The sequence below is a fragment of the Leucopleurus acutus genome, assembly GCF_964270905.1.
Source record: "Leucopleurus acutus genome assembly, chromosome: 12".
Taxonomy (NCBI): domain Eukaryota; kingdom Metazoa; phylum Chordata; class Mammalia; order Artiodactyla; family Delphinidae; genus Leucopleurus; species Leucopleurus acutus.
The window spans coordinates 17528114-17811003 of NC_139154.1; the positions used below are offsets into that span (position 1 = coordinate 17528114).

Genomic DNA, 282890 nt, shown 5'->3' on the forward strand with positions numbered 1-282890 from the left:
TCAAAGCCATCACATCCTTTCCATCCCTCCCTTTGTCTTTCCCCTGAACCACAGCAAGTGTCCCAACTGTTGTTCTGTCCACCATTATCCACATGGCCATCCAAGTGATCTAAACCCATGCACTTTCCTGAGTGTCAGGGTTAAATAAGTCCATACGGGTAAAGCTCCTACTTCTTAGAGTAGTGTCTGCCATGTAGTAAGCACTGCAGTATCAGCAGCATCGCCATCATTATTAACAGAGCCCGGTATGGTTCACCATCACCTGTGGGGAAGAGATTCAGGCCCCTCAGCCTAGCACACAAAGCCATCTGCCATCTGGCCCACAGCCCCCTTCCTTGTCTATATGCTCCAGTTTCCCCTGTTCCCTCTCCTTTGCCCCAGCCCACTTTCTCCTGGAGGCCTTCCCTGACTCCCTCAGCCAGCGGGCAGTGCCCCACTCTGAGCTCTCAGTGTTCCCAAGCACATTTCTTACACAGTACTTGCCAGCTCTGTGTCTCTGTCTTCCCAATAGACTTGACCAAAGTTAAATCCTTCTTTCCTGAGCATTAACATATTTAATAGGAGATATATGACTATGAGCCTGTTTTATGGGGGATCAACTTTTTAAAATTAAAGCTGTCACAGCTATTGATCTTTTACACACTCCACACAAAGCAGATGACTGGTGATAAGACATTAGGAATTGAATACATCTATCTGTGTCATACCTTGGCTTTAAAACCGTGCATGCCTCCCAATGACCACAGGATAAAATCCAAACTCCTTAGTGTAACATTCAAGGCCCTGCTCAGCCTGAGTCAAATCAGGCTGTACACATGTCTATTACAATGTGTGTCATTCTGAATTATGGTGCTCAATTAGCAGATTATATGTTTGTTTCCCCAGCAAGTCTGAGAGCTCCTGGACCACAGGGAGCAGATCTTACTCATTTCCTATCCCAGGCCCCACCCACTTCCCCACTCCCTAACCCATCACCCAGCACATAGTAGGGATTCTCATTGTTTTGAATAAAATTATTTTCATTGTATTTCTCTATCAGCTGGAATTTTTTTACTGTGGTAAAATATACATAACGTAAAGTTTACCATTTTAAGTGTACAGTTCAGAGGCATTAAGTACATTCATATTGTTGTGCAGTCTGTGAGCTTGATTTTTGGTAGATTATGTCAGGAGATGTCTCATTATGAAACTCATTACAATGAATAAAAAGGGAATAAAAGAGAAGGGTGTAAAAGACAAAATGCACAGGACAATACATCAGACTGTTGCAAAAGGGACAATGCTCACTAATGAGGAATGCATCAAAGAAAAGGAGGGAACTGTGGTTTTATAGAGGCAGGTAAACAAGGGAGTCATCATGAGGAAGGCTGGAGAGGGTCTTATCTGAGTCAGTGAGGAAGGGTGGAAGGGGGTCTTATCTTGGAATATTCTAGAACAGGATAGTCCTTTGAAGTTGGCTATTTTCAGAACTCAAAATGGGGTGAGGGGGCACACAAAGCAGGGGAGGCATTTCTTGACTGTAGCTGCTTTCCAGAAGTACAAGGTTCAGATAAAGTTCAACACGTCAAGGTGTTGAGGGGAGGTGGAAGAAAGAGAAAAAGGAGCCCTGCCCCCCTCCGGCACTGCCCTACACACAGAGGCACCTTCTGAAAGCTGGGTCAGGTCTTGACCGACCACCCTTTCAGCTGCCTGATATCCCTCTTTTTCTCCACAGAATCACAATCTAGGGTTGCATAGCTCCAAGGTGGGGGCCATTCATGTGCAAAGTGAGCTGTGAATTCTAGAGTTCTGGTTGATTCCTACTTTCCTGTCTTCAAAGTCAAACGGGAGCACCTTAAAGCCTGATGCTCCCCACCCCATGAAGGAGGTTCCAAGGTAGAATCTTGGCCCCGTCCTTTCCCTCCCTTCCACCCTGCAATTCCCTTTTTTTTTTTTAATTGAAGTATAGTTGACTTACAATATTGTGTTAGTACCACCCTTCAGTTCTAAACCTTGATATTCCATTTAAATCTACCCTCATCCAAACCTAGGACACAAAGCAGGGCCTAACGTCAGCCCTCCCCAAACCAGGTAGACCATTCCTCCCTCCTCAGAGATCCAGGCTGAGCCTTGGGGTTGGGCCCATCTTCAGCCCTAAAGTTGCAGCTGACCTGGCCCCACCCCCCTCCATTTCCAGTTCTCCCAGCAGACCCTGGAGCATAGAAGGGGACAGTAGCTCCAACACTAACTGGCCAACTATTTTCCAGTGGCAACTTACAAATTCTGACCTCCCAACAAGCCACAGTATTAGTTAAGAAATCCATATTTGGGTTTATCACTTAGTTACTTGCTTAGTTAGTGTGACTTACCTTCCCCAATCTGTTAATCAATCAGTGAATTAATAAAAACCAATATCCTAAGGACCAGATCTTAGATCTGTGATGGCTCGATGAAGTGGGAGAACTCTTACGAATTAGGGACTGCCTCTAGGCATCCAGATGCCTGCTTGTCACAGAGTTGGGATATAAGCGGCACCGAGAGTTACAGAATGGGGGTGGGGGGAGGAGAACTCTGGCATGTTTGAGTTGGGATGAAAACATCTGCCCTTTTGAAACCCAGCTCTACTGTATGACCTTGGGCAAATTACATAATCTCTCTGAACCTCAAATTCTCTACCTGTAAATTCGGTGTGATGAAACCTACCACACTTGACTGTTGACAGCATTAAACTAAAGAATGGATAAAGGATGCACATGCACCTTGCTGACTCTAAAGAGTTCTATAAGTGTACAGATTAGTATTGTTTGTAAAGCTTTGCTATGGCTTGCTCACTTGTGTTCTGGACTGTGTTCTGGGAAAGTGGGTTTGGTCCCTTTGAAAGAAAGTGCCTCTGTTAGAAGTAGGTTTATCAATGAAGTAGAAACCACTGGCTTATTTGAGGATATTGTTCAGGGATCTGGGGTGCAGAGTGGAAGTGTGTAATGTGCAAATCTTATCACCGGGGTTTCTAATGAGAAATACAACAAGCTATAGCTTTGAAGGTCAAACAGCTAAGTAAAGTCTTTGTTGGGTATAATTGTCCTCACTCTCCTTCTTCCTGTGGTAGATGAACAGATGGAGGAGCCCTGAGCTCTCCAGGAGTTGGATGTGTAGGGAAGTGCATGGATACAGCTGAGCTACAGCTATGACAGAAGCCATGGGAGGGGGTGGATGAGGAGGGAAATTCTCATTCTGTGCAGAGAATTCAGAGCCCATCTGTGCCAGGAATGGCAGGCTCTTCAGGATGAGTGGATGCCATGGAGTCAAGGGAAGCCATCCTGTGGCTTCGGAAATTAACCTGGCCCAGAGTCTTAAGCCAGCCTGATGATGGCTATTTCCAAAGTCAGATGGAGGGTTGTTGGCGCTGGGAGAGAGCCAAGAAGTCAAGGTTAGACTACACACTAAAAGACAAAAACTGAAGACTAATGTGTAAGAAGCCCAATTATAAAGACATGGCTTTATTTCTTTAAATCATACTCCATTTGGAATTTCTTTAAACAACTAGACTGACGCACGGCTGTTTTATAATAAAGATTTCTATTTTCTGTCATGAAAACTCTTATGATGTCCCTTGGTTTCAACATTTGTCAATGAAAATGACAGCTTGGAAAGCATTGGTAGTACACAGGTTTGGGTTTCAATACATGGCTCTGTTGACCTTGCCTAGTTGTATGACCCTGGGCAAGTTATGTAACCTCTTTGGGACCTGGTTTTTCTACCTGTAAAAGGAGAATAATAATAACACCTACCTCACAAAATTGCTATAAATATTTAAATGAGGAAAGGTGTGGAAAGCACAGTGTTTGGCACATAGCACTGAATAAGTGGGAGGTAATTTTTATTAATTGCTACCTGTCCCTTCACATCTGAATTACAATGGCAGCTTCTTTGCTGGACTCACTCCCACCCCATTTCCTCAACACACTGACCAAATTTTAGTTTCCATTACATCACTTCCCCAATAAGAATCTTTGTTCCTCCCTGACAGGATTAAGACAAAACTCTTTAGTGTATAGGCCAATGTCAGGAGTTTAGCTCTTACTTTAAAAGAAACTGAGCTTCTAGAAGGTTTGGATCAGAAGAGGTTTATAATTTATGTTTTTAAAAGATCACTCTGGGGAATTCCCTGGTGGCCTAGTGGTTAGGATTCCAGGCTTTCACTGCTGTGGCAGGGGTTCAATCCCTGGTCAGGGGAACGGAGATCCCACAAGCCATGTGGTGCGGCCAGAAAAAAAAAGAAAAAGAAAAATCACTCTGGCTGTTGCCTTGAGAACAGAATGTGGGAGGGAAAGGGTAGGAATAAGGAGGCCAGCTAGGAGGCTATACTGGTGCTAAAGGAAGGTGCCTGGAGTCTGGGTGGTGGCAGCCGAAGTGGGGAGAGGTACCTAGATTCTAGATGTATTTTCAAGGTAGAGCCAACAGGATTTGCTGATGGATCAGACAGAGACATAAGAGAAAAAGATGAGCAGGATGCCTCTGGAGTTTTGGCCACAGCAACTGGAAAGATGGAATTGCCATATACTGATAAAAGGGAAATTATGGGAGATATATGTTTTGGAGGAGAAATCAATATTTTAATTTTGGTGATGATGGCTTTATGTGTCTATTGAACTTCTAAGCAGAGAACAGGCTCTCCAACCCTAACCATTAACCCAGTAAGACCGTATTCCCAATTTTTAAGAGAAGCTGTTGGGGGTCAGCGTTGGGGGACGTTTGTTGGTTGATCAGTATTCAGTAGAGGATTTTCCCTCACCTCCTGTGACAGCCAGCCTCCAAATGGCCCCCAGTAGTCCGTGACACCTGCTATTCATGCCTTGGATAACCCCCTCCCATAGTGTGTCAGTTTTGGTACATATAGCCAATAGAATTGGAAAGAACAGGTGGTATGTCACTTCTAAGGCTAGATCATAAAAGACATCATGGTTTCTACATCGTCTTGCTCTCTCTTGAATTACTTACTCTGGGGAAAGCCAGCTGCCATGTTGTGAGCAGCGCTGTGGACAAGGGCACATGGAAAAGAACTGAAGCCTCCTGCCAACAGCCATGTGAGCAAGTCTGGAAGTGGATCTTCCATCCCCAGTCAAGCCTTCGGATGAATTAGGCCCCAGCTAATGTCTTGATTTCAACTCATGAGACTCTGAGCCAGAACCACCCAGCTAAACTGCTTCCTAGGGGCTTCCCTCGTGGCACAGTGGGTGAGAATCCGCCTGCCAATGCAGGGGACATGGGTTTGATCCCTGGTCTGGGAAGATCCCACATGCCACGGAGCAACTAAGACTGTGCGTCACAACTACTGAGCCTGTGCTCTCGAGCCTGCGAGCCACAACTACTAAGCCCGCGTGCTGCAGCTACTGTAGCTCACGTGCCTAGAGCCTGTGCCCCGCAACAATAGAAGCCACAGAAATGAGAAGCCAGCCCATCGCAACGAAGAACAGCCCCCGCTTGCTGCAACTAGAGAAACCCCGCGTGCAGAAACAAAGACCCAACACAGCTAAAAATAAATAAATAAAATAAATAAATTTATTAAAAAAATAAAATAAAATAAAGTGCTTCCTAATTCCTGACCCCAAAAATCTATGGCATAATAAATGTTTACTATTTTAAGCAACTAACTTCTGGGGATAATTTGTTATGCAGCAATAGGTAACTAACATACTTCTCAAAGTCAGGTGAAGGGGGTGCTCTAAGAAAACTTGGGGGCTCCTGCAAGAAAAGGGACTGGCATCTTATACCACCATAAGCACCAGACTTGCAGTTCTGCCCTGTGACTCCTAGAGCAAAGGGAGGAGAGAACTGAAGACCTGAGGCGGAGAGAGAGGTCATCAGTGGAGTGGTCTCTACAGCATCCATTGGGTGGACTCAAGAGGGGCTGTCTGCCAGGCAAAGGTTATCCCAACAGCAAGAGGCTGGGGGCAAGGAGTCCCAACAGAAGCTGAGCTAAACCTCCCCCTATAAGAAGCCAATAACTGGACACAAGCCGCACTCAGTCAAGCAGCAACAGCCACAAAGGGGGGGGGGTCTAATCTGTGGGAGGTTAAGTAAAGCGAAATTGCCCTTCCCCTTGTCCCCTTGCCCCACCAGGCCCCAATGCTGGAGAAGTTTGACCCTGAAAAGGAAGAATGAAGTAACCCCCTCCACCTGACACCAGATACACACATGCACACTCACCCCAAATGGGCTGCAGTGATTGGAGGAGTGAAAGGCTGACCAAGGCCCTTCCCCACTCCAAGTCCTTGGAGCAGACCCTGGACCCCGCGCCTGGAGAAGGATGACAACGAGGGGGCACAGGTGATGTAAGTCAGAAATGAGATGTCGGTTGCTAATGGACCTGACTGGGTTCCTGATACTAAAAGTCACACTAAAGATGGTGGACCCACCAGAGACCTCAAGGAGGGCTGGAAGGGGGAATTTTGACAGAGATTGGTTAAAAGCCTTGATTAGAGAAGAAATAAAACCATGTCATCTTAAGTCCCCACTGAATTGAAATTCCTCAGTCAACCGATTACAGTTCTGCTCCTGGAACCCTAGTCCTCAGATGGGTATAGCACATGCAGGAGGGCTAAGAAGGTTTGGCGTCCAGACAGGTTGGAACAGTAACGAAATCCATTTTTGTGTGATCCTGAGCAGGTTTCTTTCTTTATTTTTTAGGGGGTGCTGTGCTGTGCAGCATGCGGGAATCTTAGTTCCCTGACCAGGGATCAAACCCGTGCGCCCTGCAGTGGAAGTGCGGAGTCCTAACCACTGGACTGCCAGGGAAGTCCCTGAGCAGGTTTCTTCAGCTTTCCAAATCTCCCCTTTCTCATCTGTGAAAGGAGATGACTAATGGTACCCCTTTTTTCAAGGCTGTGGTGAAGCTGAACAGAAGTACTGCCCTCAGCAGGGGGAGGGGACCTAGTAACAGACAGCCTGAGGCTTCTATTACCTCCATTTAGGGACCCTCCCCTTATATAAAAACCCAGGCTCCTAATTGGCCCTTCTTGGTGTCCTACCCACCCTAGGTCAATTGCTGTGGCCTGGGGTACTTTTGTCCAGGCCTGGTCAGTTGCCCATCCCCACCAGAACCCATGAAAATGGAGGTGGGACAGGTTCCCAGAGGAAAGGGGGGTGCCGTTTGCAGAAGGAGGGGAAGGAAGCGGAACAGACCAGAACAACAGATGCCCACTACCTCTGACCTGCCTTTACCTTCCTCCCTTGGTTGTCCAGGAAGAATCCTAGATCAAAGAATTTAAATTAGGATAGAACCTAATTATCTGATCCAGTTCCCTCAGGTTAAAGATAAAGGACCTGAGGTTAGCAAGATGAGCTGGTTGCTGAAGGCTCTACAGGTATTTGGTGACTTGGCAGTTGTTTGGGCACTTGGGAATGAAGATCTGTAAGGCGGTCTCCCTTCCTGGGTCGGGCTAGGAGCCAATAAGGTTTGGGAATCAGGAACTTGGCTCACTGATCTGCCTGGGCTGATTTATTGCCACATGTGGATTATGGAACGCACTGTTGGCATGGAGGACATTTACAAGGAGAGCATTCTAACCCCCACCATCCTCATAGGCTTCCCCCAAACGGTATTCCAGTGGATGCCCGTGAGCAACGCATGAGACCAGTATTTTTCAAGTTGTGACCCTGTCAAGAAATCAATTTAGTTGGGTCAAGATCAGATTTTTTTTCCCTAAGAAATAGAACAGAGCAGAAATGATATCAAGGGGTAAATATTGTCTTGTGAAACAGCTTTCTAAGTTACAATTTTATATATAAAGCTACTGGCTAAATGCTTCCTCCTCATTTCCCATCCCTGGTCCCCAATAGTATTGTTTTTGCCCTCTTTTTTTTTTTTTTTTTTTTTTTTTTTGCGGTACGCGGGCCTCTCACTGTTGTGGCCTCTCCTGTTGCGGAGCACAGGGTCTGGACGCGCAGGCTCAGCGGCCATGGCTCACGGGCCCAGCCACTCCGCAGCATGTGGGATCTTCCTGGACCGGGGCACACATCGGCAGGCGGACTCTCAACCACTGCGCCACCAGGGAAGCCCCTGCCCTCTTTTTAAAGGGAAATCCAATTCATTCCACAAATGCATATGGAATGCTGAGTATTCCGGATACAGAGATGACTATGACACAGTTTTTGCCCCGAAGCGTTCTCAGCCCAGTGGGAAACGGCCTCCAGTCCAGATTAGGGAAGAGAAGCAAATGAAGAGGGCAGACAGTGGCTGGATACTTTCCAGAAAAACAACCCCTGGCCAGTGGAATGGGGGTAGGGGAGCTTTCGTGTTCTACTTTATATACCCTGTGTTATTTGAATTTATTGCAATGAACATGTATAATACCTATTTTATAAGCCCAGCAAAAATACACGAATGGATAAATGAATGAAAGGTACAGTAATGTGAAAGTCCTGGCCTGGAGGAAGGGAAAGAAACCAGTGTTTACAGAGCAGTGCTTTCAAACCAGGGCTCATTTGGTTCTTTCAATACAGAGAGAAGGGTCTCTTGATCTTCATCTTTAAAATGGAGAAACCGAGGCCCTAAGAGGCCAAGCACTTTGCCCCAATTCACCAGATGGTAAGGGTCAGAGCCCATGACATTTCTGCCGACTAAGAAAAAGGGTCAGAAACTAGGGACAATGACTCCGAAAACTTGGTTCATAAGCCTCTATAAATACTCAGCGTTCGTTAGCTTGCTCTTCTTAGTTTTTTTCTAGCGATGAGCAGTTAATCTGTTAAAATAGAAAAGGGTCAGACTTCCCTGGTGGCGCAGTGGTTAAGAATCCGCCTGCCAATGCAGGGGACATGGGTTCGAGCCCTGGTCAGGCAAGATCCCACATGCCGTGGAGCAGCAAAGCCCCTGCGCCGCAACTACTGAGCCTGCGCTCTAGAGCCCGTGAGCCCCACCTACTGAGCCTGCGTGCCACAACTACTGAAGCCCACGCGCCTAGAGTCCATGCTCTGCAGCAAGAGAAGCCACCGCAATGAGAAGCCCGTGCACCGCAAGAAAGAGTGCCCCCGCTCGCCACAACTAGAGAAAGCCCACGTACAGCAACGAAGACCCAATGCAGCCAAAAGTAAATAAATAAATAAACAAATAAATAAGTAAATTAATAAATTTATTTTAAAAAATAGAAAAGGGTCTTTCCCTTTTGGGAGGCAGAAGGAAAAGCTTGCTGAGGTAGCCAGTCCTGGGGACGGAGGGTGTTCCAGTGCACCCGACAGGGAGGGAAGCAGGAGGGAAGGAGAGCGGGCAGAGTCCTAGGTCCGGCAGGCCCCTCTCACACCCAGTGCTGCCCAGGGCTCCCCACAGGGGCCCTGGAAGAGCAGGGGCTTCCCTAGGCCTGGGCTCGCAGGGTGTCAGGTCTCTCTGATCCCGAATGAGAGGCTTCTCTCCCTCCCAGCAGCCTGAGAGCTTGTCTGTAACCCCCAGCCCCCCTGCCCCCCACCAGCTCGACCTCCCCTAACCCCAGCCTCCTTTCTTCCCTCCGCACAGAGGCCTAAGGGGGCCACACGTGGTCTTGTTCAGTCCTCGGTGATCTCCCCCTCAGCCTCTGGTTTTCCCCATCATCCTCTATTGATTTCTTCCTCCGCAGGAAAGGGAAGGGGAAGGACAAGAAGACTGGCTGAAGTTGGTTGGAGAGACACAGCAGAGCTAAGGACATCTGCGTGTCCTCTAAAAATCCTGGCTGCATCGTTCCCATCATTGTCACGGTATTGAGCTCTTACCATGGGCCAGACATCCTCTCACTCCGCACTCAAGAATGTCCCAGAGTCCCAGGTCACACAGGCAATCTGTAGCCAAGCCACCACCCCCATCGTGCCTCCAAAGCTGTGCCTGAACCCGCATGGTGGGGCATCCTGCCTCCCGTGAGTCTGTCCCAAAGGAGAACAACCTGTCCTATGGCCGTGGGAGCCTTGAAGCCTAGCCAGTGAATGCAAATGCTTCCTTCCCCTTGCTGCTTTGGCATCTGACTGCTTCTCAGAGGCACATCCTTTTATTGGCCTGGATCCACTAACCTGATATTTTCATCCCCTTCTCTGGCTCAATGAAGTATCTGTCTCACACACCGGGTCCTCATGTCCCCATGCGCTGGGATGACCTGCGTTGGGATGTGAGTCAAGGCAGCATCCAGGGACTTCCCTGGTGGTCCAGTGGTTAGGATTCTGTGCGTCCAATGCAGGGGGCATCGGTTCAGGGAACTAAGATGATCCTGCGTGCTGTGCAGTGCAGCCAAAGGAAAAAAAAAAAAGGCAGCATCCAGCTAACCTCATGCTTGCTCCTTCCCTCCTGAGAAAATTTTTTTAAAATTTTTATTTATTTTTGGCTGCGTTGGGTCTTTGTTACTGCGTGAGGGCTTTCTCTAGTTGCGGCGACGGGGGCTACTCTTCATTGCAGTGCACGGGCTTTTCATTGCGGTGGCTTCTTCTGTTGCGGAGCATGGGCTCCGGCGCGCGGGCTCAGTAGTTGTGGCGCACAGTCTTAGTTGCTCCACAGCATGTGGGATCTTCCCGGACAAGGGCTCGAACCCGTGTCTCCTGCATTGGCAGGTGGATTCTTAACCACTGCGCTACCAGGCAAGCCCCCTCCTGAGACAATTAAATGGCACGGATGTATCCTGCAAATGCTCAGGGTTACTATAGACTTATAGACAGTGGTGAAACAGACCACGGCAGGTATTGAGGGTGATCCGTGTCTCACTGTGAAAAGGTGTCCCACTGCTGCCAGCCAGGCTCTCACAGCCCAGGCCCACGGCATCCCCCAAGGGCTCTGCCCAGCCTGGGGCCATGGCAGACCTCAGGCTCTGAGCTCCACCAGCAGATGGGCAGCTTCTCTGCCCACAGCTCCCCATTGTGGAGACCCAGAGATTGAAAAGGGCTAAGAATCCAGGCTGGGAGGATCCCAGCCTAGGAAGTGGGAAAGGAGATCCCAGGTTACTGATTCAGGATCTCGTTCATCACTGGATACTCGGTGTCAGCTCAATGCCAGGTACAGAAAGGGCAATAAACCTTGTAGGCTGTCTCCCTACACAGGACCAGAAAGGAGGGGGCTCAACCACGGGAAGTGTAGACGTGCTGCCATAGGTCCCGGAAAGAACCCATCAGGCCCAATGGAGTGAATGCAGTGCTTTAGGATGCTTGGGGGTCAGGTATCAGGACCCCTTGGGGAAGGACCTTCTCCAAACTCCTTACTTTCAAATGGAGGCAACTCAGGTGAGTAAAGACTTCTACCCCAGGCAGAGGAACAGGTCTGCCCCCTAAAGGAGAGAGGCTTCTCACATGCACATCACTTTCCGCTGTTCTTACAGCCTCGTTCACAGGAGCCAGACATGGTCCAGGCTTCCTGTTTTGCACATTAATACACCTTCATCTCCACAATGTCCCCACCACGCTGCGGGAAGTTTCTCAACTCTGCAGATGAGGAAAGGTTTAATGCCCTAACCAGGAACAAATGCCAGGCAGAGAATGAACATGGACTCCAGTCTGCATCTCAAATACCTCCTCTGACTCTTTCTGGGTTGTATCATTTAACTATTACCCAAGGAGTCTTGTCTCCCCTGCAGACTGAAGACCCTGGGAGGGCAAAGAAGAATTTCTTTCTTTCTCCCTTTCTTTCTTCTTTCTTCCTTCCTTTCATTCTTTATTTCTTTTTCTTTCTTTCCCCTCCTCCCTCCCTCCCTCCCTTCTTTCCTTAACTGTATAAACTATTTAATAACAGATGACACCTCCTCCTTCATTTGCAGGGCATCAAGCATTCTGGACATTGTGAAAGCTTCTCTTTAAGTTACGATGGGCACCCAGAACAAGGCCGTATGGACCTCTGCCTGGGTAGCATGGAAAGGGGAATTTCTTTTCTTTACTTCATTGCATCTGCTCTATTCACCTAATCACGGGTGTGAATATAATCATGGATGGGTGTAATTTTTTAAAATTAATTAATTAATTTATTTTTGGCTGCGTTGGGTCTTTGTTGCTGCGCGCGGGCTTTCTCTAGTTGCGGTGAGCAGGGGCTGCTCTTCGTTGCAGTGAGCAGATTTCTCATTGCGGTGGCTTCTCTTGTTGTGGACCACGGGCTCTAGGCACATGGGATTCACTAGTTGTGGCACGTGGGCTCAGTAGTTGTAGTTCGCGGGCTCTAGAGTGCAGCCTCAGTAGTTGTGGCACACAGGCTTAGTTGCTCTGCGGCACGTGGGATCTTCCCAGACCAGGGCTCGAACCTGTGTCCCCTGCATTGGCAGGTGGATTCTTAACCACTGTACCACCAGGGAAGCCCAGGATGGGTGTAATTAAGTGAACTTTAGCAGAGACTGATTTTTCCTACCAAATCCTCACCAGCGCTGACATTTTTAACCCAAGTATCTTGAAAATTTATTTTTTCCTTCCCTTTGCTGGCTTCTGTCATTGGGCTCAGTGCATGCATAGAATGCTTCTGAGTACAGATAGTCTGAAAAGGGCAAAATAAAAATAGCCAGTGGGTCGATAATAGAATGGGAAATTCTCTAAGTACCGTAGGGGAGGGCACTGGTCCTAAAGCCGGCTGGAAAGAGATGAGGGCAGAAGCATCCCTGAGAGCTGGGCTTGCTCCGAGGTGACGTAGGTGGCTCATGCTGGTCAGTGGACATGGGAGGGAACAGCTGGTCAAAAGTTCTGCTTTCTGCTTTTCTTTCTTTCTTTCTTTTTGGCTGTGTTGGGTCTTCGTTGCTGCGCGCGGGCTTTCTCTAGTTGTGGTGAGCGGGGGCTACTCTTCATTGCAGTGCACGGGCTTCTCATTGCCGTGGCTTCTCTTGTTGTAGAGCACAGGCTCCAGGCGCGCAGGCTTCAGTAGTTGTGGCATGTGGGCTCAGTAGTTGTGGCTTGCGGGCTGTAGAGCTCAGGCTCAATAGTTGTGGTGCACGGGCTTAGTTGCTCCACGGCATGTGGGGTCTTCCCGGGCCAGGGCACGAACCAGTGTCCCTTGCATTGGCAGGCAGATTCTTAACCACTGCGCCACCAGGGAAGCCCTCTGCTTTTATTCTGTGCTGGCCAGTGCCCATCTGATTCTCCTGTTTTCTGAAAAACTGGCAGGCTGGACACTCACTATGGAATATGAAGTGAGGCATCTGCAAGGGGTCACTTCAGGCTGGCCTAGCACACAGCATCCTCTACCCTTGCTAACAGGGCTTAGTTGAATCAGGCCTCTGCCACCACGCCTCCTCCTAAAACACTATATTATTGTTCCTCTCTGTTTAGTCTCCTTCCGGCTGGTATTGATTGTTGCTTTTATTGGCAAACAGTATACCGTAATAAAAATAAACACAAGTGTTTCTGCAGGGAGACAGTGAAATGGATTCTGTCTCCAGGGCTGGGAGAAAACTTGGTCCAAGACCCAGTGGTCAACCTGGTACCCGATCCTCCCGTCAACACACCTCTGCAATTATAAGGATGTTTGTCTGTCTGTCTCCTTCTCCCTCACTGGATGGCAGCTGCGGTTGTCTTTTCCCCCCACACCCTGAGTGCTTGGTGCTCAATTCATAGTTGCCGACTGACATCGAGGTAGGGCCGCCCAGGAAGCAGTCATTTCAGGGCTGGGCCTGGCGCTGCGCGTCTCAGCTTGTTTCCACAGGCAGCTGCCCCAGGGTCAGTCACCACAATTGGGGGTTAGGGGTTTGGTCCCAGCAGGGCAGATAATAACAGCTACGACAATAACAACAACAGCTGCAGAGTCAAAGAACATTCACAGAGTTGTTCTGTCCTGTTCAGTGCCTAGGCCAGCTGTTCCCACAAGCTTAGTGGGATGCTGCTGTGTTACCATTCTTATCCCCATTTTACAGATGAAGAAAATGGGGCTGAGAGACATTCTAACTTGCCTTACCCAAAGTCACCCAGGCCTGCTCTGAAGATAACAGTCTGGGTGGACGCTGATTTGTGCCTAGACTCAATTTCTTCATCTGTAATATGGAAATAATAACACTACCTCTTAGGGTTGTTGGGAAGATTAAAAAAATATTACGTACGTGTTTGTTTATTGCCGGTTTCCTATCCTAGACTGCAAAGGCCAGGGGGCAGCAACTTTGGCTCATTCACTGCTGTACTGTTTGAGTCTGGAACAAATGGCCGTAGTAGGGGCTCAATGTTTGTGTCCTAAATGGAAACGACAGACCCTGGCCCTTCTATCTGCGGGTACATCCTACAGCTTCAGTTCCCCAGATTTTCCCTCCACTGGCCCCCGAAAGGAGACCTCGGGCCTGGGCCTGGGCCTGGGGAACCCACTTCTGGTCTTGGGACAAGGTGGGCAAAACCCCCGGGAGTTCCAGAACAATGCCGGTGGACTTGAAGACCTCCCTCAGGCCTATGCCCTCAGGTTCTCCTTTTCTTTTTTCATAGCAGAAAATCAATTTTCTCACAACGCGGTGCTGCTTCCGAGAGGTTCTTGCAGAGAAGGGCCACCGCCCCGAGCTGCAGATTTCTGGGGAAGGGAAAACAGCCCAGCAGCCAAGCCCAGTCTGGGCTGCGGAAGAGGAACTACGTGGTCGAGAGAGCAGGTCGGGGAGGAGGAGAGAGGGACCCGCCGAGAGAGCGGAAAGGCGTGCGAGGAGAAGGGCGGGGCGTGCGCTCGCCCGCGGCTCCCGCGCTCCCACACCGCCCCACCTTAAATGCCGGACCTCCTTAAGGGAGGGCGCTGGAGCCGCGCGCCAGGAGGCGGGGGCCTCCCATGCAAATGAGGGGCGTGGCGTGGCGTGGCGGGCGGGGCGCTGACCTGACGTCAGGCAGGCGGCCCTGGCAGTTGGCTCGGCGGCGGCGGAGCGGCAGGATCGGCGGCGTGAGAGGGGCTGCGCGGAGGGGCGCGGGGAGCGGCGGCGGCCGAGCCGGAGCAACATGGCGCCGGTGGGCGGGGGCGGGCGCCCGGGCGGCGGGCCGGCCCGAGGGCGCCTCCTCCTGGTGGCGCCGGTGCTGCTGGTGCTGCTGTGGGCGCGGGGGGCCCGCGGCCAGGGCGACCCCCAGCGGAGCGCGATCCTGGGCATGAGGCTGGCGAGCTGCAACAAATCGTGCGGGATGAACTCGGATGGCATCATCTTCGTGTCCGAGGGCAGCACGGTGAACCTGAGGCTGTACGGCCAGAGGCTGGGCTCCCTCTCCAGCAACCTGATCTCCTTCACCGAGGTGGACAACGCCGAGACCATCCACAACTCCACCAGCTGCCCCGAGCTCACCAAGGACCTGGTCATCCAGAAGCTGGTCAACGTGAGCCGCGGGGACACGTCCGGGATGCTGGTGGTGCTCACTAAGTTCCTCCGGAGGAGCGAGAACATGAAGCTGTATGCGCTGTGCACCCGCGCCGGCGTGGACAGACCCTGGCAGAAGTGGACGGACAAGGACTCGCTGCTCTTCATGGTGGAGGAGGCTGGGAGGTTCCTGCCCCTCTGGCTGCACATCCTCCTCATTTTGGTGCTGCTAGTGCTGTCGGGTATATTTTCTGGCCTCAATCTGGGGCTTATGGCCCTGGACCCCATGGAGCTGAGCATCGTGCAGAACTGTGGCACTCAGAAGGAGAGGCGCTATGCCCGCAAGATCGAGCCCATCCGACGCAAGGGCAACTACTTGCTCTGCTCCCTGCTCCTGGGAAACGTGCTGGTCAACACCTCCCTCACCATCCTTGTAGATAACCTCATCGGGTCTGGGCTGGTGGCCGTGGCCTTCTCCACCATAGGCATTGTCATCTTTGGGGAGATTGTGCCTCAGGCCCTGTGCTCCCGACATGGGCTGGCTGTGGGCGCGAACACGATCATTCTCACCAAATTCTTTATGCTACTCACCTTCCCCCTCAGTTTCCCCATCAGCAAGCTCCTGGACTTTTTCCTGGGTCAGGAGATCCGCACCGTTTACAATCGGGAGAAGCTGATGGAGATGTTGAAGGTGACGGAACCCTATAATGACCTCGTGAAAGAGGAGCTGAACATGATCCAGGGGGCCCTGGAACTCCGGACCAAAACCGTGGAGGATATCATGACCCAGCTGCAGGACTGCTTCATGATCCGGAACGATGCCATCCTGGACTTCAACACCATGTCGGAGATTATGGAAAGCGGCTACACGCGCATCCCCGTGTATGAAGACGAGCAATCCAACATCGTAGATATTCTCTACGTCAAAGACTTGGCCTTCGTGGACCCCGATGACTGCACTCCCCTCAAGACCATCACCCGCTTCTACAACCACCCAGTGCACTTCGTCTTCCATGATACCAAGCTGGATGCCATGCTGGAGGAGTTTAAGAAGGGTAAGGCCTGATGCAGCTCCCGCTTCACTCTTTGTGGTGTCGCGCGTATCCTTGCCTGGTTTGTGTCTGCTGATCTTAGCGTTCCATTTGCGTGACTCTGTGTCCCTTTGCTCAGCACCTCCTGTGCCTCTGAGGTGAACGGTACTCAGGGCCACAGAAACAGTTCTTAAGCATCTCCTGTCTGCCAGGAACCGTGCTTTGCGCTTCAGGTGAATCAAAGCAGAGCAAGACACACTCACCCACCTGGGAGCCAGACAGAGGGAAGCTAATGCCTCAGAAGAGGCCAACACCAGGGCATGGAGATTAGGACAAGCACGTCTCACTGGGGTCAGGTGGGGAAAGGGTCGGGTGGGGAAGGGGCCGGTGAACTGGGAAAGCCTTCACAGGGGAGAGAACATTTGAGGAGAGCCTTGAAAGGTGGGGACACTTGGTACTTGAGGCAGAGGGAACCCCTCGAGCAGAGAAGCTGAGTTGGGGAGCAAAGGATGTGCTTGTGGCCCAGCAGGTGGTCCTGTTCCTGTGGGTACAGGCTCTGCTGATCACTGGTCAGTGGGGGAGAGACTGAGTCATCTGGGGCCTCAGGAAGAGCCTGAAAGTCAGGGCAGTCAGACTGCTGGAAGCTTGGAGCTCTGGAAGGTTTTGGAGCAGGGGAACAGTGTCCCTGGAGCTCCTGGCCCACAGAAGCTGAATTGGGAGGGCTCTGGTTGGCTCCCCGCCCAGAGCAATGCCAAGTAACGCTTTGGACTATGCAGCAGAAGCAAGCCGATTAAGTTTTGGTTATTGTTCTGTCTTTCCCAGGCGCCAAACAGAAGCTTCCCTCCTGTGGTCTGCTGGGAATCTTCAGCGGGCCTTGCATTGCCTTGTGTTTTTTTCTCACATGGGTTCTTGGCCGATTTTCAGGTAGTTAGAGAGACACTCGGAGGGTTTACTCACCAGCCTCAGAGCTCAGGGCACACACCCCTTTCCTCACTTGCAACAAAACTTTTCTCCTATCTCTGCCACCCCAAAGCCTTCAGAGTGACAGTAAACAAACCAATTATGGAGTAAAACCCTCCTAGGCCAAAGGGAGAGAGGAGGCAGAAAGGGAAGGTCTTTATAAAGGAATGGAGGAAGAGGGGGAGGGACCTTATCCTAAACCTGGGGACTTGGCTGTGTTTCCCATTGGTGGAACTCCCTCTGGCTGAGGGCTTCTAGCTTCTAGCTTGGGAGCCAGCGCCCAGACCCTTTTCAGTCATTTCTGGAACTGAGAGTGGAGGAGAGCTTGAACTGGCTTGAATCAGTGGGTGATGGAGTGGGTTTGGGAGGAGCTGGCCTGGCAAGGATGCTGGGGTCGGGGTCAGGGCCAGGTACCTTCCCTTTTTCAGTTTGAAAGACTGAATCTCAGCGTCAGAGCTGAGGAGGACTTGAGTGGGAGACAGCCCAGTAAGGTCGTCTCACTGCAGAGGGACCCGTGGTGACGGCACAGCCTGGGGGAGCTTCGGGGTCTGAACAGAAGAGCACTGAGGATTTGTGCCCCACCCCACCCTGCAGCCTCGAGGCCCAGAGGACCTCTCCCATGTTGCTTGGTCGGGAACCGGGTTAGGACTCAGCAGGGCAGCTTCCTCCTTACCACCTCGATGGTCTTTGGGACTGTTGCTGGTGACACACCCGACAAGCATCGTTCAGCCCACATCTGGATCCAACCTGTATGGACGGGCTTGGTCAGGCTTCTCAGCCCCTGGTCAGCAGGGTGGGAGCTTCCTGGGTCTCGGCAGGGCCACCTTTGGACTCAAAAAAATAAATAAATAAAAAAAATAAGGTACCGCTTCCTGAAGCTGAGGAAGCAGAGCTAGCATCTCTCAGGCCAGAGCACTGCTGCGTGGGGCTCTGCAGATGCACATTGTAGTCCACTGGACTCTCCTCCTTAACAGGCTTGCAGCCTGAGACTGAGGCCTGGAGGGGGTGCTGGTAATTCCATGGGAACACAGGCACAGTCTGCCCTGTGCAGTGTGAGGCCCTGGAGATGCAAGTGTGAGGGATGGTCACGCCGAGTGAACGTACCCGGGGTGTTACACCATCACTCCCTTGTTCGTTGCCATGCTGGGCTCCCCGCAGTGTGACCTCTGGCAGATCTTTCCATCTGGCATCTACCTTTTCAGTCTAAGGCCCTCCAGGACGTGGCAAACGCGTAGTGTACACCTGCACCGTAAAGGATTTTCTTGACAAATCTGGTGTTTGGAAGGCTCCTTTTTTAGCTAAGAAAACCCAGCAAGCCAGGTTAACACAGCCAGCAGCATCAGCAGCACCAAAATCGGGGCCAGGATGCCTGCTAGTCTAGCCGAGGGTCTTTTCTGCGCCACAGGTGGCTCTTTGGCACCTCCAGGTTGGGTGAGGGTCCTGAATTCTGCCAGAGTCTTTCCGCTGCTGGTGTAAAATCCTCTTTTCAGGTCATTTTATCTCCACCTTACCCACCAGCATTCTAAGCTCCTTGAGGGTTGGGATCATGCCTTATTAGTGTTTCCTCCACTCAGTCGCTAGCAAAGAAATGACCAGGAAATGTTTGTTAAACGATGAATGAGCAACCGGCGAATGGCTGTCTCCGGCAAGCCCTGCTAGCCTTGCCGGCCTGAGGACACTCCCACCCTAGAGCCTTTGACCTGGCTGTTCCCTCAGGCAGGAATGTTCTTCCTAGACTTTGCAAGGCCTACTCTCCCCTCCCTCGGGTCTGCTTCAACTTCACCTTCTCAGCGAGGCCTTCCTGTCACCCTAGTTAAAACTGTAACCTCCTTCCCACCCTGACCTTCCTGATCTACCCAGACCCACCCTGTGCTCATTTTTCTTTTTCTTATACTACTTTCTAACAACTGTACAATTTACCAGTTTACTTTGTTTTTTATTGTCTGTCTCTTCCCACTAGAATGTAAGTTCCAAAGGGCAGGGCTCTAAGTTCTGTTCACCAATATATCTCTGGCACATAACATGGTTCTTGGCACATAGTAAGACCTCAATAAAAAGTCACTGAATGAAAGAATGACCTGTCAGCTTTGAGAGAGAATTATCTGCATTCCAGAAGTGTTAGAATTTTGACGAGCTGATAAGGGCCAAAGAAAAATGGGTGTGTTGTGCTGTTATCCAGGGACTTGACATTTCCAGCTGCCCCAAGAAAGCCAGGAGGTGCTCCTGCAGTGACACATGTATCAGAGGTTCAGGTCAGGGACTGAGAAGCAGAGTGTGGAGTCTTGGTTCTCCTTCCCTGTGCCTCAGGTTCTCAGTGAATAAGCGGTCTTTGACCATCAAGAGCTGACGTGGCTTCACTCATTAGTGGGAGTCATGAATATGCTCCTACACACTTAGAGACAGGCTCAGAGAGTCATTGCAGGCCTGGGGGCGCTGAGCTTCGCCTAGGGACCAAAGCAACGAGGTGACAGCTTCCCAGCCGCTTCTGCCTTCCAACTCAAGGCAGCTGTCACTGTTTACTGAACCCCGTGCTATGTGCAAGACACGATGCCTCTTGCTGCAGGCTCTCAGGAGTAAGACCCACTAATTGGTGAGAGCTGTGAGGCCACTGAGAGGCTCCTGCAATTTGAACCTTGGTCCTTCCACTTAAACCTCGTCTAGAATGTTCGCAGTACTGGGAGTTTTGGTTGAGTTTGGCTACAGCTCGAAATCTTAAAATGAAGCTTCCCTGGGCTGCTCCTGGCCCTGCTGTGTTCTTCCTTCACCACAGATGCTCCCCCAGACTCTGGAAGCACAGTAATGAAAGAACTCTCCACTTGAGAGTTTGGAAGCTCCGCCCCTCATTGAAACCCACCCTCCAGCTTCCGCTGTGCCCCTCCCTCCCCCTCCCTCCAGGGCATTCCTGCCCGTCCCAGGCATTCAGCTCTTCTTTAGTCTTTGGTCACTGACCCCTGGGGTAACCTTGCACCTATTACTGTTCCTCATAGACAGTTAGTGAGTTATATTTTGGAGGGAAAAAGCTAGAAATAATTTCTCGAAAACTCCTCCCATATTTCCAGCTATGTCACATCACATTTTCCCCACCTGCTTAATATTATTTCTGAAACAACTTTATACAGGCTGGACAGAACACTGCATAATTTTTGCATTTGCTTTGGGTTCCTCCCGTCTGGCGCACCTTAAGTATCTTATTTCCCTCCACCTGCTTGTTCTTTTCATTTGTTCAACAAACATCTAACTTTTGGAAGCCTGTGTGTCAGACGGTGTGCTAGCTTTTGGGAGTCAGAGGACTAACACAGCCCTGTTCACAGCAGCCGCTGTCTACCAGGGAGACAGGTAGGCACGGTGGGACCCGGGAAGGCCTAGGCCTCCAGACACTTCTGCAGTCAGAATGACAGAGCCCAGTGATTATTAGTCGGCGTGGGAAGTAGTTGTGAACATCTGAGGGTTTTGCCTGGGATTCAAGTTGATGATGTTGTCATTTGATGGGAGTGGGCAGAGGAGGGAAGCAGAGCCAGTTTGGTGAGGGCGGAGGGAGGGGTGGTGCTAAATAATAACGGTGTCACCCTTTATCAGACTTCTGTGCCCAGCATTGTGTGCACCGGAGCACCTGTCGCTTCAACGAATGTCCGACTGCCTAGATATTCTGTTCAAACGCAGATGAGAACTCAGTGGGTTTGGGGTGCGGCCCAAGGGTCTGCCTTTCTGACAAGCTCTCCGATGATGCCCGTGCTGCTGGCCTTGGACCACCCCAAGCAGCACGAGGGTGCAGTCCATCCAGGCAGGTATGCGGGGGAAGTGGCACGTGGGGCTCGGGAGTGAGGCGGGGACCCGGCTGAAAGTTTTGGGAGCCAACTGAGAGCAGGCAGAGCGTGTGAGGCATGGAGAAGCCTGGCCCAAGCGGCTCTCTGGCGAGATGAGAAAGAGCCATGCAGGCCTGGTTTGGGGAGCCTCCTGGGGAGGTCGCACAGGGCGAGTGCTGAGCCCAGCTGTGGGATGGGACAGTGGTCACGAGGTTCTGGGAGAGGGCGGCCTCCAGAGTGGAGAGCGAAGGCAGCTCTACACCTGATCTCGGACAGCTCCACCTGGAAACACTCTTGAACTGAGCTGGTGATCTGATCTCAAGAAGATTCCCCCGGGGCAGGTATATCTGAGCGAGTGACAGGAGCTGCCTGTTGGGGCAGAGATGCCAGCGGAGCAACTGACAAAACACTGGCCAGGCTGCTGCTCACTTTCTTTTCAGTGTGGTGCGTGTGCAGCCCGTGCGCCAGCTTCCATAGAGGAGCCAGAGCTGAGAGCACCTCACCCATCTTCTATTTACAGATCTCTTCCTAAAGCTATTATTTGTGTACTGGAAGGCTCTGCCTTACGGCCAGGCCCTAATAAGAGCTTCTTAGATCTTTACTTGTCAAAAGTCTTGTATTTCTAATTCAAAAGCCCAGCTCTAGAGTTTTCCTGGACTTCTCTGGTCAGGACAGGTGGTACTGGACAGATGTTTAATATAGAAAACAGTGCACAGAAACACAAAACCACACTTCTCCTGTGTCCTGCAGGAGAAATGGATAGGGGCAGGGGACCCTCCGGAAGCCGGAGCCTTGCTTGTCTTGTCAGTAGAAATCTGACATTTCAGCTGGATCTTCGAGGGGGAATAGACACAGTACTTTTCCTGTCTGTGCCTCTTGTTCTGGGAGCACGTGGACGAGACCACAGGGTGAGAAATGAGCTTCTCAGTCGTTGGTGCCCCGACTTTGGGGGAACCTGCTTCTGCATATGTGGCCGCCCCTCAGTCCTTTCCAGAGGGGCTGGGAGGGGCCCCCACTGTGTGCCCGTCTCCCGAGGTAGTGCTGTTCTGCTGATGAACCAGGTAACTGAACAGCTAGGATATCCTTGAGGGAAAGGAATGGTGCCTCGCATGACGTTTTCCTGCCAGTCTGTCTCCTCGAAGGCAGGGGCCGCAAGCCTGTTTATCAGACACTCTCTAAGAGGGGAGTGTGCCTAGAGGGGGAGGGCGGACCGGACCCTTCTGTCGCTGACTTGGTGATTGATTTTAGGGGAGCCCCCTGGTTCCTTCAGCCCAGCCTGCGGGGAGGGACAGCTTGCCTTGCCTGTCCTAGGGCTGGCTCTCTCTTTCTGCCTTCCTTTGGCCTTAGGGAGTTTTGAGTTCTGCAGAACTTCTCAGCAGAACTTGCCAGGAGGATGTGAGGGTTATGGAATTTCCTAGAGGTGCCCAAGGTGGCCCTCAGTTAAGAGGACGGGGAGCAGCTTCCTGGTGCTGTTGCTGCCGTTTGATCCAGTCCTCTCCCCTTGTTCTCCGAGCCCCTCCATCTGCCATTGGGCACAGCTGCCCTATGACAGGGTGCTCTCCTGTCCTGAGCCTCGGGTTACCCCTCTCATCACACCTGAGCGTCCCAGGACATCCATCTGTAAAAGGCTTTGTGGCTACAGAAAGGACTCCTGGCTCATTTCATAGACTGGATTCTGGACTACTTACTGTATTCCTGTTCCATTTATTATGGAATTTCTTTTCCTTAATGTTAATTAAAAAGACCTACATATCATTATCAGAACCTTTGAAAACAGGCAGAAATCAAAACCAAACAATCCAGAAGCCTGTGACTTAGAAAGAAGCACTTTTTTTTTTTTTTTTTGCGGTACGCGGGCCTCTCACTGTTGTGGCCTCTCCCGTTGCGGAGCACAGGCTCCGGACACGCAGACTCAGCGGCCATGGCTCACGGGCCCAGCCGCTCTGTGGCATGTGGGATCTTCCCGGACCGGGGCACGAACCCGTGTCCCCTGCGTCGGCAGGCGGACTCTCAACCACTGCGCCACCAGGGAAGCCCCAAGAAGCACTTTTAATATTTTAATTTACTTTGATAACTTTTTAGAAATTTAATCTTTTTTTTTTAAAGTTTAAAAAATCTTGTAACAAGACAACAGGCTCAAAATCATTTTCATTTTTACAGCCATGCTCTCTCTTATTAGCTGCCCTTACGTGTTTTCACATTGAAATCACTGTCTACGTACAATTTTGTGCTCTGCTTTTTGGAACACAGTTTAGATCGGTTCTTCAGATTTCTCCTCTGATAAGAAGTGAAATCCCTTTTTTATCCCTGGGATTCTTAGGGGGAGTATCTAGGAGGATTTCCACAGACTGAGGGCTGGGCTGCATTCTGTGGCTGACAAGGTGAGCCCAGAGGGCTGGGGTGTGCAGCCGCCTACCTGTTTCGTTGGGGGTTAAACCTAGGGTTGCTGGAACATTCCCCAGACGTTATAGCCAGAGTCTCTTCCCTGCTGCAGGGCCTATTTACCGTGACCTGGGCAGGGTTCTCGAAAGACTGGTTTCACCGGGCTCTCTGGAACGCCTGGTCTCTGGCCAGCTGGCAGCCAGGAGCCTTGGTTGGAAGGAAGCCTCCCTCCCGCAACCCCTTGCCCCTCCCCAGGCAGGCTCATTCCCACACCTACATCCACACCAACAAACACCCACATCCACACACACACACACACACGACCCCACACCTACATCCACACCCACACACATCCACACGCACACACACACACACACACACACACACGACCCCACACCTACATCCACACCCACAAACACCCACGTCCACACACTCACACACATGACCCCACACCTACATCCACACCCACAAACACCCACGTCCACACACACACATGACCCCACACCTACATCCACACCCACACACACCCACGTCCACACACGTCCACACACGACCCCACACCTATATCCACACCCACAAACACCCACGTCCACACACTCACACACACGATCCCACACCTATATCGACACCCACAAACACCCACATCCACACGCTCACACACATGACCCCACACCTACATCCACACCCACACAACCCCACGTCCACACACGCACACACATACATGCACACATACGCACCCACCTACCCACTCACACACAGGCAGGCTCAATCCCACACACACTGAGGCATCCTTTTACACACTGTTACCCACACCCACCGGCAGACAGACACACAGATTTATCCATTCCAGGCAGGCGCTCCCTCTCCTCTCTCTCTCTCTCTCTCTCTCTCTCTCTCTCTCTCTCTCTCTCTCTCTCTCTCACACACACACACACACACACGCACACGCACACGCGCGCGCGCACATATGCACAGTCACCTAGAGTCCTGCTTTAAATGTACGTCTGTCTCTCATCAAACTTTCTCGAGAGTAAGTTTAAAAAGGGAGCAAACGCTTGTGCAGTGGAGTTCGTTTTGTAAAAGGCTCAAAATAGTGACTGACATTTGGGCTCAGAGAAATTTCTCTTTGGAGGCTGGTGATTTGGTCATCCACATGAATGACAGCACCCAGCTCGGAGGTTGTGGGGAGGACAGAATGAGGTAGGGCACGTACGGGGCTCAGCTCAGCGCCTGGCACCATGTTGTCGTGCGATAAATGTCAGCTGTTTTAAAAATTATTGTTATTACGATCCAAAAGCTACCCCCATTGGTGTTGACACCCACTTGGGCCACGGTGGTTCTCACATACTGGCTTGGGTGGCAGCTGCCCCACTGTCTGGGCGTGGTGTCTTTCTTGGAATTGTGAATACATTGAGGTCAAAAGAGCCTGCTATATAATTGCATGCTAATTCAGATGGCATCTTATCTGGACCCTAGCATGTATGTTAAGGGTAACAGAAGCCAGAGCTTAAGAAAAAAAATGTCCAGAAAAGTAACTTAAAACTGAGGAGATGCTCCTCATTCAGTTATTTGTTTCCCACACGTTGGGAAAAGTTCAGGCAGCCGTCCTGATGGCCAGCGCCTTTGTGGTCTCACTGCAGAAGCACAGCCTGGGGGTCGCTGCTCTGGGGAGATGTCTGGGAAAGGAGCGTGGCCACATTTACCAGCTGCGCCTCTATGTGGGTTCTTTCATCTCAGGATCCACCAGTCACCTGTCCTCCCTGGTGCCCCAGTTAGGGAGGCAAGAGGCGGTGATAGAAAAGCAACAGGAACAAGAGGGGGATCCAAGGGACTGAGGCTCCCCAAGAGGCCCAGTCTCCCCAGAAATGCCCCAGACCCAAGCTGTGGAAGAGGGTAGAGCAGGGATCGTTAAAGAAGGAAGAAATGCCTTCATGACTGGTTAGCCTTTGTTGAATACTGAATTCAAGCACTGTAGACAGGGAACCGAGGCTCAGAGAGGCTGAGAATCTTTCATTCTCAGCCACATGACAGCTAAGTGGCCACCCCAGACTGCTCGCCTCCACGGGCCAAGCCCTTGACTGCTGTTCTGTGTCACTTCTCAGGGGGATTGTAGGTATTGAGAAAGAGACCAGAAGACTGGGATATTCCAGTAACCCCAGGCTAGAAAATTTACTGTCAGTTCTACATTTAAAAAAATTGAGATATAATTGACATTACATTATATCAGTTTCAGGTATAAAACAAAATGATTTGCTGTATGTGCATGTTGTGAGGCGGTCATTGCGATAAGTCTAGTTAACATCCATTACCACACATAGTTACAAAAATTTTTTTCTTGTGATGAGAACTTTTAAGGTCTACTCTCTTAGCAACTTTCAAATAGACAATACATATTATTTATTAACTATTTACTATAGTGCTCATGCTATACATTACATCCCCAGGACTTATTTAAAACCCCGCCCCTCCCCTCCCCCTCCCCTCCCCCTCCCCCCCAATTTTAAGGACTTATAACTGGAAATTTATACCTTTTGACCACCTTCACCTGTTTTGCCCAACCTCTCACTTTCGGCAACCATCTAGATTTGTTCTATTTTTTATATTTTTTAATTTATTTATTTTATTTATTTATTTTTGGCTGCATTGGGTCTTCGTTGCTGCGTGTGGGCTTTCTCTAGTTGCGGCGAGTGGGGACTACTCTTCGTTGCGGTGCGCGTGCTTCTCATTGCGGTGGCTTCTCGTGTTGTAGAGCATGGGCTCTAGGTGCACGGATTTCAGTAGTTGTGGCACGCGGGCTCAGTAGTTGTGGCTTGCGGGCTCTAGAGCGCAGGCTCAGTAGTTGTGGCACATGAGCTTAGTTGCTCCGCGGCATGTGGGACCTTCCTGGACCAGGGCTCGAACCTGTGTCCACTGCGTTGACAGGCGGATTCTTAACCACTGTACCAGCAGGGAAGCTCCTAGATTTGTTTTAAAGTAAAGTTTCTGTTGAAGCAAAGTGCTTAAATCATAAGTATTCAGCTTGCTAGTTTTCACAAAGGAGCACCCTTGTATAAATACGTCTTAGCTCAAGAAATAGAACATTATCAATATCCTAGAAGCCCCCTGCACACCCTCCCAGTTACTGCCCCTGCCCCCCAAATCATCATGGGTCAATTTTTTCTGTTTCTGAACTTTTATAAGTGAATCGTACAGTATATACTCTTATGTCCGGGTCCTTCTGCTCAACATTAAGGTTATGAACTTTATGTATGTTGCTTGTAGCTGTAGTTCATTCTCTTTTCGTTGCTGTATAGTATTCCACGATAAAAACACACCACCATGGTACTGTTGGTGGACGTTTGGATTGTTTCCACTTTGAGAGTCTTACAAATAATGCCACTAAGAACACTCTTGGCATGTCTTCTGGTGACTATATGTAGCCAGTTCTGCTGGGAATATGTCTGGGAGTAGAAATGCTAGGGCATCGTATAGGCATAGAGGAGACAGTTTTCCAAAGTGCTTGTATCTGTTTCCACTCCTATGCTCACAACTCTGGTATTGTTGGCTCTTTATTTATTTTATTTTAGTTAACCCATCAGGTAGGTGTGTGGTAGTATCTCATTGTGATTTTAATATAGATTTCCCTAGTGACTAATGATGCTGAGCACGTTCTCATCTGCTTATCATCCATTGTGGTGGTTAGTGCTTTTGATTCCCCGTTGAAGATTCTTTGCCTATATGAAAGTCAGGAAGCTAGAATCCTGTGTTATCTTCTGGAAGCTGTATTGTTTACCTTAGCGATCTATAATCCTTCCGGAATTTATTTTTATTTATTATTTATTTTTTTTTTTGCGGTACGCGGGCCTCTCACCGTTGCGGCCCTTCCCGCCGCGGAGCACAGGCTCCGGACGCACAGGCCCCGGACGCGCAGGCCCGGCGGCCATGGCTCACGGGCCCAGCCGCTCGCGGCACGCGGGATCTTCCTGGACCGGGGCACGAACCCGTGTGCCCTGCATCGGCAGGCGGACCCTCAACCACTGCGCCACCAGGGAAGCCCTATTTTTGTTTTTGATGTGTTACAGGTCAAGATTCTTTTTTTAAAAAATCCATATGGATGTCCAACTACTTCAGTAGAACTCATTGAAAGGACTGTCCTTTCCTCACTGAACCATGGTATATCTGCAGGTCTGGACCCTCTTCCATTGGTCTCTTTATTTTTCCTTGTTCCAATACTCATTGACATAATTGCAGTACTTTTACAGTAAGCCTTGGTACCTGATAATGTTCAATACTTTGTTCTTTGTTCTTCAAGATTGTCTTGACTATTCTTAACCTTTTTTGCCTGGGAATTTTATGGAATTGCATTGACTCTATAGATAACTTGAAGACTTGACATCTTTATAGTAATGAATCTTCCAGTCTACAAACATGGTTACCCCTCCATTAGTTCATGCTCTCTTAATTTCTTTCAATAATATAGTCATTTTCTGTGTAGAAGTCTTACACTTCTTTTCTTGATTCATTGCTAGGTATTTGGTGATTTTAAGCAGTGTCTTTAAAGTTTTATTTTTCATTTGTTTGTTACAGATTGTTCCAACCAGGGTGTATTGCAATTCAGTTCTGGTGCCAACCACCTGGCATTAGCATCAGTCCCCATGGGTGTAGGGGCTCAGTCCTCCAGAGACGGCTCTCACCTCAGATGCCAGCCTCAAGTGGGGTCCCCTCCACCTGTGTACATCTGACCAACTGGCTATACACTCAGGGGTTTTCATGACTCCCCCTTAGGTTTGATAATTCACTAGAATGGCTCACAGAACTCAGGAAAGTGCTACACTGACGATTACAGTTTTATTTTAAAGAATGTACCTAGGATGGGGTCTGTCTGAGGGACAGGGAGCTTCCATGCCCTCTCCCTCTGGAGCCAGAGTGTGTCACCCTCCTGGTACATTGGTGTGTTCACCAACCTGGACGCTCCAATGAGCTTTGGGATCCAGAGTTTTTATCATCAGGACTTCCTTAGCATATGCTTGATTAAGCCATTGGCCTTCCCTGGAGGTATGGCCTTTTGTGCCCTCTTCAGTTTAACTGGTGACCATCTCCAGTCTCTCTAGGGTCCCACCTAGAGTCATCAACATTATTATTATTATTTTTGGCTCCTCCCCGAAACTTGTGGGATCTTAGTTCTCCGACCAGGGAGCGAATCCGGGCCCTCAGCAGTGAGGGCCCGGGGTCTTAACCACTGGACCGCCAGGGAATTCCCTAGAGTCGTCTTATTAACATCACAAAGACACTCCTGTCACTCAGGAAATCGAAGGGTTTTGGAAGCTCTGTGACAGGAACTAGGGTCAGAGACCAGATATGTTCTCAAGGATAGAGAAATGTAGTTAATTTTTGTATAGTGGCTCTGAATTCATTGACCTTGCCAAACTGACTAATTCAAATTGTTTATTTTAGATTCTTTTGGCTTTTTTACACATATAATTATGTTGCCTATGAATAATGGCAATTTTATTTATTTACTGCTAAACTTTATACATTTTATATCTTGTTCTTGCCTTTTTCACTGCCTAGGACATATAGGATCATGTTGACCTGGTGACAGTGGGCATTCTTGTTTAAATATCTGCTGAGATGATTGAATGATTAATCTCCTTTTTTTCTCAATTATGCTGATTGATTTTTTTTTATGCTGATTGATTTTTGAACGTTAACCCTTAAATATTTGTTGTATAACTGGAATAAACCTGACTTAGCCGTGATGTATTCTTTTTACGCGTCATTGGATTTGACTTGCCAATATCTTTGTTTAGAATTTTGGCATCTACGTTCATGAGAGAGATAGGCCTATAAGTATTTCTTCTGCCATTAAAAAAAACATTGAGGAAGATATTATTACAAGTTATCCCCGTTAGGTTTTTGTTTGCTTGTTTGTTGTGGCAGGAAACATAATTGCCTAATAATTGAGTCCTTTTCCCTCTTTTAACTAATATTTCAGTTTAGGCGAGCAAATTTGAACCTACCAAGTAATTATCTCACCCTCTCCCTCCCCGTTTCCTGCTTCTCCTTCAGACAACCAGTATAAGCGTCTTACATCACCGGCAATGTTGCTGCAGTTTTTCTCCTTCTTTAGGGTTTTTTTTTTCTTTTCTCCTTCAGATTTTGATATCAAGGTCTAGAATGATTTTAATAGTTTACAAATTATTTGGAAACGTGTATGATTACCAGGAACCAACTGGGCTTCACCAATGGAAACAGAACAAAAACCCTTTTTTTTTTGTGACGGGGGATAGGATTACTAGGTTAGTTCAGGAGAAAACTAGTCCCAGACTTAATGTTATCTTGATGTTAACATTTAAGAGAATTTCCTATCATATCTTCATGAATAACATGCAACATGTGGGCTCATTAACAGTGGTCCAGTTTTTAGGTTGATTTGCCCGTAGATTATTAGCTGGTTGCACAAACAGATCCAAAAGAGCAGATGCCTCTGAAGGCAGTAAGTGTGCTGAGTCTGTGAGCGGTCCTGCGGGGAGTGGTGAGGAAGGGGCTTCTCCTCAGGGGTGGGGGCTGGGGCGGGAGGCCAGATGGCCAGGAGCTGGGATTCCAGGGGGAAAGGCCAGGGGAGCTCCTGAGACCAGAGGACGGGTGGAAAGAGAGAGAAGCAGTTTGCTGGAAGGGTCCAAAGTCAAAAGGAGGCTGGTGGTGCCTTCCTCCGCTCATAGGCATGTCAGCCGGGCCAGCGTCTTCTCTGCACTTTATTTCTTTCCACTGTGTAATGTAGCTCTAGTTCTCTGTGTTCCTCTCCTCCCTCCACACCATCCCTGGCTGTGTCCTCCAGGAGAGGTTTCCACATCTCTGAGGACCAAGACACCAGCAGTTGGTCTGAGCTCACTCCTTAGATAACTTAAGAAACTTAAAAAAAAAAACCCCAAAACCCTCTCCTTTGACCCAGGTATTCCCCTTCTAGAAATCTATCTTAAGGACATGGAGATAGATCCAAATATATTTATTACGAGGATTTTCATATTGGCAGAAAAAAGGGAAGGGCACAGTTTAAGAGCCCAAGGGGGCTTGAGATTATGTACACATGTGTGCAATGAAATATTATCAGGCCATTCAATTTTTACAAATATTTCTATGACATGGGCAAATACAAAGAATGCAAAGTATTTAAAAAACGGAGTACAAGGGCTTCCCTAGTGGCACAGTGGTTGAGAATCTGCCTGCTAATGCAGGAGACACAGGTTCGAGCCCTGGTCTGGGAAGATCCCACATGCCGCGGAGCAACTGGGCCCGTGACCCCCAACTACTGAGCCTGCGCGTCTGGAGCCTGTGCTCCGCAACAAGAGAGGCCACGACTGTGAGAGGCCCGCGCACCGCGATGAAGAGTGACCCCCGCTTGCCACAAGTAGAGAAAGCCCTCACACAGAAACGAAGACCCAACACAGCCAAAAATAAAAATAAATAAATTAAAAGAAGGCTCAACATTAAAAAAAAAAAACAAAAAAAAAACGGAGTACAAAACTATTTACATTATGATCCAATTTGTGGAGAAAATATATAATATTTTATCTATGTATGTTAATTTTAAAAGACCAAAGAAAACAAGCAGTTACCAGTACTTATCTTTGGAAGGTAGGATTAAAAGTGATCTTAATTTCCTTCTTTCTACTTTTGTTACCACAATCAGAAAAAAAAAAAAACATGTAAAAATTAGTTAGATGTACAAAAAAAAATTACAAGAAAATTGGGGAAGTTAGAGCGCTGACTGTTGATGGTCTTAAGGAATTATATGTTTGGGTGTGATGGTACTGTTGTGGTTTTGTTTTTTTAAAGGGTCCTTAACTTTTAGAGATACTCACCAAAATGCTTGGGTAAAAGTTACAGATGTTTACAGATAAGATCTGGGATTTCCTTCATAATAAACCAGTGGAGCTGGTGGGGTGAAAGAGGAAACAGGATTGGCCAGAGGAGTTGTTAATTGTTTAAGGTAGGTGAAGGGTGTAATGATATTATTTCCTCTCCTTTTGTATAGGCTTTTATTTTCCATCATAAAAGGTTAAAAATTAGAGACTACTAGTTAACTGAAAAATCAAAGCCCTGAAGACCTGTCCTGAGAATTAGAGAACAGTCTTAGGGTTCCCCCACATCCATTTGTCAACAGCTTGACCCCTGGGGCGCTTGGGTTAAAAGAAGGCTATTTGGAGAAGTCCCATTTCTGAATCCCAGCTTCCTCACCTCCTCACAGTGCTATTCTGGGCAGGACCTCTCTGAGCTGGGGTTTCCTCCTGTGAAGAGTGGGGTTGGTCGTAGGAGATGCTCTGATGGGGGGAGGGGAAGGGCGGGACAGCACCCTGCCCTCCTCCCCCAAAAGTGCTTGCCCTGACTGCTCAGTGCCTGGGGGGCAGTAGACCCTGAGGGGGGACACCCAAGCGTCTACGGTGCAAAGGGACAGCGAAGGTGTGGCCACCTTTTCAAGGCTGTTCTTAACAGAGCTCTTTAAACTTTTTTGATTGTGGACCCTATTAGGAAAAAAATTTTTTTTAATTTGTATCTCCATTCATTCAAAAATTATATACATGTACTGTTTTTCTAATACATTATTATAAAACAAAGAAAAACAATTTTAAAGAAGTAAAAATGGAATAACCATTATTTTAAAATGTCTTGCTAATAGTTATCACTTCCTATTATCTGTAGCACACACTTTATATACTTTCTCAAGGCACAAAATACCCTTTTGCTGGGATTCATCATTCCTGACAGTGGCTGGACGTCTGTGTTTCACATAGTTTTCTTTGTTTTGAATCGTTTTGGCCAGTCACTCAGCCCTGACTCCATCCTTACTGATTTTCCCCCGATGCTGGTTGAGGCAGCAGGTGGTGAGAAGGGCAGCTTTGGCCTTTGTTGGCATCTGTGCTCTTCATTCTGGGATTTCCTTGCCCAGACAGTTGTTAAGCAACTGTCCATTTTGCGAGCTTTGCTTTGGTCCCGCGTACTCCACGTCGTGTGTAAACCCCTGTCTGCACTGGCTCCCAGTCTGCTGGAGTATGAGTGAGTGTGTATGTGCAGGACATCCGGAGCCCCGTGGTCACCTGCGGTGACTGGTGACCAGCTGGCTTGCAGGCCTGGTCCAGGCCCACCCGTGGTCAGTCTGTGTAGAAACAAAAGCTAAAGTTGCTTATTTATCTTGGATTAAAAATAAACAGAAACCGTGTAAGGGATGAGTACCCCGTTGGGAGACCCTGTTCTGAAAGGTCCCGGACGGGCCGTGACTGCGTTGTCGTCTTGCTCGGGGTGGCTCGGCTTGTCGATCTCCTGGTCAGTCTCTAGAACCCCTTTTACCTGCAGACCCCTGTCTGTTTTGGCAAGTGGGCCCCAGTGTCTCCATTTCCATTTCTCTTTTCCATGCAGCTGTCCTCCTATCACTGTCTTCTTTTTTCTGCTTTACTCTGTTTTACCTTTTGCCTTGCCTTACATTTTCATTTCCTTCCTTTTAAAAACATAACCCGTTGGGGCTTCCCTGGTGGCGTAGTGGTTAAGAATCCGCCTGCCAACGCAGGGGACACGGGTTCGAGGCCTGGTCCGGGAAGATCCCACATGCCGCGGAGCAACTAAACCCGTGTGCCACAACTACTGAGCCTGTGCTCTAGAGCCCGCGAGCCACAACTACTGAGCCCACGCGCCTAGAGCCCGTGCTCCACAACGGGAGAGGCCACCGCAATGAGAGGCCTGTGCACCGCAGCGAGGAGTGGCCGCCGCTCGCTGCAACTGGAGAGGGCTGGCGCGCAGCAGCGAGGACCCAATGCAGCCAAAAATAAAATAAATAAATTTATCAAAACCAAACAAAAACATAACCCGCTATAATGCGGTATTTTCACTGGTGATATTCATTGGCTAGCTTGCCTGTCGGGCACCTGCTGTATATTGAGCCTCATCTGGACAAGGAGGCATGAGTCAAGAACCGCCCGGGTGAGCGTAGACCGGGACCCACACTGGGGAGGGCAATTGGGAGTTTTCTATCAAATTTGCCCTTTGACCTGTGACTCCACATCTATAAATGTATCTCACGTGGGTCAAAAATGGTGGACATACAGAGATTATCCTTACAGCATTGTTTGCAGTAGAAATAAACCTGGCAACAATAATGTGTTCATCCGCAGAAGGGACAGGGTCAGATCCACATCCACACTGGTGCCCACAATCCGAGCTCTCGGGCCGCGGAGTGGGGAGCAGCTCTGCGCTCCAGTGACCTCTCTGAGGGCAACATGTGAGGTGCAGAAAAGTGTACCTTGTATTTTTAATTAAAATAAAAGTAATATATTTATTGTAGAAACTTCTAGAAAGGTGGAAAATGATTAAGAAATAAAAGTCAAAGTCACCCTCATCCTACCACCCCAAATGTTTTTGTTGCGTTTTCTTCTAGTGAGTCAGCAATGAACTGTATTGCTTCTTCCCCTTAAAATGAGACATCCTTCTTCTCTTTTCTGATTATAAATGTAAAAATTAAAAAGTAAAACATGTTGACTTTAAAATGCATCAAGCAAAAGCAAAAGAAACCAGTATTGCTCTTACTGTCCTGTTTTGTAACTTTCTGCTTTACACAAACAGTGAACCACCGTCTTTTCAAATAAATCTTTATCTACATCAGCCTTTTTAGTGGCTGCAGTACTGTGTCATAAACCACACTGGGTGGACCCTCCTGGGCACACCTTGCACATGGCCTGGGCACTTCCTTTGTGCTAAGGTCTTTCCTAGAAGTGAAAGAAACGGAGTCCAAGGTCTTATACATTTTACATCTTGACGCATACTGCCAGGTCATGACGGAAAAATGTCATTGTTCTCTCCAGTACTGCACTCTTTTAGTCACCACAGTCTTATATTTTAATTTATATTAAAATTAAGGGGCTTCCCTGGTGGCGCAGTGGTTGAGAGTCCGCCTGCCGATGCAGGGGACGCGGGTTCGTGCCCCAGTCTGGGAAGATCCCACATGCCGTGGAGCGGCTGGGCCCGTGAGCCATGGCCGCTGAGCCTGCGCGTCCAGAGCCTGTGCTCTGCAATGGGAGAGGCCACAACAGTGAGAGGCCCGCGTACGGCAAAAACAAAAACAAAAAAATTAAGGACCTCCTCAGTGTTTTTTTTTTTTAATTAAAAAAATTTAAAAAAATTTTCTCACTGTTCTTTTAAGTTGCTTATTGATTAAACAACTTCCACCCGGCCCTCCCCAGTCCGGCCGGCCCGCTCTGCCCTGGATGCTCTGCAGTATTCTTTTTGCATGTAACTCTCCCACCCTCTTGGAGCTGAGTTGGGAGGGCTGTGCTCTGCCCCTCTGGTTCCTCTGTCACCCTGGCCCCTGGCTTCTTGCTGGGATGGGCCACGGCTCTTCCTGCTGGCTGCGGTCAGGCTATTAATCATCACCCTAATCCTGCCCTGGCCGGTGGAGGGCGGCGGAGGAGGGGGATTCCCAGGAAATCAGGGTGCCCGTTGTCTGCAAGTGCAGACCCATCGCCCAAGGCTATGTCTTGGGCAATGGGTCTGCACTTGGCAGGTGGCTGCCTGGCCAGCTCCTCTCCCCATGGGGGGTGCCTGAGAGCTCAGGGCCAGTCTTGGAACCTGGGATGGCAGGAGGTGGGACCTGCCGGGAGGCCAGCGAGGGAGGCCAGAGAGAGAGGCCAGAGAGAGATGCCAAGGACACCATCTTGGGTGGCGGTAATCCCACGTCTGATCTGGGGCCCCTGGATCTTCCCCATGAGAAAAGGCAACTGGAGCTGGCGAGCAGGGCCTCTCGGAGCCCTTGTGGACTTTGAAACCCAGCACCTAGTAATGTGTTTTTCTTATGATCTTTGAGAGACTATAAAGGTTTTTTACGGGGTGGGGGGAGGGGGGAGGAGGACACAGCTGTTTGCTAAAATGGGCATTGTGGGCGGTGGAGGACTGGACTTTCCAGGGCCCCTGGAGACCTCCCTGTATGTTTCTAGCAGAGTTTGGAGCATCTGCTGTGCACCGGGCGAGGGATGGGGGGCTCGTGGAGAGAAGTGAATCACGGTGCAGGCCAGGCTGAGCTGCATCCTGGTCCTGGTCCGCAGGGAGCTGGATGCCAGGCAGCCGACGGCACAGCCCGCGGCCTTCCAAGTGCTGGGAAAGGAAGAACTGGGGCGGGGCGGCGCGGGGGCAGTGAGTGCCAACGGGTTGGTGGAAGGGTAAAGAGGTTGTTGAGGGACTCAGGCAGGTCCTCCCTCTGCTTGCCCCCTCTTCCAGGTGGGAGAGGGCAGTGAAAGAGGCCCAGGCTTGCTGTCTGCATCTGCCGATCCCGCGGGGGTTTCTAGAGGCCTCGTGCAGCTTTCTGACCTGGACAAAGGCTGACAAGGGCGGAGAGGGCAAGCTTGCAGCCAGATGTGGCCCAGAGGTGACCTCAGGACAGCAATTTCAAGGTGCCTCCTTCCCTTCCCCACAGCCAGGTTGCCCCGTCCTAGCAGTGCTTGAATGTAGAAGGCTGAGGAAGCTCCGAGCCCTAGCAAAGCAGTGTGAGAGTATTTTTAAGAGTTTCTTTCTTTCTTATGTGTTTCTTTCTAATTATACCATTGTTATGGAAATTTTAGAATTTCTATTTAGGGAAGTATAAAAAAGAAAACAGAAACCATACTGAAACCCCCATACTGTTAGGTTAAACCATATGAATTGAAATTGTCTTTTTTTTGGGGGGGGGGTCAAAAATAGTGAAATATCAGCAATTTCATAGGGGGCAGCCAAATATAATCATTTTGCTACATTGTCTCAGCCTTCTTTTCTTTGAATAAGGACTGCCTTGGAAAACGTGGGATTCTCAGCTTTTGGAGTAGATGTATCATGTCAATTTTCATGTTTCATTTCTCACCCCACTTCTCCCCCCAAAATCCAATTATCCAGTTGAATGGATACTAATAATCAAATGAGGTAACTCATTAAAATGAAATTCTATGTTAGATTTAAACTCCATACAATGAGAATCATAAATGTAAGTCCTAAGTTGATCCTCTTATTCTAAGTGATAAATCAGTTAATAGTAATTTCCGAATTACTGTTCAGAAGCTGCTTTTTTTTTTTAAAGTCATCACCCCCCGTTGCTTTTTTTAAAAAATATTTATTTATTTACTTGGTTGCACCGGGTCTTAGTTGCAGCTCGCCAGCTCCTTAGTTGTGGCACATGGGCTCCTTAGTTGTGGCATGCAGACTCTTAGTTGTGGCATGCATGTGGGATCTAGTTCCCTGACCAGGGATCGAACCTGGGCCCCTTGCATTGGGAGCATGGAGGGTTTTTTTTGTTTTCTTTTTTGTTTTTTCAGTACGCGGGCCTCTCACTGCTGCGGCCTCTCCCATTGCGGAACACAGTCTCCGGACGTGCAGGCTCAGCGGCCATGGCTCACGGGCCCAGCCGCTCCGCGGCATGTGGGATCTTCCCGGACCGGGGCATGAACCCGTGTCCCCTGCATCGGCAGGCGGACTCTCAACCACTGCGCCACCAGGGAAGCCCAAGGGAGCATGGAGTTTTAACCACTACGCCACCAGGGAAGTCCCTACAGAAACTTCTTGATTACTAAAATTCAGAATAATTCTTTGCCTAGTCTCCGTCCCTCTCCCCCTTCCCCCATTGGTTATGTTTCTTTTCCTAAGGCACATCCACATGAACTGTGTCATCCATTCCACAAATATTCATTGAACACCTACTGTGTGCTGCTTGCTGTTCTGAGTTTTGGGAACACAGACGACAGCCTCTGATATGATGGAGCTCTCAATCTAGTGGGAGAAGATGGTCCATAAAACGACAAACACAAGGAACAAGCATGTTCTATTTTTTTTTAATTTATTTATTTTTGGCTGCGTTGGGTCTTCGTTGCTGTGCGCGGGCTTTCTCTAGTTGCGGTGAGCGGGGTCTACGCTTCATTGCGGTGCGTGGGCTTCTTCTCATTGCGGTGGCTTCTCTTGTTGCAGAGCACAGGCTCTAGGCGCGTGGGCTTCAATAGTTGTGGCTCGCGGGCTCTAGAGCGCAGGCTCAGTAGTTGTGGCACACGGGCTTAGCTGCTCCGCGGCATGTGGGATTTTCCCGGACCAGGGCTCGAACCTGTGTCCCCTGCATTGGCAGGCGGATTCTTAACCACTCCACCACCAGGGAAGCCCTCTATTGTTTATTGTAGGTGATAAACTAAAGACCAGGGTTGCGGGGCTGGAGGAAGTGTTGCAGTACTCAGTGAGGCCCTCTGGGTAGGCCAAGGTGACGTTTGAGCAGTGAAGGAAGACCGGAAGCAGGCTGAGTTGGGCAGGTGTGTGGGGGAGGAGCAGGCCAGGCTGAGGGAGCAGCCTTAGGAGTTTGAGGAAGAGCCAGGAGGCTGAGTGGCACAAGTGTGAGAGAGCAGGGCAGCAGGAGGGCTTTGGGCCCCAGGCCGCTGCGAGGAGTATGCTGTCTACCTGGAGTGAGACGGAGCCACTGAAGGGTTTGGGGCACAGCATGAGGTGACGTTATAACTTCTCCTGTAAGAGGGTCCCCCTTGCTGTGGTGTTGAGAGTAGACTCGGGTCCAGGATGAAGCCTTGGGGTCTCACCCTCTGGGTGAGAGGAGGTGCACGTGGCTCAGCACGCGGCAGTAGCAGTGGAGGCTCCCAGAGGAGGTTGGATTCTGGGTGTCCGTTGCAGGCAGAGCCGATGGGATCCGCTGAGTGGGTTGGATGTAGAAGGGTAGAGAAACAGAGGAATCAGGGACTTCCCTGGCGGTCCAGCGGTTAGGACTGCACGCTTCCACTGCAGGGGGCCCGGGTTTGAACCCTGGTTGGGGAACTAAGATTCCGCATGCCGCACAGCGTGGCCAGAGAAGAAAAGAAATAGAGGTGGCAAAGTTTATTCCCCCAGGGCCTCATCCACTGGATGGATGGAGATTGGGGAGGTCTGGAGGAAGGGCAGGAGCTAGGTTTTGGCCGACTTAAGTTCAGGATGTTAGACATCCACGTGGAGCTAGCTGTCAGCGAACAGCTGGCTGGATATGTGAGTCTAGAGAGCACAGGAGAGGGCTGGGTTGCTCATACTTATTTGAGACGCCTTGACTTATAATTTGTATTTAAAGTCCAGAGGCAAGGGACCAGGTGCAAGGACTGAGCCCTGGGACCCTCTCTTCTCAAGGAGAAGCAGCAGCCCTGAGGTCAGAGGAACACCAGGAGAGCCGTGTCCTGGAAGCCAAGGAGAAGGGAGGATTTCCAGGGGGAGGGAGAGAGTTGGCCCCTTGTCAGAGACTGTGGCCCGGGAAGGTCATCTGAGACTGAGACCCCACCGTTGGATGTCATTGGTGACCTTGGCAAGAGAGGTTCTCTGACCAGGAGGGGAGATGGTTCTGCTACGACCCAAGAATGGCCCCTCTGGGCAGATAAATTAGAAGGTGGCAGATATGGCCCAGGGTCCTGTGCCGGGGCCAGCAGAGGATGACTGACTGGCCCCCAGCCCAGCACCTTTGCATGGGGCCCAACTGGCCAGCCACAGTCAGTGCAGTGTTCCAAGCTCTTAGCCTGCAGAGCAGGGCTGGCCGTGGGCCATGCCCCAGGTTGCCTTACCTCCAGGGTACCTGTCTGCAAGGTGCTGCCACTAGAGGGCGCCCACACCCACCAGTGGATTCCACAAACCAAGGTGCCCCAGAGAGGAGCAGGGAGGGGGCTGAGAGGGGCTCAAGGAATCTGCTCGTTTCATCCACAGGAGGGGCATTTCGGTCCTTCAGAGAAGCCACCCACCTTTCCCTGTGAGGCCCAGTGTGACCCGTGACTGTTTTGTGGGTCAGGACTTGTTCTGAGTCTGTGGGTTAATCAGAGGGTTCAGTGGGGACGGGGACGTTTTCTCAGATTACTGGAGCTGTGTCTTCTCTGCAGGCGCTCTGACTTCTGGGCTGTGAGCAAAGACCTGTGGACTGAGCCACACCCACCCTGTTCCGGGGCCCAGTCTGCGGCAGGTTAGGCATGGAGGGTCCTGGCTCACCCCCTCTCACCAGTTGCCCTTTGTTCGCTTTAATTTTGTTTTCCCCCCTTCATTTTTTCTCAATTAAAAAAAAAAAACTGTAGAAGTAAAACATGCCTAGCAAGTAGAACGATATAGAAGGGTATAAAGTAAGGGATAACACGGCCCCGCCCTCAAACTCCACATATCCCCGAAGGTGGCCATGGTTATCTCCTCCAGACACTAACAGGGTAGTTTACACCTCACCGGCCCTCGCAGGCAGATGGCAGCACGCACTCTGTCCCGTTATAGCCTCTCCAGGGCTTCCTTCCACAACGTGGTTCATCCGGCTGTGCCGCGTTCTCCCCAGAACAGCAGTGGCTCCTGTTAAGGACCGCTGCTCCATTGCTCTCGAGGTTTGAGGTTGTTAAAAAGAATGTTCTGATGAACCCCTTTGCTTGTTCTGTCTTTCTACGTTTTGAAAATTACATCCGTAGAGTAAGTTCCGGCCCGTGGAATTTCCAAGTCCAAGCTTAGGGACCCTGAATTCTGAGACATGCCGCCAACTGGGCCTCCTGAAATGTGTGCCTGTTTACCTGCCCACCCACCAGAGTGCCTGTGGGGGCCTGCGTGTCTCCCTAGCACTGGGCGCTCCCAGCTTATTAGGGTGTGCCGTCTGGAAGCAGCAAAAGCTCCCTTGCTCTAATTCTGGTTCCCGCCTGCTACCACAGCTTAACTGGCTGCCCCAGGCCCCTCAGAGCATCCTTTCTGTCTCCAGAGAGCGCTCCTGCATGGGCAGCACTGACAGGTGAAGAGGCCGGGGGGCCGGACACCGGGGTTCTGGCCCTGACTGCCTGCTGCCTGCTGAGGACCTTGGCCGAGCTCTGGGTCTTGCCGGCTCAGCTCTGAAGACACTGGAAAGTTTTAATCGAGCCCATGGTTCTTCCTGGCAAAGCGCTGAAAGGTTTTTGACCACGACTGGAAATAAGGATACCACAGTGACCGGCACCTTGTGCAAAAGTTTCGCACACAAAAAACCAACCACACAGGGCTTCCCTAGTGGCGCAGTGGTTAAGAACCCGCCTGCCAATGCAGGGGACACGGGTTCGAGCCCTTGTCCAGGAAGATCCCACATGCTGCGGAGCAACTAAGCCCGTGCGCCACAACTACTGAGCCTGCGCTCTAGAGCCCGCGAGCCACAACTACTGAGCCCGCGTGCCACAACTACTGAAGCCCGTGCACCTAGAGCCCGTGCTCCACAACAAGAGAAGTCACCGCAATGAGAAGCTCACGCACCGCAACGAAGAGTAGCCCCCGCTCACCGCAACTAGAGAAAGCCCATGCACAGCAACAAAGACCCAATGCAACCAAAATAAATAAAAAATAAATAAATTAAAACAAAACAAAACAAACAAAAAAAAACCAACCACACAAACAAAAAAAGTACTTCCCCCCATGTGGTGTACTCTGCGATTTTTCACTTTATTTTTAAAAATGCTGGTCCCGAGAACTGGCATGTCTCTGTTCTCCCTCAGAGGCCCCTAGGAGTTATGGGGATGCATCCTGGGGCTGGGATTCCCTGAGGCCTTAGAGACCTGGAGAACATCCTCTGCGCACCGCGCGCTAGAGTCAGGGCTGAGACTGGGGCATGCAGGGGAAGCTGACTTGACCTTCACAGCTCTCCGGGCCTTCTTCCCTTAGGCTGCTCTAGACCCGTGTCCCCGTGTGTGGGTCACACAGTCCCGTTCAACCCAGAGTGGGGGCCGGGCCCTTTTTGGCTGTCACCCTGCCATTGTCACGCGCTGGGGCGAGGGGCACGAGAGCAGTGTGGGACCCCAAAGGAGGGCCTGGGAAGCCCTGCCGCCCCACAGAGCTTCTGTGGAGGGTCCTTCCTCCCCATCCTCTGCCTCCTAACTTTCTTTCTTGCCTCCAAGGGTGGCCCTCCTCTAATTATAGTACCTGCCTGGCCTAATTATAGCCTGGGCTAATTTGTTAATGGCTTTGGGTACTGAGAGCCCTTGCCTTGGGCAGGATCACGGCCCCTGGGTACACGCAGGGAAGTTTTGCCAGGGAGCACTGGATGAAGGGACGTGAGTGGCCTTTGAGGCCCATGGGGGGCGGCGTGGGCCCCCTGGGGAGCCCCATGTCCAGCTGGTGCACGCAGGGCTCTGACCAATGCTGCCTCTGTCCACGAGTTGTCAGGGTGGGTCTCTCCCCTTCCCAGGGGTCCCAGGAGCCCCTGGTGCGCGGCACCAGGCAGGGCCTTGCCATTTGCATTCTATTTAAACAAATGGTCCTTAATTAAATGCCTTTAAATTGAAAAATACTTCTGGTTTTCCTCTCCATGAAAGCAATGTCTGTTTGCAATAGAAGCTTCAGGAAATGCACAAAAGGGAAAAAAGGCTGTTCATGACCCCACCCCAGTGACTTATGACCCCAAATGTGTTAACTTTTGGTCGAGGAGTCTCATGACTGGTCCCTCTGCTCTTGTTTGACTCATTATATTGTCCCTGCAGGGAAGTCCCACCTGGCCATCGTGCAGAAGGTGAACAACGAGGGCGAAGGTGACCCCTTCTACGAGGTGCTGGGCCTGGTCACCCTGGAGGACGTCATCGAGGAGATCATCAAGTCCGAGATCCTGGACGAGTCTGATATGTACAGTGAGTCCCCTTCCCACCCTGCTCTGCTCTGCTCTGCTCAGACTGGCACCTGCTGTCCCCAGGCGGGAAGGCCGCCGTGGGGACGGGAGGCTGGGCGCCAACCAGGGCTGCTCGGAGCGTCCGCAGGAGCCGCCTTTCTTCCTCCCAGCATTTGTGTCTCAGCGCAGACACTGCTGCTTCTGCTTCTGGTGGAAGAAGGGCCCGCGGAGCTGGGAGTCGGCGGGTGGGTACCAGTCTGTTCCCCGGTCCTTGGGGGATGCTGTTCTCAGTTCCAGATTCCTTCTCTTGCAGCTGACAACCGAAGCCGGAAACGGGTATCTGAGAAGAACAAGCGTGACTTCTCAGCCTTCAAGGATGCTGACAATGAACTCAAGGTGAAAATTTCTCCTCAGCTACTTCTGGCTGCTCATCGCTTCCTGTCCACGGGTAAGAGCATGAGGAGGGGGGCCTTCGGGTGTCGGTGGGATACAGCCCCGGAGGGAGACGTACTGGGCCTCTGGTTACTCCTCCCCAGGGGACAAGGGCTACAGCAGATGAAGGGCCTGGGGCACGCGCGCCTGCCTCTGGAAGGGGGCGAGGTGTTTTCCTTCCATCCCCACCGAAGATCCCTGCGGTTTGTTTTCCCCGTTAATGGGCTGCTGCTACAAACTTCCAGGAACCATCCGGCTTTGTTTTGGCTGTTTTGTGCTGGGAGGACCTGAGGTGGGCACCGGGCTCCCCGTTGAGGAGGGAGAAGGAGGCCCTTCCATATGCCCCCTCCCCCTGGGTACAGCCCACAGCCCGCATGCTCATCCTCTCTGAGCATCTGGATCCAGCTCCCTTCTCATCTCTCTGCCTCCCCTCCGCCTGCATCTGCTGGGCCCCTCGGGACCTGACTTCTAGGTCAATGACTTTTCTCTCTTCTCACCCCTGACTCAAAGCTCCCTTGGAGACCCGGGTGATTGATTAGGAAAACGCCCGCCTGCTCTGTCCTCTCCCCTCAGTCTGAGTTCCTTCCCAGCCCTCACTTGCTAAAGCTGTGATCCTTCCCTCTCCTGTGCTTTTCCTGCCGGGCTGTTGATGACATGGATACTGACAGTCGTGATAGTCACGTTTATTAGGCACTTCGCATGTGGCAAGCGTGTGTCTAAGTGTCCTACGTCTGTTATCCCATTTCACCAAACAGCAACCCCATGAAGTTTTAAATCCCTATTTTACAGATGAGGAAACTGAGGCACGGGTGAAGGAGTTTGCCTGAGGTCATGTTTTATTAGTGCAGGAGCCACTGTCCAGGCCCAACCAGTGACAGACCTGCATGTACTGAGGCCGGAGCCAAGGTCATGCCCTCCGGGGAGGCAGGGCCAGGCAGTGAGGAGCCGTCCAGCACAGCAGTGACCGTGTTCCAGGCACTGCCCCGCCCAGCCTGGCCTCATGTGAAATCCTCCTCTCTCCTCCTCCAGAGGTTCCCCAGTTCAGCCCCTCTCTGATATCGGAGAAGATCCTGCTGCGGCTGCTCAAGTACCCAGACGTCATTCAGGAGCTCAAGTTCGATGAGCACAACAAGTACTACGTCCGCCATTACCTGTACACCCGCAACAAGCCGGCCGACTACTTCATCCTCGTCCTGCAGGTGCGCCTGCCCCGCCCTGCCCTCCGTGCCCGAGCCGCCCTCTCACCTGCTTTCCTGCCCTTGAGCCTCTGCTCCCCGTTGCCGGTCCTCCGCCTGCAAGGCCACCGTTGAGCCCCTGGGTCTCCAGGGCTCTGGAACTAGCTCCTCCACGGGGCCCACAGCCCTGTTCACTCCTCGCGTCTCCCTCGTGCCTCAGGCTTTTTCTTCCCAGGTGTTTTTTCCTTCTCAACTCTGTTTGTAACCCTGACCCGTGTTCTTTCAGGGGAAGGTGGAGGTGGAGGCTGGGAAGGAGAACATGAAGTTTGAGACGGGCGCCTTCTCCTACTACGGGACCATGGCCCTGTCCTCGTCCCCCTCTGGTGAGTCTCTGGGCCATGTCTGGGCCGCCCTCCAGCACTCCTGGAGGGGGAGAGACTCGGACTGGTCCCCCAGAACCTAGGGCCTCCTAGAAGGGTCATAACCCAGGTGGCTCAGGGGAGAGGAGGCCAGCGAGGGCCAGAGCTGCCAGGGCCTCGAGGAAGTGGCCTGGAAGAGCAGTGACTCGCCCCTTGGGACCGGGTTCAGAGAGTGGAGGGAAGAGATGAGGGGATTCTGACGAAAGCCGGGAGGGAGCTGAGAGCGTGTTCTGAGGTGGTGAGACCAGCCCACCAGGAGGCGAGGAAGAGGGTGGATATGAGTCAGGGAGCCGCAGGAAGTTGACGGCATTTGCTTGCCATACGAAGCAGGAGGCCGTTAGCGGCCCTTGAGCAGGCGGTCCTGTGACAGCAGAGTGGGCCGACTGGGCAAGCAGGCCACAGTGGCCCTCCTTAGCCGTGACGGTGGGAGGCCAGTTGAGAGGGAGGCAGGTGGAGGGAGGCTGCAGGGCCTCACTTGTGAAGACTGGGCCGGGGAGTCAGGGTGGGGGAAGGGAGGCCATGGCTCCCGTGTTTGGAGGCCAGGCCAGGGCCTGGTTTTCGGCCGCGCATTTGCAGATGGCTTCGGCTTTTCAGGGGGCTGAGCCACTGCCTTTTGGTTAAGGGGCCGTTCTGATGGAATAAAGGGACCTGGGGGCAAAGAAAGGACTGGACAGCCTCTGAGAAGGGCCACTGGCCACCCCGGTGCCCTCTGCTTCTCCAGTCCTGGGTGGCTCAGGCTCCCCTTGCTGGAGGGGGTGCCCTGCAGACAAGGCCCGAGTCTCGCCCGGCTCAGCTCCTCGCCAGTTGTGTGACCCCTCCGGCCCCAGGTTGCTGCGGGCTGGACAGTGAAAGTCTGCTTTGGTGCCGGGGACAGGCACATGGTGAGGGGGCTGCTGCAGCTCCTGGGGAGCCTCGATGCTGTGCCTGCTACTGTCCTTTGACAAAGAGGACCCCCATGTGGGGGGCTGGGCACCCGTGCATACTGACACAGCTCAGCTCCTCCACCAGCGTGAACAGGCTCCTGGGGGAGGGGAGTGGGAAACAAGGCTGCAGAGCTGGGTTTTGGAACAGGTGGCCCCTGCCCAGGTGCCTCAGACCTGGGGAGGACTTCTCTGCCCCTCCTGAGAGCACCTCTTGCGGTCCAGCTTGGGGAAATCTTGTGCAGCAGGGCACACAGTCATGGGACGTCCCTCCAAGCACCCTTTCTCTGCAGCCATGCCTCAGAGCCTGGTTAGGGTCCTGCGCTCTGTCTTTTGATGTGGAGGCCCCAGGTTCCCACTTGCAGTGGCTGGAAGGGAGGGGAGATGACTTCTGGGGGCTCTGGGCACACTCCACCAGCTTCTGCCCTTCTCTGATCAGGGCTCTGGTCAGCTCTGAGCACCCTCCCCGTCAGGGCCAGGTCCCCTTTACTGTTGTGCCCCCTCTCTGCTCGAGGGAACCTGGCCCCCAGCAAGTCTGCTTCTCCATCCTGTTCCTGTGGCTCCACGCCCACCCCACCCATCACTGACCTTTTCCTCTTTTGCTCCAGTGCCTTCCACCCTGGTCAGGTGTCTGCCTGGCAAGCGGAACTCCCTGCTCTCCCGGCTCTCAGGTAACATGGCATGGCTGGAGAATTTGCACTGCCACCTGCCGCCTGAGCCCTCACACTGCAGCTGCATTAACCGCTCCCAGCAGGCACTGGGGGCCCCGCCCCCCGCCCAGCACCTGTGCCATCCCACCTGTTCACACTTGTGGGCCAGCCTGACCAGTGCTAGCTGTGCTTGGCCTGGGGCCCAATTACTATGTGCCTTTGCCCAGGTCCTGGAAGGGTTTCCCCAGAGGTCCTTCAGTCTTTGAGAAGAGACACAAATGCCTGCAGGTGACAGGCTGGGAGTGGAGGGTGGCTCCCGGCCAGGCCAAGTGAGTCCAGCTGCTCAGGGCCACTCACAGGCCTCAGCAGGATGACTTGTCACCCCATCAGCTTTCTCTAAAAAACTTTCTAGCTTTCCTCACAGACTTTGGTTTTCATTCTTTGGCTGCTGGTTCCACCTGCCAGGGGGAGGCAGCAGCTGGGTGGTTAGAAGTGTGGCCGCAGTCATACTGCCCTGGTTGAATGGGGTCTCCGTAGACACCAGCTAAATGATTTCGGGAGCTGACTTACCTTTTCTAAGTCTTGGTTTCCCCCTGTGAAATGGGAGCAATACATGTGCCCACTTCTTAGAATTGTTGGCAGCAGTGAGAGAATTGATATAAAATGTTTAGTTAGAGCTCCGTTACTGTTTGTTTTTTCTCTGTTACAACCAAAATGTGACATTCCAATCAGAAAGTGTTTAGGAAAATTCCAAAAGCCACAGAAACATGCTGTTTCTGGCCTTTGATATGTCACACTCCCGAGCCTTGTCCCAGGGTCGGTGGGAACTGTGTTGGCCCCAGAATCATTCAGTTCGAGGGATTCCTATCCCATGTATACTGCGGCGGCAGAGGTCCTGATGTCAGGATTATGGCCTGGGCTGCTGAGCCCGGAGGAGAAGAGCGTTACGAGTGTCTTTGAGCTCTGGTCTCAGTGCATGACTTAGAGAAGGTCCCTGGGTCCCAGCAGTGCTAAAAACCTATCACTTCAGTCAACTGTTTCCCCTATTATGTTTGTACAGCTGGGGTTTTTTCCATCTTAAATGTACAAAAACACACTTTTTAAAATTGCTCCTCTTTAAAAAAAAAAAAGTAAAAAGGTGATTTAGAAGTCACTTGTCCCGTTCAAACACAGCCAGCTTCTGGCAGTGATGGGAAGTACAAAGCAATTAATGGTCTTTGAGCAGGGGGCTGTCTGATGAGGACAGAATGGGCCATGTCAGCCCTCACTGGCCAACCCCTCAGCCTCACTCTCCTCTTCTGCTCTTGCTTCTGTCTCATAGATGGCCGGGAGTTGATGCACACATGGTTTGAATCCTGATGTCTTTACCTAATATGGGAACCGAGACACTTTTCCATAAGCTTTCTAGTTAGAGCTACACAGAGGTTCACCAAGCAGGTGTGCCTTCATTTGGTTTTTTTCCCCCTTATGCATATTCATGGGGGTCTATATTCTAAGTATAACAGCATGATGTAAACCTCTTTACGGAAAAACTTCTTCTGTATTTAAGATTGTGTCCTTAGAATACTCTTCCAGAAATGGACTTACCAAGTCAAACCCCCTGTTTTGTTTTGTTTTAATCATAAAAGTAACACAGCTTATTTAGAAAATGGGGAAGGTGGAAAAAAATCTTAAGAAAATTAAGAAGCATCATAATTTCATTATTCAGAAACAAACGCTTCATATTTTGTTAGATTTCTAGACCTCTGTTTTTAATAGGCCATGTGACTAATTTATGTTGGTTTAAATTCAGTTCCTGTTCCTGGAGTGTTAATAAGCATTAATTAAAAGCATTCTATCGTTCAAATAATTAATGTCAAATATTAAGCAACATCCCTAGTGTTTCTGGTCTTTGCTAGAACTTAATCAGAGGTGTTGCTTAAGTTAGAATGAGTGATACATGCACATGGTCCTCTAGTGGCTGTATACCACCTAATCATAGACTATCCAGACTGTATTTTCCTGGTTTTATGAATGAAACTCAAACGTAGAGTATTACTCAATTCTGTCGCACTTGGTTCAGCCACCCAGATTCAACTGGTCTGTTTGTTAGAATAGCTGACTCAGTAGTTAGTAACTTACTAGTTAACTAAGCAAATCAGCTTAGTCCACGTCCTGTTCGTTTAAAACAAGCCAGTACGCCTCCACAGCTAACTTCTTGGTGCATTTCATCGTTTTCTGAGTGTTCCCCAAAATATGAGCTAATGATGTACAATAATGTGTGTGCCCTTCCTTTTCCAAAATAAGGAGCTGGTGCCTTCCTCGTTGGAGGTTGAGCCATTCCCCTTGCCTGGTTTCAGTCGACCGAATGGAGGCCTGTGCTTCCCCTAGTGGCGGGAAGAGGCACTGCCGCCGCTACCCCAGGCTCTGCCTCATGGGAGGGGGACTGAGACCCAGCCCCCAGACACCCCAGAGTGGGAAGCCTGGAGCCCTGGGGCCTCTAGGTTCCTCTGAGAGGAACCTGCTGCATCCCACCCCCCCTGCCAGACTGGCTGGGCTCAGCAGACACAGGGCAGGACTGTTCCACACACAACAGGTTACGTGCAGAGCACACTTTTGAGCTCTTACGAGCATTTTGAGATGTGAGCAGGGTGTCATGTTGGGGGGTGTATGACGTGTGGTGAGAGAGTGCAAACTGTAGGTTCTTCCTTTGCATATAATTTAAAAGTATGCAGTTTGGGCTTCCCTGGTGCCGCAGTGGTTAAGAGTCCGCCTGCTGACGCAGGGGACACGGGTTTGTGCCCAGTCTGGGAAGATCCCACATGCCGCGGAGCGGCTGGGTCCGTGAGCCATGGCCGCTGGGCCTGCGCATTCGGAGGCTGTGCTCCGCAACGGGAGAGGCCACAGCAGTGAGAGGCCCGCGTACCGCAAAAAAAAAAAAAAAACAAAGTATGCAGTTTATGTCCCTTGACAGAAGCTGTCATCGAGACAGGGACAGTGGCTCCTCTGCCATGCTGGGGTCATCATTGTGTCACCCTTGTCTGATCAGCTGTTGGGGAAATGAGGGGTTTTGTAGCCATAAACTTTCTGTGTCTCTGGTTTTTGTTTTCTGTTTTGTTCATCTGTTTGGGTAGACTTTTTAATTCTTACTGCACCACAGTCCTAAACAAACTAGCTCATTGGCATTGATGAGGTCAGACCTTCTGCAGGCAGAGCTTCCGTTCGTTTGTGCCCGAGAGCTACTTCCCACTGCCGGTGGGGGCACTACTGCCCCGGTGTCCGTGGACAAGGTTGGACGGGAGGCTGTGAGGGGCACCAGGCTGGCCCCCGGCCTGACAGCCTCTCTCCCTCCACAGACCGCTCCCCATCCCACCCTGCACCCCTCAGCCGCTCGGCCTCCCTCAGCTACCCGGACCGCTCAGAAACGGCGTCGAGCACGGCCCCCTTGGCAGGCAGCAGCCAGTTCGGCAGCTCCATCCTGGGCCAGTACACCTCCGACTTCAGCGTCCGGGCGCTCATGGACCTCCAGTACATTAAGGTGAGCGCTCCCCATGGCCCTCTTCCCAGGCAGCACCATCCTCCTCATTCTGGGCGTCTGGATCACTCTGCGTCTCACCGGCAGCTTCTTTCTTTGATCCACCACACCCAGCACGGAGGGCCCGGGATGCATGTCCCTCCTGCTCTAGCTCCTCACTCTTTGGTCACCCCCTCCCTCCGCTCCGCCCCCTGGGTCACGCCCTCTCTCCTGGACTCGCAGCCTCCCTCCTGGCTGCCCGTTTCTCCGGGTCTCCTGTAGGGTTGGCCCCCCGGCCCTGCTGTCGGTGAACCAGGCCGTCCTGCTTCCCCCTGCAGATCACCCGGCAACAGTACCAGAATGGGCTGCTGGCCTCACGCATGGAGAACTGCCCCCAGTTCCCCCCGGATGGGTGCACCATCTGTACCGAGAACTTGACCGACAAGTCCGAGCTGCCCCTGGTGGACGAGACCACGACTCTCCTGAACGAGCGCAACTCCTTGCTGCACAGAGCCTCCCTCGAGGGCGCCATCTGACGGGAGGGCCCGGGGTCCCCCGCCAGCCCCGCGGGGGCCTCCCCAGTGGGCCCACACGAAGACAGGGAGCCTGTTAGGCCGGAAGGGGTACAGATAGCCTGTCTGACTGAGCAGCCAGTTGGCCCCCGACCCGAGGGGGATCTGGCCTCCGACAGGGACCTCTGAACAGCTCCGAGCTGGCGGCTGCCCACCCTGGACTGTGGGGCAATGGGCCGGCAACCAGGAGTGCTTCTAAACTAGGCTCATCTCACCTCTTTTTAATACCATATGGGGAAGGGAAGACAGGGTTAAGGAACTTTATTTAAAAACAATTTTTTTTTTTTCCACAAAAACTTTAAAAGGGGTAGGGTTTCTCACCCCGGGAAGCGATAGCCATAATCTGCTCGCAGCCGGGACTTTTTGGCTATGTCCCTGACTCAGGAAGCCTCCTCTTTCTGCTTCTCCTCCGCCTCCTCCAGAGATGGCATCCCACGGGCCTGCTGGAGGAAGGTTTTCCCTTGGGAGGGAAGAAAGTTCTTCCCAGGAAGCAAAGAACCAAATAGTGCTGAGAACAATTGCCCGGACACGCGCTGAGGCTCGCCTGGTGTCACCGAGGCCGAGGGATTCTGGGAACCGTGATCAGGGACGTGACACTAGCAACTGCGGAGAGGAGCACTCCTCCTCCTGGTAATCGCTGGACCCAGGAATCTCCTAGAACTCTGCTGATGGGCTCTCCTGGTGAGTTGGGCTCCGTTGAGGACTCTCGCCCTGTCCCTCATATCTGCCCCTCTGGACAACTCTCCCCTTGTAATGGGGCTGAGTTCAAGTGTTAGGCAGGGTCTCACACCTTTAAGATTGCTAACCCCTGCTCCCCAGGCCCTGACCTCACTTTCACCAAAGGTTTTCCCCAGGCTGGGGGAGCGACTGCGTTAGAGGGGACTTGTCTGCGATGCTCCTTTTGGGGCCAGGAGGGAACCTGGTCATGGGCATCTACGTCGTCAGCAATTCGTTCCATACCCCTTCCCACCCCACAGCGAAAGTCAGGTCTCAGTCACTGACCCACCAAGCCCTTCTTTCCGGACTCCCGGTTTCTAATCCAAAACCCCAGTGCCTCTTAGAGACTGAGGACAAGAGGACGTTGTAGGAAGCCAACCTAAGCAGGTCCTTCATGCCCTTTCCTCTGTGGCTGAGGTTCACCTGGCTTTGTTCACGCACTTACAGATCTAACTAAAAGGCACACAGCTGGCAGCCCCGTCTTCCCCACGTGTGTGTTATCCTAGTGTGAGATGTCGTCCTGGCCTTTGCTGAAGCTCGTGGTCCTGGGCGCTCAGAGCCCCAGCCCCACGCGCAGTTCTGCCCCAGCACCTTTTCCCTGTGCTGCAGGCTTCCCGCCATCGGGGAGGCTGTAGGACCAAGGTCCAAGGTGGCCCTTTGGTTGGGTGGAACAGTTGCTGGGGGGGCGGGGGGGGCCCAAGATCAGGCGAGGGAGACTCCACAGGCCTTCCTGAGTGTTATTTATTCACTCTTTTCCTCAGCCTGTGAGTCCTGTTACCCCAAGTGCTCTGTTGGGGACCAGGAAATGTCTTGCACCAAGTATACTGGCCCCTGGTCATTTTAAAGTTCTTCCAGACACAGAATTGATTCCTACAAGTCTGCAGAGAAGGTGGTGACAGCCATGGGTTCTCAAGCCATAAGGAAAAAAGACACCAGACCTTTGGCCCCCGTTGGGGCCTGAAAACCCCTCAGTTTTCTCCAGAAGCAGCTTGCTTTCCGAGTCCACACAGGGGCTCGCAGAGCTGTGTTCCTGGGACCTGAGTGCCAGGTGGAGCAGACTCACGGCCTGAACCGAGTGTGTGTGAAGCCAAAGGAGCAGGTGCACACACTTCCACGGCTACCTCTTTGCACGCACAGTTACTTTCAAGAGATGGTCCCGCCTCCCCTCCTCTTCCTGTCCCCATTTATAATCACTTTGTGCAGAGGGTCATGATTATTTCCACATATTACTGGTCCGATGACTTCCTCCTCCCAGTGCAATTTTTCACCTCCTATTCCAATCTCTCGTTCCTGGGCTGAGCAGTACCCTGACCTGGCCCAGCCCTGCGTGTCTTCCCATGGAAGGGAGACCTTCGCAAACGGCCCCTGGATGGGTAGGCGAGTTACAGCCATCGTAGCAAATAACTCATATTTATTTTGCATAAGATTTTAATTTGTATATTTTTGTGATTTATTTTGGCATTGTTATGAGTTTGACTCTCGGGGAGTTTTGTTGTTATGACTCTTGTGTCTTTTGTCACAAAACAATGATAATATTTGCTAAACGATATACGGAATTTATTTTTGATTGGTAATAAAAAAAGAAATATGTATAAATCTTGGTGAGTTTACAGTTGGCCTGTTTGAGTTCTGTCGATACTCGGTGCCGGTCATAGAGCTAGAAGTGGCCGTGCCTGGCTCTCACCTATGAGAGGGCAAGGGGCCAGCATTCTGGGACTGTGTAGCAGTAAAAAGGAAGCAGAAATGTAACTTACAAAAATATATATAATCAAGGCTGTTGTCACAGGAGCTAGAGAGTGCCAGCTGCTGCTAGACAGACAGGGCAAGTGTGCTCAACTGCCACCATTAGGGATCCAGTACAATGGACACCAGAGGCTTGGGGGCAGCTGGGATGGGCAGATTGCCCCTCCTCTCTCTCCTGGGGGCTGAAGGAGAAAGGAGCTTGATCCAAAAGTATGATCATGTTGTCTTACAGCAGCAGGTGCCTCTCAGTCCATACTCAGGGGCTGGTTGTGGTTTCACAGTTGGAGCGCTCACCGCTGGAGAGCCCGCCTGAGAGGGACCTCACTGTATCCGCTCCCGAGGCTTCAGCCAGGCGGACTCCTGCCCGCAGGTGCCTCCGCCTGTGTGTGCAGTCGAGTGCACCCAGGCCAGGGGCTCACGTAAGCCTGGCTTGACAGGGCCAACTCGGGGCGGGGAATGTTTAAAGAAAGGGAGGCACTGGGTAGGCAGAAAGGAAGGAGGACATTTCAGATAAAAGGAATAACAAATACAAAGTCTTGTGCATAGGTGGGCAACAATAAATTTCATTCATCCATCTGTTCCACACGTTTAAGCCCTCGCTACATGCCAGGTGCCACCAACCCCTCAGGCTGTCTTCTCCGCCTGGGACTTCCTCCCATGTCTTTGTGAGGCTCACCCCCTTGCTTCATCTAAGCCTCTGTTCAAATGCTACTTCCTTGAAGAAGCCTTCTCCCATCACCCCAGCCAAAAGAGCTTGGCCCCAGTCCCTCTGTCCGTTACCTTTATTGCCATGTTTTTCTCCATAGCACATATTGTCAGATATTAAAATACGGATTTGTATATTTTCTGTTGTCCTCACACTAGAACTTAACCTCCAGCAGGTCAAGGTCTTTCTTACTTCCACTGCAGTCCCAGCACTAGGACAGTACCTGGTACATTGCAGGCACTGGATGCAGGAAATACTTGTTGAATGAATGAATGGGTCTTACAAGAAGGTGAGTACTGGATGCTATTGCGGGGGGAGCACAATGCTCCCATAACCTTGACCCAATCTAGTCAAGATGGTTGAAGAAAACCAGCTGGAGGAAGTGACGTTTGCAGACTTGAGAGAGAAGAAGGAATTAGCCAGGGGTCACACACAATAGTTATGGGTTTGAAACTCAAGAATACTAGATAAAACACAGAAATGTCTTGAACCAAATGATCAGAAAGGAAATATCGCCCGTGGGGGAACTGAGTGCCCGGTGACAAGTGTCTCCACTGATGCTGTGATGATGGGCCAAAGACTGACTCAGAGCCAAGGAAGAAAGAGGCTGGCAAAGTAGTGCTGGGGCCTCTATTGTTCACAGAAAGTCACTTGTGAGCAGCTTTGTTTGCTCTGTACCGGGTCCTTTGTCTTTCTTTGGGTCTCACAGTTTGACTCACTATTTGTGTTTTCCAAGCGTGATCCAACAGTTTTTCTACTCAAAGGTTTCCCCCCTCCCAGATAAGTTACAGGTTGTTTTCCAAGGGAGCTCGAGACCAGGGGAAAAGTAACTTGTCAAAGGTCAGAGCTCTGTCTAGATATACTGAGTGTTCTCCCCATCTTACCTCTGGAACTGGTCTTCGCTAGTTAACTTTTCAGGCACATGACTCATTTCAAGCCTGCTGTCCATTCTATCTCAGTGTCAGCATTTTATCTGGACTTGGAGACAGAAGTGTGAACCAAAGGGGTTGAGTCTACTATTATTATTTTTTTTTCAAAAGAGGCATGCCAGCCCAGTGGAAAGGCTCAGTAGTCATTATTGCTTCTGCTGGCGGCTTATTCTGGAACTTTTCACACACTATTTCTGCCGGTCACTCGCCACGGGCTTATTCATTCTTGCACATTACCTTCCACACAAACGTATTTTACTTAATTGCAGCCACAGTGCCTAAACTGTTGTTTAAAGTGTTTTCATGACACAGCACATGAATTTCTATAGAATCCTTGTAAAGACCATTTTAAATGACATGTAAATGAACAGCCTTATGAAAGTCTATGTATGTTAGGAGATTTGAAAATACATAAAAATGTAAAGAAAATATTAAAAAAACCCATTTCATCTGGACTTCTATAGAGAAGTCGTGTTAGCAGGTTGTCTATTTCCTTCCAACCAGGTGAAGTTCACATATAATAGGTTGAAGAACATTCCACACTGTCAAGGACCACACAGTCTTTGGGAGGATTCTCTTGAATAGTTCTTGTTGGTCTTTAGGAATTATTTTCCCAAGGATGATCTGCTAGAAGTGGAGTGACCAGATACTGTACAGTAATTCCTGACAGAGCTGCCATCTCCTAATGTGGCTGGGATGGCGAACAGGATATTAGGCCGGTCGCGTTGAAACCCAACATCCGTGTCTGAGTCGTGCTTCACTTTTCTCCGGTAAAATATATTCATAACATGTAGTAGCTGTGAGGATCCAATGAGGTAGTGATTTCGTGCGTGTACGTATTCACCATCGTTCTCCCTGGCAGGAATGCAAGTTCCTTTAAGACAGGGGCTGTGTGTCACGTCCCAGACCTATAGCAGAATCGGGTGCGATCAAGAAACACTTCCAATAAACCTTGATTTCCGATGCCCAGTCACCGGTTCTTTCAGCCCTCCTCGCCCTTTAGGTCAGTGGTTCAGGGGGTCCCTTTCTGAGAAAACGGCCCATCTCCGTTGGCTGAATTCTCTGCCTGCAATTTCAGGAGCGCCGCTCCGCTCTGCGACCCGAGTCCCGAGCCAGGGACTTCCCAAAGCACGGGCCCGGCCTCCCGGTGAGCGGCGACTGCCGGTGAGAACCAGACGCCCGCGGAGGGGGGCCAGTTCGCCGCTCCGCGCCCTCCGGACGCCAGCCAGCCCCAGCCCCAGCCCCAGCCGCAGCGCCGGGAGTCGCGGCCGAGCCCCGCGGGGCCGAGAGCCCCACGCCCCCGACCCGCCCCGGGATCGCGCCGCGGCTTGTTTACTCCCCGGCGCAGCCTAGTCCGACCCTGGGGCCCGCCCCCGCCCGCCGCCTATTGGCGGAAGAGGCGCCAGGGCTGGCGACGATTGGCCCGGGGGAGGCGGAGGGGTAGGCTGCGCGGGAGGCCGAGAGGGGGCAGCAGGCGATGGCGGCGGCGGCGGCGGCGGCGGGTCGGCTAGGCTGGTTGCTCGCCGCGCTCTGCCTGGGCAACGCCGCCGGGGAGGCGGCGTCGGGCCCGCGAGTGCTGGGTGTCTGTCTGGAGGAGGACGGAGCGGCGGGCGCGGGGTGGGCGCGCGGAGGGGAGATGCGGGCCGCTCCGGAGGCCACCTTCCGCCTGCGCCTTTTCGGCTCGGGCTTCGCCAACAGCTCCTGGTCCTGGGTGGCCCCTGAGGGGGCGGGTTGCCCCGAGGGCGGGCCGGCCGCGGCGTCCGACGAGGCGGCGGCCCCCACGGGCGAGTGGCGTGCGCTGCTGCGCCTGCGCGCTGAGGCTGTGCGCCCGCACTCGGCGCTGCTGGCGGTGCGCGGGGAGCCGAGCGGCGAGGCGGCCGCCCCCACGGGCGAGTGGCGCGCGCTGCTGCGCCTGCGCGCCGAGGCCGTGCGCCCGCATTCGGCGCTGCTGGCCGTGCGTGTGGAGCCGGGCGGCGGGGCAGCCGAGGAGGCGGCGCCGCCCTGGGCTCTGGGCCTGGGGGCGGCGGGGCTGCTGGCGCTGGCGGCGCTGGCGCGGGGCCTGCAGCTGAGCGCGCTGGCGCTGGCGCCAGCCGAGGTGCAGGTGCTGCGCGAGAGCGGCTCGGAGGCGGAGCGTGCGGCGGCGCGGCGCCTGGAGCCCGCGCGGCGCTGGGCCGGCTGCGCCCTGGGCGCGCTGCTGCTGCTGGCCAGCCTGGCGCAGGCGGCGCTGGCGGTACTGCTGTACCGCGCGGCCGGCCAGCGCGCCGTGCCTGCAGTGCTCGGCAGCGCGGGGCTCGTGTTCCTGGTGGGCGAGGTGGTGCCGGCTGCCGTGAGCGGGCGCTGGACGTTGGCGCTGGCGCCGCGCGCACTGATCCTCAGCCGCCTGGCAGTGTTGCTCACCTTGCCCGTGGCGCTGCCCGTGGGCCAGCTGCTGGAGCTGGCGGCGCGGCCAGGGCGGCTGCGCGAGCGCGTGCTGGAACTGGCGCGCGGTGGCAGCGACCCCTACAGCGATCTCAGCAAGGGCGTGCTGCCCTGCCGGACCGTGGAGGATGTGCTCACGCCCCTCGAGGACTGCTTCATGCTGGACGCCAGCACCGTGCTGGACTTCGGCGTCCTGGCCAGCATCATGCAGAGCGGCCACACGCGCATCCCCGTGTACGAGGACGAGCGTTCTAACATCGTGGACATGCTCTACCTCAAGGACTTGGCCTTCGTGGACCCCGAAGACTGCACGCCGCTCAGCACAATCACCCGCTTCTACAGCCACCCACTCCACTTCGTCTTCAACGACACCAAGCTGGACGCCGTCCTGGAGGAGTTCAAACGAGGTAACGGCCGGGGAATCGCGGAGGGGACTCGCATGTCAGCGCCCTACAGAAGGAGTGGGGGTTTAGGGAAGCTTGTGGGGAAGGGTCCCACCCTCGTGGAGAGCAGGGAAGCCTCTAAGGTCCCTTTTAATGAAGAGGATGGCTTTGCAGCTCCGAATGACCCTTCGAAATATTATTTAAAGGCTGTGGCTCTGAAACTGACAGTGCTATAGACAGAAAAGTCCCCTTCTCCTAGCAGGCCCCCAGTTTGGGGAGGTATGTCTACTTGGCTCTAACTCTCCAGCTCTTTACCGGTCATTTCTGTGGCCTTTGGCTTTGTAGCAGGTCCAAACTCTTGGATAGAAACGGAAAGAACATAGAAGAGTATAGTCTTCAGGTACCTGGACGCTGCTGTCTGCACACGTATAATATAAAAGTATCTGGTCCTGTGATGTTTCTAGGGCATCATTGTTAAGGTCACTGATGGGCTGGTACCTTCCTGATTGGTAAAAGGAAGGGAAAAGGAATGATTGGTAAATGTTTTTCTACAGGTGTGGAAGAAACTTCCACTGTAATTTCACCAGAAGCAACTTGATGGATACCAATTAGTCTCCCATTACTTTTTTTTTTTTTAAACCCCGAGTAATGTCTCAAGTTCTCTCTTAACTCCATATTTTCACCCTCTCCTTTCACCCTGGTAAAAACTGAGACTCTCGCATTGTGAAGGTTTGGATTCCCCTGCAGTCTCCCTCTCCGTTGTTGGGCATGGATGTCCTCCCCAGAGGACACTTGGCCACTAGCCAGGCTTTTCACACCTGAACTGCAGGATGGGCTTGGGGACACCTCAGGACTCTGGATGAGCTTCACCCTAAAGACTGAATAATTGCGGCGGAGAACTGAGCAGCTCCCCCTCATCTTCCTGGCAGCTGTGAAGTCTCCAGGCCCCTGTGAGTCCCTTGACTGTCAGGGCAGGGAGGCCAAGCTCTGCAGTAGTGACCATGTTACTCCTGCATTAGCACTGCTGTATGGAGGCCACTAGTGGGCGCTCTCGCGCACCACCTCCTGCTGAAGGGTGTTGAAGTTAGGCAGTAACTGTTATTACTGTATCTGGGGATCTCGGTGGGAGACTTTGATGGGCAGCCCTGGCTGCTTTGCTAGAGAATCTCTGATAAGCTCCTGGCTGTTTCTTCAGAGAGTAGCCACGCAGCCCTTCACTGGGGAGAGGAGCCTGGGTCGGGGGCCAGGCAGCACCCTCCAGTAGCAAGTACTCTGTCTCCGAGTAGTACTGTAGTCTCTGAGGCAGTGGGGATTCTCGTGGCCTGGTGGCCAGCCGTGCAGGCCCTGGAGTCAGCAGGGGAGGGTACCATCCTGCCCCTGCCGCCTTCCAGCTTGAGGCCCTGGGGAGGCCGGGCTTGACCACCAGGGCGGTGACTGAGCGGAGCGTGGCACCATCTGAGTGGTTTGCACAGATCACTGACTGGTGTGGAGACCACAGTTGGGGGGTCCCAGTGGTTGGGGGGTCCAGTGAGAGGTGGTGGTAGCCTGAACAGGGGTGCACAGCGGGCCTGGAGAGGAGTAACCCAAGAGGGCATTTGAAGGTGGGCTTAGGAGGATTTTGTGGTTAGCCCAGGGACTGGGGGGCAAGAAGAGGAGCTGAGGATGAATGTGCATTTTGGCTTGGTGGTGGCCTTGACCTTCCCTGAGGCAGAGCACACGCAGGGAAGAGAGGGCTTGGGGACGGTGGCGGGTGGCAGGCAGACGAGTTCGTTCTGGACACGGGAATTTGTGGCTGTGCAGTGGCCCGAGAGGCAGGCTCCTAGGATTAGTTGATGTGCAGTGAGATGCAAGTGAAAGCCCCAAGCAGGAGGGAAGGATCTGGACGTCTGTGTTGAAGTGGTCCTAGGAAGCGGCGCCTAAAGAGGGGCACATCAGGGAAGGGGTGGAGGGCAGAGAGGAGGGGCTGCGGAGGAGAGCCAGACCCGGGAACACCCTGGAAACTAAGGGAAGGAGAGTGATCAGGAGAGAGGCTGGCGTCATGTCCTTTGGATCCAGCAACCAGGATACCCTTGACCTTTGCAGAGCAGTTGTGGGGCCATGGAGTGGGGTGCTGGGGATTGAAGCACAACAGCCCAAGGAGACAGGCCTTCCGGGAGGTATGGCTGCAGAGCGTAAGCTGGGGGGCAGTGGCTGGGAGAGGCTGGGCGGGCAGGAGGCCTTCTGCTCTTTGGCTTTAACATGGGGGCTCTTAAGATGGGGGAGTCGAGTGGGTTTAGGTCGAAGTGTTGGTAGGAAGTTGCTGGTAGGGAGGGAAGGCCAGTGCAGGCTGCTTCTGTTCTGGGGTGGTGGCCTTGGGGCGGCTCTGGAGAGCCTCCTTCTAGAAGGTGGTGGGGCAGGGGTGCAGTCTGGAGGTTGAATGGGGGGCTCTTCAGTCCCCTCGGCCTCCTGCCTCCTGTGGAGAGTGAGGGCCATTCTCAGGGCAAGATGGCCACGTCTTTCCTGTGACATCCTGGGCTTTCTCTGCTCTCGTGCAGTGCAGTCCTTTGGCAGATAGCTTTACGTTTCCTCACTAAAGTCCTTGTTAGCCTAACACTCTTCATCGTTCCTCTGCTCATGAACAAAGGGCGTATCGCAGCCTCCCTGGTGCGTCCGGTTTTAGGAACCGATCCCCTTCCTGTCTCTGCCGAGTGTATGAGACGATGGTCCCTCTGAATTCCCGATGCCGGAGGCCCTGGCATCTTGGCAGTTACTGCCATTCCGGGCCCTGTTTCTTTCTCTCCTTCAGAGCACAGTTTTGGAACTGTATAGTCTGGGAGAGGCACCTTCCCCGGTGAGGTGCCCCTCAGTCACTGTGCAGACTTGAGGTGACAGCTGATTGTTTTGTGCAGGCATTGCCAGGGGGAGCGCGTACTTCGGAGGTGTAGTAAGTAGCATGTATTTTCTTTAAAGCTATTAACCCCTGCCTTCTTTGTCAACCCCCAGTGACAACCACCAGTGACCTCAAGGACATTCAGCCAAAGGAGGGATTAGGATGGGTGCGCTTTTCGGAGCCTGCTTTAAACCCTGAGTGGTGGTCCATTGCCTGTCGGAAGCCAAAGGATTGCCCCAACTCTGGAGAGTCAGACCTGCTCAGACATCTGTGAGGGATGGTCACATAGTACTTTTCTCACAGGATACGTTCAGACAGTTTTTTAAAAAAAAAACGCTAAAGAGGGAAGGCAGAGGAATTTCATCGCCAACTGCATTTTTAGGAATGTCCTAGAAAATAGGCATTATGGAAGGGTCCTCTAGCATCCCTGTCATTTGTGAGCGTTCTCCAGCCTGCTAACTAAAATCAGAACTCTAGAGCTTTTCAGAGCTTCCTGGTCGACGTCGGCAGGTGTGCCATCTCCCCCTGGCCTGTGGCTCTGTAGAGCTTTCGCGGGGAGAGCCGACGGCACCTGTCTTGGGGCCTGTGTCCATGTTTGCAGTCAGCCAGCCGGGGGGCCCCATATCTTCAGGGCGTTTTATCCTATCAGATGAGAAGCTTGAATCCCTCCAGCTTCCCGTTCTCTGTGTGCCCCTCACTCCTTTCTGGCTGCCTCCTGGACCCCTCAGACATTCTGCCTTGAGGTTAGATCCCGTGGCCGCTGTTGGGGGACCTTGCGAGGGCTCTTCTTTCTTCTGTTCATTATTGAATCATCTCATCACGGAGAACCTTGCGCCCATGTTATAGAAGTTTTGAAAGCAAGGTAGAACTTAGTCATTCCTGTAGGGAACCTGCCAAAGGGACTGGCTTTGTGGAGGAAGGGGGCTGAAGTGGGTCCTCTGCTCCCAGATGGCCATCTAGAACCTGGGCTTTGGCTCCCGAAATCCCAGAAGACCGTTGACCCACATTGTGTGTCGAGCCTCAGCCTTCCTCATGTGGCCTAACGGATTTGTATCCCGTGGCAGAGCTGTTGGGGCCCTCGTAGCAGTGCTGCCTGCCTGCCGGTGTGAGCCATCCCAGCCCAAACACCAAGGGGTGGGAAGCGTCTGGAAATGCCACGTTCCTCATTCAGTGCCTCTGTCTTAGCAGGAATGGGCAGACAGTTCCCCAGGGACCCCTAGCCCCTTCCTCCTGGGAAGCGAGGAGGGAACTTAATGTGGGCATTTCCGCCTTTAATTTTTGTTCCAGGATGGTAGAGCCCCTAAAGAGGGCTGCTGGCTTCTCTTCAGTGGGGCCCTGAACTTGGCACCATGCCTACCTCCCAGAGGGGAGGGGGCTCCTAAGATTCAGTCTTTTGTTCTCCTCAGTGAAAGTCACTTGAGTGGGGTGGGGGGGGGGTGTTAGGAGAGTGGACTCAGAGCCAGCTGCCTGGGTTCCAGCTTGGCAGGGTCACTGAACCTCTTTTGGCCTCAGTTTTCTCTGTGAACTGTAAAATGCAAATAATAATATGTGCCTTATAGAGTTGCCAGAGGGTTTGGTAAGTTAATAAATGAATAAAGCATTTGGTGGCGGGCACGCAGTAAGCAAGCCCTAAGTATAGGCATGCCTTGGAGATATTGTGGTTTCAGTTCCAGACCACCACAGTAAAGCAAGTCATACAAGTGTTTTGGTTTCTCAGTGTATATAAAAGTTATGTTTTACGTGTAGGGTAAGATTGTTTATTTGAGATTTTTCTTGTTTCTTGAGGTGAGATTGAATTGCTATGAACTTCCCTCTTAGAACTGCTTTTGCTGTGTTCCATGGGTTTTGGGTGGTCGTGCTTTCGTTGTCATTTGTGTCTATGTATTTTTTTATTTCTTTGATTTTTTCAGTGATCTCTTGGTTATTTAGTAGCGCACTGTTTAGCCTCCACGTATTTGTGTTTTTACAGTTTTTTTTCCTGTAATTGATTTACAATCTCAGAGCGTTGTGGTCAGAAAAGATGCTTGATACGATTTCAGTTTTCTTAAATTTTCCAAGGCTTGATTTGTGACCCAAGATGTGATCTATCCTGGAGAATGTTCCATGTGCACTTGAGAAGAAAGTGTATTCTGCCACTTTTTGGTGGAATGTTCTATAAATGTCAATTAGATCTATCTGGTCTATTGTGTCATTTAAAGCTTATGTTTCCATATTTATTTTATGTTTGGACGATCTGTCCATTGGTGTAAGTGGGGTGTTAAAGTCCCCTACTATTATTGTGTTACTGTCAATTTCTCCTTTCATGGTTGTTAGCATTTGCCTTACGTATTGATGTGCTCCTATGCTGGGTGCAAAAACATTTATAATTGTTATATCTTCTTCTTGGATTGATCCTTATGTAGTGTCCCTCCTTATCTCTTGTAACAGTCTTTATTTTAAAGTCTATTTTATCTGACATGAGTGTTGCTACTCCAGCTTTCTTATGATTTCCATTTGCATGGAATATCTTTCTCCATCCCTTCACTTTCAGTCTGTATGTGTCCCTAGGTCTGAAGTGGGTCTTTTGTAGACAGCATATATATGGGTCTTGTTTTTGTATCCATTCAGCCAGTCTTTGTCTTGTTTGGGGCATTTAATCCATTTACATTCAAGGTTATTATCAATATGTATGTTCCTATTACCATTTTCTTAATTGTTTTGGGTCTGTTTTTGTGTGTCATTTTCTTCTCTTGTGTTTCCCCCTTAGAGAAGTTCCTTTAGCATTTGTTGTAAAGCTGGTTTGGTGGTGCTGAATTCTCTTAGCTTTTGTTTGACTGAAAAGCTTTTGACTTCTCCATCGAATCTGAATGAGATCCTTGCTGGGTAGAGTAATCTTGGTTGTAGGTTTTTCTCTTTCATCACTTTAAGTATATCCTGCCACTCCCTTCTGGCCTGCAGAGTTTCCACTGAAAAATCAGCTGATAACCTTATGGGGACTCCTTTGTATGTTATTTTTTGTTTTTCCCTTGCTGCTTTTAATATTTTCTCTTTGAATTTAATTTTTGTTAGCTTGATTAATATGTGTCTTGGGGTGTTTTTCCTAGGGTTTATTCTGTATGGGACTCTCTGTGCTTCCTGGACTTGGGTGACTATTTCCTTTCCCATGTTAGGGAAGTTTTCCACTCTAATCTCTTCAAATATTTTCTCAGACCGTTTCTTTTTCTCTTCTTCTTCTGGGACCCCTGTAATTCGAATGTTGGTGTGTTTAGTGTTGTCCCAGAGGTCTCTGAGACTGTCTTCAATTCTTTTCATTCTTTATTCTGCTCCTTGGCATTTATTTCCACCATTCTGTCTTTACTCACTTATTCATTCTTCTGCCTCCGTTATTCTGTTATTGATTCCTTATAGTGTATTTTTCATTTCAGTTATTGTGTTGTTCATCTCTGTTTGTTCTTTAGTTCTAGATTTTTGTTAAACATTTCTTGTATTTTCTCAATCCGTGCTTCCATTCTATTTCCGAGATTCTGGATCATCTTTACTATCGTTACTCTGAATTCTTTTCCAGGTAGATTGCCTGTTTCCTCTTCATTTATTTGGTCTTGTAGGTTTTCCCTTGCTCCTTCATCTGTGACATATTTTTTTTGCCGTCTCTTTTTTTCTATGACTGGGATTGTGTTCCTGTTTTACTGGTTGTTTGGCCTGAGGCTTCCAACACTGGAGTTTGTAGGCTGTTGGGTAGAGCTGGGTCTTGGTGCTGAACGTTGTGAGACCTCACTCTGATGAATATTCCCTGGGGTCTGAGGTGCTCTGTTAGTCCGATGGTTCGGACTCGGAGCTCCCACCGCCGGAGCTTCCGCCCGACCCTGGGCTTGCGAATCAAGATCCCACAAGCCTTGTGGGGTGGCAAAAAGAAAAAATAAAAAAGAACAATAACAAAGAAATAAAATTAGACTAGGAAACTAACAGATAACATAGTTAGATATGTTAGAAATAAAAATATAGATGAACCAACAACGGGAAGGTACATCAGTACCACAATAGTAAAAAAGAGGTGGAGGGAAAAGGAAAAAAAAAAAGGTGGTGGGGGAAGGCCTTGGCTGTGGAGGGCGGGGCCTAAGCAAGGGCGAGGTTTGGGTGGCGGGCGGGGCCTATGCTCAGGACCTACAGGGCTGGAAAAGGCCCTGGGGGCTGTGGGGGGTGGGGCTTAGGCTCAAGGAACAGAAGGAGCCCAGGCGGCCCCACAGCCCTGGTCTCAGAGGGCAGGGGATCTCACCTGGGAGCCCAGCAGGCTTCCTGGGCTCAAGTGGGTGGGGAAAACACCCTTCTCTCCTCTCCTGCTCCTCCTGGAGGGCCCCTCCTGCCTGCCTCTCCTGATCCCCACCTGGCCTCCCTCCTATGCCCACAAGGACCCACGCAGCCTGGAGGGGCCTTGGAAGGCGGGACATTGGTCTGGGAGCTCAGCAGGCTCCTTGTGCCTGAGTGGGCGGGGCAGTTGCCCTCCGCTCCTCTCCTGCTCCTCCGGCAGGACCCCTCCCGCCTGCCTCTCCTGATCTCCCTGTTCTCCCTCCTGTGCCCCCAGGACCCACGCAGCCTGGATGGGGCTTTGGAGGGCGGAACCAGCTTGGGAGCTCAGCAGGCTCCCCGGCCCAAGTGGGCCATGCGATTGCCCTCCACTCCTCTCCTGCTCTTCCTGGACAGTCCCTCCCACCTGCCTCTCCTGATCTCCTGGCCCCAGGGGCGCTGATCTTGTCTGGCTTCCACTTCTCCTCCCCCCTCAGTCCCCCTGTGTCCTACTGGTTCATTCTGGGGTTCCTCCCATCTCCTTGGGGGTCAGAGTCCCCCACAAGCAGACGGCAGGCGCCCTAGTTGTGGGGAGATGCTAACTCCACGTCTGAAATAGAAACGAAGGAAAAAATAGCAAAGATCAATAAAACTAAAAGCTGGTTCTTTGAGAAGATAAACAAAATTGATACACTCTTAGACTCATTAAGAAAAAAAGGGAGAGGACTCAGATCAATAAAATTAGAAGTGAAAAAGGAAAAATCACAACCAACACTGCAGAAATACAAAGGATTATGATAGACTATTACAAACAACTATATGCCAATAAAATGGACAGCCACGAAGAAATGGACAGATTCTTGGAAAGGTACAATTTTCCAAGACTGAACCAGGAAGAATTAGAAAATATAAACAGACCATCACAAGTAATGAAATTGAAACTGTAATTAAAAATCTTCCAGCAAACAAAAGTCCAGGACCAAATGGCTTCACAGGTGAATTCTATCAAACATCTAGAGAAGAGTTAACACCCATCCTTCTCAAACTCTTCCAAAAAATTGCAGAGGGAGAAACACGCCCAAATTCATTCTACGAAGCCACCATCACCCTGATATCAAAACCAGAAAAAGATATCATAAGGCTTCCCTGGTGGCGCAGTGGTTGAGAGTTCGCCTGCTGATGCAGGGGACACGGGTTCGTGCCCCGGTCCGGGAAGGTCCCACATGCCGCAGAGCGGCTAGGCCCGTGAGCCATGGCCGCTGAGCCTGCGCGTCCGGAGCCTGTGCTCCGCAATGGGAGAGGCCACAACAGTGAGAGGCCCGCGTACCGCAAAAATAAATAAATAAATAAGCAAGTAAGCAAGCAAGCAAGCAGGTTTGATCCCTGGTTGGGGAACTAAGACCCCACATGCTGTGCAGCGTGGTCCCGCAGAAAATCAAACTAAAAAACCTCTATGGCTAATAAATGTTAACCACCATCTGAGCCTCCAGCGAGTTATAAACTTTTCGATGGTGGAGAGTCTCGCCTCTGTGTTGGTGGTTGCTGGCTCATCAGGGTGGTGGCTGCTGATTGGGGTCGCCGTGGCAGTTTCTTAAGGTGACAGTGAAGCTTGCTCTATCAGTTGGCTCTTCCGTGCACCAGCGATGTCTCTGAAGCACCCAGTGCTGTTTGATAGCATTTTATCCACAGTAGACTTCTTCCAAAATTGGAGTCAGTCCTGTCAAACCCTGCCAACCCCAACCCCTTATCAGTTAAGTTCATATGATGTTCTAAATCCTTTGTTGCCATTTCAACGGTCTTTGCAACATCTTTACCAAGAGTAGTTCCCATCTCAAGAAACCACTTCCTTTGCTCATCCATGAGAAGCAACTCCTCGTCCATTAAAGTTTTATCCTGAGATGGCAGCAATTCAGTCACACCTTCAGGCTCCACTTCTCATTCTAGTTCCCTTGCTCGTCCTACCACATCTGCAGTTACTTTCCTTCATGAAGTCTTGAACCCCTCAAAGTCATCCATGAGGGTTGGAATCAACTTCTTCCAAACTCCTATCAGTGTTGACATTTTGATCTCTTTTCATAAATCATGAACGTTCTTAATGGCATCTAGAATGGTGAATCCTTTCCAGAAGGTTTTCAATTGAGTTTGCCCACATCCATCAGGAGAATCTCTGTCTATGGCAGGTGTAGCCTTATGTAATGTAGTTCTTAATAAGACTTGAAAGTTGAAATTACTCCTTGAATGGGCTACAGTATGATGTTTTGTTGGCAGTCATGAAAATAACATGTCTCCTTACACAGCTCCATCAGAGCTCTTGGGTGACCAGGTGCATTGCTGATGAGCAGTACTACTTGAAAAGGAATCTTTTTTCTGAGCATTGGCTCTCAACAGTGGGCTTAAAATATTCAGTAAACCAATGTGTTGTCATCCTTTATTGTTCAATTTATAGAGCACAGGCAGAGTAGATTTAGCGTAATTCTCAAGGGCCCTAGGATTTTTGGAATGGTAAGTGAGCATTGGCTTCAACTTAAAATCACTTGCTAACTGCATTAGCCCGTAACAAGAGGGTCAGCGTGTCCTTTGAAGCTTTAAAACCAGGCCTTGACTTTTCCTCTCTGGCTGTCAAAGTCCTAGATGGCATCTTCTTCTACTATAAGGTGGTTTTGTCCACATCGAACATCTGTTGTGTCGTGTAACTACCTTCGTTAATGATCTTAGCTAGATCTTCTGAGTAACTTGCTGCAGCTGCTACATCAGCACTTGCTGTTTCACCTTACTCTCTTATGTTATGGAGACGGCTTTCCTTAAACCTCATGAACCGATCTCTGGTAGCTTCTTTTCATCTGCAGCTCCCTCACCTCTCTTAGCCTTGATAGAATTGAGAGGTGGGGCCTTGCACTGGGTTAGGTTTTTGGGTAAGGGAATGTTGTAGCTGGTTTGATCTTCTATCCAGACCACTCAGACTTTCTCCATATCAGCAAGAAGGCTGTTTGGCTTTCTTACCATTCACATGTCCACTGGAGTAGCACATTTATTTGCTTGTTTGTATATTTTTATTTTTTGGAGCAGCTCTTATTTATTTAAAAAAAATTTTAAATTATTTATTTATTTATTATTTATTTTTGGCTGCATTGGGTCTTTGTTGCTGCGCACGGGCTTTCTCTAGTTGTGGTGAGCGGTGGCTACTCTTCTTTGCGGTGCGCAGGCTTCTCATTGCGGTGGCTTCTCTTGTTGCGGAGCATGGGCTCTAGGTGTGCGGGCTTCAGTAATTGTGGCACGTGGGCTCAGTAGTTGTGGCGCACAGGCTTAGTTGCTCCACAGCATGTGGGATCTTCCTGGACCAGGGCTCGAACCCGTGTCCCCTGCATTGGCAGGCGGATTCTTAACCACTGCGCCACCAGGGAAGCCCTGGAGTAGCTCTTTTAATTTCCTTCCAGAACTGTCCCTTTGCATTCACGACTTGGCCGTTTGGTGCACGAGGCCTAATTTTCAGCCTGTCTCAGCTTTCAACCTGCCTTCCTTGCTAAGCTTAATCATTTCTAGCTTTTGTTTTAAAATGAGTGGCCTGTGATTATTCCTTTCACTTGAACACTTAGAGCCTATTGTAGGGTTATTAATTGGCCTAAATTGCCGAATTGTGTCTCAGGGAACAGGGAGAGAGGAGAGGAGAGGGAGAGAGACAGGGAATGACTGGTTGGTGGAGCAGTCAGAACACACACAGTATCTATCAAGTTCCCTGTCTTATGTGGGTGCAGTTGGTGGCGCTCCCCCAAAACAATTACAATAGTAACATCACAGATCGCCTTAACAGATATAATAATAATGGAGTTTGAAAATCTGGAAGAATTACCGAAATGTGACACACAGAGTGAGCAGATGCTGTCTGAAAAATGGTGCCGATAGACTTGCTCGACGAAGGGTTGCCACACACCTTCAGTTTGTTGGGGAAAAAAAAAAAAAAGCAGTATCTGCGAAGCACATTGAAATGACGTAGGCCTGTACTGCATTTCTTCAGTTCTCAGTTGCACATTTTTTTTGTATTTTAACATCTCTGTAACCAGGATGTCTCATGATTGATGACATCTTGGATTTGATGACTTACAGTAAATGTGACCTTTTCATCCTTTTACAGCCTCCTTCCTTTCTTGATCATCTGGTTAGTGGTCTAATAATAATAGCTTTTGCTTGACTCTTGACATTTTCATTCCCTCCAACTTTGGAGCAGAGGTCTTCCTATACCTGATTACTGGGGGCGGGGCGGGGGGCACGGATGCTGAAAGAATGAGGCAGAGGCATGCCAGCTGCTTCCAAAGCATGTGCTTCTAAACCCAATCACTACATTGTCATTGAACCCAAGGTATGTAAAGTAGGATTCACACAAAGAGGTGAGCTTGACTTTTTGCTTTACCAAAGGATTCTTGAAGCAAGCAGCCCTTTACATGCAGGTCCAGGCCGGCTTTTACCCTATGCTTTATTCACTAGTAATAAAAAGGGGCAGCAACCTAAATGTCCATCGACAGATGAATGGATAAATAAGATGTGGTATATATGCAAGTGAATACTACTCAGCCATGAAAAAGAATAAAGTGATGTCATTTGCAGCAACGTGGATGAACCTAGAGAATATTATACTTAATGAAGTAAGTCAGACAGAAAGACAAATATTATATATCACTTTTATGTGGAATCTAAAAAATAATACAAATTATATAAAACATAAATAGACATAGAAAACAAACTTATGGTTACCAAAGGAGGGGGGGAGGGATAAATTAGGAGTGTGGGATTAACATATACAAACTACTATACATAAAATAGATAAGCAACAAGGATTTACTGTATAGCACAGGGAACTATATTCAAAATCTTGTAATAACTATAATGGAAAATAATCTGAAAAAATACAACTGAAACACTTTGCTGTACACAGTGTGAACTAACAATATTGTAAATCAGCTGTACTTCAGTGAAAAAAATACTGTTGGGTGGGGGCATACTTGGGATGAGTTTGCTCTTAGTGCCATATCCTAGACCTGCACAGTCCAGTCCAGTCGCCACTACCCACAAGTGACTGCTGAGTTCTTGAACGGTAACCAGTCTGAATTGAGATGTGCAGTGAGTGCCAAAAACACACCAGATATCAAAGACTTAGTACCCAAAAAAGGAAAAATATCTATTCATATGTTTATATTGACTGCATGTTGAAATGATATTTTGATTATATTGAGTTGATCATAAAATACTATTAATTTCATTTCTGTCTCTTTAATTTTTTTAATGTAGCTACTCAGAAGTTTTAAATTACCTGTATGGCTTGCATTCTGTTTCTTTTTGTTTTTGTTTTTTTAAATGGTTTTTTTGACGTGAACCATTTTTAAAGTCTTTATTGAATTTGTTACAATATTGCTTATGTTTTATGTTTTGGTTTTCTGGCCCTGAGGCATGCGGGATCTTAGCTCTCCGACCAGGGATCGAACCCGCACCCCCTGCATTGGAAGGCGAAATCTTAACTACTGGACCGCCAGGGAAGTCCCACATTCTGTGGCTTTTGGACAAGCATAAAGCTTTATGGAGAAAAAGCACTTACCTGAAACAGAGTATATTCTTGAAGTTTCCCTAACATTCCCCAGCACTCTGAGGCCGGGCTTTTCTCAAGCTTACATTTTCTCGTAAAACAAGCAGTTAGCTCACCTGAGGAGGATGCAGAGGAGGAAGGAGAAGAGTTGCAGCTTCCTGCTCTTCCTCCCGCACAGTGTGGGCTCTAACTGGCCGATTATCATCATCTTCATCCCCTGGGTGACTTTCACGCACCTCGGCTTCTGGAAATACAGGGCAGCCTTCAGAATTGGGAACGCTCCCTTTGGAGACTCAGGCGGGGTGGCTCCTCTCAGCTTCCGCATTCAGACTGTCCCCGGGGAGCCAGCGTCTTTCGTGTCGGCGCCCTGTGTCCACGGTCCGGTTGCGGCTGTTTACGGTGTCTGTTCTGGTCGGGATGCATCCTTGTCTAAACCACGTTTACGGCGTGGAGTCGCACAGACCCGGGGTGACTCCAGCTCCGCCGCTGCCTGGGGGGACTTGGGCAGGTGGACATGGGGTCCAAGACTTACTCCTGACGGGCACCTAGGAAGAGTCTCTCCTGGTGCCTGGCCTGTTGTGGGAACATAGACATCAGCCTCTGTCCTTGTGGTGGGCCAGTCACATGGGACTAAGGAAAACAGGAGGCCCCCTAGCAAGCTGTAACGCAGGTGTCCCTCCCCGCAGGGAAGTCCCACCTGGCCATCGTGCAGAAGGTGAACAACGAGGGCGAAGGTGACCCCTTCTACGAGGTGCTGGGCCTGGTCACCCTGGAGGACGTCATCGAGGAGATCATCAAGTCCGAGATCCTGGACGAGTCTGAAGACTACCGTGAGTCGTGGCCCCGGTGCTTTTCTGGCTCAGCCGGTCTTTCGAGCTTACAGAGACGTGTGGATCAGAGGATGGCAGGTCTCCGTGTTGTCAGAAGCGGGGCTGGATCTCGGGTCAGAGCCGTCATGTACCCAGGCCCCGTCTCCTTACCCCTGCGTAGGCCGGGATTGCCCCTTGCAGGAGGGAGGGCTCACACGTGTGCCTGGACGCAGAGCCACGGGGGTGTGTCCCATGGGTGGCTTTGCAGTCCCAGGGCTTGCCTGGAGCTCTGCCTTTAACGGGCTTTTTCCCAGTCTTTATCTTCCTTGGTCCGTTTGCGTTCTCTTGTTCTGTTGTATAGAAGTGTCTTCTCAAAGAAGCCCATTCTTTACTGCTGAGAGGTTCTTCCCCAAACACATGATCGTGGGGCCTGTGATTGTGTTTTAGAAGTGCCTGACTCTTGGGATGGCAGCTGCGGTCTGCAGGGCAGACACAGAGCCCATGCTTGACGGCGGGCCTCACGTGGGCCCCCTGGGACACTGAGCTGCCCACCCTGTGAGCTTGGAAGTGAATCTCTGCCCACGTGTCTGTCCCCCAAATGCAGCATTTTGGTTTGGCATCTCAGACTGCCGTAGGCACGGGGTCTGCAGGTTAGCGGCTGTTTGGCACCAGTAATCCTCGAACGTGTGCTTTCTAGCGAGGGGCCTGTTGTTTTACATAAGCTGTCTGCCATCGTATCGGCATTATCTTCTCCCAGCTCCGAGGGGGGAGCAGGCCTCTCTGCTACTTCTCGGGACATCGCTGGAATGCAAGCTGCCGCCCCTCTGACCAGGCACCAGATCACTGCCTGGGTGGAGTGGCCGCCAGGTGCTGTCAAGACAGCAGTGCCCTGATGCTGTCCCCCCACAGGAGCCCCGAGGCCATGGGGGGAGGGAGAGGCAACGTGCCCCTTGGTCCAGTCATGTTGATGGAGGGCTGCTGGAGCCTAAGCAGGCCCTCTTCTCCCCGCCCCAGGAGACACCGTGGTGAAGAAGAAGCCTGTGTCTCTGAGCGCCCCTCTCCGGCAGAAAGAGGAATTCTCCCTGTTCAAGGTGTCTGACGATGACTATAAAGTGAAAATCTCGCCTCAGCTGCTCTTGGCCACCCAGCGCTTCCTTTCCCGAGGTGAGGGTGAGGGTGGGCCTCGTCCCTGCTCACCGGCCAGTGGAGCAGGAGACCCGCCCCCCATTCCCAGTAAGCAGGAGGGTGTCCAGGAGAACTTTGGCGACTCTCTGCCGCCCTGTCATTAACTCGGGTCACTTGAAGGCGGCTCCTCTGTGGGTGGCGGAGAGCCGCGGCCGGGTGGGTGTTGTGGGAGGCTGGGGGAGCCGAGGCATGCAGCGGGAGGCGGGCGGGTACACGGGCTGCGCTGGGCCCGGTGGACACTGTCCCCGCACCTGTTTCCCCTGTGGGGCAGAGGTGGATGTATTCAGCCCGCTGCGAATCTCCGAGAAGGTCCTGCTGCACCTGCTGAAGCATCCCAGCGTCAACCAGGAAGTGAGGTTTGACGAGAGCGACCGCCTGGCCGCCCACCACTACCTGTACCAGCGCAGCCAGCCGGTGGACTATTTCATCCTCATCCTGCAGGTACCTGCGAGCCCGGCCTGGAGCCCGCCGCTTGCTTAGGAAGTGGGGAGGGTCTGAGAAGAGGAAGGAAGATCCAGATGCACCCGCCCTGGATAAGTGGGGTCGGTGCTCTCTCCTTGTGCTCTTTGCTGGCAGGAAGGATAACCTGTCCACCTCTTTCTTTCCCTGTCCCTCTCTCCTCCCCCTCTTCCCCGACCTCCCAGGGCAGGGTTGAGGTGGAGATCGGGAAAGAGGGCTTGAAGTTCGAGAATGGGGCCTTCACCTACTATGGAGTGTCCGCCCTGACGGCGCCGTCCTCGGGTAAGCTGCAGCCGTCCCAGAGCTGGAGGCAGGGGTCGGCGGCGGGATGGGCGTTGCCGAGGCTCTCCAGTGCCCCGCGTCCGGCCTGTCCTTCCTGCAGATCCTGTGCCTCCTGCAAGGCAGTCTGCCTTGGGGCGTGCTGGCCCTTCTCGTCTCCGGGCTGCATGGGGGTGGGGCAGCATTTCTTCGGGGCTCATCTCTGTTGCTCTCCCCACCCCTGCACAACTTTTGCCAGGAGGAGCATGTTTGCCATCCTTTTCAGAGCCCCTGGCTGTATTCCCTCACCAGGGTGACTTGTGGGGTGGATCTCAGAGGCTGGGTGGGGCTGGCCTGCTCCGTCACCCACTGTCCTCTCATAGTTCACCAGTCCCCGGTGTCCTCGCTCCAGTCCATCCGCCACGACCCGCTGCCCGAGCCCGCCGAAGGCACCCGCTTGTCTGCATACTGTCCTGACTACACCGTGAGGGCCCTCTCTGACCTGCAGCTCATCAAGGTGACCGTCTGGGCTGCTCACTGGTGCTGGCTTTTAACCAGCTTTGCGTCCCCGAGGGCTAGACCAGCTGGTCACACATTTGAATGGATTAAGAATAAATTCTGATTGAGTCTATCTGAGACTTCCCAGAGCAAGACCTTGTACTTGCTGTGAAGGGTGGATGGCCTGGCCCCTCTGTCTGCTGGTGGCCTAAGCGCCCAGCTTCCTTGGAGATGTTAACAACGCTTCCGCCCCACACCCCCCCACCCCCCAACCCTGGTTTGGGGGCTTTAGGGCAGGAGGGAGGGGTGTGGCCCCTCACCTCACCTTCTCCGTCCAGCTGCACGAGTTGCAACGCTTCCTGTGCCCCAGGTCACGCGGCTGCAGTACCTCAATGCACTCCTGGCCACCCGAGCCCAGGCCGTGCCGCAGTCCCCTGAGAACGCGGACCTCCAGGCCGTCCCAGGCAGCCAGACCCGGCTCCTTGGTGACAAGACAGCCGCAGCCACAGGTGAGCCCCGTGCAGCTGCATCCTGCGGCGTTGACCCCAGGGCGAGCGTGCCCTCTGCCGTCCTGGCTGCACACACAGACCTGCTCTCTCTGCCCTCGCCCTGCCCTACATTTGTTCTTTTTCCCTTTTGTCTCCCCGTTCTTTTCTCTCTCCTTCTTGTGTTTTTTTTTTTTTTTAGAAGATGTTGGGGGTAGGAGTTTATTAATTTACTTATTTATTTTTGCTGTGTTGGGTCTTCGTTTCTGTGCGAGGGCTTTCTCTAGTTGTGGCAAGTGGGGGCCACTCTTCATCGCGGTGCGCGGGCCTCTCACTATCGCGGCCTCTCTTGTTGCAGAGCACAGGCTCCAGACGCGCAGGCTCAGTAGTTGTGGCTCACGGGCCTAGTTGCTCCGCGGCATGTGGGATCCTCCCAGACCAGGGCTCAAACCCGTGTCCCCCGCATTAGCAGGCAGATTCTCAACCACTGCGCCACCAGGGAAGCCCCCTTCTTGTGTTTTTAATAACTCGTCACCGCTGAGCTATAGGTCAGCTGACATTCTGAGTAGGAGCACGTAAGTCAGCATTTTCTCTCCAGGGCCTGTAGGGTGGGTTGATTTAATTAGAGAATACAGTTGACCCTTGAACAACAGCAGGTTAGGGGCGCCAACCCTCTGCGCAGTCAAAAATCTGTGTATAACGTGGTCGGTCCTCTGTATTTGTGGTTCTACGTCCGCAGATTCAACCAGCTACAGCCTGTGTAGTGCTGGAGTATTTACTATTGAAAAGTAATCTGCATATAAGTGGACCCACACAGTTCAAACCTGAGTTGTACAAGGGTTAACCGTAGTTGCTAAGTGGGAGTATGGTCACGTTCAGGTGCTGTATTGGGTCATTTGGGGTTAGGGTTAGGTCACCTAGAAAGTGAAGATTTGGGTCACCAGTGGGCCTGGCTCAGAAGGTAGGTGGCTGGTGGACACCATCCCCAAAACCCAGAAGAGCACCTCCTGTGGCGTTTGGTCCCATCCAGGCATTCCACTGGGAGCAGGAAGAAACAGACTTTGCAGAGTGGGATGGGAAACCCCACCCTCAGAGTGTAAGGAGGGAAAATAAAAAAGGAGCTTGTGAAGGGTGGGCTTTGGGTGGGAGTGGTCAAACACATCAGGGAACTTTCTTGTCCTTGTTATTCAAGAAGGTACTTTTATGCTGACCGAGCGCCTAGGTTGGGGTCTGAGGTCCTCCAGGGCTTGGCGGGGCTTGGGAGAGGCCGTGGAAGGAACTGCAGGGGCCTGACTGCCTGTGCTCCATCCCCCTTACCCTGCAGTGGGGACGCCGAGCTCTTAACTGAACACTTCCCATGCCAAGCGCTGTGCTAAGGGCTCTCCTCGTCCTGACTCATCTAAGCAAACTTCCCTGAAGTTTTGAGAGGTGGTAGTTGTCACGCGCATTTTACAGGTGAAGAGTCGGAGGCCGGGAGAGACGGGCACTCTGGCTTCGATGCACCTTGGTTACCGGACCCACGTTTGAGAAGGGAAACGTGTTTTTATAATGGAAAGGTGCTTCCTGAGCTGCGTTGGTGGCTCCACTCCTGCGAGCCCCATCTGTGGTGCTGGTGAAGGACCCTGGGGGGTTGAGTTGGGTCCTGGATCCGGGCCTGGTCGCGGTCCTTTTGGAATGAACGGACCCTTCATTCACCTCATAGGGCGGAGCCTGCGCCTCTGTTTACCCACTGTGACGGTCTTTTATTTTGTGAGGCACCCCTCACACAGAGGTTCGCACCATCAGGTTAGACTCGGGTCTCGAAGGCCAGGACGTTTTTGTGTTTTGAAGTGTGAGCCTTTTGGCTTGGGTTTCCTCCATCTGCTACTCTGACTGCACAGGTTGTGTATGAGGTACAAACTTAAATCTAAGAATCCTGGTTTTTCCTTTCATTTCATCTTTTATCACATACCCAGAGGTCTTTTAATCCCTTTGTGGCTTCAGTGGCTCGTGAGGCAGTCCTCTGAGAGAATCGTTTTTAGTGGCTCACGGGTCATTTCCTCTTTGTAACGGATTACCAAGCAGCCCCTGTTCTGTAGTCGTGATGTTGGTGATTTGCCCCCAAGTGTGCGGCCTGACATTGGCCCTGGGCGGCCCTCAGGGTCTTGCACTTTATCTCTGTTAACCTGTTGCTTCGCTGCCCGGGGAGCTCAGTGTTGCTACACGTGTTGGACGTGTCCCCGGGGCGCTGCTGAAACGGTGCAGGTCAGAGCCATCCTCTGGGTGACTGGCTCTAGCTTCCTCAGCAGAGAAGTGTCTGAAATGCTTGGAAAGCACGATGATTTTGAGCTGCCTTCCTTCAGCCGGGTTGGCAAATGGCCTGAGGGCCAAATCTGCCTGTTCTCGGAACGTTTTACGGGAGGTGCCCATCTGCTGAGGGATTGTACTCGGCTGCAGGTGGAGTTGCCTCGTTGCCCCTGAGGCCTGCAAAGCCTAAGAAGACTGGCCCTTTACAGAAACACCTTCCGGAACCCTGGTCCGCTGCTTCACATTCGGAAAACCCCCTCCACATCGATCAGTCCCAGAGCGGGATTCCCAGGGAGAGTCCGAGCTTGACACCGGGCCTCCTGGGCCGCTCTCGCCCCCGCGGCCCTGACTCTGCGGTGCTGCCCAAGCTGCCCGAGCGGAGCGGTTCTGCCGGAGCAGCTCCATAGCTGGTCTTCTCTCTCTCCCCCTCCCTCTCCCTCTCCCCTCCCCCTCCCTCCCCTCCCTCTCTCCCTCCCCTCCCCCTTCCTCTCCCTTTCCCTCTCCTCTCTCTAGCTTTCCCAGTAGGCCTTTCCCTCTTTGGCACATTTGGAAACTGCAGTTGATAATTGACTGTGGACTAGTGAGCATTTTTTGTTTTAAGACAACACGCAAGGTAAATGTCTTGCCTTTTACTTTACCTTCTCTTTGCTTTCCTTTGCCAGCCTGTTAGCTGCTGGGGGCCATGCAGACCTCTCCCCCCAGGTGGGGGGCACTGCTTCCTGTCCCTTGTTGCTACTTCTCATTTTTCTGGAGGGCAGGAGGGACCATGAAATGCCTGCTCAGCCTTGGAAACAAAAGCTCCCTTCCAGCGCCTGCTGTGTTGTCTGGGCAGCCGCCTCCTGCCTGGCCTTATGGCCTCGGCCTCCCACCAGCAGAAGCCCTGCCTGTCATTGATGGCATCCGTCCCGGCAGTGGTTTTCTCTCACGAGGCTGAGCATTTTCCTAGCTAAACGCTCCCAGCTCTGCCTCGATGTCTCCCGAGGAGGCCTGAGGCTCCTCGGCCCCCCGCCCCCCTGCCCCTTCCCGTCCTAAAGAGGACTGAACACCTGGGGTCAGGGGACCTGCTGCCTGTTCGGGCTCCGATGCTGATTTTCCCTCTCCCCTCTAGGGTCCAGCCACAGCAGACCCGGCCTCCCGGCGGAGGAGAGCCCTGGGCGGAACCCGGGAGTTTAACCGCTTGGCAGGCAGCCCCAGGTCTGGGGAACGGACAATCACGTGGGGAACTGGAGCGAGCCAAGGAGCGGCTTCCTGCCAGCCTGTCCGCATCCCCTGCAGGCCACGTTTTAGATGGCCCTCGTGGACGCGGGTCCTGGCTGCCCTCAGAACCAGAGGCTGGTGCCAGGAGCCTCAGCAGGTCCTGCCCCCCTTTAGGAGATGGGGGTCCGCCGGGGCCAGCCCTCCAGGCCTGCTTCCGAACGGAATGAAAGGAACAGTGCCACCTCCAGTCCCTGTGCCAGCCTCCCTGTGACAGTGCAGTGTGTTTATACCTCTTCTGGCCAAGCCACCACGTGAGTGCACGGTTACCGCCTCTCTGTGGCCGTGACCTGTTCTCTCTCTGCTTTTAATCTGCCAGCCTCCTGCTGCTGGCAGCACCAGTGTGGGCTGGGGGTTCACATCCGTGGCCTTGGCCACCGTGACCTTTCAGGCTTCCCTTACGATGCCATGCTTCAGAGCACGCGCCCAGCCTGTCCCATGTGCCAAACCTGGAAGCAAGCCTGTCACACCAGCCCCGCTCCCTCCTGTGCAGGTGGCTTTCTCACGCTGGCCCCGCGGGGCTGAGGAACCTCTTCCTCCTGCCACTCCTCAGCCTGCCTGGCTCAGTCGCCACTAACAGTATTGTCGTTTCCTGTGTTTTAAGAAGAGGTCACACGTGGGAGGAAGGGACTGCTCTGCTGCACCTAAGCCTTTGTCGTGGGGTTCCGGGGAGGGCAGCCCGCGGCCCCCCTGGGGGCGCCTTGTGGCTCTCAGGTGCGTGGAGGGTGGCCAGGGCGGCCAGGGCTGGTTGTGAACCAGGTGGAACCCTCTCTGTCCTTTGGAAAAAAGAACATGACATCGGAGTTTTTCTTAGATCTCTGAAACATTTCAAGCTCTTTGCTATTTTCCTTTTCTAGCTCTGGGGTTTTAGAGAAGCGGGAACGAGAAGGTATTTGTCTCGCCTTCTGGTTCACCTAAAGTCACCTTCCACAGTGCTTCAGCTGCGCAGAAACCAGGGCATCACGGGGACCAAGGATGGGGAGGGGGCGGGATTCCTGGAACCTTTCCCAAAGGTATTTGGGTCCTTATCCAGGATCAGTGGGAATGAAGGCCAAAAAACAGTGGCATGCTCACTGAGAGACTTTTCTCAAGGAATTCTCTCCAGGAGCAAACCCAGGTGGGAAGTAGATACTTTAAAATTCTCTCTCTCCAGAACAGTGGTTCTTAACTTTGGCTGCACATTGGAAATCACCTGGCTAATTAAAAATACTGATACCTGGGGCCCATCCCCCAGGGATTCTGATTTAACCAGTCCAGGCATCAGGATTTTATTCTTTAAAATTATTTTAGGTTCACAGATCATATACCCTTCACACCCACTTCCCTGAATATCTCACATAACCTTGGTGCATTTATCGAAACTAAAAAATGAACATGGGTACAAAACTATTAAGTAAATTACAGACTTGGATTTTTATCAGATTTTCCATCATGTCCCTTTTCTGTTGCAGGATCCAATCCAGGACACCAAGTTGCATTTAGAGCTATTGCTTTTTTTTTTTCCTAAGTAACTTGTTACTTTGAAATAATTAACAGATTCATAGGAAGTTGCAAAGATAGAGGTCCCATGTACCCTTCACCCAGTTTTCCTCAATGATTACATCTTACATAGTTACAATGCAGTATCAAGACCAGGAATCTGACACTGGTGCAATGTGGGCATATAGTTCTATAGCATCTTATCACATGTAGATTTGTGTAACCACCACTGCAGTCTAGATACAGAACTGTTCTCCCTAGGATCTCCCTCCAACGGACCCTTTATTAGAGCCTCCCCACCCCCTCTGGCCACTATCCCTAATTCCTGGCAACCACTAATCTGTCCATCATCTCTATAATTTTGTCATTTCAAGAATGTTGTATAAATGGGGTCTTACAGTATGTAACCATTGGGACTGGCTTTTTTCACTCAGCATAATGTTCTGGAATCTCCTCCAGGCTGTTGCACGTGTCAATGGCTCATTCCTTTTTGATGGCTGTGTGGTGTTCCATCATATACTCACTGTCCTGTCTAAGGACATCTGGGTGGTTTCCAGTTTTTGGCTATTCCAAATAAAGCTGCTATGAACATTCATTACAGGTTCTTGTGTAAACATTGGTTTTCTTTTCTCTTAGCTGAATGTCTAGGAGTGCAATTGCCAGGTCGTATGGTTACTGCATATTTAAGTTTTAAAGGAGACTGCCAGACTTTTTCAGAGCGCCTGTACAGCCGTACATTCCCACCAGCAATGTGGGAGTATTTTTCCACATCCGCTCCAGGATTTGGTATTGTCACTATTTTCTATTTCAGCCACTCTGGTAGGTGTTGTAGTGCTATCTCATTGTGGGTTTTATTTGCATTTCCATAGTGGCTAATGTATATTTTTTCATGTGCTTGTTTCACCTTGTGAAATGTCTGTTCATGTCTTTTGCCCATTTTCTAATTAGATTGTTGTTTTTACTGCTGAGTTTTGAGAATTCTTTATATATTCTAAATACTAGGCTTTATTCGGTTTTTGGTTTGCAGATATTTTTTCCCTAATCTGTAGCTTATTTTTTCATCCTCTTAACAGGATTCTTTTGCAGAGCGAAAGTTTAAAATTTTGGTGAATTACAACTTACTGATTTTCTTTTATGGACTATGCTTTTGGTGTCATGTCTAAGAATTCTTTAGTCCTTGGTTGTGAAGATTGTCTTTTTTCTAAAATTTTACAGTTTTAATTTGTATGTAAGTTCGTGATCCATTTTGTTTCTTTTTAAAAATTTTTTTTGCCTATAGATGTCCAGTTCTTTCAGCACCATTTGTTGTAAAGCGTATCTTTCCTCCGTTGAATAACTTTTGCATCTGTTGGCATATTTGCTGTGTCTATTTCTGGGTTTGTCTGTTCTGTTCCTTTGACCGATGCGTCTGTCTCTTCACTGGTACCACACTGTCTTGATTATTATAGCAATTTAATAGGTCCTGAAATCAAGTGGACTGATCTCTCCCACTTTGTTCTTTCCCAGAGTTGTTTTAGTTTTAAATTTTAGAATAATCTTGTCTACATATACAAAGAAAAATCTTGTTGGGATTTTGGTAGGAACTGTGTTAAACCTGTGTATCAGTTTGGGTGGAACTGACATCTTTACTCAGCTGCATCTTTCAATCCATGTGAACGTGTCCATTTATTTAAATCTTTGGTGTCATTCATCAGCGTTTTGTAGTTTTCAGCATACACGTCCTTAGATGTTTTATTAGATTTACACTGAAGTGGGTTTTCTTTTTAGCAATTACAAATGGTACTGTGTGTTTTAGTATTCAGATTCATTGTTAGTATGTAGAAAAAAGGTTTTCGTATGTTTATCTTGTGTCCTGAGATCTTGCCGGAACTCCCTTATTGTAGGTGGGGTTTTTTTGTTTGTTTTTTTTTTTGGCTGCCATGCGTGGCAGTGGCATGCGGGATCTTAGTTCCCCGACCAGGGGTCAACCCTGTGCTCCACCCCCGCACACCCCCAGCCCCCGCAGTGGAAGTGCGGAGTCTTAACTACTAGGCCGCCGGGATTTCCTACATAGACAAGCATGTTATCTCTGTGATAATGCTGATATCCGGGTCCAAACCTAGGGATTCTGATTTAATCCACCTGGACATCAGGATTTTTAAAATCTTCCCTCTTGCTTCTAATAGGCAGTCTAGGCTGAGAAGCCCTAGACCACCCTGCCTACCTGCTCTGCCCCTGGGGACCTGTCTTGCTGTCAGGCCAGCATGGTTATCAGGCTTGAGTTTCTGAGGAACTGGCCCCTCTCAGCCCAGAAAAAACCACCAGGCCGTGATGGATAATCAACCAGTTTTAATGAACAAAAAATACTGATACGTATAAAAAGGTATTTTTGTCTGTCACTTAAGTGTCCCCATTTCCTAGATGGGAAGTGTCCTGTCCATGGACTTGAACGCCTGTTTCTCCCATGACCCTAGCGTCTGGGTGCACGGGGCTCTGTCAGGACAGGGCAGGAGGTGCCCATGTGAGGGGAAGGCGTGTGGCCCCTGTTGGGAGCTCTTGTCGGCTTTTTCACAGAATAGAAATTGCCTTGTCCTTGGCTTGAGAAGGCCACCAGTTAGACTAGAAATAACTGCTGCAAAATGGCTATCAACCCAGGTTCCTTATGTGAGGGAGGCTGACCTTCATCCTGGAGCCCAACCCTCTGCCTGTGGTTCTCAGTTTAGGGCAGAGCTGTTCTCAGATGCACCTTCTGGCGTGTAAGGACCCTGCTCGCCAGCAGTACAGCAGACAGGTCTGCACCAATGCAGCGTGACCGGGAAAGGACAGTGGGGGGGGGGGGGTTTAGGGGAGCGTGTGGAGGTGGGGCCTCGGGCCACCCCCAGTCGGTGGAGGAGGGAAAGGAGCAGCTGAGCTCAGAGCCCTCCACGTCCTGCCTCCGAGGGTTGGGGTGAAGCAGCACGGCCGCGGCTGCAGGGGCCAGTGAGAGCACGCACTCTAGTACCAGGGCCGGGGTGACGTCGGCGCCAGAGGCAGAGCAGGGTTACAGGCCACCACGCCAAAAGTTGAGTGGGCCGCACGCAATCCCCAGCACCCAGGCGCGTCCCCCTGTGAGGGGAGCCACCAGATGGCCAGCCAGAGGGCAGCGGGCAGGCCTGTCCGAAGCCTTCGACAGAGGGCACAAGGTTTCCCTAAAACATTAGCTCCAGCTCGTCGGTCTTGGGGCTTCTGAGGCAAGCAGGCTGGGGCTGGCCTTCGGTGCAGGGGTGCTCAAAGCCGTCCAGCAGCCCCCTCCGGACGGCCAGGCATGGAGGCCCCTGGAGAAACCTGCACCCAAGGGCATCTGCTGCTGGCCATGCACCGAGTCACTACCTGGTGGCAGGAGGGCCCTGACGGAGGGCAGAGCCTAGCCACCTCCTGGACCGGGGACCAGTGGGCACTGAGGAGCCCTGGCACCGGCCCCAGGGAGCTCGAGGCTGTTCCCGTGCTGCTCCGCCCTGGGCCCCCACGCTCCTCCACTGCCCCTCGTCTGGACCCACTTTGTTTCCTGCACCCGCCTGCCACCCCTGGGTCCTCTGCGTCAGCCCCCAGCTCGCGCCCTGGCGGGGACCGGCTCAGCCTGGGACAGGAAGCCGGGGAGGCTGGTCTGACATGGCTGCCTGGAGGCGAGGAATCAGCCCTGAGCGGGGAGTCGTGACCGAGGGAGGAGCAAGCGGGTGAGACACGTGAGTGGCACGGGGGCGGAGATGACGGGATGGAATGGTGGCTGCGAGTGGCCCCAAGGATCGGCTGTTGTCAGCACCGGGTATGGGGGTGCGCCACGTGGGCCTGAAGTGCTTCCCAGATGCGCCACTGCCAGTCCTGGGCCAGCTACACTGGGGTCACTGAAGCCTGGGCATGAGGATGCCGGGTGAGTCCCCGCTCTCCTCCCCGGAGCGGCCCGCCCCGCGTGCTCGCTTGCACTCACCGCATTCTCACGCCCAGCCCGGCCCCGGAGAGCAGCAGCACCTTCAGGGCTCTGCAGTGGCTGGGCTGCACTGCCTCGTGTAGAGCCGTGTCCCCTTCCTGTCGAGGTGGGGGCGGCGTCCTCCTACCTTCGCTTCCCAGGGAGGGTCAGGTCAGCAGCTACTGTCGCTGAGCTCAGGCTGCCTTAGTCGTGGCCCCCAGGGGTGGAGCCGCCCCAGCCCGGGACAACCAGACGCCTACCTTGTCCTGTGCGTCAGCGCAGGCCCCGCAGGTGACGAGGTGCTGCAGGCAGTCGCGGTGTGCACGGCCATGTGCAGGGGCGTGCCCCAGATCTAAGGGAGCGGTGAGCCTCAGTGTCATTCCAAGCTGGCAAGGCCATGTCCCAACCCCAGGAAGAGCATTGGGCCGCCCCGCAGCCTGTGCCCTCCCCTGGTCCCGGGCATTGACCCGGGCGCCCCGGTTAAGCAGCTGTTTGAGGATGTCCAGGTGCCCTCTGCGGCAGGCCCAGAACACAGGGGTCCCGTCCGGCTGCAAAACAAAGCACCAAAGTAACCCTGACCTGCAGAGATGCCAGGCGGGGGGTCTGCTGTGGGGATGGCCCTTTCCTGGTTCTCACCAAGTCCCGAGCGTCCACGGTGGCACCCGCCTCCAGCAGCTTGTTCACGAGCTGGCTGTGACCCTTCGGACAGGCCCAGTGCCAGGCCGTGCGGTGGAGCTGGGGTGCTGCGGAAGGGAGTTAGATGCAGGGAGCGCAGCCACCCCCGGAGGTCCCACCCGCAACCCCATTCCCAGAGCTGGTGCCCTGAACAGAGCTGCTTACTCCCCCGTCGTGTGAAGGGCCTCTCTCTTCAGACTCAGGAGGCATCATGGGACCCATGCCCCATAAAACAGAAAAACCCTGCAGTTTCCTAGGCTCTGACTGGACCACGCTGAAGGCCGCATGCCTGCACCCACCCTCGCTACCTTGTCGTGGGCACTGGGGTCCCCTCCGTCTGTCAGGTACTTGTCAGTCAGGGCCTCCTGGTTCTCAGCAGCTGCCTGCAGGAATGCCTCCAGGTCCACGGGCTCCAGCTGGGCCAGGGGCTGCGGCTGGATAAGTTCAAGGACGAGATCAACTCACTCCCCACACTAGGCCTCTGGGACACAGCCTCACCAGTCTAACCAAGTGGTTCCAAATAGCTGGCGGAGGACCAGCGCACTGTTGGCTTATACAAACAATAGATTTAAACACTTGCCTCCAGGACTTCCCTGATGGCGCAGTGGTTAAGAACCCGCCTGCCAATGCAGGGGACACGGGTTCGAGCCCTGGTCCGGTAAGATCCCACATGCCGTCGAGCAACTACCTGTGCACCACAACTACTGAGCCTGCGCTCTAGAGCCTGCGAGCCACAACTACTGAGCCCACGTGCCACAACTACTGAAGCCCGTGCACCGCAACAAGAGAAGCCACCGCAATGAGAAGCCCGCGCACGGCAATGAAGAGTAGCCCCCGCTCACCACAACTAAAGAAAGCCTGCACGCAGCAGTGAAGACTTAACGCAGCCAAAAATACATTAATTATAAAACAACAACAGAACTTGCCCCCAGAAGATTCTGACTGAATAGGTATGGGGCGGGGTTACGGATTGACTTGTGTTCCGCCCCCCTGCACAGGTTCATATTGTAGTCCTCACCCCAGTACCTCAGTACATGACCTTATTTGGAAATGGGGTCATTGCAGCTGTAATCGGTTAAGATGCCGTCATACTGGAGTAGGGTGGGCCCCGGTACAATACGAGTGGTGTCCTTATTGAGAAGGGACAGACCTTTGGACACAGGCACGCAGGCAGGGAGAAGGCCACGTGAGCTCAGAGGCAGAGATCGGGGCGATGAGGCCACAAGCCAAGGAACACCACCAACCCCAGAAGCTGGGGAGAGGTGTGGACGGATCCGCCCCCAGAGCCTCAGAAGAAATCAACCCTGCCTTCCGACTCCTTGATCTTGGACTTCCAGCCTCTGAGACGACCATAAATAGCTGTTGTTTAAGCCCGCAGTTTGGGGTACTTGGTTCCGGCAGCAGCCGTAGAAAACAACGCCGGGGGCGGAGGGCCCCCTGGTGCGGGCTGTGCAGCTGCGTGGCGGCAGTGTTACTTCTCCCCAGGCCTCCCACAGGGACGGGGGGCTCCTGCTCAGGCACTCCAGCCCTGGTGTGGCACTCCCACGCACCCACCTTCCCGCTCACCTTGACCTCAGGCTCGGGTGCCCTGGCGGGGACTCTGCGTTTCAGTCGCTTTTCTCTGTCTTCGAACCAATGTTTCCAGGTCAGCCAGGCTCTCCAAGTTAGCTCTGGCACTGCTGAATCTTTCATGCTGGGGCAGAAAGCGGGCAGAAACAGGACCACGCCAGCCATTGGCTGCTGGCCACGGCAACCCTGGGGCAGCTCTTGGTGGTTCTAACCCTCGTCTTCTCAGCCGCAGGAGAAGCGCCGCGCCCAGGCTGTCAGACCCTGAGCCCCGGGCTCGCAGCCCCCCTGCTCCACCTGCCCGTGCCCCCTGCCCCCCACCACTCACTCTCCTCCTCTCCTCGTCCAGTTCCTGCCTCTCCTGGGCCTCGGCCTCCAGGATCAGACACTCCGTGTCCACATCCCAATTCGTTCCTTTCGACTCTCTCCACTTACCTATAGGAACAAAGAATCAGAAAAATTAGGAGGAGCCCTTAGAAAACACAACTGTGCCAGACAGGGGAGTCCTGCCAGGAGCTGACGTACAGAGATGAGCGATCTGGATGTGGATCTGAGAGCTGGCCTGACCCCTCTCAAAGCTCCACGGCAGAGGGAGCCCCGCTGGCTCCCTGACCCCCGTGCTTGTCGCTGGCTCTCACCACCTGCAGCAGCACCCAAGGCCCGGGGGCTGACTGCTGCTCACTCTGTCCTGTCAGCAGGAACCCTGCGGCCTGGGCCTGACGCCGCATCTATTTATGCTGCTGGGCTGTGTCCAGGTGAGCTCAGGGCCTCCCTCGTGGGTGGTTGTCCTTACATTCCTACCCGAGCACACCACACTGCCACCTGACCCCAAGCCCGGGGGGACAGAGGAGGTGCCTCCCGGATAAAATTCTGAATTCCTGCGTTCAAATTTTGGCTCTTCAGGAAGCTATGTTTCTTCATAATAAAATGGGGTAAAACTAGCACTTACCTCTTGGAGCTATAAAAATGAAATGACTACCGGTGCTGTGCTTAGGGCAGAACCCACCAAACAATGGTCCATTCTTTTCTTCCTCCCCTGGCCCCCAGCCCCGTGATTCAGCGGCTGGGGAGCCCTGAGGAATAAGCACGTTGAGGGGAGAGAAAAGGCTGGAATGATACGATGGCAGAGCCTAGGGCTTCCAGCCACGTAGAACTACATTCCATTCCCTTCTAAAGCAAACTCAGGCAGCCTAACACTTCCTGGGCCCTGCAACCCGCCTCCCAGCAGCGGCTGTCCTGGGCTGCGGGCAGCAGGGCCCTGGCCCGCAGTGGGGCTTGTGGGGCAAAGTGACGCCCTGGGCCTCGCTACCCTCCATGCCCCATCCCTCACAACAGACGTCCGAGTGTCACTGGTGTGCCTGCTTCTCTCGCTGCCCAGGGAACTCGAGGGCCCTCCTCCTTGTCCCCAGCCAAGGCAGCCAGACCCTCCGGACCATTTCCCCAGCAAAGACCATCAACGCAACTGAGCTCAGCCAGCACCCAGCCACACTTGTGTCTTCCGGGGTGACCTGCCGCTTCCCGTTCCTCTTTGGCCAACACAGTCCAGGGCAAAACCCACTACACTCAAGGATTTTCTCGTCTACCATCGCCAGACGCCTTTCTCACCTTTCTCTTGCTCCTTGGCCCCTCACCACCTCACACGAGAACTAGGCAGACAGGCCGGAAAAGTACTACAGGTTTCTACTCCCAAAACCTCCTCAGGCACCAGAAAGGAGCTGCCCGGCCTCCGCGTTCTGCTGAGACGGTCTGGGGGTGCCCAGACCACTGCCCGGCCTCCGCTGCACGTCCTCACCAACTACTGGATGCTGACGAAGTCCGTGGCCCCTCCCCTGCTCGTCACGCCCCCAGCGAGAAGAGCCGAGCAGCTCAGCCCTTTTATAGGAGAGCTGTCTGGGGCCGGGGTGGGGGCAGGGCAGAGGCTCGGGCCCCGGCCAGGCGACTCCGTGGCTCCGTAACACCCACCAAAGTACCGGTGTGAGCACACAGCCCACTGCGGGCGCGGGAGAAAGAGCTGTTTTGAGCTGAGTCAGTTGCATCCTCAGACACCCCCCATCCTGCACCTGTGCCATCCCCCCCGCACCTACTCAGAAGTGATTCAACCAATAAACACACATCCTGGGCGCTGGGCCACCAGCCCAGGTTCCGGGGGAAACGGCTCCCATTCTCCTAAGTGCAGATGCCCTGGAGAAAAAGAAGTGAGCCGCCACGTTGCTGGAGGTCTGGCTGCCTGAGACCCTGGGAGACGCGGCCCAACTGCCCCGGCAAAAAGACTCCTAGAGAGGACCTCTAAGCACAGACGCAAGGGGCCGACCTCTGCCTCGAGACGCTTCCCGGCTGCTACAGGAGGAGATCGAGGGACTTCCCAACTCCCGGCCAGCTGCCAGGCCGCCTGGGCTGCTCTTGGTGGTGGTTTCCTTCCCCAGACACCCACCCTGCTCCCTCACCACTGTGACGGTCAAGGTCGACGATTAAGCTAGGCCACCATCAGAAGCCAAGCCCAGCCCGTCATCAGCCCCTCATGCCTCTTGAAGAGCCTCCCACGGCCGACACGCACGTCCCCCACCAGGGACCTGGTGGTGGACCTGGGCACGGAGACGCCCTTCGCCAGGAAGGTGAGGTTCAGATCCGCTGCAGGTCCAAGTACGAACGTTAACCATTAATCCAGTTGCAAAGCAATCAGTCTGCAGCTACCAAAGCCAAACTTCCTAATTCTCCCTAAGACACCAAGCACGACTTCCACCCAGCTGTGCCTTGAGTTCTGCCTTGACCTTTGAAGGGCAATCTGATTGCTCGTGTCACTCGGATTCTGGAGTCTTATTCACTAGCTGTCAGATTTCCTAGTGAATAAGACTCAGAGCAACAGGAGCAGGGATGACCAGGACGAGCCCGCGGGAGGGAGAACCGTGGATCCAGGGCAGCCCAGGGCCCCACCACAGCTGGCTTCTTGGTGACTGCTTCCAAGCCCAGCGGCCACGGCTCACGGGCCCAGCCGCTCCGCGGCACGCGGGACCCTCCCGGACCGGGGCACGAACCCATGTCCCCTGCATCGGCAGGTGGACCCCCAACCACTGCGCCACCAGGGAAGCCCGAGCCCTGAGCTTCTGAGAGAAACTCCATCCTTATGCTCCAGGGTGTTTCTGTCAAAGGTGATTCTTACCAGTGGTCCTGAGGAGGGAAACGGCTACCTGGAGGAGAGTGAGGGGAAACCGACAAGAACAAGCAGAACTTCAGTTCTGGACTCCACTGCCTGCCACACAGAGACTCCTCTCCTCCAACGTCCGAGGGCGGGGGCACCGACAGGCTGCATCAGAAATTCTCAGCGGAAGACTTACTGGTATTCACATGAAACTAATTGGTATTCACTTAATACTGGTATAACTTATCAAAGAAAAAACGTACTCCTGGTAAAAACTCCAAACATAGCAAATGAAGCTCAGGACACCCCTGGTTAAGTACTCTTGCCGTGGAGCCCGCGGAAGCCATGGGTACAGTTTAACACACAGCTTCCTCACGCTCCTCCTGTGTGTTGTGTGTACGCACCTACATGTTTCTACAGACTTTACGTCATCACGACTCAGCACTCTTTCCACATTAGCACACGCTGCACTCAAAGTGCTAGAACCTCGCCGTCCCCCTGCTGCAAACACCTAGGTTCTCTCTGCATTTTTTTTTTTTTTTTTACGTTACACCCCATGCTCCAATCCAAATTTTTGAAAATGCCTCTGTAAATAAACATCTTTGGGGACTTCCCTGGCGGTCCAGTGGTTAGGACTCGGCGCTTCCACTGCAGAGGGCATGGGTTCGATCCTTGGTCGGGGAACTAAGATCCCGCAAACCACTCAGTGAGGCAAAAAAAAAAAAAACCCCAAAGCAAACATCTTTGTGCACACAGATGAATATCTCTCTAGGGACCTACAGAGAAATCAATGTATTGGCCCCGTTCACTTAAATCTTAATAGATATTGCCAAACTGCCGTCCACACCGGCGGTAACCAATTTCCACGAACAGATAAAAACAAACACAGTTAAGACAAGGAACAGCATCAAAGAGAAAAGGAAAAAGATATATAATTATGTACATGTATACATAACAAAGGATCAATATCCAGCATACAGAACTAACTCCTATGAATCGAAAAAGAGAACAATTTTAGATGGACAAAGGGTACGGACAGGAAGGTCACAGAAGACAGGCGTTCAACCTCACCAGCAATTAGCAATGCAACCAAACAGCAGCAGTGTGTAGTCTATCAGACGGTTGAAATGAATGAAATTACTATAAACGCAAGTGTTGGTCAGGTTCTGGGCAGATGGGAGCTCCCATACACTGCCCACACGGTGCCGGGCACCCTCCCCAGCACTCCCCAGATATTCACTCGTCTCACCCCCATGTGGACTCCGAGGCAGCCCCACTGTAGTCACTCCCACCTTAGAGATGAGGACGCAGGGGACTTCCCTGGCGGTCCAGTGGTTAAGACTGTGCTTCCACTGCAGGGGGCACAGGTTTGATCCCTGGTCAGGGGAATTAAGATCCTACGTGCCGCAAGGCAAAAAAAAAGAGGACGCTGGACAGATGGGTAAAGTGACTGGTACCAAGGTCACTTGGCTAGAAAGCAGCTGTTCATTTGTCACATATTCCACAGTTTCTTCTCATGCTTACATACTTTTGTATCTTCAGATTTGGGTCTTTGCTCGAAATTTATTTTTGTGCATGGGATGAGGTAAGGATATAACTTTATTTTTTCCAAACGGAGAGATGTTTCCACATGAACTAATTTAGAATACGGTCACCTGTCCAGGCTGGAGTACTGGCAGCCCCACCAAGTCGCCGCCCTTGCTTCCCCAGTGGCCAGAATGGGGCTCTTCCGGGGTCCTCCAGCCTCAGGATCCCACCCTGCGGCTCAGGCGCTGACCGAGGCGGGGGCTTGGAGGGCTAGTCTGTGTACCCCACACGCAGCCCGTGACAGGAGCGGGGAGACTCAGCTGGCCAGCAGGTCCCGCAGGTCGCTGTTGCAGGGCAGCAGGTCACAGGCGAGTCGTGCCTTCCGGTCCCGGACGGCCTTCAGGGCTGGGCTGTGTTGCAAGAGGAGGGAGCAAACGTCCACGTGACCCTTCTCGGCGGCCTGTGGGGAGAGAGGCCCGGATCAAAAGCCGTACCCCACTGGGCCCTGTTCTTTCTTGCTCCACTTCTGGGGCCCTTTTAGTCCGAGAAAAGGTCTCGTGGAAATGGAGGCGCTGGCCGTCTGAGCCGGTTTCCCCTAACCCCTGCCAAACTGCAGTGACGTGCTGCAGGGTGGCGGGGCACCCTGGTGCCACTTGGGCAGTCAGCTTCAGCTTTTCTTCCTTGTGTCCTCTGCTCAGTGGCCATGCTTCTTTGCCCAGGCCTGCACATTAAGAACAAGGACAGAACCTTGGATCTCTAAGCACCTTTACAAACATTCAGATTGTCTATAGGGTGCTGGGTGCCGTGGGCACAAGACACATCAGACACGGCCCCTGCCCTCTGGGAACTTTCAGATGAGCGGAGAGAAACAGGCCCAGTACCCAGCTTTCTCCTCGTCCCCTCGGAGATCAACGATCCCAATCTGGATGTCAATTTCTAACCTACATCCTCCAAAAGAGAAGTGTTAAGTGATTTACATAGATTATCTTACTTAACTTTTATAATAACCATCAGAGGTAGGAAGTATCATTATTTCCACTTTATAGATGAAAAAACTGAGGCTTACAAAAGTTGAGTAACTCGCCCAGGGTCACAGAGCTAATGCGGCAGCATGGGGAATTCTAAGCCAGGTCTGTGACCTCAAAGTCCGAACTCTCAATAGCTATGCTGTATCACTATATTCCCTACTCCTCCCAAGAGACAAATTAAAGGGCTACGGGGGCTCCTGAAAGGTATCAAAGTTAATGTTAGTACCGAACACCATCTCAAATTCGAAGCTAAATCTTTATTCAGCATAAATATTATCTTGATGACTACAGACCTGGGATTCCCAATTTTACTGCTTCAACTCAGGCAATGGCGTGTTGTGAGCAGTTGTAAGATGAATTCCAAATAATTTCTGGCAAAAGGAAGTGCCAATGTTTGCAGAAGGAAGCAAGGGAGGGAGGCAAGCAAGCTGGAAGGAAGGGACGATTCACATTCCTCACACACGTGCATTCCCTCAATTTCTCGAGAATGCCGCAAGTGCGGGTGACACCAGCTAGGTCCATCCATGGCAGTGTCCTGCCTATCAACACCCATCATGTGAGCCGTGGCAGTGAAACACTCAAGCCAACACCAGTTTAGACCACTGAGAAACGAGCAACCCGCCTTTCCAACCAGCAAGGGTCTCAAAACGAAACAACCCCCAGCTGCTCACTCAGCACCTGAGCTCAGTGCTGAGGCCACGGCAGGAAACAGGACCAATCCCAGCTGCCTCCAGTGAGACGGAGCTCACACAGGGAATTTCAAGGGGGAGAAGAGTCAGAAGTGAAGCACAGAGTGCTTCCGGGCAACCAGGTGCAAGAGCTGTCCTCCTCTGAGGAAACGGGAGGGCGTGATGTAGAAGCTGCAATCCAGAAGGAAGGACAGACGCTAGTCAGAGGGAAAAGGGTGATGTGAGGCATCCGGATGGGGAGAGATGTGGTCTGTGGCCTGCAAGTGATAGAGAAGCAGGTTCAAGAAACTGAGGACGACTAGCGGGGCAAGGGCAAGCCGGCAGGTAGGCAGGGGCTGACCCCAGAGGGCCTGTACAGCAGCGTAAGGACTTGGTAAAAGCAAGCCTCCGAAGGACTCGAAGGCACGGCGTGGTCAGAAGTGCTTTTTAAACCATCACTCTGGGAGAAGATCAGTGGGGCTAACGGAGGAACAGGTTTGCACACATACGCCGTAAGTGTGCGTCAACTGCGTCTCAAAGATGCACAAGAAATCGGTAAAAGCGGATGCCTTAAGGGAGGGAAGGGAAGACTAAGGGACCAGGGGTCGGGCGGGGGGCGGGGCGGGAAACTTGTGTCCACGGCAGACAGTCTGTACTCCTCAAACCGTTCACAGCGGGTAGGTGTTTCTAGTCAGAAGACATTTAATTAAATGATCACTCCGATCACAGCGTGGAAAGCAGACTAGAGGGATAGGCAAGAGTGGTGCAAGTTTCAGGAAGCTCCGTGGAAAAGCACTGAGGACACATCATGAAGGGGGAGAAAAAGAAAATGACGCCATACGTTTAGTTCTAATTTATGTGCGCAGGAGACATGCCGGAAAATTATACGTTAATCCTAAAGTGACGAGAGGTGAGCACCGAGGTTACAAACGATTTCAATTTTCTACTTTATGCTTTTCCGTTTTCCCCATGTTTTCTACAGTGAACGCATTATAACTTTTACTTTTTTATTTTTGGCCACGCCTTGCGGGATCTTAGTTCCCCGACCAGCGATTGAACCTGGGCCCACAGCAGTGAAAGCGCGGAGTCCTAACCACTGGACGGCCAGGGAAGTCCCATATTATAACTTTTCTAATGAGAGAAGACTGGTTCTTGCAACCTGTGAAACTTCCAAGAGGGGACCCACCTTGTGCAGACTGGTCATGCCGTCGTCGTCCACCAGCCTGGGATTGGAGCCGTGCGACAGCAGGAGCCGGGCGATGTCCGTGTGCCCACAGTAGCTGGCCCGGTGCAGAGCGGTGGCTCCCCCGTGGGTCTGGGCATCACACTTGGCCCCGCTCTCCAGCAGGAACTGGCACACGGCATAGTGCCCGTTGCGGCTGGCATAGTGCTGTGGGGAACAGAGCCGGGGTCAGGGGGCAGAACCGCGGCGGGCGGTGCCCCCTCCGGCACCTGGGTGACCAGGGTGAGCCTTCATTCCTAGCTTCAGTTGCCGCCACTGTAAACTGGGGATGATGACCATTCCTACCTCGCAGAATCCTTATGAGAACGAAGTTAAATAACTAATGCAAAGCACTTATGCTAATTAAAAAAACCCAGGTTCACGTGATGCTTAAACAGAAACCCTGCTGGGAGAGGAGGAAGGGTGGGAGAAGAGAAAATGCAAACATCATCCCCTCCCCACCCCCAGAGAGCAGGAACCCGGTGAGGCTCATCCCCAGCTCACCAGAGCCGTGTAGCCGGCGGAGTCGGGCTGGCTGGGGTCCGCTGCCTTCTGAATTAAATACTTCACTCGGCCCAGGTCCCCGTTCAGGGCTGCAGACCAGATTCCTGCAGAAGGACAACCCGAGCACTGAATAACACTGAATGACTGGGGGCTTCCAGCGCTCCCTTTGCCTCCTGACCTCTTGTTTTCTCATCTATAAAATGGAAATTCATGGGTTCAACAAATATTAACACGAGCACCTTCTCTGTGTCAAGGACTGTGCTGGGTGCTGGCGACATCGCTGGGAGCAAGACAGACAAGGGGCTTGTCTAACCAGGACAGGAGATTGGGCAGACACAGTCACCCTTCTTCCCACTGCAAACACACCAGTGTTGGATAAAGTACTGTTTAAGATGTTTGAATATACAGTCACAGTCAAAAGGAAGAACAGGACATTGCCAGGTGCCGGCGCAAAGTGAAAACCACAGCCAAAGTTGTGAACAGTCACCCCATCTGTGGAATCCCGAGAGTCCTCAGAACCGTCCCACAACTCAGAGGGCTTTGGCTGGAACGCCTGAGCGAGCAGCGTCTGGAGCAAAGTCGGCCGTGCGCACGGTGAGAAACCAGACAGAGCCAGGCTCTGTGCACAAAGCCGCGGGTGGCGAGTGCAGCAGCAAGGATAGTCTGGGGCAAAAGAGTTACCCCGCTGAGCCCACAGGTAGGGATGACATCGCCTGCCTCGAGGCCATCTCTGCCGTATCTCACGCCTGCAGTGCCCACACGCAGCCCCCCTGGTCTGAAGCTCCATCCTCTCGGGGTGGGTGCAATACCCTGGCTGCAGGCTCTGCTGCCCAGGGGAGCAGGGCTGGGTGTCCTGGGGTCGCACCAGGTGAGGAGCCGGGCCCAGCCGCACCATTGGGGAAAGTTCCTGAAACCAAAGCCTGTTTCCCGACCTGCACGCGAGCCGGTGTTTCTAATGCCGAGCTCCCGCCGGGTCCCTGGCGGGCTCTCACTACGCGGGAGCGGTGAGCCCACCGCCCGCCAACGCTCCGACTAGGTCCCCAGGCTGCCTCCCCCTCGGGGCCCCGGTTTTCGGCCACCTCCTCTGCCCTGGGGGCCTGGGGACGCCGGAAGGCGCCGGGCCGGTAGGGCCGCGCACCCGCCTCACCCCTCTCGAAGTCCATCTCGTCCAGCGTCTGCTGCACGCCGGGAGCCGCGCTGGGCCGGGAGCAGCAAGGGCCTTCGGCGCAGGGCTGCGGCACCGCCATGTCACCCTCCGCGCCCTCCCACCCGCTGGCGGGCGCGGCCGCGGGTAAGGTCACGGGCACGGGCGCCGGCGCGGCCTCGGCGAGCGGGGTGGGCGGGGCGGGCGCAGCGCTGCCCACCCGCCCGGCCTGACCACTCGGCGTCCGCACGAGCCACGGGGCCGACCAATCAAGCTTCTGGGTCTGAGCCCGGGAGCCAATCGCGGCGGTGGGGTTGGACCGGGGGGGTGGGGTGGTGCCTGGCCGCGCCCGCCCGAAGCGGCCACGCGAGGGCGTCCCAGGCTAAGCGGAGGCCGGGGCGCGCCTGCTGGAACCCAGGGGGGCGGGGGTGGGGTGGGTCGGGAGGGTTTATGTGGCGCCCTTCCAGGTTCTCTTCGTCCCACCGGACTCCCCAAGGGCAGGGGGTCGCCGGGAGCACCCCAAGGTCCTTTCCCCCTTCTTTCCCCCACCACGCGGGCCCAGGAAGACGGGTCACCGCGGCAGCGCGGTGACCACTTGAAAGGCCGCGCGACACCCTCCCTCCTCTCGCCCCTCCTGCTCACTTTTTAAAACCCCGTGGGAGGCAGGTAGTCATGACCTATCCTGCCGCTGGGAGCACCTGCACGTAGGCCCGGGGGGCAGGGAAAAGGGCCTGGAACCCTCAACCCCACAGTGGGCACCTCGTTCACCGAATCAACCTTCTTATATCGAGACATTCTCTGGGCTGTGGCTTAGTGACCGTGCGGGAAGCGTAGCGTGCTCAAGTCAGCAGATGCCAGCCCTCTCTTAACAGCAGGACGCCGGGCAGCAGCCTATTCCAGCCACAGCAGGCACCCCCAGACCGGTCAAGGGTACAGAGGACTGGCCGCCTCTGTGTGTGGGCGTGAATTATAGAACCCAGGCGGGGTCCTGTTTTTCTTACAAATATCTGGGCGCTGCACGGCTCCTTCCATAGGCCAGGGGCTTGGTGCCCACCGGGTGGCAATGGGGAAAGTTCCCTATGGTGTGAAGCTGAAGCGTTCAGGGCTAACAGTCTGGAGGGCAAAGGCTGGAAGTCATCTTTCCTCCCTTAAGTTGGTTGGGAGCCCCATCCTCACACGAGCCAGCCCACACCACCTTAAGCTGCTTCTAGGAAGTTCCCCTCCTCGGCCCCCTCACTCCCATTTCCCCTTCCCAGAGTTCTGGGAAGCCAGGCCCCTCCCGCTCTCCTGCTTCTACTCCCCATGCCCTGACTTCTCCCTTTGGCCAGAAGCCAAGGCTGGCTCTCAAGAGGCTGTGGCCCTGGTCTGGCTCCCAGCCCGAACCACCACTGTGGGAAAACATTGGCGCCTGGGCTGTCCCCCCTCCAGAGAGGGGCACAGGCAGGAGGGGGACCACTGAAGGAAAGGGAGGCTGCCCCAGGACTGAGAAGGGGGGCAGTCCAGCCCCACTCAACCCACAGGGAGTCTCCCTCTTGGCACCCAGAAGGTTTTGGCCCAAATGTCTTATCTCCGTGACAGGAAGTTTCATTTTCTCCATTTTATTTGTCCATATAAAAATACTCAAATATTTACAACAAATAAATACGTGGGGACACAATAAGTTACACTGTGAGAAGCCCTCCTCCTGGGGCTGGGAGAGGATGTGCCGTGTCCTCAGCATGCCCGCCCTCTCCTCCCCTCCCCCTCCCCTCCCCCCACACCACCTTTCCCAGCCCCGCCAGGGAGGACAAGTATAAAATACCACTGAATCCCAGGGCCAAGCGGGAGGCCCCTCCCACCCTTCCCCCAAACACACAGGAGGCTCCATCTCCCCCCCCCCACCCTGAAAACATTCACAGCCCCGGGAGTCCAGAGCCCTGGACTCCCCCGGAGGGGCACAGCACCCTGCCCAGCCCACCCCCGTATGTACATGGCTGCCCCCCAACTGGGGACAGGCGGGGGTAGGAGAGGCAAAGTGATACAACCCCTTCCCCTTCATAGCTTCAGTGACCCACCAGGAGGACCCCAGGCCAAGGGAAGACTTGACAGAAACAGGAAGACTGTGTCACACACCCACACACACATACGTGCACACGTCCACAGACACACATGTATGTACACAAACACACCCACGTCTCCAACTTCCGCCTTGAAAGGTTTTGGCTGCTGGGGTCCCGTGCGTCTGTGATTCACAGCCCCTCACAGAGGAGGAAGGTGCCCTCTGTTGTGAGGCTGGTGCCCCGGTGAGCCACACCAAGTGGCAGTGCCCGTGCTGAGAGAGCAGGTCCTCATGGCCGGGCGGTGCCGGGCAGGGTCCGTCCGGGGCAGAGCAGGTGCCCGTGCCATGTCCCTGAGGTAGCTGGTGCCTGTGCAAAGTAGGAGCCGCGCCTCCCACGCCGCCCCGCCGGAGGGGGACCCTCACACCGAGGACTCCTCGGGGTTGGAGTCCGGCAGCTGCTGGCGCTGCTGCAGTTTGCGTCTCAGCTCGTCGGCGAGCTCGGGCAGCGGGTGCCCGAGGCTGCCCCGGTCCTCCCCTCCCAGCTGTAAGCGCACGTATCCGTTGGCATTGGAGTTCCGCCCGCCCCCCAGGTGGAGCCGAGTTGGAGAAGGCAGGGGCTGGCCGGGGATGCCAGGAGGCGGCGAGGGGGGCCCGCCGCCGGGCTGGCACCGGGCGTGTCCAGGAACGATCTTGAGGGAGCCGTCCGAGTAGTAGTAGCCCACGGGGTCCCAGAGTTTCTCGTCCGTCTCGGGGCCGGGCCGGAAGGGGGGACTGGTGGGCTCCTTGGGCAGCTCCAGAGGGTACACCAGGGTCCTCTCGGCTGCCTTGGCGCCCTTCTCCAGCTCCTCCCGCAGCCGCCGGCGCAGGGACAGAACCAGCAGCAGCAGCACAAGGCACACGGCCCCCAGGGCCACCACGGCCAGCCACACCAGCCCCAGGCTCTCCAGGGGGGCCCGGGCCTCCAGGGTCACTGACGGGCCCGCCACCACTGCTACCAGGTAGCCTTCGGCAGCCAGCCGGGCCCCCTGCTCCTCCGAGAAGCAGTGGTAGGCCCCGGCGTGGCGGGGCTGGGCAGCCATCACCACCAGGGCCTGCAGCCGGGCGTCGTAGAGGAAGGAGCCGGGCTGCTCTGCAGGCAGCTCCCGGCCCCCAAAAGTCCAGCGGGCATGGGCGAGGTTGGAGGAGAGGCGGCAGGGCAGCACCAGGTCTGTGCCTGCCACCACCGTGATGTTTTTGGGCGTGAGCCTGACTGCAACGGCAGAGAAAGCAGAGCAGAGAGTCAGTGCAGGAAACCCAGGCCGGGGGGCGGATGCAGACACTTCAGCTCTGGCCCAAGGCCCACCACCCTGGGAGGGGGACTAAAAAAAACAGCTCACCTTTCTTACTGCCCCGGAAGTTACAGATGCTTGAGGTGTCTGAGACTGTCACGTGCTGGATCAGCAGGGACCTGGTGGGGGAAGCAGAGGCCATCAGCGTCCCAGCTCTAGCCCCCCTCCCCTCCCTGCTGGTCCCAGCACGCGCAGAGCCCCACTCACCCGGAGTGGCCGCCCACGGCCGTGCAGCGGCTGGTGTTGACGTTCCAGGCGCAGTAGGGGTCCCGAGCGAGCACGCAGTCAGCGCAGGAGCGGTACTTCACACAGTCGGCCAGGGGCAGCTGGACCAGCTGGGAGCGGGAGCCCGCAAAGAGCAGCTTCTGCCAGAGAAGCACAGGAGGCGGGTGAGCCAGGCTCGGACATGGCCTGGGGGCGGCTCAGACCGTTGCCAGGGGGCACAAGGGGCCCAAAAGAGAAAGGGGGCTGCGCTCAAGCCCTGAGGAGGGAAATCTGAGGACTGAGAATGCACGGAGGGCTTACTGCAGGCCAAACGCAATCCTAAGCATCTTACAGATGTGACCTTATTAGAAAGGAACAGCGAAACTGTGAGGCCGAGAAATGTAATCTCACACACACACACACACACACACACACACACACCCCTACACACACACACCCTACACACACACCCCTACACACACATACACCCCCACACACACCCCCCCCACACACACCCCCCCCACACCCCTACACACACACCCCTACACACACCCCTACACACACACCCCCTACACACACACACACACACCCTACACACATACACACCCCCTACACACACACCCCTACACACACACCCCCTACACACACACCCCCTACACACACACACCCCCTACACACACACCCACCCCCTACACACACACACCCCTACACACACCCACCCCCTACACACACACACACCCCTACACACACACACCCCTACACACACACCCCCTACACACACACACCTACACACACATACCCCCTACACACACACACCCCTACACACACCCACACCCACACCCCTACACACACAAACACACCCCTACACACACAAACACCCCTACACACACAAACACACCCCTACACACACACACCCTACACACACCCTACACACACCCTACACACACACACCCCTACACACACAAACACACCCACACACACCCTACACACACCCCCACACACACAAACACACCCCTACACACACAAACACACCCCTACACACACACACCCCTACACACACACCCTACACACACAACCTACACACACCCCTACACACACACACACCCCTACACACACACACCCCTACACACACACCCTACACACACCCCTACACACACCCCTACACACACCCCTACACACACACACACCTACACACACCTACACACACCCCCTACACACACACCCCTACACACACACACCCCTACACACACCCACACACCTACACACACCCCTACACACACACCCCCTACACACACACAACCCTACACACACACACCCCTACACACACACACAACCCTACACACACACACACCCTACACACACACACTCTACACACACACACACCCCTACACACACACACACACACACACGCTCACTCACTCACTCACTCCAGGACAGCATAAATAGCGCAGGAAGTTCAGTTTCCGCAGGGCCTGTCAGCCTCACAATAGCACCAGCAGAGCATAAGGCGTTTTCCTCTGTTTGAATGGTGATTGCCAATTTGTGTGTTTCCTCAACCACAGACTCTGTTTCTGCCATTATTCCACGTTCTGGAGAAACAACCTGAGCCACCACCACAGGTGGTGAAAGGCAAGCGCGGGAAGCTGCCGCAGATTCGCCAGAAGAGAGCAGAGCAAGAGCGGAAGTGAGAGCAGCACTTCGGGGAACGGCTGAAGCCGCCGGAGGCAGGGGGCAGGGCTGGAGGGCAACGGGGCTGGTCGGCAAGGTGACATCACAAGGGCATCACGAACCGACACAGGACAAGGCCGGGCCAACAGTGGCACCGGCAGAGAAGAGGCACAGCACAACCCCGAGGGGCCTGAAGAGCGCGCACAGAGCAGCGTTCTGGGAACGCAGCCCCGCCAAGACCAGGCTGTATATGAAACATAACGCCCGGCCGCCAGCACCAGGCTGTATATGAAACATAACGCCCGGCCGCCAGCACCAGGCTGTATATGAAACATAACGCCCGCAGAGCGCGGATTCCGTGAGCGCTCTCATTCCTGGGACCCGCCCCAAGCTACCCGAGGTGGCTCTGGCATCTCCCCACCCCTGTACCGGCCAAGCACACGACCAGGGGTGGCCTGGGGACAGTGGTGGGTGGGGCCTGATTACTACCTTGCTCCGGGACAGGACCAGGCTTTCCACTGGCTCCTGGTCAAACACCTGCAGCTCCTCAATCAGGTGGACCCAGGGCCCCAGGCTCACGGCCTTGAGCAGCCAGCCATCTCCTGTGGGGGGGTGGGGGAGGACAGGTGTAAAGAAAAGAGCAAGAGGCTCTCCCCGCCCGGGGCACACAGGCCTCCGCCCAGTCCCCAGCGGCCAAGGCCGCGCCCCTGGGCCCACCTGTGCCGATGAACAGCACTGTACAGGTGGCTCCATCGAGCCCCGTGACCCGGTCGGCCACCAGCTGGGTGAAGTTGGCGTCTTTCTTCACCAGCAGGGGCCGGCCCCACCGAGGCCCCACCTGCTCCTCCATCAGCGGGTGCTTCTTGATGAAGTTGAGGGTGTTGTCGGGCAGCTCCAGGGAACTGGTGTAGCCGTGGCGCCGGTGCCAGTTGTTGATGCACTGGGGGCGGGGGAGAGGAGGGAGCCATCAGCCCGGCGGGAAGGGCACTGGAGAGGAGGACACAAGCGCGCCCCTGCCCCGGATGACTCACCGAGCCGGGCCGCGGGCTGGGTACCGGGTCGGTGTAGCGGCCCCACTTCTGGGCTTGCTCATGGTACTCCTTGTAGGGCCCCTCGAACACCCTCTGGACCTCTTCCAACTTGTACTCACAGACTGCTGACAGGTCCATGTCGCCCCTGTCACAGCAAGGGAGGGACCCCCAGGGTCAGGCCTGGGGCGACCACAGCTCCGGGCAAGCAGCGGGAAGGCAGGGCCCAAGCACAAGAAGGTCACGGGCCCACGTGACGCGACGGCGGCTCCAAGTGCCACCGGGGACAGAGCACGGCCCGCCTCCCGCGGGGGGCTTTGCAAAGGGGCCAGGTGCCTGGACGTCCCCCGGGGCCTGTCCCTGTCAGACCCAGCCTGCGGACCCGCTCCTCCCCACCCCCAAGGGCTCCCAGCCAACTCACCACCGCGCCCGAAAAACCCCGAAGAAGGTGGTGTTGTGCCAGGAGGTGTCCTGCAGGGTATGCAGCGCCTGCAGCTGGTTGAAGTAGAGCTGCCAGTCAGGCGCGGAGCACACCAGCCGCGCCTTCAGGAACGTGGTCCACTTCCTCTGCAGCGTCCGCGCGCCCCCCACGTCACCCTGGGGGACAGCGAGGGGACACTGCCGGTCAGCCCCGCCGGGCTCCCAGGGCCGTCCACCGCGCTCCCGGGGCCGTCCGCCGCGGGGCGTCTGTACCTTGCAGACTCGGGCCACGCGGGCCACCACCTGCTCGGCGTAGCAGTCGTATTCCACGGCGCGCTCGCTGAAGAAGAAGTACACCTTGTCGTCGTCCCCCGTGAAGCTGTCCAAGCTCTCCGGGATGTAGGCGGAGCCCACGAAATGCGGTTCTGCGGGAAGGGGGGGGAGGGTCAGCCCGGGTGCTGGGCCCTCGCGGCGCTTCCCACCCACGGCTGCCCGGTTGGCTGGCCGGCTCCTCGGGGCTCACCGTTGAGCCAGAAGGCCAGGTACTCCGTCTTCATGGCGTGGTGCGGCCCCATGATCCGCAGGATGACGGGCTCCGTGCCCAGGAAGTTGTTGAGCGTGGCCGAGTACAGCTCCCCGTCTACGGGAGACAGGGGGTCAGCCGGACCAGAAGCGAGGTGCAGCTGCACTCAGGCCACACAGCCCCGGACTGGGAACAAGTCCTGGGGGAACCCCCCAACCTGCAGCGGGACAGCCACTCACCCACAAGGAGGCCGGTGTGGCCCTTAACTGGGTCATAGGGACACTTCCCCTTGCCATCTTCGAACTCGCCACGCTCCAGGGTGAAGGTGAGCATGTCCTAGGGGAACGGAAGAGGCGATGAGAAGGCGACGGGGATCGGTCGAGGGGGCTGGGGGAGAGGAGCGGCACTCACAATGTAGGTGCACTTGGGCTGGAAGGCGTAGGTACCGCAGACATACAGGTGGGATGCGTTATACGGCTGCAGGAAGCGGATGAAGTTGAAACACTCCGTCTGGGGAGAGAGAGGCATCAGTTAAAGTATGAGGGCCCCGGACATGGGGACACAAGGACCCAGGCCAGCACTGGGTCAAAGGGGACTCTGGGGAAAGAGTGTGCGCCATGCCCCCCGGCCCTGCCAGCAGTGTCCCAAGCGCCCACCTGGTTACTCTTCCCTTTCTGGGTGCACTCCGCCTTCTTCTCAGCTGGCGCCTCCCATGAGATCTGGGGGCAGGGAGGAGACACGTCAGCAATGTCACAGGTACATACTGGGCATGTGCTACCAGCAGGGCCCATGGCAGCAACGTGGGGAAGCCAAGTGAGAAGACACGGTCCCCACTCTCTGGGAGCTTATTCCAGCAGAGGTCAGAAGCCCCGCTGCCCCAACGCAGTGGACCCGGTAAGTGCTGCAGACTCGGGGGAAGCAACATGCTCACCGAGGAGAATGGGGTGGGGGGCAGCTGAGCCGAGGGGACAGCCTGGCCAAGCGAAGCCCCTCTGGGTCCTGCCTCTCTCACCCCCGCGTGCCTCCCGCTCCCCCACCTCTCACCACTCCCTGCAGCTCCAGAGCCTCCACGCTGAAGGCAAACAGGGCCTCCCGGGCCCCTACGTACAGGAGCCCGGTCTGCTCGGTCAAGGTCAGCGTCAGAAAGTCCTGGATGCCCGTCTGGGAGAAGCGCCGCACCACCGTGGCCAGCTCTGCAGGGACAAGGCCAGAAAGAGCAGGGATGGGGTGAGCGGACCTTCCTGGGACTCTGGGAGGCCCCCCACCCCCAAAATCAGCCCTCCTCTATGCGATGGTCACCCCTGGTCCCCACATTAGAGCTAGCACCCCACAGGCAGATGCCAGCCAAGCCCCCTGACTGGTAGTAAAGGGCATTTTCTGAACAGGCTTTTGGCTCTGACAGCTCTACCCAGGCCTCCCTGGCCTTTCCCAGCCGGGGCGGAGGCAAATCTGGGCTGGGGAGGAGGAAGGAAGGATATCTCAGCCACAGCTTCCGGTCAGAGGAAGCCATCAGACCGACGGCTCTCACTCTCAGGGTCAGCAGTACTCCCCCCTCCCAGCTTCCTCAGCTGCTGCTTCCTTCTTTGCTCTGCTGCCTGCTGCCCTCACCAGGGTCCAGCCAGGCCCTGGACCCTGATCCAGTAGGGTAGGACGGACAGAAGTTGTGAGCACTCCTTTGACTTAGGAAACCCTTCCCTCCAGTGAGACCCAAATCCGGGCTGTTAGGGATACAAGCACAGCCGGCTATGGGCTGAGGAGGGACGGCAGGAGATGGAATCGGGCTGGGAGGCCAGGCCAGGGAGGTCAGCGGAAACCAGAAGCTGGGGACCAGAGATGGCGCTGAAGCCTCAGGGCCGGGAAGCCCTGTTGCCATCCGCCAAGCAGGGCGCTATGATATTCGCGTAGTCACAGGGTTCCTACGTCAGCCCCCAGAACAGCTGCCGACCTGTCCTCAGGGCCCCTCTGAACCAGCCTCACTCTTTGGAGCCAACGATGGGCCCAGACCTAGGCCGGCAAGGGAAGGCTTCGTTAGCATGGAGAGGAGCCTGTGGGAGGTGAGCTCATCCTGGGTCCCCAGAGCACACAGATGATACAAACACCTGACATCACCTCTGCATACAGGTGTGTGAGCACAGAAGGGCTGTCAGGTCTGCCATCCCCCCATGCGAGCACGTGCATGCGTGCGCACCCCCCCCACTCTAGGGCCACCAGACAGCAGAGTGTCAGGGCAGCAGAGGGACGTCTATTGTATCAGGGTTGCTAAGGGGGCTCCTGGGGGCAGAGAGCTGGAAAGACTTGGGGGCAGGCAGTGACACCCTTCACCTCATGCCCATCCTGACCCAGGTTTCTCTCTTTAGGCTCTCAGTGCTCGCGATAATTCCAGAAGTGAGGCACGGGGAGAGTAATGCAGAATGGTCACTCTCTCTTGTATAACAGGGGCAGCTGAGCCAGGTCCTAAGTGTCAGGAGGGATCCTCTAGGTCCTGGCCTGGACTACCAGTTCTGGGTCCCTAGGGCCACTCACTCACATTCCTCAGTAAGCTGTGTCACATACATCAGTGGGCCTTGAGCCCGACTGCAGAATACGGCTGGCACGTCCTAGAGGGCAATTCCTTAGCACCCCTCTTCCCCCAGGAGTCCCTCCTGGCCTCCCGCTCCCCGCCCTCCAGGCACTCACCCCCAGAAGATACCGTCTTCCGGGGCACCAGGTTCCACCACACCTCAGCCCCAATGCCCAGGCCCCACAGTCCCACTGCCAGCAGCCAGACGGCCCAGTGCATGGCCATGGCACACGCCCTGGCGCTTAGCTCCAGGCCAGCTGCCCTGCTGGGGGAAAAGAAAGGGTCAGAATCACAGCCAGAGAAAACAGACCGGAAGGGGGCCCACACAAGCTGTACCAGGAGGCACCGACAGGACAGAAGACCAGATCCATCCTCCCCAGGACTCCCCCGTGCCCCAGGCCTTGGAGCAGAGACCTAGTCCCCTCCGACACCTGGCCTCAGCCTCTACAGCCTCCAAAGGGACCATGGGGTCTCCCTGGGGGGAGGGAGAGAGCTAAGTCAGCTGCAAGAGCGGACACTTGGACACTCGGACAACCTCCGGGCCCTCCCCGACTCCTTCTCTTCAACAGGAAGTTGTTTAAGAAAATAAAAAGGGGACCCCCTCCCCCCCTCAGGCCTGATAGAGTCAAAAGATTTCTTAAAATAACCTCTGGAGTCAGGACCTGGCCCTACTGGGGCTCCAGCCAGCTCCAAGACCTAATTCTGAGACGCAAACCCCTCAGCAGGGTGATAAGCATGCGGTGGGGCAGGAGGTTGGAAAAGACCCCCAGGGAGGACTCGGCGCATCAGGCCTGCGGGGGTCCCGGCCCCAGCCTCTCGCCTCCCCCAGCGCAGACAATAGCCGGGCAGAGCCCCAAACCCCGTTCCACATCACAGGGCTGAAGTGGGTCCGGGAGCTGGAGGGGCCCCGCTTCCCGAGGCCCCTTTGTTGCCCAAGAAGGAAGGCAGGAAGTGGGTGGGATGGGCGTGGAAATGACCGGGGCCTCATCCTGTTCCTCGCACAGGATCCTAGGAGACACCAGCCCTAGGGCTGAGGGGCGGCGGAACAACGGAGCCGGCTCCGGTCTCATCAGGGATCTCCCGGCAGCGCGTTCAGGCGGGGGCTGGGGGGAAGTGAGGACCCGGTGGGGAGCGCCAGGGGGGGTTCCTCCTGGACCGCGGAGGGCGCCCCGAGCAGGGCCGGCGCCTGCTGCGCTCTCCCGGGGTCTTGACGAACCTTCCCAACTCAGAGATCGCGCCCCCAGGACCCCGGCCAGGGCAGGCCATCTGTATTAATTTCCGCTGCTCCAGCCCTCCAATGCCGGGAACAGAGACAAAGAAGCTGGGTCTATGCTCACCCCAAAACAAAGGGTCCCCGCCAAGACCCCGTCCCGGGTCCCCCCCGCCCCCCCGGATTCTCCCCTCCCCCAGCTTCGGGGATTTGAAGGCAAACAAAGCGGCGGCGCTGGGAGCGTGGCGGAGCCCGGCCTGCGGACGCCCCCTGTCGGCCCAGTAACCCAGCGCGGGAAGGGCGGGGGGGTGCGCAGGAGATGCGTTCACCACCACCCCCGTCCCCCAACACACCCCCAGCCCTCCCTCGGCCCCTTACCCCAGGCCCGGGCCGGACCCCGCGGCGCGCTCCAAGGCTCTGCCGCCACAGCTCCTCCCCGGAGCAGCCCCGGAGGTGGGGGTGTGTAGAGGGGTGCGGGCTCCTGGCGGCGCGCCTCCCACCCTTGCCCACCCAGAGCGGCGGGCCGCGGACGGCGCCCCCGCGGCTGCAGGGCTAGCGCTCCAGCCGGGGACTGGGCGGCGCGGCTCAGGAGCCTGGCTTTCCAGGACAGCCCGCCTCCCCAGCGGAGCGGGCGCGCGGCCGGGGGGCCGCGGCAGGGAAATCCGATCCCACAACATCGGCCTCCGTCCAAGCCCGCCCCAAACTTTCCGTCGGGGGTGGGGGAGCCAGGGGCAGTTCGGGGGCCTGGAGAAGATCCTGGACGCGGACCGGACTGCACAAGGGACCCCCGCTCCCTGAGCCCCGCTGCCCCTGACCAGTCCGCGCCTCCGGACCCTGTGGCGGCGGGCGCCGCTCTCCCCGCTCCCCAGCCCCCGCCAAGCTGCCCGCGGGGGGCGCAGGAAGGCGCTCGGGCGGACAGCTGTCCCCGCCACCGCCCCTCCCTGAGCCCCCAGACCCTGTCCCTCGCGCGTGCGGCGTCCCCCGCCCGAGTCGGGGGACAAAGCGGCGACCCCGGAGCCCCCTGGCTCCGATCCCAAGCAAACCCGGCCTCACTCACCTCTTCTTCGCGGCTTGAATCCCTGGGCGCCGCCCTCGCGTTCGGCTCCGACCACGGTCCGCCCCTGCCCGCGCGCCGCCGCCGCCCGCGCGCGCCCGCCCGCCCAGCTCCGCTGCCCCTCTGCCACCGCCCCTCGGCCCGGCTCGGCTCGGCGCCCCTGGGCTCGGGCTCCCCGCGCCACCGCGGCGGGCGCCGGCTCTTTCTCCGCCGCGGCCGCGGCTCTCCGCCCCCTCCCCCTGACGTCAGGCGGGGGGGCTCGACGGAGGTCGGGGGCGGGCCGCGAAGGCCCGCCCCGGAGGGGGCTGCGACCCGCCGCGACCCGCACGCCTACCCGCTCCCCGCCCGGGGGCTCGGACCCCCGCCCCTCCCCGTGCCCTGCCGCCCCGCGCCTTGCAGCCGCGAGCTGCGCCACCGCGCCGGGAGGTGGGGCGGGGGAGGGACTCCTGGCCCTGGCACTGGGGAGTCGGACTCACCGGGTCTTTCCGAAGTGTCCCCCAAGGCCAACCGCGCAGGCTGGGCGGCCGGGCTCGGGAATGGGGCTAAGGGGATCCCCACGCTGAGGTTACTGGAACGAAGGCGTGCGGGCCACTTCAGGGCGAGTATCCGAGGCTTCTTTTCGGGGCGGACCAGAGTGGTCTGTCTTTTGGCCCCCAATTCTTCTCCGTTTCTTGGCCCCAACTTCCACTGACCCCTGCGACCAGACTGGACGGGCCTCACCAGCCAGTAAGACCCCCCAAGTCTCCCCGAGACCTTCTGCCCCTTGTTTCTCACGCTCCAGGCGGAGAGACCTGCTCAGCGCCCCCCGGCCAGCTCCCGGCGAAGACAACCCTGGACTTCGATTGCACAGAGCCTACCCTCAGGAAATGACTCCTTCTGGTGCCCCTGGAAGACTGAATAACAAGTGACATGAGCCCTGATGTTCAGACGAAAGGGTTCTGAGGGGAGCCACGCTGGAGGAGAACTGGCATCTTCCGAACCGCCAGCCTCCGCCCACAGCCGCTCCTAGAAGCAACTTGTAGCCCCGGCCTCCTGGGCGGTGCTGGGGTGTCCTCCTTGCCAGCTGGTTTCTCGGAGCTGGGCAGGTGGACAGAGGAACCCCAGGGAGGCCAGCCCACCGGGACCCGGAGACAGATGCCACCTCCTGGCTAGGGGCAAAGGGCAGAGGTGAAGAGACTGGAGGCCCTGAGGCTGCGGTGGTGACTTTATGCCTGGTGCAGTCCTGGAGGGGAGGGACACTTTAGGGCCCCGTCAGCAGATCTGGATTATAAATCAGTCCCGATGGGAGCTTTTGTTCTGGGTTAAAACTTGGCATCAGAAAAGTGGAGACCAGAAGAGTCATGGAGATAATTGGGAAAAGCAGCCCAGTTTGGATTCAGTAACAATTGGGTCTTTGCTGGTATACATAAAGGCCCCTTCTCCCGCGCTGGCCAAAGCCACATTTCCCAGCTCCTTTCCACCAGAAAAAAAAAAAAAAAAAAAGAAAAGCTGTGGCCTTGGAGATGCTGGAGATAGGGGGCAAGCCAGTTAATTAGCATGGGGTGGGCAGGGAAGGCTTTGCTTCAGCTGACAGGGAGGAAGATGAGTGACCCCCCTCTTCCTGTTAGACCCTGCGTCTATTCATGTGGATGTAAATCAGTAGGCAGGTACCCCTCACATTTGTTCTGTGCTTCACACTCTGCAACTTGCCTTCACTCTGCCCTCATGACCACCCTTTCCAAAGTAGGTATTGTTTCTCCCATTCCATAGATAAAATGAGTCTCAGAAAGGTTACGCATCCTGCCCAAACTCACATAGATAATGAGCAAGGTCAGAATGTTAAATCAGGCCTTAGGACTCCTGATCCCGTCTTTCCACGAAGTCACAGGGTATCCTGATAACTTTTAGGCCACAAACACTCCATTTCCTGCTGTTTTTCCTCACCTTCACCTCCCACCCACCTCTAGGTGTGACGGTTACCAGGCTGAGACCTGAGCTCCTAGCCCCACCTGCAAGACAGCCCTAGTGGAAAGTCTCAGCAGGTGGTTTGGTTTCACTGGCCGTGACCGTCTTCTGTCGCTCAAGGCCGGCTGCTCGGTTCCTGCTAACAGACTCCGGAGCCCTTCCCTCCCAAACGCTCCTCAAAGTTAAGGCTGCAGCTTGCCGGCTCCCCTCTTCCACCTTCACTCATTTTCTGCTGCGGTCTGTTCCTTGCTGGCGCTGGCCTTTTCCGTGGGTGGGCGGGCAGGGGATCAAGTTTCCTGCATGACTACTTGTTCATGATTCATGCTTTAAAATAAAAGCACAACTGGTCAAAAAAGAGGATTCCTGGGTCTTAAATTAAGAAGAAAAAAAGTTACTAATACCGGGGGGGAAAAAAAAAAGGCTTGTGTACAGGTATGTCAAGCCTGCTCAGGGCCTATCATATTCTATGGAAGGTATCCACTTTTCAGGCCTTAGGCCTTGACAGACCCTCTTACTTTCCCTATTTGTTCAACCACGTGTGGCCAAGTAAAGGCAGATGTGCTAAATGTCCCCCGAGTTTCTCTGAGGACCCACTGGCAGCTCAGTCCGGCCCCTAGAGATGGACCCAAGAGTCTTCTCTGGAAAGCAAGGCCCCCCCTCACTCCCACACCTTGGTCATGCACCATGGTGCCCCTCCTGTGAACTCCAGCTCTCCTGACGCTGCTTTCTGAGGGGGGGTGAGGGCGGGGCTGAGGGGTCACAGTGGGGTTCTGTAGTCAACACTGTCTGGCCAACTTCCAAGGGAGTCAGGAGCTGCTGTCACCCCACAGGGGGGAAATGAAAAAGCCTGGGTCAGCCACCCTTCAGGGGCCTGAGGGCCTGGGGACCGAGGGGAGTGGGGACATAGGAAAAGGACTTCCTCTCTCCACTTCCTCCTAAAGGAGAGTTATCAAAGCCGTCCACCTGGGAAGCCTTTCCCTTCCAGCCCCTCCCTACCACCCTCGCCAAAGGAAGCAGGAGAACATCCGTCATCACAGCCCCGGATGCTGCCTTTCCAGTGGCTTCCACCAGGATATCCCTCAGCCTTTCCCCAGGGGCTTAGGGATCTGGAAAGCGTATGTGGCGAAGTTGCCAGCATCACTGTGGAACTCTTGGCCTAGAGGCTGGCTCTCTAACTGGCCCCGGACTGGTTTTAGAAGATCTGGTCAGCTCCCAGCCAGTTCCAGCGGGGGCCCATTACACGTCCCGGGGGACGCCGTACGCCCTTGGGTGACCTCAAAGTGCTCACCTCTGCTCAGGTTACAGGGAGGCCTCTGGGGGGCCTGAGCTGCCACCAACACCTCCTCTCTCCCTGGCATCTATTTCTCTCCTGGGGGTGAGTGTCTCCGGGAGCTGGGGCGGAGGGGGGCGGTGCATGAGAACCGGGCCTGGGCAGGAGGGCTCCAGAGCCTGCAACGCTGGGCAGCTCGAACCCTGCTCACAGCCCAGCCGGGGCGGCTTCGAGAACTGGAAACTCCCTGCTTCAGACTCAGAGGGCTCCCTACTCCCTCTCTGCCCTTGGCTGCGAGAACGAAGAAAGGAAATTTCAAAGGTGATTTCCAGGTTTCCAGAGCAAACTGAAGAGCCGGGGATCAGGGGCAGGGGCGGCCCTGAGGGAGGGTGAAGGCGGTGGCTCGGCACCGCTCTGCTATCGGAGGATCTCAGGCCTACCTGATGCCGCTGGGGCCTCAGGGGTGCCCTGGCCAAGGGGGCCTGTGATGTGGCCAGGAACAGAAACCAGAACTCTCAGGCAAGCCGCCTGGGCCTCCAAGCCTCCCTGGCAGAGAGCTGCTTCCACCTCTCACCTGGCGAAGGAAGAGAGGGCAGGGAGACGTGGTACCCGGCCCTCGGCCGTGTGCTCGTGCTCTCTGAATTATACATCTGCCTTGGCTCCCAGCACTCTGGGGACCCAGCGAGAGCCTCCAAAACAGGCCCAGGAAGCGATGGGCTACACTTCGGGGCTGCAAATAGAGGCACTTGGCCTGAAGGTCCTTTATGTGGGGGGAGTTTCCTACTTAGCCTGCCTTACCCTGACCCCCGTCGTGTGAAAGAACGAAGGAGAGGGACAAATAAACAGAGAAAGTCACAAGCGCCAGCCATGGTGACCTTCCACTGGCAGATGCTAGGGTGGAGCTGAGGAAGGGGCACAGGCCCAGTGGGCAGGGCTCCTCCTCTGCTACCTCCTATCTACCTCCTGTGGCCCCTGCAAAACCCCATCCCAAACCAGGAAGGAGTCAGGAGGGGTCAGGGACTAGCAATGGATTCTCAGGGTTGGACGTGTGGGCAGATCCCCAAGGATCTCCTGGGGGTACCGAAGGCTCACTCACTTCTCAAGGGGAGCAGGTCAAAGACGTCCAGCACCCGTTTAGGGATCAGGGCCCACAAAACTGATCTTGGGTAAGGCAGAGGGGAAACAAAAAGTCTTGGGAACGATCTTTCGGCACTGCTCCCCATGCCCAACTCCTAAGTCTGGGAGTTGATTTCAGAGCTCGACAACAAGCTGAATTAAGTGCAATTACAGCCCTGAGCTACCATCTCACTCCGGATCTTCCCCAGTGGCAGCGGGGAGTGGGGAGTCCCGGTCCCAGACCGGTCCAAACAAACGTTCCCCATCCTTGCTCCCTGGGTGTCTGACAGCTCTCAGGCCACAGCCAGAACGGCTCCTCCCTGAAGGTTTGCAAACAGCCCTCAGCTGCAGGGGGTGGGGCGGGGCACATGACTCCCTGGGGTGAGAATTCTGCAAAGTATAAGCGAGAAGTCAGGGAACTGGGCGCTGAGCACGGGCCCTCAGTAAGGGACTGAAGGAACTCTTGTAACCAATGATGCTGAAATGAGACTTTAGCGTGCACAAGGAACCCTCACATTAGGGACACACAGAGATGGGAAGGAGGGTGGGGAGGATGGTGGCCGGAGGACCCAGGAAGCCCAGGAAAACCAGAGCTTTGGAGACAAAGGTCTCGGGGAGAGGAGACGGTGGGGAAGGGAAGGAGAGCTGAGAGGTGAGCCAGGCAGCGAGAGGCAGGATCCTCGCCCGGAGGGGGCTCAGGGCAGCGGGGGAGGCAGGTGCTTGGTTCAGCTGGCTGGTCCTCCTCTGGTCTCCATTCTTCACGCCTCCAGGCAGCTGGGCCATGTTCACTTCCTGCCAGGGCCAGGAGCACTGGGCCACCCCTGCCCTGCTCCATTAGATGTCTTCCCAGGGGCTGAAGTACTGGGTCTGTGGCAAAGAGAAAGCAGGGTGTGACGGTCTGGGCCCAGGTAGGGCCCACCGATGTGACGCTCCCTGGCGCTCCAGCATCCCTTGAATTTCCACTAAGGCCTCATCCGTGCCAGATGCTGAGACACAGGGCTCCTGGGGCTGCCAGTCCAGGTGAGGACGTGGCAGGTCAACGGGCCACTCAACCACAGCTCTGCCTCCGTTCTCTCTACTCCCTGTTCACAGGCGCAGGGCGCTGTGAGAGGAAGGTGGGACCTGCCCCCTGGCTCGGCCAGGCCACGGATCACTTTTCCCTCTTTTCATGACAAACACCCTGCTTCTCACCAGAGACCAGTGTGATCTAGTTCCTTAGGGGTTGAGGATGAGGTCTGCTCTCCAGTTTTCTCAGAGACTTGTGAAATCTGAGACCCAAGCCACAGCCTGTGGCTGATGTGTCAGTCCCAGGTCAGAGGTTACGGGGGAAGGACAAGCGGAGGGGAGTCAGAGGAAAGGCAAGTTGGGAGCCCGGGAGCATTGGGAAGGGGGTTGGAGAAAGAGTTTCTACGAGACCCAGCTCATCTGCGTCCAGGGCTGGGGGCGAAGGGGTGGGAGGGCTGCCTGTTGGAGGAAGGGACAGAGGCCAGAAGGGAGGCTGCCAGAGCGGGGGCTGCACTGTGCTAAGTGTGCGGGCTCGCGAGTCAGGCTGGTTCTGTGCCCTGGTTCTGATATTTGCACGACCCGGCCTGCATGATGGGGCAAGCTGTTTAACCTCTCAGTGACTCTGGCTAGCTTGTTCATCTGTGAAATGGGATCATAACAATACCTGCCTCATGGAGGTTACGTGGATTCAAGTAGAAGAGGGTCTTTATTCAGTAAACATTAGCTATGAGTATTTATTACCCAAGGAGTCTGAGGGAGTCAGGGGCGTGAGTGCTGCTGCTACAAAAACTGGAGGGACCAGGGCAGCCTGGGTGCGTCCCCCCAGCAGAGTGGGAGGCCAGCCTCAGGCCCACAGGACAACTGGGCAGAGGGTGGACAGCTGGTGCCTCTGCTGCCCCTTCCTGGCACAGCTCACGACAGACCGGCCCTGTGGCCCAGGCTCTTCCCTCTCCAGGGTGAAGCTTTTCTTTGCCTTCACCCTGGAGTCGCCTGCGCTGTGCCTCCCTCCCCGCACTCCCACACGGGGCCTCTGACTCTCGATAAGAATGGCGATGGCCCACCGAGGACACGTCTCCCCGCACTGCCCTCTGCCCCCATCTTCCAGCCAGGAACCCGGCAGCTGCAGAGGGGGCGGACACACTGAGGGCTCCGGTCAGCCGCCTGACCACATCCCTCCCTTCCCAAGCCTGGGGGCTGGTGTGGGCACCACCTGGGGCTGGCAGTGGACCAGCAGCTCCTGCCAGCGGATGTAGGTCTGGGCAGCCAGGTCCTTGAGTGTGGTCCAGTGCATGGCCTGGGGGCTCTCCCGGATGTGGGTGCTGATGCAGCGGTCCAACTGCATGCACAGCAGCTGCAGCTCTCCCTGCAGAGGCCGTGGGGGGCGGGGCACAGGCCCGGCAGCCACAGTCGGGGAGGGGAGCACAAAATTGGAGAAAGAGGAGGACGGGTCTGAGTGACTGCCCAAAAGTCAGGCAGGAAAGGGAGGGGAGGCACGGGGTAACCGGGGGCACGGGCCAGTATCCCTTGGGAAGGCCTGGTGGGTCGCTGGGAGGAGGCCGAGGCCGGCTCCCCTAGGCCTGCTTCTTTTTCAGCCTCCCACTCTTCCCAGTTCCTGGCAGCGGGCTGGGCTCCTCCCCCAGGGGCCCCAGCCCAGCCTCCTGGGAGACTCACCCATTGGTCTGGAGTAATGTCCTGGCAGCTGACCACCAGCCCAGCCAGCGTCAGGAGGCTGTGACACAGGTAGCAGACCTGGGGAGAGACAGGCTTCCCTGAGTGCAGCTCCGGCCCAGCCCTGGGCTTCTGTGACAGTGTCTGGGGAGGTGTCTTCAAGGAGGGCCCCGCTCACTCAGAGCTCTGCCCCTGAGGAATGACCGTGCTCCCCCGCCTCAGAAAAGGAAGAAATCTCTGCCATCCAGAAACCCACACTGTCACCCAGCCCCATCCTGGGCTCCAGAGGAGAAAGCCCGTGGGCGAGAGGGGCCCGTCCACTCTGAGCTCTGCCTGGTGTCTGTGGTCCCCGAGGTCTCTGCTCTGCTCCCTGTGGCACCCACGCCTGTGCGCACTGTGACCAGATGCCACTGTCCACTATATGCGTACACGGGTCCCCCATGGGTGCCCAGCTCAGCCCGGGGGGACACCCCTGCACAGACAGATGTGCAGCTCAGTCCAGACACTCCCACCGTGCTGACCGGAGGAGGCTGGCGAGGGGAGGGGGGCAAAGGGCAGGAGGTCTGGTTGAGCATTCGCCCACCTTACCCACCTACTCATACCCTCGCTCTTGCCCCCTGGACACCAAGGGGTGAAAACAGGACGAAGGCCGATTCTATGTGATCAGAGGCTACGTTAGATCCCGGGGTGCCCTTGGACTCTGCTGGTGCCCATTCATTTATGAGACATTCACCTGCTGTGCAGAGAAAACGAAGTACGGGGAGCACCCACCCCAAAGGCAGGCGAGGCCCCTGCTGTGAAGACAGCCTGCTCCTGGCACTCAGTGGGCATACCCCTCCCCCACTCAGAGATGCCTGCTGCTCTGTCCCCTTCAGGCTCCTCCTAAGATAGGAAGGGTGGCAGGAAGCACCCCACCATCATGCCTGTGGCAGATAACCAGCCCTGAGGCTGAGCTGGGAGGAGAGGCAGGCTCTAGAGATGGCCAGCAGGGCTCCAGCTTGGTGATAATGGGGTTGGAGCTCAGAGCCAGCCAAGGCTCCCCTGTCCCCCCACTTCCCCTGCCCTTATCATCCTCCCCCTTTAGAGCACCTGGTGGTGCCCCAGAAACGGTCACGGCCTCTTTGCACAGACCCAGCAGCCTCCTTAGGGCAGAAGCTAGAACGGTTTTTGAGGGCATCAGACACTCTAGAGTGTAGTCTTCTCCAGCTCAAACACCACGTGCAAAATCCTGAGGCCACAGGCCACCGGCCCCCCTCCTCCAGCAGCACCTGCCCTGCCCAGGACCCAGCCTGTCCTTCAGCACAGCAGCTGAGGCCCACAGGTGGCTGATACCACAGGCTGGCCGGGTTGGGTGGCATGCCACCTGGCAGTGGGGAAAAGCAGGGGGCCCACTGGGTGTGCCTCCAGGCGGCGCTGCCCCGGGCTGGGGAAGATCCAGCCTCTGTGAGCAGGGTCCACCTGCTGGGTCCCCCTTCCCCAGCCTGGCCTTGCCCTCGGGAGGCTCACGGCAGTCGGAACTCCTGAACTCTGCAGTCGTGGCAAACGGCTCTTTCCCGCCGTCCCAACCCCCTAAAGCAGGCTCAAGCCTGTGCGCTAGACAGTGTACCTTGACTAAGACACAGCCACACACACTCAGACGTCAGACGGGAAAAGATGCTTCAGGAAGGCGATCATTTGGTTACTGACACTGAATACTGAGCCCCAGCGTTCCCGTGGACCAGGAGGACAAAGGGTCCTTCTGGCTTTTCTGGGGAGGGCGGGGGAGCGGTGGTGGTGTGCAGCTGAGAGGGCTTCAGGGAGGAAGTGACTAAACCAGGTCTCAAAGGAGCCGTAAGATTTGAGGTGAAGGTGGCCCTGTGCGGGTGGGGCACAGCCAAGATTACACCACCAGACAGATCCCGGACTGATGCAAGAAGCAGAGGCAGGACTCGCCGGGGGACTGACCGCCGCTGGGGCACGAGCTGGACTGGAGCGGGGAGAGAGGGGCGCCCTGGGGACTGGGCTGGCAGCAGAGGGACCAGACAGTGGACAGTGGAGGCCACTCCACGCTGCTCTGGAGCAGGGAGCCTGGGTTGTGGAGGACAGACTGGGGGCACTTGGGGGAAGCAGGGGATGGAATCCGTTGGGATGGAATCCACCGAAGTGAAAACGCGGCTCTCAGAAGGATTACACTTCCTCCTTCGTCTTTTTTTTTTTTTCTCTTTAAGATAATTTCTTTACAATGTGTGTGCTTTACTCACATAATCAGACTATAATGACAAAATTTTTAATTAATTTTAAACCAGACAATGCCAACGATAAACGACTGAGCCCAGGTGGGTCTGGGGTAGGTGCGGGGCAGGGGAGAGGGACGTGACCTTGGGAAGCACCCTCTTCGAGAGAGGGGCATTGAGCAAGCTGATGGTGAGAGGTGGTGGAAGCCAAAGAAAATATCCCAGGGCGATGGAGCCGTCGGTTGGCGGCCGGGAGGGGGGGCCTGTCTGCGGGGTGGGTGTGAAAGCCCGGGAGGGCTGTGGCAGAGGGGAGAGAAGGACCTTTCACCTGTAAACATTCCCCCAACCGAAGGGGGCGTGGAGGCGCTGGGCGCGGGCTCAGGTGGAGGCCCTGGCCAGGCCCCCAGCCCCCTGATCTCCCCTCCCCTGCAGAATGTATCTTCCTGGGAGGGGGGCGTGGTGAGGGTGGGCCTGGGATCTGAGGAGTGCCCTGGAGGAAAGCCTGTGCAGCGGGGATTTACTGAGAGCAAAGAGCGGGTACGTGTGTACGGGTTTCACAACTTCATTCTTAATGCCGATTCCCATAATTGAATCTGGAGGGAAAATCCCAGGGAAACTATTCTGAATACGTTTGTTTTTTTTTGGGGGGGGGGCTGGGGTGGGGACGAGAATAGCAAGAAGGAAGAGGTAGTTTTGAAGAAGAGCCCTGTTAACCACACTGTATAAGCCGATCGTCCAAAGGGCGGGTGAGGGTGCATGGGAACCGTGCCCACTACCTGGAAGGAGGGCTGGGAGCATTCTCCCCTCTTTGGGGAATAGGGCTTCGCTATCAGCAGAGTCGCCCAAACCATTCCTCCCCGCGGTCTCTGCACTGAGAGGAGAGGTGAGAGAGGGTCCTTCCGCTCTCATCCAGACAAAGGGACAGACCGCGGGGCCGGGGACACGCCAGGCTTCTCCTGCACCTCAACCCTCCTCTCCCAGGCCCTGTTTCTGTGAAGGTCAGAGAAGCAAACCATGAGCAGAAACTGGGGCTCTAGCAGGCTGGGGGAGGCTGAACCTGGGTCTCCGTCCTCTGGAAACTTCCTCCGGTGGGGAGGGCAGGGGCTGGCCCAGGAGCCCGGCAGGGCCGGGCGGGAGACTGGGTAGGACGCTCAGTCAACAGCCAGGTGTGAGAGCTGCGTTTCCTGCTCCAGTTGTGCTGTGACCAGTTCCTGAACTCAGCAAGCCCGCTCCTGTCCTGCCGGCACCACAGAAACGTGGGGCTCTGTCTTCTCTTTCAAGATACTGGAAAGGGAGGCTGGAAAGAGGCCAGGCATCGGCGGGGCCAGTGAAAGGTGGCCCTTCCTCCTGTCTGAGGCCCCTTCCAAGTCCCTATGGGCGGGTGGGGGTATGTATGGGTGTAGGGGAGGGTGCCGGGTGGCTTCAGGGTTAGTGAGCAGTGCAGGGGCACACCTTGAGCGGGGGCTATATCCATCCAAGCTTGGGCATCTCGTCTGTAGAACGGGTGCTCCCCAGCTCAGGCCACCCAGCACCTCCCGACTGGGGTGTGAGTGGAGGTTGGGAAGCCCCCAAGGGAAACGGGGCCAGGAAACCTCAGTCCACGACTTGGGGAGAGGCAGAGTCTGAGGCATGGGACGTGCCCGAACCCAATGCCGACAGGAAAGGACGGTCCCCTCCCGCTGCTGCCAGCGGGGCCTGCAGCTCCACCTTCCGGGTCTCTCCCTGGAGTCTGGCAGACAGACTTTTCTGAGAAGTTCTGTGCAGGATGCCTCCCTCCTGGCTCTAGAGCCTGGAGACGGGGCACCGTCCTCTCCCTGGGGAAGGATGACACGGCAGAGAGATAAGGGACAGCCCACTGGGCTTGTCACCCGCGAAGGGGCCAGGGGAGGGGAAGGCCAGTGTCTCCTTTTCTGGTCCAGCTAGTTCTGACCCGGGAACCGCCAGCCAAGTCTTGGTGTACAGAGCTTTCGTCATGAGACGAAAGGGAAAAAGGGTGGACGGTTCCCAGGAACTTCATCCTTTAGAAAAATTCCCCTCCAGCTAATGCCAAGGGAGCTGGCGGTGGGTTATTTATGCTAAGAAAGGGCAGAGAGGGGGAGGGAGAGGATCTCCCAGGAAGCCACTCGCTCTGGCCAGAACATAATAGTTTCTCCCAACGCGGTTCCGACCAAGAGCGCAGGCTCACCCGAGGCAACCCTTCGAACCCAGCCCCTCCCTGGAGGCTGCCAGCCCGGTGGGGGGCAGAGGGGGTGCAAGGAAGGCGGGGGATGGTGGGTCTTGCTCTTGGCTGGAGGGTCCTGGGGGAGCAGGTCCAGCCAGGCTCTGGGGCAGCTGCTGTGGGGCATGGGGAGGGGGTGGGGGGAGAACTAAGGCTGACCCAGGAACACCTGCTGGGGAGGACACACTGAATCAGAGGACACAGCCTTCCAGCCAGGCTGCTGGGGCCCAGGGGCTCACACTGCAGATGTCGCCGGCTCCCGCTCGGCAAGCTGGCCCTCAAGGCCAGCTGCTGTCCGGTTCCTCGCCCGGGATGCCAGGACCCCAGGGCAGCCTCCCTTGGTCTCACCTCTCCAGGCTCACAGGCTCTGGGGTTGGGAGGGGTCCTGTCCTGGGGGACCTGCATTCAGCCGCAGCCTGGCTGGGCTGCTCTCGGCCCCATTTGGAAGGCCTGGAGGTCCAGGAGGAGAATTCTGCCATAGTCCTGTCATTGCCACGTGTGGGTCTTCTCAGGGGTTCTGTTCCCTCAGAGACACTTCGCTGCAAACACACATGCTGAAGGTCAGTTCTAGAACCAATGAAGCCTGGGAAAGAGTGAAGCCGCGCTGGTCCGCCTTGGGCCATTTCAAACCCAAGGCTACAGCTGGGCCCTGATGAATTCTTTTCCTTCCTTCCTTCCTTCCTTCCTTCCTTCCTTCCTTCCTTTCTCCTTTTATCAAATTGAACCCTACAGCACTACTGCACAGTGCCCTGACCCAGCGGGTTCCCACAGAGGTCCTGCTGACCTTCACTTTCAGTAGATGTGGAAGCTGAGCCTGGAGAGGTCCCCTGACTGCATGACCATCTCCACTAAGTGTTAGGCCCGATGCAAATGTCTGTACGTGCTCCCTTAAGGTGAACAAGCTGTGCGTGTGTGTGTGCGTGTGTGTGTGTGTGTGTGCGCTTGCACGCGCGCTCATGCTCCCTAAAGGGGAGTTAACCCTGGAGAGAGATCAAGGCCCTTCTGCATTGCACAGCCAGGGCCCCAGGGCCTGCTAGAGGCAGGACAGGGAGAGGCTGAGGCTCCCCCCTGGGGAGGAGAGTCGGGGCAGCAGGCCTGAGCCCCAGGGCATGGTCTAGGTACTCCATCACACACCGGCTGGGCAAATAACAACAGAAATAGTCTGTCATGAGTAATCCTGAGGTAGGGCTACTTGCAGGCCCCAGGCCAAAAGTCTCAGACTGGGGACAGACTGAAGCTCATCTGGCTAGTGTGTCCACCAGGGCTCAGGGGGAGAGGGGACGCGTTTTTTAGGGGAACCCCGTCTGGACCTGTCCTGGAGCGTGACACCTGCCACCATCTCTAGGTGCTGTTTCTTCCTAACTTCTTCCGCCCCACAAGTTAAGTGCAAGATTTATTCCCCTTGCCCAGGCCGTTCCTGCTCCAAGTTGCACTCTCTGATCTTGGCAAGCACCAAAGCAGCAAGCAGAGGGCTGTGCCCACAGGAAAGCTGAGTATGGAAGTGGCTCTGACCAGGACAGGTCATCTGTCATAGGTCCTACAGAGGAGGAAGTGACAAGGACGCATGACCCACATCCCTAGGAAATGACATGGTGACACGGCCCCTCTTCCAGGTCCCTGGAAGCACAGGGCACAGAGGCCAGAGAACAGACATCGCAGGCAGGACTTGCCAGACTCACCCCGGGGGCTTGCAAGGCCAGATACTCAGTTCTGTAAATGAAAGTGCCTGTTTAGGCGTGGGGGTGGGTGGAGCCCTAGACACGGAGCAGGCTGATGGGAGACGGGCTGGCAGCATCTGGACAGGACCAGCGCTTCCGGCTCAGCTTTTGGGAATGGCCACTGCCTAGAAAGTTTGTCTCAAGGGCCCAGCGGGGCGGAGAGATGGGATGTCTCTGCTGAGGCTGCTAGAGGACCTCGGGGCCCCGCATGGGTCCCCCTCCACAGGTAGCTCAGAAGATGAGCCCCTCACCTGCTCTTCTAGCTGCCCAGAGGAGGTGGGTTCAGAGACCTGAGACCCTGAACTCACCTGAAAGGGACAGAGGTATTCTTTTTTTAAACTCTATCCTGAACTTGGAGTTGGACCCTGAGCAGCCCTGGCCCCTGCTCTTGGTAGTGAGGAGGGGAGGGAACTAGGAGGCCGTGGCACAGCGGGGCCAGGTGGGGAGGAGATGCAGTTGAGACGAAAGCAGGAAGGCCAAGGGCTTTTTGTTCCTGTGGACCTGCTGCAGGGGGTTACCTCAGCGCATCTGCCCCCCTCCCATGTCTGCCGTGGGAGGAACCGAGGGGCTGCAGGCAAACCCCTGCTGGAGCGCTCTCACCCAGCCCACCCTTCCTTTCTGGCTTCCTGCTGGCCATGGCGGGCGGGGTGGGGGGGGTGGGCAGGGGGGATTTGACAGGCGGGGGGGATTGGCTGGCCCTTCCTGCTCCTCCAGCTGGGACTAGAGACCCTGACCCCAGGGGGATCTGGAACGGAAGCCCAGCTCTGCCTGCCGCCCAGAGAGGGACAACATTCTCGGTGCCTGTGTTTGAGAATCTACGCCTGGGTGTGCACGTGCACATCAGTACGCGGATTCCAGAGCCGGAGGGAGCCCCTGAAACCAGCCAGGGTGTTGGCGGGGGCTGGAGGGGCCCCGTGGAGCGGTGGCTTCCTCAAAAGCCATTTCCTCAAAAGCAATGGCCTCCTCCCTTCTCTTTCTTATCTTTCTCACTCTCTGTATTGTCTCCTGGCGCGCTGGCATGGCCAGTGCCCGGGGAAGCACTGCCCTCCTAATACGTCCCATGGGTGTTAGAGAACAAGGCCTCTGCCCACGGCTGAAGACCAGAGGGATGTCATGGACACTAAGGCTTCCTGGTGCCCAGGGTCCTGCCCCCTCCTTTGTCGAGTCCCAGCCTCCCGTCCCCTACACCCAGGCCAAGGTGCCGCACAGTGGGGACTTCAGCCCGGATTCCAGGGAAAGATGTGTGACCTGGGCTGGCCACTCACTTCACGCCCGGCTATGTGATTAGCTTAGAGGTGAACACATGACCCAAGCCAGGCCAACGAGACTCAACTTTGGGACTCTGTTAGGATCCAGGACAGAAGCTCTTTCTTTCCCCCTGGCTAGGGTTGCAGAGGGAAGGAAATAAGCCCGGGGTGTCTGAGAAGCAGCGGGAAAGCTGCCTGCGAACGCACCAAAAGGCAGAGCCTAGACATGCAGAGAGCGACACTGCAGTTTCACGACACTGCTCAGCCCTGGTCCAGCTGAGCCTGATGAGCCGTCCCAGGACCTCTTGGGACGTGTGTTTGTGTTTCTGTCACTACAGGGTCCTGGCAAAGACGGGGTGAGAAGGGACAGGACAGGCGGTGAGCAGAAGAGCAGTTGAGGGGGCCATGGTCTGTCTGGCAACTGCCCCTCCAGGCTGAGGACAGCTAGTGAGGGGCCTCACACACCCTTCCCGCTCCCCGCTCAGGTGTGTGACAGTGGGAGCTGAGCCCAAGCTGCTTACACAGGGCTCCTAGAAGGCACTGCTGAACTCCCTGGTGGTCCAGTGGTTGGGACTCGGCCCTCTTACTGCTGGGGCCTGGGTTCGATCCCTGGTCGGGAAACTAAGACCCCGCAAGCGGGCACTGCTCCCCCCACCCACACTCCCGAGGCTGCTGGGCGGGGCTGGGTGCAGCTGTGTGGGGGGGAGAAGGTCCCTCACCAGACTGTACCTGCTCAGGGCAGGCATTTTAATGGAAGCATGTGGTTGAGACAGACCCTGGACCCAACCCTCAAAGGCGACTCTGTTCAGGTGTGTGAAGCAATGTGTGGCCAAGCCACTGGCTGAGTGAACAGACGGTCATGACCACCATAATCCAAGGATAGGAGAGACAGGCCTGGCATCGCCAGGAAGGAGGACCAGCAGGGCAAAGACACGGGCCTGAGAATGGAGGGTTTCTGGGAAAGACACCCCCTGCTTGGAATCAAATGGAGTGGTTTGACGCACAGGAGAAAAACCGCATGGATGAAGCAGGGCCAGCTGACACAGGCCTTGGATGGGGGGGTTTGAATATGATGTGACAGGCACTCAGGTTCGCTTATTCCTACGAAAGAATGGGAGAAAGACGATCGCAGAGTTGTCCAGGGGGACCTGAAGGATGGAGAGACAGAGGCAGGGGGGTCCTGGGGCAGAAGCAGGTGAGTCACCCGCACGGGGTAAGGACGGTGTCTACGGGAGGGACCCTTGAAGGGTCCTTAGGAGGACTGAGCCTGGGGGGGGGCAGGCCAGAGGGCAGGCCAGAGCTGCCGAGGACTCGGGCTGGCTGGGCTTCAACAACAGCCGCCTGCAGAATCTAAGCCTCCCCTCCCCAGCTCAGCAACATCACTGTAAGCCCTGCTCGCACACCTGCAAAGAAGCCAGAGTTCCTGGGAGTCAATCAAAGCTGGCCTGGGCCCCCGGCCCCACGTGCCTGCAGACGCTCAGAGGTACCCACTGTGGAGGGGCTCAGCGGCCACTCAGGTGGCTGGGATGTGTATCTGGGGCACGGATCTCCCTTTAGGGTCAGCTACCCAGAGGTCACCTCCCCAGGGGTCACCTCTTCGAAGTTTATTTCCAAAGGTGTCAGCTGTTCCTCATTTTGGAGGAAGTGAGGAGGAACCCAACGCAGCCTAGCCAGAGGAGGAACTCAGGGGTCCTCAATAGCCACTGTCCATTCTTCAAAACCAGTCCCCCTAATCTTGGCCTGACCAAGGCCCCCAGCCCTGTGGGCGTGGCTCTCCCTAAGGTGTGGGGCAAGGGGCAGGCAGCTCAGGGGAGAAGGCAGGGAGTGGAGGGAGAGGGAGGGCTTCCTGCTCCACCTGTCCTTCTGGGTGACACGAGGGCCAGGAGCCTGTGCCCCAGCCAAGCCTGAGGGAGTCCACGTCCCCCTGCTGGTGTCGAGTGGCAGCGGGAGAGCGCAGGGCGCAGAGAGCCGGAGGGCAGCCCCCAACTCCCCAACCACACCCAGTCACGTAAGGCAGCTCTCGGCAGGGTCACCCGACACAGGGACAGGCCAGCGCAGGAGCAAAAGCAGTAAAACTTGTTTGTCAACTCTGTTAACACACGGGCACACCGTAAAGATACACAACATACAACACGCACGCACAGGACACGTGCACACACACACATGCGCGGCAGTCCCGTGCCCTCTGCAGAAGATGTGCAGAGACGCCAGGCGTGAGTTCAGAGGAATCTGTGAGGCAGGGCGGGGTTCACCCGAGCTTCAGCCAAGCCCAGAGCACAGCCCGCCCCTTCCCTGTTCACACACGCACTTCTCCTATAAACAAGCCTCACGAGCACGCAGACGGGAGCACAGGCCACGTGCGTGGGGAGGCGTGCGCAGGGTGAGGAAGCCGATGGGAGCCCCTTGCAGCTGCCAGGCTCAGTCTGGGTGGGGTGGCCTCTTGCGGCTGGGCCCTGGGGGGTCAGGGCCCATCACAGATGCAGAACCCTCCGTGGGTCCCCGGCTGTCTGTCCCGTGAGGGCACTGTCGGGCTCTGAGGAGGGCGTGCCCAAGGGGCAGAGGAGGAGACAGAACCGGCGGGTGCCTCAGTGCAGCCCCAATGCTGGGACATCCCCCTCCGTGGCCTTAGTTTTCTTTCCACACAATGGAAAGAGAGATGGTTAACTTCCTCAAACTTCCCAAATTTAACCAAACTGGGGGAAAAGTTCCACCCTACCATAAAGATCCTGCTTCTACAGACCTTCCAAATCCCTAGGGGAAATACAGAGCCCCAAATTCCTTCACTGTAGCATCCATGCGGCAGAAGGCCAGGGAGGAGTCAGGAAGGGTAGGGAAGTGTGGCCGGCAGGAACGTCACACGCGACGGAGGTTTAACAAGACAGTCATCTCGATAAAAATGAGTTAAGTCTGGGCAAATATGGTTGAGGCAAGTCAGCTAAAAGAAAACAGAACGTCCCCAGGAAACCCCTGGTTCTGGGCTGTACGGCTGAGCTCGTCGCTTTGAGGAGACAGCGAAATACGGAGTCCAGTTACAAGATGTTTGCACAGAGGCGGAAAAGACAGCCTCACACACGCACGGAGGCCCGGGAAGGAGCTGGCCTCTTGCAGAATAGGTACCCATGGGCCAGAGGGAGGCACCTGGAGGCCAACTCTCAGAGTACAAGCCTGCATTGAGACATCCCCGCCCACCCCAGGCCATCAACCCTTGTAGCCTTAATGAAACAAGGACATCAAGAGACAAGGGGGCCTGTACACAGAGGCTGGTCTGAGGGTGGAGGGCGCGCAGAGGGAGGGTGCTTTCCAGCAGAGGGGTGGGAGGGCCAGAATGGGGTGGAAGGAGAGAGTTCAGAGCAGGAGAATTACAACTGCATTCATTCATTTGTGCCCTCATTCAACCACCTAGCGCCCAACACAGCACGCGATGCTGAGACACCAGCTGTGCCCACAGTCTAGCTGGGGAGACAGACAAGTCAAGGGGCAACTGCAAAGCCACGGGATCAGTGAGGAGAGGAGTCACACCCCGGGCAGGGAGCACCCAGCCTCCGGGGAAGGCAGGACCAGAAGAAGGCTGGGAGCTTCCTGGGGGAGGGAGGAGCCTGGGCCAAGGCCCCAGGCAGAGACAGGAGGGGGGGCGGGGAGCGGAGGCTGGCAGAAGTGTTTATCTGCAGAGCTGGAGGAGGGCTGCGACCCAGCAGTCTTGGCAGGAAATCTCCCAGACAGGAGTGAGGGGCCTGGGGGCGGGGCCCAGCAGGGCTGCCCCAAATGCTGGGAAGGGCCTGTCCCCATTTCCTCCAGGCTGGGTCGCCTCAGGCCAACCTCACTCCGGCCTTAATTTCCCCGCTGCACCCCAAGCAGAAAGAAGGCAAAGACTTCGAGCTCTAGGGATAAAAGGCTCGGCCAGCCCAGACCACCACTCCCTGTAAAGCAGGGCAGATGACGCCCCCGCTCTTTTCGGCCAGTGAGTAGCCCGATCATCTTTGAAGATGAAACACGCCTGGGCCCTAACGAGGAGTCCGTGGGCTCAGCGGGGAGTGGGGCTGGGCTGCGGAAGTCCAGTCGTCTGCCCCACCCGGCCCTCCCGGTCTGGAGAGTACCTGGCCCAGGGGGACAGGATGCTCCGCGTCGCTGTGCAGACTGCTGCCCTGTGCCCGCACCGGCCCGACCCCTCCACATCCCTTCTCTGCTCTTGGCTACCTCGGAGCAGGATCAATCCCAGCGGGCTCGAGCTGCAGCAAAGGCATCCAAGAGCTGCCCGGGCCTCACTTGCCTCTTTTGCTGCCCTGGACCAGCACCCGGCCAAGACACGCCGGCCCCACGTGTTTCCAGGCCAAATGGGTCATTTCCAATATGCAGCCGACCGGGGTTGACACTTCACAGCCTCCTTTACATGCACGAGAACAGTCCTCAAATATAAAAGGATACCCTCAGCCCGCTTACTCCCCTCTCTTCCCAGGCTGGTGAAGGCACATCTGCTACCAGACTGTGAGGCGAGGTCCAGAGGCGGCCCCAGGGGCCTGGAGGGCAGCTTTTCCTTGGTCAGACCAGACGCAAGCCACCTCTTCTCTCTCGCCCCTCCCCTTCTCTCTTTTTCCCTTCCCCCAGCCCAGACCTGGGGCCTGCGCACCTGTGTCCTGCTCAGACGGACCACCCCCAGGGGCTGACCCCACCTCTGTTGCAGAGCCCCCGGAACACCCAGACTTAGCCTCTGTAACGAGCTCCAGTTTCACGAGAAACTGCCGGCAAAGGGGAACAGGGCTGGGGGACAGCTCACATAAGCTCACCGACATTAGGCACAACTGAGAGATAACCTTTCCTGTGAGTTCCAGGAGAGGAGCGTACACCTGGGGGTTGTCATATCTTCTTAGCAGTTCATTTGTATTCATTGTAATTAATTCACTTATATCTGATTTGCAGAATGATGCCCAAAGGCTGGCCTTCTGGATGTCAACATCCAACCCCCGGGTGAGCTTTCTGGAACTACCGCCTTCCTAAATTAGCAGGATGCCTATCTGCATCCTTCATCCCTGAGTCCCCAGGGATGGGGGAGCTCACTGAGCTCGATCCCCCAGCTCCCCAGGGAGCCAGGCTTGGGACTCCCAGGTTGAAGCCCCTACACCACCCCCCCCACCCCCCGCTTGACATTCACCCCCGGCGGCCAGAGGCCTGACCACTCCAAGCCCCACAACCGGCAGGCTCTGGGGTACCTTGTCGCCCCTGACTGACGCCGAAGCATGGCTTTCAGGAAAGCTGGGCGACGTCTGGAAAGTCAATTAGGAAGAACTGGGGGAAGGCCAAGGACTCAGCCCCAGTGAGGACCACGGGAAATAGGAACAGGGAGCTGCACCCAGCTCCACTCGCAGGAAACATGGGGCCTCGTGCATCTGAACATTCGCTGGGCTTCTCCTTTAGGGCACTCCCTTCCCACCCCACTCCCCTCGCCAGCGCTGCAGCTCCTGCGTCCTCTCTAACGCGGCTGGCAAAGCCACGCCAGGCCGCAAAGGCCACAGCGAAACTCACAAGCCTGCACGCCTGTGCCCACTGCGCCTCCGTGAGGGGCACAGGCTCTGGGGAGATGGGCGGGAGTAGCTGGCTGGGCCCTGCCCCGAGGCCCCGGGCTTTCGGGACGGGCAGCCTTCAGGCCCCCAGGCTGTGCCTTGTGGACAGCCCAGCCTTCCCTGCTACCCTGGGGTGGTGCCTTGGCGGAGGCGGGCAGGGGCTGGGTGCTCACCTTGTGGTCTAGCTGGGCACTGGCCTTTGGCTGCTTCTCCTGGCCGGGCGGCATGGTCTCAGGGCCCAGGTACTGCCCCAGGGTTGATGGCCTCATGAGGCTCAGGAGATGCCTGAGCGAGGACAGCTGGGGAGAGAAGGGCGGCCATAACTCACGAGTGCTTGGGGCACTTCGGGGACGCATGGCCGGGACACGCCGGCTGGCAGGCATGGGTCAGAGCCTAGGCTCCGGAGCCAGACCATTGGCTCCACGACCTGGGGCCACCTTTTCCCTTGGGAGCCATGTGGCCTCTCGGAGCCTGTCCCCATCTGTGAAATGGAGACCAGCACACCCCTTCTTCCCGGGAGAAGAGGCTCTCATGCTCGCAGGGCATGCGTCCTTTAGACAAGTGAATGAGGAGGACTTAGCCCCCATCCCGGGACTGAGCAGACACGCAGGGCTTGGAAGAACCAAGACCAGAAGAGGGCCTCCTCTGCCCCAGGACAAGACCCTCCCACCCGGAGCTGCTGCTCAGGCCTGCTGGCCCGCTGCTGTCAGTTAACTTCTCACCACGGGCGTCTTCAACGCTCCTGAAAGGAGAGAGGTTGGGAACTACCTCCCTGCTCATCTCTGTGAACGTGAACGATGACTGCACTCGTCGTCCCCAGCCCCCCTCCGCCGTTTTCCTTCCAGAGAATTTCAAAGCAAATCCGAACACCGTATCATTTTACCCACAAAGAGCTTCAAACAGAAAAGGATAAGGACTTTTTTCCCCAACATAATCACATCATTCTCTTGCCCAACAAAATTACCAAGAATTCCTTACACGATCAAACACCTGTGTTCAGTTTTCTCTGATTGTCTCAAAAACGTCCTTAGGCAGTTGCTTTGTTGGAATGGGATTCCCCGCAAGGTGCACACACTGCCCTTTGGTTAATGTATTGTATCACCCAATCTGCTAGCTGCCCTACCCCCCATCTCTGAACAAATGGGGGCACGTGGCCTGCAGAAGTCCAGGTGTCTGCATCCAGCCACTCCTTCCCACCCAGCCCCTGCACCTGGTTTGGGCAGCCTAGGGTGGGCCCCAGCAAGGACCACCAGCTGCCCCAGAGCTAACTCACGGCCGGGGCTTCAGGAGGCAGGCAGTCTCTGAGCCCTGGGCCCCTCTGAGGCCACCTGTAACCCTGGGGAGGGAGGATGCAGAAGGAAAGAGCTGGGCCAGGGGAGTTCACAGAGGCGCCGTGTCTTTAGATGTAGCAGGTGGAGGCTGGCCCAAAGGGCAAGGGCTAAGCCTCTGGGCCAGCTCCCTGCTCGAGCCCAGCCCTGCCTGGCACACCTGGCTTCTTCCCCCTGACTCACCCGCAGACACCTGCTCAGCACCTCGGCCAGCCACGGGCTTAGAAAGCCCACAAGAGCAGCTGGGCTGAGTGAGGGCGAGGAGTCAGGCCCGGGGCCTCGGCTCCTGGAAGGGGGCCAGGGCTTCTTGGCCTAGCGTCTGATCCCTTCAGAGAGGGAGGGCAGGAGGCAGGGAGAGAGAGAGGGGGAAGGTTCTGGGCGAAGAGAGGCACCATCTAGAGCTCCACCGACACCAGAGCTGTGCCGCCTTGCTCAGGCCTTCCAAGTCTGGCGATAGTTTCCAAAACAGCCCTGCCTGCTCCGGGCTCACAGCTGTGCAAGCACAGGAGCGGGCTCTGCAGCCCACGCCCCCAGAAGCAGCCCTTCGGCAGGCAGCCCCGCCCCAGCTGGGACCCTCCCTGCTAGGAGCCCTGGGCGGGCCGGGCTGGGCCGGGGAGCACACAGCAGTGGCTGGCTGCTCCCACGGTTTTCCTCTCACTCTGTGAAAACAGCTTCACTCTGCTCAGCACGGCAAGCTGCTGCCTTCTGATTGCTTATTCTCCTTTGTTCCCAGCTCTGGCAGCCGCAGTCATCCCCTCCCTGGGAGACACACCCTTCTCCGCGCGGTCAGGACTTATTTGGGCTGCGTGGGTCCTAGCAGGGCCAGGCTCTGACCAGCACGCCTCCCCACTTTACCCCCACCGCTGGGAGCTGTCTCTGCAAACGCTCAGCCTGTTAGGACAGACGTCCCCAGGCAAGAAGCAAATGATCACCCAAAAAGGCAGGCCTCCACTGGCCTTGTCGGTTTGTCCGGCAAGAGGCGGCAGACAGTTCCGGTGAGGCAACTGTCCACACGGCGGTCCCTCCTGTGCTCAGACTCCGGCAGCTGCTTCTATCGGCCCAGCGGAGAAGGCCAGCATCTTAAATGTCTGCGAGGCCCCGGGTGGCCCCTGTTGTTCCCTGGAGCCTGTGCCCTGCCTGGGCCTTCTGACCGGACACTGCGTGGCTGCCCCCTTCGCCTTCCAGCCTTCCTCCGGGCCCACCTTCCCAGTGAGCACCCCCACACACACCTGCCCGCCCATCTACCCGGCAGCAAGCACCCCTTCTGACATGCTATGTAATTTTCTTGTTTGTTATGTTTATTATTACTTGTCGCCTGCCCCTCACTAGAACGTAAGCTCCGTGAGGACAGTTTTGGGTCACTGCAGTGTCCCCAGAGCCTCGCACAGCACCTGGCACATGGCACAGTTGTTCCGCCTTATCCGAAGTTTCACTTTCCACGGTTTCAGATACCCGTGGGTCAACCGAGATCCGAAAATATGAAATGGAAAATTCCAGAAATAAACAGCTTGTAAGTTTTCAATCGCGCGCGCCCTTCTGAGTAGCGTGATGAAATCTCGCGCAGTCCTGCTCCGTTCCTCCCCGGATGTGAACGTCCCTGTGCCCAGCAGATCCTACCCCGTTAGTCACTGGGTGGTCGTCTCAGTTATCAGATCGACTGTCGCAGTACTGCAGTGCTTGTGTTCTTGTGCTCAAGTAACCCTTATTTTACTTAATAACGGTCCCAACGCACAAGGGTAGTGATGCTGGCAATTCAGATATGTCAAAGAGAAGCCGTAAAGTGCTTCCTTTAAGTGACAAGGTGAAAGTTCTGGACTTTAGAAGGAAGGGGAAAAAATCATATGCTGAGGTTGCTAAGATCTACAGTAAGAACAAATCTATCCGTGAAATTGTGAAGAAGGAAAAAGAAACCCATGCTGGTTTTGCTACTGCATCTCAAAATGTAAAAGTTATGGCCACAGTGCACGATAAGGGCTTAGTTATGATGAAAAAGGCATCAAGTTTATACAATAAGATATTTTGATGGGGAGAGACCACACTCATGTAGCTTTTATTGCAGTATATTGTTATAATTGTTCTATTTCATTATTATTGTTATTAATCTTTTACTGTGCCTAATTTATAAATTAAACTTTATCATTGGTAGGTATGTACAGGAAAAAAAACATAGCATATATAGGTTTCAGTACTATCCATCATTTCAGGCACTCACTAGACATCTTGGACTGTATCCCCCGCGGATAGCAGGAACTATTGTATATGCTTAATAAGCATTTGTTAAATGAGCAAATGAACGAATAGCAGGTCAGGTCTGCAGCTGGCCTTTCCATAGTAGATGCAAAACTCTGTCTCCCTTGGTTTTGGCCATTTGAAGCCCGTGTTTTCCAATGTCCAAACTGGAAGGCGTGGCTTGACAAAGCAGGCTTGCTGTGTTGTAAGAGGTGGCCTGGGATAAGAAACGAACTCCCGATTTCTCTCCAAACCTGTTCCACCTGTGTCTTGCCTGTCTCGGTAAAGGGCTTCTCCATTCTGCCAGCTGCATAGGTCTTGGAGGCCTCCTCGCCTTCTTTCTCTCCCATTCCACATCCTGCTGGCTGTACTTGGGAAATACACCTAGAATCTCACCACTGCTCTCCAACTGCGTGCGCCGCCATCTCCCCAGGCCAAACCACCATCAGCTGTTGCCAGGATTACTGCAATTGCCTCCTTCCACCCGCAACAGTCTAGTCTCAACACAGCAGCCAGTGTAATTGTAAAAAAATTTAAAAATCAGATTATGTCCCTCCTCTTAATCAAAACCTTCCAGTGGCTCTCCACTTTGGCATGAAAGTCAAGCCCCCACCTGAGTCCCTACTTACCTCTGACCTCAGCTCCTCCTACCCACCCTCAGCCCTCTGCTCCAGCCACACCAGCCTCTCCTTTTGCCTCCAACCTAAGAGGCCTTTGCCTGCCCCAGTGCCTTTGCACTGGCTGTTCCCTCTGCCCGGAATGCTTTTCCCCAAGAAACCTGCGTGGCTCCTTTAGGTCGGTGCTCAAATGTCCCCTTCTCTGTTCACCCCTATAAAACAGCATCCCCCCAACACTCCCCCTCCTCTTTATCTGGCATTATTTTTCTCCATAGCACTTATCACCATCTGGAATGCCAAAGATTTACTTCTCTCTTGGTGCCTGTGTCTGTCTCCGCTGAGTTTCATGAGGGGAGGAGACTGAATGAACGCTGTTCAGGGTTGTATCTTCAGTGCCCTGAGCCGTGTCTGGAGCACACTAGTGCCTTGGGGCCAAAACCCTGCTGTTTCTGGGATATTCCCATGATCTGCAGGAACAACACGAAGGAAGCAGTTTGAACCTGAGGCTCTCCTGGAAGATGCAAGACTTGGGGCTGCTGCATCTCGACCACCTACAGAAGTCCTGTCCCTCAAATTCAGTTCTTCAGCACCTGCTCCTGGGGCCTCCGGCTGCAGTCTGAGATGGAGAACCAAGCGATCCAGGCATCAGGGACTCCTCCTGCCCAGCGGTGCCCTGAGAACCCGCTGCCTGGGCACTCACCCCAGATCCTCTCCTTCAACGAGCCAATTCTCAACCACTGAAGTCCCCTTCACGGTAAATCAATTGCTAAGGTTTATCAAGCACTTATGCATGGATGAAGGAAGGGCCGGCCCTTGTCCTCCTATCCGCCAGCCAGGACCAAAGCTCAAGGGACCAGCCGGGCACCTCAGCTGAAGCAGCAGGTGTGGTCCAGGCCGTCACCACAACAGGATCCAAGGAAGGGGCTGGAGAAGCAGAGACGGCACGCTGCAGGGGTCCCAGGCACCTAGGTTTGCATCCTGGCTCCACGGCTTTCCCACTGCGTGACCCTGAGAAGTCTCCTAACCGTGCCTGCCTCCGTTTCCCCATCTGTCCCGCACCGGGGCTCAGCCATGCTCTGCAGCACGTTAGAGCCACCACTTCGGGTGGGATGTAACGGGTGGAAAGGAAGAAGTGCTCCAGGCACAGAGCCACGTGCAGAGGGTGGCTGGGCTGGCCCGCGAGGAGGGCCCAGGCAGCCACGTGGTCGAGGAGGTGTGGGGAAAGCGGGGCGTGGGGGCTTGACGTGGGCGGCTGCAGGGCCAAGGTGGCCCTCTGAAGGCGTGTCTCATAAGGAGCCGCCCGGCAGGCCTGACTGGAAAGGGGAGCGCCTGCGGCCCAGAGACCTGGCAGGAGGCCGTGCAGCGGCCGCGGGCTTGCAGTGGGGACGGGGAAGCACATCAGGAGGACAGCGGGCAGGCTCGAGCCGCCCGTCTGCCCCTCGAGCCGCCGCGGGTCTGGCGCAGCTTTGCCTGGCCCGCCTGCAGCCTCTCTCCTTCCTGCCGCACGAGCACTGACGCGCCCTTCAAGACCTGGCTCGGGACGGCTCTGGAAGCCACTTCGCTGCCCTCGGGCAGAGTCAGTCACGGGGCCCTCGGCCTGCCTCTCTCACGCTCACATCCTCTCCTCCGAGGTCATCTCCCGGTGCAGAGCCTGGCACACAGGAGGCGCTAGGCTGGGGTCTCACGAACACACGGCAGGCACGCGGGCAGGTGGGTGACAGGTGTGGTGGGACGGCCCTGGAGCTGGGACCCACAAGGGCAGGGCTGGACTCCGCGCCAGACGGACTGGGAGCTCCCAGGCCAGCTCTCCCTGGGGGAGGCATCCTCCCGCCCCGCCCCCACCAGCCCCGCTCACTCGCCTCCCCTCCAGGTCCCCGGCAGGCCAGACCACCCAGCTCTTCCCCAGCACCACTCCCCTCGCCACTCTCTGGCCCTCATCACGCTCCCCGCACTCTCCCCTGCGTAGGCTCTGGCTAATAAAAAACAAATCAAAACAAAACCCCAAGCCTTGAACTGACCCTCATGCTCGAGCCAGCCTGTGTTTTCCTGATCACTGCCAAGCGCTGCCGGACAGACGGCGGCGACCCCCACCCACCACGTGCAGCCAGTCCTGCCTTTCCTGATCTCGACACTCTGGCCTCTCACCTCCGCTCTGCTGACATGTGTTGGGTTCTCCGAGGAGCTCGGTGGCTGCACTCGGGTCAACACCAAAGCCTGTCTACCAGGCTGCCCCCACCCCGGGAGCCTCCTGGGATCACTCTGTCTTGTCCTCGCTGGTGCATCTCTGCCTGCCCCGCCCCTAACCGTTTGGCCCCTCTGTTCTCTTTCTCGCAGAGATGTTCTGTCATTAGGCTCTCACCTTTGTGAAGTGACCCCTGAGCAGGCCACCCTCCCCTCCTGCCCTCCCGAGGTCTCTGCCTGGGGAACCTTCCTTTGCACACCCGGGAACTCAACCTTGGGTTCCTTCAGCCCACACGTGTGTGCTGAGGTCCTGTGTGTGTCAGGTACTGTGCTAGGAGCTGACGGGCAGTAGTGAGCAGAAACCATTTGGTCCCTGCACTCAAGGAGCTGCTGATGCTGTGTGTGTGTGTGTGTGTGTGTGTGTGCATGTGCGTGTGTGTGTGTGTGTGTGTGTACACAGACCCTGAACAAATAAAAATATATCAGGAGGTGAGCACCACGAATACTTCCACAGTGTGCTGGTGCCAGGGCACTTTTTGGACTGGGTGGTCAGCAAAGGCCTCCTGCGGAAGGTGACACTTCAGCTGGAACTGGGGTGAGAAGACACTCACGCCGTCCTAAGTCTTGGGGAAAGCATGGAAGGCAGAGGGGGCAGCCAGGGCAAAGCCAGGCCGGGCCTGCTTAGATGAGCCAACCCAAGCGGTCACCTTTCTGAGCTCCCGCCCTGCGATCGTGGCCTCTCAGACTCAGCCATGTGGTCCACCAGCCCCAGGAGCGCCCAGAACATCCTCTCAGCGCTCTGGCCGCGGGCTTGCCCCGTGGACCTCCAGCGACTAGAGACGCAGCCTTTCGCCGGGACTGCCTTGCCTGTCTCGTGCTGTAGAACTGGACGGCTCAGCTGCACCCAGCAGCTCCTCTGGGGTTCCAGGGAGACCCTTGGGGTGGGGGGAGGCCGGTGAGAGCATTCTCAAGCCCCCTGCCACCCGCCCTCGGGCTGGCTGTGACCCATGCTGCCCCCAGGGCCCCTGAACTACTGCTCTCTGAGCTGCACGGCGGTTGCAGTTGGAGCTTTTTGGAGAGCAGAGGGTAGAGGAAAGAAGGTACTTCCTCCCCTGCTGCCCCAAGAATGCCTGACATGGGGCAGAAGGGTCACTGGGGGCGAGCAGTGTTCATTTAGGAGTGTTCGTTTTCACCTTCGTTGTTTTTCCAACTATAAAAAGTTATATAAGCAGGGGCTGGGGAGGAGGGAATGGGAGTCGTGTTCAGCGGATTCAGACTTTCTGTCCGGGAGGATGAAAAAGTTCTGGAGGTGGATGGTGGCAGTGGTTGCACAAGACTGTGGAACTGCACACTTCAAAACGGTTAGAACTCTGCCCTCAGAATTGTTAAGATGGTAAAAAAAAAAAAGTTAAAATGGTAAATTTTATGTTATGTATATTTTACCGCAATATTTTGAAAAAGTAATACCTGCTCCCAGCTGACTGCTCTATCCTCAGGGCCGAGCACATAGCAGGCGTGCAAAAAGTAACCGTCGAATGCAAGGATGTGAGCAGAAAATTCAGACCCACCTGGACTCCGCCGGCCTGAGGCTCCCAACCTTCGGGAAAAGAAGCGGGAGGAGCCGGCCGGGCTTCCCCAGCGGATGCTGAGGCAGAGACTCACCTGGGCCTTCTCTTGCCAGAGAGGGAGCGTCTCTTGCTGGTCCAGCAGCCGGGCAATGATCACGAGGCTGAGCTGGCGTCGAAGCTGCCTGTGAGAGAAGGGGCGAGAGAGACTGAGGGGGTGTACCACCCTGGGTGGGGGGGAGATTGAAGTCCCCAGGGTGGGTGCAAGGAGGGGCAGGACACACACCGAGACGTGAACAGGGGAGAGCCACGTAGGGAACTTTGGCTTTCTCCTTTGGTTTATAGCGTTTATTATTTATTTTAGAAGTAATAAAACATGCAAGATGGGAAAGTTTAAAAATAAGCAAAAAGTTATTTTGTAAAAGAAGTGGTAACTTCAGAGGCTCGCATAGTGGTATTTACCGGCTTAGTTTTTTCCTCTATATATTTGTGCTACACAGAGATCGGGACCGTTCAATCTCCTTCGCACAGACCGTCGCCTTTTCTTTCCCTTGCAGCATTACGAGCTTGCAGCCCATGCAGGGTGGTGGAAGGTGGGTGACCGGGGCTTGGTGAGGCCAAGTTTTGTTCTTGTTTTTTTCAGCCATCATCCAGTGACTTTCTTTTGGAGAAACCCTCACCCACCACACCCGGCCCAAATCCCGGCTCCCAGGGTGGGCACGTGAGCCAGGCCTGGCCCATCAGTCCCTGTGTTTGAGCCACTGAGAGGTAGCCTCGGGGTCTTGGCTGGAGCTACCAGTAGAGCGTGTGCCTTTCCAGCAGGACCACTGATCAGGTGGGAGGTGACCCCACTGTCGCTGGTGGCCATCCTGCCTCTTTGTGGGGCAGGCTGGAGAATGAAACAAGCAGAGATAGAGCCCTGACAACACCCAGAGCCTGCCCTGCCTGAAGCCTCCGGCCCCCGGACCCGTGCGGTCAGTGGGTTGGTTGGCTCAGCTGATGAAGTCCCTTTGGCTTCTTCAGTCAGTCTGAGCTGGGCTCCTAAGTCTAGCACCAAACAGTCCTAACTGATTCACTCAGGATGGAGCTGGTGTCTCCACTCTTCAGGAGTAAAGACCTCTAATGGGGATTTTAGACGCTAATGTTTGTGGCTCTGATTTTCATGGGTCCTTGAGGGCTGGAGTGAATAAAAAGAAGAGAGGAGGGAAGTAGAGACTAGAGGACAGGGCTAGGGGTGGCAGTGGCCAGGAGAGGCTGGAGAGGGGCGATGGGAGAAGGGGTGGAGGGTTACATCTTCCTCGAGGCTTCACACACTTGTTGCCCCCATGGACAGCAGAAGGCAGCCTCTGGCACGGACTCTGATGTGGCCCACAGTCGCTGATTCCCGCGGAAAGTCACCACCAGGGGAAGCAAAGGAGAGGTTCTGAAGCCGGTGGAAACTGAAGGAACACGAAGGACACCACGTGGGCTGGAAGCGGCTCCGTAGAGGAGAAATGCTCTCTGGTAACAACACTGCTGGAGGGTCCCCACGGGCGCCCCTACCCCCGTCCTTGGGACGACCCCACGGGGAAATGAAGGACAGGACATCGGGGACAGGCAGCCCTCGGAAATGATGTTTCCCTAAGGAAGTACCTGGGGGAAGCAGGACTGAGCCCCGCCTGAGTGGTGCTGAAGGCGCCCCCTGCAACTTCCCCAGGGCCTGTGGCTGCCGTGGCCTCACGTGGGTGCAGGAGGGGCTCCCAGTTGGTGGGGAACGGAGGTGGGAATGGCCTTCTCCAAGCCAGGAGGGTAGGTGGTACCTGAAGCAGGGGCCTTGTTGATCTTATTCAAGAAAATCAGAGGAATCAACAAGGCAAGAGGCTCTTGATTAAAAAAAAAAAAAGGGAAAAACGCAGCATCAGACAGCAGCATCACATACTAGAAGGGTAAACACAAGAAAGAGGGGAGACGCTCCCACACAGCTGGCAGGGACACGGATGCATACACCTACCTCGGCCAACTGCCTGGCGAGACCTACTAAAGATAAAGACGTTCGTGTGCCCGCCCCACGGCCCGGCAGTCCTAATCCCGGGCACACACGTACGGCGTACGAGAAAAGAGAGGGGCACGAGCAGCGCCGATCCGCCACTAGAATGGATAGAGGGACTGGGCTCCACTCACGCATCTCAAGCCCACGCGGAACGATTACGGATGAGCCATGACTCCATCCGGCAGCACGGGGGAGCCTCACAGGGCTGTGTGAGAGAAGCCAGTTCCAACAGAATACACGTGTATGATTTCACTTACACTAAGTACAGAAACGGGGAGACGTGGCAGGGGTGGGGTGGCGGGCAGGCTCTGCTCACGTCTCATTTCTTCTTCTTTTTCTATTCATTCGGCCGCACCATGTGGCTCGTGGGAACCTTAGTTCCCCAACGAGGGACTGAACCTGGGCCCTGGCAGTGGAAGCGCCGCGTCCTAACCACTGGACCACCAGGGAATTCCCTCATTTCTTGATCTGGGTGCTGGTTTTACATGTGTTCGACTTGTGGAAACCCACTGAGCACACACTTACGGTCTGTGTTCTGTTTGTATGTTGCAGTCCAATAAAACTATTACTTAAAGAAGTTCAGCTGGGGGATGGTAAGGATTGCCTGACTTAGCCAATAAAAATACAGGATGCCAGTTAAATTTGAACTTCCTATAGATAAAGAACAATTTTTTTTAGCCTGAGTTTCTCCCATGTGATCTTTGTATTTTATCTGGCCACCCTGGGAGGGGCCGGCCATCCCCTTCCATTCTGGACCGGTGACCTCGGTTCCCTTTCTGCAGAGTGCCCCAGCTTTCCCACCCACCCTCCGAGTCCTGGGGAGAGGCAGCCCCATCTGGACTGCGTCACGGGACAGAACACGGGAGCCCTCATCCGGCGCCCCACCCGCGTATCTCCCTGGGCTCCCACCGCCAGAACCTGCTCTCCAGCTGTTCCCTGGGAGCCCCAGCAGCAGCTGGGCCAGGAGCAAGGGGAGGGGGCGGGCGGGGGGAGGTAGACGGCCCCTCCAAGCCGAGCTGCTGCTCCAATGCGAGAACTTGCAGCCGGAGTCCCCAGTCCAGCATCTGGGCTTCATTAATCCATACCCGGGCCTTGGGGAGCACTGTTACCCGCAGCGGGTGCGGAGTGGCCGACCCGGGGGTGGGGGGCTGGCAGGCCGGCAAAGCAGAGCCGGGGGTGGTTCCAGAAGGGAAGAGGTGGGCCGGGTGGGTCAGGACAGAGCTGCTGTCCAGAAAGAAATAGAAGACAAGCATCAGAAGGAGTGCCGAGGGGGCGAATGGATGAAAAGAAACCACATCTGAGGGCGGCGCGCTCCCCGCCTGCCCACTGCCTTTCATCCTGACCGCCCTCCCTGCTTTCTACACACAGTCCCCTGCCCTCTCAGTTCCCACTGGGACACAGGGAGAGGCAACAGGACCACTTTTTCATTCCACACTGAGAACTTACTCTACAGAGGGGAAGGAGCAAAGACTCACCCCAAACACCACCCACACTGTGCAGGGGGCAAGCAGGGGGGCCCGTGGCCCGGCTGAGGTTGGCCCCGGGCCGTCCTCCCCCAGAAGCTGCCCAAGCCCACCCGGCGAGGCCCCCCCCGGAACTCAAACCAGGCGAACACAGGAGGATGCAGAAGCCCCTGGAGCCATGCCAGCCAGTGTCATATAAGGCAACAGGCTCCAGCTCTCTGAAATCACACCAGGCCAGGCCTCTGCCTCAGTCCTGCCCCGCCACCCTGACGGGCCGCTGTAAGACCAGGACACCGGATCAGCTCTCAGAGGGCCTCAGGCGCTGGGAAATGGGGAAATGACTTTTCCAAACCAACAGCAGAGCCGGGAAGTGGAGCGCAGGCGCTCTGCTCCCCAGCCTCCAGCCTCCAGCTCCTGCAAGGGGCAGCCTGTGGGTGCTCTGAGGACCGCAAAGGCACCTGCCAGCTCAGGCCATCAGGGTGTCAGGACAACCACACAGGTCACCGCAGTCCCTCTGGAGGGGAACTGGGCTCTGCTGAGGTTGAACTACTCTAAGAGGCCACCAGGCATCTGGCCAAAGGCGTGAACGGCCTTTTCCATGTCTCTAGGGCAGCTCAGGAAACAACGGCAGCGGCCTGTTCCGCCATGGAAATACCGCCCAACACCCTGCCCCAGGGCGTCTGCCGCTCCCGGGCTGTCCACGCCGCCTCTCAGGCATCACGACTGCCTCTCATGCCACCCGCCCCTCAGTCCTTCCCTGGAGTCTCCTATCTTGCACGTGAGCATGTGCCACCTGGGCAGGAAGAACAAGGAGCTGGGCTCAGAGGTCAGGGTAAACTCTCTGGCCGTCTGCCCAGTCATCCCCACACCCGCTGGGACACTCACAAGTGTGGGCACACACAGTGCAGACAGGAAGAGACGGTGGGATTCAGACAGCCTCAGATCCACATGGTGGGGTCCCACCAGGCAACGTGAAGGAACCATCTACCGGTCCCACCGGTACCCATGTTCAAAGCCCGGCACAACACACCTACAGGAGAGAAGTTGGGGAAGCGGTTTTCTTTGCAGAGGGAATGCCTGGGAGGGGCCCAGGGTCCTTCTGGGGAGCAGGTGACATTCTGGCCTGTGATGCAGTGGTGGTTGCACAGACGCCTGGCAAAGTGTACAGTGTCCACCTCTAATGTGTCCTCTCCTGCATGCATAGTATAACCAAATAAAAAGGTTACTACTGCTCAGTAAATAAAGTTCATGTAGACGATCGCAACCCAACTTCCATCCTCCTATCTCCCTTCCTCCCTCCCTCTCTCTCTCTCTGGTATTATGAGGAAACCCACAGACCACTACGCTTAAGATACCTTAAAAGTCACCCTGTCTCATGTCATGGTACCCACATATCCGTCCGTTTAATTAGGACCTTCGTGTACTTGAAGGAAGTCGCCGAACTTCCCACGGCTACCCCTCCCCCAGTGCAACAGCTACCCTTTTCTGTCCTTTGGAATCTTTTTGCCATTCTGGTTGGTTCTTATGAAGTGCCTCAGGGTTGCTGACATACCCGTCAAGTGAGGCGCTCAGAGCTGAGGCTGACACTCATTTTAGGGGCAGCCTCGAGATGCTAAGCCGTTGACAGATTGGGCCCAAAGTTAGTTCACACGTCTGGCCGTCAAATCCCATTTCCCAGATCCTGTTCTTAATTGTGCAGCTGGGCCTCTCTTTCCCACTCAGCCCATCATTATGGTCGGCTGAGATGTTCCGGCATCTTCAATTTGCTGTCAGTTACATTTATGTTATGTGTGAACTTGACCATTGTTCTATTAATGGCCTCGTCCAAGACCCAGGGTCTGCGCTGGCCAACCTGTCAGTGAAGACGGAACTCTGGGTGGCCGCCTGGGCCTGCCCTCCAGGCCAATTCTGATGGCTAGCAGCACTTCTGGGTGACGAGCCCATCTAAGTTGACATCGCTCAGCCCACGTTTCTTTATGTTGTCACAAGATACGACGATCGTTTCCGTCAAAGGCCCTACAAAATCCAGACAGCCTTCTCCAGAGTACCCTTCTGGTTAGCCTGTCAAAAACGAAATGAGGCTAGTCTGGTATGATTTATTCTTAGGAATCCTAGAAAGCAGCGCTTCCTTTTCTATGTATGTGCGCACAAGCTATCCCCTGGGGAGTTCTGTTGAGGGACACATCAAGCCCGCAGCACTGAGTGAAGAAAGCACCTTCTGCACCCTCCCTCCCCATGCCCCGGGAGCTCCCGCAACCCCCCCCCCCCCCCCCCCCCCCCCGAGGTCTCTGCAGAGTGAGGGCACTCCACCTGTACGTCGCCCAGGACAGACTTGAGACATCCTTTTGCGGGAGGGGACCTCAACTCATTTCACACAGCTGGATGCTGTCCTACCGTCTCCCCCCCATATCTTAGGTTGCAATCCCCTTTGATCAATATTTGAGTCCAGATGAAAAATTATGCTCCTCGACAAGGAAGACAGAAGCAAAACAGGAATTACGTGGTGTTGTTCTCTCTTCATCAGTGTTAACGTTTCCCCACCAGCCCAGAACAGCACTCCTCACTTCAAAAATAACTACACAGGGGACTTCCCTGGCAGTCCAGTGGTTAGGACTCCGCGCTTCCACTGCAGAGAACATAGGTTCCACCCCTGGTCGGGGAACTAAGATCCCACATACCTCGTGGTGTGACCAAAAGAAAAAAAAAAAAAGGAAAAATTACACAGAAGCCCCTTCTACGGGCCTTAGCTTTTCCCACCAATACTGTCACTGGTCTGTGCTATTTCTCCATTTGCCTTGCTCATGTCCCTTTCTTTCCCTCTTCCATATCTTTCAAGATCAGAGATCATGCATGAGCTCTGAGTGCAGCCCCTGCACCTCTAGATACTTCCTGCATTTTTCCTCATTGGGTCCATTTGCAAACCACATTCAAAGTTTTATTGCAGGATCTCTCTAGCCCCCCTGAACCATTTTTCTTTTTGGAATCTGCTACTAAAAAGCTCTCACTCTCTCTACTCTTTTTGAAATCTGCCCTCCAGAAGCAAGCACTCCACAAGCATGCTCTCCAAGCCCCTCCTCCGTGCCAGGGTCCAAGGACCCAGCGAGCAAAGTCACAGCTCTTGTCCTCACGGCGCTCATAGCCCAAGGGGTCAGCAAGGGGCAACAACAACCAGGGCTCTGCATCTGGAGGTCTCTCCGAAGAGGAGATGCCTCATCTGAGCCTAGTCTTGGGGGTGAGGAAATGTCAACCAGGCAAAGAGGAGGAAGAAGATAGGGGAAGAGGCTTCTCTAGGAAGAGGGAACAGACGTTGAAAAGTTCAAGACAAATGCTCATCACGGGTTTGGGTAGCCGCACAGTTTCGGGATATGGCTGGAGTGCAGAAGCCTGTGCGGGGACGTGGCGGGGAGAAGGCAGGCTTGGGAAAGTAGGCACGAAAGCCCTCGTACACCAGGCTGTGCTGTTTGAATTTCATCCTGAGCATAGAAGCCTGAAGGATTTTAAACAGAGGAGTGACAGGGCCAGATGTGCATTAGAAGGAAGAGGCCACCGCTGGACACAGTGGGGATGGGTCACACGGGAGAGAGCCTGGAAGGAGCCAGCTCTGGCTCCCTGGCAGACGTCCAGGGGTGCTGTCCTGAGAGCCTGAGCTGCCGTGGCACCGGAGGGTGATGTGGAGAGGTAACTGTCGTGGGAGATGGGGACGCCTGAAGGGACAGAAGGTGCCCACAGACCACCCCGGCTTCAGGCCATGGGCAGATGCCATCACAGGGCCATGGAAGACAGGAGGAGGTGGTCCCCCTTGGAAGACAGTGACTTCTGTTTCACATGTGCTGAATTTGAAATACTTCCCACTCGGATCTGGTGCTGAGCAGAAAAGTCTGGCCAGAGGTATTGACTCGGGAGCCCCTGGCGCGAAGTTGGGGTTGAAGCCATGGAAGTGGCTGAGATGGGGTCCTGGGTGGAGTGCCAAGGAGCTGGACTCTGAAACGGAGATGAATGTGCATAGAATTTATGGCAGGAGTGGGGTATAAGGGTGCTCTTGGCATCACTCCCATCAGCGGCGTGGAGGAAGCAGGTCTGGGCCGGGGGCAAGCCAGGCTGCGATGCAGTCACCGCAAAGACCTCAGCCGACCCCGCAAGGGGCTCTGGAGCCGGCAGGGTCCCCGTCTCTCAGAGACATGCAGGGTTGAGGCAGCGGCAGCCCTTTGTACCCCCAGCCCCGGGCTGCTCCCAAGGAAGGGGCCTAGCCAACCTCCCGCAGAGGCAAGCTCGAAGCTCCCAGGGGAGAGGCACCCGAGTCCTGCAAGGGGGCAGTGTGGACAGAGCCCCGCCCAGAAAGCCCCCCGAGGCTGTGCCAAGGGACCAGAGAGGAGAGGCTGGGGCAGGACCCTGAGGCCAACCAAAGTTCGGGGAGAAGTGGAGGGGCCACCGAGGATGGCGCCTGAGGGGGAGGGGCCTGAGGAGGGGAGGGTACCAGGAAAACCACACCGTGCAGCCAGCCAAGGCGAAAATGGGAAGCTTGCGCACGAGGACAGGCCATTAGGTCACTGGTGACAGAGCGCTTTAGGAGGACTGGGCTGGCGCCTCTACTCCCACAGCCCCCCGCCCCCCCACAGCCACTCATAAAGGGGAGCGAGCGTCTGCTCAGCCACCAGCCCGGTCACGAGGGAGGAGCAGGGGGACCCTCGGCCGTCCTCCCAGCTCCAGCCGTGGTCCCTTGACCCCTGGACATGACTTTCCTCTTGCCTCTTGTTCCTCCAGATTTTGAACCCTTCTGAAATCTTGAGGGTCTGGGGCCTTGGTGGACTCCTTCTAGAATGTTCTGGACTTGTCCGTCTCCAGAGGCCCGACTGTCTCTTTTCTCAGGTGAGAACTCCCTCTGAGACACTCTGAGCTCTGAAGAACCCCTGTGTCCAGGGTGGGCAGGGTTTGGACAAGGAGAAGGAGAGAGCTGGGGGTGGAGAGCCTGGACGGCAGCAGGAGCTGCAGGAAGGGGTGGGTGGAGATGGAACTGCCGTTTGAAAGTAGGAGACACACAGAGCACATTTCTTTGCTGACAGAAAGAGCCAGTAGAGAATAAAAAGCTGAAGGTATAAGGACGAGCAAGGATGATGCAGAAGGAAGGTTCTGGAAAAGGCAGGACTGTTGAGATCCTGAATGTGGAGGAGGGATGAGGAGGAAAGGCGGGGGTGAGAGCTGTGGGTCCACGGGGCGTGTGTGCGGGGGCAGCAGTCATCCTGTGGAGAGAGAAGGGGCCCCGCTCTTTGCTGGGAGGGCAGACGTGTCTCCAGCAGGAAGCCTGGTGGAGCCTGGAATCTGCTGAGGGCCCCCAGGAGGCTGGCTGGCAACTCAGGGCGGCTCCTGGGCAGCCTGAAGGGGTCAGGGGCCGAGGAGGGGGAACCAGGGAATGTGGTAGCACCACGCCACGTGGCCATGCAGTTTTCAGGGTGGGCAGCAGGAAGGGAGGTAACAGTGGAGCGAGGGACCCAGGAAACGAAGCCGGAAGAGGCTGATGGGCTGGGAGAAGATGAACCGGTCCGGGGCCTTGCACGGACCCTCTGCCCACCCAGAGCGGCAGCGTGGAACCCAGAGGGAAGCGAGGAGGGCTCCGGGGAGCTCTGGTGTGCCCGCACCTGTCACTACTCTCATCCCTGGGGCAAACACCTGGTGACTCTGAAGGCTGCCTGCTCCTCCCTCGTGACCAGGAATCCGCTTAAGCTGGTGTCACTTCCCCTCTACTTCCAGGGCCACGGTGAGGCAGCACCCGTGGGACATTTAATAAACTTTCGCAGGCGGTGAAGGAGGGTCCCGAGCCAGGGAACATCAGCTTTCGGTGGCAGCTCCCTCCCGAAAGGGCCCGTGGGAGCTGCCGCAGGGGCTTGCGTGGACATGCGCTCTCCCCAGCAGCTCCTGGAGCCACCCCAGAGGGGCAGAGTCCCCAGACAGACTTTCCTCCAAGAGCCTCCTCTTCCCATTGGCCCCATTTCAGGTGCTTTGCTCTAGTCTGTGCTTTGGTTCTTCACGGTTACGCTCAACTTCGCCTTACAGCGCATCCCTTGAAGTCTTGGTCAACCAGGTGGGGAGGGGGGCGGGCACCACCCCCGTGTTGGCGGGGGTTCTCGCTCTGTGCTTAACCAGTCGGCAGGCAGGCAGACGAAGAACGTGGCAGCCCATCGTACAACAACACGTCCTCCTTCCTGGGGTCAGTCCGGGCACTGAGCCCAGTGGGGCAGCCACCAGCAAGGGGAGAACAAGGCCACCACCACGGGGACGCTGTGGAGGGGGGCGGCTAACTAAAGAGCACAGTGAATACAGTGCAGCTGTGAAAAAGCATTAGAAGCTCCTTCCGGTCCAGTTTGGAACAGCTGCCAAAACCTACGCTGAAGTGGAAAGAAGGGCGGCGAGGACAAGCCAGAAGCACAGATGAGAACTGGGGACAAGGCTAGACAAGCCATAAGCACAGATGAGAACTGGGGACAAGGCTAGGTGGTACAGGCACGGGGGAGGGGGAGGGGCGGGGGTTCAAGAGGTGCCCCTTGGTGCCTTTTGAATTTTGTTCTGAGGGCTTTATCTCTTTAGAAAAAGAAATGAAATTTCTAAGTAAATGAATGCACACCCTCCAGCCCTGTGACGAGCCCTCCTTCCCAGCAACGGTCTCAGCAGGAGGTTTGACCCTAGCTGGTGTGTCTGTTGGAAAGCAGATGAGGCCGCTCCATTATATTCACTATGAGCATTTAAGGAGCGTCTACCGGGGGCCCTCGAGCTATAAGAAAGATACCCTCGGAAAGACACTCATTCCTGATATCACAGTTTGGCTAACAGATGAACGATGTCATAAATTGAGGATATGACACAGGTAGTTTCAAATCTGTTGGGAAATGATGGATTACTAAGACAGAAGAAAATTGGTGTTGGGTCACTGGCTCTTTGGGGGTGGAAAAAATCAAGTTAGATCTCTGTCTCATACCTACAAAAAAGAGATTCCAGATGGGATTAAGAGCCAAGAGAAACAAAGTTATATAAGTACTGAAAGAAATGAGAACACAATATTTTTATGCTCTTGGGGGTGGGGAAGGCCTTCCTTTTCAAGATAGAAAGATTCAATTACAGTCAGCTCTCTGTACTATCCATGTACCTTTTCTGTGAATCTAAATCTATTCTGAAATTAAAAGTTTATTGAAGGGACTTCCCTGGTGGCTCAGTGGTTAAGAATCCTCCTGCCAATGCAGGGGACACGGGTTCGAGCCTTGGTCCGGGAAGATCACACATGCCGCAGAGCAACTGATCTCGTGCGCCACAACTACTGAGCCTGCACTCTAGAGCCCGCAAGCCACAACTACTGAGCCCGCATGCCACAACTACTGAAGCCCACGTGCCTGAAGCCTGTGCTCCACAACAAGAGAAGCCACCGCAATGTGAAGCCCGTGCACTGCAACGAAGAGTGGCCCCCGCTCGCCGCAACTAGAGAAAGCCTGCATGCAGCAACAAAGACCCAACACAGCCAAAAATAAATTAAAAAAAAAAAAAGTTTATTGAAAAAGGGAAAAAAAATCAGTTCACGGAAGGATATACACAAAGTTTTAAAAAGGACAATTTACAGACTTAGGAGAAAACACAGTGTCCAAAATGTAATAAGTTGCTTATAAATGTATAAATGTAATTTATAAGTTGCTTATGTAATAAGCAACTTATAAATCAATATAATTAAGAAGAAGATAAATTACCTGATAGAAAAATGGGCGAGATATCAAGAGGTAATTTACACCAAGAGAAACACAAAAGGCCAATAAACATAGGAAAAGATTCTCAATTTCACTGGCAATCAGGGAAATGAAAATTAGAACCACAGGAAGAGATTTTTCACTTACCAGATTAATTAAAACTTAAGAACAAAATTGAGACTACACGGTGTTAATCAGAATGTGGAGAAACAGGCATTTTCATGTCTGTTATTGATTAGTGCAGCTTCTTTTGTGGAGGCCAAATTTTATATATACATACTTTAGGACTGCAATTTCTTTTATTTTGTGGTACGCGGGCCTCTCACTGTTGGGGCCTCTCCCGCTGCAGAGCACAGGCTCTGGACGCGCAGGCTCAGCGGCCATGGCTCACGGGCCCAGCCGCTCCGCGGCATATGGGATCCTCCCGGACCGGGGCACGAACCCGTGTCCCCTGCATCGGCAGGCGGACTCTCAACCACTGCGCCACCAGGGAAGCCCAGGACTGCAATTTCAAAGAACTTATCTTATAGAAATATTTGGATAGATGCACAAAGCTTGTATATTGGACAAATCTCCAGAACAGGGGACTGGTTGCATGCACACTAGGGAATACTATGCAGCTATGGAAAAGAATGAGGCTCATCTCACACACACACACATATGTGCACGCACGCCTCGGAGATATTACAAGCTTGGTTCCAGACCACCACAATAAAGCAAGTATTACAATAAAGCAAGTCACATGAATATTTTGATTTCCCAGTGCATGTAAAAGTTGCGTTTAAACCTACAGACTGGGAGAAAATATTTGCAAGCGATGCGACTGACAAGGGCCTAATTTCCAAAATATACAAACAGCTCCTACTGTTTAGCAGCAACAAAAAAAACAAACAGCCCAATTCAGAAACGGGCAGAAGACCTAAACAGAGATTTCTCCAAAGAATCTCCAAAGAAGACATACAGGTGGCCAATAAGTACAAGAAAAGATGCTCAACATTGCTAATTACTAGAGAAATGCAAATCAGAACTACAATGGGGTACCACCTCACACCGGTCAGAACGGCCATCGTTAAAAAGTCTACAAATAATAAATGCTGGAGAGGGTGTGGAGAAAAGGGAACCCTCCTACACGGGTGGTGGGAATGTAAGTTGCTGCAGCCACTATGGAAAAGGGTATGGAGGTTCCTCAAAAAACTAAACACAGAGCTGCCCTATGATCCAGCAATCCCACTCCTGGGCACAGACCCAGACAAAACTATAATTCGAAAAGATACATGCACCCCTATGTTCACAGTAGCACTATTTACAATAGCCAAGACATAGAAGCAATATAAATGTCCATCGACAGAGGAATCGGTAAAGAAGATGTGGTACATATATACAATGGAATATTACTCAGCCATTAAAAAGATAATAAAATGATGCCATTTGCAGCAACATGGATGGACCCAAAGATTATCATACTAAGTGAAGTAGGTCAGAAAGAGAAAAACAAATACCATATGATATCACTTACATGTGAAATCTGAAATACGTATCTACAAAACATATCTACAAAATAAACATATCCACAAAAAAACCTGACTCACAGACAGAGAACAGACTTGTGGTTGACAAAGGGGAGGGGTGGGAAAGGGAAGGATTGGGAGTTTGGGATTAGCAGATGTAAACTATTATATATAGAATGGATAAACAACAAGGTACTACTACACAGGAACTATATTCAATATCCTGTGATAAACCATAAGAGAAAAGATTATGAAAAAGAAAATATATGTGTATAACTGAATCACTCTGCTGTACAGCAGAAATTAACCACAACATTGTAAATAAACTATACTTCAATAAAAATTTTTTTAAAAGTTATGTTTACACTATACTGTAGTCTATTAAGTATGCAATAGCATTACGTCTGAAATAACAGTGTATATACCTTAATTAAAAAACACCTCGTTAAAAAATGCTAACCATGGTCTGAGCCTTCAGTGAGTCCTAATCTTTTCACAATAGTAACATCAAAGATCACGGATCACAGACCACCATCACAAACCTAATAACGAAAAAGTTTGCAATATTCTGAGAATTACCGAAATGTGACACAGAGACACGAAGTGAGCAAATGCTGCTGGAAAAATGGCACTGACAGACTTGCTCGATGCAGGGTTGCCACAAAGCTTCATTTGTAAAAAAAACCACAATATTTGTGAAGTGCAATAAAGCGAAGAAGCACAGTGAAATGCGGTCTGCCTGTATTTATAAACATTTACATACATGTAAATATATATACATATAAAAGTACGCAGAACAAATACAAATCACATGGCCTGGTTGGAGCAAATGGGAAACTGGGGCTGGACCACATGGGGCCTTGGAGACCAAACTAAGGTGTTTGCACTTGGCCGTGCAGGTGACAGCAAGCAAGGCAAAGCAGAGACGGGATAATCACATGTACCTGCAGAGCAAACAGCCTTCGGAGGAGGAGCCAGGGACAGAATGCCACTGCCACCATCCAGGTGAGAGATGGTGAGATGAAAGCAGGAGGGGGCGGGAAGGAGGTAGCTGATTTAAAGTGACCCAGACGAGGTCCCTGCTTTTGTGGAGCTGACATAGGCAACTAGAAGCAAAGATTTAGGATGTGGAAGGTAGAACGGACAGGATTTCGGGATGAACAGGGATAATGAGGTGGGGACGGGAAAGCCCTCTAGGACTGCCATTTCCGACGCATGCATCACCTAAAGGTCTTAGACAGAGCTTCGAGAAGCCCAGTTCTTTCAAATACACAGCAAAAGCTTTCCTTTCAGGACTGTGGAAAGGCCTCCTCTCTTCCAGCCAGATGCATAGGAAAGAGATCGAGCTTCCCATCTTGGGCTTGAAGTTGAGCTCAGGATGTCTGCTGAGGACAGGAGTTTGAGCAGAACCCCAAGCCTGCTCCCAGAAGCTTCCCCTAGGGAGGGAGTTGCAGGGGGGTGGCCCCAGTGGAGAGTGACTGTGTGGGTACCTGTGAAGGGTCTTCCTGGAGGGGGTCCAGGACAGGTCTGGTTGGAAGGGTGGGAAGGGGTGTCATTCTAGGTGGGACGAGCTGCAGATGGAGGGCTGGAGAGGACAGGAGGGGACCTGGGGAGTGGTCTGCACAGGGAAGGGCAAGGGACTCCTTGCGGCTGTGGCCTCAAGTGGGAGAAGGAAGGAGGGGAGAGGGGAGAGACTGGGGCAGGTCCAGCAGCGAATGGGTCTTATCTCCCTGTGGGCTGAGTTTGTTTGTTCACCTCGTTCGTTCATTTGAAAAGAATTTACAAAGTGCCAACAGCATGCCAGGCACTGTTCTGGACGTGGGGTGATACGGCAGTGACCCCAATAAGAGATCTGCTCTCCTGGAAGTGACAAGGAGGAGAGGCAGCCATGAACAAGGAACAAATAGTAAGATAACTTCTGGCAGAGATCAATACTGTCCAGAAAATAAAACAGCATGATGAATGGAGAGTTTGAGAGGGGGGTGGGAGCGGGGAGTGATCAAGAGACAACACACAGCTGAGGTCTGAATGACAGAAGGAACCCTCCCTCCACTGAGGACTGGGGAGGAGCCACAAAGAAGGGCGGGTGGGGATGCTGCAGGTCTGAGGCTAACTATAGGAGGTGCCGGTTTAGCTAAGAAGACCGCGTTAAGAAAATGAGGCTTTTTTCCCTTTGTAATGAACTCATTAGTGAGCTGTGTTTTTAGTTCTTTCTCCTGGGTTTTTGACATTGGGCGGGAGGGGGAGGTCTGTGGGGACTGATGGGGCAGACCGTGGATCGCTCACAGGGGTTGAGCACAGGCGCGGGGATAAGCCTCAGCTCAGGGGAGACAGAGGTGGAGAAGCACCCACCTGCTCCGGGGCGTCACGTCCAGGAAGAGCTGCACAAGCGCCAGCAGGTTGTGGTGGTGATCAGATGCCCGGCTCAGGGCACAGCACAGCTGCCGGAGCTGTGGGGACAGTGGGCATCAAGGCGGGCTGGGGGGGCGTGGCCCGCCTTCCACCCTGACCTCCCTACCAGCCCACTGCGGGGGGTGGGGGTGGGGGTGGGGGGGGATGTCTGGAGAGTAAAAGGGTGGGTCGTGGAGGCCAGGTAAGGGAGGGAGCCGCGCTGTCCCCACCTGGGGCGCTCTAGGGGCCGTGAGAGAGCATTCGCGGTGAGGCTGGGGGCTTGGGCTCGGGCTCAGGGGTCCGCCGTACCTTCCCCGGCCACTCCTGGATGCTGTCCAGGAGCACAAGCAGGAGCTGCTGGAGGTCGGTCTTGGGCAGCAGGCGGAGCCCCACGTCCAAGCCGGCTCGGCACAGCAGCTCAATCAGGCCCAAGAGGCTCCCATCGGTGTAGGCCCCTGGCTGGGCCAGCACGCACAGCATCAGGAACTGGAGAGCAGAGAGAGCGCTAGGGCAGGGGTGCCTCCCTGGCACTGTGAGCCCTGGGCCCCGCTGGGAAGGAACTGAGAAAAATGGTGAGGTCTGGAGTCGAGGCCCCTGGGGTCGTCAGGGGCAGGCGCAGGCGCAGGCGTGGTGGGCGCGGGCTTCTGTGGCACCCCTCCTGGCGTCGGCACGGTGCCTGCGATGACGCTCGCAGTATTCACTGAACTGGATGCTGAATAGGCGTGGACTGCGAGCAGAGGGACGGGTGGGGCTCACCTTACAGATGTGGCTCAGGCTGCCGTCCAAGGCCGTCTCCTGGGGGGTGTCCTGCTGCTCAGTCTGACTCAGGCTAGCCTCACTTTTAAGCTCGCTGAGGTAAGACAAAAACAAAGGAAAGGAAACTGGAGGAGATGGGCGCAAGGGGACAAGTGAGGCAGAGAGGGAGGCCGCACTTGCTGAAGAACAACAGAGAGCCTGTGGACGACCCATTCAGCCTGGGACCCTGATGCCCTGTGTGTGCCGGTCACCCACTGCTGCGTAACAAATGACCCCCAAATGCAGAGGCTTAAAAACAACAGACATGTATTATTCTGTGCAGTTTCTGAGGGTCAAGAATCCAGAGGCGGCGTGGAGGGGCGGGGGGGGGGGCGCGTCTGGCGCTGGATCTCTTGGGAGGATGCCCCCAAGACGTTGGTGGGGGCACTGCTGTCAGCTTAGGCTTGACTGGGCGGGAGGAGCTGCTTCCCAGCTCGCTCAGGGCTCACTGGCCTCAGTCCTTGCCATGCAGGCCTCGCCACAGGGCTCTGCAGCTTGCCCCGGCTTCCCCTGAAGCGAGTGACGTGAGAGAGAGGAGATGCCCGTCTGAGACGGAGGTTGCAGCCTTTCATAACCTAACCTTGGAGGTGACATCGCTTCTGCTGACTTCTCCAGGCCACACGGGCCAGCCTGACCTGGGGTGACAGAGAGCTGCACAAGGGGATGAATGCCAGGAGGTGCGGGGTCACCGGGGCCTCTTGGGGGCTGGCTCCCCAACGCTGCCGCTCCAGGAAGGCCTCCAGCTTTAGTTTTCTGGGACTTGGAAAACAGAAAATCATTCTCCACTGACCCCCAAAAGTCTTCCTTAAAAGCACTCTGTGTCCACACAGTTATGGTGAGCCTGCTCAGGCACTGAAAAGGGCACTATTTTGTAGCTTACGTCAGGTTAGACTCCAAAGTACCTGCAAGTAAGGTGAAATCAGAGTATAAGTGGTCCTCGAGAACCCCTCCAAAGATGTCCCACTACCATGCTGTCCATGGACAAGCCCGGCATGGCCAGTTTTCCCCTAGAGAGGAAACAGCCTGGATGAAGTTAGAGGCCAGGGTCGTATTGAAAACACCCTCTTTAAAGACCAGAGTCACACTCAGGGTGGCGAGAGTCCTACAGGGAGAGAGGCACTAGCCGACAGCAGGGCCACACCGCCCTCTGCACGAGCCTCCAGGCACATGCTCCCTGGAGGAGACACTGATCAGGGGCCCCCTCACTAAATGACGCTCTTTCTCTGGGCAGGTGTATATTGTTGGTTTCAAATAAGTAAGGTGACTGTTATGACAAGGCTCCCTTTGCTGTCTCTTCCACTCCTCCACTCTTCCTAACTGGCCTGGAGTTCCTGATAACAGCGGACTCTCTATAAGTGAAGACGCCGATGATGACAACAACACTGTCAACAGTAACAGCCTCCCGTGTAGCCCCCCCGCCCCCGGCCACAGTTCCCAAAGGCTCTGCTCTTCTTTACTTCTTGGTGCTGCTTCTCAGAGGGGGAAAAAAGAAACCCACCTCTAGGCACCCGGGAAACTGGTGTCAACAAACCAAAGTTGGGAGGGGGTGCGGGACAGGATTGGGATCAGACATTCTTCCAGGTCTTAGCATTTATTAGGGCCAGAGTACGAATGGGTAAGGCTGGCACTCACGCATCTGGGCACACGCTGGGCCTGCGTCAGTGTGTGCAGGGGAGTTCTGGTTTGTACCAGCCCGTGAGCACGCACGGGGCCAGGCAAGCATGGGTGGGGATGTTTTCAGATCTCCCGAAGGGTGGGGGCAGCCTCAGAGCCGACTTTGTGACTCTGCCCAAGAGGAGCGGGCTTTCAGACAGTTTGGTGCTGCCAGAGGGAGGAGGAGTGTAGAAAATGTGCGCTGGTGATGCGTCTTCTCAGAGCTGGGCAGGGGAAGTGTGGCTATGACGAGAGGCCTCTCCTTGCTGGGAAGGAAGGCCAGCCTTCCCAAGTGGACAGGGGAACAGCCTCCCCTGTGCCACCTCTGCTGGGAACAGCAGGAAACAAATCAGGGTCCTCGTCCCCGGCCTGCCTTCCTGAGGCTCGACTGGGACGTCGGCATCGTGACTGCTGTTCTGGGACGCGGCATCAGCTCATCCCCAGGCCTCCACCTCGGAGAAGAGGAATTCACAGCCTAATAAGCCCACTCCTCTCCCAGAGGACTCAGCAGGTGAAGGGCAAGTTGAGGGTCCCACCACCAGACTCCACCTGCAAAGCAGCTTCATCCCACCCCTGCCTCCAGCCTCAACACAGGCTTGGCCAAGAGCCAGGAGCTGGAGTTTGGGCTGCAATGACATTGTTCTACACTCTTAAGAGAAGTATGTCAGCTTCTCTATTTGTTTTCCCCTATTACTGTTGGAAAAAAATAATAAAGTGACCCTCTGCACCTTCTCTGAGGGAAGACTGTAAGGGAAGCTACAAGCACTGCCGCCACCATAACCGAGAGCCCAGCAGTGTGTCAGGTGCCCCACCACGGGGGCTGCAGGCAGGGTGCTCTCCTCAGGCCTGCACCACCAAACCAAACCAGACCCGTCATCTGGGCTCTGCGAGACCGAGGTCAATGCAATGAAGAGGAATAGATGCTGAGCATCTAATAGATGCTGTCCACTTGGCAGACATCAGACGATGTGCATATGGTCCAGCAGCAGCAGGGCTGTTCCCTTCTGGAAGGAAATCCTGAAGCATTCAATGAGACGGTGATGAGTTTTAAGGAAATCTGAGATTAGGAACAACTGGTGAAAGACCTGTCTTTCTCACAGCAACGAGCCAGCCAGCCGAGCTAAGCCGTGCGCCCACGTGTGCCCTCATTTCCAGTCTTGGCCACTGCAAGGCTTGTGGGTACCCCAGAGGAGCCCCAGGGCACCTGTTCGGCCAGCGGAGCCTTAGATGGTGACATCCCGAGAGGTCAACAGAGAAGCACCCGACGTGGAACCAACTGACACGGGACGAGCCTCCGAGGAAGACGATAGAGAGAAGACTGCCTGCCCTGAAGATTCTCTTGTGGCCCATGTAACCGTGAAGGACGCCACACCCTTGGTGGAAGAGACACCAGAATGTTCTTGGTGTTCCCTGAATAGTCTAGAGCAGGGGTCCCCAAGCCCCGGGCCGGTACAGGTCCGAGGCCTGTTAGGAACCGGGCTGCACAGCAGGGGGTGAGCGGCAGGCCAGCGCGCAAAGCTTCATCTCCCGCTCCCTGTCGCCCACGGCAGGCTGGCACACGGCAGGGTATTTGCAGCACAGCAAGTGTGGTTTGGTCTGGTTTGCTTTGGCAGACAATTACCAAACACAGTCGTGGAACAGGTTCTTGAGAAAGCTTTGGCCTTCCCCTAGAGAAACATCCGCCCACCACGGCGCCCTGAGGGCCTGTCAGCAGGCGCAGCCTGTCTGGGGTTCTCAAACCAGCTGCTCAAAGAACTCTCAACAGAGAGTTTGGATGTGCCGTAACTGACAACTTTACAACCCATTCACCCAACAGAGTCGTCTATGTATCGTCCGGCTCTGTCCCTAGAGGGTGGGGACAAATTAGCATTGCTGCCCAGGGCACAAAGGGGGCACCCATGACACAAAGTGGAGCACTGTGGAAATTACATGTAAAATTGTGCCTTGCTGGCCATGAGCTGATATTAGGTAATGTGCCAGGAGGGGCTTGGAGACAGACCAAAGAGATTGGGACACGTCTTAGGAGAGGAGGGGCGGCGAGAGCTGAGTCAGGAAGGGGCGGGAACAAATGCCAGTCAGAGCAGCAAGACTCAGCCGTGCCTGGCTTGGCTCGTCCCTGCCTCGAGGCTGCGTCACACGCCGTTCATTCGTGGTGCGCAACCGTACTCAGGGGTACCTGTGTGCTGGGATTCCCTCAGACTCTGTGCTTCGCCGTTTGGGCTAGAGCCTGAGCTTGGTAACTTCTCATTTTTAACCTCAAAAAATGCACATAATTTGGGAGTTCCCTGGTGGCCTAGTGGTTAGGACTCCGGGCTTTCACTGCTGTGGCCCGGGTTCAATCCCTGGTCGGGGAACTGAGATCCCACAAGCCGCACAGCATGGCCAAAAAAAAAGCACATAATTTAAAATAATCATCAGAGGAAATCTTTCCTTTCTCTAACTTGTAAAATGCTTATTGAGCCAAGGCTGGATACCACCAACAATAATGAAAATGGAGCTCTGTACAATGAACGGCCAGGCGTATTACATTTACAGAAAAGGAAATCCTTTAGTGTTTCCTAGCATGGATATATGTTTAGAAGAGTCTATTTGTGGGGTAATATTTTGTTTTGTTTTTTACATTTTTCCTGAGGTGTCATTGGTACTACACAGATTTAATGTACACGATTAGATGGGTTTGAACTGCTTTCAGTGGCTGTGGACCGCATGAGGAAGGACACCGAGGTGGGGGAGGTACTTACCTCCCATCGTGCTGGAGGGGCCCCGGGGGCTGCAAGGCAGGGCTGTGGGTACCCAGGCTGTGGAACGCGGCCGTGACCTCTTGCAGCGAGGGGCACCACATGCTCGTGTCCGCATCTGTCAGGCCAAGGAAGGGCAGGGGGTTAGGGAGGGCACAGCAGGACAGGCCGCACTGCGCCCACAAGCGGGGCTGGTAGCCCCATCCTCGGGCAGCACGGGTGTTATCTGGAGCTGTGAAGACACCAGTGGTTTCAGATACTTGCTGGCGCTTTGGGAACCTGGACATTCATTCTCCCATCTTCAAGCTACGGCCACCTTGACGTGCAAGGGACCGGGGAGGACGGCACACTGACCATCTCCACCAGGCAGCCGTTGGGGCACTGAGCTTCCCCGAGCTGAGCCAGATGCCAAGTCCTGAACCAGAGGCCTCCAGACAGCAAGACTCAGGAGACACCAGGCTCCGCGGCCCTGGGCTCTCTGCCACCAAGGGCTGAGGCCAGCTCTGCGCCTACTGCAGACTCAGCAGCGCCTTGGCGGCAACGTCTGGGCACTCCCAGGTCCACCGTCCCTGCCAGGGCCCCTCCTTGCAGCCCAGGACGCATCTTCTCAGCAAGCTCGAGCTTCGAGGACATTCTCTCTTAACAAGACGTGAACGATACTCTGACCACATCAACAAAGGGGAAAAACCTTACAGACTGAGGGCCTTTTCTCCTGTCAGGCTATTTAAGGATATTTTGTGAACCGGGAGAACAGAGAAATGACAGGCAACGCAGCGGAGCGTATTTCCCAGAGACGGCTGCACCTCTGCACCCCGCTCCACGCGCTCTCCTGCACTGCGGCGTCCACAGCCTCATCGAGGGGCAGCGCCCACGTCTCCACCCTCTCACCCCTCCACATCATCTTATGTACTGACTTGACTGCTTCTTGTTTGTCTTTCCCCATTAGAATGTAAATTCCACAAGGACAGGGACTAGGTCTGTGCTGTTCACCCCTGCACACCCAGAGCCTAGAGGAGTGGCCAGTGTGTGGAGGGAGCTGATGGATGGATGGATGGATGACGAATGAATGATGAATGAATGAACACATGAATGGAGAGCATCCTACACAAACCTGACCAAGCAGTACATGACTAAGAGGGAAACTGGAAAAACGTCACAAGCTGGCAGTGCTGAGAAGGCAGATGAGGGATCTGACAGCGGGTGAGTTGTGGGAATCAAGAGTGTGGAAGCTGGGCCAGGAGCGCATGAGCAGCTCGGCTTGAACCTTCCCACCTGAGGGCCCCCCTCGATGGACCCCCACCATGTCACCAAAGACAAAAAGGTGACCCAGTAGAACCCCTGACCTCAGGGAGCTCAAGTCTAGGAGGGAGAGGAGCCAGGCAGATAAACAAATACAAGAGAGTGTGTTCCCGCAAAAATCGAAGCCGGGGAAAGGTAGGGAGCCTACTCGGGGAAGGGGAAATTAACTGGGGGCTGGGGGAGGCAGAACGGCAGGCGGGAAGCACACGCCCGGCAAAGGGACAGAAATGACAAAGAGCATGAAAGAGCCTGGCACATCCAGCGACCCGAGGCAAGAAACAGGGCGTCCTCAACGAGCTGAGGTGTCTCGGCAACGGTCCCGCGTGGCTGCAGAGCCAGCAGACGGTGGAACGGCCGGCGGAGGGTCTGAGTCCCGTCCAGGGACGAGCCTTGGGCCGCTCGGCATCGAGTGTCTCTCTCTGGAAACGTATACGGGTCGAGGCTCACCCAAGTAGTAATGAGACTCTGGGAGGAGGAAAAACCTTCTTGTTTGTTTATTTTTTTCCTCTTGGGCAGCTTAACAAGTCCGAGAAAGGTAATGCTACCCCTTGCCCGCTACACAAACTAGCTGGGAAGAATGAAGGCTGCAAAACACCATGAGAGAGGACTGTTTCCCTGAGCCTGAGCCATGGGGGACAGGGTGGGCAGCCGGTGACCTTGCCAGGGAGGGGAAGACGGTGTGGCAAGAGAATCAACCCAGCGGGGCAGCGACACCCTGCCCGCAGCCTTGGACCCGGCTCCCCACGGCAGCCCCCGCAGGTGCCTCTGAAGCCCCATGACAGCAGCAGTGCAGACCCCACCGGCCAGAGGCCCAGCCTGGCCTCGGCTCCTCTCCCTGCGCCTCCCCGGTGATTACTCCACACGCCCGCTCCACCCGGAGTTAAGGTGTCAGGAGCGGTCAGAGAAAGGGGCCTGGGTCACCTTGGGGTCAATCAGTCCCCATCCGACAGCCCGGGCAGTTGGTTAAGTGAGGACAGGCACCGAGAGCCCGTAATTAACGCTGCCCGTAAGTAGGCCATGTGCTCAGCTTTTCCCGAGCACGGTTTGCCCCGAAGGAGGGTTTTCTGGAGCTGACACAGAAGAAAAGTCTCGCGAACTCAGCTCCTCTACGCCCACAGCACGGTCATCTGAGGTGATCCCCCGGGGGAGCACCAGGGCCCTGGGCCGTGTCCAATGCCAGCGCCAACAGCCCCGCGCATCTGGGCTCTGTTTATTAACTGTGAATCTGAAAGCTCTCCTGGGATGGAACTGAGGCTTCGGGGGAAGTCAGGGGAAGAAAGGCATCAGGTCTGAAATAAAAGTGACTTTTCCATCTGCGACTCCAAAGCAGCTTTACGTCACGTAACCCACTCTCCTGGCACCATTTCCACTGAATGGGACAACCATGCCCATCCTGAGAACCCTCCTCAGTGCTGGCCGTGCCAGCCCCCCTGCCCGGGCCTGCTCACCCCTTCTTCACACCCACCAGGTCCCATCCTGGGCCTTAGGGGAGCGGAGTCTTCAGACATCTGTCCTTGTCCTCCCCCTCCCCGCCCCCAAATCGAGTTGCTAAGGAGCATTCTGGGTGTTGCAGGCGCCACCTGACTGGGTCCTGATTCTCTGACACCGTCTGAGACCCCTCAGTGCCACAGCAGGCGGAGTCCCCGTCAGCTGTAACGGGGGTGCTGGTTCCCAAAGGAACGCATCACACACCCGAGCGTGGGTGGGGCTCACAACATCTAGGGGAGGCTTAAAATCGTATGGTTTCTTAACCTCCCAACTCTGATTACTTAACTCCCCTCAGCACTCTTGTATTTAAATTGAAACTTGTTCCACATCACGGGCTTTAGTCAATCAGCTCTAGCCCTAGTCATTTAAAATTGTTATTCAGTCAACAGACAGCAAGTGAACAGCAGGCGATTAAAGTTCTGGTGTCATGGAGCTGAAGGTTTCGTGGGGAAACAGACAACGCTCACGAAAAATAAACATACCGTGCCCGGGTGTGTAAGTGGCGGGGAAGGAAAGGGGTCAGGGTGACGCAGGGCGATGCTACGGGCGGGCGGAAGAGCCCTGCAGAGACCTGGGTCCAGCCAGGAGCCCGGCGTGTTGGAGCTGGTGCCAGGCCCAGGGGTGGGGGATGGCGGGAGGGGACGGGGACAGGGCCAGAGAGGCCTGGGAGAGGAGGGGAGGGGCCCGGCGCCCAGCCCACAGACCCACCCCTCTGCGGGGCTAGGACTGAGGGCGAAGGAGACGTTATCAGAGGAATGATCAGAGTGTGCGGTAGAAACACAAAATCCTACCCAGCCCACATTTCAAGAACACGCACATTTCACTGCCCCAACTACAGCATGAGCTCGGGACAGAGCCTCTCACGGCTTCCCCACAGAGCACCGCCCCGGCGGTGGGACCCTGATGCGCCCCGACCCAGACCCGCTCGCTGCTGCTCCGGCCTCTCACGCCCCCTGGCTCCCCCCCAGACCTGCGCTGCCCGCTTTCTTCCTAATCTCCTTCTTGTTCCTTCTCTGCTGGGCCACCCACCCTGCTGGCCCCTTGTTTTCCCTTTTCTTGCCATTCCCCCGGAGCTCAGGCCCTCCCCACAGGGCCCTAGAGCCTCCCTGCCTACCTCGCTGTATGTAACGCAGCGGGCGCCCACCCCTCCACACACACCCCTCACCACACACCACGCTACTCACACACACACCCACACACGTACCGACACGCCCCACCACACAGACGCGTGCACACACATCACCCATTCACACACACGTACACACACACAGAGGCTCTGTCAGCCCCTGGTCTGCTGATCCACGAGCTGAGGGTGTGTGCAGGGCAGGTGATGCCGTCCCCAGGCCACCTCTCCTCTCCGCTGCCCTCCGTAACTCACACCACTGCCCTGTGCCACCTAACACCGTTGAGCATTCCAGGCTCTGTGTGTAGGACAGACCTGCATTGAGCCAAACCACTGAACCCATGGTATCTGCTAGAATTAGATTCAGCTGCAAATAACAAAAAGCCCCCCCCCCCAAACAAAAAACCCACCTGGGCTTAATAAGCTAGAGTTTTATTTCTCTCTGATGAAAAAGCAGCCTGGAGTGGGCGGCCACTCAGTGGGGACCTGACTGTCCTGTGGGACCCTGGGTGACATTGCTGCTCCACCGTTCGCAGCAGGTGCCTCTCCTTCTCAAGACCACCTGGCAGCCCAGGGTGGCTGCTAGAGGCCCAGCTATTATGTCTCACCTCCAGGCAGCTACTTCCTCACTGTGCTTCTTTAGTACACATTCTTGAGTTGTTTTTAAGGATGCAAGGCCCCTTCAGTGTGACTCAGGAAGGCAGCAGCCAACTACCCTCTCAAGTTTCAAAAGCAAGAATTTGAGACTGATTCAGACTCAACCAAAGACGTCCCAGTAACGTCCCTGAATGCATGGCCCACCGGTTCTCTCTCACTTTGGATTTCTGAACCTGCAGTTTTGGGAATGGTCCTGACCTCTGGAATAAAATGAAACAGAAGACACCAGGGACTTCCCTCGTGGTGCAGTGGTTAAGAATCCTCCTGCCAACGCAGGCGACACGGGTTCAAGCCCTGGTCCGGGAAGATCCCACATGCCGTGGAGCAATTAAGCCTGTGCACCACAGCTACTGAGCCTGCACTCTAGAGCCTGCGAGCCACAACTACTGAAGCCCGCGTGCCACAACTACTGAGCCCGCGCGCCTAGAGCCCGTGCTCTGCAACAAGAGAAGCCACCGCAATGAGAAGCTCGTGCACCACAACGAACAGCAGCCCCTGCTCACCACAATTAGAGAAAGCCCACGCACAGCAACGAAGACCCAATGCAGCCAAAAAAAAAAAAAAAAAAACCCCAAACCCCAAAATACAACAACAACAACAGAAGAAAAGGTATCCGCACACAGCACCTTGGGCAGCAGACAGTCTAAGGGAAGGTGGCGTCTGCTGTATGTTCTGCATCGGGGGCCCAGCTAAGAACCTAAGGCAGTGGTTCTCAGACTTGTCTGCACAGTTTGGAATCACTTAGGGAGCAGCTTCAAATATTGCTGCCACCTGTGTCCACCCCCAGTGACTGTGGTTTAATTAGGGTGGGTGTGGCTTGGGTTCTGGAATTTTTAAGAAGTCCCAAGTGATTCTAATACCAGCCAAGTTCGGAAACCCCTGCGCTAAGGAAAGCCGAGGCCCTCACACCAGAGCGGCACCCTGGGGCCCATCCTCACTTGCTCTGGCTGATAATGTGGGCGGGGGAGAGGGAGGAATGAAAGGAAGGCAGCCCCAGGCCCGCATCACTCCCAGGGCTCCCAGCCTGGCTCCCAGCCTTTCTCAGCCTGGCCGCACGGCACGACCACCTGGGAGTTGAAAAAAAAATCCTGTGCCAGTACTATTCTACGTGTGTTCTGGGAGATCAAAGCTACCTGAGCCCAGCAGCTCATGGAGCGGCACCCTGTGACCCGGCTGTACAGGTGGTGGGTCAGAGTCAAAGGTCCAGGGAGCAGGGAGATGCCCGCTGAGCTGGGGTAAAGCACGCGTGCTGGTCCCCACGGGGCCCGCGGACCCCGTGTCCTGACCTTGGAGGAGCAGACAGGCAGCTCCCCAGCTGACTGACCGCGGGGTTTCAGAGGGTCTGGTGGGGAGAGATGCTGACGTCTGCTGTGGGCAACACACACGGTCCCGGAGACGTGGCCACTCATTCAATGGATATAGTCCGCGTCCTACCGTGTACTCGGCTCATGGAGCTGCCAGGGACGCAAGTGAAGGCTAAAACAAAAACGAGCAAAGACATGGTCCCTGAGCTCTGGGGCTCACAGCCCATCGGGAGAGACAATATGAATCGAAGAATCCACCCATCAGCTATAACCAGAGCCACGAAGAGTGGGAAAGGGATAGTGGGAGTAGAGGAAGTGGGGGCTGGATGGGGGGTGGGAGAGGGGGGCAGTGCAGACCTGCCTCGGGAGGCAATGCTAGAGAGGCCGTGTGAGCCCAAGGAAGAGGTGGAGTGAAGAAGGCAAAAGCCAGGGAGTTGCTGGGAGGAGGGAAGAGAGATCCTGGGTGGAGAAACCGGCACATGCAAAGGCCCTGCAGCAGGAGGACAGATGGGGGTGGGGGAAAGAAGGTCAGTGAGGCCGGAGCACAGAGAGCAAGACAGAGAAAAAGATGAAATGAGCTGGGCTGGGGGGCCAGGCTGGCCACACAGGAGACTGTGCACTCCGCACAGAGAGCAGGAAGCCCAGGCTTTCCAGCCCCTAATTACCCGTAAAAATGGGAAAATAATAGTATCTACTTGTTGGACGGTTGTGGTGACTGAATGAGACTGGCCAAGCCCTGGGCCCAGTGCCTGGCACGAGCTCTCTAGAAATGTTAGCTATTATTCTTAATGAAACTACTTTTATCATCACCACAGACAATAACATGTTTCAAAAATGCGGATCAATTACGAAGCTGAATTACTGTTATCGTCGTGTTCCTGTTGAGGGCTCTGGAGGGGCCGTGCTGAGCCAACGACAGTTCCCAGTTCCGAGGAAGCTGGTGCCGGGTGGGGATCTCCCGGGTGGTCCTCAACGTGTCTTCCTGCCCATGTGGGTCCACACGACACTCTCACAGCACCGGGGCGCTGGGGCGGCAGAGCTGGACCCCGGCCTGACTCTTGGGGCCTGGGGACAGAGGCACCTGCCCTGTGAAGTTCAGAAGTGAAGGGCACCCACACATGAGCGCAGAGTGGGCCCTGAGCCTGGCACGTAAGTGCTCCTTGCGCGTGTGTGATCCACGAGTAACAAGGCCATGTGGAGCCCTGAGGGGCCACTGTCCACAGGCTGGGCCTCCAGTCCGGGAGGCTCCAGGGGCTCTGGATGGATTGCTTCCTGCCACTCCAGCTGGAGACTGCCCCGCCCACCATGGGAGACAGATCAGGTGAAGGGAGGACAACTCCTCGTAAGACTGCGAAGAGTAGAGAGCGTCAACCGGATCTTACAGAACTAAGGGGTTTCTGACTGCTTGAAGACCACGCGAGGAAACAAAAAGAAAAACAAAAACCAACCAGCTGAGAACAGGCTGAGAGATAAACGGCCAAAACAGAACTACAAAAATGAAGAAGAGGTACAGACAGTGTTTAGAACATCTGTGCTGCTTAGTTCCTTCAGTTTCTCTAATGATCTCCGATTTATAAAGCAGTACATTTTTGTTCTGATAACAGCTATCATTTTGAGTGGCCCCTGTACACCAGGTGTTTCACATACACAATTGCTGCTAACTGAAAACAATCCTCGGTGCACAGTGCTGGCCCCTCAGGTGAGAACTGGGCATCTGACTGCCCAGTTCCACCTGCGTCCTGATGCCACTCCAATGCTGCTGCAGGGTTTTGCCAAGGGAGTGACTGTCGGACACCCTGACTCCACTCCATCCACCCCATCCTACACGCCATCACCAATCATGCAGCCCTGTGTTCCCATGATATGTGGCTGCTCCGAATTTCTAATAATGAGTCTGCCCAGAGCTCCAATCGAAGAATGCTTTTGCTGGTCTCCAAACTTTTTTTTTTTTAACTGGAGTATAGTTGCTTTACAATATTGTGTCAGTTTATACTGTACAGCAAAGGGAATCAGCTCTACAAATACATATATCCCCTCTTTTTTGGATTTCCTTCTCATTTAGGTCTGCTGGTCTTCAAACTTTTTTGATGGTACATATCTGTCATCAAAATTTTTTAAGTTATACCTCCAACAAATACACATTTATAAGCTATGTAATTGCACAGTGATACTAATATGTTATGTATGTGATATAACATATTAAAAAGAGAACTTAACATGAGCTACAGTGATCTAAGTTTCCAACTTAAACTGGGTGGGGGGGAGCGATGGGGAGGGAAGCAAATCAAACTCAAAACAAGCAGAAGAAAGGAAATAAAGGTAAGAGCAGAAATCAGTGAAATAGAAACAAAAAACTAAGGAAAATAAACGAAACCAAAAGCTAGTTCTTTGAGAAGATCAATAAAGTTGATAAACCTGTGACCTGACTGATCAGGAAGTAGAGAGAAACACAAATTACCAATATCAGAATGAGAAAGAGACCATCATCACTGATTCAACAGACATTAAAAGGATAATAAGGACTTCCCTGGTGGCTCAGTGGTTAAGAATCTGTCTGCCAGTGCAGGGGACACGGGTTCAAGCCCTGGTCGGGGAAGATCCCACGTCTCGGAGCAACTAAGCCCACGTGCCACAACTACTGAGCCTGCGCTCTAGAGCCCACGAGCCACAACTACTGAAGCCCACGCACCTAATACAGCCAAAAATAAAATATAAATAAATTTTTAAAAAGGATAATAAGAGAATATTATGAAAAAGTCTATATCAATAAATTTGACAAGATGAATGGACACAAACTAACAAAGCTTACTTAAGAGGAAACAGATATCATAAACAAACATATATATATTTTTAAAAATCAGATTTGTAGTTTGAAATCTTCCCACATGAAACAAAGCTCAGATGGCTTCACTGGCTAATTTTACCAAACATTTAAGGAAGAAATAATACCAGTTCTACACAAACTCTTCCAGAAAATTGAGGAGGAGGGAATACTTCTTAACATATTCTATGAAACCAGCAGTACTCTGATACCAGAACCAGAAAGAGAAAAGTACAGACAAATATCCTTCATGCACATAAATGTAAGAGTTCTCAGCAAAAATTTACCAAGCTGAATCCAACAATACATAAAAAATTAATATATTATAACCAAATAGGATTTATTCCAGAATGCAAGGATGAAGGAATAAACATTCGAAAATCAGTCAGTGTAATTCCCCATATTAAGAGACTAAAGAAGAAAAACCATATAACCATCTCAAAATCCAATATACATTCCTGATAAAAATTATCAGCAAAGCACAAGTTTATTAAGATTGTAGGATACAAGGCCAATCTGCAAAAATCAAGTGTATATCGTACACTAGAAATTAATTTGAAAATGAAATTAAGAAAACAATTCCATTTACAATAGCATCAAAAAATACAATATTTATGGGCTTCCCTGGTGGCGCAGTGGTTGGGAGTCCGCCTGCCGATGCAGGGGAGGCGGGTTCGTGCCCCGGTCCGGAAGGATCCCACGTGCTGCGGAGCAACTGAGCCTGTGCACCACAACTGCTGAGCCTGCGCTCTAGAGCCTGCGAGCCACAGCTACTGAAGCCCGCACGCCTAGAGCCCGTGCTCCGCAACAAGAGAAGCCACTGCAATGAGAAGCCCGTGCACCGCAACAAAAAGTAGCCCCCACTAGCTGCAACTAAAGCCCACGCGCAGCAACAAAGACCCAGGGCAGCCAAAAATAAATAAATAAATAAAATAAATTTATTAAAAAAAAAAAAGAAGATACACAGATGGCAAATAAGCCTATGCAAAGATCATCAGGTTTTAGGGAAATGCAAATTAAAACAATGAGCTACCGCCACATACTTCTTAAAAAGACTGGCTATACCAAGTGGTAGGGAAGATGTGGAGCAACTGGAACTCCCCCTCACTGCTGGTGGAGATGGTATGACCACTTAGAGAAAAATAGTTTGGCAATGTCTTAACAACCTAAACACACATTTATCGTATGACCCAGCCTATCCACTTGTAGATGTTTACCCTAAGGGACCTCCCCACAAGGACTTGCATAACAATGTTTATAGCAGCTTTATTTTAATAGCCCCCAAACTGAAAACAACCGAAATGTCCACCAAGCCTTGACTTGGATGAACAAACTGTGGTACTGCCCCGCAACAGAATACCACCCGGCTATTGAAAGGGATAAACTATGGATACACACAATAGCACGTGTGAATTTCAAAGTAACTGAAAGAAGCCAGACCAGAAAAAAAAAAAAGAGCACCTACTGCATGGTTCCATTTATATAAAATTACAGAAAATGCAAACTAATCCGGAGTGACAAGAAGTAGATGGGTGGTTTCTTAGAGACAAAAGGGGAGAGAGATGAATTAATTACAAAGAGACACAAGAAAACGTGGAGGGCAGGGGACAACGGATATAATTTTTTGATGTGGTGACAGTTTTATGGGTATATACCTGTGTTTCGTGTATAAGCTGTACACGTTAAATGTGTATAGGTTCATGTATGTCAATTATGCCTCAACAAAACTGTTTTTAAAAAGATGAGTTAAAATGTTAATGTTTTCTTTTCACACCCTGGGGGTTCATCTACCTCCAGGACCCCTCGACTCTGGAGGAAACCCTGTCCAACTTGTGCTGTGTGGGCTGTGGCCTCTCCTGACACCCAGGGAGAGAGCTGGGAAACTCTTAGAAGAGAAACTCTCCACTGGAGGCAATTTCAGATGAATACCGAAAGGACGGAAGAAAGATGCTGTAAATACAACCTGTAAATATCAAAACATATATTATGTGGATTGTGCATTAATTCTGTTCCTGGAAATCATCACGAGAAACTGTTAATAAGGAGCACTTGGGGAGAGGAAGGGGCCGTGGGGAGTGGGCAGGGAGGGAGGCGTTCGCTTTTCACTTTGCACCTTTCTCTTGTATTTGAATTTTCAGCACTTGGTACGTAGGGCACTTTTGAAAAAATAAAACCAGGTTCCATTGGCTAGTGAGTTTATTGGTCATCTTTTGGTTTGTGTCATTCTTTTTACAAGCAGCTACCTTATAGATATTATCTGGGAGGGAGGAAGGAAGGAAGGTTGAGAAGAGGGAGGAGAGAGGATGCAAGCAAGCAATGACAGAAAGGAAAGCCACCCACAAAACGGGGCTCGCCCAAGAGAAATTACGACCCTGGAGCTCTGGGGACAAAGGGAAAAGCATGGTGACCAACTGAGGAAGGACAAAGTGTCCAAAGACACTGCTCATGAAAACAAAACGGATTTGTTCTGAGAGCTAAATTTCTCGCCCACTTAAAAAACATCCGAAGAATGTACTGGCCAGGGTCTTTTATTCTGTTATATTCTCCCTTTCCTACACAACTATCATAGAAGCTGGCAGGGAATGGAATGAGTAGGTCAGAAGGAACATTGTCTTGGAAACTAGCGGGAAAGGAGCTACACCTGTTTTACTTCTCTTCCAAAGTATTTCGATCTCACTGATGGAGCCGCTCTTCTCCAGGCACTGCTGCCTAGTCAGTATGTTTGGCACTGAGTTACTGGCCAGTCCTACACCAGCACAGCCAAAACATGTTTGTTAGAGAAACATGAGGTCATTTCTCGCAAGCAATTAGTTGCACAAGAATATGTTTGCTTTCAAAACCAAACTCTGCCATAAAAAAAAAACAAAACAAAAACTATTAGAGCTAATAAACGAGTTCAGCAAGGTTGCAGGATACAAGGTCAATACACAAAAATCTGTTGTATGCCTACACACTAGCAAGGAATGATCTGGAAAGAAAACGAAGAAAAGAATTCCACTTACGATAGTATCAAAAAGAATAAAATAATTAGGAATAAATTTAACAAAAGAAGTGTAAGACTTGTACACTGAAAACCACAAAACATTCTTGAAAGAAATTAAAGAAGATCTAAATAAACGGACAGATATCTCCTGCTCATGGATTAGAAGATTCAATATTATTAAGATGGCAGTAACACTCAAAGTCACTTACAGATTCAACACAATCACTATTGAAAGCCCAGCTGTCATTTTTGAAGAGACTAATAAGCCAATCCTAAAATTTATATGGAAATACAAGAGACCCAGGATAGCCAAAACAATTTTGAAAAGAGCAAAGTTGGAGAACTCACACTTCCCAATTTCAAAACTTACTACAAGCTACCATAATCAAGAATTTGCAGTACTGGCATAAGGACAAATATGTGTGTGTGTGTACACACACACACACACACGCACACGCACACACATATATATCAATGGAATAGAACTGAGAGTCCAGAAATAAACTCGTACATCCATGGTCAACTGATTTTCCACAAGGGTGCCAAGATAACTCACTGTGGGAAAGAATAGTCTTTCAACAAATGGTCCTGGGACAAGTGGACATCCACATGCAAAAGACTGAAGCTGTACCCCTATCTTGCACCATATACAAAAATCAACTCAAAATGGATCGAAGACCTAAATGGAAACGCTAAAACTATAGAATTCTCAGAATAAAACATAAAGGAGGGACTTCCATGGTGGTGCAATGGTTAAGAATCTGCCTGCCAATGCAGGGGACATGGGTTTAAGACCTGGTCCAGGAAGATCCCACATGCCACGGAGCAACTAAGCCCGTGCGCCGCAACTACTGAGCCTGCACCCTAGAGCCCGTGAGCCACAACTACTGAAGTCCGCACACCTAGAGCCCGTGCTCCGCAGCAAGAGAAGCCACCGCAATGAGAAGCATGCGCACCGCAAAAAAGAGTAGCCCCCGCTCGCCACAACTAGAGAAAGCCCGCGCGCAGCAACAAACACCCAATGTAGCCAAAATAAATGAATAAACTAAATAAAAAACAAACAAACAAACATAAGGGAACATCTTCATGACCTTGGACTAGGCAGTGGTGTCTTGCTTGACATCAAAGTATAGGCAACAATAGAAAACAACAGCTAAATTAGACTTTATCAAAATTAAAAACTTCTGTGCATCAAAGGCCACCGGTCAAGAGAATGGAAAGATAACCCACAAAATGGGAGAAAACATTTGCAACTCACACATCTGGTAAGGGTCTAATATCCAGAGTATATAAAAGAACTGCAGCTCAACAAAAAAATACAAACAATCCAATCACAAAATGAGCAAAGCATTTGAATAGATACTTCCTCAAAGAAGATATACAAATGGCCAACAAGCACAGGAACAGGTGCTCAACATGCTTAGTCATTAGAGAAATGCAAACCCAAACCCACAAGGAGATATCACTTCACACCCACTAGTATGACTATTATCAAGAGATGGACAATAACAGATGTTGGCAAGGATGTGGAGAAATTGGAACCCTCAGACATGGCTGGTGGGAATGTAACATGACGCAGCCACTTCAGGAAATAGTTTGGCAGTCCTTCAAAAGGCTAAACATAGAGCCACCGTATTACCCAGCAATTCCACTCCTAAGCATATACCAGTGAGAACTAAAAACGTATGTCCCCGTGAACACTTGTGTGCGAATGTTCACAGTAGCGTTACTCACGAGGGCCAAAAAGTGGAAACGACCCAAGTGCCCATCAACTGACGAATGGATATAATGTGGTACAGCCATAAAATGCAATATTATTTGGCCGTAAAAAGGAATGCTACGACATGCATGAACCTTGAAAACATTATGCTAAGTAAAAGAAGCAGACACAAAAGGTCACATATTGTCTCATTTCATTTACATGAAATGTCCAGAATAAGCAAGTCCACTGAGACAGAAGGTCGATTAGAGGTTGCCAGGGGGCTGGGAGGAGTGGGGAGTGGGCAGTGACTGCTGAGGTCTGAGGTTTCTTTTTGCGGGTGATGAAAATGTTTCAGAATTAGATAGTGGTTGAACAGCTCTGTGAATCATACTGAATCATACACTTTAAAAGGGTGAATTATATGGTACATGAATTATATCTAAATAACAACGACAACAACAATCTGTCCTGGTCTTGCCAAATATTAATGAAGCTTCACTACACCTGTAATGGCCCCCACTGTCCTCCAAGATCTGGCCCGAAACGTCCAGTCTTATCTCCTACTCAGCCCCTTAAAGGAAGCCCCACTCTCGCTGCTCCCGGCTTCCCCCGAATCTCTCCACAGCCAGGGCTATGCCCAGGGCTGCAAACCAGTAGAACTATATTCTATTCTATCTACAGTCAAATAGTCTGCAGATGGGTTCACAGTGGGGCGTTTTTGGGTTTTGTTTCCTAACAGCATTAGTTACCAACAGGAGATTTCACATAAACATCCGTATTCTGGCTACAACAGACTCTGCTGGCTGCCTATCCAAGAGCCATGCTCCCCCTCCTCCCTGGGAAGGGAACGCTCGTTTCATCCTGGTGTCTGCTCAGGGCAAGTGGGTCCACCCCAGTGGAGGAAGCACATCAGCTCATGGTGGAGAGCCACAGCAACAGAAACAGGCTCTGGCTGTTTGAGCAGAAAAAACAGTTTTATTAAATGTCAAAAACCGATTGACCTTAAAGCTCCTGAAGCTTGAACGCCAGGACACCTCACCTGCACATCCCGCGAGTGTTCTAGGTTAGGTAGGGAAGCCAGGCCGCAAGCAGCAGGCGGTTCTCCGTGAACCGTTCTGGAAAATATCCGAGAGATCTAGGACAAAGAGCCCTGGTATTTACTTGGTATGATTTCTTGACTCATTTCTCAATGTTCCCTTTCATACTTAATTTTCCATGTAGTGAATTAGATGCTCCAGATGTTAGAATGACAAAGATTTAAAGCAGCTATTATGACTGTGCTCAAGATGGCAAATGAGAATATGCTCACGTTGAATATGAACAAATAAGAAATCCCAATAGAGAAACAGAAACTATGAAAAAACAATAAAGGACTCAATGGAAATTCCAAAACTAAAAATTCAAATATTTGAAAGGAGGCTGGAAAAAAAAGAGTCTCCTGGATTCTACCCGGGAGGTATAGGATTCATGAGGCTGAAAATTTCTTTAGACAAAGCCACGGTATTCAAAGGGTACCGGCAGTTAGAAGGGGTCTTCTAGAGCCTGTGATCCAGTTCTGTCTAACGAAACAAAATGGAAAGAATGTCCTGATAAAAAGAGAGAAAAATATATAAGAAGCAATGATCTCTTATCCCTCACCCTTATTTATCCTTTCTGCCTTGAACACTGCTGTCTTGTGAGAACATGATGCCTGGAGCTACAGAAGCCATTCTGCAGCCTTCAGGGGGAGTAGTGGAAAGGGAGACACAAGCTGAGCCAGAGCCCTGGTGATGCAAATCTGTTGAACATACCATGGAACAACCTGCTTCTGGATTTCTTGTCATGTGAGATGATAAACTGTTCTTAATTGGACATCTGTTACTTACGAGTCCAAGTACATCCCAACTAAAACATAGCGTCTCTTGAAAATGGACAGATCTGGCAAAACGGAACCAGCCAGCCTCTTTAGACAGGCCAGGAGCTCTCCAGTCACCGATCTCACTAGGTCCCCACTGCAACCGCGTTTGCAATCCCTGCCCTACACGTCTTTTGAGAGATGAATCAACCGCTCCCTCTTCTACAAAGCACTTCCCAATTCCTGCCTCCCCCATCTAACTAGAAGTAGTTTCCCCGAAGTTCTGCCTCTGCCTCCTCTCTATCTCCTATTGTAATTGGACACTTAATCCCCTCCCACCTATCAGCCCCCTGAGGGCAGGAACCATCTTCTTAAACCAGGAAAACAATTCCCACCTTACTCCAATCCTCCAGCAAACGCTGGGCTCTCAGCCCTTAGCCCCAGTCGCCCGGAGCACACCCATGACGGTCAACTCTGAAGCCTGGATCCCAGGCCCTGCCAGAGAGCCGGCCCCACCCGGGCTCTCCCCTTACTCAGGAAGCATGCTGCGATGAAGGCGATTGTGTAAGACCTTTCCCGGGATAATCTGGGAAGAACCTCTGGTCAGCTACATATTCCAGAAAAAGATGGAAATTTACACACCTGAAAGTCTCCCCCATTTTACAAAAGAGAAAGGCCAGGCAACTTGAAAACTCACATACCAATCACAGATCCAAACCCCCACAGTTCTGCCCCAGAGGGCAGTGCCCCACAGAGGACAAGGACACTCAGAGCACCTCAAGTCGTTGACAAATCTGAGAAACATGACTTCCTTTTGCATCAATCCTGGATCTAATTTAACCATACAAATGCTCCCTGAACTAGCAGTTGATTTCCAGTTCCAGCTTTTGGTAGATTCTCTCCTGGCACCTGGCTCTTGACTCTCGGCTTGGCCTTTACTTTTTAAAACTTATGTAAAAAACACATAACGTAGAAGTTGCCATCTTAACCATTTTTTTTCATCTTAACCATTTTTAAGTGTACAGTTCAGCAGTGTTAAGTACTTTCACATTGTTCATCATCACCACTACCCATTTCCAGAACTTTTTCATCATCCCAAACTGAAACGCTGTACCCATGAACAGCTAACCCCCCATTCCCCCTCCCCTAGCCCCTGGCAACCACCATTCTACTTTCTGTCTCTATGAATTTGACTACTCTAGGTACTTCATATAAGAGAAATCCTACAGTATTTATCTTTTTGTGGCTGGCTTATTTCACTTAGCATAATGTCCTCAAGGTTCATCCACGTTGTAACATGTGACAGAATTTCCTTCCCTTTTTTTTCAAAGATTTTTTGAATGTGGATCATTTTTAAATGTTTCATTTAATTTGTTACAATGTTGCTTCTGTTTTATGTTTTGGTTTTTTGTCTGCCAAGCGTGTGGGATCCTGGCTCCCTGACCAGGAATGGAACCCACACCCACTGCATTGGAAGGCGAAGCCTTAACCACTGGGCCACCAGGGAAGTCCCAGAATTACCTTTCTTTTTAAGGCTGAATAATACTCCACTGCATGTATAGACCACATTTTGCTTATCCATTCAGGCGTCAGTGGACGACTGGGATTTGGGTCCCTTCCGCCATTTGGGTGTTGTGAGTAATGCTGCTGTGAACACGGGGGTACAAACAGTCCCCGTTTTCCCTTCTTTTGCGAACCAGGCCTTTGCCTTTGCCCAAACCAATCAAGATCCTGACCTTGGGCACAGCATTCTGTGGCCCAGTCTCTATTCCAACGGGAGGGAAAGAGACATCCTCCCCCCCCCCGCCCCCGCCCCCACCTTAATGCCAGGAGAACCGCTCTGCAGTGGAATGAGGCTACCAGAGCTGAACTCAAGGGCCCGTTCCCGGGTCCACCCCATCCCAGTGGAGGGCGAATCAGGGACAATGTGGCAAGAAGCAAAGAAGAGTGGGACGTCCCCTCTGCCTCAGCGGGAGGAGACACAGACCACCTCGCGCAGGAGAAGAGTGGGACAAGGGAGGCCTCTGTTCCCCAAAGGGCAGGCCTGCCACAGAGGTGCGAAAGGGCAGCCCAGGCTGCAGGGGCAGAGGTTATGCAAAGGGAGAGGAGGCCGAGACTGGCGCTATTCAGAGGACCTCAGTTAGAGGGTCCCAGGCGTAGGGGCAGGGGCGGGGGAGGGGGGAGTGGGAGGAGTCTGGAATGCTCTAATGTGACAGATGGCCCCCAGCTCAGCCAACGCCTGGAGGGGAGGCACAAAAGTAGAAATTCAAAGGGCTGCTTGCCGGTGGTGGTGGTGGGGGGTTAATGGTGCATCATGGGTCTATAACCTTGGCCTTCAGAGCTACGTGCTTCCATGTTTTAGCGGGAGGGTGGGCAGACTGCAGCTGGTGGGCAAGGGCGCGGTCTGGAAACCTGTGGATCCCTCTCGCTGTCTGCCCTAAGCACCTTTCAATCGGTTACATGATATTTTTTGGTGCCAAAGTGTCTAGGTTCAGGCACCAAATGATGACAGCCCGGTAAGGGTGCAGCCACAGAAGGGGAAACTAATTGCTTCTGTGGAACTCTGAACATCTGAAAGGGTAAAAATGACTCAGGTACTTCCCTGGTGGCGCAGTGGTTAAGAATCCGCCTGCCAATGCAGGGGACACGGGTTCGAGCTCTGGTCTGGGAAGATCCCACATGCCTCCGAGCAACTAAGCCAGTGCGCCACAACTACTGAGCCTGTGCTCTAGAGCCCACGTGCCACTACTGAAGCCCTCGCACCTAGAGCCCGTGCTCCGCAACAAGAGAAGCCACCGCAATGAGAAGCCCGCGCACCGCAACGAAGAGTAGCCCCCGCTCGCTGCAACTAGAGAAAGCCCGTGTGCAGCAACGAAGACCCAACGCAGCCAAAAATAAGTAAATAAACTAAAAAAAAAAAACAAATAAAAATAACTTAAGTGTATCCCTTACATGTCAGGACCAAGGTACAGACTCGAAGCTCTCACTCCAGCCCAGTCCAAACTTAGGGGCTCCGCTGATGCCCTAGGAGCTGGGGAGGGCTGCGGGTAGGGGCACAGCTTCAGGGCCCTCCCCCTTGGTGACTCCAACCCAAAGAGCTTCCCTGATTTGATGCAGATGTTCCTGGAACCCACCCAAGCAAACTGGGGCTCTCAGGAAGAAGCTGGAGGCAAGCTGTCCTCGTAAATCCAGAGAACCCAGCTCCCAGACTGTTCCAGGATCCTAAGTCTGTGAAGTCAGCCTGGACTTGGCCCTGGTGACACGGAGCTGAGGCCAGAGAAGGTGCTGGGGAGCCTGTTGGCTCAGCTTTTTACTAACGCAGGAGCCAGAGCCAAAGATGGCCCGATGTCTCCGTGTCCCGGTGATGCAACATCCCCACTAGCACCTCTCCCACACACTGGGCTGGGGCGGTGCGGGGCTGAGAGCTGAGTACTATGTAGGCTCTCGAGCTTGGGTACCCAGCACGCCAGCTGCTGCCCTGCACCCGAGGTACTGACCAGATGGACGGAAGAGCCCATCCACGCTGAGGTCCCACAGGAGACCAAAGGCTCCCAAAGAAGTTTCTGGAGGCCATGTCAGCAGCTAGGAGGAGAAGGAAAAAACAGGTTAGCTGGGTCATTCCTATGGAGTAATAGCAGAAACCTTTATTACGCCATATTAAATAAGTCCCATTTAATCCTCACAAATCCACACAGTAGAAGGATATTGTCATTATTGCTGCTTTACAGATGAAGAAACCAAGCTCAGAGAGGTCAAGCAACTTCCCCAGGGTCACAGAGCAACGAAGCAGAAAAGCCAGGACTCAATCCCAGGTCTATGTGACTTGAAATCTCCTACTCTGTCCACCTCCTTGTGTGGGAGTCTTGGTCCGTCTGCCCCTCACTCCCTGGGGTCACAGCCACGCCCCTCCAGGGCAGGAACCGGTGTAGGGAAGAGAAAGAGCTCAGCGGCACCGACTACCGTCAGCTGTACAAGATAAAGTGCGGCCCCTCTGCGAGGCCCTCACATCACTTCCAGGTCAGGGCCTTAACTCCGAACATCTGAGCCTCGGGAGCCCACCGGCTCTGGGAGGTCCTTGGTACTGAGTGCGGATCCTCAACAAGCTGGTGGGGGGAGGGTGGGCAGGGCACCCACCTGACTCAAACTCACTGGGATTCTTATTCGAACACTCCTTGAGTCTGCGGCCACAGCTGGGGATTTGGAACGTGAACAGAGTGTGACATGGAGACGTGCACCCTCCCCACCAGCGCCATCCAGTCTGGGGACACACAGGTGAGGCCAGGCCACGCCGTGCAGCACGCCATCCTCCCTCTGGAGAGTGCCGAGAAAAGCCCGCTGCAGTGGGCGCTCGGTTCAGGACCCAGGCTCCCACCCCCACGGGCTGGGCATTGCTGCTGGCTGATTGACCTCGGACAGAGGGAGTCCCTCGCCCAAGGTCACACCTCCCTCTCCAAGTGCAGCCTTCGTCTGATAACTAGCCGATGCTGGGGTCCAAAGGCCAGGACCCCTTGCCTCAAATGGGACAACTCTAAAGGGTAATCCCAGTTCCAGAGCACCCCGGGACTGGCCGTGGCCTGGCATGCATTTGCTTTGCTACTCAGCTTCTCCTTCTGCCCCGGCCCTGCTGCCCTCCCTCCCTCACAGGGGCGGCTTCCTGCTTCCCAGGGATCTGACCTAAGACACGAGAACCCTGCCTCCCTCTTCCTTTCCTAACTTTTTTATAGTTGAACACGTGATCGTTCCCCAACAAGAATACAAGTTCACTGACAGCATAAGCTTCCTGCTTGTGTCTGCCCTCCCCAGCAAGGCTCACCTGGGAAGCATACACTAGGGCTCCAGTGACGAGCTCACACAATTCACGAGCACTAAGGCTGAAGCCTACTCACCTAGTGCCACTGTTCACCCCACTGAAGCCCCCGGCTTCAGGGAGGGTGGCGGACAGCAGGAACTAGTCTCCATGGGGACACAGGATGGCCTTTCCAAAGAGCTGAAGGAGCAGAGTTGGAGCGGTCTGCCCAACTCCCCCACCCCGTAGCTCTCAGAATCAACCCCGGGTATGCATGTGGGACCCCAGCAGCCCTGTGAGCCTGCTCCCCTAGCTGCCTTTGATTGGGGGTGGTCACTGAACCCCTCTTAGGCCACTCAGACTCTCTTTCCTGGGAATTTACTTAACCATGGAGCCTGGGGTACAGAGAGAAGCCGAAAGCCTGTCCTAGGATCCCGACCCTTGTCCAACCTGGTTCCAGCTCGTCCTGAGGCCCAGCTGTATCCCTGCCCTTGGATCCCACGAACCGCCCCTGCACCTTCATCGGAGCGCCACCCGCCCCAGCAGCTTCAGGCAGCCCCCGTGGATCTGTGCCTCTCACTAACAGCGCGCGGTTCTGAAGTACGCGGAACCCCACGGCCACGTTCTACGCATCTACCTGGGACGCCATTTCCAGGACCTTTCTGTCCCTAGAGCTCAGCATGTAGCCTGTCCTGAACCAAGGTCTGCAAAGGAACCAATGCTACTGTTGCTGTGGGAAAATAAGTTCCAAGTGACAAGAAAACCAAAACCTCGGAAGTGAAACATCAGAGCCCATCCTAAAGCCTGTAGTGTGATCACGTGAGTGGCAGACAGCAGCTGCCCTGGTCCTCCTTCCCCTCCGGAGACAAAGATGTTGGGCAGGGTCTCCCCCAGAAGAGGCCCCCAAGGCCAAGCGCACCCCTTTCACTGATCTGACTTTAGCCATGGGCAGGGAGAGGAGCTGCTTTGTTTCTCCTTGCTGAAGATGGAGAACCTGACCTCCGTGCTAACTTCATTTCTTCCAGATGATGCCCAGACCCTGGGCAGAACCTCGGGGGGCTATAAGGACAAGGCAGCTCACAGGATTTCCTCACTCAGCCTTCACGTGGGACTACTGACCCCAGTTTACAGAGTGGAAACTGAGGCACGGAGCTGATGTTAAATAACTCCCCAAGTCGCACAGTAGTATGTGGAGGAGCAGGGCTCGGTCCTCTGCTCTCGGGGACCCCCCAGGTGACAGACGTGGGGGGAGAGACAAGGCGGGGCTCGCTCACGCCTCCACGCCGTGTCAGGGTCACACAAGGACCCTCTGTGGGCGACATCTCAGACCGGCTCTTTGTGCCTCCGACGCCCGACTTTGCGTCTGTCGTGCGCTGAGCAAGGAGAAGCCCTGCACTGGCTGTGGACGGAGAATAATGGCCGCTCTGTTCCCTGTGTGGCCTGGGCCCGGGGGAGGGGCAGGGCAGGGCCGATGGGAAGGAGCCCAGAGGGAAGGAGAGAGAGCCAGAGGGCTCCTTCTGGAAGGCAGCCAGCCTGCGAGGCCGAGGAGCTCCGAGGACAATCCGCCCCGCAGGGTGGCTCTAATTCACGGCTGGGGTCCAGGCTCCAACCGGCAGGAATGGGACCAGCTGGAACTTGGGACCTGCCGGTCCCCGGGCAAGGGAAGGTCCTGGGTGGGGGCCAAGGCTGCATCCCCGTGCCCTGCGTTCAGATCCCAGCAGCTGGTTCCCGGGCCTTCCCTGCTGGCTTCTCACTGTCTTTCTCAGCGCAAAGGTTCTGAGCCCCGGGCAGAATGCATGTGCCCCTGGCAGCAACCGGAACGGAAGGGAGGAGAAGACAGAGCAGCTGTTCTAGGCTTTTCCAGCCGACCTACAACTCCACAGCGGGAGGCAAACACCCGAGCACCCCAGCTCAGCATTCACCAGGGCCCTCACACCTGCAAGGCTGCTGCAGGGCTGTGCTCCCGCTGCCCATGGGACGAGGGCCGGGACCTGTGACTTGGAGATGAGGCTGGACACAAGGCGAGCAGGTGCTCACACCTGCTGAGCGGCCCTGCCGGAATCACACAGAGGGCCTCTGGGGGCAAAGCAACACCCTGTGAGGCACACGCTCTGGGGGGACCGGAGTGAAGACAACAGACCGGTCCCTGCACCTCCCTGTCTCTGCCATCACAAGCCCCCCTCCCTCCTCCAGCCTCAGCTGGGACAAACCCAGCAGCACCCAAGGCCAGAAGAAGAGGGTGGGTGCCCAGCCCCTCCTGCCAGCGGCCCTGCCCAGACTGTTGTGCCGGCACGCTACCGCCCCCTGGCGGCAGGCCGCGGTGCTCACCTGGAACAGCCACCGGAGCAGGGGCACGGGGCGGAGGCCCGAGGGCAGGTAGAGGCTGCTCAGGAGGCCGCTGCGCAGGAAGGAGAGCTGCTGGGCCGGCGGGGAGCTGTGGGAGCAAAGGGACAGAGGGGCGAGGTCAGGGAGGGAGCCTCCTCAACACGCCTGTCTTGGCGAGGCTGGGTTCAGGGGGATGGTTCAGATTGCCGCTTCACCGGGATGCTAGAAGCGCGTCAGTCCCTGCTCTGGACAAAACTGCTGGTGGAGCCCTGGTGCGAGCACCCGCTGGAAGGTAAAACCACCCGCGGCACCATCAGAATCATCTGCTGTCCACGAACACACGTCACAGTAGGGTTTTTTGTTTGTTTGGTTGGTTTTTCTTTGGCCACGCCGTGCGGCATGCGGGATCTTAGTTCCCCGACCAGGGACCGAACCCGGGCCATGGCAGTGAAAGTACTAAGTCCCAACCACTGGACTGCCAGGGAACTCCCTTCACAGTGTTTTAAACACACGACTGAGGAATACAGTTTGTCCTTCCCATTTGACGGGGGTGGGAGGAAACTGAGGTATTTACCAGGGTTGTGAAAAGGACCTGCGTTGCAATGAGGAGAAGGGCCTGGGAGTCGCACCTTTTAGCTGAGGGCTCCGGGCTGCAGCGGGCGGGCAGAATTACCCATGGGGCCCACGTGGAGCCAGCATCCGGGGTCTGGTTACACAGAGCGTGTCTGCCCCGTCTTGTGTTTTTCCGAAACAAAGGGGACACCTGAGAAGATGGGAAAGTAACAGAAAGGGGCCCAAGATGGGGAAGTTTGGGGAAGGAAATAACAACCAAGGGTGCCACGTGGGATTCTCTGGAAACCACGTGAGCAGCGACGGTCCCAGGGCCAAGGGGGAAGGGCGCTCAGACTCTCCATACTCCTGGGGCCCTAACCTGCGATTCCATTCCCGACTGGATCCGGCGGGGCCTTTCCCTCCCGCCAGGAGCTGCTGGCGTGGAGAGGAGCCCTGCTTTGAGTACACTGTTGCCCCGATAGATCATCTGGACCCACAGGATCCCAGGCCCCTGTACAACGAGGAGCTGATATATTTTGTGCGGTTTTAGGGCCTCTGGTGGAAGGTGCTTCGTTTCAGAGGGGCTGGCTGGACTGCATCACCCTCTTGTACTCCTGGACGTCCCGTGGAGGCTGGGTGTGGGGTAGGATTCTCCCGCTCCGTCCGTGTTTGGTGAATGCCTCTTCGCTCTCTTTCTAGATAACGTCCTAAAGGCAATTAATAAGGATTCCAGAAAACGAAAAAGTAACTTCGTGTTTGTTCTTCTTTTTTAATGGCCAAATCCCGGCAAAGAGCATTTCAGACAGCATTTAAAGTCATGACTCGAGAGAGAAAGTTCCTCGGTCAGCCCAACCTCCTCCTCTCCTTTTTAAAAAGGACATCATACTTTAATCTGCCAGGAACAGAATGCTCCAAAACAAAGATTCTCCTCGGAGCCAAGCTGCTGTCTGCTTGAGTATATCCAGGCAATTTACAAATTGTATATGTCTTTTTCTTTTTTTTTAAATCATTTAGGTTCAGAGAAAGCAGCTTTGTTCCTGTGCTTGTGAAGCTGGCCGTTCTAAAACAGTCCTTTATTTGCACATACAAACACGTGTGCACCCCAGGGCTGCTGGCACACACCACTCTGATCCCCGTGCTCAGTCACACGGACACTTTCATGGACTGACTCCCGCGATGCATGCGTGGTTCAAGCACAGCACCCCGAACACTAGACGATACCCAAGCACACCGTGTCTGGAGGGCCTCACAAATTGGCAGGACCTGGCCAGGAGCCATGTGGTAAGGAGGCTGGCGCTCCGGGGACTCTAGGAGACTCTGGCTCTGGCATTCTGCTCGGGGGGCACCCGCCAGCTTCTCAGCAGGGGAATTGATTGTACAAGCCCCTGTAGGCTCAGATAAACACATTTCCGACTGCTGCTCAGAGGGAGAGATACCCCTTGGGTGAGAATGTCTCCCTTCTGCTACACCATTCTGCAGTGCAGTTTCTGCCAGAGAAATGCTCAGTCCGCCTTGGGTTCACTGCTGCTGAGCTAGGCTTAGTCTGCAAGACCAGGAGCTGGAGATACGCCGAGAGGGCACGGTCCGGCTGTGCCTCGAAGCGAACGGCTTTCAAGGAATTCTGTGCCGACAGCCTGATGAGATGCGAGCACTCTCCTCCATGCGTGCTCGGTGTGAGGGAGGCAGTGCTGCCTTGCCGGCTGCACCACGAGTCCCATCACCACTCAGTGGAAGGACAGGCCGGCGGCAGAAGTAACCTCCCGCTTGGGGGAAGGGTGGGGATGGGCCTGGCGTGCAGACACTGCCCTGATCTGAGGCAGGAGGAGAGTCTGCACAGCAGCACGTGGGGAGGCCTGGAGGAGAAGGGAAGCGTGTGGCAGGTGTGTACGCTGCAAACTCAAACACCACAGGTTACGGAATCAACTGCTGTCAGATTTACACAAACCCACGGCGTGTCCACAAGCCAAGAATGCTGACCCCGGGTCCAGGTGGGTGCCTGTGCTTGTGGCAAAGCCAAGGCCAAGGTCAGAAGTTATCCTGAGAATGTCAGAATGTCTCGGAGCAAGAAGGGGAGGAGCAGAGCCTCCTGCTGGGCAGCAGATGCCAGGCAGGCCCAGCTGAGCGCAAAGCCCCAGCTGCCAACCCTGAGGATCCCGGGGCGGGGGGGAGGTCCCCACCCGGACAGGGAGCTGCCAGAATGCACTAACGCCCAGCCACCGCGGCAAGGACACGGGGCCATGGGAACAGAAGGAAGGAAGGTTGCGGGGGGCGGGGGGATCAGCCCCGGAGGGGAATCACACAGAACAAAGGCCCCAGCCTGGGTCAGCAGGCTGGGCTCCTGGCGGAGCTCCGACCTTCTGCTTGGACTGTGGGTTCCTGATAAGGCCCGCGTCAGGACCCCTCCAGCCCCCATCTCTCGTCTGTTTTACGGGCGGCCGTCCCAGAGGGCGAAGTCTCTAAATGCCTCGGGAATCCCAAGTGATGGCAGAGGGATAAACAGCGAGCGCCGTTATTTATACAGTGTCAGTTTCCGCGCCTTTGCCAGGCTACTCAAATGTTAGCTTAAGTGAAATGCCGAGGAAAAGAACAGCAACAGACGGCGGTCCAAGCGCTCATCCCTGCCCCTCTTCGTTTTCCTCCCTTTGTTTAAACATCAGTGAGCGCCACGCTGGTTAGCAGCCCAGGGATCCCAGCAACAACCCGGCTGGCCACTGCTGCTGGCTCTGGAGTTTGGGGGCAGGCGCAGCCAGTTGGGCGGCTCAGCCCCGTCCACACTCTGTAACTGCCGGATTTATTTCACCCGGGCTTGCCCCTGGCAAAACAGGAGCTGGGGCCTGGGCTTGGGGGGGGGGGGTCCGGTGCATGTGCAACATTCACACCGTGAAGCTCCGACCCACCCCCTCCCCTGCCCACTGAAGCCATCGCGGAGGGAGGTCCCTGTCGGCGTATCAGGTACCCCGAGAACACACTGCAAACACCTCACGGGGAGAGCGGCCGGTGCACCCAGAGGACAGACATAGGTCCTGACGCTCCCGCACACACTGCAGGGGCCCAGGGTACTTCAGCGGGCAATCTCCACGCCCCCACCCCCCACCCCACCCCCATGGCACTGGCTCCTGCCTTGGAGCTGCCTGTGGGCACAGGTCCTACAGCTTTTCCACTCGGGGCTGGGGGGGATTAGAGGCGGAGGAAAAAGTTCAGCCCCTGGTACCAGCGTCTGTCATAGCATGTGACTTTGGTCCCAGGGAACCGACCTGAGGTCACACGTCCAGCCGGGTGACAAACGAGAGAGGATGGCCCGGGCCACCTCCAGTCCCACAGCTGTGGGTTCTGGGAGGAGATTTCTTGCATGTAAACCTGTGTAGGTCTGAGCCGGGAGCACCAGGCCCGGTGCCCTCCCTCGCTCCGCAATCTGAGACAAACTGCTGGCTTAACCTGTGCCAAGATTTCCCACTTTGTGCAGTGGAAAGAAAGACAATATCCCTCTTCACCGAACAGCAAGAAGAAGCAAATCTACTTCAAGAAGTGATTTCTTTAAATCTCCTTCACTTTCCCCCCCAAACCTCTAATGATAAAAACGATACGTGTTTATCACAGAAAGTGTGGAAAATACAGAGGAGTCTAATGAGGAGAAGAAAAGTCACCTGCCATCTCACAAAGTGTTCACTTTTTCTCTGGTGAGAAACTGAACCATACTGTTCTCTGAGAGATCAAGTAACATTTTCTTCTTCCTCCATCTTCGTGCTTCTGGCTGCGTACAACGGGATAATTATTGAACGGCTAGCAAGTAACCCTCACGCTTGTGTCTGGGCTTGAAGTCCTTGGCACAAACAGGAAATAAAGGATGACACCCCCCCTCCCCAGGCTAAAGGGTGACCTTCAGGAAGTGGCCCTTCCCCGGTGCATGGCAGGCGCCCCCTGACCTGGCCGCGGGCAGGGCGCGGGCATTCCTCCAGGAAGCCCAGCGAGCCAGGCCCTGCAGCCCCATCTCTGCCCCGCTTCGTGAGCAAACCTGAGGGCGCAGGGTCTGGATTCCCCGCTCCAGGGAAGCTGGCTGGCCACCTGGCCCCATTTGGCACGGCCACTCGGATCCCAGGCCACCGCACCACGGGCCATCTCATCTGTCAAACACTTCCTGCCGGCCATCCAGCCTGGGACAGAAAACCTGCTGTTGGCACAGAGCCCGAGGAGAAGCAGCTCAGGAAGCCGCCTGCCTTTCCCCTCTTATCTCCTCCCCTGCCCAGCCGCGCTCTGTCCCTCTCCTTCCTCCAGCTCCACTATCTTACTTCTTTCTCTTCATTCCTTTTTCCCCCCTTTTCATCATCTCTTTATCAGAAATACTTTCAATTTGGCAATGGGAACCTTTACCAATATGCATACCCTCAGACCCAATCACCTCACGTCGTATGCAGGGATCTATTCCAGAACTGCAGACAAAATATTTCTGTATAAGGATACTCTCTACCACATTGTTTACAGTGGGGGGAAAAGTTGGAAACAACCTGCATGTTGAGAAAAATGAGGAAAATGGTTAAATATGTTGGGGCATCAGTGCCACGGGATACAGTTTCACCATTAACATTTCTTTGTCTAATTGCAACATTTGGGCCTTGTTTGGATTCTGATTTCAACAACATATTAAAAAACACTTAAAAGACAATCAAGGAAATCTGAATGCTGACTGATATTAATACTATTAAGAAATTCCGATATTTTTTAGGTGTAATAATATACTGAAGTTTTGTCTAAAGACAGAGTCTTTTAGAGACACAGACTGAAGTGCTTACCGAATTAAATTGTATGTGTCTGGGATTTGCTTAAAAATAATCCTGAGGGGACAACGTTAGTGGGCAGGGGTAGAGATGAACCAAGACTGGCTTTGAGTTGGTAACTGACGTTGAGGGATGCGTACATGGAGGTACACTCTACTTTTATGTATGTTTGAAACTTCCCATGATAAAGAGTTTTAAAGGAAACACATCAAAACATTGTTATCTTTCTATTATAAAATAAGATGGACTAGCCGGAAAAGAGAACAAGATTCCTGCATTCAAGTGCTAATGTGGCCCCAACCTCCACGTGCCTTACAGGCTGGGGCAGGGGTTGGTGGGGGCTGGTGGCCTCTCCTCCATCCCCTCGGCCCGCCAAGGCCCAGCAGGGCACCAGCCCCCTGGAGGGCCGCTGCACTGTATCCTGTGCGCTTTCTCTCTCTCTTATTCTTAGACGTGTGAACTCACAGTTGCAAGCGTTGCGTGGTATTGTGGTAAAGTTTTCAAAAATCCCCTAAAAAATCAACATAGTCAGGGGTTATGTGATAATGACCATGAACACCTTCTAACGAGAGGTGAACCAGGGTGGCTGTCCTAACGTTATACAGAGCGTACCTGGGGCTGGGGACAAACTTTTCAGGGTCAGCATCGCACACAGACCCAAGGAGGAGGAGGAAGTGGCCATGACAGGCTCTGGAGAACTGCTGGATGGCCGGGAAAGTGGCTCCAGTGTTGACGGAGACATAACCCAAAAGGCATGTGTGATGGGTGTGACCAGAGCCGTTCCATGAAACTGGGGCATGGGGGAGGGAGAGGCAACACAATTACAGAACAGATGCCTAATATCTGCTGTAATGTAAGATTTTTTAAAGTGTGTACATCTAAATTGGTAAATGAAATACTATAAGTTGACGTGTGCTATTTCATCTGTTTCCCTAAAAGCTGACATATCCAAATTGGCAAAACACAGCTTTGGATTGCCTCATGTGGGGTGGTCCTTACCACTGGGTTCCCTGGTAATGCCGCGCCAATGTTTACCTGAGGAACAGCTCTTCCAGGCGGCTCTGTGGCTTCAGGTGTGAACAGTCCAGGATGCAGGGCAGAGGGTGCTGCCGGGGTAGAAACACAGTCTTGCCTGGATGTACTGCTGGGATGACCTGCAGTGACACGGAGAACCTCTCCACCAGCTTCCTGGCAAAGCAAGAGGCAGGAGAGCCGGGCGTCAGCAGGCACACCTGGTCTGCAGCCTGGAGGGAGGCCAGGGGGGACCAGATGGCTGCCCCCGCCCTGCAGCCCCCGCCTGGTTGGGACCAGCCCAGGGACACGGCGCCACCTGCTGACGGAGGGGGAGCCCGAGAGATACAGACTGAGGAGCCCTTCCCCCTCCCACTCTCGGTCAGACCCCAACCCCTCCCTCAGGGCCTTGGTCCAGGAGCCAGAATCCTGGTCCCAGATCCTGCCCCACCCATGGGCTGCGTTCAAACTTTCACTGAGTGCCCACGACTGCGAGTGCCAGGCGCTGAAGGTTGAGTCAGGCGTGGGTTGCCCTTGCACGGACGGGAAAGGCGTAACGGGATCACGGCAATGCCCTCCAGCAAGGGGACCAGCCTCAGAGCTGCTACACGGTGCCTCGAGGGGAGGACCCTCCCCTGCTTGGACTGCTTGGACTCTCCCTCTGAGCAGCGTCCCCAAGCTCCTCTGAGCAGAAGGACTCTCCAGGGAGCCTGCTAAATGCAGACACCCCGGCCCACGCTGCCCTGAGAGTCTCATTCAGTGGATCAGGGATGGGCCGCACGGACAGGGGAGAAACAGGGGGATACGTTCCGACGCTATGGGCACGCATCTAAGGGAGGCGGTGAAGAGGATTCCTAAGAATGAGGCAGATCTCTGCACCACGCAGGATGGAATGATCCCCTGAGCACAGCACGCAGTGGGTGAAAATAGCAAGTTGCAGAATAGGAGGTGCGTGTGCGTGCGCGCGCGCGCAGGTCAACACACAGACATGCACACGCACGTTCTTAGACACAGGCAACACCCCCCCACACATCTGATGCGCCCAACCAAGGTCTGGGGTCGTCCCTAGGGAACGGTATGGGGGAGGGGAAGGAAGAAGAGACATTTCCCGTTTATTTTACGCAACTGTGTTCGGCTTGATTTTGCGGTAACATAACATACACTTAACAATAAAAATAACAAAATAAAATGAGCCACCCCCTCCTCTCACCAGAGGAAGGCCCATACCCAGGATCTCAGCCAGGCCCTGAGGCAGTGAACTTGGAGGGGACACTGCCAGGGACTCCCGTGAGGATTTGGGACCAAGTGGCCGGCACTGGAAGTGGAGGTGCAGAGCTGGTGGTCCACCAGCTGGCCAGAGGAAACCTGTCACGCTCTGACCAAGTGACCTAAGGTAAGGAGGGTCATCCTAAGGATGAAATGGCACAATGAATGGGAATGACGTCGGAAAATTGCGGAGATTCTGATCCCGCAGCCTTTGGAAGTAGCCTTGGCAAACCACCCCACAAATGGTGAAACAATTTTCTGTTCTGTTAATTTCTTTGCTCTTTGAGTTTCTGGCTATCTACAGTTCCCTATGTTGTTTTTATAATTTGAAGAAAGGTACAAATTATTAGAAGTTTGTAAGAACTAGGCTCATCTGTAGAAAGTTCTCAGCTCCTGTCCCCCAAACCATCGTTCAAAGGGACTTTTGTGATATTAAATATAATGCATGTGCATTATTAAGAACTCTGAGATGACTCTCTCGCATCTAATTGAGGATTTCCTGTGCAGCCCAGAACTGAGGATAAAGGATGATGCTGTGGTATAAATATCCTCCCCTCCCCTGCCCCAGCACACACATAAGGTCTTTTAACTTTAAGAACAGAGAATGTAGGACACTGTCTATTCAAGACGCAAGCAATCCTTGGAGCGGGAGCAGATGATCTGCTCAGGATGACTGGGGGCCTTTCTATGATGCGTAATTGTGGCGGTCACGTGACTCCCAGTCACAGGCGGCCTGCCCGCCAGATGGTCGCCAGCCCCCAGCCTCGGCCTCACCCCTTCCAGACCCACACCCCTGCTTGGCACCCCCCATCCCACCCCCGGCCCCATTCAGGGATGGAAGAGGCTGCTGGCTTTGTACATCAGTAATTTTCTTTGAAGCAGAGAACTGAACTGTCCCATCAAAATGATCCCACATCAAAACAACCACCTCAGTGGCTGCTGTCAAAAAAGGCTTTCTCAAAGTACTACTTGAAAGTGTCACGTGCCCAGAAAATTATCAGCAATTTCATAGCCTGGCACACCGTATGCCCAGATAACTCCCTTTCTGTGGGGAATTTTCAAAACATCCAGGCCATGACTTCCAGAATCCTGGATGCACTCAGGAGAAAGGCAAACAGATAGAAAGATGATTCTGGCTACAGAGATGTCTCAAAATGTTTACTTCCAAGGCTATCCATCCAGGGAGCGGGGAACCTGGAAAGCGAATCCATGGCTCCCGACATAGAAAACTGCTTCATCACTCATGATGCCACCAAGGCCTTCAGCCCAAACCCGCAGATTCCACTCAGTCCTCATGCTCTGCAGGGAGCCATCGTGAGACCACGAGGCACCCTTTCCCTGCCCCTGGGCAGCGTGTGGAAACAGGGACCAGTTAGGAGACAGGCGTCCCCTAATCCGGGCCAGGGGCCAGCAATTGCACACAGGCTGTGGCCTCCTCTCGCCCGCCTGTTTCTGTAAACGAGGTCTCAGTGCGACACAAGCAGGCTCGCCGGTTACGATGGCCGACGTGGTTGACGGGTGCTTTCCCGCCACGGCAGCACAGCCACGTAGCCGCCGACAGGCTGTATGGTCCTCAAAGCCTGAAATATTTACTATTCACAGGCTTTACAGGAAGTCTGCTGATCCCTGATCAAGTCCAAAGACAATTAGCAGAAAGACTTGAGACAAAAAGCACACGGGCAGCCAAGGTGCTGCTTGGGCTCCTCTCTGGGCATCAGTGATGGTGAGAACCATTTGGGGGTCCTGGGAGTGGGGGCCCCCAGGTGTCTGTGTGTCATCGCTCATGCCCCTCGGTGAGTGGATGCAGAATGCTGACTCAGCGTGAGCACCCAAACCAGACCATCACGGCTGGGACCTGAATAACGTCACCCGGACGCATAGAGAAAGCGAAGCCCGGACAGGCAGGCAATCCAGGGTGTGTGGACCAGCCTGGCCTCAGTCACATGGGGGCACGTGGGGCCTGAGGGAGGGAGGGGAGAAAGGAAAGGAAGGCAGACAGACAGACAGACAGACAGATCCGTCCCGGCTCCACTTTCCCCCTCGGCTGCTGCCCAGTCTCCTCGTTTGCCGTCTCCTCTCATTCTCCTCTGAACCTACTCCAGGCAGGCTCGCCCCAGGCGCCCCCCCAGGGCTGCTCCTGTCAACGTCACCGTGACCTCTACGTTGTGCCCCCCCTGCTCTTCTCTCTGTGCCGGCTCCCGGCTGACCTCATCTGGTTTTGCAGCTCTAAATGTCACCTATACATGGTGATTCCCAAGCTGGCCTCTCTAGACAAGGGGGTCCTTGTCTTGGTCTCACCCCGGGGGTCCCCCAAGTGAACTCTTGTGCCCGTGCCTGCCACCCCCCAGCGTGCGTCACTCAGCCCTCCTCCATTAAATAAAGACAACTCCGACCTTCTGGCTGCTCAGGCCAAAATCCCCGGGGTCCCTCTGATTCCTCTCTTTCTCCCAGAGCCTCCATCCAGCTCGTCAGCGAACCCCGTCGGTTCTACCCTGAAGACGTACCCAGAGTTTGCCTCCTCCTCAGCACCCGGCCCTGACTCCGGGATTACTACCATGGCGCCCTCCGCCCCCACCTCCCCTGCGCCCCGCCCCCCCGAGTCTACCCCCCACCCAGTTCAGATGAGCGGCAGCCAGCTTCCTGCAGCCGCCCTAACCTCCTCTCTCCTGCCTGCTGCCGCCGCAAGGCCCTCCCAGGCCCACCTCTCACCATCTTCAGGGCTCTGCTGAAAAGTCAGCCACTCACAGAGGCCTTCCCTGACCCCTCCTCCGAACCTTCCAGCCCTCCCGGCACTGCTGACACCCCCTCCCCACTCTCTCCTTTCTCATGAGCACCTGTCACACAGCTTCCTTCATTCACCGTGTGCATCGGTGGTCTCCCCGCCCTGACGGCGAGCAACACGGGGGCAGAGACCTCTGTCTGGTTCTCTTCCTGCTGTACCCCCAGAGTCTGCACAGAGCCTAGCACAAAGTTGGCACGTAACAGATGTTTAACGGATGGGTGGACAGACGGATGGACAGACGGACGGACAAATGGATGAATGGATAACAGGGTACCCTGAAGATGAATTCAACTGTGGTCCTCAGGTATCTCCGAGACTCCACGGTACAGATGACTCCAGCCCTCCCTCCAGCCAATGGGCCAGCAGACTCCGGCCCAGACGACAGCTCTGACAGAAGCCGCCTTCCTTCCCCACACAGGGGAAGACAGAAAATGTCACGTGGCTGTATTTTCCCGTGTAAAGTCAATGTTCATTCAGACTGTAGTTTGAGACCTGGTTCCACACGTTTGGGCAGACAACTGGGGAAGAGCAGGCCGTATTTTATACCTCTGTGTCTTCAAAGGCCCACACTAGACCCTGACACACAGTAGGTGAATAAATGCTTCTCGAATCAATGAACAGATGTGGGATTAAGAGAAAGATGCAGCTTGAGAACTCATCAACAGCACACAAACCGCGGCTGAAACTGTCCAGAACCAAGGGCAGGTGAGCACTTAAACCCTCTGCCTGGAGAGGCGGGTGCGGGGACTTGGCCCTGAGGGGGCACACGCCTCCCCTCCCACCTGTGCCCACTCCCCGCACCTGTGCTCTGGTGTGAGCGGCACGTTATCAGGATCCGAGGAGTTGAGGTCAAGACAGTCCTGCAGAAGCAGCTTCTCTCGCTCTTGCTCCAGGGCCTGTTGCCTGCCAGAAGGTGAGAGGTGAAAATAGGGTCAGTGCAGTGCCTGCTCATCCGGCCCTGTCACTGGGCTGCAGGGGCCTCCCAGGGCACAGCAAGGCCTAGGCACGGGGACCAGGGAGCTCAGAGCCCTGTCTCCCTGCACACAGCTCTCAGACTTAGATTCCTGGGGCGGGGGGGGACTGCACTGCATCAGCTGTGCTGCCTGAAAGAAGACAATTTACGCTACACAACGTCAAACGCACCTTTATTTGTGTACTTTGCTCTGGCATCTGCTCGCTCTTTAACACACCAGGGGCAGGGCCTAGCCCTTCTGCTCCTCCCGCGTCCAGCCCTGTGCCCATGGCTCCCCCGGGCCTGCCTCTCCAGCCCCAAGTGGCAGCCCCCCAGGGCCTGCTCCTTCCCTACTGCACCTGCCCTGCCCCGCCCCTGAGTCCATTTTCTCCCTCCAGGCCTGAGCGCCTCACTTCCCTTTTCTTTTTTTTTTTTGCTGTACGCGGGCCTCTCACTGTGTGGCCTCTCCCGTTGCGGAGCACAGGCTCCGGACGCACAGGCTCAGCGGCCATGGCTCACGGGCCCAGCCGCTCCGCGGCATGTGGGATCTTCCCGGACCGGGGCACGAACCCGTGTCCCCTGCACCGGCAGGCGGACTCTCAATCACTGCGCCACCAGGGAAGCCCTCACTTCCCTTTTCAATCGGCCCCACCAGAGGCCCTGTGTGCCGACCATCATCTTGCCGGAGCCCGGCTCCCTCACCTCCTGCCCTGAGCACACGCAAACCCCAAAAGGGGGCACCAGTCCCCGCCTGGCCTTCTGCGTCCTTGTTCCCTCCAGCTGTCCAGGGTGCTTACCCTGGCTTTGCCCACTGGTCCTCGGTTCTCAAAGGCTTCGCCTCCAGCCCAGCCTGTGTTGGGTTCAGATCCTTTGAGCCAGCCACTAGATGGATGATTTCCAGCCAAATGTGGCCGGTCCTCCCGACATCGTGCACCTAATTCTCAATTCCTCTTCCCTACACAGGCCCCAGCCACCCAGGGCAGCAGGTCCCACGGGAGCTCCCCGAGGCCCCGTCTCATCACCATTCACCCTGTTCCCCCCTCATGCTTCCCATTCATTCTCCATAACGCAGCCTGGGCGCACTCTCTTAAACACATGGCAAAACACATCAGGACCTGCTTAAAATTTGCCCATGACTCGACCCTGTGTTCACATCGCGGCTGCATCTCCTGCTCTGTCCACTCCCCACACTCTGCCACCGAGAATTCCAGCCCCAGCCAGCCAGGAGAGGCACGGTCTGTCCTTCCTGCCTTTACATGTGTGGTCACTCCTGCTGCCCTCCCAACTCTTATCCTCCAAGGTCCAAGGCCAAGGATCCCCCCTGGGGAGCCTGTCCTGACTCCCAGGCTAAGTTAGATGCCACTGTTCCAGGCCCCTCCACAGCAGCTTTACAGCACAGGAAATACTAGAATCGTCGCGTTCAATTCCAGGTGAGTGGGGCTCACCATCATATCCGTATATCCGGTGCCTGGCATAGGGCGCAGGGCAGAGCAGGAACCTTCCCATGCAAGGCATTGAGGAGCGGGTAGTTCCCCGCGTGTTCACTTTCCTGCTGACACTTCTGAGTATCTAATATATTTACAGCTGGATAGCGTGCAAACGTACAGACCGGCCCCTTCCCTAACTTACCCTCTGGTTAGGAAAAAATATACTCAGGTAAAGGAGTTAAACAACAAAAGTCATGGGCTATTAAGAGCCCAGAGGAGGAAGATGACTCTGGGGTGGGGTCAGGAGTAGACACAGGAGAGAAAACAATCATTCATCCCACACGTGTATTTAACCCCCTCTTGCGGGCAAGAACATGGGCTGGGAATTGGGAAAAACAGAGACCAGTGAGATGTCATTCCGACAAGAGCCCAAGCATCAGACAACAGCACCGCCTCTTAACTTCCGCAAAGTGAGTGTGCACACACTGAGCAAAAACAACACCGGAGAAGGGATGAGAACACCAGAAGAATAAGCCTGTGGGCAACGTGCTCCCGTGCATCAAAGCGCAAGCCCAGGGGTGAAGTCCACTGCATCCCAGCCGCCCCAGTCCTCGCGGCCAATGGAGGAGCAGGATTCTAGTGTCTTCACCACCAAACGGGCCCTCAGGGCAAGCCAACCGTAGCACTTGCTTTCCAGTAAAGAAAGAGCACTGGGGTTGGTTTCCGTCCCCACCTCCGCCTCTCTAAGGGATTTCCAGTTCTGATGGGATGTGACTTTTGCCTTTGGAAACCAACTTCCACGTGAGACATGCTCACCATAATCCCAGGGGGAGGGCAGGTGAACTAGACCAAGCGCTATGGAATAACGACCAAAGCGTGTTCGGGTGGCGGCGCGGGGCAGGACGCAGGAAAAGCTGGCCCCTCACCCCCCACCCCTCCCACTCCACCTCCATCACCGTCGAGTCGATCGTCAGGCTGTGCGCCTCGGTATCAAAGCAGTGTGCTTCTTCCGCTTCGCTCAGTGGGAGCTGAGCAAGCCCTAAACTAGCATGAACTGGGCAGAACAGCGCCGACAGAACCGGAACGAGGGCTCTGTGCGTGGTGAGGGTCTGGGGCTCTCTGCCTCAGAGGTGCTGCCCTTTGACCCGCTACTGTTCTGCACACTCGTTATTCACCAGGGCACACAGGGCACTCAGGAGGCATGCTGATGGCGGGGGTAGGCTGCTTTATCCTGAGAGGAGTTTGCTCTGAGTCTCTGAGGACAAACCCATGAAATTACTGCCAACCCCACAGAAATGAAGACTCACCTCTTCTCCTGCAGTAAGTAATCCAAGCTGTTGACGTAGCACCCGGACTCCCCAGAGGCAATCTGGAGAAGCCACATGGGAATGGGCAAGAAAGAGGAAGACAGAGACAGAGGGAAAAAGAATAAAACTGAAGCTCCGTGAAGCCCGTTACTTATTTTGTTTACTTTTCTGAACAGGCAATACATTCAATCGCTCACCTCCATCCCCAGCCGCCCAGGTCCCTCCCCATAGGTGAGCACAGGTGTTTACTGCTGGCTGTGCTGAGATACTGTACGCATAGACAAGCAAACAGTAATACATCATAGACTCTCTCCTTCAACACAGGTGGTAGCACGCTACACCCCCTATTCTGCACTTTGCTGATTTTCAGTTAACAATATGTCTTCAGGGTCATTCCATATCAATACTAAAGGGATAGGTTTTTTGTTTGTTTGTTTGTTTGTTTTTTTAAAAAAACCAGTTCCATGGTATTCTGATTTATGATTAGAACATAATTTATTAGTTCCCTAGTGACTGGCATTTTGGTTATTGGCAATCTTGAGCTATTACAAACAAATAAATCCTATTCTTAGAATAAATTTCCTGGATCTATGGGCACTCAATCGTCCCCACAATCTTCCCAGCAACCACAGTTTATTCCCGGCTTAAAGTTCATCACTGAAGTTTCCACTTCGGAATCCCAGGTCGCTGGACCACAGTTAGCCTGAGGCTTTGTGCCTGACCTCGCCCAGACCCATGATCCCAACCACTGCTGCAAAAGCCTTGATGGGACCCACACAGGGGCGGCATCAAATACGGCACCACCCTAGGCATTTTTATTAGCAGGAGTTAGGAGCAGAAATAAAGGGAGAGATGCAGCCCAGCCTTGGGGGCCCAAGCTCCCAGGCACGAGGGCCCAGGGGCTGGGGAGAGGTGGCGGGGTGTGTGTGGCCAAGGAGGGACAGTCAAGGCGAGGTGGCCGAAGGAGGGCAGTTGGGGCGTGGCTGAGGAGGATGGCCAAAAAGGGGTGGCTTGGGGGTGACTAAGGAGAGGTGGATGAAGAGGGGCAGCAAGGAGAGGAGGCCAAGGGGCAGTTCCTGGCTTACCGAGGTGCGGGCGTCCACCCATGGCGCTGCAGCCTTTGGGCTGGTGCCTGCCATGCTCCAGAACGGCTCCTCCAGTGAGGCCAGAGCCCCCACGGGGTCTGGGTCCTGGGACTCCTGCTTTGACTCCTTGGGCAGCTGGTGGGCCAGTCTTCTCAGGCCCTGAGGCCCCGCCGTGCCTGCCTGCCTCTGGGCTGGGGCCCCGCTGTCAGTCAGCGGGGCCCTTGGCTTCAGGAACTCCACGGGCGGTGGGCTCCAGTCGCTGGGGAACATGTCACCATCGGCCTGCATCTTGGGCTTCTTCGGCGACTTGGGAGCTGGAGCAGAGGAGGGGCTGCAAAGGCGCCGCGTGGGGTGCAGGAACCCCTGGTGCAGGGGGTGGTCGAGGCAGCTGCTCTTCAGGTCGGGCAAGAGGATGGGCCTGGCGGCGGCTGCCTGAACCCCTGTGGACGGGACAGAGCCCTGCAGTGTCCCCACCTGCCTGCCACCATCCCAGCCACAGCACCACACTGGCTGAGGAGAGGGGTGGCTTGGGATTGCTGTGGGCAGCATGCAAGCAGAGTCCCTCAACTGTGCGTTTTCCACTCCCTCGTGGCCCCAAACGTCAGAAAGGCTCTACCTGCACAAGGGAGCGACACCTACCTTCTCTCCAAGGACTGGCTAGCACAGCCTTCTCGGGCCTGGCCATCTGCACACCACTGGGCGTTTTATCCTGGAAGGAACCACCTCTCAGGTGAGGCGAACCTCCAGAAGAGAGCTAAGTGCTCTAGAGGAGGTCCTGGGCCCCTGGGTGCCCAGGAAGGAACTCCCCCTCCAGCTCCACCCCAAGGACTCAGCATACGTACCACAAAGATCAAGTTGCTGAGGTGAAGGAGGCTTGATCTGACCTCTCATTTCAAGGACATGATGGGCAAGTGTAAAGACATCAACAGTTTTTAAACCTGTATGAAATATTGCATAAAACAATATTATACAAACCTATTGCGGTAATCATTTCATGATGTACATAAGTCAAATCATTATGCTGTACACTTTAGACTTATAAAATGGTATATGTCATTATATCTTAATACAATTGTAAAAAAAGAAAAACACTTAAAAAAGAAAAAAGAAATATCATACACATATGTTAATAAACACACAATGTTTAAAGATGTAATTTGCGCCAATAAAAACATAAAGAGGAGGGATGGAGTTGTATAGGAGCAGAGTTTTTGTATACTATTGAAGCTAGGTTGGTACTAATTCAAACAGGTCTGTAATAAACTTAAGATATAAATTATAATCTCCAGTGTCACTACTAACAAAATAACTTCAAAATATATAGAAAAGGAAATAAGGAGGGAATCAAAATCACACACTACAAAGAAAATCAGTTAAACACAAAAGAAGGCAGTAATGGATGAACTGAGAAACAAAAAAAGACCTAAGATGTATAAGAAACAAACAGTAAAGTGGCAGAAATTCTTCCTTATCAGTAATTAGTTTAAACATAAATGGAGTAAATTCTCAAATCAAAAGGCAGATACTGGCAAAATGGACTAAAAAAACATGATCCAACTATATGCTATCTACAAGAGATTCACTTTACATCTAATGATACAAATGGATTGAAAGTGAAAGGACGGAAAAGATACTCTATGTAAATAGAAACCCAAAGAGACCTGGAGTGGCTATATTAGCATCAGAAAAAATAGATGTTAAGTCAAAAATTGCTAGGAGACAAAGCAAGCCATTATCCATTGATATAAGGGTCAGTCATCAAGAACATATAACAATTATAAACATATATGCACCTAAAAACAGAGCTCCAAACTATGTGATGCAAAATGACAGAGCCGAAGGGAGAAATAATTATAAAATAGTCGCTGAGGGCTTCAATATCCTACTTTCAACAATGAAATTATATGGAAGATCAAACGAAAACAGAGGACTTGAGCAACACTATAAACCAACTAAACATAACCAGACAGACACAGAACCCTTCACCCTGCAACAGCACAATGTGCATTCTTTGCAAATACACATAGAATTTCTTCAGGATAAATTATCTGTTAGGCCAGAAAACAAGTCTCAATACATTTTAAAATACTGAATTCATATAAAGTATCTTTCCCTCTCACAATAGAAACTAGAAATAAATGACAGAAGAAATTTCACAAATACATAGAAGTAAAACAAACTCTTTAACTATATGTATATATATATATACCAAAGGAGTAGAACTGAGTTCCAGAAATAAACACATACATCTATGGTCAAGTGATTTTCAATAAAGATGCCAAGAACATTCAATGGAGAAAGAAGAGTCTTTTCAACAAATGGTGCTAGGCAACTGGACATCCACATTCAAAAGAATGACACTGGACCCTTGTCTCACCAGACACTGTACACAATAATTAATTCAAAATAGATGAACAACCTAAACAGAAGCACTAAAACCATATGACTCAGAGGAAAACATAGGGGTAAGTCTTCATGGCTTCAGATTTGGCAATGGTTTCTTAAGATAAGACATCAACAGCATAGGCAACAAAAGAAAAAATACATAAATAGGATTTCATCCAAATTTAAAAGTTTGCACTTCAAAGGATATTGTCAAGATAATAAAAGGACAACCTACAGAATGTGACAAAATATTTGCCAATCATTTATTTGATTAGGGTCTAGGATCCAGAATATATAAAGAACCCTTACAACTTAGCAACAAAAAGGTAAAAAATCCAATGAAAAAATAAGCAAAAGACTTGAATAGGCATTTTCAAAAGAGGATACACAGAGGGCCAACCAGCACATGAGAAGATGCTCAATGCTGACAGTCACTTTATTAGGGAAGTGTGCATCAAAAACACAATGAAATGCTACTTCACACCCACCAGGATGTCTATCACCAAAAACAAAAACAAAAAATAACTAGTGTTGGTGAGGACTGGAGAAATTGGAACCCTCATACATTGCTGTTGTGAATGTAAAAAATGGTACAGCCACTGTGGAAGACAGGTTGGCAGTTCCTCAGTTAGTTAACGATAGAATTACCATGTGAATTACCAAATGACGCAGGAATTCCACTCCTAAGTATACACCCAAAAGAAGTGAAAACAGGTTCTCAGACAAATCCTTGCATGTGAATGTTCCCAGTAGCACTCTTCACATAGGCGAAAGGTGGAAATAATGCAAATGCCTATCAACTACTGAACGGATAAACGAAATGTGGTATATCCACACAATGGAATATTACTGAGCCACAACAACGAATGAAGCACTGATACACGCTATAACAATGGATAAACCTCAAAACGTTATGCTAAGTGAAAGAAGACAGACGCAAAAGCATCATACATATGATTCTCTATATATGAAATGCCCAGAGTAAGCAAATCCACAAAGACAGAAAGTAGACTAGTGGTTGCCAGGTGCTGTGGGAGGTGGGGGGAGGGGAGGAGGAATGAGGAGTGACTACTTAATGCGTAAGCTTTCCTCTCTGGATCATGGAAATGCTCTAGAACTAGACAGCGCTAACACTTGCACAATACTGTGAATGTACCAAATGCCACTGTATTATACACTTTAAAATGGTTACAATGGTAAGTCTTATGTATATTTTACCACAATAAAAGATAAATAAATATATAAATTATAATGGGGGAAAAGTGTATGCAAAATAATGTCAAGTAAGTAGAGGTCAACACAACTTGGTAGAAGTCATGAATTAAAAAGAAAAAAAAACAGAACTTCCCCGGTGGCGCAGTGGTTAAGAATCCCCCTGCCAATGCAGGGGACACGGGTTTGAGCCCTGGTCTGGGAAGATCCCACATGCCACAGAGTGACCAAGCGCATGCGCCACAACTACTGAGCCTGCGCTCTAGAGTCCACGGGCCACAAATACTGAGCCCGCGTGCCACAACTACTGAAGCCCGTAAGCCTAGAGCCCGTGCTCTGCAACAAGAGAAGCCACTGCAATGAGAAGCCTGTACACCGCAAAGAAGAGTAGCCCCCACTCGCTGCAACTAGAGAAAGCCGGCATGCAGCAATGAAGACCCAATGCAGCTAAAAATAAATTTAAAAAAAAACTTATAAAAAAAAGAAAAAAATTACAGAGATATGAAATAACCATATTAAGTGAAGGAGTTACGGCTGTAATTTTTTGCAAAATTGTTTAAATAATAAAATGTTCTAAATTTGTGCCTATCTAAGCACTGGAGGGCAGCATCAGAAGCCTTTAGGGGACCAGTGAGATAAGGACGGCACTAAAAATCATCCTGTCCTGGTTCTGACATCCTGCCCTCCTTTGGGCCTTCAGGAGGTGTTGCCCAGGATTGCCCATCCTCCCACTTGCCAGTGGGATTTTTTTTCTAGTTTTTCTGCCTTAAAAAATAATCACTCTTCCTCCCAGTCCTTCTTGAAAATTGCTTCTGATTCAACCTTCCTAAGCATCAACTCAATCATGTGACCTCCTCTGCTCAGAAGCCATTGCTGGGCAAAGGTTCACACATGAGGCATCTTTAGAAGGTGATGAAAATATTCTCTATCGTGACTGTGGTGGTGGTTCCTCAAAAACTACATACGATTGTCAAAGCTCATGGACCTGCACATCTAGAAAGGGTAAATTTTACTGGATGTAAGTTATACCTCCATAAACCTAACTTAACAAATAACACCAGCTTCCACTTAGCAAATATTGAGACTTTTCAACATATAAAATTATTTCCACATTAGAAATCATCTGGAGGAAAACACAACATACAAATTCTGTTAAATGAAATGAAAATGCTTCTGGGATAATCTAAGCCATCTCTGTATATAAGGTGTCCACTGTTGGCCTTCCCAGTTCTGCCCTCAATGGGGACCCTGGCAAGTGCTAAGAAATCACTGAACTTCCCCTTGTAAAGGAGAAGTGGGAGCAGCGGGGGTTCAAGTCTTGATAGGAGCCCCCCGGTGGCATTTTTTCCTCCTGCTGTGGGGTGATACTTGGGCCATGGTGTGCCTTCTACCTAGGAGGCCCCTTTGGCCCTGGGGAAACAAGAAGGACGAGGGTGGGGACCAGTGGAAAGGGAGCCAGAATGAAGGCTTCAGGATGAGCCAAGCAGAGGATACGGTCTGGGAAATAGGAGAGCAGTTGTCCATCAGGCCCGCAGGACAAGAGAGCAGGCAGGGTGTCAGGGTGAAGGAGCATCAAGGTGCATGTATTAGTCAGCTTGGGCTGCTGTAACAAGTAGCACAGACTGGGCGGCTCAAACAACAGACATTTATTTCACAATTCTGTGAGGCTAGATGTCAAAGATCAAGGTGTCTGCAGGGCTGGTTTCTTCTGAACCTGTCTCCTTGGCTTGCACATGGCTCTCTCCTCCCTGTGTCATCCACATGGTTTCTCCTCTGTATGCCTGTGTCCTAAGCTCCTCTTCTTCTAAGGACCCCAGTCATATTGGATTAGGGCCCACTCTCAATGACCTCATTTAACCTTAATGACCTCTTTAAAGACCTTATCTCCAAATACAGTCACATTGTGAGGTGCTGGGGGTTAGGACTTCAACATATGAATTTTAGGGGATCACAATTTACGTGCCTTTGGCAGCCCATTATTACGTGCCTTTGAGCTCTGTGCAAGGTGGAGGCTGGGAGTAGAGGCCTCTAAAAATGCTGACAATTCTTGATGTGTATCAGAAAGGATGATACTGAAAGTCCCAGGTCTTTCCCATGTTCTTGATTCGGACATCATTTTACTGCCAATATGGCCATGACATCAGCATGATCACAGTGGACAGCCCAGACATCAGCTCAGGCAAACAAAAACTGTGAGCAATCTTCTATCTGAACTCTCAATGGTTTAATATGTGAGATGACAGGCAAACACCAGCAAAAAAAAAAAAAAAAAATTGCTCTTATAGCCAGAATATCTGAAAAGCTGTTTGGTCCATAAGTAACAATGCACCTAGTGGAAAATGTCTCCATTCCTGAGAAAACTGGGGACTAAGACCCGGATCCCCCCAGCAGTGCTCACAGAGGATAAGACATATGTGGGGCGAAGGTCTAGGCATGCTGATGACACCTCCAGCTTTTTCATGGAAGCATTTTATTTATTTATTCATTTATTTTTATTATTATTTTGCAGTACACGGGCCTCTCACTGTTGTGGCCTCTCCCGTTGCGGAGCACAGGCTCCGGACGCGCAGGCTCAGCGGCCATGGCTCACGGGCCTAGCCGCTCCGCGGCATGTGGGATCTTCCCGGACCGGGGCACGAACCCGTGTCCCCTGCATCGGCAGGTGGACTCTCAACCACTGCGCCACCAGGGAAGCCCCCATGGAAGCATTTTAACAGACAAACTGCAAAGTTGGTCAGGAGTAAAATTTCAAAATTCTGCAGAAGTCAAAGAGCAATAAAATATTCCCTTTGCTTATTGATAATACACGGAAAAGGGCTTTGGAAAAGAGCCTGGAAGTTCCTCAAATGATTAAACACAGAGGTACCACATGAGCCAACAAAAGCATCCCTAGGTATGTACACGAGAGAAATGAAAACATTTGTCCACACAACATCTTGCACACGGATGTCCACAGCAGCATTATTCACAAAAGCCAAAAAGTGGAAACAACCGAAGTGCCCATCAGTCACTGAGTGGATCAACAAAATGTGCTATGTCCATATCAGGGATATTGTTGGCCATGAAAAGGAACGAAGTACTGAGACACGCTATGACGTGGATGGACCTCAAAAACACCATAGCGAGCAGAGAAGCCAGACTCATAGGAGCACATGTTGTGGGTTCCATTTATACGAAGTGTCCAGAATAGGCAAGTCATAGAGACACAAAGCAGATTCCTAGTTGCTTAGGGCTGGGAGAGAGGAGGGAAGGTGGGGTGAGAGCTCAGGGATGCTGGGTTTCTTCTGGGGTGACGAAAACGTCTAAGATTGACTTTGGCGATGGTTGCACAGCTCTATGAACTATACTCTTTAAATGGGTGAGTTGTGTGGTATGTGAATTTTATCTCAGTAAAACTTTTTTTAAAAAGAAAGTAAGTACAAGGAGAGTAAAACTAAAGGTCACCGCTGTCGATGAAGTTGAAGATTCTGAGAGGGCAGAGGACTTCAGTAACAGGAAGCTGGGAAACACGGTCAAAGCTGTTCACATTGTAGATGCTGATCAAGAAGCAAGAAGGAAAAGAAAACCAAAGAATAAAAAGTATCACTAAAATCTTCCAGAAATATTCTATGTGAATGATAATGCCTTCTGGGAATTTGGGGGGCAATTACAGCTACTCTTTTTAAAAACACTTTTATTTGAGGTTCTTAGTGCAAAGCTGAGTCTAGAACATTTGCCTAAACCAAGCAAACGCTCTGGTGAGCCGAAGTCCATGGAGATGACAAAATATAAAAAGAATCAGAAACCGCTGATATAATGAGACCAAATCCATGCAGAAAAAGCTGCATGCAACGGGGGTGGGAGGGGTGAGGGGGTGGGAGGAGAGGCTATGTTCTCCTTTTTAAATCGGTTTCTTTTCTGAGCACAAGTGCTTTCTGTGTCTTCCTAACAATGCGGAGCCCACTACGTTGAGGAAAAACAGCACAGCCTTTGTTCCAGTCCAGAGTCGATGGCTTTTGCTGTTCCAATTTCAAGATCATGACAAGCAGCACGCTCTGGTCCATGACAGCTCAGCAGTTCCGGGCTCAGATGGAGCGCGGGGCGCAGGGCGGGAGCATGGTGAGGTGGGCTAGGTGGGTGGCTGTCCTTGCTGAGTGAGGAAGCAGCACGGTCTCTCAGCCCCTCCTCTGCACCCTCATCACCACACTGGGGAGTCCCAGCTCTTCCTGAGTCACCTGAGTGCACAGACGGAGTCTTATCTCCCTACCCCAGCGCCCAGCCCAGGGCCCAGCCCAGAAGGAAGCTCAGAAAACTAGTCGATGCTATCGTACGCTTATATGTCGGCTTGGGCCGCCTTAACAAAATACCATAGGCTGGGGGGTGCTTAAACCACAGATTTATTTCTCACAGCTCTGAAGGCTGGCAGTCCCAGACCCAGGTGCTGGCTGGTAGGTTATATTCTGAGGCCTTTCCTTGTGCCTCACGGGAGGCTGCCATCTCTCTCAATCTTTCTTTTGTGCACTCACAGGATGGGAGCCGGTAGAAAGCGAGCCTGTGTGTGCACTGTGGTCTCTTTCTAAGGATGTTAATCCCGGCATGGGCCCCACCCTCATGACCTAACCTAACCCTAATTACCTCCCAAGGCCCCATCTCCAAATACCATCACATTGAGGGTAAGGGCTGCAACGCAAGAATCTGCGGGGGAGACACAGTTCAGCCCATTGTGACATGCAATATACCAAACATCACTACACCAGGGACAAATCAAATTAATCAACTTTAAAGGACAATATACATGCAGAAAAGGGAACCAGGGTAAGAATACAGCGTGATGAATTTTCACCAAGTGAACACATCCAGGCAACCATGACCTAAGTCCAAAAAATAGCATATACCAGCACCCCTGGGTCCTCCTCACGCTGCTTCCCAGTCAGGACCCCTCCCCTCTGCTCAAAAGGTAGGACTTCCATAGATTCGTCTCGCCTGTTTTTTGAATAATGCTTAAATGAATCGCACAGCATGGATTCTTCCGTGTCTGGCTTCTTTTGGTCAGTGTTATGTTTGTGCACGTTCGTCTTCATTGCTCTGTAGTGTTCTGTTGTATGAATACAGGCTCAACTCTTCTACTATTGATGGATATCTTTGTTGTTTCCAGTTTCTGACTATGAATAATGCTTCCATGAACGTTGTTATACTTGCCTTTTGTACACACAGGGCCACATACCCACACACCCAGTCACATGCATTTCTGTTGGGAACGCACCTAGGTGTCGAACTGGTGGGTCACGAAATAGTTATGTCCATTTGTGGTAGCAAAGGCCAAACGGTTTCAAAGTGGTAGGATGAATTTACCCTCCTATCAGCCATTTATCAGTTCCCCTCATTCTACCCTTGCCAACACTTGAGAACGTCAGTCTTTTCAATGTTTACCATCCTAGGAGGTGTGTACCATTGCATTGTTCAATTTGTACTTCCCCAATTATAATGAGATGGAGCAAATTTTCCTATTGCATTGTCCTCCTGGATATCTTCTTTTATAAAGTGCCTGTTGCCCATTTTCCTATTGAGTTGTCCTTTTCAAAATTTCTTCATCTGGAGGCATTCTTCATATATTCTCAAGGCGAACCCTCTGTCAGTTACATGTGCTGCAAATATTTTCTCCCACTAGATGGCTTGTCTTTTCACTCTCTTAATGGTGTGTTTAAAAGAAGTTTGTAAGTTTACTGTAGACTAATTTATCAACAGTGTCTTCTATATTTAGCACATTCTGCATCCTGTTTAAGAAATTTTCCTCTATCTCAAAGTCACAAACATATCCTCATATGTCAACTTTTAGAATTTCTGTTATTTACAATTCATACTTGGATCTATAATCCACATAAGATACATTTAAATTGTTATTGGTGTATAACTTAGATAAGGTGCACAAATTTTAAGTATTGAGCTTGATGATTTTATATACATATATGTAACTACCACCCAGATCAAAACATTGAACATTTCTCACACCCTAGAAGGATCTCTCATACCTCCTTCAGTCAATAACCCCAAAGATAACAATACGTTGCCTCTATCACCATCAATTATTTTGCCTGTTTTGGAACTTTAGATACACAGAATCATACATTTGGTACTCTTCTGGGTCTGATTATATTTTGCTCAACATTAATGTTGATTAACATTGAGATGCATCCATGTTGTTGCATGTTGCTGCTGTCCATTCATCTTCGTTATTGTATAGTACTCCATATAAATACATCACAACTTCTTTTTTTAATATTTATTTATTTATTATTTATCTTGGCTGCACCGGGTCTTAGTTGCAGCACATGGGATCTTCGTTGTGGCATGTGGGCTTCTTAGTTGCGGCACGCACACTGTTAGTTGCGGCATGCATGCGGGATCTAGTTCCCCGACCAGGGATCAAACCTGCGCCCCCCTGCATTGGGAGTGCAGAGTCTTACCCACTGGACCATCAGGGAAGTCCCCATCACAACTTCTTTACCCACTCTCCTTTTGATAGACGATTAGGTTGTTTCTTATTTCAAGGTATTATGAATAATAAGGTTGCTATGAATATTCTTGTACATGCTTTTGAAGGACATAAACACTCTTTTATGTCAGATATCTACCAGGATACACAAAACTTTGATGCTACCACACTATGAAAAACATTTAGATTTGTCAAGCTCTCCCTGCCAAAAACACATAGCATATTTTATCTATAATACATCTATAGTTCCCACATCTATAATTCTTTTTGGAAAGAACTGTGAGAACCAGTCTTCTCTGTTTTTTATTTTGAAATAATTTCAGACTTACAAAACATTACAAAAATAACACAAAGAATTCCACATGCCCTTCATCCAACTTTCTCAAATGTTAACACTGCATTATACTTGCTTTATCATTACCTCTCTCTAATGTATGTGCGTGTGTGTGTGTGTGTGTAAATATGTGATCTGGACACTGTTGGAAGAGTACTGGCTAGTTACTTGGTAGATTCTGTACACTTGGGTTTGTGTGATGTTTCCTCACAACTGGGTTCAGGTTATATGTTTGGGGCAGGAACACAAAGACGTGACGCTGAGTCCTTCTCAGAGCCTCATATTCGAAGGCACAGATGTCAATTTGTCCCATTACTGACGTTGCTAACTTTCATCACTTGGCGAAGGTGGTATCTGCCAGGTTTCTCCACCATAATATTACAATTTTCCCTTTGTAATTAATTAACATCTTATGGGAAGATGCTTTGAGACTATGTAAACATCCTGTTTCTCATCATACTTTCATTTCCTAGTTTTAGCATCCATTGATTCTTGCCTGAAACAATTTTTATGGGAATGGTTGAAAACTAGTTTTTGTTTGTTTTTAATAACTTCAAATTTTGCAAAAATCTTACAGTAATAACCAGTACTTCTCACAAATCAAATGGAAGCCTGGAAGATCACTAGACTTTTACCACAAAAACATCCCCAGAGTCACCTTCAAAGATTAAAAGAATAAAACTGGCAAACTGGTGGTGGCACCGGCAGTGGCTACATTCTCAGGCCAAGTGTAACCCTCCCCTGAAGGCCTGAGAGGCAGCCAAAGAAGAGAGAGAACAACTTTCCTAAAAGTCTCCGATTCTGTACAAACCACCCGCAGACAATCTCGATGCAGGGCGAGAAAAGACATTTTGCGTGCTCAAAGCATCTCATTCTAGAAGGAGCATATAAGGTCAGCCAGGGCAGGGATGGGAAGCAGGCGTCAAGGCTGGCAGATCCTGAGGTCCCCAGGGTCCAGCTCATGTCTTCTCTGGAGACAAAGCAGAAGGCGAACTACAGACTGTGTTTCTAGGAGATTCTCACCTCTGTAGCTCTCCCCAGGCTGAGACCTGCTCACCTGTTTAAACACCAAACCCAGCACAGACAACCTGCTGCACCAGCTGGGATCCCGCTATGTTGTAGCTTAACCAGTCAGGCTCCCTGGGAGCAATGTCACCAAGAGAGCTGACATAGAAACAGGTTCTAATTTATAAGAGGACTAGGTCCCAAAAGCTCATTCTGAAAGCCAAGAGTTAGAAATAAGAGAGATGGGGGCTGGAGAGAAAGACAGTGTCCAGGTTAGCTCACAAAACCAGTAACTCACGAAGCAGCTGCAGGGAGGATTGAGGGCTGGGAAACGGAACCTTGACCCAGAACATGATTCCTACGAGATGAAGACTGACCTAGGCACCAGAAAGACAACTTGCCCCAACTTGTCCAGTACAGTTCTGCTCAGCAAAACCCAATTTAGCATCTCTGATGTGTCAGGTCTTGTGCTGAGCCCTGCGATACCAAGGAAGGGGAAGATAGGGCCTCTGCCCTTGAACTTGCAGCACTGGGAGGTGTCTGCCAAGAGACAGACCCGGGGTCACCAAGACCCCAGTGGATGATGGAGCCTGGGCCCCACTGTCCCAAAAGGTGTGTTCAGATTGTCTGGTCATGAGCAGGCTTATGGGCTAGGGCTGCCTGCTCAGCAGGCAGCTAAGGCTGGTTGCCGTAAAGCACGTGCCCCTCAAAGGTACTGCTCTGCCAGTGGTTATACAGCAGTCCAATTTTCCCTGCAAAGAAGACACATCCACCAGCTGTTTCTTCCCTCTCCAACCCACAAAGTAATACATTTTTCTTACTTGTACCTATTGTTCTTGGCTTTGACCAACCCCCTCCCTTGAGTTCCTTGAAAACATTAGCATTTTCAAAGAAGAAGAAATGAGCCACAGTAGAGAAACAGTCTGATAACAGGTCATCTTTTCTGCCTGAGGCTCCAGCTCTGAAACCTGCAATTCATCAGAGCCAACATTTTAAGAGCACTGTGACTTCCTGTGCAACTAAGAAAGACAAAAAGCTGCTGGATGAACGACGGCACAGAGGAAGACACCATCCACTGTGGGACCCAGCTCAACATCGAGCTGTTAAAACGAGAGCAAAGATGCATCCTAGAACCAATTAAAAACGATAATTCTGGTTAGTCTTACAGGCTCCGAGCGCTGTGTGGTAGGTGTCAAGACGGGAACACAGGAGGGGACAAAAGCAATGATGTGAAGGCCCTGCTCCAGTCCAATGGGGAGACACACTTATCGTCTAAACTTTACTACTTCTTCCGCTGCCTCCCCTGCAAGCCCGCAACACCCAACCATCCAAGGCCTGTTCCTCCTCAATCTCGCTCAATTCTTTCCACATTAAGGAGACCATCTTAGAGCACGGCTCCCTGGTTCGGCCATGTTCCCACCTCCCCAGTGCAGCTCAGGGACTGGGGCTCCGTCTGTCAAACGTACCCCACTGCAGGACCCCAAGTCCTGCAAACCCAAGTCCAAAGCCTTTATCAGCCTCCGTCCCCAGCCTCTCCCATTCTTCATCATGGTCTCACATTTGATTTCAACACGTCACCTCACTTTTTTGTTCTTTCACTTTCCAGGCTACAAGAAAAATAAAATAGTCTGTCTTAAAGTGTGACCACCAGGGCAAATAATTACGGACTCCATAGTGCTTTGAGCCTTGATACATTAAGATCCAAGATTAACTCAGAATATTACAACTATTGTGCTTTTATGAAGACCATTTCTTCAAGATGCCTTATTCCTAACACCATGCTTTATGTCTGTCCCTTTAAACAAATATTTAATAGCTCAGGAATGTCAGTGAGGGCAGAGGCTCTGGTCAGCAAGGACTCAGCTCACTATTTGAAAGATGAAACAAGATGAGTTTTATCCACAAAGAAAAGCCAAACAGTCTCCAGTATCATAAACCACACATCCGTCAGCCTGGGCAGGGGCGGGAACAGACAGCCTTTCTGGAAAGAAAAAAACGACAGCGACCCTTTGTGCCCTGGGGAACATGAAAAACAAACGCGCAAACAACAACAACAAACTACCAAATCAGTCAAAACACAAACCAATTCCAAATTGGCTTGAAGACATCTCCACTGCAACAAAGCAAACCATGCCTTGGTGACTGTGCCCCCCGGGGAGAGGAGGGCCTGGCCTGTCTTCATCCGGGCCATCCCTGTGCTCAGATCAGAGTCAAACGCAAATGCACACGTGGAACAAAGAAATCCATGAAAGTACAAGACGGAGGACAGCTGACCGACACGGGGCTTGGGACCGACCAGAGTCCCAGGGGGGAAGTTACTGTGTGGCCACCATGCGCCTCTCGAGGACCTTCAGCCTCAGTTTCCTCACCTGTAAAACGGAGCTGGCCGGCCTACTCCCTGAGCTGCGGGAGGAAGTCGGCACAGGGAGCCCTCGTCACGAAGGGCAGGGCTCAGGAGGCCCGGGAGGGTGGCAGGGGACAGGGCCGGCTAGCGGGGAAAGGGAGCGGGCACAGGACTCCAAGATGGTGGGGGTGGAGGACGCAGGACCGGCGGGCCGGCCGGGGACAGGCACGGGTCCCTACCTCCTGGACTACGGGGGCCTCCCAGCACCTCAAGGTCGACCTCAGCAAGCCACTGACCTCTAGTAACAGCTTCCGGGACCGCTGCTCCCTGCGCGCCCAGCCTCCGGGCCGCGTGCGCAACTCCCTCCACGTGCGCACCACGTGCGCGCCCCCCAGAGGTTGCAGGCGGCCTCGCAGGCGCGCTCCCGGCACCAGCCCTGGCTCCCGCCCGCAACGGCTTGCCTCCCCACGCTGACCCTTAGTAAACTCAGTAAATCGCTGAATCCTTATCTGGGCACGATGGTGTCCGTTTTACAGATGAGGACACCAAGGCCCCGGGGGAAAGGGCCACTTGCCAAAGGCACACGGACAGAAGGGGGCGGTGTCAAGATTCGATTCCAGACCTGGTCGTCCTAGCACTTCGGTTCTTTTTAAAGTTGAGACGCTACAGGCCTTGTGTGTTGGGAGCACTGCGCTCGTAACCACCATCCATGGTTATGATTCGCCACGTTTTGCTTTGCGAATGGATCTGTCCCTGATTGTGTGTGAATGTCTGTGTGCACGCGCTTTGGAGGGCCTTGGCCCTCAGACTCACACTCAACAAATACCGGTTGAGCCCCTACCCCATGCCTGGCATTGATTTGGGCCATTTACACATTTTTCCTCTTTGTCCTCCGCCAGTCCTGCCATCAGTTAAAACCCACATCCTACTCTTCTGGAGAACTGATTTTTTTTTTTTTTTTTTTGGAGAACTGATTTTTAATTAGGCATCATGAGTAACTAATCATTCTCTTGTGTGGTTTTTCAGGCAGGATGGTGGAGAGCTGCTGCTGGAACTCTGGCTAAGCCCATACCGTGAGCAAGCCCCCTCTTCTGGGGCCAGGATGTGATGGCTGGGAAGGCAGCAACCCTGCTGTGCTGGGAGGCCTTCCCAGCAACATTGCTGCTTTGACTTCCTTTGATCATCACCTCTAGGAGTTCAGGCCCATTAATTCATCTGACTTCCAGTTGTCAAAAGGGATAATGGAAAAGTTGAACAGATCCCATCTGAACTCCTTACCGTTGTTTGGAGAACTCTTGCCGTTTTAAACATATATAGGTTAGATCCATTTTAATGAGCATCATTTCAAAGTTCAAGATAAAGAGACAGGCAAAATTGAAAATAACCTACACAAGAATAATCCTTTTCAGTGTATAAATGCTTCCCCCAACTTTACCTCTTCACAGCAGGCTGGAGGGCATTACTGCTACCCTCATTCTTCAGATGAAGAAACTGAGGCTTGGAGGCCACCTGCCTGGCCCAGGGCCATACACGGGGTTATGAGAGCCAGCATTTAACCCCAGGGCTCTCCTTGCTGCTGACCTGTCTTTCCCCACATCTCTCAGGGTTTTGCCTTCACTTTGGAGACCTGTTGTCCTACTTCTTTGCTTGTGTTCAGGGTCTGTGTCCTTGAGGCCCTCTGTATTCTTCCCAGAGGACCCTGGAGAGAGAAAAAGAGGTTTGGCCAACAGGGTTGCTTCGGGTGGCTCAGGGACTACAGGAGAGACCCCTGCAGGGCCTGGCCATGGGCAGCTGAGGACCTGCCCCATTGTCCTCTCCCTCCCCCTCCTCCTACTCCTCCAGCTCCTCTTCCTGGGATCTCTGTTCCCTCAGGCCCTGCTCCAGGGGACCCCCTGCTATGCATGCCCACTCCTAGTGACTTGATCTCTTAGCCCAGTTAAAGAACTGTGTTCCTAAGAGTCCTTTGAACACACCCTAGTGATGGAACTGATTCAGGGGAGCTGGCCTTGCTCCTTCCCAAGTCATGCCACGTGAGTAGCTGCTTATTCTTCCAAAAGCCAGCCTGGAGTGACACTTCCAATTATTTTATTCATCCATAACTTCTACTTCATGTAATTATCATTTATTGATCACCTAGTAGGTGCTGCATACGCAATATGAGTTGTAATTTAACCCTTCTAAACGGCCCTACAAAAGGGAAATTGGAGTCAGAGAGGTTAAGAAATTTGCCCTAGTTGCACAGCTGCTAGTTACTGAGACCATCTAAATCCATGTTTCTCTGACTCCATAGTCTATACCTCTTCCTCCACACTACACTGATTTCAAGATTTATTAGAGAAAAGATAAAAAATCAAAACCACAATGAGGGAGAAGACCCAAATTTTGGCCAACAGGGCTAATGTGATTATGTGAATGAATATTAAATGTGTCTCTGAGCTTCTTGGAAGCAAGAAAAAGAGGGGGGAAACATGAAGGGCTACATGCTTCTCTATATAATATAGAGTCTCTGAGGTAGGAGGAAATAAAATTTTTTCCTTATTTTCCATTCCAGAAGTCATTTCTCATGTGGGATTTTGTACAAGGATATTATGTAACAAAATGAACGAAGTTTTCAACAACCAGGTACAGCAAAAGACAGCTCAACAATTGTCCTGTGTAAAGCGTTAGTCCATTCAGTAATCATTCAACAAACCCTGAGCACCTACCATGCCTTAGCCGCCTAGATGCAAACCACGTGCAAAAAGATAATTACCCTGCAATGTAATCAACCCCATAATGGAGGTGTGCCTGATGCTTCTGGAGCACACAGGAGTGGGATGAGACCCTGCCGGTGAGGGGTGGGGGGAGTCTGATGACCTCACAGACAACGTAGCCCCACAGTCTTGAAGTTTGAGTTGGAATTGACAACTTATTTTCAAAAGGAGGAAAAAGCATGCGAGGAATGTGCCAAGACATGAATGCAAATGGTTTTTTGAGGACTGGAATGTCACCTATCAGTGGGGCAGTACAGGACACATAGGCGACAGCCAGCTTGATGAGGACTTCAAGGGCCAGGCTAAGGGGTTTCCTCAGCAGGATCCAATTCAGTACTGAAGGAACAGAGGCCAAACAGAGATGGGAGGAGCTGGGAACAGGGAGTCCCAAAAAAGGTAGTAACAAGACTACACGTGGGAGTCGGTGGCTAGGCCCCAAGAGGGGCCACCCAGGCAACTATTGCTGAGGAAGAACCACACACTGACAGGAGGGGAACCCCAGTGTGTCAGCCCAGAGGACAGATTCCAAGAACTGGATGAGGGGACCCAAAGTGAGCTCAATTGGAAACCAGGTTGATTTTAAGATTCCACAGAGAATTCAGGAGGCGAGGTCTAATACAAAGTTATTCCTGTAGATGAAGCAATAATATCAAAACAAAAACCAGTGAGGGTGACTCCGTGCCAGACTCCACTGACAGGCCCAGAGCCTTTTTGGGATTAAAACACTCCTTCCCGGGACAGAACTGAGATTCAAGGATGAGGACTGAATAAAGGGTATATACCATGGGCTATCCTTGGCATGTCACTTTTCTGTGTTTTTTTTTTTTTAATTCTTTAGACCTGTATTTATTTATTTATTTTATTTTTTTATTTTTTTGCGGTACGCGGGCCTCTCACTGTTGTGGCCTCTCCCGCTGCGGAGCACAGGCTCCGGACGCGCAGGCTCAGCGGCCATGGCTCTTCCCGGACCGGGGCACGAACCCGTGTCCCCTGCATCGCAGGCGGACTCTCAACAACTGCGCCACCAGGGAAGCCCTCTAGACCTGTATTTAGAGGATGATTTGAGCTCAGGCTCTCTGATGTCATTCTGGAAGGAGAACGTTTTGGAAGCTCCTTCTTTGAATCTTCTGCTTACTCTGAGCTGAACAAGTGTCCAGTTCAGATGAATTGCCCCAATAACCCTGTGGATTCATGAACTCATTTTTTGAATGTATTCACATGCATGTGTGCTTACCTATAACGTGTTCCCATCAGCTTACAAAAGCAGCGTACCAAAAAAAAAAAACACGTGGGGACTTCCCTGGCGGTCCAGCGGTTAAGACTCTGTGCTTCCACTGCAGGGGGAGCGGTTCAGTTCCTGGTCAGGGCACTAAGATCCCGCATGCACACACCACAGCACCCCCCAAAATAAATAAATAAATAAAATAAAAAAACAAAAGCAGTATAGCTGTCTTTTATGGAGACAACTGGGATTTGTTGAATACTTACTACATGCTGGACTCCATGCTAGGTACTTGGATAAAGAGAGGAAGAAGATGAATGTGGTCCAGCAGGTCCTGCCCAGGGGGAGCTCATACTCTAGTGGGAGAGAAAGGTGGATACACAGCCACTCTCTCAGCATCAAAGGCAACACAGCCATTTCCCACATGCTGCCTCATTTGACCCTCACAACTACACTGTGAAGTGAACTTTTCTTTCTTTTTTGGGGGGGCTTGATTTCTAAAAGTTGAGATATAATTCATATACCATAAGTCATCCTTTTAAAGTGGTTTCTAGTATATGCACTAGGTTTGGCAATCATTATCACTAATTCCAGAATATTCTCAAAAGAAAAATCAGAACCCATTAGCAATCACTCCCATTCCCCTTTTCCCCCAGCTCCTGGCAATCACTGATCTACTTTCTGTCTCTACGAATTTGCCTGTTCTGGAAATTTCCTATTTGTGGAAAAAACTATTCTTTCCCCCATCGTCTTTGCACCCTTGTTGAAAATCAATTGACCATTAATGTGTAGGGTTATTTCTGGACTGAGGTTACAGGTTACAATTTTATAGAGATTCAGAGAGATTAAGCTACTTGGCCAAGGTCACAGAGCTAATAAAGAAGACACTGGATTCAAACCCAGCTGCTTAGATTTGTCTAAAGTGCTCTGAGAAAACACAATGGGGGAACAAATAACTCTCCACCCTGGGAGGCAGGTGTCAGGACTGGTCCTAAAATCCCTAAAGGGAAAAAGCAGAGAGGCCTTTGGTAAAACAGCAAAGAATAAGTCGTGGTTGGAAAGCCAAGGGCGAGGGCAGCAGAGGCAGGATTTAAAGACTTGTCGGGGTATTCGGCCTCCATTCTCTAGGAGAGGGGGAGTCCCTGAAGGTTTGTAAGCAGGGAAGAGGTGGACAGGGAGGGAGAGGTGGAGGACGCTTGGAGGGGAAAGATGGTGAGTTTGGATAACTTGATTCTGCAGTCCCTGAAGAACCACGAGGTGCCGATGGGGGTGGCCAGCTTAGTTGGAGAGAGTGGGCTGGGAGCGGGAAGAGGGCTCTGGTGGGGCTTGAGTCAAGGAAGTGGCAGCTGAGATCCAGCCTCCAGCAGAAGGAGAAAAGCCAAGAAGAGAGGCTGAAAGGCAGCCTTGAAGTTTAGTTTCGGGGAGGCAAGGAGGAGGCGGTTCACATTGGGAAGGTATCTAAGAAAACGAGGTTGTAAAAGGAGTCTGGGGGTTGGCAAATAGGAGGACAGAATTTCAGGGCACAGTGTGGTCAGAAGGCTGGCTGGGTGAGACCACGTGTAAGTGGTTGCTGAAGATGTAGACTCAGGGAGGGAGCAACTCTTGCAAGAAGTCTGGAACGAGAAGACAGATTGAGGACAGAGAGGCGCTGTGTGGAGGAAAGACTCATGTCTCAGCATGCTTGAAGGCCAAGAGAAGGTGCCTGATGCAGGGACAGGAGGAAGAGCCCGGCAGGTGAAGGAGCAGCCCTGGGGAGGGGAGACCCAATTCCTCCAAGACCAGAGAGAAGGAAGGAAGGGAGGGGAAGAGGAGGGTCAAAGAGGAAGAGGAGGGAAGGGAGGCTGAGTAAAATACAAGTGGGTAGGGCTAGGGCTTAGGAACGGTGCGCAAGGGCTTCCCTGGTGGCGCAGTGGTTAAGAATCCGCCTGCCAATGCAGGGGACACACGTTCGAGCCCCGGTCTGGGAAGATCCCACATGCCGCAGAGCAACTAGACCTGTGCACCACAACTACTGAGCCTGCGCTCTAGAGCCTGTGAGCCACAACTACTGAGCGCACGTGCCACAACTACTGAAGCCCATGTGCCTAGAGCACAGTGCTCCACGACAAAAGAAGCCGCGGCAATGAGAAGCCCGCGCGCCGGAACTAGAGAAAACCCGCGCGCAGCAGCAAAGACCCAACACAGCCAAAAATAAATCAATAAAAAGAAAGAAAGAAAGAACAGTGAGCAAAAGAACTGCCAAGCGGCCTTCCCTGGTGGCGCAGTGGTTGAGAGTCCGCCTGCTGATGCAGGGGACACGGGTTCGTGCCCCGGTTCGGGAAGATCCCACATGCCGCGGAGCGGCTGGGCCCGTGAGCCATGGCCACTGAGCCTGCACGTCCGGAGCCTGTGCTCTGCAATGGGAGAGGCCACAACAGTGAGAGTCCTGCGTACTGCAAAAAAAAAGAACTGCCAAGCTCTCAATAACAATGGCTCAGCCAAGGGCAACAGTCACGAGCCTGTCATAGTGTGTGACGTTCTCCAGCGGTGCTAGCCGCCTTGGAAGCAGGAAAGCAGAAAAAACACGGTTGCGTAAATTTAGTGTTGAGATCAGTGGGCAAGGGAGCAAGGAGCTGAAAACGTCGGTGACAGTGTGGTTGAGCCACCTGAGCAGGGATTGTCCCAGCTGGAGAATTATGCTGGTCACTCCCTGCCTGGTCCCCCAGGTCCACGCTCCACCCCTCTCCCTGCTCTCTCTGCTTGGGGGGCACTAACCTCCATGGCCCACATCCAGGGACTCCCTTGTCCTCTGGTGGCCAGCCAGGCAGCGAGGAGGGTGGGAGGAGAGAGAGGCTGGGGAAGCAGGGGCCCTTCCCGCCCCCGCCAGGCTCTGGCCCGGGCACAGCGCCCCCTGCTGCTACAGTGGTCACCACGTGCCAACACTGCCTGGCCCAGGTGGTCAGAGCATCCCACCATGGCCGTCCCTGGTCCTCACCATCCCTTGAGGTTCCCTAAACCCTGTGCACCCTCTGCAAACAGTCCTCTTCTAACCTCTTCCATGCAGTGCAGTGGGGCCCCAACTGACTTGGGAACAACAGATCTTGGCCCAGAGGGAGGGGGAAGGAAGAGGTGGATGTAGAGGAAGAGAGGAATACTAGGACTTCCCAGGTGGGGCTCAGGTTCCTCCTTGAAAGAATAAACAGAGCTCTACAGGGCTGGGCAGGGGGATCAGTGGGCGAGAGAAGGGTCCTGGGAGGAGGAGGAAGGGCAGCAATTCACCTTTCTCCTGCGTGAGGTGTCCTGTACTGCCTCCTGGTTCACCAGACTGCTTTCATTTCACACACACACACACACACACACACACACACACACACACACACACACTGTAAATAAGAAGCTCCCTCGGATCCCTCTGAGCCTCAGCCCGGCCAGGCCCCATGCTGACACAGCGCCAGGTGACCCATTTTGGGTTTGCAGCATCTGCACAAAAACATTCGGTTTGTTCTGACCTGGCTTTTCCACCAGAAGGGTCCTGGCCCCCAGCAGCCTGCCAGAGGTTCAGCCCCTGGGTCACATGATCCTCAGCTCCCGCTAGGAGGCGCTGGGGCTCCGAGCTGTCCCTGAATGCTGCAGGATGGGGCCAGGCCTCACGCGGCAACTGTCTCCCTCACCCCTTGTTATAATTAAAAACTGGTCCTGCATCTGCTTTTGTAAGAGATGGGGCCTCTGTGATCCAGTCAGAGCTGCTCTTTCTGGCAACAGAAATGCAGATTAAGTCCTTTTTTTGACCCCATTCCTTCAAGCTTGTGTGAACTTGGCCCAAGTGAAGAACAACCTCCCCCCTTCCAATTCCTCGTGATAGATTCAAGGCAGAAGCCACATTTGACTCACTCTTGAATAGTGACCAGCCTTGGCCCATGGAAAGGAATTGATATAACTTCCCTAACATTGAGTCTCTGCAAATAAATTCAACAATCTCCCCAAATAATATGAATAGCCAATTTTTAAAATGTTTATTTCATTTCTGAACAGATAATACATTCACACAGTTAAAACAAGACCCCCAAATGGTATAAGAGGCCTGCAGGGAACAGTCTCACTCCACCCCGTCCTCAAGGGCCCAGTTCCCTCCCCCACCCAACATGGACACAGAGGTAACTACTTGTACTGGTTTCCTGTGTATCCTTCCAGAGTTCCTTTAGGTAAATACAAGCAACTATGAATGTACTGAATAGACAGTTTTAAAAAAAATACTCATTAATGATTTAATTTTTTTTATTGAAGTATAGTTGCTGTACAATATTTTATAAGTTACAGGTGTACAATATAGTGATTCACAATTTTTAAAAGTTATACTCCATTTATAGTTATTATAAAACATTGGCTATAGTCCCCATGTTGTACAATATATCCTTACATGTTATTATATAAAAACATAATAGTTTGTACCTCTTAATCCCCTCCCCCTATCTTGCCCCTCCCTCCTTCCCCCCTCCCCACTGGTAAGCACTAGCTTGCTCTCTGTATCTGTGAGTCTGCTTCTTTTTTGTTATATTCACTAGTTTTTGTAGTTTTTAGATTACGCATGGAAGTGATATCATACAGTCTGTCTGACTTGTTTCACTTAGCATAATGCCCTCCAAGTCCATCCATGTTGCTGCAAGTGGCAAAATTTCATTCTTTTTTATGGCTGAGTCATATTCCATTGTATGTTACGTGTGTGTGTATCTATCTATGTATCTATGTATCTATATATATCACGTCTTCTCTATCCATTCATCTGTTGATGGACACTTAAGCTGCTTCCATATTTTGGCAATTATAAATAATGCTGCTATGAACATTGCGGTGCATGTATCTTTTCAAGTTAGTGTTTTTGTTTTTTTCTGATATATACCCAGGAGTGGAACTGCTGGGTCATATGGTAGTTTTGAATAGACAGTTTTTAAGCCAGCATTAACTGAGCGCTTACAATGTGTTAGGCATGGTTCTGAGCACTTTGTGTTAACTCGTTTAGTCCTCAAAACAGCTCCAGAGATAGGTGGTATGCCCGTTTGAAAGAAAATGAAACTGAGCCCAGCAGTTCACAGCCGAGGAAATGCAAATAATCAATAAACTTATGAAATGAAGGTCAGCTGCCTTAGAGTTCAGGGAACTTAAATACGAACTCCAACAGCATCTTCTTTTTTAAATTAATTTATTTTATTTTTGGCTGCGTTAGGTTTTCGTTGCTGCGCGCGGGCTTTCTCTAGTTGCGGCGAGTGGGGGCTACTCTTCCTTGTGGTGGCTTCTCTTGTTGTGGAGCACGGGCTCTAGGCGCGTGGGCTTCAGTAGTTGTGGTACATGGGCTCAGTAGTCGTCGCTCGCGGGCTCTAGAGCGCAGGCTTAGTAGTTGTGGCGCACAGGCTCAGTTGCTCTGCGGCATGTGGGATCTTCCTGGACCAGGGCTCGAACCCATGTCGCCTGCGCTGGCAGGCAGATTCTTAACCACTGTGCCACCAGGGAAGGCCCTCCAACAGCGTCTTATTTTCCATCCATCAGTGGGAAGACTTGGCAAAATGTGGGTAACCCTCCCATGTGGAGTTGGGAACCGGCAGTCACGTGCCCTGCTGGTGGGAGCATGAACTGCTTCAAACTTTTGAGAAAACAGTCTGGCAGAATTTTTTTTTTAAATGACGTTGTAGATTTTTAAATTATTAATATTTTGCCGTATTTTCTGCAGAGCTTTCTTTAAAAACAAAAAAAGCTTTACAGACACTATCAAAACTCTCTTGACTCTTGGGGACTTACCTGGCTGTCCAGTGGTTAAGACTCCGCCCTTCCATTGCAGGGGGCGCACCACATACCACACGGTGTGGCCACAAAAAAAAAAAAGCTCTCTTGACCTGGTTGGAAGGCTCATAGATTTGTTCTTACCCTGTATAGAAATTTTTGCACTATTTTTTATATTATATATTGCAATAACATTTTTTTTGTTTTTTGGGTCAGAATTTATTGTTATATTTGATGTACACATCCTTTGACCCTATTCCTCATAAATGAAGACTCCAGAATATAAGGCTATATGTACTGCAGATGTGCATCCCAGCATTGACAGGCAAAAAACTAGAAACCATCTGAATATTCATCAGGAGGAAAATGGTTGGGTAAATTCATAGGTAGTACTTCCACAGTAGGGAATATTATGCAGCAACTACATAAAATGCGTCAGATCTCTATGTATCGATTTGTGATGCCCACAAAGTATTTCTAAGTGAAAAAAGAAATTTACTCATAATTTGTATAATAGTGATATACTTTTCTATTTTCTATTCATTTATATTTCTGTATATTTTTAAGAAACATCGCAATATGTGTATTTGTTGAATATGACTGTAGGAGAATGGAGTAGTGATTCTCAATCGGGCAATTTTGCCCTCCAGGGGACATATGGTAATGACTGAAGACGTTTTTGGTTGTCACCACTGGGGAGTGCTAATGGCACAGACGCTGAACATCCTGCAATGCGGACGGGAAAGCACCTCCCCTCACAACACCCTGAAAGTAATTTTCCAGCCCCAAATGTCAATAGCACTAAACTTGAGAAACCCAAGCAGAGAAAAAGGAAGAAAAAGGATAAACATGAAACTGTCAACAACCAACTTTTTCCTTAAACATATATGTTGTTTGACTTATTACAATGAGCGTTTATTTTGACCACTATAGGAATTTTCCTATAAAAGTAAAAAATAATACTCAATAAAAGTTTATTATTTTGGCAAAGACAACGGAGTAGGAAGGAGTGGGAGGCCGTTCCCCAAGCCAATCTGTTTCTCAAGGAGACATTTGAGGGCAGGGCTGTAAGCGGAGGGTGGTGAGAGCTCGAGGAAGCCAGGGGCGGGACCTGTGGGGATGCCCTGGAGCCTGGTCCCGACTTTGGAGCTCACCAGCTTAGACTGAATAATCTTAGGGCTTTTGTGAGCTAAACAAAGACCTGCAAAAAACCTCCTGTGATTAGGCAAGCCTACTGTGAGAGGGAGAAACAAGCCTCAACTCTATTTCCATTTTATAGCCTGGAATAAACTATCTTATGGTCAGGCAGGAGGGAACCATAACACATCAGAACAGAATTTCTCCCTGGTCCGCTGAGAGTTGGGTTAGCAGGTGCTTCTTGGCAAACAGTGCTCAATTATGATGGGAAAATTAAACAGCATTCTCTGTTGCAGTCCTCATCAGTCTTTAACATGCTAGTGTCTTCATCTCCAAAAGGGTGGTTATCAAATGCAGAACTCTCCTATCTTGACCAAGTCCTTTTTACTGAGAGCATATCCGGAGACCAGGAGTCCATGGGATATACTTTGGGAAATACTAATCTAGTCTAATCATAATTTTACTGATGAGGAAATGGTGGCCAAAACAAAAAGTGACTTGCTGAGTTGGCTGGTGGGGTTCCAACCCAGAACACCTATTTTCCAGACCAATGCTTTTTTCTCCCTCCAGCATTAAACATCTAACCATAGGTACACATCAACTATAGATTCTTGGGGAACATTCCTAGGACTTAAGGGAATTTTTTCCCAATTTAATTTGGAAGGGGTGCAGTGGAGGTAAGGAAGAAGGGATTAACAGCTGAAGCCATTAAAAGCAAAACACACCTTTAAAGAGGATCCAGACATCTTTGGCCTTAGAGATGATTTTTTTTTCTTGATAGAGGGTCACCCACAAAGACCAGCTGTGCTCACGTGAAGAAATGCTCCATCAGGTCCTTTTGAAAATATAACCCCCACGGGACAGGTGGGAACACCTGGGACTTCAACCCTCCCCAATTTACCTCAAATTGACCTCATTGGGCCAGGAGAAGCCCTACAAAACTGATTCTGTATATTCTCTCCAAAAAATAAATTTACTAAAATTTACTTGATCCTATTATATGCCGGGCCTCTGCAAGGCAGTGAGAATTCAAAGGTGAATAGTGCATAATTCCTGCTCTGAAGGGGTTTTCTATCCGGTAGGGAAACCGATACTGCATGCAGCCAGACTGTGACAGGGCTATACTGACAATGGGAACTAGGGCCTAGGAGCCCACGGCAGGCAGTGTTTACAAAGCCCACCCTAAGAAACTTGCACATCTTAGCTTGTGGGCAATGGGGGAGCTACGGAAGATGTTTTCAGTTTTAAACGCAGAACTCCCGTCCCAGTACGTTCTGGGACTCCATTCTCCATTACCAACTCCGCTTCCTGCTTCCCTTCCCTTAACCTCTTCTGAGTTAACAGCCTCCCAGTAGCCACCCCTTCACCCCACATCACCAAGGTCTTTGGTCCTGGGAGGGGCCCACAATCTGGCCCTACCTTCCTCCCCCTCCCCAGCCTCGCCTCAGGCCTGGACCTCATCACCTCAAAACCACTGTAACAGGAAACTGATGCTTGGACTGCGGGCAGGTCCTGCCCAAGTTCTTGTAGGCTGGGCCACAAGTTTGCAGTGGCTCACACACTGCCAAGAGAACCAGCATCACAATTAGCATGCATCACAACTAACACAGTGGCCTTTGGGAGTCCACTCGTAAATCTGGACAGTTTCGTGTGCAGCAAGTATCCTGACAGGCACTGGCTTCACGTCTTCCATCAGCTGCCTCCACGCTGCCTGAGCACCACTATCATGCAAGAAGCACAGGAACTCCAGTGTGGTTGACCCTTTCCACGGACGAGGACCCTGAGGCCCACAGACGCAAAACGAGTTGCACCTAATCCCAGCGTTAGTAAACGGCAGGGTCGCCAGAAGCCTACAACTGAGACCCTGACCGCCTCCACGCCTGCCCGGCTGCACGGCGGACGCAACGAAGCAGAGCTACGCATGCGCAGCCTTTCCCGCGGCCCCGCCCCCCGGCCGAGTCAGGTGAGTGGGGCGGGCTCCAGGCCGGAAGGAAGCGGAAGGTGGACACGGAGGGGAAAGAAGCCCTCCCCCGGAAGTGCCTTCTGCCTCTGGAGCCTGCTCCCGGAAGTGCTGGTGTTTGTAGCTGGCGTGATGGCTTCAAGGTTACTCCGCGGAGCTGGAGCGCTGGCCGCGCAGGCCCTGAGGGCCCGCGGTCCCAGTGGAGTCTCCGTGGTGCGCTCTATGGCGTCTGGAGGTACTTGGCCTGCCGGGAGCGCCGGGGACCCGCGCCGTTGCCCTCCCGGGGTGGTGTTAAGGCAGCAAGGAGCGGGGGGTTGAGGCCGTTCAGCTCCTCCGGGCCCCAGTGACCGCCGCAACGGACCCGAGAACCTCAGACTCCGCGGGCGTCTCCCCGTTGTTCTCGGCCGCCGCTGCTACTGACCACCATACTGACCCTTCTGCGAAAAAATCCTAAACGGAGACGCCGGCTGACCTTGGTGGGCAGGGGTTGCATCCGGGACGTGGGGGGGCTAAGCCGCCCTTCAGGCCCGCGCCCGCCTCAAGGTCGATGCACTCCACTAGGACTCTGGTTGACCTGGTTTTAGAAAAAATGTGCTTCCATGGTCGAAGGAAGAAAGGATCACCCCGTACCACTTTTGGGTATCGTGACTCTGGTCCTTAGGGGTTAGTGGGTATGGGTAACCTCTAGGAGCCTGTGGACCCACTAAAAGTATGCAGAGATGTCCATGTATGCATTTTCCTTGATCATTTCAGGCGACATCGTAATTCACGTATTTTCCTTTAGGTGGTGTTCCTACTGATGATGAGCAGGCCACTGGGCTGGAGAGGGAGGTCATGCTGGCTGCACGCAAGGGACTGGTGAGGAGAACCTTGTGTCTTCTCGGGAGCTCGTGGCCTTGGATGGAGTCAGAGCGGCCTCCTCTCTGGGAGCCTTCCATCCAGGAAACCTGGCTTGTGGGAACAGTACTGCTATCCCCTAGAGGGTAGGGGTCATTTGGCATAATGGGTCCTTCATTTGTTTTTCAGGACCCGTACAATATACTCGCCCCAAAGGCAGCCTCAGGTACCAAGGAAGACCCTAATTTAGTCCCCTCCATCACCAATAAGCGGATAGTGGGCTGCATCTGTAAGTACCTCACCACTGTTTTCTTATCCATTTGTTTAATATTTGTTTAATATACAGGATGTCTATCAGCTGCTTCACATCTGTTGTTGTGTGTGAGTGTAGGTGTATAAAGAAGATGTGTGTGTAAATAAGTTGTTCTAAGGGTCTTGGCCCTCAGGCCTCTCTGCCCGAGTAGGTCATCCTCAATGGTAAAGAGGCCTGGAACATCAATAATACTGGCTCATTGGAGAGGCAGCGTGAAGGAGTATTCATCTACAAAATATTTATTGTGCTTTCTCTTTGCCACACACCATGTTAGGCACTAGGGGTACATACCAGGATGGACCCAGCTTTGGGGTTCTGCATAGGCAGGGAACTGTGAGAACCTGTGGTGATTCTGATAAGAGATCAGCTTACTCACAGGTAAACTTGGCTTCAGTTTCTTCATCTGAAAAATGGGGAGAGAGCTTGAACTGATAAGGTGTCAGCCATAACTCTGTGTCTCAGAGGTGCCTGAGGAAGAGAGGTTAACGTTGAAAAAGTCCCCTCTTCTAGGCTGGATGGCCTTCAGCCACCTTTTTTCTTTCAGGTGAAGAAGACAACAGTGCTGTCATCTGGTTCTGGCTGCATAAGGGCGAGGCCCAGCGATGCCCTAGCTGTGGAACCCATTACAAGTTGGTGCCCCACCAGCTGGCCCACTGAGCCCCTGCACTAACTCACTCAGAATGTGATGTAAAGTTTCTTCTTTCCAGTAAAGACTAGCCATTACATTGGCTTCTCCTTCCATAGTTGGCTGGTCTTATTTCTTTCCTGTGTTTTTTGGGAAGGAATGGATGATTATGTTGGGAATAGCTGTCTGTTAATACTAGCTTGCCATCCACTTGCTTTTGAACACCGAGGTTGCCAGTTCCCTAATGCAGTGGTAGCTACCACCTGGCATGGGGAAAATGGGCTGTGGAGTCAGGCTGACTGGACTTGTAATACTGGCTCCATCATCTAGCTTTGTCACTGGGGGCCTGTTCTCTGAGGGTGGTTTACATCTTAATATAAATAAATAAATAAATACCTTGTGAGGTGTTAGGAATAATATATATAAAAAGAGCCTGGCAGATAGTAGGTCCTCACATTATTGTAAAGACAGAGTGGCCTTGTGGGGAGAGTTTTGGCTTTGAAGTCTTAAGGGACCCAGGTTCAAAGCATAGTTCATGGGGATGCCATCAGCAAAATCTAGAATATGGGACAATTCCAGAAACCAGCAGCCAGTTTCTTCAAGTAAATTGCAAGCAGAAAAAAAACAGGTATGAGTACTTATCAAGTGAAACATGAGGAAGATACCAACCAAGAGCAGTGCGTGGACCTTGTTTGGATCTTGATGTGAGAAAATCAACTGTAAAGAAAAATATCAAATACGGATATTTGGTATTTAGGGACTTATTAAATTTTAGACATGTTAAAGGAATTAGTTTTTTTTTTTATGCTTTAGTAATATATACTGAGGTACTTAGGGGTGAAATATGTCTGAGATTAACTTTAAAACAGAAGAAGAAAGAGAGTAGTTTGGGATATGACTGATCCATTGTAGCCAGGTACAAGAGGGGTTGTTGTGGGCTTCCCTGGTGGCGCAGTGGTTGAGAGTCCGCCTGCCGATGCAGGGGACACGGGTTCGTGCCCCGGTCCGGGAAGATCCCACATGCCGCAGAGTGGCTGGGCCCGTGAGCCATGGCCACTGAGCCTGCGCGTCTGGAGCCTGTGCTCCGCAATGGGAGAGGCCACAACAGTGAGAGGCCCGCTTACTGCAAAAAAAAAAAAAGAGGGGTTGTCGTTTTTCTACTTTTGTGTATGTTTGAACTTTATCATAATAATAAACCAAAAAAAAAAAAAGTTGAGAGAAACAAAAGCCCGATTCAGTCCCTTTATACCTGTGACACCTTGGACAATTAATTTCTCAAAAGCTGTTTTATCTGTAAAATGGAAATAGTACATATTTTGTTTTGGGATTTGCCATAGAGGTGGCTTTGGTTACTATTGCCACAAAACTGATCCAAACTAGATCTGTAAGTTGAATTGATAATGGGAGAGAAAAGCCCTTTCCTTCATCTTTTTTTCTTAATTTAAATTTATTTATTTACTTTTGGCTGCATTGAGTCTTCGTTACTGTGCATGGGCTTTCTCTAGTTGTGGCGAGCGGGGGCTACTCTTTGTTGCGGTGCGTGGGCTTCTCACTACGGTGACTTCTCTTGTAGAACACGGGCTCTAGGTGCGCAGGCTCAGTAGTTGTGGCTCGCGGTCTCTAGAGTGCAGGCTCAGTAGTGGCGCACGGGCTTAGTTGCTCCGCGGCATGTGGGATCTTCCTGGACCAGGGCTCAAACCTATGTCCCCTGTATTGGCAGGTGGATTTTCAACCACTGTGCCACCAGGGAAGCCTCTTCCCTTCATCTTGCCTTACCTCCTCTTAAAGGTACAAAGCTACTACTTCCTTTCCTGGCTGTCATCTCATTTCCAGGAAATGTCCAAGCATTTATCTGCCATTCAGGGCCATTCTCTGGGAAGGGGACACCTAAATAGCCACCTACCACTCCCACCTTAAATGCTGTTATAAACAAGAGTTTCCCAGTCAGGAAGACTGGTTTAGTGCTACCCTCAAGCCCTCTTGTCTGGCCCACCTCCTGCATCCTCTTTCCTTTTTCACCGTCTCCCTTTCCAGTCAAAACTCTGCTTAGAGTGGACTTTTTGACTCTTCACATCATTATTTATTGTCTGCTTCCTCCCTCATCTCCAAGCCCACCTTGCATCTTTATTATTTTTTAACTTATAAAATGGAAATATATTACAATATTATGTTTCAGTTGTACTACATTATGAAATGATCACCATGATAAGTCTAGTAACCATCTGTCCCCATACAAAGTTATTAAACTATTATTGACTATATTCTTTATGCTATAAATTACATCCCCATGGCTTATTTATTTTGCAACTGGAGGTTTGTACCTCTTAATTCCCTTCACCTATTTTGCTCCTACCCGCCTCCCCTGTTCTCTGTTTCTGTGAGTCTATTTTCATTTTGTTTTTTAGATTCCACATGTAAGTGAGATCTTACAGTTTTTGTCTTTCTCTGTTTGACCTATTTCACTGAGCATAATACCCTCTAGGTCCACCGATGTTGTCACAAATGGCAATATTTCATTCTTTTTTATGGTGGAGTAATATTCCATTGCATATATGTATATATTCATCTATTGTTGGACACTTAGGTTGCTTCTGTATCTTAGCTATTATAAATAACGCTGGAATGAACATTGGTATGCACATATCTTTTTGAATTTTTTCCTTTGGGTAAATACCCAGAAGTGAAATTGCTGGATCATATGGCAGTTATATTTTTAATTTTTTGAGAAAATTCCATACTGTTTTCCATAGTGGCTGCACCAATATACATTCTCACCAATAGTGCACAAGGGTTTCCTTTTCTCCACATCCTTGCCAAATTAGTTATTGCCTTTTTGCTGATAGCCATTCTGATAGGTGTGAGATGTTATCTCATTGTGGTTTTGATTTGCACTTCCCTGATGATTAGTGATGTTGAGCATCTTTTCATGAGTCTCTTGGCCATCTACACGTGTTTGGGAAAATATCTATTCAGGTCCTCTGCCCATTTTTTAATTAAGTTGTTTGTTTTTTTGATGTTGAGTTGTATGAGTTCTTCATCTATTTTGGATATTAACCCTTATTGGATATATTGTTTGTAAATATCTTCTCCCATTCAGTAGACAGACTTTTTGTTTCTTTGATACAAATCTGTTTCATTGACCTGTGTGTCTGTTTTTGTGCCAGTGCCATACTGTATTGATTGCTGTAGCTTTGAAGTATAGATTAAAATCAGGGAGCAAGATTGCTTTGGCTATCAGGGTCTTTTGTAGTTCCATACAAACTCTGGAATTATTTCTTCTAGTTCTGTGAAAAATGCCACTGGTATTTTGATAGGGATTTCATTGAATCTGTAGATTGCCTTAGATACCCCCTTGCTTTTCTCTTTTAAAAATTTTAACCAGTTTTCCCCTAAGAAAGAAAAATCTCCATATATTTCCAGACTGTGGTGGCAGAATAATGGTCCCCCGAAGATGTCCATGTCCTAATCCCAGAACCTGTGAATATGTTAGGTCGGACAGTAAAAGGTTATTAAGATTGCAGACAGAATTAAGGTTGCTAATCAGCTGACCTTAAAATAGGGAGAGTAACCTGGATTATCCAGGTGGGCCCAGTAATCAAAAGGGCGGCAGAAGAATGAGAGTCAGGGGGATGTGACTGTGGAAGAATGGTCAGAGGGATGCATTGTTACTGGTTTAAAGATGGAAAAAGGGGATCACAGGCTAAGGAATGCAGTTAACCTCTAGAAGCTGGGAAAAACAAGGAAATGATTCTCCCCCAGTCTCCACAAAGAAACACAGCCCTGCTGCCACATTGATTTCAGTGCAGTGAGACCCATGACAGACTTCTATAGAACTGTAATGCTTTAATGGCATCAATAGATCAGTGAATTCAAGTCCTGTCTCCTGGGTTAGTGGGTCTCAAATTTCGCTGCACATTAGAATCACCTGGGTATATTTTTGTTCCCCATACCCGGCTCACACCCGGACCACTGAAGCAGAGTCTCTGGGGGTGAGACCCAGGCATTAATTATTACTTTATAAAGTTCCCCAGGTGCTTTCAACATGCCGCTAAGGCAGAGAACCTCTACCTCAGGCTAACCACAAAAGCACAAAAGCATGAAGAGCTCTTTTTCTTGCCTGTTGGTAACTGGGAGCCCTAGGGGCAAAGAGGAAATGTAACACCCTTCACTAGGAGCACCAGACCTTTGCTTGTGGGTGGAAATGGGCTCCATCCAGCCATTTAGCAGCTTAGAAATTGGATCCTGTCTCTCCTCACTAGGCAAGAATACAGGTATCTCTCTAATGGTATTTATTAAACAACCTGAAAGTACAAAGATCTTTTTTTCTGGAACCACTTGAGTAAGTTGCTATCTGATGCCCCATCACAGGTTAGTGTGCATTTCAAAGACATTCTCTCCTATACCTGCAATATGACTATCAAAATCAGGAAATTACAACTTGTACATTTCTACCATTTAATCCTCAGACCCTGTTCAAGTTTTGCTAAATGTTCCAATAACATCCTTTATAGCAAAGAATCCAGTTCCTGTTACCTTTAGTTGTTATGTCCCTTTAGCCTTCTCCATTCTGGAACAGTTCTTCAGTCTTTCCTTGATTCCTGTGACACTGACACCTTTGAAAATTACACCAAGAACTTAGGTTTGTCTGATGTTTCCTCATGATTGGATTCAGGTTATGCATCTTGGGCAAGAGTAACACAGAGGTGATGCTGGACGCTTCTCAGTGGGCACATGACGTCGATTTGTCCAATTGCTGATGAGGTGTTCACTTCGGTCACTTGATTAATGTCTGCCAGGTTTCTTCACTGTTATAGTTGCTCCTTAAATATTATTATTATTTTAAATTTAATTTTAGTTTTTTGGCCATGCTATGTGACTTGCAGGATCTTAATTCCCTGACCAGGGATTGAACCCTTGCCCTCAGCAGTGAAAGCGCAGGACCACCAGGGAATTCCCACCCCTTAATTTTTTTTTTAAATTTTTATTTATTTATTTATTTTTGTCTGTTTGGGTCTTCGGTGCTGCGCACAGGCTTTCTCTAGTTGCGGTGAGTGGGGGCTACTCTTTGTTGCGGTGTGTGGGCTTCTCGTTGCGGTGGCTTCTCTTGTTGGGAGCACGGGCTCTAGGCGTGAGGGCTCAGTAGCTATGGCACATGGGCTTAGTTGCTTTGCGGCATGTGGGGTCTCCCTGGACCAGGGCTCGAGCCCATGTCCCCTGCATTGGCAGGCGGATTCTTAACCACTGCGCCACCAGGGAAGTCCCCACCACCCCTTAATTATTAATAAGTATCTTACAGGGCAATACTTTGAGATGTCAATACCCTGTACCTCATCGAACTTTCAGTTTATTAATTTATATCAGTATAGACTTATGCTTTCACATTGTATTCAATGAATTGTAATTCATAACTGTCATTGTTTTTTGATGTTTAATTTGTTCCAAATTTGACCAGTGGAAGCTTCTTCAAGCAGGCTCCTGTGGCCTTTTGACATGTCCCTATCATTCTTGTAGCACTTCTTTTATTCTCTGGCACAAAATGTTGCAGGCTGTTAAACCCGTGAGGTAGGTGCTATTATTATCACCCCCATATTAGAGATGCGGGAACCTAGGAACAGCTCCAGATTACACAGCTAGTTAGTTGTGGTGGCAGGATTGTGAATCCAGACCATTTAGCTCAAGCCTGAGCTTTTCCCCTCTAAGTTTTTATTTTGAAATAATTTTAGACCTATAGAAAAGTTGCAAAAATAGTACAGAGTTCCTGTTTACCTTTCACCAGTTTCTGCTAACATTAACCTATGATATTAACACATAGTACAGTGACTGAAACCAGGCAATTCACATTGATACAGTACTATTAACTGATTTTGCCAGCTTTTTCAGTAAGGTCCTTTTCTGATCAGAATCTCATGTTGCATTTCACTGTCATACCTCCTTGGTCTCCTCAAACCTGTGACAGTTCCTCAGTCTTTGTCTTTATAATCTGTCACTTTTGAACAAGATCGCTGGTCCACTGATTTATAGAGTGCCCTCAGTTTGGGTTCGCCTGCTGTTTGCTCCTGGTTAGGTGGAGGTTATCCAAGAATACACAGGTAACATTGCCGTCTCTTAATGCATCACGTCAAGATAGTGATTACCAGGGATGTAAACTTTGATCATTTGGTTAAGGTGATACCTACTAGGTTTCTCCACTGTAAGGTTACTATTTTTCCTTTTTTAATTAGTAAGTACCTCATGGGGAGATACTTTGAGACAGCGCAAATGTCCTTATTTTTTGCTTACTAGTTTTTGCATCCATTTTTGCCTGCAGCAATGATAACTGTGATGTTTGCCTAACAGTGATTTTCTGTTATTCCTTCTACATTCATTAATTGGAATTCTACAAGTAAGAACTGTCCCTTCTCCCCCATGATTGATCTCAGACTGGACTCATGACTATTTTATTCTATGACTTATAATCCAGTATAATACAAATATAACCCAGTATAATACAAATATAACCCAGTATAATACAAATATAATCCAGCATAATACAAATATAATCCAGTATAGTACAAATATAATCCAGTATAATACAAATTTGACCACTGGGAGCTCCTGCCAGTCGTTTCCCGAGTCCTTTAGAGAGGCCATCTTCTTTTTGGAGCACTTTCTTCCTTTACAGTACCACAGGATATTCTAGGCTAGGCTCATTTTCTACTTTCTCTGCCCCAGGTCTGCAATTTCGCCAAGGACCTCTGGTTCCTTTTATTGAAGAATGGTATTTAGAAACCAAGATCTGGATACTATATGTGCTTATTGCCACTGGGGTGTCATTGTCTCTAGGCCCTCTGAGCAGACAGGGCTAAGAAATATACACACATATATTCTAACCCATTTACTTCAGTATCTTTCTGTATGTATGATAAAAGCCGTGAGTTCATACTACCTCCAATCCCCATCCAACACCACAGGGTTCATTCTAGCCTTATCACCTTCTCATCTGTAGCTTTTTTCCAACAGTGAGAAACCCAGCAGGGCTAGAGCTCTGTAACCACACCATCCCTGCAGGAGAGGGAGTAGGGAGAGTGTTGCTCGGCCTTAAAGGATGGGATTTTGACAGACATTAGGGAAAGTCATTCCCAGCAGACAGAAGACCATGAGTAGAGGCTGGCAGGCAAATCAGGGCATGACGATGCCTAAGCCTAACACAGGGAAGGAACAAGACTCCAAAGGGCCACAATTAAACGCAACAATGCATAGCTCATGAGGGCAATTTCACCAGCAGTTTCGCATCAATTCAGTTTTATTTCACCAAGCAGTGGAGAACCGCCTGACATTTTGGATTAGGAAGTGGCAGAACCAAGGCTATCTGGGCTTTAGATCCAAGGGCAAATGGATTGGGTGGGGAGGATGGAGCTGTGGTCATGAGCTAGGGTGGTGGCGGTGGCTACTGTGGTAAAGAAACCAGGTGGGAAAGGCGCTACAGAACCAACAGAACCTGGCAACTGACAGAACGTGGGGAAGGTAAGAGGAGGGAGAAGGCAAAGTGACAAGGCTCTAAGCCTGTGTGCTTGGGAGAAGGCGGTACCATAAACAGAACCCCAAACAAAGGTCTCTCTGTAAATTCCGTTTCCCCCTTGGGGACAGGCACGCTGTGACCACAAAGCCTCACAAATCGTTCTCTGAAGACAGGCCTGACTCAGTGACGTCTCCCCTCCTGCCTGATCTCTTGAGTTCCGGGCCCTCCCTCAGCCCCACCAAGTCCGTCGCCTTCAACACACAGCTATAATAACCATGCGCCCCTGACTGACTGCCCGTCACTCAGGACACGGCTAAAAACCCTCCCGAGGCCCCCTACATGCTGGCCCCAACTTACCCCTCTGGTTTACCTCACATTATAGCCAGAGGCCACTCACGCTGCCCTGCGCCTTAGCCCCGCTTGGGCCCATGTCCTTTTTTTCTAGCCCCACTGGTCCCAGGCGTCTCCTTGAACTCTTACCTCTCCCAGGAACACCCCCTCTTTACCTGGCTAACCCCTCCTACACCCATGCAAGTCCGCCTGCCCCACCTGCTGGCTTAGATGCCCCTCCTCTTGGCCCCCCAGCTCTGTACTGAAATGCCCTGTGTATCTTTCTCCCCTGATCTGTGTTTTTAGGGGCAAAGATATATCTTGTTTACCGCTGGCTCCAAACACAAGGCACCTCCTGGACATACTGTAGGTGTTCTTGATGTAAGTACTTGATGAGGAAGGAGAGGGTAGACACTCTCCACTCACTTCTCACTGCTCCCTCTCCGTCCACTGCCCTTCCTCTCCTGGCTGCTCAGCTTACTCTCTCAGAGCCCAGCTCATCGACACAGCCTTCTACATCTCTCCCATCACCCCGCTTCCTGACTTGGCTGAACTTGGATCCTGTATCAGTGTTGGTCTATTGGCCTCAGCTACATCTGAGCCGGGCAGCAGAGGTGCTCAAACAGAACAGGTGAGGGCGTGGATGCACCCAGCCCCAGCCCCGCCTGCCACAAGGCCCCATCCAAGAATAAAGGGGAGAAAGGCAGCCTGTTCTCCTGGCAGACTGCAGCAAGCGTGTAAACAGGCTGGGGAATTCAGCCACCAGGTTGACAGCCCAGCCTCCTGGGGCCTCCCGTGCCACGCTGCCCCGCCAACCACTGAAATCTCAGGCTTCTGAGCTACAGCCAGTGCCGTGCTGCTTTGGGCCTCAGGGATGGATGAGCAAACAACAGTGCAAAGAACCACAAGAAAACAGAGCCACACACTGGGCCTTGTCCATAATTATTACTATAATGATTTACAAAAAAATTTTTTTCAGGCAACTGTGTTAAATTATTGTACATTTGTGGAAGAGGGAGATGGGGGTCCTGGCCACAAGGTAAATGAAGACCTCTTCTGTGGGAGAGGTGGGAGGAGGAAGTGTGCCCTCCTCACCCCCACTAGGTCTGACTTGTGATTAAGTGGCTTCCCTTCAACAAATGAAGACCATTCACCCTTCCTGTCCCAGGTACTGGTGTAAAGGACAGGAAGCAGCAAGTCACTGAAGTGCTTTGAAGGGGAGAACGCAACACGCTGCGGCCGCCCAAACCCAGTGCATCCTCTGCTCTGGCTCCAAAGGGTCGGACTCCAGTCCAGACTCCTTATGGGGGACGGAAGAAGACTGACAAGAACTCAGTCTACACCAAGGCACCCATCCAGAAAGATGGGAGAACAGAGTGTGAAAGGGTCAGGGATGCCTAGGTGTGGCCCTCCGGGCTACTCTGTTGGGTCAGGAAGAGGAGGGGGCATGAGAAGCAGTGACACACCGGCAGGGAGCTGCTGGCTGCCCCCTCCTCCACCCCACTCCCCAAGGCTAGTTATACAGGCATCCAGGCGCTCTGGCCCTGTCGGAGAAAATGGGGGTATTTGGGTGTCTGGCCTTGGAGCTCGGGGCAGCAGAGAGTCATGGGCCTAATTGGTTCTGCCAAGGGGGACACCCAGAACCGCCCAAAGCTGGGCCCCTCAATTCCCATCTTCCAGCTCAAGCCTCCCATCCATGCAGCTAATGTTACTGTGTGTGCGTGTGTGTGTGCGGAGGGCTGCAGGGAAGCATTGTTGCACCACTTGCCGGGGGTTCAGGGCATGCAGGGGGCCCTGAGGCCTAGTATGTGAACCGGACCAGAAAGGGTTAAGGACTCTGGCTCCCCTTTCCTCCCATCTTCCCAGTGCTACACCTTCCTCCTTGGGCGCTAGAAGGTTTTACGATGAATAGCCCGCGAGCCATCCTCTTCGTATTCCTTTTTGGACACCCACATCTTCTTAAAAGTGTCCAGCGAGGCCAGGATGGAGCCACTGTGACGAGGGAGGGAGAGCAGTCTTGTGGACCTGAGGGCTGAGCCAACCGCCCTCCCTGGGCGCCCAGAGCTCCACTTCCCTTACCTGGGAGGGAAACCCACCCACCTCCACCTGGCCTGGGCCAACCCGGGGAGAAGTGTCCAGGGCACAGCGGTCTCCTCCCAGAGCCCCCCCGTGAGCCCCGCCTCACCCGATCCACGTGGAGTACAGCCGTTCCTGAGGGGCTGAGATCTAGAGGGAGCAAGCGGCAACGTGACTGCCCCACCCCCGCACGGAAGCCCTAGTCCCAGCCTGGGGGGGGCCTTTCTCCCAGTGCCCGAGGCCAGGCAGCAAGTGCCGCAGCTGGCAGCAGGCGGAGCAGCAGGGCTGGGCTGGGCCTGGAAGGCAGAGGGCATCTGAGGGTGGTGCTTGCTCTTTCCTCCCCGGGGCCAGGTTGCCCAGCACCCCCATGCCCCATGGGGGCTCCCCATAACCTCACCTTGATTTTGACGTCTTTGGGGGCAAGCTTCTTTACTTCACTTAGTAATCGGTCGCCAAAGCCTGTGAACGCAAGGCTGGCTGAACTGGGGGTCCACATCCGACCCTTTACCACTAGCTCCCCTGCATCCAGCCTCTGGTGCCCCAGCCCCAGGTGCTGCCACGCTTGTTTTTGTCATTCTTGCCAGGATTAAGGGTAAGGGCAAGCCACCCCAAAGGCATAAAAGACCCAGCAGCATGCCTACAGGTGGGCCCAGCTTCCTTCCTCAGGAAGGCAGCATGAGATAGAACCCCAAGTCACTCAGCTCTCCTACACTCTCCCTCCCCCGCTGCTCTGGAGCCAAAACCGCCAGAAGCAAAGGCAAGGCGAATGACGAGTCAGGAGAACACGCCTGCCACTTCTACCCAGCAGATGGGCAAACACACACAGTGTCGGGACAGCGCCGGGGGACTCTCGTCCATATCTGATGGGGGTGAAAGGGGCACAGCCTCTCAGGAGGGAAACTCTGGTGATATCTACCAGGTAACAAGTGCACATACGCACCCTCTTACTCAGCAATTCTAGTCCTAGGATTTTTCTTTTAGGTATGTTCTCATCACGTGAAGTAACCGTGTATGAGGTCAACCATTGCAGCATCTTTGTGATCAGAAAGAATTTCACCATCCGCAAGGCCATCCGCAGTTAACGGTTAAATGGCACATCCATCCCATACGGCCAGATAAGAGAACTTACACTCTAGGAAAGATCTTCTGGATGTGGTGCAAAGTCAAAAATACATGGCGTGGAGCTTCAGTACACTAAGGTCTGTGTAAAAAGGGAGTGCTTATTCATGCACAGGTGTTACCTGAGAAACTAACAATTCCTGTGGGGAGGGAACTGGGTGACCAGGACAATGGGAGAAGGCAGACTTCATCTAATACATTTTAGACCTCGTTAAACTTATCACCTATTTACAAAGTAAACAAAATTTAATTTTAAATCTTTCTCTTAAAAAAAACAAAAACAAAAACTGAGCACCCAAAAAACCAACAGGAAATGGGCCATCTCCCAGGCTTCTAGGAAGTGGGATGCAGTCTGAGGGTCCAGCTGCCCTTGGCCTCCAAGTCATACTACCACCTCCCAACTGTGGTACCTTTGAAAAGTGTGGAGCCACCGGAGAGCACGATGTTGGCGAACAGCGTCCGGCGAAGGTCCATGTCAGACTTGTGGATGGCGAAGGCCAGCACCTCGTGGAGCCCCTCACTCTCATCCCCTATCAGGTCTGGCTGGAACAGCAGCTCGGGGGCCCGGAAGCGCGCTGGCCCCACCTTGGGAACACAAGATCGAGGCAGACAGGCCTCCTCCTCCTCCTCCAGGTCCCGGCATCACTCCTGCCCCCGCCCGGGGCTGGCCTGGCAACTTACGTCGAGGGTGCTGCCGTCTGGCAAGGTGTACTGCACCTTCTCTGTCTCCAGAGCCTCATCCTTCTGCGGGCTGATGGACAGGTAGCAGGCCCGCTGCAGTGGGCAGGGACACAGCCCTCAGGAGGCGGCAACCGGGACACCCGCACCCAGGGCTCAACCTTACGCCGGGTCCGACCACCCCCCGCCCCGTTCCCCACCTCCTGCCCTGCGTCACCTCTTTGATGGTCCGGACAACCTCAAACTCAGCCGAGGTGTGAAAGTCAACCCCCTCCTTGCGCAGCTGCAGCCGGAGGTAGCGGGAGACGTCGCGGCCGGCGATGTCCACCCGCATGATGGAGTGTGGCATGGCAAAGCCCTCGTAGATGGGGACGGCGTGAGTGACCCCATCCCCTGAGTCCAGAACGACTCCCGTCGTGCGTCCTGTTGCATACCTGTCACCAGGTCAGCATCCCTTCACCTCAGCCGCTGAGGCATGGGGACCTCCTCACCCCTGGAAGGGACCCCGGGACATGTGCATCATCTGGTCTGAAAAAGGGACCCGCGGGACTCCCTAAAGGGACGGTCATCAGGGGGCTGTTTCTACAGGGAAGTCAGATGCCTGGTCATCCCGAGCAGGAGGCTGCGCCCAGGGAGGACGGAGATGGGGGGCCGCAGGGCTTCGGGAGCACTCACAGGCTGAGCACGGCCTGCATGGAGACGAGCAGGGCTGGCGCGTTGAAGGCCTCGAAGAACACCTCTGCCGCCTTCTCCCGGTTCTTACATGGGTTGAGCGGGGCTTCCGTGAGAAGAACAGGGTGCTGCAAGAGACGCCAGGGTTGCCGGCAGGTGCAAAGACAGCGTGCTGGCGCTGCAATGATCCTTCCAGAGAGCCACCCGCCCCTGTGAGCACATGAAGCTGCGGCCTGCCAGCCCTCCCGACGGCACAAGCCCAGCATCTGCCAGTAGTTTTACTCTTCCAAAGACCCAGCGCTCCCTGGAAAATTCTGCTCGGCAGCCACGGACTGTGTGGACCCAGGCCCACGCAACACAGAGGTGGCAGGCCCTGACAAAGCCAGAGGAAACGAGGAAGCCTGACTGGGATGCCGCGGGCACGGACAGGACACCACAGGGAGAACTGGGCCCGCCGGTGGGAGGGGCCACTGCCCCACCTCCTCGGAGAAGGTCTGCAGCTGGTCCTTGGAGTAGACGTACTGCCAGACGCGCTCCATGTCGTTCCAGTCCCGCACCACACCGTGCTCCATGGGGTAGCGGATCGTCAGCAGCCCCCGGTGCTCCTGCGGAGGGGGGAGGCCAGCTGTGGCACCAGACATTCACCCAGCAACTGCTCCCCGCCCGCCTGGGAGCTGCCCCTTCATCCGCTCGCCGGGTGTCCCCATGCCCCATGACAGGTCCTGAACCCAGCACAGGTTCATCTGTCCAACTGCTTCTCAGGCTCTCAGAGCCCAGCCAGTCTCCAAGGCCAGGACCAGAGAGAGTGGCAGATGGCCTCAGAGAACAGACGCCCAGGGCCCTCTCTGGCGGTACAGCTCTGATCACCAGTCAAGGCTCCTGGGACAATGAAGACCCCAAACCCAGAAAAAGGCAGGCTCCACAGGTATTACCTCTGCTTTTGGTCCGATGAAGAGGTCCCCTTCCAGGGCTCCAGCCATCACCCGCATGTGTTTGGGGCGCCCGACACTGCGAAGACAGGAGAGGTCAGGGAGGTGGGCAGGGGGCACAGCTGAGCCCAGTCCGGGAAGACCAAAGTCCAACTCCAATGGTCAAGAGGGTAACTGTACTCAAAGCATCAGGAGGTGGCCACGGGGCAAAGGTCAGAACCTAGGCCTATGGGCCACGGGACTACAGAGCAGGCCTTGGCAGGACAGAAGACTCAGGGTCAGAAGACGAGGTGTCACTTCCATTTCCCACCAGCCCTCCCAGAGACAGCTGAGAGCTCTGTAATGTCAGCCCTGGCAGAGGGTCAGCTTCTGTAGCCACGATGACTCAGCCCACGCTCTCGATTTCAGGAGGGCAGACCAAGGCGGGGTGGCCCCAGGAAACTGGGCTGTGGCTCCCTTGTACACCCCTCTCTCACTCAGTCATTCCTGCCCCTTCCCACTGCCAGGGCTTCCAGAACAGAGATGCAATTCTTGGCAGAGTGGATGGGCTACCATTACAAAATCTGACCCAGGTTCCCTGCACATCAAGAGGAACCTTTAATTACATTCAACGTGAGTTCAAAAGGAAAGCTGAGGCCCCACTGCATGCTTTAGGCTGGCTCTGTCTTGATACAGCCAGCCATTTCAGGGGCCTTAGGACTCCCCCACCCCGGCTTGGGCCACTTAACCCTAAAACCTCCAGGATTTGAGACGAGACACGGCCGAGGGAAAACTTCCCGATGGGCTACAGTGGCCGGAGAAGCACTCCAGGCTTTCTCCAGGTTTCACCTCCCCCTTACCTCTGCCACCACTGGCACCATTCAGGCAAAGACCCTCCTTGACTGAACAAAATATTTTCTAGAGTCTGAAACTAAATGGGCCCTGAAGAAAACATTTCCCGGGAGGAAGGGGTGGCATTAACTCCCCACTTTTTCCTCTGAGTCTAGGTCTCTCTCCTGGAGATGTCTCTCTTTTATTCTTGCTGCTGCTACCACACCCTGTCCCGAGGGGAATGCTGGTGGCTTCTCCTCCTTCCTGGCTAAAGGAGGGACCAAAATCAGCCTCCAAAGAGGAGGGGGAAGCCCAGAGCACAGGTCTCCTTCCAGCGCCCTTAAGAGCAACAGCTTCACAAATCTGGAGTCTTCCCTACAGGTGGGGACAAGAGTTGGCCTCAAAGAGAGCTGTGACACAGGACCCACGTTCTCTGCGGAAGCAAACCGAAGGGTTAGGGATGCTGCCTGAGCCACACTTACTAGTTTGGGAAACAGTATTTGGGAATCTGGTCTCCTGCAAAGCCAGCCTTGATCACCCCCGAACCCTGCAAAGAAAATCAATGTTTAGCTCCCAACATTCACCTCCAGATGAAGGCAGTGCCTTGCCATGGGGAGGGCTGCTGCCCCACCATGGCAGCCCGGGGTGGCAGCCTGAGATCCTGCCAAGAGGGCAAGGCCATTTACAAGTACACCAGTGCTTCAAAACCGGGAGCGATTTTGCATTCCCTCCCCCAAATCTGACAACGTCTGGAGACTGGGGAGCGGGGGCTGCCACTCGCTTCTAGGTAGAGGCCAGGGATGCTGTTATACATCTTAAAAGGCACAAGACAGCCCCACATAACCAAGAATTATCCAGGCCAAAATGTCACTAGTGTGGAGATGGAGGAACCATGAAGTACATCCTCGTCTGCACACTCCAAGGTCAGCTCCAGGCAGGAGCTGCACAAGCTACTCCCAAAACCCAGCTAGAAGCAACCCATAAGCTTTTTGCAACACTCTCTGGCCCCCTCCCCTCAGCAACCACGGGCCACATATAGGACCCGCTGGGGAAGATCACTGGGTTCACTGGGACAACTGGCACCTCTCCTCAAGCGGCTTCTCCAGAGACTACAGGAGGACAGCTTGGTCTTGCCACTGCTCCAGCATGGAAGCTGGACTTAGAATATTTTAAATGGAACCTGGCGTCTAGAAACCTCCCACTCACTGCAGGAATGAGCATCTCAACCCCTCTTCCCATAGATCTCCATCACAATCCTTGGGGTCCGCAAAGCAGAAATAAACATCCCCAAGTTACACAGGAGGGGCTGGAAGCCCAGAGGAACCGAACAGGTTGTCCTCTAAACTCATTAACTTGTTGATTAGCCCGCCAAGTAAGGAACTGGCCTGATCTTTCCTGTAGCCTGACGGAGAGCATCCTCCAAGCCCAGCTCTAGCCTTATTAAACATCCCCTGCTGTGACTCAGGGCACGTACATGGGTACTCCAAAAAAGACAGCCGTTCAGGGATTACAGGGAGACAGATCCCAGAAAGAGAAGTGAGTCATTATCAAAAACTCCAAGGCCCACACACCAGAGGCAGATACCCGGCTAGGGGCAGATCCACAGATCCCTACCCTTCATTTTCTTCCCGTGGACCAGAAAACATGCTGAGCCCCAGTGCTGAAGGACAAACCACAATGAAGCCAGGCAACTTTCCTCTGAGGTTTGCAAACAATGTTCCCAAACTGCTATGGGTCCTGGGAAGAGTAGTCCTGAATTCTCTCCACTGCCCTGCCGGCTGTGGAACTTCTGCTTGGCTCGGGGAGCACTTAAGGAGAGGGTCAAAGGAGCCAAGTGGTCAGCCAGGTGGCGGCGGCTATGTGGTGGGCAGAGCTTAACTTGCATTTTCCCCAGTCCCAGGAAAAGGGCGCAGTAGGGCCTGCCCACTCTGGTAGTGCTGCCTGGGGGTGCAGCACTTGGAAAGAGCTGTTGTAGAGGTCCCCAGGAAAACCTTCTCCAAAAGATGGGGCCAGCAGTGTGCAAGAGGACAGCCGGGGCCACAGCCTGATAAGAGATAAAGGGGCTGGGGTCGAAACCTGCCCAGCAACCCCACTCTCAACTGAGAAAGGTCCGGGGTGCCTCGGCCGGGCCGCCCGACTGTCACCCCACCTCTCCGGATGCTGACCAAGGGCCGCCAGAACGATGGGACCCCCTTCTTCTCCGGACCTCCCCGCCCGGCTCAGGGAGGGCTCGGGCTGGGGTTCCGCCGCGCCACCGGGGGGCTGGCCCCGTGGCCCCAACTACAGGGCCAGGTGGGGACGGCCGGCAGGGGTGGCGGGCGGGCAGTGAGCTAGAGGGACCAGCCGAGTCTGTCGGGGGTCCCCGCGTGCACTACCGCGTGCGCCCTCCCCCCGGCTGCCGAGCCTCACGTTGTCGATGACCACGGGCTGGTTGGCGATGATGTCGTAGGACTCCATGGCCGGGCCGGGCCAGCCCTGCCCAGCAGGCGGGCTGCAGGAGTGACCAACGGCGGCCTGGCGCGCTGACCGGGACAGCAGCGGCTCCTGATGCGGTACCGCGCCCCTCCCTCCCCGAGCGCGCAGCCTACGCAAGCCCGGCGGAGTTTTCTGGGGGGCGGGCCCCGCGGCCAATCACCGCTCCCACCTGGGCAGATTGACGGCGGGTCCCCGGGTCCCGCGGCGGGCAAAGGGGCGGGGCCGTCTGTCCTGGCCAGCCAATGGAGACGGCCCAGAGGAATCGCTGGGGAGCTTCCAAGGTAGGCTGCACCGTGTGGGGGGTGACGTCATTGCCCCGCGCTTAAGGAGGAGGCGGTCAGAGAGCGGTGGGCTGCTAGGTCGCCTGTCCAGGGAGACTGCTTTCCCGAGCTTCAGCACCTCCGACCACGCTTCTTCGTGAGCTCGCCGTCCCCGAGGAGACCGGCGGTGGATATTTCACCCAAAGCATTTCTTTATTGAGCACTGAGGAGGATCCTTTTCCTTGTAAAAATGACAGTTTCGTGGTAACGGTAGCTGGAGTGAATGGAACACCTGCTACGTGCTTGCGGAGCACTCCTACCCACTTTACATAGATTACTATATTACACCCTTGCAATAACTGTATGAGGTATTATTATTCCCATTTTACAGATTTGGGAACCGAGGAGGCTCACGCGTGTGTAACTTGCCCAAGGTTATCCAGCTGGCAGCAGCTGGGATTAGCTTGCCGTCAGCCTCCAGCCGCGTTGGGGTCAACTGCTGCAACAGGGCAAGAAGATACCGAGTCCTGAATTCATTGACCAAACTGAGCCATAGTTATTTGCCGCTCTGTATAACTTTCCCACTAGACTGTGAGATTAAATTCGGTAAAATTGAAGCACGACATCATACAGAAGAGTGCAGAAATCATAAATGTACATTTCAGTGAACTATTAGCATGTGGACACGCCCGTATAACCATCACTGAGTTTAAGAATCAGAGCATGACCAGCTCCCTGGAAGCCTCCCACCCCTCTCGTTCACTGCCCTATTCCTCCTCCGAGGTGACCACTATCCTGCATTCTACCGGTCACCACAGGTTAGTTTTGACTATTTTGGAATTTTATGCAAATAGAATCATAGGTAGGTGTTCATTTGTATTTGGTGTCTATGCATTCATAAAATGGGTCAACGTGCAATTGTTTAAGATAATGAAGGAGTTATATATAATCTGATATGAAATACATCAGGACATATGGCTAAGTCAAAGCAAAGAAAGCCAGTCACAGTGTCCAGAATGTTCTATGTGTGAATGGCTCTGAAGAGTGTATGAGGCACCTTCAAGACTCTTTAATATGGGAAAGGGGCCACCGTAAATGCGGGGAAATGAAGGGCAAATTCTTTTTACAATGTAAACTTTTAAATTTTGGTGTTTTTAACTTGTTCTGTGTCTCTCTGCTTTGCAAATAAGATCATCTATACCATTTTTTCTAGATTCCACATATATGTGTTAATATACGATATTTGTTTTTCTGTCTGACTTACTTCACTCTGTATGACACTCTCTAGGTCCATCCACATCTCTACAAATGACCCAATTTTGTTCCTTTTAATGGCTGAATAATATTCCATTCTACATATGTACCACATCTTCTTTATCCATTCCTCTGTTGACGGACACTTACGTTGCTTCCATGTCCTGGCTATTGTAAATAGTGCTGCTATGAACACTGGGGTGCATGTGTCTTTTTGAATTAGGTTTTCTCCGGGTATATGCCCAGTAGTGGGATTGCTGGGTCATATGTATATCCACTCTTTTTTAGATTCTTTTTCTTAACCCATTTTTAAGTGTACAGTTCAGTGGTATTAAATACATTCATAATGTTGTGCAACCATTACCACCATCCATCTCCAGAAGTTTTTTCACCTTATAAAACTGAAACTCTATACTCATTAAACAGTAACTCCCCATTCCCCATGTGACAGAATTTCCTTCCTTTTTACAGCTGAATTATATTCCATTGTATGTATATACCACATTTTGCTTATCCATTCATCTATTGATGAATTCTTGGGTTGCTTCCTCATTTTAGCTATTGTAAATAACACTGCTGTGAACATTGGTGTATAAATACCTCTTTGAGACTTTGCTTTCAATTCTCTGGGATATATAACCAGATATGGGATTGCTGGATCATATTATAATTCTATTTTTGATTGTTTGAAGAACAGCCATACTGTTTTCCATAGTGGGTGCATCATTTTTCATTCCCAACAACAGTGCACAAGGGTTCCAGTTTCTCCACAGCCTCACCACGCTGGTTAGTTTCTGTTTTTGTTTTGGATTGTAGCCATCCTAATTGGTATGTGGTGGTAGCTCATCATAGGTTTGATTTGCATTTCTCTAATGATTCATGATGTTGCGTATCTTTTCATTTGCTTATTGGCTATTTGTATATCTTCTTTGGGTAAATGTCTATTCAAGTCCTTTTCCTTTTTTTTTTTTTTTTTTTTTGGCTGTGTTGGGTCTTCGTTGCTGCGCGCGGGCTTTCTCTAGTTGCGGTGAGTAGAGGCTGCTCTTTATTGTGGTGCGCGGGCTTCTGATTGCCGTGGTTTCTCTTGTTGAGGAGCACGGGATTTAGGTGCACGGGCTTCAGTAGTTGTGGCTCACGGGCTCTAGAGCACAGGCTCAGTAGTTGTGGCGCACGGGCTTAGTTGCTCTGTGGCATGTGGGATCTTCCCGGACCTGGGGTCGAACCTGTGTCCCCTGCGTTAGCAGGCGGATTCTTAACCACTGCGCCACCAGGGAAGTCCCCTTTACCCATTTTTGAATTGGGTTTTTTTTTTTTTTTAGTAGCAATTAAGTCCTGAGTTTATTTTTATTTATTTATTTGTTTGCGGTATGCGGGCCTCTCACTGTTGTGGCCTCTCCCGTTGCGGAGCACAGGCTCCGGACGCGCAGGCTCAGCGGCCATGGCTCCCGAGCCCAGCCGCTCCACGGCATGTGGGACCTTCCCGGACCGCGGCACGAACCCATGTCCCCTGCATCGGCAGGCAGACTCTCAACCACTGCGCCACCAGGGAAGCCCTTGAATTGGGTTTTTTGGTGAGTTTTAGGAGTTCTCTATATTTTGGATATTAATCCCTTATCAAATATGTGGTTTGCAAATATTTTCTGTGGGTTGCCTTTTTACTCTGTTAATAATGTCTTTTGATACACAAAAGTTAAAAATTTTCATGAAATCTAATTTCCCTATTTTTTTCTTTTGTTGCCTGTGCCTTTGGTGTCGTATCTGAGATAGCATCGCCAAATTCAATGTCCTGAAGCTTTGCCCTATGTTTTATTCTAAGAGTTTTGTAGTTTTAGCTCTTATATTTAAGTCTTTGACCCATTTGAGTTAATTTTTGTATATGAGGTTAGGTAAGAGTCCAATTTCATTCTTTTGCACGTGGATGTCCAGTTTTCCCAGCACCATTTGTTGAAAGGATTTACCTTTCCCTGCTGAAAGGTTTCAACATCCTTGACAAAAATCACTTGACCATGTATGTGGGGGCTTATTTCTGGGCTGTCTATTCTAGTCCATTGGTCTGTATGTCTGTCTTTATGATATATTCCTTTGTTTTTTTTGGCTGTGCTGGGCAACTTGTGGGATCTTTGTTCCTCAACCAGGGATGGAACCCGCGCCCCCTGCAGTGGAAGTGCAGAGTCCTAACCATTGGACCACCAGGGATTTCCCAATATATATTACTTAAAAAAAAATAAATTTAGTTATTTATTTATTTTTGGCTGTGTTGGGTCTTCATTGCTGTGCGTGGGCTTTCTCTAGTTGAGGTGAGCAGGGGTTACTCTTTGTTGCGGTGCGTGGGCTTCTCATTTTCGTGGCTTCTCTTGTTGTGGAGCACGGGCTCTAGGCGCGTGGGCTTCAGTAGTTGTGGCACGTGGGCTCAGTGGTTGTGGCTTGCGGGCTCTAGAGCTCAGGCTCAGTAGTTGTGGCGCACGGGCTTAGTTGCTCCACGGCATGTGGGATCTTCCTGGGCCAGGGCTCGAACCTGTGTCCCTTGCATTGGCAGGCAGATTCTTAACCACTGTGCCAGCAGGGAATCCCCTGATAAAGAGTATAACTACTCTATATCAAATTGAGAAAATTCCCTTTGTTCTCTAGTTAATGGGAGTTTTATCCTGAATGGATGTTTGATTTTGTCAAATGCTTTTTCTGATCATCTGTTGTGATGAGCATATGATTTTTGTATTAACATGATGAATTACACTGATTTATTTTTGAATGTTCAACCAGTTTTACATTCCTGGAATAAATGTCATTTTGTTATGATATATTATCGTTTAAAAAAATATTGTTGGATTCAATTTGCTAAAAGTTTGTTAAGAACTCTTACATCTATGTTTATGAAAGATACTGGCCTATACTTTTCTTTTCCTGTAATATCTTTGTCTGGCTTGTTATCAGGATAATGCTCGTCTCATAGAATGAATTGGAAAGTACTCTCTCAATTTCAGTTTTTCAGAAGAGTTTGTGTAGAATTGATGATGTTTCTTCCTTATTGATAGAGTTAACAAGTGAAGCCATCTGGGCTTTGAGTTTTCTTTGTGGGAAGGTTTTTATCCAAAAATTCAAGTCCTTTAATATGGAACTGATTTCTTTTTAAAAGAAAAGCAATTGGGGCTTCCCTGGTGGCGCAGTGGTTGAGAGTCCGCCTGCTGATGCAGGGGACGCGGGTTCGTGCCCCGGTCTGGGAGGATCCTGCGTGCCGTGGAGCGGCTGGGCCCGTGGGCCGTGGCCGCTGGGCCTGTGCGTCCGGAACCTGTGCTCCGCAGCGGTGAGAGGCCCGCGTACCGCAAAAAAAAAAAAAAAAAAAATGTGTACTGGAACCCAAGTCCAGTGCTATTTCCCCTAGAGCAGGCCAACTGCAGGATGTTCCTCTCAAATACCATGCATAAGTGTATCGATTTAAAAAGAATTACATGCAGATCCAGTGAAAGATTGGCTCACAGCTAAAGTTTACTTTCCCATAGGTTATCCTCAACAAAAGAGCTTGAGAGATGCCAACTTTGCATTGAGTTCAAATAAGCGAGAAGAACATTTGGTTAAACTATTTGGTAAGTTATCTCCTCACGTGAAACTGTCAGGCTGTATGAAGAGTCTCGTGCGTGTCCGTGGTGGTCTCCCAGATAACCTTTCCTGCTGCTCTGATGGGAAGGAAAGTGCTTTGCTTTGAGGCTAGAATGGGTTCTCTAAGTGTCAGAGTCTCAAGAAATTAAGAAAAACATAGAAGATAAACAGTTGGAAAGGATTCTGCTCCTCAAGCAGGGGTCCATGTAGCAGCAGCAGGGCCACCATCTAGGATCTATTGGAAAAGCAGTGTCAGATCCCAGCTCAGACCAGCTGCATCACATCTGCCTAGTTGAGGTCCCCAGTCGAATTCTGCATGTGGTAGAGATGGTGAGGCCCTGAGGCTGAGATAGACCTTCTCCCAGGTCCTCAGCCCTAACTGAGCATGAGAATCCCCTGGGAGATTGTTAAAAAGAGACACGTGATCAGATTTCCTGACATGGGAAATCTACCTTTGCATCAGTAGTTTTTAAAGCTCTCCAGGTGATTCTAGGCTGGGACTCATTGATCTATTCCAAGCCTCCCAGGTAAACTTGAGAAAAACCAAGGCCTAGATAGAAGATGGTTGGGTACGAAGCTCCAGGAATACATCTCTTCACCGAAGCTAGAACTGAGCTGGCAAGATCTATCTTAAGCAACTATTTTGGAACAAGAGATGAACATTTGCATAGTCCAGTAAAGAGCTTGATGAAGAGGTTGGTAAATTTTAGTGAATTTCAGTGTTCCATGTAGATCCTACCGTTCTCCATCCCCCAGCCCCATGGCAGGTAGCCAAGCGTTTTGCAGACCACGTTCTCAGTGTGGCTTCCTGGTGCCAGAATCTGGGTGTGTGTTGATCACTGCCTTTGACCACTGAGGGCTGGCACTGAGGCTGGCCATTTCACATGATAGTTTCACTATCATGACCTAAAGAGCTTCTGAGAAATTCTGTCAAAGAGATTAAAAAGACAGTATTTTTTGTGTCTTTTTTTTTTCTCCTTTTGAAATATAGACACTTACGGAAACCTTTGTCAGGCCACCGAGTGACTGCAGACGTAACAAACTGGAAATTCAGCACCCATACACAGTAAGGAATACACACTTTGCCAGAATAGTTTGGAGAAGTCACAAATGCATGGTTCCAGCCCTCAACAAGCCGACACTGTCCATCCCTGAGGAGTGGGAGAATGAGATTTCCAAAGTTACCCAAATAGAATGTGGAGCTCTCAACAAAAAAAATTATGAAACATACAAAGAAACAGGACAGTATGGCCCATTCACAGGAAAAAAAAAAAAAAAAGAAATAGTAAGAACCCATCCCTGAGGAAGCCTAGGAACTGGAATTATGCATCAAAGATATTAAATCAACTGTCTTTAATATATTTAATCAGTAAAGGAAATGATGGACAAAGAAGGAAATAAGGAAAACAATGTTTGGACAAAGTAGGAATATCAGTAAAGAAATAGAAGTTAGAAAAATGAGCCAAAGAGAAATTCGGAAGTTGAAAAGTACCGTAAGTGAAATGAAAAACTCACTGGAGGGATGGGACAGCGGATTTGAGCAGGCAGAATTAAGGATCCCTGACTTTGACCTGGGACACTTGAAATTATCCAGTCTGAGGAGCAGAAAGAAAACAATGAAATGAATAAACAGAGCATGAGGGACTGTGAGACACCATCAAGAGTACCAACATATACGTTTTAGAAGTCCCAGGAGAAGCGAGCAAACGACAGAGAACAGATTTGAGGAAATAATGCTCCAAAACTTCCCAAATCTGGTGATTATACACATCCAAGAAGCTCTACAAACTCCAGGCAAGGTATATGGAAGAGACCGACACTAGAGCACATTATAGTCAGACTGTTGAAATCAAAAGACAATCTTGTCAGCATGAAAGAGAGAAGCGACATTATGTACAAGGGATCCTCAATACGATTAATGGCTGATTTCAACACAAAAATCATGGAAGCCAGAAGCAGTGATATGACATATTTAAAGTCCTGAAAGAAAAGTACTGTCAACCAAGATTCTACATCTGACAAAACTATTCTTTGATCATGGAGGAGAAATTAAGACATTTCCAGATAAATATAAGCTTAGAGATCTGCCCTGTTAGAAATACTAAGGGGAATACTTCAGACTGAAATGAAACAATACTAGACAGTAACTCAAAGCCATAAGGAAAAAAATAAAGAGTAGCTATGTTATTTTCCAGCAAAATAGATTTCAAATAAAAAAGTTTACAAAAGACAAGGACGTTATATATTGATAAGGGTTCAACACAGAAAGAAGACATAACAACTATAAACATATATCACACAGCAACAGAACCCCCAAATATATGAACCAATAATGGACAGGATTGAATGAAGAAATAGTTCTACAATAATAGTTGGAGACAGTAACCCATCCTCAATAACACATAGGACTAGAAAGATAATAAGGCAATAGAAGACTTGACCAACAGTATAAACCAATTAGACCTAACAAGCATGTACAGAACACGCCACCCAACAACAGCAGAAAATACATTCTTATCGAGTGCACATAGAACGTTCTCCATATGTTGGCCACAAAACAACTCTGAATAAATTGAAGAAGATATAAATCATATAAAGTATCTTTCCTGATCCCAATGGAATGAAACTAGAAGTTTACAACAGAGGGAAAACTAGAAAATACACAAATATGTGGAAATAAAGCAACAGACTCTTAACTAACCAATAAGAAATTAGAAATTACCTTGAGATGAATGAAAATCAAATACGACATACCAAAACTTATGCAGCAAAAACAAGGCTAAGAGGGAAATTTATAACTATAAATGCATACATTAAAAATAAGAAAGATCTCAAACAAATAACCTATCTGTATACTTTGAGAAATAAGAAAAACAATAGCAAACTAAATTCAAAGCTAGCAGGATGAAGAAGATGATAAAGAATAGAATGGAAATACATGAAACAGAGAGTAGAAAAACAATAGAGAAAATCAATGAAACCAAGGATTGGTTCCTTAAAAAGATAACAAAACTAACAAATCTTTAGCTAGATTGAATGAGAAAAAAAGAGAGAAGCCTCAACTGTTAGTTAAGAATTGTGGGGACATGACTATACTCACAGAAATAAAAGGGATTATAAGAGAATACTATGAACAATCATACGCCAAAAAACTGGATAACTTAGAAGAAATGAGCACATTCCCAGAAACACACAAACTACCAAAACTGATTCAGAAGAAATAGAAAATTGGAATAGACTTGTAATAAACAAAGAGACTGAATCAGTCATCAAAACCTCCTAACAAGGAAGAGCCCAGATTCAAGTTGCTTCACTGGTGAATGCTACCAGACATATAAATGAGCTAACACTAATGCTTCTCTAACTCTTCCAAAAAATTGAAGAGGAGGAAGCACTTCCTAACTAGTTCTAAGAGGCCAGTATACCCTGATACCAAAGCCAGACAAAGACGTTTTAAGAAAACTACAGAGCGATATCAGTTGTACATATAAATGCAAAATTCCCCAACAAAATGCTAGAAAACCGAACCCAACATCGTATTAAAGGGATTATACACCAGACCAAGTGGGATTTATTCCTGGAATGCAAGCATCGTTCAACATAGGAAAATCAATCAATGTAATAGACTACATTAACAGAATGAAATACAAAACCACATCATGTCAACTGATGCAGAAAAAGCATTTCAGGAATTCTGGGTTTGCCCTTCTTCCACGTGTGCTGTTAAAGAGGCTTCAAGGGCTTCCCTGGTGGCGCAGTGGTTGAGAGTCCGCCTGCCGATGCAGGGGACACGGGTTCGTGCCCCGGTCTAGGAGGATCCCACATGCTACGGAGCGGCTGGGCCCGTGAGCCATGGCCGCTGAGCCTGCGCGTCCAGAGCCTGTGCTCCGCAATGGGAGAGGCCACAGCAGTGAGAGGCCCGCGTACCGCAAAAAAAAAAAGAGATCGGTACTGTCTGGCTGACTGATTGGTGGTCAGTGACCGTAACTGAATGAATGAATGGATGCACATAGCTCTTGCAGTCCCACTATCCACGCTTTCAGGAATTCCCATCTAGGAATGAGAACACTTTTCTCTTCTTGGCAGGTGCTCTGTGTCTCTGAATCCAGCCCCACATGTGTGGAAGGGGAGTGGCTGCATCTGAAGTTGGGTGGCTGGTGCAGGGTTTAGAAGGATCCCATCACCCCCCTAGGCCTACTGACCCACCCAGTGCCAGGCCAGTGTTGGCCTTGGCATTGGCGGGCCACTGATAAACTTGCCAAGTTCTCTCTGAGCAACAGCTCAGGAACTTGTAGGTCAATGCATTCGTCAAGGAAGGGGATGTGAGGACTCACCGTCTTGAGCGAGTGAAGTAACGGTTAAACTTTTTGTGTCCTTATTGTCAGCGTTTTTTCCATCGGGTGAGTAGACCACCCACCAGTATACCAACAACCTTTGAAAAAGGACTCAGAATATACACAAAATGAATGGAATTCGTGATGATTATTTTCTGTTGCTTTTCAAAGTAAACCGAGAAGGACAAACAAAACTGCTGTCCCCAGGGAATAGTAGAAGACTGAAAACTTTAAAAGGGAAGGAGAAATTAATATAGTTCAAAAAATGTAATCATGAAAAATTAGGAGCAGTTTATAAACAAAGAGCTTTCTGACTAAAACTCTGTTTTGCTTTATTTTTACCCTCCGGCCTTCACCCATATTTATGGGCCATCCTGGGGAAAGTCTCAGAGATGGGTCAGAATGACAGCACGAATAAGAAGGAAAATTATGACACTACATACCAGGAGATTTGGGACAAAGTTTCTAGCTACATATCTTTAGTGGGCAATGTTTACTGCCCCGGACATCTAGTGGAATCAAAATTTTTCAGAAATGATTTATGTTATTGAAATTTCCCTTCCCCAGAGAAGGAATTTTAGAGTGTAATTTCACATATTCGTTGAGTTTGTATTATTTATTCACTGTATTTATAGACTGCTTTACAGGGAAAAATATCAGGTCTCCACTGCTGGTATTAATATGCCTTTATTTACTTCACTTGAGATGAAATTCTAGAAGAAACAAGAAGAACAGCAGGCAAATCAATTACAAAGAGAGACACAAAAGAAAGCAAGTATATGTCTTTAAAACTCTTTAAGAGCACACTTTTCTATAGGCCTATGTACTGTATTATAGGTACTAAGTTACCATTTTACCGTTCTTTAAAACAGCTACTTGTGCAGCAAAGACAAATAGAGATATGAAGGAAAGAATTGTCTGATATCCTCTCTATAACCTCCAAGATGAAAGTGTAACTATCCTCCTATTTGGGGGAAATCCCTCAACTTCATGTGTCCGACAGGTTCTTACTCTCTGGAGGCTATTCAGAGGACAGGGACTGGAATTGCAAATGGTGTTTATACCGTTTCTTACACCGGGAGCCCCGAGCGGTGTAATAACTTTCCGCCAAACACGCTTTATACTTCCACGTGCGTGACCTGGTTTGAGGCCAATCTCAGCCCTGGGTGAGAGCTGGTGCAGTCTTTAGTACCTCATTCCACGGACAAGACCAAGGACAAAAAAAATCACTTGCCCTAGGCCCAGCTGTAGAAATAACAAAAGTGATGAACACACTCTTCCCTTTAAAGCAGCTTCATATCATTATTATGTTTTAAGTAACACTTTGAGAATTAAGGCAGGTATTCGATCACAGGTCATAAGGATAGAAATGGGAATCAGAAATTGTCAGCAGTGCACATTAGTGCCTGGGTAGCAGAGGAGTGAGAACTTGTTGGAATATTGCATACAGATGTGAATTCCAACTCCTGAGGTTCCTTTCCCACAGCATCTGCCTGGGCTCCAGCCTCTGCAATCAGCAATCAGCTGGTGCTTCACTCTACAATAACATGTAAACTTTCAAACACACATTTCCAAGTACAAGTTGAATTCTATGTTAGCATTTCAACACTGGATTAGGAGTTTGGGATTAGCAGATGCAAACTAGTATATATAGGATGGATAAACAGCAAGGTCCTACTGTATAGCACAGGGAACTATATTCAATACCCTGTGATAAACCATAAAGAAAAAGAATTTAAAAAACACTGAAAATATGGGCCCAAGGGGCTTGTAAGGGTGTACTGATAAAAATTTTTCAATTTGTTTTCATGTGTTTTATCATCACAGGAGCCAATGTTGATGGGAATTCTGAATCAGAATTTTTCCTTGGCAGCATGGACAGAATTTCCAATAATAGTAAATGCAAATAGATAAAATTGGAGTTAGGGGTCAATAAGTGATACCTCTTCTTCCTCTTGCCTGAGTTCAGAACCAAATGTGAGACTAAGCTGAGGGTCCAGCAGATGGAGCTCAGACAGTTCTCTCCAGGAATACTTGGCTGGCTAATGTGGGTGCTTCACCTGGAACTAGGAAGAGTGCTCCAGTCACTGGTAAGGTTTAGGATACCCTTGCCTCCTCCAAACCCCCTCCGTGAGAGAGTTTGCTTTTGTAAAATTCACAGCATAGAGGAGCAGATCAAAACGTTTGTTCTGTGCAGAGGGATAGAGACAGAGAGACAGAGGCAAGGAGAAAGGAGCCAGTAACAGGCACCTGAATCCCTCTCCCAAACTGAACAGTGAAGTCTCTCCCCAATCCCTGGGGGACGGGGCTAGTGAGGGGCTGAGCACTTTCTGGAAGTGGTACCCCAGAGGCGCTCTCTCCATCAAAGCAAAGGCTCATCTCAGATCCGATTATGATGGAAGCAAATGGGCTCTGAAGAGGAACTAGTTCCTCAGGATGAGGAACTAGAATCCCATGCATCATTTCTTCCCTAGACAGATGTAAAAATTTAAAAAGAAAAATAGGGAATTCCCTGGCCGTCCAGTGGTTAGGACTCAGTGCTTCCACTGCAGGGGGCATGAGTTTGATCCCTGGTCGGGGAACTAAGATCCTGAAAGCCATGCAGTGTGGCCAAAAAACAAAACAAAACAAAAAGGCCAAATATGTCACTGTCTGAGTTGGTGAATATGTGGTCTTTCCTGGGTACAGGAATAGGAACTAGGTCAGTGGTTCCCAAGCCCAACTGTGCATCAGCCGTGGGGAAGAGGATGTGGAATGGAAAGAGCTTATTAAAAATCCGTATTCTTGGAACCCACCAAGAATCTCTAGAAGCGGAGTCCAGGTTCTGCACATCTTTGCATATTCTCTGAGTGACTTGGCCAGATACCAACCCCTGGTGTTTGGAACCATTGGCTGAGATGGTTTTCGGAGATCAATTTACCACAGAAGTCTCTTTAAAATGAATACTTCTAGTATCCCTGAATTTACAGTACACATTTCCTTCTGTAAATTGCATGATAATCATAAATTAAATATAGTTGGGCATCTCTTTGGTGCCTGGGTCTCTGCTGGGAGAAGTGAGAGGATGCTTTTGTGCTGAGGACCACACATGGGCTAGAATGGCTTCATCAACACAGTCCACATCATCGCATTTTTCTGTGAAATGGCTACCCATTTGTCCCAACAGCATTTATTAAAAAGTCCATCTTTGCTCCAGTGACCCGAGAAGCCCCCTTTATCGTATACTGAATTCCCATAAGTACTGGGTCTTTTCCTGGGCTTTCTAGTCTAAACACTGGTCTATTGGGTCTCTGAACACGACAGTACTACACTGTTTTCATTACAGAGGCTGAGACAGTATGCTTTCATGTCTTGCGGGACTAGTCCCCTTTGGGCAGTTTTTGTTTTTTCAGTGTTTTCCTGGTTATTTTTGCATGTTTGTTTTCCCCATGAACTTTAGTATTAACTTGTCTAACTTGATTAGAAGCCTGTTGGTGTTTTTATTGGCACTGCTTTCAATTTATAATGCAATTTCACTTTGGGGAAATGGGTAGTAAGTCAAACCTATCCTAGAAAAGGGGAGGTCTTTCCAATTTCTTTAAGTTTACTTTGAGCTCTTTCAGTGTGTGTTAAAGTTTTCCTCATGTAGATTTTGCACATATCTTAAGTTTATTCCTAAGTAATTTAATCTTCTGTGTCATTGTAAAGGGGGGTTTCCCTACCATTACATCCTCTACCTAATTAGTGTTTTTTTTTTTTTTTTTTTGCTGTATGTGGGCCTCTCACTGTTGTGGCCTCTCCCGTTGCGGAGCACAGGCTCCGGACGCGCAGGCTCAGCGGCCATGGCTCAACGGGCCCAGCCGCTCCGCGGCATGTGGGATCTTCCCAGATCGGGGCACAAACCCGCGTCCCCTGCATCGGCAGGCGGACTCTCAACCACTGTGCCACCAGGGAAGCCCCCTAATTAGTGTTTTGGTGTAGAAAGGCAATTGACTTCTGTATATTAATTTTATTTATTTATTTTTAAATTTTTATTTATTTATTTATTATTTTTGGCTGTGTTGGGTCTTCGTTTCTGTGCGAGGGCTTTCTCTAGTTGTGGCGAGCGGGGGCCACTCTTCATCGTGGTGCGCGGGACTCTCACTGTCGCAGCCTCTCTTGTTGCAGAGCACAGGCTCCAGACGCGCAGGCTCAGTAATTGTGGCTCACGGGCCCAGCTGCTCCGCGGCATGTGGGATCTTCCCAGACCAGGGTTCGAACCCGTGTCCCCTGCATTGGCAGGCAGATTCTCAACCACTGCGCCACCAGGGAAGCCCTGTATATTAATTTTATATTCGACCACCTCATGCAATTCTAGGTTATGCCATTATATCATCTGAAAATGGAAATAGTTTTACTTGACCAATTATTGTGCTGCTGATTTCTTTATCAGGTCTGATCGTCTATGCTAATACCTCTAGGACAATCTTGAGTACTAGTGGAGACGCAGTGGGCATCCTGCCTTGTTCCTGCTCTTAGAGGAAATGCCTTTAGTGTTTCCTGATTTAGACGCTGGTTATAGAACTAAGATGACTAAGGTACATACATATACACACACATAAATGCATACATACATACATATATACATATGTGTACATATATTCACATTGAGAATGTATCTGTCAATTTCTCTTTGCTTGCATTTTTTTTAAAAAAAATTATTTAATTTATTTATTTTTGGCTGCGTTGGGTGTTCGTTGCTGCACGTGGGCTTTCTCTAGTTGTGGCGAGCGGGGGCTACTCTTTGTTGTGGTGCACAGGCTTCTCATTGCGGTAGCTTCTCTTGTTGTGAAGCACAGGCTCTAGGTGCGCGGGCTTCAGTAGTTGTGGCACATGGGCTCAGTAGTTGTGGCTCGTGGGCTCTAGAGCGCAGGCTCAGTTGTGGTGCACGGGCTTAGCTGCTATGTGGCATGTGGGATCTTCCTGGACCAGGGCTCAAACCCGTGTTCCCTGCGTTGGCAGGTGGATTCTTAACCACTGTGCCACCAGGGAAACCCTGCTTGTGTGTTTTTAAAAACAGGTATGGGTGTTGAATTTTGTCAGGATCTTTGTAACTATTCATATGATTTAATTTTTCCCTTAAGTCTACTAGTATTGTATATGATATTAATGGATTTCCTAATATTGAACAAACCTTGCATTCCTAGAATAAATCCCACTTGATCATAGGGAGATTTGGTGTGTCCAGTCACTATTCAGGAGCCCTGGGCCTGGTTCCAGCTTCTGTCCCGCTTCAGTGTATCCTGGGATGTGGGGTTCCTTTAGCCACCAAGGAAGCAGTGGGCTGCAAGTCCTTGTGTGGGAATGCAGACCAAGTCACAATTTAGAACTTTTAAATATTGATACATATGATGGGTGTGTCTCCATCTGTACTCTTGCGCTAGTCCCTGCAAATGTTAGGTGTGGCCTGTCCAGGAGTGCACGTTATAGTACTAGGACACCCTGAATAATAAACACAATTGTTCATTGTTTAAATGTAATTAAATGATCTACTTGGGGGACACACAGCTTACTCTCTGGCTTGGTCTTTTGATTTGTAAAGCAATTCCTTCTGTTAATTGCTTTCAAATAAGGAACTGCTATTTTCCTTCATAGGAACCAGGACAAAATGTTTGTTCTTTTAACATCAGAATTAATTTATAACCTCCACCTTTTCTCTGCATACATTATATTCTACTTAATGCCTTATTGTATTTAGGACTGTCTATTTCCCCCTTTAAATTTACTGGTAATCATCCTTCTAGTACATATGCTGAAATGACCATAAGACAAATCATAACAATAACTGTTGCATTCACTAGACTGTCTTTCCCCAGGGCTGAGGAGTTAAGGGTCTGATATAAGGTAGGAGCTTAATAAGATTTGCTAAAGGAATAAATGTGTGCATGAATGAGTGAATGGTTCATTCTGAAAAAATAATAATCACTGTTATAATGATAAAATTAATGTACAGTGAGCACTGAGTACCAAAGGAGTTTTCAACTACACTATTTAATGCCCACAGCAGTCCTATGTGTGTAGCATCATTATTACTATGCCCCCATTTTCCACATGTAGATACTGAAGTTAAGTAAGTTGCCGGAGGTCAAGCAGCTAGTAGGAGACAGTGCCGCTGTTTGAATGCCTGTAAGACACACCAGTTACACTTGCATAATTTGTATCCCTTTTAAGGACACCTGGAAGAACTTTTAGGCAGAAAGAGTTTCACAGACACCACATTGAACAATAATTTGCAGTTCTTATGACTGGTCCTTAGATTTTCTCACTAGATCAGATGCCCAGTGTACCCAGGGCAAGACCTCCTTCTGTCTTCTGCTGAGTGGGTTCCACCTGTGCTGCTGATGTGCTCGAAACGTTGCCAGTGGAGAACAGGGAGGGTAGCATTTTCCTTTCAAGTAGTTGCTATATGAAAGAACTGTCAAATACAGATCCTGACAGTGAGCATTCCTGTCCCCCTCCCCACCCTGGTTATGACACTGGAGGGGGCTTGGAGTCCCTGGTACCCCACTGAGCTTGGTCCCCTGGAAAAAGTATACCATTCCCTCGCAGACTTTGTGGCATGTCCCAACTGGCCATGTTGATAGATTTCTCTAGGACTTTTTCATGTTCCCAAAAATGACATCACCTTCTCGAAAAGTGTCCTTCGGTCATCGGCCTTATTGCTTTTTCTCCCTTCTCGGAGCTTTACTCGATGCTTGACCACTTCCTAAGCACAAAATGGATTTATTTTCCTCTGTCTTCCCAGATCCCCAAGGTATGCAGTGATCGATCTAAATTTGGCTTGAAGCCAATTCCATATTTTCTTTGTTAACAAAGGATCACATTACAAATTGATCATCACACTTATCTTGATAATCCATGATGTTGGGTTTCTAGGAGCTTCCAAATTAGAAGAAATATGTAGACTAGAAATCCTCCCTTGGGACTATACTGTTAGGTAGACTCATTTGATCTTACTGTTTTTGTAGGTCAAAAATGGTCAGAGATCTCCAATTTCATGTGGCTAAACTTAATATCTTGGAAGTCCTTCAGGGGGTCTCTGCTTAATGGTACAGGTTGCATACCCAGGTCCAGGCTTCCTGCAGATCGTAGATGCCTCTGTAAGGGTATCACTTCTCTCCATCCACAATTCTTGCACCAAAGCAGAGGTAGCTGATTAAAATCCTCATGTTCACATGGACACAAGTGAATGTTTCCTTTTTGTTCAACTGTCTTCCTTGGAATTTTATTCCTGCTGTGGTTTTAAAATATCTCCACGAATTCTTTGATACCCCTCCCTCTGAAAGATGGAGCTTCGTCCCTGTCCCCTTGACTGTGGGCTGGACTTGGTGATTTGCTTCTAATGAACAGAATATGGCAGAAGTGATGATGTGCCACTTCATAGATTAGGTCGTAAAAGACCTTATGGTTTCCGGCTGGCCGTCTCTTCGGTTAATTGTTCACTCAGAGGAAAGTCAGCTGCCATGTGAGGACACTCCAGCAGTCCTAAGGGGAGGCCCCTGTAATGGGGAACTGAGCCCTCCTGCCTACAGCCAATGAGGAGGTGAGGCCTTCTGCCAACAGCTTGTGAGCCATCTAGGAAGCAGACCCTCCAGTGCCTTTCAGCCTTCATTCAAACTACTGCAATCTTGGCCGACCAGACAGGCCTAGCCGGTGGTTCTGGCTCAGAGTCTTTCATGAGGTTGCAGTCAAGATTCTTGAAGATTCCTTCTCTTACTCAAGACCAGCTGTCGCTCTCCTTCCCTGTGGTAGGCACTGTGCCAGGTACTGGAGAGCTAAATGGGGCATTCTTGTCTTCCAAGAGCTCACAGCTAGTAAGACAGTCAGTCTCATTGATAATCATTGGACATAAACATGCTAAAATTGAAAGTATGTTAAAAGTGCTTTAGGTTATACTTGCATGGAGCTTTGGGAGATTAAAAGAGAGGCAGGTCTGCTTGATAAGGTGTTTTGAGTAGGTGAACAAAGAAGAGGCCTGAGGAGGCCCTGCACACAGTGGTGAAGGTGACACCCCACAAGAAAAGGAGGCCGACCAGGCCCCTCTTCAGAGACCAGGAGCTGCTCTGAGGCTACTCTGTGGGGACCAGGAAATCCCAGACCACCCTGTCTGTACCTCTTCCTCAGCAGTAGTGACCTTTCAAAAAACCAGAATTAATGGTAAGAAAGGCAGAGGGCCGGCTAGGAAGAGGGGTGAGGAAATTATCCTCTTTAGAAGTGAAGTGTCTTGGAAAAAGTGTGCCCAGGCCTGCAGAGAGTTCAAGGTCATAATGATCATAGCTCCACTGAAGGGAATCTAGTCCTCCGTTAACAGTGTAGCAATAAAGTGCTGTTAACATATAATCAAAGGTGCATTTCAATGCTAGAGTCTCCTGAGAGCAAAACAAACAACACCCAAAGAAATCATGGAGATGTGAAACTTCGACTTCTCCTTGAGCACAAAGCCAAAATTTCTTGGTTCTGGGCTCATTGAAGACGACGTTACCAGGCCCAGGGTGTTACTGACTGACAGCTTGGATTGAGTCCACATCATGGAAATGCTCTTGTTATGGACTGCTACTTTCTCGTAGTTAGTGGCTTTCTAAAGTTGAAATAAAGCTTGGAAACTGACGGTATTTGGCAAATAATTGTGCTTATTTTTTTCCCACAGAAAATAAGCCAACAAATGACCAAAATCACAACCCACCACACGTGAAAAACATCTTCCAAACGCTCCAAAGATCTTTAGGTAAATGAGAACTTATGACCATATTGATGATAAGTATATGTAGTGACTCCTGATTCTAGGTTTCGTTTTTGTGCTACAGAGACAAGGAATGTAAACATTTGCGTTCAAGTGGCAAGTCTATCTTTTTTAAAAAAAACTCTATGAAAGAGCAAGGCAAACACAACCCCTTAGTAGATTAACTCTATGTTATCCAGGGTTTTCTGTCTGTGGTTGTTAATTCCTTGACCCTGATTTGACAAGCTGGCTCTTCCAAAGTCAAGTAGTTATGAGTCATTTTAAGCTGAGAGTTTTCTCTCTTTTTCTAAGACAAGTTGAATAAAAAATAAATTTATTTCTTTTTCCAGAAATGTGAGGCTGTTATCACATACTTCCTAGACAGATTCACCCCAAAGCTGCAGAATTAGCTGCAGTTTTTCAACCCTGTCTGTTTCTACTAAGCCATTCTGTGGTCCCTCTACCAATAAATGAATATTTCAGTGTATTTAATCTTCTGTATTGCCCTTGAAATTCAAGAAACGTTCTTTTTAAAATTGAAGTATAATTGACTTAAAATATTGTATTAGTTTCAGGTGTACAACCTAGTGGTTCAATATTTTTATACATTACAAAATGATCACCATAGTAAGTTTAGTTACTATCTGTCGCCAAAGTTATTACAATATAATTGACTATATTCCCTATGCAGTACATTACATACCTGTGACATATTTATTTCATAACTGGAAGTTTGTTCCTCTTAATCTCCCTCATCTATTTCATTCATCCTCCCATGCCTCCTCCCCTCAGGCAACCACCAATTTGTTCTCTGTATTTATGAGTCTGTTTCTGTTTTGTTATGTGTCTTCATTTGCTTCATTTTTTAGATTCCACATGTAAGTGAAATCATACAGTATTTGTCTTTCTCTGTCTGACTTATTTCACTTAGCCTAATACTCTCTAGGTCCATCCATGTAATCACAAATGGCAAGATTTCACTCTTTTTTATGGCTGAGTAAGACTCCTTTGTGTGTGTGTGTGTGTGTGTGTGTGTGTGTGTATAAAATATATACATGACATCTTCTTTATCCATTCCTCTATTTTGTTCTTATTTTTTATTTTGGCTGCACCCCACAGCATGTGGGATCTTAGTTCTCCGACCAGGGACCAAACCTGCACCTCCTGCATTGGAAGCGCAGAGTCTTAATCACTGGACCACCAGGGAAGTCCCATTCCTCTATTGATGGACATTTCTGTTGCTTCCATATCTTGGCTATTGTAAATAATGCTGCAGTGAACATAGGGGTGCATATATCTTTTCAAATTAGTGTTGCTGTTTTCTTTGGAGAAATATCCAGAAGTGGAATTGCTGTATCATATGATAGTTCCATTTTAAATTTTTTGAGGAACCTCCATACTGTTTCCATAGTGGCTGCACCAATTTACATTTCCACCAACAGTGTTCAAGGGTTCCCTTTTCTCCATATCCCTGCCAACAGTTGTTATCACTTGTCTTTTTGGTAATAGCCATTCTGACAGATGTGAGGTGATATCATGGCTTTGATTTTCATTTCCCTGATGTTCAGTGCTGTTGAGGACCCTTTCTTGTGTCTGTTGGCCATCTGCCTGTCCTCTTTGGAAAAAATGTTTATCCAGGTCTTCTGCTTATTTTAAAATCAGGTTGTTTGTTTGATATTGAGGTGTATATGTTCTCTGTATATTTTGGATATTAACCCCTTTTCAGATATGTTATTTGCAAATGTCTTCTCCCATTCAGTAAGTGGCTTTTTCATTTTGTGGACAGTTTCCTTTGCTGTGCAAAAGCTTTTTTTTTTTTTTTTTTTGTGGTATGCGGGCCTCCCACTGCTGTGGCCTCTCCTGCTGCGGAGCACAGGCTCCGGACGCACAGGCTCAGCGGCCATGGCTCATGGGCCCAGCTGCTCCACGGCATGTGGGATCTTTCTGGACCGGGGCACGAACCCGTGTCCCCTGCATCGGCAGGCGGACTCTCAACCACTGCGCCACCAGGGAAGCCCTGCAAAAGCTTTTTAGTTTGGTGAGCCTGCACTCTAGAGCCCGCAAGCCACAACTACTGAGCCTGCATGCCACAACTACTGAAGCCCATGCTCCTAGAGCCCATGCTCCGCAACAAGAGAAGCATCGCAAGGAGAAGCCCCTGCACCGCAATGAAGAGTAGCCCCCGCTCACCACAACTAGAGAAAGCCTGTGCACAGCAATGAAGACCCAAAGCAGCCAAAAATAAATAAAATAAATGAATTTATTTAAAAAAAAAAGAGGCTGTGTTTTCTCCATTGTATATTTTTGCCTCCTTTGTCATAGATTGACTATAAATGCGTGGGTTTATTTAGGGGTTCTCTGTTCTGTTCCATTTGTCTTTGTGTCTGTTTTTATGTCAGTACTGTAGCTTTGTAGTATAGTTTGAAATGAGGGAGCATGATACTCCAGCTTTGTTCTTCTTTCTCAAGATTGTTTTGGCTGTTCAGGGTCTTTTGTGTTTTCATACAATTTTTATTTTATTTTATTTTATTTTATTTTATTTTTTTGCAGTATGTGGGCCTCTCACTGTTGTGGCCTCTCCCGTTGCGGAGCACAGCCTCAGGACGTGCAGGCTCAGCGGCCATGGCTCACGGGCCCAGCCGCTCCGCGGCATGTGCGATCTTCCCGGACCGGGGCACGAACCCGTGTCCCCTGCATCGGCAGGTGGACTCTCAACCACTGCGCCACCAGGGAAGCCCAAATTTTATTTTATTTTTTCCTCATTTCATCGATTGATTGATTGATTGATTGAAGTATAGTTGATTTACAATATTGTATTAGTTCCAGGTGTACGGCAAAGTGATTCAGTTATATATATATATATATATATACACTTTTTTTTCCTGGTTCTTTTACATTACAGGTTATTACAGTGTATTGAATATAGTTCCCTGTACTATACAGTAAATCCTTGTTGTTTATCTATTTTACATATAGTGGTATGTATCTATTAATCCCATGCTCCTAATTTATCCCTCCTCCACCTTTTTCCCCTTTGGTAACCATAAGTTTGTTTTCTATGTCTGTGAGTCTGTTTCTGTTTTGTAAATAAGCTCATTTGTATTGTTTTTTTGATTCCACATCTAAGTGATATATAATATTTGTCTTTCTCTGTCTGGCTTATTTCATTGATTATGATAATCTCTAGGTCCATCCATTTGCTGCAAATGGCAATATTTCGGTTTTTTCCATACAAATTTTAGAATTATTTGTTCTAGTTCTGTGAAAAATGCCATTGGTATTTTGATAGGGATTGCAGTGAATCTGTAGACTGCATGGTATATCTTTCCATTTGTTTATGTTGTCTTCAATTTGTTTCATCAAAGTCTTGTAGTTGTCCAAGTATAGTCTTTTACCTCCTTGGTAAGATTTGTTTCTAGGTATTTTATTCTTTTTAAAGCATTTGTAAATGGGATTGTTTTTGTAATTCACTTTCTGATAGTTCTTTGTTACTGTAGAAAATGCAACAGATTTCTCTATATTAATTTTGTATTCTGCAACTTTATTGAATTCATTTATTAGTTTTAATAGTTTTTGGGGTGTGTGTGTAGGATTTTCTATATATAGTATCATGTCATCTGCAAACAGTGACAGTTTTACTTCTTCCTTTCCAATTTGAATTCCTCTTATTTCTTTTTCTTGTCTGATTTCTCTGGCTAGGACTTCCAATACTGTGTTGAATAAAAATGGACAGAGTAGGCATCCTTGTCTTGTTCCTGATCTTTGAGGAAATTCTTTCAGCTTTTCACCATTGAGTATGATGTTAACTGTGGGCTTGTCATATATGGCCTTTATTATGTTGAGGTATGTTCCCTCTACACTCACTTTGTTGAGATGTTGAATTTTGTCAAAAGGTATTTCTGCATCTATTGAAATGATCATATGGTATTTATTCTTCAATTTGTTAATGTGCTGTATCACATTGATTGATTTATGCAGATATTGAACCATTGTTGTATCTCTGGAACAAATCCCACTTGATCATGGTGTATGATCCATTTAATATATTGTTGTATTCAGTTTGCTAATTTTGTTGAGGATTTTCGCATCTATGTTCATCACTGATATTGGCCTATAAATTTCCTTTTTTGTGGTGTCTCTATCTGGTTTTCATATCAGGGTGATGCTGGCATCATAGATGGGTTCAGAAGCATTCCTTCTTCTGCAATTTTCTGGAAAAATTTGAGGAGCATAGGCTTAGCTCTTCTTGAAATATTTGGTCAAATTCACCTGTGAAGCCATCTGGTCCTGAACTTTTGCTTGTTGGGAGGGGTTTCTTTTGTTTTTTTTTTAAAAATTACTGATTCAATTTTATTACTGGTAACTGTTCTGTTCAGATTTTCTTCTTCTTCCTGATTCAGTCTTGGGGGATTATATGTTTCTAGGAATTTATCCATTTCTTCTAGGTTGTCCATTTTATTGGCATATAATTATTTATAGTAATCTCTTATAATCCTTTGTGTTTCTGTGGTGTCAAGTGTAACTTCTAATTCATTTCTGATTTTATTTATTTGGGCCCTCTCTTTTTCTCTTGATGAGTCTGGCTATCGGTTTATCGATTTTGTTTATGTTTTCAAAGAATGAGCTCTTAATTTCATTAATCTTTTTTTATTGCTTTTTAAGTCTCTATTTCATTTATTTCTGTTCTGATCTTTATTATTTCTTTTATTCTATTAACTTTAGGTATTTTTTGTTTTTTCTAATTCCTTAGGTGTAAGGTTAGATTGTTTGAGATTTTTCTTGTTTCCTGAGGTAGGCTAATGTTGCTGTAAACTTCCCTCTTAGAACTGCTTTTGCTGCATCCCATTGATTTTGGATCATTGTGTTTCCATTTTCATTTGTCTCTGGGTATTTTTTGATTTCCTCTTTAATTTCTTCAGTGACTTATTTGTTGTTTATGTGCATGTTGGGTGTATTTTTGGCAATTTTTATGTTTATGTTTTTGGCAGTTTTTTTCTTGTAGTTGATTTTTCCTATCATTATGGTCAGAAAAGATGTTTGATATGATTTCAATCTTCTTAAATTTATTGTAACATATATAATATAATATATATATGATTTTTTTTGGCCATGCTATGTGGCTTGTGGGATCTTAGTTCCCCGACCAGGGATCAAACCTGTGCCCCCTGCAGTGGAAACACTGAGTCCTAACCACTGGACTGCCAGGGAATTCCCTGTATATGATTATTTTAAGTTGATGGTCTCTTAAGTTCGAATGCATTCTGATAATCCTGCATTTCCATTCCTGCACCCCCACCATATTTAATGTTGTTAACATCATATTTTATATCTTTTTGTTTTGTGTATCCCTCAACTACTTATTGTGGAGGTAGATGATTTTACTACTTTTGTCTTTTGGTTCACTACCTTACTGTATATTTGCTTTTACCAATGAGCTTTTTCCTTCTGTGATTTTCATATTTCCAGTTGTGGTCTTTTTTTTTCCACTTAGAGATGTCCTTTTAAATTTTCTTGTAAAGCTTGTTCAGTGGTAACTCTTTTAGCTTTTCCATGTCTGTAAAACTCTTTATCTTTCCCTCAAATCTGAATGATAGCTTTGTGGAGCAGAGTATTCATGGTTGTAGGTTTTTTCCTTTCACCACTTTGAACATATCATGCCCACTCCCTTCTGGTCTGCAAAGTTTCTGCTGAAATGTCAGCTGATAGCCTTATGGGAGTTTCCTTGTACATAGCAAGTTGCTTTTCCCTTGCTGCTTTTAGGATCTTCTCTTGATCTTTATTATTTTTTCTTTTTCTTTTTCTTTAAATTTTTATTGGAGTATAGTCTTTTTAAAAAATATTTATTTAATTATTTAAATTTTATTTTTGGCTGCATCGGGTCTTAGTTGCAGCATGCGGGATCTTCCATTGCGGCATGTGGGCTCCTCACTGTGCCAGGTGGTCTTCTCTTTAGTTGCAGTGTGCAGGCTCCAGAGCGCATGAGCTCAGTAGTTGCGGTGCACAGGCTCTCTAGTTGTGGCCCATGTGCTCAGTAGTTACGGCGCACGGGCTTAGTTGCCCCGTGGCATGAGGGATCTTAGTTCCCTGACCAGGGATTGAACCCACATCCCCTGCATTGGGAGGCAGATTCTTAACCACTGGACCACCAGGGAAGTCCCTGGAGTATAGTCTTTATCTTTAATTTTTGCCATTTTAATTATGTCTCAGTGGAGACCTTTCTGGGTTCATCTTGTTTGGGACTCTGTGCTTTCTGTATCTGGATGTCTGTTTCCTTTCCCAGGTTAGTGAAGTTTCAACTATTATTTCTTCAGATAAGTTCTCTGACCCTTTATTTCACTCTTCTCTTTCTGGGACCTCTGCAATGTGAATGTTAGTACGCTTGATGTTGTCCCAGAGGTCTCTTAAACTATCCTCATTTAAAAAAATTCTTTTTCCTTTTTTATGTTCAGCTTGGGTGATTTCCACTCCTCTGTCTTCCAGTTTGTGGATCCATTCCTGTGTGTCAGGAATTTACTGTTGATTCCTTCTAGTGTATTTTTTATTGCAGTTTTTGCATTCTTCAGCTCTGTTTGGTTCTTCTTTATATTTTTAAACTCTTTCTTAAACTTCTCATTGTATTCCTCCAATTTTCTCCTGAGTTTGTTGAGCATCTTTTTTTTTTTTTTTTGTGGTACGTGGGCCTCTCACTGTTGTGGCCTCTCCTGTTGCGGAGCACAGGCTCCGGACGCGCAGGCTCAGCGGCCATGGCTCACGGGCCCAGCCGCTCCGCGGCATGTGGGATCCTCCCAAACCGGGGCACGAACCCGCGTCCCCTGCATCGGCAGGCGGACTCCCAACCACTGCGCCACCAGGGAAGCCCTGTTGAGCATCTTTATGATCATTACCTTAACTCTTTATGAGGTAGATTGCTTATCTATACTTCAGTTAGTTCTTCTTTGGGGGTTTTGTCTTACTCCTTCATTTGAAACATACTAATGTTTTCCGCATTCCACCTAATTCTCTGCGTTTATTTCTAAGTATTAAGTAGGTCAGCTGTGTCTCCCCATCTTAGGGGCGTGGCCTTGTGTATGAGACTTCCCATGGGGCCCAGCGGCACACTCCTCTCTGGTCACCTGAGCTGTGTGCTCAGGTGGGCTCTTTTGTTGTGGCAGGGCGGGCTACTGTGGATGTGCTGGTAGGTGAAGTTGGCCCCTGACTCGGTTGGCTGCCAGGCCCTGCCTTGTGCTTGCTGGTGTTGGGGGGCTGGGGCCTGGTGTGGCTGGCTGCACAGCCTGGGGGGGTCCTGGGACTGCTGCCAGCCCGTTGGTGGGCAGGCAGGCCCCCGGCGCTAACAGACTCGAGGGAGGACTCCAGAATGGTGTTTGCCAGCCCCAGAGTCACTGTGGTAGAACAAGGTCCCCAAAATGGCTGCTGCCAGCACCTATGTTCCCAGTTGCCTCCTTCCTCTCTGGGAGCCTCTCCGAGATCAGCAAGTGGGTATGACCAGTGTCCTTTCAAATTAGTGCCTCTGTGCTGGGGCTCAGAGTGTGTGAGATTTTGCATGTGTCCTTTAAGGAGAGAGTCTGTTTCCTACAGCTCTTTAGCTCTTCCGTAGGCAAACCCCGCTGGCCTTCAAAGCCAGGCATTCTGGTGGCTCGTCCTCCCAGTGCAGGAGCCCGGGGCTGGGGATCCCGATGTGGGGTTTGGACCCCTTGCTCCTTGGGGAGAACCTCTACCGTTGTGATTATCCTCCTGTTTGTGAGTCACCTTGCCTGGGAGGTGGGTACTGACTATACCCTGTCTCACTGTGGTTCCTTCTTTATAGCTTTAGTTGTGGGAAGTCTTTTCTACTAGTCTCCAGGTCATTCTCATAGACAGTTCTTCTGGAAACAGTCGTGACTTTGGTGTGCCCCTGGGAGGAGATGAGCTCAGGGTCTTCCCACTCTGCCATCTTGGCCACATACCTCAAGAAACTTTTTTTTTTATAGTGTTTTGTGGTTTCTGAATTGTTTTCACGAACATTGTGTTATCAGTGAGGTAGGTCTTATTATTTCTATTTTATACTAGTTGAGACTGGGGTCGGAGAGGCTCAGCAGCTATTTGAAAGGTTCTGGCTGAGCCCCGTAAGGGTGCTCCCTGACCAGCAGCCGCAGCATCACTCAGGGAAAGTGAGAAATGCGCATTCTCAGCCCCCACACCCTAGACTTCCTCAATCAGAAACTCTGGGGTGGGGCCCAGCGATCTGTGTTTTAACAAGGCCTCCTGGTGATTCTGAAGCACACTCCAGGGTGAGAACCACGCCTCAGTCTACCCAGGAATTTGTTAGGTTAAAAAGTAAACGAAAACAAAACAGTGATGTCCGTTTGGACCTTTGTCCAAAATCCTAACTCCTCACTTTGACTCTAGAGGCAGTTACTTTCATCATGAAAACAGAACTAATCACAGCTGCTGGGTGTTTTTAGATGAATCCATTTTGTCTTTTGTCTTTTGTAGGTCACATTGCAGAGGAGAAGAGGGATAAAGAATCCTCTCTATTCAACAGGGATGTAAGTGATGAGCAGTTAACAACCATAAATAAAGGAACACTTCCAGAAGCAATCAGTCCAGGTAATAATCTATAGAGTGTGAGCTAAATAAGGTGCCTACATATGAATGACTTCAGAATGCAACTGTTTGCCTTTCATGGTGTTTTAATGGACTAGATGTCAGCACACCTTTAATTTACCCATGAAAGCACATGATCTACAGTTAAAATTATGCATTAAACTAACTCTAGGAATTTGCCACCCACCCTTTCAAAAAGATGCTGCTTTTTTTTTTTTTTTTTTTTTTGCGGTACGCTGGCCTCTCACTGTTGTGGCCTCTCCCGTTGCGGAGCACAGGCTCCAGACGCGCAGGCTCAGCAGCCATGGCTCACGGGCCTAGCTGCTCCGCGGCATGTGGGATCTTCCTGGACCGGGGCACGAACCCGTGTCCCCTGCATTGGCAGGCGGACTCTCAACCACTGCGCTACCAGGGAAGTCCAAAGATGCTGCTTTGATGTTGTTTCTACAAGCCAGGGTCATCCATAACATGGGCATCATAATCACAGTCCTTGACATTACTGAGCGCCGATGCTTTCTACCAAACAGGAGGGATTAAATGCCGAAGGTTAACCTAGTCCTTGATCTTCATCCTTGGATTACTTGAGGCTGGGCCCATTCAGAGTGAGTAGAAACTTGCCATCATGGCAACGTGCTGGTACCAAGTCCAGGACGCTCCCTCCATGTAGCTACCCACTAACAGAATTATACCTGGTTGTCACTTCCTAACTCTAAGAAATTGAATGCTGAATTATTCCAACAGAGCCCTTAAAGTTGCCTGATGCTGCTGCCTCTTGACATAGCATCGACGAAGGTGGGAAGTTGGACGTGCCTCAGTTTTCTCCCCATAACCCAAGAAGGCCCTTGGCCAGTATGTCCCGCCTGCATCACTAGGCTCCCCTCAGCGGCTCTCCACATCTGATTCCTATCATTGTACCTCTGTGCCCCATTTCCCTGATTCCTTTATCTCTTTTGGGTCACATTACAAATGGGGTAACAGAAGCTCTGAGTCCCCAGTGGCAGCTGATGACTCCTTCCCTTGAGATCTAGCTAAGATTGCCTTGGACAGTATTCCCAAGCCCACATGCAGTGGCATTCCAAATCTACCCTCAAGGTTTCTACAAGTCCCTAAAGGGTTGAAAAAGCTTGGGATCATCTTGGCATCATCTTTGCCTTATGTCTTGAAATTCCCCCATACCTACACACCCGAGGCAGATAATGTATATGGCAGAATTACCTGGAGCTGGGGGTGGGGGAGGAGGGATGAGGGACAGCAGAGAAGAGGTTGTATCACTGCCCTGTGAAAGCTTCAGACTGAATAGTTGACTCCATTTTTTTTTAATTGAAGTATAGTTGATTTACAATATTGTATTAGTTTCTGGTATACAGTAAAGTGATTCAGAATATACCTATACATATATACACACACGCAACACACACACACACACACACACACACACACACATATACATATATATTCTTTTTCAGATTCTTTTTCATTATGGTTTATTACAGGATATTGAATATAGTTCCCTGTGCTATACAGTAGGACCTTGTTGTTTATCTGTTTTATATATGGTAGTTTGTATCTGCTAATTCCAAACTCCTGATTTTTCCCTTCCTCCCCTTCCCCTTTGGTAACCATAAATGTGTTTTCTATGTGAGTCTGTTTCTGTTTTGTAAATAAGTTCATTTGCATCGTTGTTTTAGATTCTACATATAATCGATATCATATGATATTTGTCCTACTTCACTCAGTATGACCATCTCTAGGTCCATCTGTGTTGCTGCAAATGGCGTTATTTCACTCTTTTTTATGGCTGTTGACTCCATTTTTCTTTTTTTTAGATTTATTTATGGCTGTGTTGGGTGATTCCATTTTTCTTAAAAGCCATTGTAGTGGGACTTTTCACCTCCTGTAGTGGCCCCGTCTCCTCCCTCCATCTTCACTCTCCTCTATTCCTCTCCTCACCTCCAAACTCGTTGCTTTGCTGTTTGCCAGCTCATACCCTCAGCATCTCACCTCCACCATCAAAGGTTAGGAATGTCTTTTCCTAAACACAGCCAGTTTATTCCCCAAGAGGACTTGTGGAACCAGCAGCTAAGATGCTAAGATTTTCATTCTGGCTCCAAGCAGAACCAACCAGGTGTCCCTCCAAAGGCGTACAGGGTCGTCGCTCTCTGTTTACTTGGCCGTGCATCTTCTCATTTAGATGTTCCAAGCAGGAGTATGCCATGCGCACAGCTTCTGCACTTTCTGCAGAGGGACATCAGCGTCGCCGCTGTCTCGGTGGCAGGAATCCTCACGGCCACAGTGTCGCTGCTGCTGGCGTTGGTCACGTACATCAGGAAGAAACAGCCATTGTGAGTAGCTCTTAGCGCCCGCCTTCCTTCCAAGAACTCACAGATTTTTGTACCAACGTTGCCCCCAAATTTCTTCTGACCCTGGATTTAGGAGGACAGTGGGGACCTCTGAGCCTGGTTTTGCGTCAGCATCAGCTGACATGCCTCCTAGACGTGCAGATCACCCAGGCCATTGGTTTTCAGACACTGCCTTGTGGTTCTGATGCACAGCTGGGTTTGGCATTTCCTGGTTTGGGCCATCCTTGCCTCTGAAGGCCACCAGAGGTGAGGCCGCACCTCTTCCCATACTGAGGGCCACTGAAAGAGGAGATGGTACAGCCTCTGGCTGGAAGATTGGAAAACAGGAATATGGATGTAGAAAAGAAAGGCAAAGTATAGCTCCAAAGTGTGTGGGGACGGACGAGGCTGAGGAGGAGAGGAGAGGAGGCTACGTTCGGCTCGTTCACACTGCTACACCGCGCTGATGGTTAGAATATTTAAAGACGCCTCTGTTGGTTGGTAAACAGCCCCTTCCCAGGACCTCCCCACACTTCCCAGTCTTCCCCGTGACCCAGCAAGTGAAGGGTTAATGGCTGGTGCGGAGGGGCGGAGGGGTGCGGTGAGAGGGCCTCCAGGGCTCTGCTCCATCAGTGGCCATTTTCAATAGTCAGTGTATGTGTACCACTTGATAAGTACTTCAACTATCCCCCGATGAGAGGGCTCCAGCACAGTGGCTCTAACCAGGAGCAGGCACTAGAAAGCAAAGTGTTTACGAGATTATGCATTTGCAGTAATTGCGCCTCGAAATTATGTGCCTTGGTCTGTATCCCTTGGGACCCACATTCCTGATCACGGGGAAAAGCAGCTCTCCAAGGCCCCTCACATCCTGCCCAGCACTGTGTTGGGTCCTCGGCCTGTCCACAGAGAAAGGAGGCCGTGGTGTGTGATGAGGGGTGAAGTGTCCACCCCCCATCCCATCCCTGCCAAACTCTGCAGTATTTAAATTTCCCCACAAGAGTTGCATTGCTTTCCCTAAGTGTGCTTGAAAATGCCAGGCTCCCGGGACCGGTAACCCATTCCGGCCAGCCACCATTGCCTCCCACCCAGCTTTCTGGGAGAGCAGAGAGAGAGCAGTGGGTCCCCTGAAGCGAAAGGGGAATCCTGAATATGGCAGAAGTTAGAGAAGATTTAAAGCCCTCTCGGAAATAAGTTTGATCGGCTTCACAGTTCTGACTGGGGCTTATCCATTGGATTCACCATTTCCCTTCCGTGTCTCTCAGAGGTATCAAAAGAAGTGGTGAAGGGGAATTCCCTGGCCGTCCAGTGGTTAGGACTCTGCGCTCTCACTGCGGAGGGCCCGGTTCGATCCCTGGTCAGGGAACTAAGATCCTGCAAGCTGTGTGGTGCAGCGGGGCGGGGTGAAGTGGTGAAGACTGGCTCCGTCCCACAGAGACGAATCAAAGCTGTGGAGAGCCTGTGTTAGTTATGAGAACGTGGTGGGAAAGGATTTTCCCAGAGACTCTGTGGTGCCCCGAGGCAAAATGAATTTCACACACGACAAGCCTTCCTGATGGGAAGTACATAGAGTCCTCACCCCTCAGAAACATCAGCCTCTATTTCCTCCCACGGAGTAGCCGGTAGGAATTGCTACACATTTAGTTGTGCAGTACAGTTCCTGTGTGTTTTGTTTTAGATCTCCTCCAGCAAACATGACCTACAATATTTTTATAATGAATGGAAAGACTTGGTGGCAAAAGTCTCAAGAAAAGAAGACCAGAAAACATGGAGGAAAACAGGAACAGTTGAAGTTACATTCCAGTGTCTAAGCCAGGTGATGGGGCCAGCCAACCAGCACCCAAAGCCGTGATGCGAGGCGATTCTCCATCCGGACTCCGTGGAGAGGCAGTTGGATTTCTGGCTGTGAGGTGCACCCTGCAAAATGTTTACCTTTTCCTCTCAACTTTGAATGGACCAAGAAAATTTTGACCACAGAATGCTCATAATGGTAATGGCGTTAATGACTAGTACGGGAGACTTAGCACATTTCCCCAAAGACTGACCTGACACACAATGGATTCATTTATTAAAGCAGTGCTTCATTTTCTCAGCCGTTCACTGAACAGATATGAATTGAACACCCCATATACAGACAATATCAAAATACATGAGGCAACCAAAGATACTCGAATCAGCAGGCATGGCCCTCGCAGGTTGCTGAGGACATGGCAGGCAGCTGGCTGAGGGCCTTTGGTAGTCGGTCTATGCCTCTCTGGCCCCATGGCCAAAGGGGCCAGGGGTCTGAGGGCTGGGGTCCAGAGGAGAAAGGTGAGAAGCGGGGGACTCAAGTTGGTGTTGCAGGCTCAAGAGAGCAGCCATTGCAGCTCAGGCAACTCTCGCCCCTACACTGGAAGGCAGGGTCCAGAGAGAAGGACGCTGCCCCGCCCCCCGCCCCCCCGGGAGGGAGGGTCCTGAGGCTGGGGGAGGATGTGTTCCGCCACACGTGCGGCCACAGCGGCCCCTCAGGTCCACGTGCTCCAGGTCTGATTCATGCCTTCTCGCCTCGACCTGAAGAGGATGCACACTGTCTTGTGGTGCCAGTCAGGGGGTGCAGAAGGGGCAGTGGGGGAGCCCAGCCACGAGCACGCTGGCAGGGGGCGTCTCAGCCGCACTAGGAAGGGCGCGGACGGGAGCGAGATCTGAGGTCAGAGATGCAAAGAAGGGGTGTGGACTAAGCCAAGGGTCCGAATCAAGGGGTGGGGGGACCTGGCCGAAGACACCCGTGAGGGGCATGGCCTGAGGGCCCAAGCGAGGGCTTGACTTGAAGGGGTTTGGGGTGGGGCGTGTTAGCCGGGGAGGGAACGGAGCTCTAGGGAGGAGGTGGCCTCGCGAGGGCCGAGGGCACACCGTGCTGGACCTGCCAACAGCGGGTGGACTGGAGCGCAGATGGAGAACCCGGGAGGGGCGCGTCAGGGAGGGCATGCTCCAGGGACCAGAGGCGTGGCCGGGACGTAAGGGCATGGCTGGTGTTCACCCCTCCCTGGGGGAGAATGTCCTCTGGCGCAGGGATGTTGTTGGCAGCTCTTGTTGTAGGAAACGTCTGCGGTTTCCCCAGGGGTAGACCTCTTGCAGGCCAAGACGCCCGCCCAGGCTCGTACTCCCCCTGGCTGGAGAGGACCCATGCCTCCTGCTAGCTGCCGGCCTCCACACTCCTTTCCTGGGTCTCAACAAGTCTCTTGGGTCACCTTCCCGGCTTCAGCCTAGGACCCATCCTCCACCTTAATAAGCTACACTTACTGAGACCCTGTTATGTGTGTAAACTCTCAATCCATATTGAAGTATAGTTAATTTACAATGTTATGTTAATTTCTGCTGTACAGCAAAGTCATTCAGTTATACATATGTATATTCTTTTTTAATATTCTTTTCCATTATGGTTTATCATAGGATATTGAATATAGTTCTCTGTGCTCTACAGTAGAACCTTGTTGTTTATCCATTCTATATATAAAAGCTTACATCTGCTAACCCCAGCCTCCCATTGCATCCTTCCCCCAACCCCCTCCCCCTTGGCAACCACCAGACTGTTCTCTATGTCCATAATTCTATTTCTGTTTCATGGATATGTTCACTTGTGTCATATTTTAGATTCCACATATAAGTGATATCATATGGTATTTGTCTTTCTCTTTCTGACTTACTTCACTTAGTATGATAATCTCTAGGTCCATCCATGTTGCTGCAAATGGCATTATTTTGTTCTTTTTTATGGCTTAGCAGTATTCCATCGTATATATGTACCACATCTTCTTTATCCATTCATCTGTCTATGGACATTTAGGTTGTTTCCATGTCTTGGCTATTGTGAATAGTGCTGCTATGAACATAGGGGTACATGTATCATTTTGAATTGTAGTTTTGTCTGATTATATGCCCAGGAGTGGGATTACTAGATCATATGGTAGTTCTATTTTTAGTTTTCTGAGGAACCTCCATACTGTTTTCCACAGTGGCTACACCAACTTACATTCCCACCAACAGTGTAGGAGGGTTCCCTTTACTCCACACCCACTCCAGAATTTGTTATTTGTAGACTTTTTCATGATGGCCATTCTGACTGGTGTGAGGTGGTACCTCATTATAATTTTGATTTGCATTTCTTTAATAATCAGCAATGTTGAGCATCTTTTCATGTGCCTATTGGCCACCTGTATTTCTTGGAGAAATGTCTATTTAGGTCTTCTGCCTATTTTTTGATTGGATTGTTTGTTTTTTGTTGTTGTTGAGTTGTATGAGCTGCTTATATATTTTGGAAATTAAGCCCTTGTCAATCACATTGTTTGCAAATATTTTCTCCCATCCTGTAGGTTGTCTTTTCATTGTGTTTATGGTTTCCTTTGCTGTGCAAAAGCTTGTAAATTTGATTAGGTCCTATTTGTTCATTTTGTTTTTATTTCTATTGCTTTTGGAGACTGACCTAAGAAAACATTGGTATGATTTACGTCAGAGAATGTTTTGCCTAGCATTTCTAAAAAGCTAGTCTACCCCCAGATCCCACTTGTGACACCTCTTTCAGAGGTCTGTCTTATCCCAGCCCTGCCTTGGGCTTCCTCTCCACAGAGAGGCATTGTAATGTAACTGGATGAATGTTGGGCCACTCTTGGGAGACCTCAACTCATCTCCCCTCTGTGGGCCTCAGTTTCCTCTTCTACAGGATGGGCAGCCTAAGGTTTGCCTTGCCTACATTGCAGAGTTGTAAAGGGCAAGTAACAGAGTCAACATGAAATGACTTGCATAAAATGCCCTGTCGCTGGGTAATAATGACTACATCTCTGTGAATCAGACACTAGGCCCAGCACTTTACATATATTAACCAATTTACAGAGAGTAAATCATTTCCCCCTTTGCTTTTAGGGATGGAAGATGTTTCTTCAGGAAAAAGAAAGAAAGAAAAGAAAGACTGAATTCAATGTAGTTCAGTGCCCACTGTATGTGCCACACCCACACCTCTATATTGCCCCTCCCCCCTCTTCCCATTGATAAACATTAGTTTGTTCTCTATATCTTTTGAACTGAAATTTTAATAGCTGCTCTATCTCCCTTTGAGTTAACATAGCTCTAGCTTGGACATAGCCTGAGTACATTTGAATGGTGGCCCCTGAAAAGATAGTCCACATCCAAATCCCTAGACCCTGTTACCTTCTTTGGAAAAAGGGTCTTTACAGATGTTATTAAGGATCTTAAAATGAGATAATCTGGATCACCTGGGTGGGTCCTAAATCCAAGGACAAGTGTCATAAGAGACAGAAGAGGAATAGACACGAAGAGAAGACAGAGGTAGAGATTGGAGTCATGTGGGCACAGCTGAGGAAGCCAAGGATTGCTGACAGCCCCCAGAAGCTGGAAGAGGTAAAGTATTTCTCCCCTAGAGCCTCCAGACCTACTGGGTCCCTGATGACACCTTGATTTCAGACGTGTGGCCTCCAGAATGTGATGGTCAATTTTTGTTGTTTTAAACCACCCAGTTGGTGATAATTTATTGTGGCAGTCCTAGGAAACAAATACATGGCCATATGAACTGTCTCTGATACTTGAGTCTTGAGGGCACGTAGGATTCGGCTGGAGGGACGCTGGGGATTGAGGCGGTGAAGAGAGGGGGATTGTGTTTAGGGCATCAAGGGAAGTGCACAGTGGTGGGGCAGACCCTGTGGTTTGTGGCTGGCAGGTTTGCAGTTTCCTGGGGACAGCTGGTGGGGAGCCCTGGAACCCCTGGATCCCTGGGCCCGTCTTATGCTGGTCTGGGCAGCATCACTCAGCAGCCGCCCAGAAGCCCTCACCACCAGGGAGGGAGGGACCATGGGAGGAGGTGAGGGGAAGGCACTTCCGGAGAGCCTTCTGTAAAAACCCCCTGCCAGCCAGGCCTAGCGCCCAGGGGGTGGGGGTGGGGGTGGAAGGAGAAGCATTGGGTGGGAGGGGGTGAGAGAATAAGGTGCGGGAGGGGGAAGGGGTGGAATAAGGTGGAGGGCAGGGATGAGAGAGGAAGGGGGGGCTGACAAAATGTGTTGAGGAAGAGGAGGGCTCGGGAAGAGTAAAGCAGGAGGGTGGGGAAGGGGAAAAAAAATAAAGAGGGGGGGCGGGTGGGGGAGGAAAAAGCAATAAGGGGGTGTAGGTGGGAGAGTAGAGAAATGGGGCGATGGAGGGGGAAGACTTGGATGGAGGAGGGGGTGGGAGCAAGGAGGGGGAAGGAATAAAGAAGGAGGGGGCTGGGGAAGAAGAACGGGGAGACTTAGCGAATGTGGCAGAGGGGTGGGGGAGGGGCTCTCCCTAGTCAGCATCAACAGCATCAACAACCGTGTTACTATTGAGCGCTGGTCCCCACTCAAGCAAGCATTTAGTGGGCACCTCCCTGTGCCAGACACAGTGCCCTGGGGGCAAATACATCCCGACTCACACGCCCTCCCAGAGCTCTGCTGGGAGATAGCATGGCCCTGCCTTTGGCCTCTGTGATCCACCTCCTTCAGTCATGGGGTGGGCACGATCATTCCCATTTCATAGACAAGGAAACTGAGGCTAGAGAGGGGAAGAGCAAAAGTTCTGTGAAAGCAGGGCCCTGGTTACCCCAGGGGGGCAGCTGCCCCATAGGTCTCTGAGTGCCCGGCCAGCCATTTCCACCCGAGGTCCATCCGCTCCAGACTTCACTGCCACGGCATTTCCCAGGCATGCTCCCCAGGGAAGCTGGGCCCAGCTGGACCCCAATACTTCTCTGAGCCTCAGTTTCCTCATCTTGGCAACGGGGGTAAGAATTTACCTCCTTCACGGGGCTGTTGGGTGGTTCATTCAGCAAACATTTTTTGAGCTCTCGCTGTGTGCCAGGCACTGTGCTGGGCTGGGCGCTGGGGATGCCGAGGGGAGCACGTGGATCAGCTGCCCGACAGCAGGCTGCTGGAGTCCTCCTGAGCGTGGAAGGAGACGTGGCTGTCAGGGCTCGGGTATACAGCAGGCACACCATAAATGCCAGATTCTTCCCTGAGCTCCCGACAGGTTGTACGCCTGTCCTCATTCCATCCTCATCCAGACCTCTCAGGACCCCAGACCTGAGAGGCAGGCCACCCTCCCACTGGCCTCCTACCCCTACCTCAGCTTCCATTTGAGAAACAAGTTGGGGTCATGTGCCTCTAGCCTCCACCAGCGGCCTCCCCAGCCCCGTGGGCCCACTGGGAGCCTGCCCTGAGCGGTCTCTCCCTCTTTCTCTATCAAAGAGGTGGTTTCCTTTGTGTTCCCAGTTTGCTCAGGGCTTCCACCTCCAGCTCAGTGGTGGGTCCAGCCAGCCTGGCCCTGGCGTGGTGAAGGGTGGCCGCCACACAGCACAGGAGATTTCAGGGCTGAGCCTTGTGGAGGCTCTGGGCTCCATTTGAGCCAGCAGACCTCAGGCTCTGCCATTTACTAGCTGTGAAATCTCAAGCTTCAGTTTCCTCTTGGCCTCAGTTTCTGTATCTGTAAAACGGGGCTAACCTGCTTCTTGTGGCTGTTGTGAGCATTAAATGCACCTTAGCTGGGGTCAACACACAGGAGTGCTCAATATAAATGAATAAATAAATCTTAGCTGTTATGATTGTTCTGCAAAACTGTGGCTTTTTACCTGTCCAGCATCCTTCCAGCCGTAGCCTCCAACTTCCCTTTGGGTTCTTCTCCCCGGTCTCAGTGTGGTGTGGATGGGCTTTGTGACTGGGTCCTAAGCCACTCTCACATCCAGTCTGCTGGTTTCAGGGACTTGGTAAGGGATGGACATGTGATCTACTCAGCCAATGAGCTGTGATGGAGCTTTTGCTGGGAATACTGAGAAATAGATGTTTTCTCCTGAGTGGGATTGGAAGCTGAGTTGTTATCTTGGACCCCTGGGAGAAAAGTTATCTGAGAATAAAGTCAACAGATAGAGGAGGTAACAACCCTGAGGCCATCATTTGAGCCTTGAGTAAGTTGTTCCTGAAGCCCATACCTGAGCTTTTCATCCATCATGCTATATTTGTTAAACTCCATTATGTGCCAACTGCGACTCTAGTTGCTGGGGATGCAGCCAGGAACAATATAATCCCCACCTCACAGAGGTCCAGTCTTGCCCCAGGGCCTTTGCACCTGCTGATCCCTCTGCTTGAAATGCTGTTCCTCCAATATCTCCATGGCTCCCTCCTGTACCTCCTTCAAGTCTTGACTCACAGGTTATCCCCTCAGTGAGGCCTGCCCTGACCCCTCTGTTCAAATTCACACACCTACAAACCTCTTCTACCCTTTCCTGATTTATTTCACTCCTTAGCGCCTGGAGCCACCTGATATACTCCATGGAATACTTGATTATTTTGTTACTTCTCTGTCTCCCCCACTAGACTGTCAGCTCCACAAGAGAAGGGATTTTCATCTGTGTTGTTGACAGCAGCTCCATAGCGCCTAGAACAGAGTGTGGCATAGAGTAGGTACTCAGTGTTGAATGAATAGGGAGCCCCCGAAGGCCTATCTGAAGAGATGACATTGTCATTGCGGTTTGGACGTTTAAGAAGAGCGGTCTATTTGATGACCCCCAGAGGAGGGCACAGCATATGGCTGCTATAGCAAATTGATTCTCTTCTGACTTAAGCCAGGTTGGATTAATTTTCTTTTTTTTTTTTTTTTTGTGGGGGGTGTCACTTTCAACCTTTAGAATCCTAAATTGCTCTTGGAAGGATGCTGTACTCAAGAGCTACGCCCTGGAGGGCGCAAGGAAATCCTGTTCCTGCCCTTGGACGTGCAGTCAGTAGCACACTATCGAAACTGGGGAAACGGAGAGATGATGGTGGTGGTGATGATGATGGTGATAATGGAGCATCTGTTTTGATGCTCATGAGGTGGGTACCATTATCATCCTCATTTCCTGAATGAGGAAACTAAGGCACAGAGAGGTCAAGTAACTTGCTCAAGGTCCCTCAGCTCTAAGTGGAAGAACCAGACAAGAACAGCAAGGAGGTAAATGGCACGTTGTCTGACCACCCAGAGGAAAGGCGGGTGCTGCCCGGTTGAAGACACCCAGGTGGGAGGGCATTCAGTAGGGGCCCTGGGGGCATCACTGTGCTGAGATGTGAGTCTTCTCTGGCAGCCTGAAACCTCCACCCCAGGGCCCACCTGCCGGCTGTTACCCCTGCAGTGGCCTGGCGTCTTTTTGGCTGTGGAACCAAATCTGGCCGGCTCAAGGGCAGGTGAAACCAGCACAGAGTCCCACCCCACCCAGTCTGAGGATGGGGAAGGCTTCCTGGAGGAAGCTGCGTTTAATCAGAGACCTGGAGGAGAAGGAAGAGTCAAATGGAGGAGAAGAGGTGGGGCAGGAGAGTTCAGGCGGGGACCAGCTGGGCGAGGGCCCGGGTGGGGGTGGGGGTGGGGGTGGGTGATCAAATTCTTCTGAGGCTCTTTGCCTGTCTAGAGTGGATATTTACCCAGACCCACGCTGGGCAAACGCACCGCAACTTTTCCAGCCCACTGTTCCATCCGCTCTTTCGTCTGCACATTCAAGAGACGCATCCACCACCCTCCACTTTGGCAAAACACATGGCGTTATCTGCAGGCCAATCTCGAACTGTCTGAGCACCCAGCTGGCCTGGGCCCCTCAGGACGTGGTCTCTGAGATGGAAGTGGGTTAGAGGGTTGCCGAGCCAGTGCCTTGCAGAGGCTGGGAGCCCCTTTCTCAGGCCTGAAGACCCCAGAGACAGCAAGCCCCAAATGCTGCTGCCCCTCGGGCACCCCACAGGCAGCCTGCTCAGCTTCCAGCTCTCTGGGAGGCCGGCCCCACAGGGAGCTATTTTGCAATCAAGCTTTCTTCCTCCCATGTCCACCATGGCCTGGGCTATGGGGCCAGACTGCCCTGCTCCCATCATGCCTGGCCACTTGGAGTCGGTTGTTTAACCTCTCTGGGCTTCACTTACCTTATCCGGAAAATGGATTCAATGGGTTCAACTGTAAACTGCTTACAACATTGTGTGGCACGTAGTAAGTGCTCAGTAAGTGCTGCTATTATAATTGTAGATTATGTGGTTCTGATGCTGTGATTTCTCTCCTCTTCAGTTTGCTGGGGCATTCTTCTCTCATTACCCCAGGAAAGGAGCATCCAGTATGGAAACAAAGATTTTATTCTGCCTCCTGAATTTCACGAAGTCTGTGGGGAAAGGGAGCTCTTCTAACGACAACAGTTTTGGGAGAAATCTATGTAGGGGGAAAGTACCCAGCCTGAAGCTTAGAAAAAAGATTTCCTGAGTAGGAGGGGGGATTTAGGGAACTGGGGGGTAGTAGAGGCTGGGGGAGAGGGTCCCAGGAAAGGAGTCCTGGGGTAAAGCATGAAGGAAATGCCAGGCCAGTTGGGGAGCTGAACCCACGTCCCCCAGGGCACAGGTGCAGGAGAAGAAAGATCTTTTTGGTCTCAACGGTGGGCCTAGGACAGCCCATGTAGGTCCCCAAGGCCCCACGGGTGACGAGCCACTGAAGAGGTGAGAGAGCCCCCAGAGCCTCAGGGCAGTGGGGGTAGATGGGGCAGAGTGGATTCCAGGACAGGCCCGGCCTTGCAGCCCGACAGCTCCGTGGGCCGCCGAGGGAGCAGATGTTAGATGTGGTCAAGTGGTCAGAGGGTGGGTGAGTGAGGAGGAGAAGAGGCTGAAGAAGAGGTTGTGAGGAGCGCAGGTGCAGTGCACGGGGCTGGGCTGGGATCGGGTGTGTGCTGGGGGACACACCATCTCCGTGTCTTGACGACATGACCGATCCTTCTTAGAAGCCATCCCTGACACCCCCAGGCTGCGTCGGGCTCCTCTGTGTATACACAGTGTCCAGGCTTCTGCCTTCCCAGCCCTGGTCATCCTGGTGACCCAGCTGGCCCCTCGCCTAGACTGTGAACCATCTGAGGGCAGGCACAGGGCTGTCGCTGTTGACCTGATGGCTGGCACACAGGAGGTGCTCTGACCTTTGCGGTGTGGACCTACTTGGGAGGCTTATCGTCTCTCCGGCTTTAACCTGTCTGTGGAATAAATAAATCACTCATATGAGCAATTCAGCCAGGGACAGGCCCCGGGTCCATGTCCCCTTGGGAAGGGAAAGTGGGGGCATTCCAGTTTCCAATGAGTCCTGGGGATCCCCCTCCCACTGCCACTACCCCACCCCCATTCCGGCACACAGCTCCCCTCCCTTACCCTCTCCAGGTTTAGGGGATGCTGTTGGGATCATCATTCTAGCATAACCCCTGCCTGCAGCTCGCCTCATTCCCCCCACTGCTGGGCAGGCTCTGCTTGGCCCCAGAAGTGCCATCTGCCCTTCCTGGAGCACATGGCTTGCGATTTTCCTTGAACACAGCACTTTGTGACTTTGACGTAAACTTCAAACACAGCCCCCTTTCCTGTCTTCGCATCAAGGAAACAGGCTGAGTTTCAGAGAAAGGCGCTTCCAAGAGCACATCAGGCCTTCCGGGCCAGCCCCTGCCCAGCTTGGCCGCCGTGCTCCGCTGGGGTGTCCAGGTGAGTGGCTGGCCTCCAGCCTTCTGCCTCTTTCTTGCCAGCACGGCCACCGCAGGGGCTTCCGGGGCAGCCAGAAGAGGGTGACTCAGATTCCCCACCCCCTCCACCCCGAGTGAGAAACCCTGGTGGGGTATGACCTCCTTACCCCTTGCCAGGGTGTATGAGTGGGTGGTTAGCCGGTGGTGGCTTCAGGCTGGGGGCTCGGGCTGCAGAGAAGCCCAAGTTAGTTTCTCGGACCCCAGTTCTTCATCTAGAACCAGCTGTCTGTCGGCTTTGGGACCAGAGACCTTGCAGGTGGCCTGTGCCTCCACACCCGTCAGCACATCCCCAGGTAAGTCATCCCAGATGGGGCAGCACCCAGCCGCCATCTCCAGGGGTGGCCTGGGTCTGGTGAAGGAGGACAGAGTCAGGAGGACACTGTGGTACCAGAAGGGCTGTAGGACCGAGGTGGGTGACACCGAGCTGGGAAAGGAAGCAGACACGACCTGTGGCCGCCCTGAGGGAAGGAGGTCTCGCTCCAGCGGGCCCTCCGAGTGGTACTGGACGCCTATATCCAGGGGCCACAGAGGTGCCTGCTCAGTCCCTAGCCTCCTGCAGGGCCCCATCAGTGCAGCAACCTTGACTTCAGGAAGCAGAGAAAACTCCAGAGAAAGCAAACGTGTGCTCTGTCCCCCAGGGCCGTGAATATGAGGGTGGCTCAACAGGGCTGTGAACTTGAACATCAAAATGCCGGATGATTCCCATGAGGGGACCCAGGACAGGCTCCAGCCATTTGTAGGGGAGCTCAGGTTAAAGGGGAAACAGAGATGTGAAGAAGGAAACAGCTCGAATCCTGCTCAACCGCTGTGTGTCCTTGGCAAGTTGCTTGGCCTCTCTGAACCTCACTTTGCCCATTTGTTAAATGCAGATGCAAATGTTGGCAACTAGTAGGTGCTTGGCTCCTGACTGTTGGGTGAGAGGTTGGGAAAGGTGTCCCAAGCAGGAAAGGGTCTTGGCAGGAAGGAACAGGGGTTCATGTGGTGAATGGCTCAAGATGAGCTTTGTCGCTCTTGTCTTAGCCACGGCAGCAAGCGCACAGTAGGTGCTTAATAAAGATTTGCTGAGAGATTAGGGTCGGGGACTCCTGCGCTGGAAGGTCCTTGGGTATCACCCGTGAGGGCTCTTACCCTGCCAGTGCAGAGCTGCTTTTCCTGTTGTCGCCTGTCCTCCAGCCTTGCCACACAGCCCTGGCAGGGACGCTGGGCAGGCAGGCGGCCCAGCTGGATGGTGTTTCGTGTACACCCTGGAGCCAGGAGGCCGATTTGAGGCCTGGCTCTGCCACCTACTGTGTGTGCCGTGTGACCTTGGGCAATTTCCTCCTTCTCTGGGTCTTCAGGTGCCAAATCCACAAATCCTCTACACACAGCATCCTCTCGAGGATTAGGCGAGTGAATTTCTCTCGAGTGCCTGGCACACAATAGTGCTGTATAAGCATATTGCTAAAGTCCTAATTATGACCACTAGCTCTGGGCGGCCTCATAGCTCCCGGAGACTCTCCTGGGGGCTGCAGCAACCAGACCTCTCCATGCTGGCTGCTCCCCGCCGCACCCCAAAGCATAGCGTTAAGGAAGTGCTTCTTAACTGGAGCCAGTTTTGCCTCCCCCATGCCTGCTGGGGACATTCAGTGCCATCTGGAGACATTTTTGCTTGTGATTCAGAGGGTGTTACTGGTCTCTAGGAAGACAGAGGCCAGGGGTGCTGCTAAACACCCTACAATGCACGGATAGTACCATGCGGTCCCCACTGTCAGGCTCTGTCCTCCTGACTCATCCCACCTTTTCTGTCCCCTAAGTCTTTTCCCATCTCCTGTTACACAGAGCCTGGCACCCAGAGAGGGATAGCTCCTTGCAGAGGTTACACAACCCTTAGAACGCCAGCAGCAGAGGTTGAAATCGCTGGGGAGTGGTGGCAGTGGGGACTGATCTCGTGGCATTTATTCAGTCAGTTGGTCAACAGATAGAGTCTGTTTGAGGCCTGAGGACCTGCTTCCAACCCCCAACAGGCCAGCACTCTTTACCCTGACAGTTGAAGACAGCTCCAAGTGCAGCGACACCTGGGCCAGGCAGGCGTGGGAGCCCCTGGGGACCCAGGTCAGAGCCGTGGATTGCATTCTCCTAATGGCCACGCACTAGAGTGGCTAGTGCTGGCTGCTGGTCAGAGAGACCTGAGTTCAAATCCTGACTGCCACTCACAGGCTACATGATTCTGAACATGACATTAACCTCTCTGAGCCTCAGTTTCTTTAGCTGAGGAATGGGGATAACAGTTCCCATTTGATGGAATTGCGGTGAGGATTAGATTAAATGGATAATGCTCAGAAGAGGTGTCGTAAAGTCTTCGGTACAGAGGCTATTGTTATTGTTGCCCACTTGACAAATATTTGTCGGGAGGAAGCAGGGGCTATCGTGAAAACAAGACGAGCATAGGCTCTGCCTTGGGGAGTTCATGCTGGTCAGAGACGGTGGAGCAAACAGACTGATCATACGTGGCCACCAGGGCTGTGATGCGGGAGGATGGGGCCCTGGGAGAACAGAGGAGGTGCCTGACTCAGCTGGGGAGGGAGGGGGGAAATCATGGAACACTTCTGGGTGTAAGGGACAGCTGAGGGTGGCCTGGAGAAGGGTGTGGGCACTGTTCCAGGCAGAGGGAACAGCCTGTGCGAAATCTCCTCCGATTGGTCCGATTGGTCCTCTCCTCTCCCACCACTGGTTAGTGGAGGAAGCCGCTAGATCCTCCATTCACTATTCTCTCCTAGGGAGGCCCCCACAGCCCCTCATCCCTCATCAGGCTGCCAAATTCCAAGGACCTGCAGAGGGGTCTCCACCCACCACAGCGGGCTGCATACCTTCCCAGTATCCCCAGTATCAGTAGCCTCTGCCCACCACGAACATTTATGGGGCACCTACGGTGTGCCTGGCTGATATAGGCAGGGGAAGGAGACCGTGTCCACTCTCACCGTGCTGACATTCTAACAGGGGACAAAGATCCTGTGGGAACAAGTTGACGGTACATCACGTTTTCAGTGGTGAAGAGCAGTAACGCTGGGTCAGGGATAGAGAGAGAAGGGCAGGCGATTTTAGAGAGGGAGGTCAGGGAAGACCTCTTGGAGGAGGAGGTGACATTTACACAGAGACCCGAATGAAGTGAGGGGTGTTGGGGGAAGTGTGTTCAGGCAAAGGGAACAGCCAGTGCAAAGGCCCTGAGGTTGGACCAGGCCTGATTTGTTTCAGTGCTCTGAACAAGTAACATAAGGAGGCCCGTGTGGCTGGTGGGGAGTAACTGAAGGCCAGGAGGCGATGGGGCAGATTGGGCAAGGCCGCTGTAAGAACCTGGGCTTTAACCTTGAGTGACGTGGGAGTCCTGGAGGGCTGCGAGCAGAAAAGGACGGGCCAGGACAAGGGCGGGCCAGGCCCCATGCTCAGTGCGTGGTGAGCCTTCTCTCACGGAATCCCCGCAGCCCCGCAGCGCTGGGCACCTTCACTGGTGCTGTGTTCCAGGTGGGTCTGGCGAGCATGGCTCCGCGCCCAGGACCACACTGCTACTACCCAGTAGATCCATGATTCCATGGTCAGATCTGATGCCCTGGTGTCAGGGAAAGGATAAGGAGCCTGTTGCCATCCAGGGCACAGCGCTAACTGCTGTCTTTGTGACTTGGAACGTAACCAAGATGGCAGCTGACAAATGTCTGTGCTGCCTCTGTTGGTGGCCTGCGGACTGGGGAGCAGGAAGGGTGGCTTTAGGGGGGACTTGGGGTCTTGGGCAGTGAGGGGCTGCACCCCCATTCCTTGGGTGGGGACACTTGATGTCTGGCTGTGGGTGGCACCTGGGGCCTCCAGACCTGCCAGGTCCAGGGGGATCATCTCATTCCGTCGCAGCCTGACTGCCTCAGTCTTCCCTCTGGTGTCTCATGGTAGACATTTAACTGGGGCTTTGGATACTGAGTCTGTTCTGTGGAACAGCGGCACTTCCAGGCCCTGCTACGTAGGTGTGAGGATTAAACAAAGCTGAAAAGCGTCGTCCTTTCCTGGCAGGTCTTCTCAGAGCCTTTAATATGCAAATATGCTTTCCACAGCTTTTGTAAACGTAGTTGATCTCTTGACCCGTATTTCCTTCAAAGTATGTTTGGGGCATCCTGTGTGTCTGGAACAGGTAGAATTTAACCCTGCCTGTCCCCAAAAAGGATGCTTGAAGGGTGGGATTTCAGGCAGCTCCCTCTAGCCAAGGATCAAACTCTCCTCCCCTTTCCCCAGGGCCTGGGCTGTGAGAACGAGGCTGGGGTCCCGTGGTCTCTCTGTGGAGCTGCAAACCATGGGAAGGCCAAATGAGCATCTCTGAACTCACGAGGACCTCGCCAGCTCAGGGGGAGGATGGAGGGGGCCAGCCCAGGCAGGAGTGGGGTGGGGAAGTCTCATGGTGGGCGTGTCTCTGAGGAAAGCCGTGCAGCCTGCAGGGACATGGCTCAGGACAGAAACATCTGATCGTCCAGGAGGCTGCAGACCGGCCAGGCTCCTCTGAAAGCTGTTGTTGTTACTGTTGTCGTTGTTATTGGCAAAGGGACAGGGAAGTGGGAATAAAGCTGAGAATGCATGGGGAAGGCTTCTGCCTTTGGGACACCTTGGACTCAGGTCCGAGATGGCCAATCATGGCTTCTGGCCCTGGCCTGGGTCTCAAGAGGCAGCCTCTCCCCACTCCCGCTTCTGCACTCATCTGCCTCCGGCTACCCAGGCTGCACCTGTGGCCACCACAGGGTGGAGCTTCTCAAACTGTGTTGTTGACAGTTTCCTGCCACAGCTTCCTGCCCCAGAGACCAGCTTCACTACCCCCACCCCTCCCCATGGTCCCTGGACAAACCCTCTCTTCGCTGCCTTGCCTTAGGTCCTGATACCCTGTGGGGAGCAGGGCCGTGAGTCTGCCAGGCAGGGCTGGCTGGACTCGGGGAGTGGAGAGAAGTGGGGAGGGTATATCCGGTGGAGCACACTGCATGGAAGTGCATTTGAAGGAAGGCTGATAGTGCAGCCTGGCTGGAGCAGAGGGAGGGCCGAGGAATTTAGTCTGATTCAATGACGTAGGCAGGAGGGAGCCACAGTAGGTTCTTGAGCAACGGAGGCCTTGGGGAAGAATCGCCTAAAAGCAACTTGCAGATCCCGGAGCTTCAGCTCATGTGGGAAACAGGCTGTGGGGTTCAGCCGACCACAGTCACCGTGTGAGTTAGATCTGGATCTCAGGTTTTATTAATAGACACAGCAGGTGGAGATCAAAGGAGGTGATGGCAGCACAAACCGACCTCAGGGGAGAGATCTGGATGAGACAAGTGGGAGTGGCAGCATGGGTAGCCACAGACGGGATGGCCTAAGTAGGGGACGGGGGTTGGAGAGGGAGAGAGAGCAGGAACCGTCAGAGAGGAAGGCGGCAAGCCAGGGTGTCGGCGAAGGACCCAGGAGTGTGTGTGTGGGGGGGTCACAGTGTCCATCACGCAGGGGACCCAGCCTGGAAGAGGGCACGAAGTGCTTGCCTGGTGCCCATCAGGTGGTGATATCGTGCTCTCTGCAGCTGGAGAGCACCCTGGTGGAGGTGAGGGGGGCAGACTGTGAGGCTGGATGAGACAGAGGGAATCAAGGAAGTGAGGCAGGAGTGTAGACAGCTCTCTCTTTCCTATTTCAGTTAATATTTGTAGTGCCTGGTGTGTCTATACCTTCCAGCTCCCTTTCTCCCCTTTTAATTAAAAAAAAATTAAGGTATCATTTACATACAGTAGAATTCACCCCTTTTAGTGAAAAATCCTGTGAGATTTGACACATGCATACAGCTGAGAAACTGCGATCTCAGTCAAGGTATAGGCTATTGCCCTGAATTCCCTCATACCCCTTTGCAGTCCATCCACATCCCATCACCCCTGCTCCCCACTGGGCCTGCTGCCTCCGGCAGCCACTGCATGGCCCTGCAGTTTTTTGTTTCGTTTTGTTTTTATTTCTTTTATGTTATTTATTTATTTATGTATACAGCAGGTTCTTATTAGTTATCTATTTTATACATGTCAATCCCAATCTCCCAGTTCATCCCACCAGCACTGCCCCCTCCCCCGCTTTCCCCCCTTGGTGTCCATACGTTTGTTCTCTATATCTGTGTCTCTATTTTTGCCCTGCAAACTGGTTCATCTGTACCATTTTTCTAGATTCCACATATATGTGTTAATATACGGTATTTGCTTTTCTCTTTCTGACTTACTTCACTCCGTATGACAGTCTCTAGGTCCGTCCACATCTCTACAAATGACCCAATTTTTTTCCTTTTTATGGCTGAGTAATATTCCATTGCATCTTCTTTATCCATTTGTCTGTCGATGGG

At 52.1% G+C, this 282890-nt stretch overlaps 9 protein-coding genes across 10 annotated transcripts; 4 read left to right on the top strand and 5 right to left on the bottom strand.

Annotated features, from left to right (window-relative positions):
- Positions 1-14844: 14844 nt before the first annotated feature.
- CNNM4 (cyclin and CBS domain divalent metal cation transport mediator 4) lies at positions 14845-49663 on the top strand (the record flags this gene model as incomplete). Its single annotated transcript, XM_082852104.1, has 7 exons — positions 14845-16246; positions 41808-41951; positions 42243-42377; positions 43391-43560; positions 43823-43919; positions 48861-49042; positions 49357-49663. 7 exons carry the CDS (start codon positions 14845-14847, stop codon positions 49552-49554), a joined length of 2328 nt encoding a protein of 775 aa, XP_082708230.1. The 3' UTR covers positions 49555-49663.
- Positions 49664-55162: 5499 nt separating this feature from the next.
- CNNM3 (cyclin and CBS domain divalent metal cation transport mediator 3) lies at positions 55163-76449 on the top strand (the record flags this gene model as incomplete). Of its 2 annotated transcripts, XM_082851812.1 has the most annotated exons (8): positions 55163-56510; positions 69874-70017; positions 71011-71160; positions 71453-71622; positions 71826-71922; positions 72282-72415; positions 72767-72905; positions 76276-76449. In XM_082851812.1, the coding sequence occupies 8 exons, from the start codon at positions 55163-55165 to the stop codon at positions 76338-76340; spliced, it is 2247 nt and encodes a 748-aa protein (XP_082707938.1). In that variant the 3' UTR covers positions 76341-76449. The 2 variants fall into 2 exon arrangements, with proteins under 2 accessions (XP_082707938.1, XP_082707937.1); XM_082851811.1 differs by lacking the exon at positions 76276-76449 and having other exon boundaries at positions 72767-73476.
- A 5098-nt stretch (positions 76450-81547) lies between these two features.
- On the bottom strand, positions 81548-87631 carry ANKRD23 (ankyrin repeat domain 23; the record flags this gene model as incomplete). The annotated part of the gene is given in 12 exon segments (XM_082851233.1): positions 81548-81746; positions 81750-81767; positions 81844-81851; positions 81854-81941; positions 82083-82370; positions 82459-82557; positions 82806-82931; positions 84064-84121; positions 84123-84190; positions 84392-84498; positions 87249-87364; positions 87627-87631. Coding segments are annotated over 12 exon segments (1056 nt in total). The 3' UTR covers positions 81548-81671.
- Positions 87632-87751: 120 nt separating this feature from the next.
- Positions 87752-93424, bottom strand: ANKRD39 (ankyrin repeat domain 39). The gene is made up of 4 exons (XM_082851612.1): positions 93296-93424; positions 92149-92252; positions 91609-91812; positions 87752-89186 (listed from the first exon to the last, which is right to left on the bottom strand). The coding sequence occupies exons 1-4, from the start codon at positions 93393-93395 to the stop codon at positions 89043-89045; spliced, it is 552 nt and encodes a 183-aa protein (XP_082707738.1). The 5' UTR covers positions 93396-93424; the 3' UTR covers positions 87752-89042.
- A 2325-nt stretch (positions 93425-95749) lies between these two features.
- On the bottom strand, positions 95750-103301 carry SEMA4C (semaphorin 4C; the record flags this gene model as incomplete). The annotated part of the gene is made up of 14 exons (XM_082851262.1): positions 103178-103301; positions 101546-101694; positions 101158-101220; positions 100913-101011; positions 100741-100837; positions 100502-100618; positions 100252-100403; positions 99980-100155; positions 99562-99706; positions 99248-99470; positions 99020-99132; positions 96866-97023; positions 96707-96777; positions 95750-96579 (listed from the first exon to the last, which is right to left on the bottom strand). Exons 1-14 carry the CDS (start codon positions 103284-103286, stop codon positions 95750-95752), a joined length of 2502 nt encoding a protein of 833 aa, XP_082707388.1. The 5' UTR covers positions 103287-103301.
- Positions 103302-110489: 7188 nt separating this feature from the next.
- FAM178B (family with sequence similarity 178 member B) lies at positions 110490-191276 on the bottom strand (the record flags this gene model as incomplete). Its single annotated transcript, XM_082852105.1, has 15 exons — positions 190974-191276; positions 189889-189950; positions 187004-187105; positions 182179-182331; positions 175823-175928; positions 172206-172290; positions 153501-153615; positions 149068-149149; positions 148621-148797; positions 148273-148370; positions 133297-133384; positions 125453-125578; positions 112332-112409; positions 111871-112023; positions 110490-110522 (listed from the first exon to the last, which is right to left on the bottom strand). The coding sequence occupies exons 1-15, from the start codon at positions 191259-191261 to the stop codon at positions 110490-110492; spliced, it is 1746 nt and encodes a 581-aa protein (XP_082708231.1). The 5' UTR covers positions 191262-191276.
- A 26372-nt stretch (positions 191277-217648) lies between these two features.
- COX5B (cytochrome c oxidase subunit 5B) lies at positions 217649-219454 on the top strand. The gene is made up of 4 exons (XM_082851661.1): positions 217649-217783; positions 218333-218406; positions 218575-218674; positions 219243-219454. The coding sequence occupies exons 1-4, from the start codon at positions 217681-217683 to the stop codon at positions 219353-219355; spliced, it is 390 nt and encodes a 129-aa protein (XP_082707787.1). The 5' UTR covers positions 217649-217680; the 3' UTR covers positions 219356-219454.
- An 8511-nt stretch (positions 219455-227965) lies between these two features.
- Positions 227966-235993, bottom strand: ACTR1B (actin related protein 1B). Its single transcript, XM_082851369.1, has 11 exons — positions 235845-235993; positions 233918-233982; positions 232629-232704; positions 232176-232301; positions 231700-231824; positions 231242-231458; positions 231028-231120; positions 230757-230931; positions 229625-229686; positions 229337-229377; positions 227966-229143 (listed from the first exon to the last, which is right to left on the bottom strand). Exons 1-11 carry the CDS (start codon positions 235890-235892, stop codon positions 229041-229043), a joined length of 1131 nt encoding a protein of 376 aa, XP_082707495.1. The 5' UTR covers positions 235893-235993; the 3' UTR covers positions 227966-229040.
- A 4867-nt stretch (positions 235994-240860) lies between these two features.
- Positions 240861-265018, top strand: LOC309969420 (uncharacterized protein C2orf92; the record flags this gene model as incomplete). Its single annotated transcript, XM_082851234.1, has 4 exons — positions 240861-241005; positions 254018-254095; positions 262562-262614; positions 264914-265018. Coding segments are annotated over 4 exons (381 nt in total), but the record flags the coding sequence as incomplete, so codon positions are not given.
- Between the last annotated feature and the right edge of the window lie 17872 nt (positions 265019-282890).

Excerpts from the sequence above, each read along its gene's own strand:
- ANKRD39 (XM_082851612.1), bottom strand. The coding sequence starts at position 93,395 with ATGGCGGTGCCGCAGCCCTGCGCCGAAGGCCCTTGCTGCTCCCGGCCC. Across the intron at positions 92,253-93,295 it reads CGAGATGGACTTCGAGAGGG|GAATCTGGTCTGCAGCCCTG; the intron begins GTGAGGCGGGTG and ends GTCCTTCTGCAG. Across the intron at positions 89,187-91,608 it reads GCATGACCAGTCTGCACAAG|GCCGCCGAGAAGGGTCACGT; the intron begins GTGGGTCCCCTC and ends CTCTCCCCACAG.
- ACTR1B (XM_082851369.1), bottom strand. The coding sequence starts at position 235,892 with ATGGAGTCCTACGACATCATCGCCAACCAGCCCGTGGTCATCGACAAC. Across the intron at positions 232,302-232,628 it reads TCATCGGACCAAAAGCAGAG|GAGCACCGGGGGCTGCTGAC; the intron begins GTAATACCTGTG and ends CCCCCTCCGCAG. Across the intron at positions 231,825-232,175 it reads TGCAGACCTTCTCCGAGGAG|CACCCTGTTCTTCTCACGGA; the intron begins GTGGGGCAGTGG and ends CGTCTCTTGCAG.
- COX5B (XM_082851661.1), top strand. The coding sequence starts at position 217,681 with ATGGCTTCAAGGTTACTCCGCGGAGCTGGAGCGCTGGCCGCGCAGGCC. Across the intron at positions 217,784-218,332 it reads GCGCTCTATGGCGTCTGGAG|GTGGTGTTCCTACTGATGAT; the intron begins GTACTTGGCCTG and ends ATTTTCCTTTAG. Across the intron at positions 218,407-218,574 it reads TGGCTGCACGCAAGGGACTG|GACCCGTACAATATACTCGC; the intron begins GTGAGGAGAACC and ends TTTGTTTTTCAG.